We start from the raw sequence: 242,304 nt of genomic DNA, 5'->3' as shown, positions 1-242,304 counted from the left end.
ATATTGTTTTGCATATTCATAGATCATCTGTTCTTTCAGTGAGGGAGAATGGGAAGATTTAATTTTAGGGAAACACAAACACAAATTATTATTCCAAGCAGAGTATTTTTACATCTAAAAATATGTCTGGAGCAGGTCTTTAATGTAAATTGTAACAACAGTATGTTGGGATTTTAGTTTTCAACTAAACACCACTTAATTTGGTAATGAAATACTTTTGAACATTTATGTAAGTAAAATCTTGAATGTAGGACCTTCACTAAAATAGTGATCATCCATACCTTAACTTGAGATATGAGTACTTCTACCACTGAAGATAACCAACTTTTATTATAGATATTTGTTTTTAGGCTCATGACCAGCAGGTGGTGTTGTGGGACAGCTAACTAGAGGAAAGGCAAGAGACACCAAGATCAGAGCTTTGGGCTGTTAGCAATCACAGAAGAGTCAAAGTCAAATAACTTCAGAAGAAAACCAATATTTTACTCAGTATGTCAGATTCTGATAACTTTATATCCCAACTCTGCAGCAGCTGAAGTGTTCATGATGAATTAAACCCACTAACATCAAACAAAAAAGAGCAAAGAGGGCATAAGGTGACCTTGATTGATTTACGAGTGGCGTGTACAATGTTGTCTTCTTATCTGATAGCCACTGCCGCTCCAAACTGGTGTCGTTGATAGTAATTTCCCTCCTCTGTCCCCTTGGGACAGGCTTGGCAGACTGGAAGAACAGACTCCCACAAGGCCCCCGCCGTTACTTCCGGCTTTATCGTTGTTTGCTGGATGGTGAGGAAATGAGGAGGAGATAGGTGCTTTTTTTGAAAGCTGTGGAGAGACATCTACAGCCTGTGCTTTTTAAAAATAATTTTGGTCTTTTAAGTAGAGTGTTTAGTTTGCTGAACCAGACAAACTGAAAACAATTGGTTTTTCGAAGGCTAAAGACTAAATGTTATGTCTCTCCTAAAACACTATATTTGCCTGTAGCTACTTGATAATTTCAGGAACACAACAGGGCTCTCATACTGATTGACATTCAACACTGCTTGTCAGTCTGTTCATCTTTAAAAAAGTTTTTATTCACCCTCACCACCTAACACCGTCTTCCTCTGAGTAGGAATAATATTTAAGCTGTGTTGTTTTTAATAGACTTGGGTTCATTAAAATTGTTTTGTTTACAATATAAAAATCATATTCAAAACCCAATGTTATAGTTGAACTTGACTATGAAAATGAAAAATTCCACATGCACTTGACTTTTTACAGCAGTTTGAAACATCAAATGCAGTATTATTTTGATATTACAGTTTCACAGTGAATTTCATACATCATGAGCCTCCTTTTAAAATAATATCACAGAGTTGAAAATTGAACTTTCAGTGTCATAACTGCCTGTACACGCTTAGAGGCCACTCTGATCTGTTTATCTGGCTTGAGTGTTCCTTCTCTTTTTCCTCCTTCCTCTCTGTCCGGTCTGGCAGGCCCTCTATCTCTCTATCCTCTCATCTCTGCATTTCTTCATGTTGGCGTCTTGCTCTGTCACCCCTCCATGGTCACGTCTCTCCTTTCCCTGCTGCTCGGTCTAGAGATCGTCTCGCTCGCTCTTGGTTTAATAACTGTTTTGTCACGCTCTATGTCTGTGTCCTTCAGAGGAGTCAACTCTCTGATCAGGTTTCTTAAAGATCTGATGCACTTGTTTACATGATTTATGTGCGTATATGTCACCAAAGTCATGGCGGCATGCATTGATTAGGCTATTAAAGGCAGGATGATTCCCCATGAAAATGTGACTTAAAGGAATAGTCTGACAATTTTATTCACTTTCTTGCTAAGAGTTTGACATTGGTGCCACTCTCAATTCTGTACACTAAATATGAAGCTACAGCCAGCACGCAGTTAGCCTAGCTTAGCATAAAGACAGGGAACAGGGGAAACACATCTACAGATTCCTAACATAATACAAAAAACTGAAGTGTAAAAACAACACTTTGTAGTGTTACATGAGTAAAACATAGACATTAAAAAAAAAAAAAGTGACATCACCCATTGGTTGGTGGATTTGTGTTTTGAAGCCTTGAGTTTGCCATTTTGACCGTCGCCATCCTGGATTTTTGGAGCCATAAGTGACCATATTTGGACAGGGTGAAGCTGACCCTAACACTAGCTGCTAGCCTGGTTAGCACAGTGCATTTACAGCATGGATGTACAAAGAGAACTGGATACAGGAAGAGCGCCAGGCTTTGAAGCAAATTTGACATAGTGGCCAAACCGTGTAATTACAACGTCACATGATGCACACTGGCCCAAAAAGACTTTTTCTCATAGACTTACATTGTGAAAGAGACGTCTGTAAATCAGCGGATACATTTTTCTGAGCATCCCAACCCCCGCGAAATGACTTGTCTCACTATCAGAATTAAATCTGTTCGGTCCGATCATATTTCAAAAGCCTAGAAGAGCCGCATTATTGAATTGTTTTATCCCCGTTCAAGTTAGCTGGAGGGCTAAACCGGAAGTAGCCGACTCGGCCAGCGAAAGTCACGAGTGCACACGCTCTATGGGCCGCACAATGCGGAAGATCCGGGTACTTTGATACTGAGAAGTCGATTTTTTTTTGCTTCATGCGCCACTGAGCAACTTTCATAAGAATGAATGGGGCCCCACCTCTGACGCTGTATCCAGTTCTCTTTATACACCCATGACTTACAGTCTGTGGTTACTATTCCTTCAAAGAAAACAGGAAAATTCTGTTTTCTATCATAAGAAGTAGAAAAGCAGCAACTCCTGAGTGAATTGACATTTTACTGTGTATTATTTCACACTAAAAGCAACTGATTGTGAGGGAATAGGTTGTAAAAACTGATGGAAAGCGATATTTGAATCAAATTTTATCACATCTCCATGTAAGTAAATGAAATCAGTGCGGGGAATCGGAGCCATGAAATAGAAAAAGGCAAAAAGGCGGAGTGTTGGAGGTCACGGCGTCCTATTTCTCAGGAGATGGAGCTCTGATATGTTTCCACTTAGTTGCTGCTTGTTGACTGGCAGAGTCACTGCCATGAGCAGCAAGGCCACATCCTGCAGTAGCGTGTCGCATGGCTGGATGCAGACGGTGATCAACGTATTTGTACGTGAATCAGTGCTGCCTTTGTACAAAAAAAGATCAGAGAGATGTACAGCAAGAAAATAAAGATTGTGAGCCTTTTTTGTTCAAGTGTTCATGTGTGTATTATTGATGTTGAGGACTTGCTTTCTCTGCTGTATGCCTCCTGATGAGAAGTGACCTGACAGACTGTCACATGTGACTTATCCTGCGACGGGCAGCACTCTGCTCAATCCTACCCCCCCCCCCCCCCCCCACCCACCCCCCCACCCCACAAAACCCCATCTGAGCTGAAGAGAATACCATTTAAGAGCAAAAGGAAGCTCACACTCACACACTTACACAAAGGTGGCTCCTGCCAAAGTCACACAATGAGTGTGTGTGCCTGCGAGCCATTCAGGTGGAAAATTACACTGCCCAATCAATCGCTAATAGAAATTCTTTCCTCTAGCAGCAGCCAATCAAAAGCTCACAATGTGCTTTCTCCTCAAAACTACGGCCAATCAGTTGCTCACAATGCTTGTCGTTGTCATGTTGATCCTGATAAAATGTAATTATTCTGTGTTTTCATGGACACATATTGATGAGAATAAATAAATGCAAGCTAAATAGAAAATAACTAGGAAATGAAAGGAGAATAAGCGTTTTTGTCAATCCTGGTGCCCTTTCAGTTTGTAATTAATTCAAATATGATTTTTTTTTCTGCAGGCATATAATCCATTTCAGCATTTTTCTCATTCATTTTATAGGATTTGATCTTGGCTCATTTGAATAAACATTTTGCTCCATATTAGTCTGGGTAATGAAGTGGATCTCAGAAGAAAAATGCTTTTGTTATGAGTGGAGACTGCTGTGGCACAAAGGAGTGTCACACTGGTCACCTCAGCAGGGAAATTACTGATTGGATACCAGATTCAAATCTAATGCAGAATACCAATAATGATTTGTAATTTCTTGACAGAGTAGGAATGTCAAGAGTGAGGAGCAGGGTGTTTCAAAAGTGGGAAGTGGGTCTCATTCACACAAACACAAATCACTATAGATCTCAGTCTCCATGTTGGCTTGTAGAGCAGAAGCCTTGTCACAAAAAATATTTGAGTTTGTCTTGTGGTTGTTGAGGTTGACTGTCTGGGTGATATGATTGGCGTAATTTCCTACTGGCACCAACAAGATGATCATAACTATATGAACAATATTTTTATGTACTCTTGATCCAGGGCTGTTTTTCATAGTTTGGGCTGGGCCTATTAGTTCCAATTAAGAGAACTCTTAAAAGCAATAGTTCCACATTTTGGGAAATACGTTTATTTGCTTTCTTTCCGAGAATTAGATGAGAAGATCAGTACCACTTTTACACGTGTCTGTAAAAGGATAAAGCTGGCATCAACAAATCTCATGTGCAGATCCAAACCAACAATGAACTGATCTACTTACAAGTATTGTGTGTGATTCAAAGAATGTGCTGCCATTGTTGTCCAAAAATGATTAAAAACACGTCACTGAGCCACACCGCTGCACTGGGTGACATTTTCATTCACCATGAAGATTATAGTTACAATAGTTTGTTTAGAAACACCTCCAAAGACTAATAACAGTGATAAGATCGTCACTCTCAGGAGAGAAGTTCCTTGTACGGCAGACGCCACTGGAACGCGGTTCCATTTATAGAGCTTCGCTAGCTTGTTGTGCTACAAATTCACAACCTCTTGACTTTGTGCCACACTATAAATTCCTCAAAGAACTTCAGGACAAAGTCAAGAGGTTGTGATATGAAACACATTTGTTCGTATTCGCGGTGGCAGCTGCTGTACAAGGAACTTCTTTCCTGAGAGTGACAATCTCATCACTGCTATTAGTCTTTGGAGCCGTTTCTAAACAAACTAGCGTGACCATAATCTTCTGGGTGAAGGAACACTGAGGTGTTTTTAAAAGTTTTTGGACAACAGAGCTCTACGGCACAGAGGAATGTGATATATCGGACTTTGGATACACACAAAATACAGTAGTAAGTAGGATCAGTTCATTGTTGGTTTGGCTCTGCACATGCGATTTGTTGACAATAAGAAAATTATATCAATATCCTTTAAATATGCAGCTACAGCTAGGACAGGGTTAGCTTAGCTTAGCATAAAGACTGGAAACAAAGGGAAACAGCTAGCCTGGCTCTGTCCAAAGGTAATAAAATCCACCTACTAGCACATCTAAAGCTCACTAATTAACACATTATGTCTCATTTGTTTAATTCGTTGAACACCAAAGTATTGTTGTGACTGTGAGGTTGCCAAACAACCAGCAGAGACTGCAGGAGGTCATTGCTCCTTGCGATGAAATAGTAATAAAATGAACTGTAACATGTTGATTTTTACAATGCAATACTTTGTGCGAATTTTAACTTCATGTAAATAGTTAAACTTTTTAAAAAATTTAACCAAATCCTGACCTTTCTATAATTATTTTCTACCATGCGTGCAAAGACGGCACACAGGAGTCAGAGGCAGCTGAGAAAACTGGTATTTTTATATTTGTGTGAGTGAAAGTAAAGTTGAAAGAGCTCAGATGAAGCTGGAAACCTTTCAGCACCATGGTGAGATGCCACAGGCTCTCTTTTTCCCTGCATTTATAATTCACTGAAATTACTGTCCTTCTTACCATGTCTCTGATTTCACTTTTGAAAACTCAACGTGCTGGGCATTTTTATTGATGCTCAGTTCCTTCATTTTCATTAAAAAAACATTAAAGAGTGACAAATAAACTGATATCTGCAATAAAATGTTGGTTTTATTCACTTCTTTATATTATATGCTTATAAATAAGGTCGAAAAAGTGGTACAACAGTAATTTCCTGCCTCTGGAAAGTGTTGTGATCTCAGTGCAGCTGTTTGAACCTAAAACATATAAAGGCAGAATGTGATTTAATGGGATTCATGACTCCTATTTCACTATCTTAATCGACTGTCTGTTCCATCTATTTTGATTTACCCACTGTTACTCTTTATTCCATAACCTTTTATTATAAACAAGAGAGTATGGAGCCCATACACACACTCACATAGCAGGGCAACACACACAAACACGGCACTTATATGAATTCAAGATTAGTCCACAGGAATCTGGGATTGCTGGGTCTCAACAGAAATGTCATGGTGAGTCGTAACCTTTACTAGAGCACGTTATCTGCTCTGATAGCGTGGCTGGGCCCGGGACGGGGACCAACGTGATGCAATTGGATTTGAAAGGTCCCCATCCAAGTCATACCCACCGGCTATCTTGCCTCCACAGTTCAGCAACACCAGCACTATACGGCGCGCAGCGAAGTTAAGGATCTGATCTGTCCCGCTGTATCTGCATCTCCCTGCCCTCAATTAATCAGCTGTGGCTGGAGAATAGGAGCTGGGTCATTCTGTGTTTGAGAGGCGAGGATGTAAGATGTGAAGGAACATGACACAGAATGTGATCCTAATGATAGAAAAGAATCCATTTGATATGTCTCAGCAGTTTTTTTTTTTGTTGTTTTTTTTTTGTGGATGCTTTCATGAGTGGTAGGGGAGTAGGATATGAGAGAAAGGCTGTGGGAGAAAAGACGGATGTAGTAGGCGGTATTAGAGGCAGATCCGTTTGCAGAAGTGCTGACGTTTATCTGTCACTACCGGTCATGAGTTACGAAACTGACAATGGCAGCTCCTTGCTTTAACCACAGAGATCAGAGGATGTCCTCGATGTCAGCAAGGATAGACAAATGGAGATCTGCATTACATTGTTGTTTCTTTTTGAGGCTGCTGCAGGGATGTTTTCTTCCATGTTAACCTTTTTCTTGGGCACATTGATCACAGCAACAGTTGGAGTAGAGTAATGTAAGGAAATAGTTTACCCAAATTTGCAAAAATAATTCATTTATACACATATTCTGTTTTGCTATCACTGTGACCTACTTTCAACTTTTAAACTTTAACTTTATTATCCTGACAGACCAATGTACTATACATCGAGCCACACTGCTCAGCATGGCTAAAAATGTGTAAAACATATTTTAAAAAAACAGGCTCAAATAAAACAATGTAGATGACACAAAAACCTGGAGTACATCCAACCCAGCCACCAGCTGTTAAAACACTCCAATTTCCTACATGGAAGACTGGAACAGTTTAGTATGAGAGATAAAATAATCAGCTGGTCTAATAGGTTAGAGCTGACCTTTGGTTCTGGAGATGGAGCGGACACTCTGAAATGACTCTAAAATGACTCCAGCCTTTGAAAAATGACTGATAATTTAGGACAGATCAGGCAGTTTATGATATAGATTATCTTCTAAAAAACCATAAATTGTTACAAGAGCTCACACTGAATACCTTTTTCTTGAACCTTTTTACATTTTCGAGCACTTTCTACTTTTACTGTGGTTGATTTTAGATTACGTAGCTACTTCGACAAAGTCAAGAATTATATATATATATATATATATATATATATAAAAGCCTAGTTATTTCTATTTAAATGTGTTTTGAACTTCATCTTGTGAATGAGCTTCTGAGAGAGCTTCCTTATTAAGAGTCAATCATCTCTTTTGGAGAGCATTACAGAATTTATTACAGTCAAAAGGTCAAAAGGTTCGGGAAAATTACAGTCAGGATGCCATATTTAACCTCTCAGAGTGCACATATGTCTACTGAATAGTCTTCAACAGAAGTAATCTGGCTTTGACGTCAGTATTATTTCAGTGAAATAACATTACCTCTTCTTTGGTAGGATATTCTAGTCTTCTGTCCACTGCTGGGAAAAGTGTTCACAGTATGCGTCACATCAGGGTCCAGGTTATTCCCACAGCAGGGGGCAGTAGTGAATAGCGTTTCGACTGAGAGACACAGCCACAAAGTCTACCAAGATGCCTGTTTTGTTTCAGTGTTTCTGGGCGAGGTCATAAGTATTTTTTCCAGTGAATGCTTTTCCTCTTCTATAGGGATAAAACCGGAGTGTGATGAGTGTGCTTATATACTGTGTAGGTGGTGGTAATCTCTAAAAATGCAAACAGATGTAAGCCAGTTGTAGCCACAATTTCACAATCAGGAACTAATGGAAAATAATTTAACATAAATTTTGTATTTTCAGTATTTTAGTTTATTCAACTATTCTTGAATTTCAAATCACGGTGAGGCAAAGAAATGTTAACTGCTGGAATATTTTACCATAGAAAAAAATGTGAAATTTCAGAACTGTTGACTTCAGACAGTCGCATGTTTTCTGAGTTCCACAGTTACTGTATTTTTTCCATGAATTACACTGAAGATGAGGATTATAACATCAGGTGGTCTCTCTGCTGTTTCTCGTGGTCCTCGACCCCCCAGTTTGCTTGAATTGCAGCTTTCAGTGCTTCAGTGGAGCAGCGTGGCTCTGCAGGGTGACATTCGTTTGGCATGCTGTTGTTCTGGGGCGTTGCTAAACGGTGGCTCCCGGGTTGCTCAGCCACTTCCAAATCCTCCGTTTCTGCGCCTGTTTCCAAGACAACTGACATTTAAAGGGGCGGCTCTGGTTATTGACTGTTTGCCCTTGACCAGCACTCTCTGCTTGCACTTGAAAAACTGTTTGGTTCAACTTGACTGTTTTATTTTTTCCTCCCTGAAGTGCACCAGAAACTCGGGGGGCGAATTCACAAAGACTGCATTGTGGCTGCTGATAGCACCGTGAATTGCGCATCATCCGCAACCCGCTATTTTCCCTGTCTGAAGATCCGATTCACAAAAGATACCGCGCTATTTATATGCCAGCGCAAACACGCCCATAAAGTTTTGCAGCTAAGTGCAATTTGCCCTTGTTTTGCGTCTGATCGGCTTCAGGCTTTTCTCCACATTTCAGCACACAGATTGGTCCATAATGAAAACTGCAGAGAGCAAAAAAGCCTCAAATTGCATTTCTTCAATTAGCAGAGGTGGGCACACACAGAGCTCTCCACAATCATAAACCAACTTTCAATTATATATCTGACTCAGGCAGGTCTGAAACGTGTTAGATTAATATCTGAATCAATGTCGTTCAGGTGTCACTGTCAACGGGATTTCACAGAAACATCAGTATTGATGTTCTGTTCGTTACCCACAGCCGGCTGTGTGTCACAGCTGGCTACAGCATCACACAGCAGCTGCAACGATAAGTGCGTCTCCCAACTGAGAGAGAGGTTGTGCGCATTTACGCACGCGGCACAGCAACGGTATCTGCATTAACACCGGATCGGTCGGCATCTGACGGTAATTAATGTTCTGTGATCTGCTACACACCTACACAGGTCAGCTTTTACATACAGACAATTTTATATGGTGGAATTGTTTGTGATAAAGCAGCCCTGAATCTTGAGCTCCATCAGCGCTATCAGGACATTTCTGAAAGTCCGAGATAAGCTTTTTTGTATTGCTTTTTGTTTGTATTATATTGTTTTTGTATTGATTTTTTTGTGAATTCGCCCCTTAGTGTCCCTTCATGTGCGCTGAGAGTGGCTGTTGTGGAAAAGCAAACACTTACAGCTGCAAACTGCACATTAACTCTTCACTTTTGGGTGAAGCAACAGGATGGAAAAATAAAACAGGAGAGGCTCCAGCTGGTATTTTCACATTTTAACCTTGTCTGGTGCACTTTAATTCAAGAAAAGATTTCCTCTGAGGGAGGATTTGAGTCATAGTTTATGCTTAATGTGGGAAATCAGCCTAAATGGAAAGTGTGGCTGAAATGAGCAAACTAAAGTTGGCAGCACAGCACTTGTGTAGGTGTAGCGTTAGATTCAGTTGAGTAACTGAATAACAGGTTTATGTAGACATTGGCACCCAATAGTGTAACCACCACACCACCAAATCAATATTAAACCAGATGAATGTGATGGAAAGTCGTCATAACTCCTCCTGCTCTGATATCTTGTGGTGAAGTCCTCCTTAAACCCTCCTTTATGTTATCAACACAGAGACCGATGTCCCAATCTGGCAGTCCATCTCCTGTTTCCTCCTGATGATTATGGCGAAATTATTCACTAACAGGTGAAACCAGTCAAGCAAAAATAACAGGATTTCTCACCTCAGAATAGCAGCACTGGTTTTGTATCTGGAGAGACCTGATATTCTACCTGAAGAGCAGCACATCAATGACAGAGAGGTAAAAAGAAAAACAGAGAAATCATGATGCATTGGTTATTTTAATGAGGAAGAAACCGTTTTAGGACAAAAATGTGTAAATTTGTAATTCCATCACCTTAAAAGGGTTCTACAGCAATTTTGTATTGCACCTCTGCAAAGCTGCAGGACACAGGAGAGGCAGATTTTAAACAGGATGGTCAGAATTCATGCAGCATATGCTGAGATATCCTGACTTTTAACCCTGAAATTCTGTTCAGCTCAGTATTTTTTTTTCTTCAAGTGACCCAGAATATACAAAAATGGAAATATTTCAACTTTTTAAATTTTCATGCAGCTGATACAGTGTTCTGGGTTAAATGTTTTATTCAAAAATGTTGCATTCCTAAAATTCAATAACATCTATTGAAATCAGGATGGCTGTTATGTTTATCCTGTTTTATGTAACATAGGACCATTATACACTCAACAGCCACTTAATTAGAAACACCTGTGCAATCCAATGCAATCCAATACAACAGCTCTGCCATAAATTCTACATTTATGAAGCATTTTCAATTTTGTTGACATTGTCAGAAAGGTGATAATTCTCCTTTATGTTTATTATGAGGTTGTAGTGTGTGGTGGTGGTTTACTGGAGTGTATTATATTGAAAAGTGTTCCTAATATTTTGCCCTCCTCATGTATGTTAATGGAGTGGACAAAATCTTAGGAACACCATTCAATAATATGCACTCCAGTACACCACCACAACCTACTATGACCTCAGTAATAAACATAAAGTAGAATTATCACCTTTCTGACAATATCAACAAAAAATGAAAAATGTATAAGCTTCATAAATGTAGGATTTATGGCAGAGCTGTATTGGGTTGCATTAGTTTTCTCCATAAACCAATAGTGTAAAACCTAAAGAATACACTCTTGCTGCTTGTCGAAAGCTTAATTAAGGATTAACCACCCATTTGTTAATGACCGATAAGAAATGTATAAATAGATTTGTGGTTCAGAACTTTGGTAAAGAGACTAATTATGAAGGGAGACTGTGAAGGGTCAGAATATGAACAGTATGTAAAGTGGTTAAGATGGATTTATAGATGTTCAGCATTGGACCCATTGGTGGAACTACCATTAAACACTAAACTCGATTGCATTGTATATGATCAGGGCTTATCGTGCCTTGTCTCATCATTGAATGGGAGACTACTGCTGTGCAATTGCTGTGTTTGTGCTCTTTCATTCACTGTGATAGGGCGGCAATCACAGCAAGCAGAATGTTTGAAGTGGAGATGTCTTCGCTAGACGTGCGTTACTGAAAAGAAGCAAATTACTGAGGCTTTCTTCAACTCGCTCAATGTTCTCTTCACTATCAACAATCTATACCGGCAACTTGTAGGAGAACACACAAATAGTCCGAGCTGCAACCTCCACGTTGTATCGAAGTGTAGGAGCACATACTTGAATTTTCAATTGAAGTGAACGAGAGACGACATCGATATTCATAAGATAGATAGATGCTAGTGCTGCAATTTATGAATCAAGCTAAAAAAAAAAAGAAAACATTTCTCATAAAACAACCATTTTTTCTTTAGACTATCCCTGGAAAACTGACCCTGATGACCCACAGAAGACAGACATTTTAAAACTGTTTTCACAGGCTGTGTAATCAGTAGTCCTTTAACATGAACAATTGTTTTTTTGTGTGTTTTAAATCTCCTCTGGTTTATGGATTTGACAAAGAGGTGTTGCTCTCTTTTCTTGTATGGTGATAGTAACGTTTCAGGACCATTACCCCATAGTTAACGCCCTTATTTGCAATGTTTTGCTTCACTGTGTTATGTCTTAAAATCTGTGTGGGGACCATAGACTGTATAAAGATGGACGTAGCGAGCTGTGATGTCACCCATTGGTTTACATTGGAGCCAGTTTGAAGCCCAGAGCTGCTGCTTACGGTTGGTGCCATCTTTTCTGTTTGGAGCCAGTACCTTCTAAATGAGGAGTGTGGGATGTTGCCTGTCACACCTCGCTACCTCGGACCGCAGCTAACACTAGCTTACTGGGAACAGTGCACACCTGGGCTAACGTGACAGTAGCTACTTTAGCTAAATTGTGCTAACAGGACAGGTATCATAATCAAGTAACATTAAACTTACTATAATAGTGTGACAATAATCCGACTTAATGCGAGTCTCGGAGCCGGGGAGAGCAGCGGGTGTGTCAATCACAGCTGTCAATCAACAACCACACAGCAGACATCAAAGCTACTGTAAGTCTTCAAATCTTATTAACGGAGAAATAATTTCCAACATGACCACCAGTACACTTATTAGAGGGCCTGAATTTAGCGATTGAGACTAAAACAATTTGTTGAAAGAAGAAAGATTGACTTTTTAGAGAGAATTTGATGCTTTTTGAATGGGAGTCTATTGGAGCCAAGGATTTTTTTGAGTGGATCTCCTGAGTAAGTCAAAACGGTCATTGATGGTAAAAAAAAAAACTGTTCAGTTTATCAGGTAATAACATTGAGCAGGCTGCCTGTAAGAAAAAGGAGCACTGTTTTTGGATTAAATTTTGAGATATAAGTCAAATCACAGCTCCACATGGATTCTATTTTACAATTACACAAATTTCATAATTGTCATTATTCTGTTAATTTTTTTTTTAATCATTTTCTCAAGTGAATCAATTACAGCGGTTATGCTTATAACAAGAACAAAGAGAGGAGACATTTTCTTTTTAATTTTATTTCTTTCCATAAAGGCCAAGTTATTAAAATGTTATTAAAAAGATTAGATAGATACAGTAGATTGGACCCAATTTATTTTCTGAACTTTTAACTTCCTCTGAAACAGCTGCAGGTAAAGCTATTTTTAGTGCTTCAAACATCAGCAATAATTCCAACTTTACTCAGATTATTCAGAGTTATGTTTACCTGCTGTTACTTCATTAATCCTGTAAATTATTGTGTCATGTTTCACAGTGAAAGATCAGGGTTTTTTTTTTAGAGATTACAGAGATTATATAATTTGTGCAAACTCATGCTTTTCCTAATACTCATTCCCTGCTTTGCTTCACAGTCAGCACAACGCTGTTTGGATCTCAGTGTAACACACCCAAAATAAACAGTAAGTGCCAATTTACTGAGTCATTTCTGAGCTGTTACAACATTCATTTACAAATTTCCAATTACAGCGAGCAAAAAAGTAATTAGACTGAAGACTTAAAGCTGTATGAAAATTAGTCCCGGAGTCATCACAAAGAGACGTTATAGGTTTAGTCAGTTAATTCTGTCTGAAGTCACATCAGTCTGTGAATTGTTGAGTTTAGTGGATGCTTTGTGAGTTGTTCCAACTAATGAAGCGGTTACAATGTCAAAACCGGGAATAGCGAGATCAAACAAATACATGAAGATGACAGAACTAGATCATATAAGCTGCTTTGCTGCATCTATTTACATTTTCATTGGTTTAGTGTCAGAAAAAGATTCTTTTATCTACGTGTTTTCTTCATGATGAGTTCAGACACAGCGTTATGTCCACAAGGTGTATGGGGGCTTTCTTTTTTTTTTCATTTTATGCAGGAGCAACATTTTCCAGAAGTTTCATGCCAGATGGATTCATCCATTCAAGAAACTCACTTGAATCCTTTACAAAATGTCATATGCTGTTACAATGTCCAAATTTCCTTTTGATGCCATATGACGTGCCGTTGTAGGTCATGCGTACAACATATTGTCATCTAGAAAAAGAGAGATTGTGAAGTCAAGGAAAGACAGCTGAAAGATAATCAGGCGGAGAGAAAGACAGATAGACATACAGCGAGTGAAAAGAAGGAACACTTGATGCATATTCATTCCAACATGCCTCCCCCTAACAAGAGCTTTCAAGGTCACCAAGATGAAAAAGCAAAACCAAAATCTTCAAGTCCCACTTTTCCCTCTCCCTGACTAACACCGCCCTCCCTCCTCATCTTTTTGTTTTTTTCCCCCCTCTTTCTTTCTGTCTCTTTCACTCTCCTCTCCCTCCGTCGTCTGCCTGATCGGGCGGCAGACAGCGTGTAAGTGCTCTAACCCAGAGAAGTCTCCAGGAGCTCTTGTGATTGGCTGTGCTCTGCAGCACTGTTCACAATCGATTAAGGCACGGTGAGCTCCCGTTAACAGCTTTTCTCTGCTGCTCCTGTGGCTTTGATACTGTCACATAGACTCCAACTTCGCCCTTAACCCTTCAACCACCGTCTTCTCCCTTTCTCTTTGTCTCCTTCACTCTCTCTCTTTACACTTTTCCTTTCATTTTCAAAGCCCCAGACACCCTCACCGTATTGCCACTCACAGACATTTTTTACGATTCTCACTCCAGGCTTGTGTTACTCTCTCTTTTCTCGTTTTTTTTTTTTTACTTGCAGTTCCTACTCTTAAGTCACTTAGAGCCTCTTCTCCCCTCGCTCACCTTGTCCTGTCATCCTAAATTTCAGTCACTTTTCTGTCCTCAGGGAGAAAGAGCAAGAGACAGAAAGAAACACAGAGGTAAAAGAGAGGAATGTTCTTTATACCAATCATGAAATAAGTTGCCAAACTTCATAGGTGAAGTCATGCATAATGATGGATAGAGGAGGACTTAATACATGGGTGTGCCTGCTTATCTGCATGCAAGGGTGTCATAGTGCGGTGGATTACTGGAACTAACTTCCCAGGGCCTGACAGCCCAGTATCCCTAGGAAGTACGTTTATATTGGTCAATTCTGCCCCCTCACAATTTAAGCCAAATGTTAAAAATGCAGAAAGTTGATTGCCCTTTAGGGTGCAAGGTAGAAAGTCAGGGGGGTGGATGGACATGTTGTAAATCCAATGTTCATGTGTGAGACCAGAATTTGCATCCTGTCACAGGCCTAAAATATATATTTTTTAACCATATCCACAGTATTTGCGGGGTAAAGATCATGGTTATGGCAACCTTAACCATATTAATGTTAGGCAATATATGGCTAACCTTAAAGGATTTGTTTTTTTAAAAAATTTTTCTCATTGTCAAATCACATGTGCAGAGCCAAATCAACAATGAATTGATCCTACTTACAAGTATTGTGTATGCATCCAAAGTCTGATATATCTTATTCCTCTGTGCTGTAGACCTTGTTGTCCAAAAACTATTAAAAACACATCAATGAGACACACTGCTGCACTGGGTGGCATGTTCCTCCACCTCGAAGAGGACACATTAGCTTGTTTAGAAACAGCTCCAAAGACTAATTAAAGGTGCAAGCAGCGTTGAACAGGCCCTCGCGCCTTTGCACACATCGGGCTGCGGCGCAGTCGAAGCGCTTCTGTCACGGACATGTAGATGTCTTCAGACCCGGGCTGTTTTCAGACAGTGCAAGAAGGAGAGAAACATCACTTCCTTTGTCCACTATTTTGCCTGCTGCTGGGGCTGCTTTACTGCGATTTCGTAGGGGGCGCTATTCAGCCAGTTTGCATCACTGACTGAATATTGTCATGAGGACGTGTTCAGGCCGGGACTCTTATCAAACATGTAAAGTTTGGGGCAGACTGGAACATTTGCACTAAAGTTATAGCAACTTCCTCTGTCATGGCGAAACATCAAAACTCAACGCCACGCCACGGCCACACGCTTTAACGATAGCTATATTATAGCATATTAGGCACATTACCGCCACCCTCCGCTTCAGACTGTAGACCAAATATTAAATCCTACACATCAATCCTGTCTGTCTAATAAACTCAAAAAAAACCCAAAACTGCTACTCCACCTACTTGGCAGGTTCATTAAAGTTTTAATGCTGAGCTCCACTCTTCCTGAGTTCTTCCATCATATATTGTCTTTTTTGATCATACTTAGTACAATAACAGCGATCACATTTTAACCGTCTGGAGGGTAGCTCCTTGTACAGAAGATGCCACTGCGCATGCACAGGAATGCGGTTATGCTTCACTAGCTTGTTGTGCTGCATATTACAACTTCTTGACTTTGTATTACACTGTACATTGTAAGTAACTTTACTATAAAGTCAACAAGTAGCTTAGACAACACTGACTTAGTTAGTTAGCGAAGTACTGTAACTGGAAAGGTTTTTACGCATGCACAGTGGCGTCTGCCCTACATAGAAAGAAAGAAAGACTTTTAAAACAAGTGACATGAGACATGAAAAAATACTAAAGGTAATCCGGGGGTTTTCAGAATCATTTCAAATTTTTGTCTGGCATTAGGGTCTGTCCCCAGTATTGTGAGAGTCCTCAAGAAGCCTGGAATAAGAGCCTGTTTTTATCTGCAAACTATCTTGAACTGTGATCTTTTGTTATGAAATATAATGACCCTTTCTCAGTTTTGAGGACAGAAAAGTAAGTCATTCGAGTGGAAAAAACATTCAAGTGTTATGTTTCCAACCGCAAGTCGGGATATTTTTTTTTTTTAAAAGTAACATTGTGGTGTTTACTGTTGCCATGATGATGAAGGTTGCATTACTTTAAGGAAGTATAAATCACGTTTCAAGTGATCATTTTAACCCAAACCATAATCTTTCCTAAGCCTAAGGACTCTTAAAGGATAGGTCCCTAAGGTACCTATCCTTTAAGAGCTTCCTTCTATGCTTAGGGCAGATTTAAAAAAACATTTTAATGTTCAAAGAAAAGGAAAAAATGAAATATTCAGAGAAAAGCTTATACAGTATCACATATTTTTATTTATATGTGGTTTAAATGGTTCTTTACTCATTTTAGAGAATGAATGGAGATCATATTAGCTTCAATTGAACTGAAATGCATTTTTGCACAGAACGAGAACGGTGGATTTTGTCCCCTATCACTTATATTGGACTCATGTTAGGAGGGGATTGTGTCATGGCTGATATGGAAAGGAGAATTGATTAGTGACCAGTGAATCTTAAAATAAACATATGGCATGTGAGTATTGTATGAGGATAGACTTTAGAAATCCAAACCTATGTTATAACAGATGCTCATGTTACCCAGGATGTAAAATGTGGTCAGGAGGCATCATACCAGAGTTTGATGTTGTTGTTTTTTCCTTTAATGTGGAAAAACTGTTTGGTTGAGGATGGGATTTTAGAATGTAAATACTGTACAACACAAATAATTTTATTTAATGCTTATAAATACTCATATATGAATTCCACATTTGTGTGAAAAATATAAATGGATGTTAAAAAAGAAAAAGTGACGACTGTGACCTTCTGCTTGTGTCTTCAGCAGTGGCTCGAGCCCTGTGTTTGAGTGTACTTCAATATGACATCAAGATAAATATCATACACCAAAATCACCGCCTTTGCTTTCGTTTTGTCCTTGCCAGCAATTAAATCATTACTCTGTCGCTGCCTTTCTGTTCTACCATGTCATCTCCGCCTCCTCGGGATGAAAGAAAAAAAATCTGTATGTTTATGTATGAGGAGAAATGCAATTCATACTAAACTGCTACCAAAATGCACAGTTTTAAATTCCCAGCTTTTTATGAAGCTGTTCATGTAGCAGCTAGCAATGGAAGAGAGCATTGCCTGAAGAAAATTATGTGTTTTTTTTTCTCCCCATGGTTTTTATTGTCAAAAGGCGGTGAACCATTTTCTCAGAAACACAAAAGATGTGCAGTGAGAGAGGCCAATGGCTCGATCTGCCCAGACAGAGTGTTCTTTTCTTCTTCGTTTTTCTATTTTCTCTATTGTGGCTCACAGAAAAAGCTTTAAGTGGCATTTAACTCTTCTACTCGCTGCTGACATGGCCTACAGCAGCTAAACTCTGCGATTTTCTCTCCATGTATATGTGAGCATACCTGTATCCCCCAAACATCTTTCTACTCTATTCTATTCAATTCTAGAGAGATTCTATCCTATGAGCTTCATTCTCAACCTTGGAAACACATCTGTGATAAAATATTCTAAACTCAAGGTTCATTAGCTAGCTTTTTCTGGATCCCCTGAACAAATGGGCTTTTTCAGTGAATGACTTGAACACCTTCCCAGTCCACCTGTTACCTCGGGCTTCAGTCACATGGTAGCACTGAGCAGGTTCCATTTGTAAAACCAAGAGACATGGTCAAAAGCTCTGGAAAAAGCTAGTAAGAGAACATTTACCCCATTTACATCTGGCTTTAAAATGCGATCATAGACTGTAAAAAAATATGGACACACGTCACCCTTTGGTTCGTGAACTGCCATTTTGAAGCCTCGTGTTTAGAGAGTTGATCATCGCCATCTTGGATTTGAACATCACCATCTTTGATGTTTGGAGCCAGAAGTGACCATAGTTGGACGAGAGGGTGGAGCTTACCCTAGCGCTAGCTGTTAGCTTGGTTAGCATGGTGCATTTACAGTCTGCGGTTAACTGTGATAATGTTAATGCTAATGCACGTTTTTACTAGCGAAAAACAGGCCTACAGCCATTAAAACTAAATGTACTTACCAGAAAAACCTAACAGCCGACTCCTTAGAGGGTCTCTTAGTACAACCAAACGCTGAACAAGACTTTTTTTAGATGACCAAAATGTCTCAATTAACTTTCATGAACTGAAAACACACTGTGAAATAGTGGCAGCTACACCTATACTCTGCGAATCTGGAGTTACGCCGTGGTTACATTACTTTATCAACGTTGTTACCGTGGTAGCGACTTGTCAATCACAGGGTAGCCACGCCCTAAGGCATACCCTGCTTTGTCATCTATTTTACTCTAAATGGGACCATAATTTACAAAATGAACATCATGCTGTATTGAAGAAGACTTGAAACTAGCAATTGAGACCATAAACTCGTTAGGAAAGTGTTTACTGAGGTAATAAATCAAGTGAGAAGTAGGGTCATTTCTCTTCCATACAATTGGACTTCTTCTTGCAACCAGTGGAGTGGATCCCTGATAGCCATTGGAAAAAATGCATTTTTAAGGCACTTACGCATTTCTCTTCACTTTTTAGACCAGGAGCTACCTGCTTGAATTCAATCTGTATCCGGAAACGTTATCTGGATAAGACGAACCATGTTATTGCAAGTTGTAAATGCACGCAGCAACACATTGGAATCGGAATGTGATTGGATCAGCCAGACTACATTTGGAGGTGGCCAGGCTCACATTTTGATCGGATCTCAGCCAGTTGTAAATGCGTGACCACAGTTATAAGCACAAAATCGGCCCAGCGAGTTGAAAGGTCACGTAACTCCGCCTCTTCCTGTTAGCTAAAGCAAATAAAGCAAGCCCTCACAAAAAGGGATTTAGAATGAATGATATTTGTGGCAACACTTCTCTTGATCTGGGATGTGCCATGTTTGTTGACAAGTCCACCAGCCTCAACTAACTAATCTTCATATTGAGATCCGATCACAATGATCAAAACTTAAAAAACTGAGATAACGACAACGCACTTTAATACCAGGTGTAAATGAAAAGATGCACGGATCAGATGTCATTATCCAGGTAATGTATCCAAATACAGATCACATGTTACTTCCAGGTGTAAATGGGGCCATATTCTATTCTTTTCTTTTCCTAACACCTACAGTAACTTTATTTCACCCTGCGTTGCCTGTTTGGTGATGATGGTTGACTCTGTGGCTTTTTGAAAAGTTTGTGTGAACTGTGTTTTTCAGTATTTCATTAAAGGTTTTTTAGTCAGTTATGTGTCTATATGTTGTCTTCTGTGTGCCTCTGCCTCACGTTGTGTGTGGTATACCTTGAATGCAGTAGAGAGAGAAGATGACAGATTCGATGCCACACTTCTCGGTCACACTTTCTCCTCTCTGTTATCATCTCGTCATCGCCAAGATTAGAATATTTCCTTCACTCTCCTGCTGTGTCTCCATGATTGTTATTTAACAGAATTGTCACATGCTTTCCCAAAAGATGCAGACCTGAGAGGATTATAGCAAAACAGTAGGCTATGTGTGGTTTGTGACAGGTGATGAAGATCTCCACCACAGAATGGCACAGGACAATCAACCTGTCGGCATCTAATGTGTGCCCAGAGCCATCTGGGTGGTGTAGTTTGTACTGCTCCCTCCATTGGTATCGCAGCTAACAGCTCTTGATGGCAGGTGCCGCATGTAATGGAAGGATGAGGATGTCGCGCTCTCGGAGCAGACATGACCTCCAGGGCCCCGGCTCATCGTGTTTGTTTAGAGATGGATCTTGTTGGGACCTTGCCGGTGTATGGTGTCCCCTGCCTGGCTCCTCTCTCCTCAGAGCTGTAATCACAGCAGACTGCATGTCACAGCGCCCTGCTCTAATTGGCCTGTCACTCTCCATGTGCTGGGGGGGAGGGGCTGGCCTTTGTGGGGCTGCCATGGCGACTGGGCCATTTAATGAGAACGAGCACGCTGTGACTAATGACATCCCTGAGCCCATCGGATATACTGCAAATGGACAATTTGCTGCATCACTCACACACTCGCACAACAATACACAAACACAAAGGCACACACCTCAGCATGGTCACTGAATAGACGACAGTTTCTCCTCTGCCTTTTTTCACCATGAATCAATACATGACAAGTGGACTTAAGTATTAATGCTAAGGCTATCATCCATATACATACACTTTTAAACATTAATACTACTACCTGATAAGGCTACTGCTAATGTCATATGGAGATATTAACTACAGCTTAAGATGCACATTAACTATTAGTTGGGTCATTGCTCAGGAGACCTTAATGGGAGACATAAGGCATATCATCCATAATAGGAATATGGATTTGAAGCGAGGCGTGATAACACAGCCGGCCATGTTTTCAGTGGAGAGAGAAAGAGACATTTACTCGATCATCTTCCATATCTTCCCATCATCCTGTTTATTGGTCCATTAGTGACCAAGTGACAGCATGAAATGCATGGATATCTATCAAGTATATCGCTTCCTGAGCTGGACGACAACCTGCCGTATTTTTTTATTTCTCAGAGGGTAACGACGCACCTAAAACAACAGCCATTCGCGAGGTTTAAGGTCATGATGCATTCAAGTTTACAAGGATAACACAATTCAGGGACCTGAACTGCCTTATACAGTCGTGCCTGGGGTTGTATTTATTTATTGGTGGGCTATGGGATTTAGTGAATACTGTACATGGATATATAAGGCCACACACAATCAAAACAATCTTTTTTAGTTAAAAAATTCTGATATTTAGCACTCTAGGTGGACCTGCAGACAGAGAACAGGCAGATGGAGAATTAGACAACAGTCAACTTTAGAAAACCTGGAAAACTGACAGAAAAATTCTACTACACAGCTCACATCTTGACAAACATGCAAAACAGACAGGGACCATTTGAAATGCCTTTAAAGAAGACTAAGAGTCTACAGACATGCTAATGTCAGCATGCTAACATGACCACTATGACAATGCTAACATGCTGACGTTTAGGAGGTATGATGTTTACTATATTCATCATCTTAGTTTAGCGTTTGCATGCTAACGTTTCATACTTAGCTCTAAACACAATGTACAACTGAGGCTGATGGGAATGTCATTAGATCTGTAGGTGTTTTGTTATAAACCAAAGCAAAGCAATGGCAACACTGGTAGTGAATTCATGAATACAACCTTAAAGGTACTTGGTTGATGTGTTTGTAAACTAATTAAAAAATTGAAAATGTAATTAATAGAATTTCACCTGCCACTACTAATATAATCACCACTAAATATAAAGCTCCGCGGAGAGTTCACCATGCTATTTTTAATAAACAACTTCATCTTTTTAACTCAGAATTGAGAAAAACTTGGCTAAACTTTTTTTTCCAATATCAGCAACAAGGACATCAGCAATCCACAAATTTTATTTCCAACTATTGATAAATTAATTAATCCTCCCTCTCAAATTGCCCCTTAACTCCAATAGATAAATGTAATGAATTTGCCTCCCTTTTTTAGCGATAAAATAAAACTTATTAGACAGGCCATCACTAACTCCACATGGAAGACAAGCACTTTCCCTTTATCATCGAAAGTCAAAGAGAGTGACATACAACTAGCACAGTTCAGGTCCATTGATTATAAAACACTGGGGACATAGTAAGGCAACTTAATTTATCCACTTGTTCATTAGACACAAGTTTAGTCTGGCTAGTAAAATACTCAAGTTTGTTAACATGTTGCTTTTAACTGATCACTAAAATTAATTAAATTAACTAAAACAGCTATTATGAAGCCTCTTTTTAAAAAAAAGTAACCTTTATATCTCTACACTTTCAAATTACAGATATATAGCTAATCTCTTCTTTCTTGGAAAGATTATTTAAAAGACTGTTTTTAATCAATTTAACACATTTTTGAATGACAATAATCTACTTGATGACTCCCAATCAGGTTTCTGGGCCTTTAGTACCAGACTGGACGACTGTAATGCCGTTTTCTCAGGTCTCCCAAAGAAAACTTTAAAATAATTACAACCCATCCAGAACACTGCAGGAAGTGTAATTACCAGAGCAAAAAAAACAAACACATCAATCTGTTCTTAAAACCTTGCATTCGCTTCCAATCACTTTTAGAATCCATTTTAAAATCCTTTTACCTGTTTTTAAATGAGCTAACAGCTTTTGCCCTAAATACATTTCTTAAATGCTAATTCTTTCTGAACCCACTAGAACCCTCAGATCATCAGGGATTGGTCTATTAGTTGTCCCTCCGGTTAACAGTAAGCATGAAGAAGCAGTTTTTTTTGTTACCAAGCTGCCTACTAGTGGAATCAGCTTCCAGAAAATTTAAGACAGGCCCCATCTGTAGATACATTTAAATCCAGACTTAAAACTCACCTGTTCCCCAAAACCTTTTACTGAACATTAACTTAGACCACAGCACAGTCACTTTAATCTCTCAGCATCTACTGGCACACTGGTGACCCACTTAAGCCAATTGTAAGCAGTTTAACATCACACAGTAATGAGCATAAGCAACTGGCACGATTTGGCCACTTAGAGACATTTTGGATAGGTTTGGGGACACCAGTGATACCTTAAACTAAAAACTCCCTAGTTCCCATGAGGTTAGGTCTAGAGGTCTGAAATTTTATACAGGTGTGGTTGACAAGATGTAGAAGGTATGTGGTGATAAAGCATGTCCTAGTTATTGTTATCCAAATATGACTCATTACAGATGAGGACCAAAATCACTTTTTTGAGTCATATTTGAACTGATGTAATTTTGGTTGTGTTTTAGCTACATGCTAAACGAGCACATTTCCAGAAACTAAAAGATGTTATCTTTTAAATGAAGCCTAATACATGGCCTCACAGTCCTTTTGTTATAAGCGTTTCCATTTGGGTATGCCAAATAGTTGAAATTTTTTTTAAAAAAAGGGTGGATGTTAAGAAGTTAAAGGTGCAAGAATCAGAAATTCTTTCTCATTAATGACACCGTTAAATGAGCTGCAGTCAGCATCTTGTTGCTCATGCTCACACGCTTGCTCGCACTCTGTCAGTGCGATTGAGCAGCGGTGCTAACATTAGCCACCTAAAACCACAATATCACAATATATTTCACATGCTTTGCAGTAATGTTAGCTTACTTGACCAATAGGAAGAAAGCAAGCTCGGGGTCAGATGTTAGCAGACTCCCTGTCTAGGCTAACTTTAGCTAGTGTTGCACCCTGTTGGCGCTGTAGGGGGAGAGAGGAAAGACACTCGGGAGTGTGAGTAAACATCACATCCTTTGGATTTTCCTGACAAAACCATCCAGAGTCCTTTAGATAGAAATCAGTCAGCTGTTATAGGCAACTGAGAAAGTCGGGGAAGGTCTCATTTCATTATTTCTTCACTTTCTGTTGGTAATTTTAGTTAATTTTTGAATGTTTTAAACTAAAATTCTTACATAATTCTTACATGTCGCACCTTTACATGTGTGTCTACATAGTTTTAATATTCAGTTTTACATCTTTCTAATTTGATTGTTTTAATAGTTATTTCATTATTCTCACATTGGTGTTTTTATTTGATGATTCTGAATTATTTTTGCTATTCTTTTTATTTTATCTTCTGTCAAGAACTTGAGTTGCCCTAGGTATGAAATGTGCTATATAAATAAAGTTGCCTTGCCTTGTCTTGCCTAATAATGGTTCACATGACTCCTTCTAAAGGGGTCACTTGTAGTAATGAACCCACAGATAATTATCGACTGACTCTGCTGTTTCCGTCAGCTCTACATAGTGTTCTACTGTCTTTTTGGCCACAGGCAGCTGTTTTCAGTGATACAGCAGTGACAAAAAACACTGTACAATACCTGCCCAACACCAAACAGCAGACAGACAAAGTAAGTGGCTAGCTGGTGAACACAGTGAAACATTGAGCAGCTAATCACACAGATATTTCCCTCAGATTTTAGTGGATACCAAAAACAGAACTGAAAGGAGAGTGAATATTGGGCTTAAATTCACAAGGCTGCTAATGCTACTTCGTATCTGTGGCAAATAAATAAATACTGAAGAACTGTTTGCTTTTACTCACTTTATAACATCATATCACGTCAATCCTTGTTTCGGCTGCACACAAGTCGCCAAAAAAATAATTGATTACAGGTTGTAATTCTTGGTGAGGCTATAGTTGGTGCCAGCCTGACCCTGGCACCAACTACGCCAGGAGTGACGTACAGTACACTGGTCTGGACAGACATACTGGGGAATATAAAGCAAGGGACACTGCTGTTATCTCAGTCTGCACAATTAGGCTCATTACCATTAATTAGTGCCTTGGTGAGGCACATATCCAGAGTTCAACATGCTTGCAAAATCAAAACATGAATCGAAAATGCCAGGGAAAATTTGGCCCTTGCTTCAATCCCCAGTTAATCAGCAGTGATAATGTTTTGCTAAACTATAATCTCGTCTGTGAATATTAATAAGGGCTCTAAGGGATCTCAGCCGAGTGATGAGGGAGCGCTCGTGCTTCCTACCTGAAAAGTGGCCAAACCATCGAGACAGATTGTTACACCACTCAGATCTCACTTTGGCTGTCTTTGTTTTCCTCAGTGGCACTTCAGTGTGAAAGGAGTACGTGGCTGTGTTTCAGTAACAGCAGAGTTTTGTCAACAACCGCCATTTTGCATGCAAAACCCACACCAAAACACACATACACACCCTGCGCACAAACACGCACACATGAATGAACACAATGAGATGACATGCATGAGATTAGAAAGTGTACCTCTCTGCATAGTGAAGCCTTTTCTTACACGTTTGAGCGTCCCGGGATGATTAGGTGTGATATCTCTGAAGGGCATCAGGAACGTTTACAGCCCATGTAGCCTTTGAGAATCGATAATGACATGAAGACCATGGGCAGGTTAATGGTGTGTGAAGGGACTGTTATGTATAAAATCCAGATTGTTACTTGTAGAAATGGCGCATGCATCACATCAAAGTATTGAAGTCTGACTTCTGTGGCTGATCTAACGCTGGCCCATGACCCTCGTCGAGATGCACATCAAATAAGCAGAATCAATCATGGAGACAGGGTTCGGCCATTACAGACCAAATGAGATGACCAATGCAGTCAGCCCTGTGGGTTTGACTTGATTTAACAACATATTATAAACACATTAATGACAGTTGTGGATGAGTGTGAATGTGTTCTCAAAGCGCCATCCCAGGTTAAGTAATCATAACAATAAACCATAATGGAAAAAGGGTAAAAGCACCTTGAGATCAGCACCAAGGGGCAATCGCAGCCTGACTCTTGTGGCTAACCAACTATGGTACGGTTTCTGGCAGGGGCATCCCCAGCTGATGGGACATGCAACCCCTTGGAGATGAAATTTATTGGTATGGATTTTGTGCTGCTACTGGTGCATTGAATCAGTGTGACCAAGCAGGCGGGCAGAGGGAAATGGGGCTGTTCTGAGAGTGAATTATATGCAGTCACACACTCAATTTACCCCTGCAAACCTAGTTAGGGAGGGAACAGCCATGGAGGCATACACATGCAGTGGAGTAGCACACATGTACACTTGACACGTATGCATCCATAAACACATGCAGTCCACATTAGTTAACAGGATTAAGAGCATTAAATCAAGACAAAAATTAAATCCAATTTCTCATGTGTGCATTGAATTCAAATTACAGTATCTCAGACAATAAAAGTAAAATATTTCTCTACTCTGAAAAAGGCTAATACGAATGTGTTCAAAACAAAATAAAACATAAAAAAACAGCTCTCGCAAAATGAATCCAGCCATTACTGATTAACATATAGGTATCAATTAGTTTGTATCATTAATTTCCAGTAAGAAACAAATATTCCTCATGCATATTAAACCTCAACTCTAAGCCAGCCCACCATATAATTGACCGTGTTACAGCCGGCAGCCTCTCAAACAGACAGTGGAGAACTAGGTTGCCAGGCTGTTGTGTTTGATCTGGATGACTGTGTTGAAACCTCTTAATGCCAGTTCATATAAAATATTCATCTTCATTACGAAGGCCATGAATCATCAAGGTGTTTCTGGCCCTCCGCCCCCACTCCTGTCCTGTGGCGGAGCAGACAGCTGTTTGAAATTAGACACCAGATTGTGTTACTTAAACCGCTAGTAGGAGTGATGCTGATCGCTCCCTAACCCAGCGAGCAATCTGTTAGCGTGCTGAATCGTGGGAATGTGATCAGGGATGTGCTCTTGTAGTATTTAAAGCCTGGCCTCCTTCCCAAACTACAACTCGCTGGAAGCCGTACTGTATATACAGTGGTGCTGCTGTATCTGGATGGAACGCACCAATTATTGAAACTGACATTTTACATACATGTTATGGAAGGAGGTTGTGACTTTATCAACAGTCTTGGGGGAAAACTATTACATGCTCACAGTCAGTCTTGCTGGTTTTCAGTTCTTTGCTTCATCTATTAATGAAAATTGTTATTTATTGATAAAATAGCATCCAAAAGAGTGAAGTTGAGGAATCCTCTTTCATATTTCAAAGCATGAAGTAGAGGCTGCAAGAATGCATGGTGCTAACATATTTAACGATTGAATCTGATAATTCAAAAAGTATAAACTGTTGTGTTGTGGAGATGGACTAGCTGATGGGTTTGTCATGCAGGAGTAGAATTAAGTTTTATTAAACCAGATTTTTGTCCACTTGTTACTAACATACTGTAATATTGATAATGCTATTTTTAATTAAAGTGCATTTTCAAAACCCAAGTTACTACATGCTTCACACAAAACTAAAAAACTAACCCAGATAGCAAATTTACTGTGGCCCAGATCCAGCCCACACCCGACACTTTCGGCACTCTCATCCGGCCCACATACCGTGTGGAATGATGGCACTTGGGTGGTCCGCTCCTGTTTCCCATATCTGGGCCACAAGCAACCGTCTGTCAACAAAGAACAAATCAGATAAACCAGAACTGGCCCACACCCAGAATACACATACCATGAGAGCACCGCATCTTTACCAAAAAAGGCCCACATTTGATTTTGGATATTTGGGCCATATTTGCTATTTTACATGTGGGCCATTTCAGGCTCACATCCATTTTGTCCCAGCCAGAAGAAGGCCAGCAGTGCCGCATCGTTGCCTGAAGTGGCCCACTTCCGTATGCTATCTGGGTAACTTAAAGCTAAATTAAAATCAAGAAATTATTTAGTAATTTTATCCTTTTAAAAAATTGATAGAATAGAATAAAACAGATAAAACCAATTCCATTAATGTGAGATAAAAGACAATGTATGTAAAATCAGGATAAGATCTAAAATAAAAGAGATTCAAAAGATGTTACTTATAAGCAACATTAGCATTTATTTGTACACCTGAAGAATCTGAGTTGAATATTCACTCTCCTTTTAGCTTTAAGTCTCCACCAACTCATAAGTTAAATATTTGGTTCTTTAGCAGCTAAATACTCCACTATGTTTACCAGCTAGTCAACTTTGTCCGACTGCAGTTTGGTGCCGGGCACATTACTTTTTTTCTGGCAATAAAGCTGGCTTCTGCTGCTGGAAATGACAATATGAGAGTGGTGAGAGTGAAACTAAACAGTTGCTGGTTATTAAACCAAAATAATGAACTGAAAGACACAGAAAAGCTCAGTAGAGCTGAGGGGAACTGCAAAGTCAGGTGATAATTCTCTAGAAATGTGATCTATTGGTAATAAAAAATATTGATAGATGCTCTAAGTTTATCCTGGGTCTGTACTAATGCACTGAGAATTAATGCTGTAGGCCAGAAATATGGCCACTAAGGGTCATAATCCTGGGCTTGAGGGCTGCTCATACTATACTGTTTCTGTTGTTGCTGGACTCTATAGTGTGGCCCTAAACAGTTTCAGGGATCACTTTTCAAATAAACCATCAAATCTGCATGTTAATAAGTCATTAATAAAGCGTAACTATTAATCCTGCAGTTACAGATGTCAGTAAAATTATTAATACAAGATCACGACATTCTCCCTGTCTGATAAGCAGTCAACAAGTTAGTAAGTCATCTGCAATTGTACTGTAAATGTTATGGTTAATCGTAAATGGACTGCACTTATACAGCGTGTTTCAACCCTGTAGGACTTTAACAATTTTGCCTCTTATCACTCATTCAGACTCTGATGACGGCGCAGCAGCCTGCCCATTAGGAGTAATTTTGGGTTCAGTGTCTTTCTCAGATACACTATGAAATGTGGTCAGGAAGAGCCAGGAGCGAGGCCCTACTAAACCACTGACAATTTTACTATTATTATTATTATTATGATTATTATTATTATTATTGGATAGTTAATCAAGTCTGCAGTTGTAAAATGGATTGTGGTCCAGATGCACTGCAACCCTTAATTTTCCAGGCCAGAGGCCACATGGTCCATTGGAGGAGTGAATCTGATGAACTAAAGAGCTTAAAAGACACTAACTAAAGAGGCCTCTAACTAATCTGTAAAGCATCAATTAATCATATTAATTTAGCATCAGATGTATTAATTATTAATAAACATACAGGGTATAAACCTTTCATGAATGGTAACATTAGAAAATGTTACCCTCTTTGAAATGTTTTAACCATTTTTAGCTGTCTGGAGTCTGATTTGCCAGATAGTTGATTAGTTTGTGCCTGAGGTGAAGCTCATTGATCTGCTTCTCTTGAATTCTAACAAATTACCACTGACAACTGAGGAATTGTTACTCATTCCTTCAATGCTTACTTTTACTACGGGTTAGAATTAGTCAATACTGTGCAATTACACGCAGGATATGATGCCAAATGATAATCCCCAGTGGCTGTCTTGTAAAATCAATCAGACCATTGAAGCCCAGAGACAATAGTTGTGAGACGACTGGTGAATACTGTGGTCTAGTAAGGATGAGCAAAGGCTTTGATAGATGGCCGTATGCTCTGAAGCGGGCAGGAACAGATTATGATTAATTCTTTAACAGAGTGATTTCCCGGAAGTAGTTAAAAAGATTGCTGCAGCTATTTCCCCTTTTCTTTTTGTTAATGGCGTGTGTACACGATTATGCGCCTTAATGCATCTTTTTCATTTTCCACGCACAGAACTGAGCGGTTGTAATGCAAATCACAAAGCCACTCACTCACCTCGGTCTTCTTATCATTTTAGTGATACTCTCATAATGAAGTTTAAGAGGAAAATGAATAAGTGTCCTACACCGACAGCCAGTTTGGCGAGCATTCATTCATAACAGTTGAAAGGGATCGAAGTGACACATGAGCTAATCAAAACTGGATATTAGGTATTGAATTGAGGCAGGCCCCTCTCAACAGTCAGTTCTCATAAAGCCCTTTAATGTTTGGTTACATGAATCAAATTCATATTAACCTTCAGCCCTGTTTTTCTTCCCAGCATTCACTGCTTCCTCTGATTGTCACAGAACCTGCAAGCAGTGTTTTACGTCTCAATGTGTGTGCAAAACAGACAGCATTTTAGTATTAGTAAATGTGGCTTGTTTATCCTTCAAAAGAAACCATTAGTCAAACAAACAAAGAGCGGTATGTGAGCAGACGTTACTGGCAGAAAATCCACTGCAACTCTCTGCCAGGTTAGTAATTGCTCTTTTTATGGTGGTAATTATTTCCTCTAAGGTGCGCACTGTTGCACACTGCAATTATACATGTGCTGCTATCTCTGTGTGGAAAAGAATGTGGGTGGAGAGATGTGGGAAGTATTCTGAAAAATTGTACATTTTGTGTGTTGCGGATGTGAGTTTGTGTGTGGGTGTGGGTGTAAGTGTGTGGGATGTGCAGTGAAACAGAAAAGAAAGATTGAGGCTGCTGAGATCTGAATTGATGCACAGTTTCTAACAAGACAACAAAAACAACAAAAAAATCAAACAACGGTGTGATATGTGGCTCTGTTTTTTTTTTTAATATATTTTTTGTATCCTTGCCTTCAGATAAGTCTACGCTTCAGTAACACAATCCTGCTGAAAGGCATTGTAAAGAAAAAGCCAGCATGTTAGGCATGATAAGGCCAACAACCTACTATTCATAATTCTGTTTCCTTTGTCCCACTGTCCCCTCTCTCTGGCTCTTTCTCAGTTGTTTTCCTCTGTTTGCTCCAGACAGTGTGACCTGCACGACCAGGCTGGAAAACGCCGTTACACAAACACCTCTCACAGATAAGGTCTCCCCCGGGAAACGGTGCAGACACTGTTTACGGATGTTTCTCAGATGCTGCGAGGATGCGGGAGCCTCCGAACAGCAGAACAGAGGGCAGAAATTCATATGAATGATTCTGTGGAACTGCAGCCGCAGCAGCACTCAGTAGTTTCAGCTGATCTAAGGAGAAGAAAATCTTATTAGCATATTATTCAGTGCAATGGCTATCTGCACCTTTGTCCCACTGAGTGTAGTGCAAATATCCAGGTGGGCTTCTATTTTTTTTTTTTTTTTTTTTTAATGAAAAGATTTCTGTATTAATAAATGACCAAGTAGTGGAGAGAATAAAATGTATCAGTGATCTAGCAGGTCTACACTATAAGTAAAAGAAAATAGTAAACAGTAGATAAAAATGATTAAAACATTTTTGATCTCTCTGACCCCTAATGACCAACAGGGCAGGGTTCAAAATGGATTAAGGCTGGAGTGAGAGTATTTACAAAAACAGCCGACACATGTTTACGTCATAGGCTCCGCCGTAGCGTACTCCGTAGCTACTGTTGCAGCTGTAAAATGGTGGATAAATTGTTTTGAACGTCACACAACCCCCGTGTAATGATTCATTTCACTATCAGAATTTGATCCGCTTGGTCCGGTAACTTTGGAAAGTCTGCAAGAGCCATATGATTAAATTATATTATCCCCATTCAAGTTAGCAGGGCGCTAATCAGAAGTTAGCCAGCGGCAGAAGTCTATAGTGTGCATTCTCTGCCCATACAGCATGCCCAGCCAGGGTGGGAATGTCAAACCCAACACCAGATTAAAAACTCTGTTATACTGTGAAATACAGAGAGATTTATCTGGTGGTGATAGGCTTACTCAGAATTGTGTGAACCCGTTTGGCAAGGGCTTGAATGTAACAGACGTTCATTTATATGCAAAAGTTCCGCACTGCAGGTTTAAAGAGGCACAACTGGACGCCATAAAATAAAGTGCACAAGCAAAGTAAAACCAAATTACAAAAACATCTCTTCTTTGCTGAGTGACCCTTTACTGCAAATGGATTCACAGAAAAATTAAGACATCAGTTGAAAGGATCCTTAAGTGAAAACAAAATTGCCAGTGGTGAAGTAGAAGCTGCTTTATTCAATATTTTCATGAACAACAGTTCAAATGACCATGTGCAAGGTGAAGAGGGTTCACTCATGGTGATAAACCCACAGAGAATTATCACCTGACTCTGCAGTTCCCTTCATTTGTGTCTTTCAGCTCCTCGTGTTTTACAGCCCACAACTTATGATACTAATAAACCCACTGAACACTTTCTTCTTGCCTTGCTAATATCTTAGCCATATCAACTTTATATGGAAATAATACTTCAAATGTGTGTGTTCAACTTATCGTGGAGTTCAGCCCCTTTGAGAGTGTTTAACATGTAAGCAGTATTTTAATGTTGTAATGGTCCAGTGGAGCAGCAGGCCTGACTACTTCATTAACTCTGCTGGAGTTTAAACTATAGCAATGCATCATGTTGTTATTGCCTGGTGAAAACCACATATCCACAATTTAATCAGATCATTTGAATACATGTCCCTGCACAGTTTGAGAAAGCTCTCTCACATCTTCCTAGAGTCCAACCAGCAGCTATTATTTTATCAAAGATGTAACTGTATCAGCACGTGTCAGATGATAATATGTTCAGGTAATCTCACTCAGTACACTTTCTTTTTGCAATTCTTTAAAGGGGACATATCATGCTTTTTGTGATTTTCAGTTATTTATATACTGTTATGATGTTGGATGTCGGTGTTAAAGTTCCAAAACTTGAGGTGAACGTATGTAAAATGCTGCCTGCAAGTCAAAAGCCAGGGCTTCAACCTGGTCCAAACGCTCCGTTTGCAATGTTACCTCTACTTCCTCCTCATGATGACGTCAGATTGTTTGTGCCCACAAATGGCCGTTCGTTCTGCAGCCTTGGTTGCAAATGTTGTTGCTAAAGATGTTCCACAGGTTGTTTGTGTTGTTCACTCTTATATTTCGAATGGGATTCAGGCTCGAACATTTATGGATGTATTTGAGAAGTTTATATTTTGAGTGAAGAAAGGGGAAAAAGAAGTGAAATCCTACTATGTCCTGATTCAGACAGAGGCTGAACTGGGAGGCTGCATAAAGGGCGAGTATAAGATTTTTAAAACTGTAAATCATGCAAATCATTCTCCAGAATATAAATATAGACTTAGAAATGTGCATGATACATCCCCTTTAACAACCAAATTTAATTTCCTAATCAGAAATGTTTGTTTATGTCTATGAAATTTGAATTTTAACCCTCAAAAATATATTACGTTTTTTTTTTTTTAAATCCAGAATTGGCTGGGATCTAGTTCTTACTCTCTCTAAAGCCCTTTAGATAATGTCAAAGATACATGAAATCATATTTCAGAAAAAGCAAACATTTTGCAAACAATGAGAGCATGTTGTAAACCATATAAAAAAATCCATAAATGTAGGATGGCCATACCTCATATTTACGACTGTAATTATGACAATATCTACAGGAATCAATGATAGTGGCTCCCAAAATTGATATATTCAGTATACCAATGGGTATTAGTGTATTAGTAAGTAAGAGTAAGTGTACTCAACTGATTAAAAAAAAAAAGTAGTTCACCAAAAAAATCACTCAGTTACATCAGTATCAGTGAATGAATGTTTCCACCTTTGATTTTGTCTGATCCTGGTGACAACAGTAAGAGCCCACAGGGCGTCTTATCAATCACTGAGTGTGGTTGGACGAGAGGAAATGTGATAATTGTCCCTTCCTCTATCTAGTACGGTATCATAACCTAATTCTGAGAGATACCATCTCCAGGGAGGATTCTTTATGTCGTCACACTGCTCTAAATTCCCATTCAGCTGAACTGGAAGCTATATTTATCTTATTTTTCCCCGTTAACATTTGGAGGATTTGTAATCATCATTCAACCTGAGATTTGCTGAGCGGCTCCCAATTAACCTGACTCCCCTCTCTCTTTGACCTCATCAGTACGCCATTAAACTCACATGGTCACCAGGGCCCTGTGCCGTATCACAAATCTGTATGATAGAGAGGCAGAAAGAAAGAGGGCTTGCAGGTAAATTTGTGCCAAAAAAATGTTGTTGTGTACCTCAGGAACTTGTTGGATCTGTGCCTCATTGTGTGTGTGTGTGTATGTGAGCGCATGCGTGTGTGTGTGTGTGTGTGTGTGTGTGTGAGGCAGTGCAATCGAGCAGAGCAAGGTCTGAAGATAATTCAGCCTTCACTTGACTTTATTCTTCATTGTATCTAAATTCTGTCCAACCTCTGTCCACCTCTCTTTAGTGACCTCTGTCTCTCTGATATGTTGAATCTTGTGTGTGTGTGTGTGTGTGCGTGTATGTGTGTATGTGTGTCTGTGGATTGGAATGCATTAGCTCGCTCCTCCCAGCGGAGTGCCAGTCTAAACTAAGCAACGTGATGATGACGCTCTCTGTGAGCTGACACAACCCATTTGGCAAGGAGGAGCTGATCTACACCAGCGCTGATCATTTACAGTTTGGGAGGGGGGGAAGAGGGGAGAGGAGGGGGAGTGTGTGGGCAGGGGGCGTCTGTCTGTGTCCACCTCGCCCTCTTGTCCTTGTCTGGGTGTGAACAGCACTGATAAAGAGAGAAAGAAAGAGGTCACAACTCGAGCATCATCTGTTGAGTATTAAGTAAACTGTAAGCGTGCATGATGAGTCTACAGAATATTGATTGCTCATTTGTCAGGATTGCAAATATTTAACCTGAAAAATTATTGCAGACCCCTCACATCCTGCACACAGCCTGTTTTAACTTCTCCCCTCTGGTTGGCAGTACAGAGCAGTGTACAGCAAAACAAAAGCACAGACACAAGGACTGTTTCCTTCTCCGCACTACTGCACTTATGAGCACTTAAATCAGCCATGTAATGTCTGAAAACAATTCCTGTTATCCCAAATTATCTTGTTGTACATCTATGTCATATAGACTAGCGTAATATACACAAATACGTTGTTTTTATAATAAATAACATGTTTTTATTGTCACTATAGAAATCTATTCATCAATTGATGCACATAAATCACCTTTGTGCTTCTGTAAATGCCTTGTACGTGTCAACATACTTGGTCTTTTGATACAGCATGACTGGATTAAATATCATCTCTGGTTTTTAATAAATTTTTTATTGTCAATGTGCATTTCCACATATAAGATATATATCTTTTAAGTATATTTACTGATCTGATTTAGTTTTTACAAAAAGGTGGCTATACAAAATGTCCATAAATTCCAAATCGGAGAGAAATGAGAGGGAAAATTTATGGAAGTAAATAAAAAATTAAGTAAGAGGTAACCAGTGTTTGTGTGAAAAAATGGATGAAACTGTTAAATTATTTTAAGTCTAAGAATAATTTTGAAATACTACAGGTATACTACTACTATAAAACTACTACTTCAGGTTTGTTGAGTTTTTGCTGTCACTGTGACAGACAGATGTTGATCCAACTCTGGTAATATTTGAAGTTGTAGTCTGTGCTGTTGTTGTACTGGACAGTGTTATAATGTATAATATTCCCACCCTTTAATAATTGTTACAAAGATAAGTGTTCATAGTATCGTGTCGACAACAAACTAATTCAACTACAAATGAGTCGAATGAATAAATAGCTTGTTGTTCATATGTATCATCAACATTGTTGTTAATCTGATAAGTAGCAATGACTGTTATCGTTTGGCACTATGAACTGACTGTGTTTATTTGTATAATGAGTCATATTACAATAAACACCCAACTGAGCAAACTGCAATCTTAATGAGGCAATATCACTTAGGAATCAAGATCAGTGGCCCTGGAACCAAGTCACAATACCATATCTGCTTCCACTTCCCTCCTCATTGTAAAGCAAAAAAGATAAAGAAAGAGATGGAGAGAGGAGGGCACGGAGAAACAGTGTTTGTCTGGCCACAGCTCAAATAGGAAGGAAGCTTCCTATTAGCACTGACGAGATAAAATCCAGGTGGTGAAACTGCATTACTAAGAATCTTGGCAGTGTGTTTCATCTGCACTGGGAACTCACCAGCCAATGCAGCTCAGGACACTGTGGACCACTGTGTGTGTGTGTGTGTGGGTGGGTGGGTGGGTGGGTGGGTGGTGGTGGTGGGGTGGGGTTGTAAATTCCTATTTTTCTTGGACATTTACTAAAAAGACCTGCAATTTGTGTACATACGAAAATACAATTCAACATACAGTATATGAAGAATAATGTTTCCAAAGATGAATAAATGATGATGAGTAAATATTTATTTGGGTTCAAATGGAACGGTTCTTTCAATGAGATTTCTCTGAAAATCAACCAGTTTCAGAACTTTGTCCCTATTTTCCCTGTAATTAGTACCAAACTAAATACTGTAATTCTTGCCAGGAAACGTTTTAGTGTGTAGCTCCTCTGCAGACTTCATTCATCCAAATGAGACACAGAAAGGAAAAGCAACACAACTCGACTTGAAGCGGACATAACATGATTTTCTATCATTTATATACTGTAATAATGTCAGTTGTCTGTGTTAAACATGGTCAAAGTTCCAAAACTGGAGGTGAACGTATGTAAAAATGCCACCATAAAGTCAAAAGCTTCAACCTGCTCTGAAAGCTCCGTTTGCAGTGTTACCTCTACTTCCCCATCAAACTGACATCAGATTGTTTGCCCCACCCCCCCCCACCCACAGCCGTCTGTTCTGAAGCCTTTGTTGGTCAGGTTGTGGCTAAAGTTGTACCATGTGTTGTTCACGTCGTCCACTCGCATATTTCTGATTGGATTTGGACTCAAATATGTACAGATGTATTCAAGAAATTTATATTTCAAGTAATGATTGGGGAAAAAGAAGCAAAATGTGACTACTACTGTTTGTTTATGCAGTTTCTGCAGGCTGGTCAATCAGAACAGAGTGGGCTCATCGGGAGGGGGTCCATAATGAAACAGGAGCTAAAACAGCCTGTTTCAGACAGAGGCTGAACTGAGGGGCTGGGGTTTTTTTTTAACTGTAAATCATGCAAAGATATTCCAGTAGAGCCTCAGAATAAAAATAGACCTGGAAATGTACAAGTTATGTCCTCTTTAAATAAAATAACTGAACACTAAATGAGAGACAGTATATTCTACCACAATCAACTCAAACAAATGAAACATTTTCACAATAACAACATCAAATCATTTTTTCTTGTAGTTCTGCTCAATATTGAAATCAACATCTTCATATCCTAAACTAAAATGCCCCCTAAATTCCCACTCCAGCCACCTTTTCTGTGTGTGTGAATGGCTCAGGCATCTTTAAAGGTGCAGATGAACAGCCTTCACTTGAGTACAAATGACCAAATCATCACACAACTGCTGCTTCATTGTGTTCATAATTGTAATCCCTTGGACTGATGAAAGGGACGAACTATGCTGGTTAATTAAAACTGCAATCAAATTTACCCCTTAAACTGGCTGCAAAAAGGGACCTCATTCAATTAAATCATGCATCACTTTCCTTTCAATAACGCACAAACAAACAAGTGAGGGGGAAGGAGTCGAGTAAATCCACACGCTTGTTGATTGCCTTCTACAGCTGGGATTTTTTTTAATTTGGTAAACAGTGGCTGAGGTGGCGCTTGAGGTGAGTCCGGGGAGCAAAGGGGATTAAAGACCCTTCCATTGGCCATAAATTGGCACTTGTCATGCACTTAATTTGATGCTGTAATTAACTTTTGAAATCTCAAGGCATTTCCAGCATGTGTACACGGGATTCTTTGCAGATAAATGCAGAGCTGAGGCTGATAGGAGAAAGTAGCTGACTGCTGCAGAAAGCATTTCCTGTTTATCTCTTCCCCGCTACAAGAAAGAGCATGATCCCTGAGCCCTCTGAAGGCCTAATGTTATACATCCACAGTGTGAGTGTGCGTGTGTGAGCATGTGCATTTGTGTGGAGGTAATTATATTGATGGAATACCTTGTGTTTGCAATGTTTCCTTCCATTTCGAGCCTCACTTTGCACAGCAGATGTTGTCCACCTGCTACTTAGTATGTGCTTGCTTGACTGAGAGAATATAAAACAGTCAAGGACCTACTTGTGTGCAGTCAAGAGTATATAAAGTATTTTTGTACTAACATACACCAACACACACATGCACTGAGCAATGTATGTGACCAAACAGATCTATTCAAACAGGCACACACACACACTTTCACATAGGTAAATCAATTCACGCAGAAGTGTTTAAGAGAACGGAGAGCAGGGCGACTTTTTCGTGTGGGCTAGCCAATCATGCTATAATTGCTTTGAAATTAAGTACCTTTTTGTGTTTGACTAATAATTAGCTGATGAAAGAAAATGCTCAATAAGTCATTAACAGAAACCTAAAGGAAAATTAGTGCTTTAAAAATGTTAAGTTCGTTTTTAAGCGCTAACTGCAGATAGATTGACTGTTTAAATAAGAGTAGATAATGAATTGCTATTGACCTTGATACACAGTCATTACAGTATAATTAAATCAAATGTTGCCCTGTTGGTTATTTACTGTAGCTAGTTGTAGATTAAATTTAGCTTAAAATCCCCTGTTTTAATCTAAAAAAAAAAGAGACAATATAATGTATTTTAACACATTCGGCTTGTATCCAATACATATAGAAAAGGTCTGGTCCATAGAGCTCTCTTTGATGTCGCAAAAGCGCAGCATTTGTATGGTTAATTTCACATTTCAGCCCTATCGCCCTCTGCACCTCAACCCTTTGCTCTGTTGCTGAGCTGTCTGGGTCATTGAAAAACTTCCCATGTCAGGCTTTTTCCTCTTTTTGCAGCCTTGAGATAAGAACGCTGTGTGTGTTCTGTGCACATCCAGCCTCTCCCATAAGTAATATATGCATTACTTAAGAAAAAATGGAATAAAACATTGAATATCATTTGAATATCTTCTTTGGAAAATGATTCTGTAAATGCATGGAAGGGACCCTGCTGAACTGTTGAGATGTGAGCACAAGGGCACAGTGAAGGGGCAACAACAAGATAAAGTGTCTGTATGGTTTGTGTACGTGTTATGAGTGCATGTCACTTCGTGTGTGTGTGTGTGTGTGTGTGTGTGTGTGTGTGTGTGTGTGTGTGTGTAACAGACGAAAGAGAGAACGCCACCTGCATGAAACACAAAAGGATGTCAAAGTAGCTTCTAAAAATTGTTTGTTCTGTATTCATTTTTTTAGGCAGTGTTTAGAAGTGCGGTGGCTTTTGCTCTAGTTTCATGAATGTGTGTGTGCTTGTGTTTAAGATGACTGTTATGTCCCCTCCTGACATCCTTTGGCCCAGTCATTAACCTGGGATTAGCCTGGCAGAGATGGATGTCAAGGGTCAGGGAGTAAGTGAGTCGCCCTGCTGCACAGTCTGGCTCACAAGCCTGGAATTGAAACTTAATGCTTCCCTCTGATATTTGTGAAAAAAGGAAAAATAAAAATCTCTCCTTACTTCAAGGGTATTTGTGTAAGTGTGTATTTGTGTATAATAACTATGGGCATCAGTGCATCAGAGATTTGTTTGAGTGGATAGTGGAGGTTTTTTTTCTACTTTTTTAATCTTTAACATTTATTTTTGTGATGCTCAGAAGAGTACGTGTTTACGTGCTGGAGAGTTCGCACAACGAGCTAAAAGTTTAAAGTGAGTTGTGACTATTTGGCTGCCGTGGAGATATGGGAGTCGGGGTGTTGGTGGTGGAGGGGGTAGAGTTTGGCTGAAGCTTCTGAAGGGGGCAGAATTTGTTTTATGAGGGTAATTGATGCTTTGCTGCAGGAGAAGAGGGCAAAGCAGGCATGAAATTGTGCAGGGGATCAGATCCGTATCGGAGCATACGGGAGAGCTGAGGGAGAACAACGGAGCCTGGCAGCCCAGGGTGGCTGGATTAGGGTGCCGCTCAGCACTGAGGTACAGTTAAGAGCCAATTTTATTCTCTAGCAACCCAATCAGTGGAAAAGCCCTGTATCCTATTAGAGTCAAGTTTAGGGAGGAGAAGCAGAGCTGCCGGAGAACAGCCATTAAGACATAGCCATCAGAACAGACGGGGGGGATATGTGGCGACAGGGAAGAAGAAATACTCTACGTATGGAAAGAACGATTTTAAATAAAACGAGAAAATGCAAAACATACTTTGAAGAGGCAACTTCACTTGAAAAACTTCACCGCAAAGCAAAGTCTTGATATCTTAAAACAGATAGAGTGAAAACTTCATGCCAACATTCAGGGAGTCATCCAGCACTAAAGGCTAAGAAAATGAAGATCTGAGCAGGTGGTAGGTTGGTCATTTTACACCTGAATAACCAGCTGATCTCCCATTGTGTCCAAGTTTACACCATATGAGCACTGAGCAGGGTCATCGGTCCAATTCCCTCTGTGTATTCTTGCAGTGGTGCAATGTTATTGTGCTTGCAGGCAGTGCGGAGCTCAGCGTTGACAAATGCATAGAGGGCACAGCTCATCAGGATTCCTGAGCTGTCCGTCTCTGAATAAGAAGAGGGAATTGGCTGTCAATCCCTAATTAATAAACTCTGCTCCTCTCCCCCCACTCTGCACGGGGTTGTCTGATCAATAACCATTGTGCGCTGCCTCAGATGGAAGCCATTCAGATTTATCTGCTAATATCCTGGGTGATAGCCAGAGCTAGACTGGAGATGACAGTAGGCTCAAAGCCCATTACCTCCTTATTTACTGTTTTAAATTCTGCTATAGTCACAGCCAGTTGCTATCTCCAGAGTAACAAATAGGGTAAAATCTTCTCTCTTCCTGGGACGAGTCAAGGACAAAGCAGATGGAAAACGTATGAGTGTCTCTTCATTTCAGCTCATTTTCGGAGCAGGAATGTGTTTGTAAACACGTTTGCGCATGCTGATGAAGACATTCTTGTTCCAATGTGTTTAACATAATATTTGCAATTTAAAACTGCTGACCTGCTTTCTATATATACGGCAAAGATTTGATGGTGATCAATTCTCTCCTTCCCCCAACTTGAAATCAATGCTGCCCTATCTCCTCCAAAAATGACACCCTATTTCAAATCATGCTGGTTAATTTCTAAATCCTCATCCTGTTATAAATCCTGCTGTTTCCTTCTCTTTTTATCTCCCAGCCCAGTCAGCAGCATTGGGTCTCCACATCCTGTTCATCTGTCTGCCAGGTTTGACAGTAGGACAGATATTCCTACTATTATTCACAGTGATCTACAGTCGATGAAAATCAGACATACTTAGCAAAAGCGCACGCTCCGCTCAGGAACACAGATGGAAAGCCTCACACTTAAAACCGATCTGACAACGGTGTTTACTCTGGTGTCACATGAGAGTGGATTAATGAGTCCTAACCTTAGTTCACAGGTCCAGTGTTTATTTGAATTAAAGGAAGATTAACGATACGACTTCCTGGTTGCATCTGCTGAGCAAACGGTTAATTATTCTGCACAATCCTCTCCGTGTCATTTTGTCACAATGAAATGAGCACAAACATTTTTAAACAATGAATTTATGCTTATTTGATTACAACCCCACAGTCCTATTTTTAATTCTGTGGTAGCAAAATTGGAAATATGGTTTTATGCACTCTATTTCTGTTTAACTCAGTTAAAGGGGCAATCCACCAATGTTACACATGAAGTTCAGTTTACTCATGAGGAGTTGTAGTAAGAGTACAACTCACCCTTTGAAAACAGTTGTCAAATGTCTGGAGACTGTCCTCCCAAGAAAAACATTTTGGCTAATTCCCCAAAGCGAACTATGTTTTTAAGTGACAAAGCCCTTTAGCAATCGTAGGAGGGATTTGCATAGAAATTATGACTCTTGTCCATCAGGAGCAAAAAGAAGAAGTCAGATGATGTTATAATAGATTGACAAAGTCAGCGTAGGGAGGAGGTAGGGGTGGATGGATGGCTGGGTTAAAATGTTGGATTTCAACACAGAGCCTTCTCTTTGTTTCCTGTGTTCTACCCGCCAGTCAAAGTGTTTTCCTTACCACAGTTTTACAAAAGAACTTTGGTTAGCTTTTGACCACAGTCGTCGCCTCACCTTAACCACACATGATTATTATTGTAATCATGACAACCAAGGTTCCCTAAGCTTAACAAAGTAGTAATTGTAACCTAAATCATGATCTTTCCCCTAACCCTACCCTAAAGAAGACTGTCATGTTGAAATGTTGGTAAATTATTAAAATATATTTTTGCGTCATGGCTACAAGTGTGTGATTACCTTCCTTCACACCTGTACTTTCATTGTAGTCAGCACCTGTCCAACACTTGTGTGCATTCCTCCTCTCTCGCATCCTTTCCCTAACCCTAACCAAGTACATTTTGTGCTGGCACCTTACTGAATCTTAACCATAGCATTATCACATCATAAAACTACTTTATTTTTCAGCAGGGACAAATAATGTCGTCCCACCGATAGGGCCAGGATCAGAAAACACTTCTATGAGTCGTTCTAGAGGGCAAACTACATATTTTGTTGTTTAATTTTGAGGATTCGTTGGTCCTCTGTGGCTCTAGAGCATTTCAAACATTTAAAGAGTAACCCTGATGACATTAAATAATAAAAGACAATATTGAGATGCATTATGAGAAAAGTCTGATCCAGCTTGTTTTGGAGGAAGTCAGGATATCTCAGACTCTGCTGCTTCACTTCTTTTTTGAATTCTTTTTCAATTCTTATATGGAACCACAATACTAAATTGCAGTACGGGAAGAGAAGTTACAATATTATACAACCTGAGTCTAATTTACTGTTATTACCATTACTATTATGTTGTTAGCCAAGATTTGGGAACATAATAACGTGCTAAAAAGAAGTTAGATGGGACAGGATCATCAGATGATTAGACAGGACAAACTCCTAGCTCAGCCAAACTTTATTTAACAGTAAAATTACCCAAACTGTCAATAAACCACCATCTGCACACACACAGTTTTCCAGTGCAATGAAAAATTATGACTAATATTTTAGGCTAACTTCCCATTTTAACCCCAGATTAAGTTGTTTAGATTATTTGGACAAACTGTTGGCGTTAAACCTGTCTGATCATCGGACTGCTTTTTTTGTAGCAATATGAAGAAGTTGTAAAACAAAATGTTCCTTTAAGGACCAACTTTAAGGACAGTCTTTTATTACTCTATCATCATAATTACATGCACAGTCATTTACAGGGCAAATGTGAGGTTGGCGTTGGAGTACCTGTGATAATTGTAGCCTAGGACATGCTTCAGGTGGCCCAGACACAGGAGTTTTTTGATAAGCACTCTGCCATCATCATTATTCTTGCTCAATGGAGTTGAACTGAATTATCACAACATCCATGGAGGGATTTGAATTCGAGGTGTGCCTTTGTTTATGCTCTATCATCCAATTTCTATGGCAAACTTGTTGTTAGTGCTGTCCTGCAGAGCGAGCTCTCCTTGATGTTATCTCTGCTGATCACTTGGGGATGATTACAGAGGCCAGTTGGTGGTACGACGATGTCGGCACACAAATTCAGAGTGTGAACGGAGGACTGAGGCATCCAGGAGATGTATGCCCAGGGATGACACGTCAGTGCCCTCCACAATCACCTTTCACATTGTTGTCGCAATCCTTGTTTGAAACTATCAGCTGCATCACAGCCCGTCAGGACCTGGGGATTATTCTGCATCTGCTTACAAAGCTTTTAAGTGACATTTTGGGCGAGTGTGTGATGTGTGTGACTTGTACAAGTGGTTGGTTATGTGTGTATAATATATTATAATATATAATAGCAGCTGCTGAGATACAGCAATAGTGCATACAGTATTTACATACAGTAGATTTTCTCACTTAGATGATAAACACATACAAGCACGCGCGCGCACACACACACACCTACTCAATCTCCCATACAAACACACACATGCAGGCCCATTAATCTGCTTTTTGATTCAGGTCTTAATCTCCTGTCTGCTACTCCACTGGCAGGTCCTGCCTCCCAGCTTAGTAGTAACAAAGAGGCTGGAGAATTGTGAAGAGGCTCAAACAGGCGGCATGCATCATAAAACCTGTTTATCTCCGTTGTAACCTGAAGGACTGTGCACATGTGCACAGGGACAGGTGTTAAAAAAACATGTCAAGTGTCAGGTTTGGTGATAAACTAAAAATTTAATAGTGGATCCACTTATTAAAGCAGCTGTAAAATATTTCATGTTTGCTTGATCTCACTTTTCAGTTTACAGGAAATGTATTAATGTCAGAAAGTGACCAATTAACCTGTGATTTTCTTTAGTTATGGTATACAAGACGTGTGATTAGAGTTGGCTTATTGCATGTTGGGCTTGTGGTGAACCAGAATTTGATGCTGATCCAAAATGTTATAGTCTGATTATTTGATTCTAATAACCATGGAGGGATTGCAGAGGCCTGTTTACTTGTGTGCAGATGTCTTGATTACCGAGCCATTAGATTAATTGAGATAAGCTTTACCATGCTGCTCATAGATCCTGAATATCCCCCCGCACAAATAATCAGCGCGTAGCAGTGCAAAGTTAATACAACATCCTGTAGAGGCCAGCAAGCGCAGACAACCCAGCAGTCCAGAGGCAATACCAGAGGTGAAAGAAGACACGCGCCATAAAAACTGTGGTGAATCATGTCTGCAGCCTCATGGGACCAGCGGACCATGTCCTGGCACTGATAGTTTGACAGATGATACATCACCATCAACTGCAAGATATATTGTTATGACAGCAGGAAAGATGGTATCATACTGCAGCAATATCCACAATCTGAAAAACACACACGCAAATACACACAAGCGCTAAAAAACAAATGATAAATTTGCTTTATCCCCTCGTAAAAAATATATCTGGCAGATCGCAGATTACAGAAAGTTTTGGTGTTTTATTGTTTAAAAATACAATACAGTAAGCCACAAGTTTGTGTAGCTGATTCCTATCATTTATTATTGAAGTACTCTGCATTTTCCACTAGATGTCTCACTCCATGCTTGTTTTTAGGCCACACACACATATAGTCACATGCAGGGTGCACATGGTGTGTTTAATATGACCAGCCTAGCCACTCTCCACATGTGTCGCAGTCTCCTCTGGGAGGACAGGAAAGCATCTGCCTCCCTCTGTCTGTCTAACACATTTCTGGGAAAATAGCCCAAACCTGTGGCTCAGTAGGAGAGAGAGACAACACACACACACACACACACACACACACACACACACACACACACACACACACACACACACACACAAATGGATAAACACTTACATGTCTGAACGGAAACAACAAACATTTGTGCCCTAATTTTCACTCTATATAAGAGAGATTAGATTGGAGCACATGGATATGATGCTGCTTATCTCTACAGGCTGAAAGCAATGTAATAATAATACTTATAACAATAACTATTTATGAAACACTTTTTTTTGGCCTGGGATAAAATAACCATATAAGAAAACCATTATCTTTAACAAGGGGAGACTTACGCTGCTGGCTTCATTAGGTGCTCAGAAGGAGCATCATCAATGAGAGTTCTGCTTTGGGTTTCACCTGGTTGGTTAGTTTTTTTCTGTTTGTAATGCCTTTTTCAATGCTGTGCCGTGGGGAATATGTGTCCTTTAGACCATGGAGAGCCGTGTGTAAAGGAAATACAGTAAGGGCACATACAGGCACTGTAGACCAGGCAGTATGGTAAATTCTAGGCTAAGACTATACCTCCCTAGCTTGTTGAAGGATGCTGATAGGCTGTTTGATTGTGCCAGGGATCTCTGTATTTATTTATAACATTAATATTGTGATTATTAACTTAATTTATTCTCATTCATCCACTAAGGAATTGCTTTTGACACAGCGTCTGTGCTTGTAAATAACTAAAGTCCTTTGTCCACCAAGGTGTGTGTGTTTGGATGTGTGGTTGGGGGGTGTTAGGAGTGGTCCAAAAACTATGGATAAAATAGATAGGAAAAAAAAAACGGGATAATGGTAGTGGTAGCCAATATCAACATTTCGGAAAAAAAGGAAGCATGGTACTGTGATGGTAATGGTAATGGTTGATATTTTCAGTTTGGAACAAGCCAAGGCATGTATAGTACAACATTACTTGCCATTCTTCAAATAATGTATCATACAGTAGTGAAATAACCACCATGGAGTCATATGTGGTACAATTTGACAGGGGTATTGTGGCACATGGTGGTATTGTAGCTTGCCAATTTTGGCAGCCCAGAATAGTGGGATCTTTATTTACCTGTTGCTGTACCAGGGAATGTCCATCTCTGGTCATTATTTTTACTGTAACCTCTGGCATACACTTCTGTTTGTTAACTCAATAATAAAGCTTCATTGGTGACACATTGATTTTTTTTTGGTCTGAAGTAATAGATATATGGGCCAAACCATTCATCAAAATGATTGTTTTAAATCTAATTCCTGTGTTTTTGCACCTGTCGTGCAGCGGCAGGTGTTAAAAAAAATTCTGTTACTTTGGAGCGTAAATCAACGTCCTGTCGTCAAGGAATCTGATTGGTCGAGCCCTGTATTCGCCGTTTCACCATTCTGTTTACGTCATTCCCCACCAACCGTTAACTAAACGCTAGCTCTGTGGTAAACCTGGTCTAATAAGTATGTTTGATATTAACATTACATCAAAGCACTGTGTGGTGTGAAAGGGTCGCGGTAGGTGATGAAAATAACCGAAAATTATCACCCAACGACGACTCTAACGGTAACTGAACTTTAGCGTTAAGTAGCTAAACTAACCATAAAGTTAAATGTTTGCTAACACATTAGCCAGAACAATTTTGTAAGACCACAATACATCAGAGCTGCGTGCATGTTAGCTTGTATTGAAATTGAATTAACTTACTTGTCAAAAACCAAGTAATTAAATTTGCTCTAGGTTAATGGGTCAAATTGAACAATATTAAAAATCATGACATAATGCTAACAGAGAAAAAAGAAATGACAAAGATGAACAGTGGTGACAAGATGAAGCCAACCAACAGGGATAATGTTCACCTTAAAAGGTAAGTACTATCAAATGAAACCTCCATTAAACAGCTCGGAGTGATGCCAGTGTGTACCATGTTATTCAAGCTGAAAGTTGTAGTAGGAGTAAGTTAGCTGTTGTCATGCAAGGTAATGTGATGTATTAGAGGCTTTCAGTCCTGCCTCTCGCTTCAGGCCACCTATTTCCTCATGAATTCCCACTCACTCTGTCTGTGGTTGTAAAAATCTGCCAGTTTGAGTACAGCCGTGTGTGTTTGTGTCAGAGTGTGACTGTGGCGAATAGGCTCCAGAATGTGTGTTATCTTTTAATTCCTTCATTAAGCCCTTATCACCAGTTTTAATGCCAATTAAGATGCTCTTTAATGTGAAGGCAGGGCGGGCAAGCGACTATGCACTTCTCACTCCACTGTGACAAGAGAAGAGGAGTAGACCAAGTTCAGACGGGACCACCCGCTCGCCTTATCAAGCCACTAAAGGCGCCACAGGCCTGTTAGTTTTGCCTCTTTAACACTGACACTGTTTAATGTGCTCTATATGGCAACACCTAGTGCTTCACTTACTGCAAATGTATCATAGGCCAATTTGATGTTGGCATACGACTGTGGAGCAGCTTGAAGTAACTCTCACTCCATTTTCACCCCAATTTCATCCATTGCAGATCATTTTACTTTATCTTTTTTTTCCCAAACAATACAATTTCTTTAAAAGCACTTGACAGTAAGGCTCCCTCAGTCTCGCCAGAAGGTGGAACAAAAGCCAAAGCTTGAACTATAGGAGATGAGTTGAAAATCGTTGCGAGGGGCACAACTCACATGCTTCGCTGCATGGTGTAGGACATGTTGAGGTCACAGCTTTCTCTGAGAGCAGGTGAGCAATCCTGAGCTGTATTTACTCACAGGAGAGAGGTCACAAATAGATAGATAGACAGACAGATAGATGCACACTTTCATAGCTACATACAGCCATACGTGCCTTCTGTGCTGTACACCTACCATATAGAGCAAGACAAAACTTTTGTAAACACAGTCAGGGTCACAATGAACAGTTTTGTGTGAATTATAATTAGATAGCATTGACAGATCTGCAGAGTAAGCAGATGGTTCATGGACAGTGAGGGGAGGCGGGCGGTGTGGTGGGGCGATGGGCTACAGGTCTCGAGTTATAGCAGCTGGCTGACAACTCTGGGATGCCATGTGTCAGCAAAGAGAGAGAAAAAGAGAGATAGAAAGAGAAGAACGGAGATGGATGTGGTTAGAACTGCAACTAATGATTATTGTCATTACCAATTTATCTGCTGATTATTTTCTTGATTAATTGTTTTGTCAGTAAAATGTCAGAGAATAGTGGAAAATTCCCATCACGATTTTACGAGCTGAAAATGGCGTATAAAAAAAAGTGTTTAAGTCCAAAGCACAAAGATATTCAGTTCACTATCATACTAGACAAAGAAAAGTAGAACATGCTCACATTTGAGAAGTTGGAAGCAGGAAATGATTGGCATTTTTGATTAAAAAATGACTTGAACAATTTTTAAAAAATGATTAATTGACTAGCTGTTGTAGCTTTAACCATGTGGGCTGAGTGGTAAACTGGATGAATCATTGGTGAAAATGTGAACATCAGGATAAATATCGCAAAATTTTAGTTATGAGTTTTGGTGCTGATACAAACTACAAATCTAACCAGTCTAGGCAGAGTTTTAGCATAACACCAGTATACCGTACTGGTGCGAACCTAACACCTAAAATGTGTTGGATTGACCTTACCATGAAAATGATAAACAAAAATGATTCCTGTAAGAGCTTCCTTCAGCATCCTGTTACTTCCTCTCCTCTCTCCTCTTCATGTGTGGCACTGATGTCTCTTTCCTCCCTTCTGTTTTCCTCTCTCTATCCTTCTCAATCCCAGCTTTGATGTATGCATGAGGGAGGATTTCCTGAAGACCAAAGAGGCCATTACCCAGGGGCCATTAGGCCTCTAGTAGAGCATGTCAATGAGTGCTGAGCCTTGCTCTGTTTTCACATGCATCCACTTGTCTATATTGTGTGTGTGTGTGTGGGGGGGGGGGGGGGGGGGGGGGAATTCACTCAGGGGCTGATAAAATGTAACCATAAATGTATATATTTCTCTCATACATATCTGTATTTTTAACATAACAGCTCTGCTTGTGTGCCGTGCTGTAACATTTGATATAGTGGCTGTTTTCCTACTGTTGCACGTGAGGAGGTTGGGTCATTAATTGGTGCTGTTGTTCTTTCATGCAGACTAAGAGCGAGGGGAGTGAGTCATCATCATCAGGATGAAACGCTCTGACATTTGAGCATGAAAGTCCCAGAGTGCCTTGCGGCCCAACATCGCTGGGTATGTTTGTATCTCACAGTAAAGGAGGTAGACAGAGCACTGCGGTCTGAATGAGATGTTTTGTTGTTGATATTAGCAAAGTGTTGAGGTCATGTCGGTAATAACCACATTACAGAGCAGAGCAAATAATGAGGGATGTGGAGTACACAAATATTTATGTAAACAATGAAGTCTGTGTGTTATTTAGATGGGATCTTTGTGTTTTGGTGAGTGGATGAAACTAAATGGGATGATAAGCTGCGAGGTGAGCAGGGAGTAAGCTGACAAGGAAGATAACCTTGATTGCCGAAATCACTCTGCTGATCTCTTCAATATATCCCCGTAGAGGACAAAGGCACACAGACTCTTCTCTGCTGTGGTTAAGAAAAAAAAAAAAAGCTCTCAAAGAAGATGCGTGGTAAATGAGTGACAGTATATCATGCTCCTGTTTTTACAGAGAGCACTTGAGAGGATCATCGAAGTTTGTTCGAGAGCGTCAAGACTCTCTCTCAAGGGCAGCTGGCTCTATCATCTGCGGTGAATACGATGCACAGTCCTTCTCTAATCAGACATATAAAATCTTAACATTCAGCATGCTGACTAGACCAGGTTTTACAGAGTGTGAAGCCTCACTTTTTGTGCAGCGCAGCAGAACATCAGCATACAGGCCACAGAGAGAGACAGAGGAGGAGGTTAGGGAGGGAGAGGAGAAAGATGGATAAGGTGGAAGAAAAAGAAGATAAGCAACCAGTGTGTATGTGTGTGTTTGTGTGTGTGTGTGTGTGTGAGTCTGGATGTGTTGGGTGCGTCTTTACTGGCGACTTCCCCCGAGGCCTGAAGACAGGGGAAACAAGGAGTGATTAATTCTACTCCAACCTACTTGGCCTCTGTCTGGGGGAGCAGTCCCCAGAAAGGGCTGGAGTCCGATACAGAACAGCGAGGCCCGTCTCCTTCTGCTCTACTCCCTGGATCAATACCAGATTGGCAGGTCAATCACTTCAGGAGAAACTGCGCGGCCAATCAGAGAGACCCCGGGCAGCAGAGACACGCCTCCTGTCTGCATTTCTCACCATTTGGAGGATCAGCAGAGCTTGAGGTCATTGATCTGTGTGTTTTCACTGAGCGGATCCCTTAGCTGGCCTAATCGATCCGCTCTAATAAAGAGTGGATTCTCCATAAGCATCGCAGCGTGTTCAATGGGATCCAAGGCCCCAGGGTGGCAATCACCTCTTTCATCTGCCATTCTTTAGCCCCCGACCACCATCACCACACGTGGAGGCACAAGAAAATTATCTTGCATTTAAGGTATTGTTGTGACTAAGTGGAGCATGACAAGGCCATACATCAGAAATTACTGCTTAAATTGGTCGCCAGTCCCCTCTTGGTCCCAGAGGCATCTTATCCATCTGGGGAGATATCTGATGTTTTGTTTGCACAACCCTCTCTGCAAAAAACATGACAAAAAACTGCACATTTGTTTATTAACTCAAAATTAAATTTGCAGGTAAATTGGGATAGGTTTGCCTGATATATGTGTGAATCGGAGGAGAAAACAAGGGGTGGCTGTGAGTCAGCAGAAATGTTAAGCGTGACTCAGCTAGCCAACATCACTCTACCAGTATCTGTTTGTTGTTATCATTAATGTCATGATGGAAAGTACCGTACTACAGTAAATTAATGTGTGAGAGTAGCCATCAATTAAGACTGTTTTTTTTCCAGCACAGGGAATAATAATAAATCAAAATATGACTCCTGCTTCTCGGCCACAGATTTGTTCGGAGGGTTGGAAGAGAAGGAGTTGCTTGCTCAATATGTCTCAAAAATAAGTAGCTCTGGGGAAAAAAAATATGTTTTTTCGATTTTTCTATTTCCTTTGGAACAAGCCCAGATATTTGTTCTGACTGAATGATGCGTGACATCTATGTATATAAGCAGGGGACCGCTGCCGTAGCTCCTCAACCCCCACCATCAGGTGCGTTTTTCCACTCCTGCTGAGGTCTGTGCCCTGCGGTGTGTCCTCTCTACCAAAACAGCCCCTCTTCCCTGTCAGTGAAGAGACAGAAATGCTGTGCAGCAACCCTGCCGACTGCTGTGTGGCTTTCTGTAGCACAGAACCTGCATGTCCCCTGCTGACTGACTGAGCCAAGGACAACACAACCAAAAGACCGCCTGTCTCTCTCCGCGCCCAGTGTATGAAGACTCACCCTGGAACAGTAAAGGGTACAGAACTGTGCTGAACCTGTGCTTTGACTTGGAGACAACTAGGAAAAAAACCCTGAACCTTGAGCACTTTCACCCCTAGAGCAGCACCTAATCTTTCTCAAAGGCCCGTGTCGCCTGTGTGTAATATCGAGGACAGAAACACACCTGTCACATATTCTGCGAAAAGCCATATATCCTTGTTGTGTGTTCTCTATAGGACATGCCTGAGAAATGTGTTTTGTTTAGGTGCAAATGTGTTCCACCTAATTTGCCCTCCAGTTGAAATAGGAAGATCAGAAAACAAACAGCGGGGCAGGAGAAGGTAATAAGACAGGTACAGGTGCACAAACAATGACACACACATGTACACACATCCACAAACACGCGCACACACACACACAGAGCTGATACAGTGAGATATTCGCTTCTCCAGGGGGGTAACTTCATGCTGAATTAGATTCACTCTGAGGCTTCAGTGCATCTCTCCTCTTTGTTTATCATTAAAATAAACAGTATCTGACTTATGTCCAGAGGAGAACTTGCGCCACTAAAATATAGGTTATTAACAAGCTTATGGTTATTCAGAGGTTTCCGGTTATGAGAATCAAGGAGACATGCCCTGCCCTTCTGTAAAGTTGCATTTCAAACGCTTCAGGCCCCCTTCTGTCTGTCTAAATAGCTGGTGACATCATGAAACAATAGCTAGGTGTCTGTAAAAATGAGGTTATTAATTCTCCTTGCATTCATTTAAATGTTCATCCACTGGACCAGATGCGCTAATAAGTAGAACAAATGTAGTTGGAGAGCAGCCCCAAGGTGATTGCTGAACGTTTACACTCCAGTTAATACAACCCGCCCCTCTAGAGTCATGCCTCTAATTACCAAAATAAAGCCTTGATTTCTGCTCACAGTTCCCGAGTTTGGGGAGGACACATCGCACGGAGAGTGGACATGAGGAGGAAGAGGAGGTGGCCTGATGCGCGCCCCCGTCTGTCGCCCAGGAATAGGCGGTTTGAATGGAGGAAGGTCCGCTTGTGCCCACAGCTGCGTCAATTTCCGCAGAGAAATAGAATAAATACAGGAAATGGGGCGATTAGACCTTCAGTATAAACCCCAGCACGTTACTGCGACGCTGGCTTTAGTACAAGAAGGTCGCGCGAAAAGCTGTGCGTAAAAAATAGACATATTTCACAACAGTTGACATTCTTACAAGTTGCCAGGTGTTATATGTTTGTATAGTGCACTGTTTTAGTCACATTAGCCTATTGCTATGCTGTGCAGTGCTCATATGAAGGCACTTTTCTGGATTAACAACAGTTTATATTTGATTTCCATCAGCTTTCTCCCTACATTATCTCACTGTAATATTAGGCTTTATATATCGCCCTAAAAAAACCCACAGGCCTACATAGTTTTACTTTGAAAACCGGGATCGGAACACATTATTCGTGTCTTGGCCAGCTTTACTCCTTGTGGTCGTTACATTGGAGAGAGTGGGAGAGAAAAGGAGCAAATGTGCGCGGCGGCGGAGAGGGAGGGAGGACAGCGAGTGCGCAAATAGGCAGCCAAGGCACATCAGCAGCGGCGGGCAGAGCATCTTCCTGATCCTGATCTCCTGTGTCTTCTTCAACTGCCAATCCTGTGTGTGCGTCTCTGATTGAGATTTCACTGCCGGCTGAAGTGTCCAGAAGCCTCCGTCAACCATCACCCTCCCGACACACACTTTCTCTGGAGCTCGGTTATTCTTAGCTCAGCTGCGAGAGACTGTCCTTCCGGCCCTTCTCTTATTTATCCCAGTTTCTTGAATATTTAATGGAAAATGGCGATCTGCGCTCAGTCGTACGGTATTTTCTGCCTCTTCACAATCCAAACTGTACTTATCATATGCGTCTCCACGCCGACAGCCGGGACCCACCTCTTCCCCCAGCACTACACGTAAGTACCCTGCACCGTTTTTTGAGGGGGGGGTAAAACCGGGGTGCGGAGCGCGGAACTAGGACAGGTGGCCCCGACAAGCCTGCCCAAGCAGCGCCGTTTACCTTGGTGCGAGAGGAGCTGCTGCTGCTGCTGCTGCTGTCCCTGATGTTCAAACATAGACACAGCTTCCATCTCTGATGCTGCGTTATGAATCTCGCTCTCATGAAGCCTATGTTGTTGTTTTTGTTGTTGTGGGCAGTGGCATTTAATACCCAAAGCCTTATACAATTTGTCATAGTCAACATGGGGGCAGGCTACAGGGAACATGCACAGGTGCCACTGGCGAATATCCCAACCAAGCAATAATTAATGAGAACATCCATCGGGATCAAAATACAATAATAATAATGATGATAATAGTCGATGTGTTTTGCTGTCACTGCATGGGGTTTGGGGGGGTGGGGGGGGGGGAGAATATCCTATTTACGCATGATGGATAGGCTGAGCTATAACGAGGCTAAAAAGTAGATACTGCACACGCACCGTGGAAATGATCAATTCTTTCCCACAGCAGGACGCACCGGTGTTTTTAACAGGATCATTTTATTGAGATACTAAACCAATTAGTTAATGCCGGCAGGTGCACCAGTCCTTTAAACCTGCGTTTCTCACCCAAACTCCAAAACAACTTGCTTAAGCCTCTGTTCGGGCACAAATGGAGCAATATGGCTTCCAGGTAAGATTACTGTTAATTTTTTGAAATGCCCCCGAAACTAGAAGTGTTGTAGACATTTAAAGACGCACTTGAGGCCATTCAGTATCAGTTGCTTCAGCCAAGTGACCGCAGGCGCAGAGAGTCGCTGAGCATCCAGCTGTGGGGAGGGAAAGAAACTATTGGGACTTTTATTTGAGCTTAGACTTAGTTGGAAATCGTCTGCAATAATCTTTGAATCCAAAGCACAATTTTTTTTTCCATTGTGCGAGCAATGTAACAATTTCACCTTGAATAACTTACCGAGGCAGACTAAACATAATGTGCCTGCTGCAACAATTTACCACCTGTGCGTCGTTGAACTATTCAAAATAAGACAGTAATTTTCCCAAAAATGGTGATTTAAAAGAAAAAAAAAGTAAACGTTGTTTCATTTAAAACACTATTTCCAGACTTACTGTTCAGTAAGAAGCCAGAGTGCAACAGTTCCTCACTCAAGTTAATGGAGTATCGCTTCAAAATGTTCTGTCACCCTGTTTATGATGATCATGACGTGGTGATCTGATGTGAACACGATGTGCAGCCTGTAGTCATGATTAGTCAGTCAGGTTCACAGAAATGACAAGTATCAATATGATTCCTGCCTGATGAACAACCCCCCCACCCCCCCACCCCCCATCATGTCTTTGAAATCTCTAGAGCTTTGTTATTCCCCATGGCCAAGGTGACTTTCAAAGGAAAAACAGTAATCCTTCATATAACTGGCGACTGACTTCATACTACAATTAGCTGCGCCATTGATTTGATCACCTGAGCTCAATAAAGAAAATTAATGTGGATAATACATTTAGATTACTTACGTTTAAATCATATTTACTGTATTTGAATAGCTATTTTTGTCATCTACACTTGTCAGTCATTAAATGCTGTGTTCATGATCTTACTGCAATGTTTTTTTATCTAAATACATCTTATGTTCTCAAAATGATTAGTACATTATTTGATGTAACTACGCTAGATTACCTGTGTAATAAGGCAACGTTAATGTCAGCGCTTGTCATTCTTCAGTGTCCTTGTTTAAGCAGATAAAAATAAGACAAACAGTCTGGCCATAACCATAGTCTGTATTACATCCAGTCATCTCCTGGGTCTTAAAAACTGGGTTTTGTGTCATCCACGTCACTGTGCTATTTGCCAGATTTTGACAGTTACCTAATTGAAGTGTATGGGGAGCTGCTGTGGCTGTCCATTGGGTGTATAGGCCAGACACACACACACACACACACAGGTTGGAGCTTGTGTGTGTTTAAGCTGAGGAAATGTGTCCACGAGAAAGGGCAGAATGTCCTCTAGTCTATTTTGACAGCAGTGCCAAGAAAATGCACATTATGTATACCTTGCCACCTGGCAGCCTGGTCAGTTTTTTTTTTTTTTTTTTTTTTTTAGTTAGTGTACCGCAGTGCTGTTTATGTGCATAGTAATGTGTGTGTGTGTGCATGAGGAAATTATTTCCACGTTACTAAATTATGTGGAGAAAAGCTGTGCCAGTAACTGGAATCTAAATGGAAGGTAAAATATCTTTACAGTCTGTATGAAACTCAGATTAATTTCCAACACATTTTGTTATTTCCACACATACATGAGTAGTCCACCTTTTGCGAAGATATTGAAAGATATTTCAGCGTTGCACGTTGCAGAATGACAAGATCCATTGCAGCAGAATGAACGTAGTGTCGGTGTGTGGCTGATGCACAGGTCGTCCATCCAAAATCATTTCATCGCATTTTCTGCTGTTCCATAATGTTTGGATACATCAAAAACACAGGAGCCAAATAGCAAAGTTTTAATAGTACACCAGACTACAAAGAGCCAGACGGCATCAGTCGGCTTTCGTGTAGTACACAATGGCAACTTCTCTCTCTCTCTTTTTTTTTTTTTTTTTTTTTTAAGAGATATCACTGCTTTAACAACACAGAGCGTCTCAAAGCATTCATTGAACATTAGGCCTCAGCAGCGGCGCATAATTTACCAAACAAGCACCTCCTGATATCTGTGTAGTTGTTAGTAAACGGAGAGTTCTGCATATTTGTGACTGTGAAATATTTTTCTCTTTGATTTTACAACATGAATCTCACTGCATGTCTCAGGCCACCATGCAACATGCCACGTGAGTGCATTATGGCTTTAAATATTGTCAGCACAGCTTCATATGATCTAGTGTGATACACGTCAGTTGTGATAAGGCTGCGTGGTCGGATTCTTGCTGCCTGTTTGTGGGTCATGGATGTCAGTCTGCATATTTAAGTATGTTATTGATTATACTTGATGTACTTAATGTTATGAAATTGATTTAGAAAATAGAGAAGGAGCGATTAGGCTAATGTGTGCAAGTCTGCCTGTAGAACTGGTAGATAGATGGATGTAATGTTTTAATACAAGACTAAATATCAATGAGAGATTTGTGTTTACAGCTTAAATGTTGTCCTTTGTTTTAATTGCAACACTTAATCTAAACAGTTTATAATTTTCTCAAACATATTTGGAGTGGGCAGCATGGACGGCATTAATATTGCAGCAATAATCACAGTATTAACTTGATTAAGTATTCAAAATCTCATTGTGTAAAGTTCAAGCTAATGTTCATCCTGTTGAGTCAAACAATTTTTTTGTGTTAAAAAAACAAAACAATTAAACAAATGAATTTAAAGTCTCATCCTGTTATAGTTTTTTACTAACTTGTTACCATTTATTCTCACATGGGATCTGTGAACCACAATTTATTCATATGATTCATATGCCACTATTATATCTCTGTTCTATCATTGTATGGAGGTTATATGGACAGAAGATTAATGATAATATTGAATTCAGTTCCCAAACATAGTTCTGCCGACATGAACTGAGAAGACAATACCTTTACCTGCTTACCTGCATTCACCTGCTTGGCCATAGACAACATCCACCCCAGCTTAGATTTAATATTGCAATACCCAAATTATCAATAATATCAAACATATTCTGATGATTGATCGGGTAAATATTGTGAAGTGTGACTTTGCCAAGATCCCAGATGTGTGTGTATTTATATATACTCACAATTTAAGACATAACGGGACACTCTTTCTGCACGTCATTCTGTCAAAGCTGTATATATGTGTGTGTGTGTGTGCGTGTGTGTGTGTGCTTGTGTGTGTGTACATTGTACACTAATGAAGTTGCATAAGAAGTCTGCCTGGCTCGAGGACAGAGGCATTGTCCCTCACTGTTAGTATCACTGCGTTCTGCTCGGCTCTGCTCTCACTGTAAGCTTGTTTTCATTTCATATCGAGGTGACCTTTTCATAGTCAACGGCCTCTCCCCAGCGGTCCTGCTCTGCACAGTCCTTTTGGACAGTGGTTCTCAGAGTGGGGTCTGGGGACCCCCAGGGGTCCTTTAGGGGGGTCCAGGGGGTCCCCAGCAAAAAAGAGAATACTTATTTTTTACTATAATTCCATCCATAAATAACACAATGACAGAATGTGTTACTATTTTGGTCATGGGTTTCATACACTTTCTGTAACAAAATATCTAAAAGCAATAATTTTTCAGATGAGGGGATGGGGGGACAAAATGTTATCAAATGGGGGTCCGTGGTCTAATTTTTATCAGTTTAGGATCCTTCATGTGAAAAAGTTTGAGAGCCACTGCTTTTTGAGGCCCTCTTGCTTTCTCTTAATCTTGTTCCTATAAACACAGCAAGCGTGCACACTGACTGGCATGTTTGCTCTGCTGTTACTCTCCTGATGAAGCGCACTCTGGCTTGGCGAGCGCTGTCAATGCTTGGCATATTTGTGCGATTTAATAAATCTGTCTTCCCTCTTGTCTTCTGAGCAAATCTGACATTTAAAGATGACATTTGTCTCCGTCATCATATTAAAAGACAAACGACTCTGTTGTGTTGTGCTGTTGATGCTAGTGATTAGCTATCTGCAGGCTGCTAAAAGGAAAAGGTTGGCACCGAGTCAGTGGTTGGCTCACAAACACATGACAGAATTTATTCATCTGATTGCTGAGAGATTTCATTATTTATTTTTTTCAGTAAGAATTTTCTCGTTGGCCGTACACATGGATTGTTCGTCGTGTATGCAGGTTGGCCCCTGCTGCTGCTGCTTAAAAATGATCTAGTGAAAATCTTTATCCATTAAGTCATTTGTTGCTTGCTGGGAGATATACAGTGATGAGCTCCAGCCGTTTGATCTCTTAATTCCAAACTTGGCTCTGTCTGACAGAGATCAGCTCCTGCTTAGGGTGCACTTCTGTCAGACCTGAGCAGTTTTATTGCAGAGCTGCTGATCCCAACCGAGCCAAGACAGGCACGTTCGCTGCCAGTCCTGCCGGGGCCGACCAGATATATGCAAGATGTGATGGGGGAAGAAGGTGCTGATGACTAACCCAGACATTAGAAGAGATAGGAGACGGATACTTCCAGATAGCGAACCGGAAAGGGGGAGAGTGTGGCAGTTTGCCAACAGAAAAAGAGATACAAAAAATGGGGGGAGACTCACTCTCTGTGTCTCTTAGTGTCTCTCACAGTTGTACACATCCACTCAATCACATGTCAAGACAGAGAAACAAACGCTGTGACATAAGCATGACATGTTCAGGTGATAATGTAAAGTGATGCGGATTGAAAATGTCGTATTTTTATTTTCCAGAATGATTCACTGGGCTGGACGCATTGAGAAGGAGCTGGAAAAGGTTCTGCAGCACGTCACCGGAACTCAGCAGATGAGATCGGTAAGTTGACGTCACGCTCGCATGTGACGATGCGCATTTTCCTGCATTATTAATCAGCAAGATTTCACTGGGCGAGGTTGTACAACATAAGCTCCCAAGTGTGTGTCTGTGAGACACTGTGTTTTTTTATGAGCACTGCAAAAAATGTTGATCTTTTAAAAGACATTCAGTTTTAGTATTAAGTCTTTACATAATATATTCTCTGAGATGATTCTCCCCCGAGATACTTTTCCTGATACTTCTGGATTGACCTCAAAGTAAAGATACAGTGGAAAAAAAATTAATGTAACTGGTAAAATCTCTTCACTTGATTTAAGAAAAAAGAGATTTTTAAATTGTAACACTAAATGACTTGTCAAGACGGACACATTTTGCAGAATATGGTGTTGGTTGTTTGAGTCTGCGTTCTTGTATGAGGTTGTGTCTGTCTCGTGGTAGAGCAGATGGCCGAGCGGAGTGTGATTGACAGTGTTTCATCATATTTCTGCCGTATGCGCGTGTTCACCGTGTTTCCAGGGTTTGTAATGCACCCTGAGATAAACGCTTCATTATTGCTGTATGGGTGAGTGTGATTCATCCAGCCGGTATGGTGCCTGTGGCGACATTAATGCTAGCGGTAACAGTGGTTAGTGTGATGGCGACATTGATGGCTTCCAGAGAGGAGGAAGTGAGTTGACAGGGATCGTGCCGGTGTAAAGGTTAATGACCATTACTGGATATTAGACAGACACTAAGACTATAAGATAAGATAAGGTTGATTTTTAGCACTCATCCGGTGTAAAGAAAACCTAAGAGAGAATGTTTACCTGTATCCATCAAAACATTTACCTTTTGCAGTTTGTACAAATAGTATTCCCACTGTGCCATGTGGATTTCTAAATTGCAGTAAACTTCCAAAATAGGGTTTCAAGGTGAAAGCTTAGTATATTTTTATGAGAAAAAAAATGTGTATCTCCAAAATATCATCTTTACAGGAATGATGAAAAACAGTGCTGATCTAAGCTCGGTGTATTTCTGAACCCATTGGGATTTTGAAAGAGTTGTAAGAGAATTTTCTCAATCCATAAAGAGGCGCGTCATCCTTCAACATATCTGAACATTTAATAAAATCACTAAACTTGAAGGCCAGTTGTTTTCACCACAAAGTCACAAATTGTCTCAACTACTACGAACTTTCACTACTTTTTCCTGGATGTACGATGTAACTTAGTGTGGATTCAGACTTTGGTAGTAATAATCTTTTATTATTTTCAATTTTCAGTTATTTTCTCAATAAATCTATTCATCATTTGGTCCAGCACAGCACAAAATGTCCATCACAATTTCCTAAAGCTCAAGGTGAGGCTTGTTTTCTCCGACTAACAGTCTGAAACCCAAAGATGTCAAGTTTACTGTCACATAAGACAAAGAAAAGCAGCAAAGTGTTAGCATGGAGTTGCTTGAAAAAAGTTGCTGCTTATTATTTTTTCTGTTGATCAACCAATTAATTGAGTCATTTATTCAGTTCTATGATATTTAGAGGATTTTACTGTATGTATGATTTAAATATGTTACAATGTCTCCTGACTGCTTCTTGTAGAACTGGGATGTACATCGTCGAATGATCCTGAGCTTAATGAGACCCTTGGATGTTGACATGACATTAAATGCTCAGTGGACTTTAAGGTCTGTGGATTGAAACTCATTTACTACAAGTCCACAGGTGGCTGAGGTTTCTCTGTAGGCCAAACCCAACAAGTTGGGGACGTTCCAATGAAGCCGGTCTCTCTGAAAAAACATTACGTCCATCCCAGTGATGTTCTGTGTAGGGTGCCCATATGGCCGTGTGTGCATGTGTGTGTGCTGGCCTGACTGTGAGCGCAGGGCGGGTGTGAAAGAACATTTATCATGGCCCCAAACAGGAGTCGTCACAGGGTGTGCTAAATGGCCCAGCATGCCTAGAAAAGCCATTTTCTAAATGGATGCCTCTCTCTATACGTGTGTCTGATAGAAATCTTCCCAGGGCTATGCCGGCTGGTAACAAGATTGCCTCCCTCTGCGCCCCCTTTCTCTTCATGCGTAGTTTATTCTCACAGACAAAAAAAAATGTAAAGTGTGTGCAAATTATTTTTGAGTTTGTCTTACATGGAAAGAGACAAGGAAGTAAGTTAAATATATTGCGATCTGTTCAGTTCTTTTTGAGAAAGCGAGGTAGCCAGTGAGAGAGAGAGAGAGAAAGGCAATAACAGGGCAGCATAAATAGTTGAACACATGTTGAATTGGTCGACTTAAAAAACAACACAGGGATGTAAAATATTTAGATGTTTTTTTTTTTTTTTTTTTGCATACTGTTCCCCAAGTTTCTCCATAAATAAATAAAACTCAAGTTATTTAAATGTTAACAACTACATTCTAAGATATTCTGCCCAGGTTTGGTCAAGATGTTATTCTTCCCCGGGGGAGTGAGAGAAAGGAAGATAGAGGGTGAGTGATGTATCGGAGGAGTTGGAAGTTTCGAATGGAAGAGTGTGGAGCGCGGATAGACAAGGAGAGTGGGCGGTTTTTAGAGCGGAGGAGGAGGGTTTTTTAGAGAGAGAAAGGATGAAGAATGGCTTGACAATTGAGATGGATGTTCGGGCGGTTTTGTGTGTATATTTAGAGTCAAACTACTTAAGATGGATGAAGTGATAGAGGGGAAGGACGAGAATTGGTAAATTTGAATGTGAGCAGACGGATGCTGTTTATAGTCCTTATCCTCCTCATTATCCCCTGTGCTGCTGTGTTTGATGTGTTACAGTGTGTGATGATGAGAGGCGGCGTTGGACACTGCCATTGTTTCTATATCCTCAGGCTTACTCAGAGCAGGTTTAATAGGCACACATGAGCAGCGCGCCTACACCCACGTACTGTCATTACAGTGATTTGATGGTTTATCAGAGATGCAGACAGATAATATTAATATGTAGATATTAAAACATCAGGTGGACACACGTGTTCACTGTACTGTAAGATAATTGCACACATGCAGAGAGATGCTTTTATACCAGTGGTGGTTTCATGTCCTTTACAAGATCACGTTTTACTGTTGTGGCTGGTTGAGATGGAGCTAGCTAACACTTATCCACAGTACACAGATAGCTTCCCACTCTGTGGGTCATGAGGTAAAGGAGCCAAGAGATGATGTATAGGAGAGGAAATGAGAAAAAAACTGAGTTCTGTTGCACAAATTTTATTTTATTTTTTTAAAAACTTTTCTCTAATCTTTGCTATTTTTTTGAAATATTGGATAATTTTACCGCTTTGGGCCTCCAACAGTTATTTAAATGAAACCATCTGAAATCTTTAAAGGGGAAATCTATATTCGGTGGAACTGCCGATGACTCATAAACATCTGAAACATATCAAGAGTCCCCGACTACTAATCTTTAAAATAGCTAGTAACTATAGCTTTAAACAAATGTAGTGGAGTAAAAAGTACGATATTTTCCTCTAAACTGTAGTGGAGTAGAAGTATAAAGTATCATAAAATGGAAATACTCAAGTAAACTACAAGTACCTCAAAATTGCACGAAGTACAGTACTTGAGTAAATGTAGGTAGTTACATTCCACCACTATCTTATACATACTTGAAAACACATGCACATAAACCCATGGCAATTTCCTCAGTTTCAATTTAGCAAGCCTCTTAAATGGCGATGGCGTGCAACATATGCTGAACTCTCTCAAATTCATTTCAATAGGAAGAGTCTAATCAGCGTGAATAATTTAGCGTGGTGCACATGACTGCTTCTGAACTCCTCGCTTCAGCCTGACACTTTACAACGCTGAACTCTGAGGATCTGTCTGCTCCGCCTCCACGCCCTCTCCCTCTGCCGTTTGCTGCTCTTGATTACTGGAAACCTGAGAAGGATGCACATTAAGATCAATATACCCGCACATGGAAGCAGGGCGGGAAGACAGAGCACCAATTAATGGGCGTGGGATTCACCCAAACGAACTAGGCCTGGAGAAAGGCAGCTTCATTTTATTTTTGGTCTTTCTGTCACTTTTGCCCTTCACTCTGTGTGTCTCTTTGTCAACACTGCATCAGTCGGCCTACTGGCCACATGCTGGCTGAAGGTTTATCTCAGTTCAGCACAGACCTTCTTGCCACTAGTCCTTCCAATGCGAGTGTATGCATGAGCGTGTGTGTGTGTGTGTGTGTGTGTGTGTGTGTGTGTGTGTGTGTGGTAAGTTTTCCTTTTTGTCTTTAACATTGCAGAAGCTGCTGGTTCAATTTGATCAGCACAGGTGTGTTTTCATGACTCGGGGGAGAAGTTGTATGCGGACTGAACACAATACCAAATGTTTCTCGTACTTCTCCGAACCTTCACTCTGCTTCCTGGAAAAAGAAGGTTGCTCACGGCCAAGACAGCCGGCCTCAACAAACAGATATCTCTATAAAGTGCACCGGTGGATTTACTCACTATCGCTGACTACAGAAATTTCCAATAATCTGTCTCAAATGCCCAGCGCTATACTAGACATCACCCCTGCTCTTACTCCATGGCCCCCCTCCTTACTTCCTAAAGCTGACTTTTTAAAGCTTCACCTCTCTTTCCCTTTTTCCTCTCTCTCTCTCTCTCTCTCTTGCTCTCTCGCTGTGCAGATCCATCAGTGGAGGGTGATGTGAGGGCAGATCACTGCCATTTGTTTCTTGATTTAAAAGCTCCTTATGCCTGTAGACAGTTTACAGGAAGAGCTGAATGTCCCTCCTCCCACCATGAGCAGTTACCTTTAAAGGAGAGAGAGAGAGGGAGAGAGGGCTCAGCACCCCCTCTCCCCCCCCGCGCCCAATCTTCTGGCCTGGACCCTACACAACAGCAGCTTGTTATCTGGCTGAGTGAAACATCACAGGCTATTTCTGCAGGATAGATAATTTTCTGTATTTTCTCTCCTGCCTGCTTGTCTTAAGTGTCCCTCGGTCATTGTGTAACATGCATCAATACACACCTTGGTTTACTCTTACTGAGGTCCTCATGTTGAAATTAATGAATAAATCACTACAATTTTAGCTCAACTGCAACAGCAGTAAATTTTGCCCAAAGTATTGTCAGCTGGTAAAAACTCATTTTTTTCAAATAACAGATCATAATGCCTTTCAGGAATTCAAACATTTTCATGGTCAGGGTTTTTGTCTGCAATGTTTAGCTGAGCAATCTACTGTAATCATGGTTTTGTTTTTTTAAAAGCGTACACACACTGTTAAAAAAACAAAACCATGATTACAGTGTTTCTTTTTCTTTCCATCAGGACCTGCTGGTGTTGCCACCTTAACAATTTGTGATTGATTATGTGTACTGGAAGCACTTGATATACTGTATCACTCCTGAAGCAGAATTGAAACTAAACAGAGAGTTCAAAATTTGTTTATTTCTCAAATGTCTTAACACATACAAGAACATAGCTTTAATGAAAATGGTCTAAAACTGGCACGATACTGATTTACTCTGACCAAAGAATAAGTATGCAATACTATGAATCTGACCAGACAAATGATGCCGGCTTTCAGTACTTGACAGTCCTCAACAGTGTAAGTTGGCGCTCAGACCGAAAGCAGCCCATTATTAAAACAGTGCAAGGGGCTGCGTTAGTGGGGCTGTGTTTCCAGGAAGTCCAGTTTCAGTAACAGAACATGTGTTTGAAGGCTTATAAGACACCAAAACACTGAGTGAATTGCATATTAAGAGGAAGAATTTTATTGAAAATTATTATTAAAGTTATAATTATTTACTCTCATTGCGACAATTGCAACAGAAACAGTAATTCGGCGTTCACGTTATAAAGTAATCTATAAGGAATGTGCGTTTGCACATGTTTGATTGCTGAATGCATCACCTCGCTGAATGACGCTGCATGGTGGTCTGGCAAATGTTTTTTTCTCCAGATGACCACTGTGCTAATGGAACGGCCCCTTATATGAGTGAGAGAGCTGTGTTTTTTCACGCAGTGCTGATGTCAGTCTGAAGGGGCCAGCATACTCCATAACAAGTTCTTGTCAGACAGTCGAAAAGCTTTGGAACCTAACTCCCTCGCACACCTTTTCCGTCGCTGGATCAGGCAGGTGGTGTGCAGCCATTTCTGTAACTTTGCAAAACCGACTATTAGACATTCACACTCATTTCACAGCTCTTCCCTCCGCCTTCAAGTGTTGCCATTCTGAACAACAATTTCGTCTCTAATTGTGATACATGATTTTCAGAAATAGATTCTGTCTAGTCTAGTCATCTCTTCCATTTCTGTGTGCGAATGGATACACTGTCTAGATTTTTAAACCTGGCCGCATTGCCATTCAGACATTAACCATTAACCATTCACTAGAGTGAGGGGTCATGTTGTGTATCTTTCGTGTAATGCAAATAATTATCTGTCTGTGTGTCTAGCATTTACTGTGTGTTTACCCCAAACAAAATCAAAACACACAAGAAAATAACTGCGGACATTAGTGGCACATAAAACCAGTAGGAAGCTGAGCATTGAGCAGTGTGAGAGCTGGTCAGCACCATTACTCCCAGCCTCAGACTCCCCTGGGCTGAAAGGAGAACAGAAGGGCACACAAACACAGAGTATTTATTTTTCTGCCTTTTTATTGGTTTTCTGACACTGGGGAAGGTTACAAGGATTCCTCAGCTTCCCGGCTTGATGGCCTGGCACTGGTTAGCGGTGTTTATATAAATGAAAATACATATATCTGCAGAGCGCAGCCCTGCATGCAGATATCCCCGGTTGGTGTTAGAGGGAATTACTTGAAATAGCTGTGCAATAAAAATGTGACAGTTTAGAAAAACTAGAACCAGATTATATAGTGTCATTGCCCTATCTCCAGTTTCGTATTATGTTTTTTTATTTTTTTTATTTTATAACCGTAATCGACTGCTGATATTTTTACCCAACATGCAGAAAAAGTTTTATTATGCTGAAACTAAAACAGACCATCGCAAAAAAACCTCCAAAATTGTAACATTTAATTTGAATGATAACTTTCTGCAAATAGCAGGTTTTCAAAAATTGGAATTCTTATAATAATAAAATATAACCCAACCATTACTTACGTAGGGTATATTTCATCTCTCCTCACAGATATTTTATCTAGAAACTGTCAAGAAAACATCAGCAGATTTTTCAGTTCCTAGATAGCCTTGAAACAAAAGTGTTTTCTTTTTTATCTTCAGGTTAAAGCCAGCTGACTGAAATCAATCATGCAGGCTTTAAAGACATACTGCTACATAGTGAATGCTGCGCGCTCAGGATGTTAAGTGCTCTCTGGACACATTATAAAACATCTTACTGTATATCACTCGGTGTGCTTGTTGGTTCCAATGCGGTGAATTACCAGGATGGAGCTGTAAAGGCCCATCGGGGGTAAAAAAAAAAAAAAAAGTCCCTTTAGTGTCTCCGTTGAACAATCAGAGATAACCTGAGTGTCTGAATCTCACCGACATTCACTGTGTTACAATGTGGGGACTTTATTTATGTTGGTAATTGTTGATTGATGAATTCAGATGCATTCATGCTACTAGCGACTTTTTTTGGGGGGGGGGGGATAAGGCCTTGCACTTGTTTAAAGGCAGACAATATAGCATTATGTGTCAAAATAGGATTAGAGGTCTGGTAAAGCTCTAGCCCTGTCAGAGGAAGATGCTTTATTTTGCCTACGCTGCAAATCTTTTCTCCTTGTCTCCATTTTTTTTTACACTATTATTTGCACAGCGTATCTTGCGCATGCTTGTGTAATTTTTGGTCGTCTTCTGTTTGATGTTCTAGGAAGCACATGACGTGTCTTTGGTGCTATCTGTGCTTGACAGAAAGAAAAAAAAAAAAATGGGTACAGTTCCCTGAGTGGGTTGCAGTGGTAATGTAGAGTGGCGTGATGCCCTAGAAAATTCCAGGTGTGAAGTGCTTTATTCATTCCACTGCAGAGGGAGTGCTTCTCTATGTGTGAAGTGGTAGGTGTGACGTTTTTCTCCATTGTGAACAAAATATATTTGTTTTTTGTTTTTTTTTGTTTTTTTTTTATGGCTGTTTTTGTGTTTGCATGTGAGGGAGTTTGGGTGCACTGAAGTCTCAGAGGTTTTGTCCTCCTCTTCTTCTCTTCCCCCTCCACCTGCACTAGTCTGTGATTGATTGGTCACAGTTCTGAATAACTTTAATTGGCTTGCCTCAGCGGTGGGTGGTTCTCAAATGCTGGATGAGTCCTAGAGAAGCGTTTTAATTTTTGATCATGTAGGCAGTAAGGACTCTCTACTGCCATCTGAGAGGGGCCTTCAGAAGTGCTACCTAGCTCACTTTGTTTCTTCTGCCTTGTTTTCTCTCTCTCTCTCTATCTCTCTCTCTCTCTCTCTCTCTCTCTCTCTCTCTCTCTCTCTCTCTCTGTGTAAAATCTGGTAGAGAAGCTTCCCCTCCCTTCACAATCTATCCACCCCCTTCTTTGGCTTCGAGCTGGACTCACTCTCATCTCAGCCTCTGGCCCTTTTCCCAGGGCTCCGTTGTTTGATGGGATTTGTGCTCCACCACTACAATTGCTGTGTTACACATATACTCTCTCATGTGCATGCTTGCACACATATACTATATTTGCAAACACACATACAATACACACATATATTAACTCTGTCTCGTTGATAAAAATTACTAATTTTCAACAGCGAATATTTTTTTCAGTGAGACGTAATGCCACTCGAATTACGTTTTTATCTACATAATGAGGAAACGTTTTTAATTAACATATCTGCCAAGTCACAAAATGACCATACAGAACGTATCTCTAAAACATAAAACATTCACTGACGACATATTTAATTTGTATTCCATAAAATACCCACTTGTGGCAATTAAAGTATGAGTAGTTTTACACTTAACCAACACCAACCACAGGCACTTTGTGTGCACACCATCCATCCCAACCACCTCCCTACAAATTGTGTTTGGCACAAAGTGTGGCAAAACAAATTAGTACTATGTAGAGGGTTGCACACAAACACAAAAATGCATAAGTGAATAGTTTTGTTAAAATTGCCATATTGCTTGCACTGATACAATTATACCCCTGCTCATTCATAGTTATGATTTTTACAAAAGCAAACAAGGACATAATAGCCTACTATTGCCATTTTTTGACCATCAAATCTTGTGGAGCTGAGAGTCTCTCATAAATGCAGGCGAGCATAAAATATTGATGAATCTCAAAGCAGGATGTAGTAAAAGGCCTGGAAGTCACCATCACACATTAGACTGATTAGAGGAAAAAAAAGAACATCATTACCTCCCTGTACAGGTTATTTCACAGTAAAATTCAAAGATAATGAGAAACTTTTCCATTCCCCCGGACCAATATTACAGTTTACTTTGTAAAACTAAAAAGTGCTTATAATTTCTGTTCTCATCAACTTGTTGAGAAGTTTTCTGCAATCCAGCATATATATATATATACATATATATATTGCTGCTGTGTTTTGTGCTATTTTAATAATAGCTCCACTTTGAAAAAGATTTAATAGTAGCCTACCACAAAAAAAACAAATCAATGATTATATGCTTAAATAAGCCCACTGTTTATATTCATGGACACAGTGGTTGGCTCTTTATAATTGGCCGGACTTCTAATAGCTTGCCAAGTAAACTGAAATTCAAGTGCAGAGTTTGTTTATTAATAATACTGGCATGAGGACTGACTTCTTGTTTACTTTTTTTTTTTTTTTACAGTTTAGATGTAGTGGTTGGTCCACTAGTGCAGCTACAGTATGACATTGCTATTTAAATTAGCATCAACACTGTAATAACTACCACTCAGCATTTATTTCTAAACATCAAGCTAAATGCATTTATTTAATGTAATGTAATTTCGCTATAATTATCACATTAATGACTGTATAGTTGTAATTTTCCGGGCTTTGCAACATTGGGGATATGCAGAAATAAATCACACGTGGAAAAATATCAAATATTTGATCGTCAGTGTTTTTTTTAATATATACATATGTGAGAGTTGAATTTTCATTCTATTGTTGCTGTGTAGCTGCAGCATCTGCTTTACATAGACTGTGTGTGTAAACCAGCAGTCTGTCTTTGCCTACAGGCAGCTTAGCCTCCATTGTCATGTGAATGTGGATGGCATGTGAGCGAATGTTTGGGGATGCTCAGGAGTTAAATCCTGGATAGTGCAATGGATTTAAGATCGCTCACTGACACTGTAAAGACAAGTTTTCATCGGTGTGTAGTGCTATACAGTTTACAATATGAGCTGTGTGGTTGGATTCATGCAGCCACACGAGTGGTCTCTTGAGTTTTCTAGTGTGATGATTACAACACGTGTATATGCGCGTGCGACCGTGCACGTATGTGCTCACGCGTGTGTTTGTATGAACTCTGGACCACCAGCTCATTTCACACACAGACAGACATCAAAGGCGGTTTGAATTAACCCTGCGTGTCGGGGCCGCTCTGCATGCCATCCGCAATTTCACATCTCTGCCGCTCCAGCAGCACCAAACTTACATGCCCATTCATATTGAAATGAACAGATGGAGTTTTTGCCGTGCACCAAATCGCCATCCTTCACTGAGAAAAGATAAAACTTCAAAAGAGCGGAGATACATTCGGATCTGTTTGCAGGTGGTGAGGCCGTGTGTCGTCGCAGGTGATGTGGAGGTGTTCTGTGTCTCTGTGAAAGTGTGGGTAAAGTGCAGGTATCATGTTTTTCTTATTAAAGCAGGTCAATTGTGTTTCCATTACAGCCCTCTTGCAAAAGCCAGCTCCCTTTCTCCTTGATTAGACACCGCAGAAATGATGTCATGGTCACGCACACACATGCACACGCACAGACAGGTACACACATCAAAGCATAACGTGTCTCACCTCTTTTAACTCGCTCTTAAATCCATAACAGGAAGGAATGGCTCTCACCATATTGTTTGTGTGTCAAAAATGTGTTGTTTTTTGTTTTTTTTTTGTAAATTGTTTTGACTGGATAGCGTTACGTCTCCCTTTCCAGTCCTAACACTCATTTTCACCTCATCTTGGCAGCTAATTTAATTTTTATATTGTATTTATTGATCTGGCCAACTTCAATTTCCTGCGGCGGCGTGATTCTGCTGCACGATGAAAGCGATAATGTCGATGAACAGGCGGCGATGGCGAGGATGGAAATGGTGATGAAGAATGTGATGATGATAATTTCTGTGGGTGATTGTGATTGCGAGTTGTATGCTGATTAGAGCTGTGTCTGAAGATGGCTGGGGTCGCTGCAGTGTAGGTGAAGCCATCAGCTGCACTGTGTGTTTTTAATATCCCTCAGCCATCAAGTAGGCTGTCATGACAGCCATCCAGTAAACACATTCATATTTCATTAATCTGGCCTCTCCCCTCTCCTCCCCCTGACGGCCTCTTATTGTCTCCTCTAGAGGTTGTTCAGTAATCCACTGAGACCTTACCTCATCCTACTGTGTTACCTGCACCCACACACATAACGCGCTGTGCTGTAAGTACTACAGTAGGAAGTCTTTTCTCATTGTAATTTGGCATACACTCACTGAGTCTATGATGGCTAAATTTAACTGCGTATAGGACCACTTTAATACAAATACACCCACACATGCACCCCCCTGTGCACTTGTATTTACAGTTTAATATGTGTGCATACCACTGGCACATGCTGACACACAAACAGCTTTTAGATTAAAATACTTTAAACTCTCAAACTAAGAGGGCAGGTGGATAAACTGTACGATATTTGACCAAAATATCATCACATTTTTTAAATAACTGCCTTTTTTAAATACATCGGTAGAGAGGTTTTGTGTTTGTCATGTCTGGAATATGTGTGGGTATTTTTTTTTTCTTTACATGCTCACCCACATACTGTTTCACCACTGCTATTCAAGACAGAGCCACGCAAAAAGACAACACAATGGGTGAAATAATGTTACATAAATTTTAGCAAGCCTGAAGGTGGTTTGACTGCTCATTCTTGACCTTGGAAACAGTTGACAAAACAATCTCAAACCGAGGTTCCACCTACTTGTTTGTTTCAGAGCTTTCAAACCACATCACACAGTCTTCATCAGCAGACAGTTTGCTCAGGTGTCATGGAGCCATAGTAGCCTTCAGAAGACCTTCTGAATTGCCGCCCACACCTCATATGTGTTCAGTGATTCAAATAGATCCGGTGTTGTGCATTGTCAGGGTGTTGTGCAGGGTCTGCTAGCTAGCTACCTAGCTGCATCTATTAAAAATAACAGCAGAAATCTTTCATAGATGAGAGTAGTTGCCTACAGCATAATCCTTTGATCAATATGGAAAACATTTAGTGAATTGCTCCTAGTGAGCGCTACCGCAGCTTCAGTGTCAAATGATGTTGGCAGCACAGATACGTCACTGACTGGTTAGGGCAAAACAAAATAAAACAATACGAACACAATATCTGGATTAATGAAGTGAAACAAAATGGCAATGCTGTCTCACCATCAGCTTGAAACATATAGATATTAAAATGTTATAAGCTCCAGAACATGTGAGTAAGAGGACTTTAAACTGAGATTATTTTGACAACTGAATTAGGAAAGTAAACTGCACAGAAATTGTAAAACTTTGGCCAAATATGAAAGAAACTTGCTTCATAAATTGACAGTGGCACCACCATGTCTGGATAGATTTTACAGCCGTTTTCAATCTATAAAAAAGAGGTTATTTCCCGAAAGCTAATATATTTTTTCAACCTATTCACATCACACTTATGTTGCAATATTGGATTGGCAGTATTCAGACAGTAGTCCACAATCTGTTCCATCTGGACAAACAGTACGACTGCCAATAACCCATATGAGACAGTAGCATGGCCTCACACTTAATCATTCAAAGTTAATGACACAATGTTTCTATCATCATCTTGAGTACAAATACGAGTCCGTCATTCAAAATTTAAAGATCATTGTGATGTGTGAAGGGGGACACAACCTACCACAAAGTGCCTCGTTACTCAGACTGGGTTTGAACTCCCATTGTTAATTTTAACACTTATGTCTGGACCTTTACTGTGTATTTCAAATGACATTCATCATTTAGAGGGGCTCATGTGTTGTGCTGTTTTTTTTTATGGCAGGAAACAATTATAGCTTTGCAGAGTTAATTTCAGACTGATTTCTTGTGTAATTTATTTCTGCATGCCAATGAAATGGTAATGGGTCATTGCTTATAGGGTGGCATTTTAGTTAAGGCCTGTCTCATAGTTCTTGTACCATACTAAAACGAACATTTGTCTCTGTCCGTAATGAAGGCTTGTTATAAATTTTCCTTGTATGAATTATTCAGTTGCACTCAGCTGAACTGATCTAGGTGCATTTGTATATTGTGTGTGTGTGTGTGTGTGTGTTTGTAACTGCTCCAGATAAAGATGACGTTACTGGTCTTCAGAGCGGGAAAAGGGATAAAGCTGTTTGTATTCGATAGGATTTAGCATCAAATGAGGAGGATAAATAGTCCATCCAGGACTGATTGAGCCTCAAAATGTAATACGGATGCAAGGATACAAGAGCGTGTGTGTGTCACGAGGCATGTGTGTGTGCCTGTGTGAAGCTTAGGTGTGTGTACATTAGAAAAAGATTCAGTTACAGTCATATCTTAAGGAAAAAGACATGTATGTATACTGACCGTAAAATCCCTTTTTTGCTTGCCAGTGTGGTGTATTCGTGAAGAGATTTTGGCAACCGAAGGTGGCTCAGGGGTGTTTGTGTATTTCTTCATATTGGTGGTTGGGAACACTCTCGTCTGCCGGTAATATAAACCCTGCATGACCCCCAGGGTCTGCAATGTAAAATTCAAAGTTAAATGTGAGGAGTTGTGAAGCCCTCTGCTGAGACTCCTCTCAGCACCTCAACTCTACTAACAAGACCAATCGTCACGCGGTAATGACCCACAGACATGCAAACTGCACACTGACTCTGCGGGCCAGACTCTCTCCAAGGTTTATCCACTCTTAAGGCAATTGTCCTTTTTACCATGACCCTGTCTACGCATGTCTATTTTTGAAATGGCTGTTAGTCACTTGTTTTTCTGTTGCTCTTATGCCATTAAGATACGGTTGACTATTGTCTCAAAAGTCATGTAACACAGCTAGAGTCTCTCCATATCTAGTGGACTGCTGCACTCAAATTAGCAGCTTTTAGTCACAGCTCTCTGTGTGACTCAACTCTACAGTCTCTGTGTGAGTTGATAGCCAAGGCTGAGGTCAACTGTGCAATTCTCGCTCTCTCTGTGCGACATACTTTAATGTAACTCTCACTGAAGAGCCGCCAAAAGAAAATTTCAGTCTTGTCAGAAGACATTTTTACTGGCTGTTGTTTAAAATAATGGGGGGGACCTGCATTTTGTCAAACCATTAGGGTTACTGCTTACTTGTTAGATGCAAACTTAACAGATGTGGAAGCCAAATACTGTACAATAAGAGACATATAGTCAAATGTGGGATCTGATACAATCCACACTTTTAGGATTAAAAGTTAAATGAAGTTAAATGTTTAAATCAACCCACCACAGTATACAACTCCAAATACTTCTAGATTTAATTTCAAAATAGTTTCACATAGATTACATCTGCAAATCCTGAGGTATAAAGCCACAGTGATGTTTAATGTAATAGGTAAATCACCGTAAAATATGATAAAAACAATGGAAATCAGGAGAGTTGACAGTTAAATATGTTGACAGTTATACATGTGGAGTGTCTGCCCTCCACATGACAGATGTGATGGTACCACGCACCTATAAATGACTAGTGGCTACTGTGAATGACTATGATTTATAACTGAAAGAGTTCAGTTCAGATTTTGGGATTAAAGCAGAGGAACAACGCACTCAAACACCAGGAGAAATGTTGTCACCGCAACAGCAAAGAAACATAATAATTTGCAGTACCACAGAGCAACAACAGAGACAGTTGAATAGTGACCGCACGCCATGAAGCCAGTAGAAGTGTACTTCAAGCACAAACACAACTTGTCCTGATAATGGCTTAGAAAAAAGCATTTAACTCAGCTATGAAAAATTGTTTGCAAAAAGGGCTTTTGTTTCTTTGTATTCTGTATTAGCTTTATCATAGTTGCTAGCTTATTAATGGCTTACTGATGGCTGTAGTCACTGATACTATATAGACTATATTATTCACTCTTGTGAGAGTTACATTATTCCCATTATTCACTCTTGTGAATAATACAGTCAAGGGTAGACTTCCCACAGAAAAACACACACAGCAATAAAAAGGCTTTATATTCTTTTGACTAGAGCCACAACAATGAATCTATAAGTCAGTTGGCAGCAAATTTATCTCCAACTATTTTGATAATTGATTAATCAGTTAAGTCGTTTTTCAAGAAAAAATACTAAAGTTCACTTGTTCAAGCTTCTTAAATGTGAATATTTTCTGGTTTCTTTAGTCTTTTATGATATTAAACTGGATGTCGTTGGATTATGGACCGTTGGTCGGAACAAAACAAGACATTAGAGGTTGCACCGTTGGCTTTAGGAAACAGCAATCGACATTTTTCACCATTTTCTGATATTTTATAGACCAAAGAACTAATCAAGAAAGCCATAGTCAGATTACTCAATAAAAATAATTGTTAGTTGCAGCCCTATATTCAACACAAACTGTCCGAACTGTCCAAATCTTGGTGCTCCAAAAGGTTTATATAAACTCTGAAGAAGACACGCTTGTGTCATAACACCGGCTCATGGAAAAAAGTGTGAGCTGCAAGTGCTCCTGCCTTCTTTTATTTAGACGTGTTTGGTTCCCAAAGTTATCAGGACATCTTATGTCGTAGAGTCACCTCCCTGCAGGTTTGAGTGTGTAAGCTACACAGTGGATTCTTTCTTAGTTATTTGTTTTTGATTGTTTTAATATTGTAGCTCAGATGCAGTTAAAGTCTTTGAGTGCAAATGAGACTAGAACATATTTTTGAGCGAGCGCTTCCTCAAAGAACTACAACTGGAGACCAATTGAAACTTGTAACTGGTTCATATTACGTCAGTGTTCATTGTGTTTAAATGAGCACATTCTGCTTCCCATTATCCTGCAGTATAGGAGAAATGATTTAATATATTAGGAGAGAATATGCAACTCAGGTATTAGAGTCATGGTAAGACTCTTGTGTCTGCCTTTTTTCTCACAGACATACAGAAGCCACTGTGACTGACTCACTAAAGTGGAAATTGAAACTTACAGCTTGAAGAATGAGCATTTTATGAAACATTTTCCTTTGTACTGTAGCTTTGCAAATTTGTGCACCAAAGCGTAAACTTTCTGGCTCTAAAGAGGATCATTCTTTTCAGCCATCAGTCAGGCTGGTTCACAGTCCCTCTGCTTCAAATATTTCTGACATACACAAACACTCAAGCGTACGTATGAGACATAAATGAAGAAGCAAGGATATCTTTCATCAGTATATCTCTACAACTCGCTATGCTACCTCTGCTAGAACCAAGGTAAATTATACTTTTTATCACAATACTAGATCATGCGAAATATCTTTTATTGAGATTTTTCATCATGATATACACCACGACAAATGCTCTGTTACAGGGATTTTCATTTGAACTTTTTGGGTGACCCACATTTTCAGAAGAAACTGTGTGATCCGAAACAGATTTTGCAGGCTACAGTGCGGTATAGGTTTATGTAAGTAGCTCTAACACAGTTATTTTATTCAAATGAATTTATCTTCCACAAGGAAGTAGGGAGAGCTTTGGCAACCTGTGGATTATTTTGACATTGGGATTTTGTACAACAATTTAGGGAACCTTTTAATTCTCCCAAGACATAACTGGTTGTTTTGTTAAAAAATGTTTTGATAAATTGAATATTACAGCAGTGTTTCATCGTGAAATAAAAGACTCCCTGGGTGTGACATAGCTGTAGATCCATGTGTTCATTATTTAGGGCCCTATTGCTTAGCCTTGGTTCTGAGAGGTTGTTAAATGTGCATTTGTTTGTTTTTTTACGAGTAGAAAGCAGCCGTTAGGACCCCGTGTGTGTGTGTGTTGTATGATAATATAGTAAGCAAGGCCCCACATTGATCTTTATTTTAATAGTGTGTTTGTAGAGCTTTTCATAGAGCAGCCTCGCACGTTGAAGGCATTGATTGTTGCACAGTCACACACTGTACAAATACTGATTGACAGCTCTTTCTTGAATATTGTCTTTGTTTATGCCACACAACTTTACGGGATTGAAGCCATCTCTCTGCCTCTCTGAAAATGGCGTCTCTAAACTGTTTCTCATCAAATTTGAGTTTGTGGTGAAAAGAATATGGCGAGCAGTGTTGGATCATAAAATGAAAAGGTTTTCGGTGTAACATCAGAATTGTCAGGCTAACAAAATAAGAGCTTGAGATGTTACCTTTTTATGTTTTTCTCCCAACAAGGACTTTTAGTGCCATATTTGTCCTGCCTGCCCAGACTGGTAAACACAACGAATCATGTTTCCTCAGGTTCATTGGATAATGTGGAGAATTTTAATAAATCATCAATACTTTGTTTAAGAGTATTATAGAGAATCTCCTGTGAATAATCTTTATACACACACTTTTTTTAAATGATGCTACGTTCTTGTGTGTTTAGGTGTGGAATGTAGTGTCAATGTGGACATACTACCCAACCATTCACTAAAACTATAATGAAACTGACTTAAAAATACCTCTCAGTAAAGATCAGGACTCATTAAAGTTTATATGCCAAAAGTATAACAGAATTGTGATTACAGTGAAACAGGAAGACAACTTCATAAACATGTCAGTGTATTTCAAATGTCAAATACATGTAGTGAGACCATCACTACACATTTAACATCAGGACACACAGAGCTCAGTTACACTCTTCATAAAATAAGTAAACACCCAACACACATTGTAATCAATTACAATCAGGTGAACATGTCTTATTGGAAAGTGGTCGAGGACGCTAGTATCACCTCTGAAAGAAGCAGAAGAAAGCATTGGAAATGTACTTTCACAGAATGTTTTTTTTTTTTTGTATACAAATATACAAGATGTATGCATATTTTAAAATGTTCTGCCAGTCTACTGCTCCCCACTTAAGCTCCGCAGGTATCAGTAATGCACCTGTAAGGTAGATTGCCAAATTCCAAAAAAAAAAGCAAAGAAAAACAGATGCAGGAAGCTTTAGATACAAAAAAAATGAGAAGGTTGTCATGCACAGTGAAATAAGCACTTAAAAGAAAATCGCCTGTATGGTTCTGCTTTTTTTCAGGAAATGGTTCACTATGATAAATGTACACTGCATTAAATAGTGCCAAACATGTTAGAACTAAGTTTGATAAAGCTGAATTTCATGTATTATTACATGTATTGTCTACATTTGTTGGTCTTATCCTGATTCTTCAGCAGCGTACATATAGTATTCTGATCAAGATGGTCATCTTGTTGAGTTAAGAACTGTTTGAATTTGTGAGTGAATTATCAGTATGGGGTTTTATATATAATTTTGGAGAGTGTAGTTGAATAAAACTCAAATATTGTAAAGCTACAGGTTTTTATGGTGCGTTCACAGACCTACTTTAAAATTCATTGTGGAAATAAGTGAACTCAGCACTGGAGCTCTCGTGGAGCCTTTGATATGACCTTTTTGTTTGTGGCCACCGTTTTGTCCTCAGGTGTTTAGGATCTAAAATGTTGTTGGCTGTCAGTCAACCATGATTTTGGAATGTGTTTAGTCTCACAGAGGTTGTGGATGTTTTCAGTAATGAACCTGATCCATGTGACACTTTTGTTGATCCCGGTTTTTGTATTTGCAGGTTTAATGGATGTATAATTGCTTGCTTTATGAATAATCAGATCAGCAGGCAAAGAGGAGTGAAATTGCGGGCTTTCAGCAGCCAAACGCCATGGTGGTTCTGATGAGAAGGATCAGACCCAGTTATGTGGAAACCAGCGAATGAGCTTCATGGAGAGACTTCAGAGCACATTGGCTGTGTGCTTACACTCATCTGATTTGTGATCACACAGGACATTTTACCTCTGACCTAGAGTGTGTGGAGTGAGAGCTTGACAGTTGCACACTACTGTCCTATTGTGTGCATCATTAGCCTGGGCTTTCCAGGCTGACATTTTGAGGCCAACCTCAAATATTTTGCTCAACCAAAAATATGAGTGCTCTACATTTTCACTGTCTAAAATGCATTACATTTATTTATCTTATATCTGTCACAAATCTGCTCAAAGTCAAGGGAGAGCATACAAATAATCGTGGATTAAAGTAAAACAAATTTATTTAACTAATAGTAAACTATACACATATTTACTCTGGGATATGTAGATCAATAGTACCGGTGGTGTAGTGAGTGCATGGATGTGAGAAAGCGTAATGTATGCAAGGGGTAAAGTGAAGAGCAAATAAAACCCAAAACACAACCAAACAAAACCCTGCTAGCTGGGAGGAGAGAGAGAAGTAACATATCCAGCCCTCTTACATAGCAGTCAGGAGGAGCTGATTCAGGTGCGGTTCATCCTCTTGACGCACCTCTGCCAATCTGACCACCTCCGACACAGGAAAAACCACACACAAGGAGCCACAATCAGAGTGGGAGTGGTCGTCACACATGTAATACATTTTTAATGCTTAAACGCCTGCGAACACACGCTGTGCAGTGTAGAGTAATATGTATAAACATGTAAATCAGATGTAAACACTTTCCATATATTTTTATGTATAGTTTTTATAAACGATGCAGTTTTCTCTGGCCATCATTTTGTCGGCCATCAGGAGTCCTCAGTCCTGTTGCCTCCTCGCACTCTTTACATCTCTGTGGAATATAATGAAGCAGTTTAAAGGTTTGTTGTGATGTGTAAATACACCAGGAGTATATCTAAAGGTGGGATCCTATTTGTATGTTGAGTAGTTTAATGTAAGTTTTCTGCTGTTAATTGTGTGGTTGTGGTGTGGTATGAGGATAAATAGAAGCAACTTATGCTGGAGCTGAACATTGGGTTGAAACAATATTATATATTACAAAAATAGGGGTGACGCAGGGGTGAGATCATTTTTTTAAGCATATCATCTTGAACAGAAACATATATTTTTTGTTGGAAAAAAAAAAAAAAAAGGAAACACTGGATATCATTTCAAAATAACAGAAACACAGACCTATTGGATTGGATTGTACAAGTGTAAGTCAGTAACATGCCCCAGAGTGAGACTGAATCCACTGGGCATAAAAGTAGTTTTGCATACTTACCTTATTTTGACTCAATTTAAGTGCCGGGATGTCTTTGGGAAAAAAAGGCCAGAGGTAGTTTATGATTCTTGAAGGAACAGAAGAGTGAGTTGCTGACAAAACTGGAAGAAGAGGTTATTTTATGTCATTGATTTTTGACTTTTTAAAATAGATTTTTGATTGAAATAGTGGATTTTTATGATATGCTCTGTTGTAGAAAAGTGTATCTTTATGTCCCTGTATAGATGTTGGTGTGGTCCAAGCTCAGTATTTTATTAAGTCCACGGCTGCTGTTGCGAGGGTGCCCAGTGAAATGGTTAAGCCCTGGCTCTCTTTCTATAGTGCAGAATGGGTAGGCATTAATTTGGCCCAGCTGGACAGAGGGAAATTAATGATCATTTACACTGACGACATAATCAGGCTTCATGCTGTCCTCCGATACTAAATTGCTTCTTTTGTTCCACAAGATCTCCTTCTTTCTCTCTCCATCTCTCTCTGTCAGTGTCTTTCTCTTTCTCTCTTGCTCTCAACTGTCTTTTTTTTTTTTTTTTCTTCCCAGGTTGTTCTCTGTTATCGGTCATTAAGTGCTACGTTTCCATGGAAACAGCCGGTTTGGCAGGAATTGGCACGCTGTAAAAGCGGCCCTGTGATGTTCAATATGGAGAACTATCTTCCTTCCACTGAGAGCTTGTCCAGTTTAGTGTATCGCTGCAAACCTGTTAGGGCTGCGAGCTGTGCTGCGGAGCACCGAGGCTTGGAGGGAAAGAACAAGGATGGAGGGAGGAGCCGGTTCTGACATCTCTCAGCAGGGGTAGATATGTAAGGATGTCGAGGGCGCACCCCCACCCACACAAAGGCATACACATAGCACACTGAAGACGTCCCCTCTGTCTCTTATCTGTCACCCGAGGTTTATGTAGCTGTTCCCTTAATGCTGTCACTTCTAAGAGCAGTGACCCTGTTGGCAGGTTACATGGGGGGCTGTCTGTGTGTAATTAGGCTGCGCTCTGTGTGTAATGACTTAGCATGGAGCCGCTCTCTATCAGGCCCAGCAGACAGCTACTGTTAGTGTTAGACAGTAGGGAGGAGGGAAGAAGGGGTTCGGCCATCACCAAGGGCGAGCCTATAGGACGTTTCGGCGGCCTCATCTCTCAGAGGGGAGGTTAAATTGAGTTCCTGAGTCAGTGAAAATCCCCCTATCGCTTATCGAAAGGCAAGAGGGTTAAATATTCAGTCTGGGAGGTTTGAAATGTAATCTGTACTGTGAGTTTTAAATTGTCTTTGGGTTCCTCCCTCTCTGCTCCGTTCTGCCTGTGGTAAGACAGAGATAAGTGGGCCAAAACAAAATGGCTGTCATAGCGAGTGTCACTCAGGTAAGTGCTGCGCCTGCAGAGCCGCGCATAAAAGCTCAACCAGTATGTTATACTTGAATCCAGTTTAAAAAAAAAAGTCTATTTGTGACTAACATTAAATAAATTATGGACTTCATTTTTAGGATTGAAATGATCAACTCCAATTGTTTGGCTGGTTTTAAGAAAATAAAATCTGTAGGACTCAACAATAAACTAAACACATTCTCAGGCGTGTTTTTCTTCAATGTTGAGTCATGTTAAACATAGGCTGTATATGTGGATAATGAGCACTCTGTTCCTCTGCTGTGAATCCCAAGCACGCTATTTTCACCCATTTGAATTATATAATAACACCTCATTGACCTCTGCTGCTCTAATACCTCGATGAAGTCTCCTCTCCAAATCATAGCCGATCCACACTGTGCTGTTTCTGGCTCTGCAAGTTGCTTATACTCTCAGCTCATTATCCATTTCATATTTACTGATTTTTTTTTTACATGAGGGAACTTAGCAGGAGAGATTTTAAGATGACTTGCCTGACAGTGAAGTGAAAGACAGGAAACAAGGGGAGAGAGATGGGACTGACATGCAACAAAGGTTCCCGGTTGGAATCAAACCAAGGATGTTTCGGTTACGCGGCACGTGCAGTAACCATTCACCTACAGGGGCGCTCCAGAGAGGCAGTAATTTTTAATACAAATAATTCAACACATGAAAAGCTGAAAGACAAAAATAGTTTAGGGGTTGAAATCTAGTTGCTAAAGCTTGGCAGAAATGTGAAGAGCAGTGTGGGACAGATTTAGCGTCTGTGTAAAAGATGAAGAGAGAATATGAGCCACAGAAGAGGACAGACAGATGGCGTGAAAGAGCAGCGGTGCCTATACTTTCTGGCACGGATGACCTAGGACCAACATTAGCTTGTGCAATGGGCTGCAAAGTAAAAATAATGCAATTGGACATTGATTATTTAAACACATAATGAACCAAAAACATTGTCTTTGCTTTAATATTAAAAAGAGGCTGCATTGTACAAAAAGCCTCGCAAAGAGTAGGCCAGTCCATGTCAGTATCTTCTTTCTTTTTTTTTTTTTCCTAGAATAAAAATGGAAAAAAAAAAACGCAGAAGAAGTTTAGCTAACCATTTGTATCAATAGACAGCAACAATCCAAGCTCATAGTTAGATGGATGGACAGGTGCCAGGCTTCATCAGTGGCGTGGAAGTGGCGCGGTAATTAGTCAAATGAGGAGGAAGTGGAGGAGACTCTCTAGAGAGAGAGAGAGAGAGAGAGAGAGAGAGAGAGAGAGAAACCCCCCGGGGATCTGTCTCCTCAGCAGGAGGACCTCCGCGGCCCACTCGAATACACACACACAAACACACACTACAAACGCGCGCACACACACAAAAACACAACCATGCAAACACAAATTCATGCACATACCAAAACAAACTGTGCACAGTTTCACACATTAGAAGTCTTTTAGATACAGAAACAAGGGGCACACATGCCCCAAGAGATAATGTGCATGCCCACATACACACACACACACACACACACACACACACACACACACACACACACAGATGCAGACTCATCACGTGTTATGCTGCTGCTGCTGCTGTGAGTTAATGTGATTGGATGGGAGATGAAATTTGGATGATTGTGTGTTTGATATACAGCAGCCCCTGCCTGAGACATTACTGTGACAACATGCAGACAGTTTTGGAGCTACATAAAGTATTGAAAAGGAGCGGAGATGGGGAAGGGGTGGAGGAATTCAAGAAAATAAGAGAAATAGTGGAGGGAAGAATTATAGGGAGGATATTTTTGCGGCTGTCTATTTGAGAAAACCTAGTGGATGGGAAAAACAATTCCCTACCATCAGCAAGTTAATAAAAAGGCTGCAGTTTATCTCTGTCTGAAAGACAAATACCCTGACTGAGGATGGAAGGGAGGCGAGCGAGGAGCAGGGGGAAGGCTGCCCCACATTTCCCTTCGTCCTTCTCCACTCCTACAAGTCACTTTACTGTGAATCCTTCTGCCTGATCGTGGCCAACTGGCTGGCCGGTTTGCACTGAGCAGATCTTGCTGAATGCTGTGATCACACACCACTTTTGCATGACCCTTTGGTTTCTGCTGACAGGGCTAATTAATGAATAGATACAAAACCGGGCAGTTAAAAGATCGCTGTGGGCTCCATCTGTCCAGCTGGTCTTGTTTGCCTGTTGGTTTGTGCCGTCTGTGGCTTGGCATAGTGAATATCCCCTCTCACACTGTCATATTGGCACATTTGATCTGTTTGGAGGATCAGATATTTTTTTTTTTTTTTACTCTGCTCACTTGGTAGCAGAAATGGATCAAATATAATATAAGACACTGTGTTCAAGGTCAGTTTGAGTATTTTAAACGCCTCTTGGTCGGTTAAGCTGGACACTGATTAATCATAAATGGCACTGAGATTCAAATCTCCAAGCTATGGCAATCACTACAACTAGAAGCTACAAGCACTTTCAACAGCCTCTAGATCCTGTATAATGTGACACAAGTGAGCTCTGGATGAAGATGGCAATTGCATCACTTAGGATGTTGGTAAGATGCAATGAAGCAGTGAAAGACAGCAAGTTAAATACGCTGATGACATTTGAATGAGACTGTAGTACCTGCAGGTGAATACGCTATTTTGGCATGGAGATTAGACAAGGTTGAGTGTATGCAAAGTCCTGTCTCTGTGGGGTGTTTGTTCACGTGTATGTGGCTGCGGCTGTGTGCGCACCAGTAATGTTTTTCTTTGTTCAGACCTGTTTGTATCACCAGTTGACAATCCCTCTGATAATGTTATAGAAGCCAATCCCCCCCCCCCTCCTCCCTCCATGTCATCTTTCTCTCTCTAATCTCAAACTCTCCCCAAGGGGTGTATGTAAATATTTAGCCCAGCCTTTGTTCCCTATGATGAGTGCCCGGATGCAGCTAACTCTGAGTTACTTTATGTTGGCAGTGGCACCCTGTGGTGCCTCTGAGACAGTGTTAGTCACGTCTATTTCTTTTGCACATACCGTTACAATACTGGCCATTGAAATTTGGGATTTTAGGAATTTTCCAATGTTGTTATTTACACATCTTTTATCAGTAGCAGACATGCAAAATTGACCTGCTAGGGCTTGGATATCTTAGCTTGTAAATACTTGGCATTTCACAATTAAGAGGATGTACTAGTAAGTCCAGCTAGCATGTTTGTGTGTGACTATCAACTGACCCCTCGAGCTTTCCAGTCTTGCATGGCACATATGTAGTCAACATTGATGTGTCCCTAACAGACAGAGGTAAACAAAAGCAGACAGCTTGTCAATTTTGACAGCTGAAATGACAGGCTAATGTTAGCTCCATGAGTTGTCTTTTTAATGTTTTCAGCGGACTCATTTTAAAACTTGTCAATGGGGGTTATGAATGTCCACTTATTTGCTACGTACATGATAACATGCTAAAGGACTTAGACTGAAGCTGCATGTTCCAGGCAAAAAGTCAGCAGCCTCACCCGAAAAACAAAAAATAAGAAACAGTGTTGTTCTTGTATTGCACTATCGAGCTAGTTCCTACTAGTATTTTAAGTATGTTAAGGACAAATGTAAGGTCTGACTGTTACATCATTCTAATGTTTGGTTGTTTAGCTTACATACTTGTTAGTATTTTCAAACAGTACGTTTCACAGGCTTTTGGGATTAGGACTAATAAATGTGTTTGGCAAAAGTAACGCTATCTTGGGCAACGTTGGCTGGTGCTGCTTGATGGTAAACATCCCCAAATCCAATAGAGAGCATGGCAGCAACTCTGATTGCATCCAGGGCGGGTGTTGTGCTACCACACAGTAAGGAAATACTATTCAGTGGTCGTGAACAGCGCTTTTTATACTGTAAACTGTAACCCACAAACTAATGAAACCTTATCTAGTGATGAGCTTCTTGGAAGTAATAGCTAGTTAGCCAGACCTGCTAACAATTGCAGCTTATGTTAGAGCAGTCAAACACTATTTAATCCATTGCTTACACCTTTGCTCTTGGGCTAAAAAAAAGAGACACTACCATTCAAACTCTTACAAAGCAGAGTATAGCTTTTACTACAGCTCCATGCTGCCACATATAGAGAGTCCAAAGCTTGACAGGCCAGCTGTATACATGTTGTCCATTGCCGACACACTCATCGGTCTGTTTTTCTCCTGTCTCATTGGGACAGAAAAATCTCCCTGAGACACCACATCCACAGTAGCAGTCAATACTTCTGCTTTTTCTGCGTCTGACTGGACTCCTCTGGAGGCTTCCAGTCCTATTGAATTGTGAGAGGCTTCTGGCGTGTTGTGTCTTATCGAGATCCTCTGAGGGGCTGCTGCTCCCTATGTGTTCTCTCTTATTGAACTCTTCCTGGGGCCCGTGGAAGCTGGGCCTGCTCGGCAGAGCCCACTAATATTCCTTAATGATGTGGCATCTGTCTCTGTCAACCTCCGCGCTGCAGCAGCCAGACGCAGCCTATTGTGGCTGACTTCACAGAGAGATAAGAAGTCCTCTCTCTTAGACACAGACGAAGGGACAAAAACATCAGCACTACCAAAGAACATCAATGCTACCAGCGAACATAGTGAAAAAGTCAACAAATAAGTCTTTATACACAGTGGCAGAGGCAGACTGAAATATTTTTTTATTTGTTATCATTTTAATGTTTTGACTTTCTTCTGCTGTGTTGATGACTTGAGGAACATTTTGAAAAATCCAAAGTTTGTGCAACACGAGTTGGTATTGAAATTTTATGCAGCATTAACAAGTATTTTTTGCGATGTTACCGAAGCTGAGGAGTACAGGGATTGACTTGCAAAGCAGTGGACTTCTTTGATGAATGTCGGGAGCCAGCTGAATCTGCATACCACTTTTTAACAGTAATTTTCTGGAGTCTCGCCACCCTCTGTCTTCCCATCTGCGTGTTTACAGTGACACTCAGAGCTTGGCACACTGGAACCAGTCATCATGGCTAATGATGAGAATGAGAGTATGTGTGACGTGCATGAGCTGTGCAGAGGGCGTGAGTGTGAGTTTTTGCGCACGTGTGCATTTGCATGTCTCACTGTGTGTGTGATTTTTCAGTGTACGCTCAAGTGCGCTGACTGCCAGAGGAAGCATATTGGTAGCGATTGGCATAGTTACTTCTGTCGTATCCTGTGTGAGCGTTAGCAGCAGAAGGTTCGATTGGCCGTCAGTGGCACTCTGCAGAGTCACCTCTCCTCTTTTCCTGTGAGAATGACAGGCCTGCACAGAAAGCTGTCCAGGCATCACAGCCTCGAGCCAACAGCATAACTGATTAACACTGCTAATTAGATCCACAGCCTTTCCAATCCATGAATTATCATTCCTCTTTACAAAAGGATGGATTCCACAAAACAGTCACATCCGTTTTATTCTTTTTCCCTTTTTGAGTATGTTTTTTTTTTTTTTTTTTTTTTTTTACAAAATGACGCTTACAGTCAGACTGACATGTCTGTAAATGTTTAAATGGTACTAAACCGTGTACATTATCCTTTAATAGAAAAAGAACATCAATCATCAACAAACTTTTAAGTAAATAAATTAAATGATTAGTCAATACAGTGGTGGAAAGTAACTAAATACATTTACTCCAGCTCTGTACTATGTTTCATGGGCAGTATTTGGGGTATTTGAATTTTATACTTTATACTTCTGTTTTATGAAATTTCAGAAGGAACATAAAATAAAACACATGCTCAGTTTATATAATATGATCTTCCTAAATTAAACCAACAGTGAACAAAGAAATGCAATAAGATAAAATAATATCTACTACTTATTTCTAATAATACACATAGTTTGATAGTGTGCTTGGTGGATGCCAAACAACTGCGCAGTTAGATATGTAATCAAACATAACAGCAGGATTTTCACTTTTATTCATAATAAGCATATGTTCCACTATGTTTTCTGCATTTAGTGTATACAGAGATCTGTTGTTTCTGCTGTTTATTTATTATTTACTTTTTTTTACAAGCGTTTACAAGTGGTTTGCCTCAGCTCACACACTGCATATGATTATCAGTAAAGTCGCCTGTCATAGTACTTGCTTTTTTTTCTCCTATAGCTGCCCTATTACCTGAGTGAGTCAAGCTCTAAAGCCCTCAAATATAATTTCAGGTGGGCTGATGTGCTTATGGCCCTTCAGCGATGATGGTCACTCATCTCCAACCTCTACCTAAAGAGGATTTAAAGCCCCTCGGGCCTTTTGTAGCCAGCATTACCATGTGCTGTCAGTCTGCGCACAGTGCTCCTCCAACCTAATGCTCATTGTCCGGCTGCTTCTGTCTGGGCTGGAGCTCTGTCTAGTTCACAGCACAGCTCAATCTTCCCTCACAATGGAAAAGGACCTCATCTGCCCGCTACAGGGGCATAATAATGGCTAACTTGTCAGAGAGACGAGCACCCTGAAGTACTGTTTATCTTTATTTGTCTCTCTTTGTATATTTTATTAGTCCATGTAGAGTGATAAAGGGGATAAAACAGGCTTTCCTCAGGCAAACATCCCATAATGTTTCACATACAACATGACAGAGAAACCGACACCAGTGCTGCTTATGTGGCAGCACATGATACACAATAAACATTGGTCACTAGAGAAGGGAACAAACTGTGCAGGTGGATACGGTACACTGGTGTCTTTCCATTTAAACTGAGGGGGCACGCATATGCTCAAGTAGGCTATTTAATACTGCTAATTTATTTAATGTAATTTATTTGCATAAGGACAAGTATACAGCATGAACTACTGCCACATACCATTGCATTTACAGGCTAAGCTAGTTTACAATGTCAGTCTTGAGATGAGCATTTAAAATACGTAAAACTCAACAATAAAATACATATGGATCTGTACAAAACACATTACTCAACAATAAATATCGGCTTCCTTTCCAAAATTTGAACTGCTCAATTATACATCATCAAAAGAGGCTTGATTGAAACACAATAATTTAAATATTAAAAGATCATGGACTGCATTAAACTATATTCAGAATAAATTCAATTATTTGCTACATTTATGTAAATGTACTGATGGACAATGTGGATAAAAAATAATTGCAACTATAGCTTAATATTGGTATGATAATTTGTAAACTATTTAAAACCCCCAAATTTTTGAGTGTGTTTAGAAGAACAAAATGTAAGTATTGAGGATAATATGCTGTTATACATTTTGGTTAAATGTAACTTTTTCATTTAGACATCTGGACTGTGAACTGCAGTATGTCAATAATGCAAATGTTGCATCAATCAAGTCTACATCAAGTCGCATATAGACTTGATCAATGATGATATTGTAATGTTTAGCCCTGTATGGTTTTATTATCTATCCTCCACCAACAACACAGTGGGTTATGTCCAACAGAGTCCACTCAGGTCGATGAGCTGTAACCTGTAGTTTTTGCCTACTATTGATATTAAATTCAGTTTAATAGTTATTTTGCTCATATTTGGTGCTGTTATGTATTTTACTAACTGATCCTGTGTTGTAGCAGCTAATTTTTATACATGTTGGACCACAATGACAGTGGTTGACTTCATTTCTCAATGGTTCCCTGGCTCGGTGCTTTGAGGAGGTAATTAAGCAGTGCGTTTTCCAATGAGGCTCTTTGATGATTATAGTAGTAGAAACTACACAATTATACAGCACATTGAAGTTATTTTAAACCCCTAAATATAGAGGGAGAATGCAGGACAAATAATGTTGCATTAGAAAGTTTTTTTTCTCCCTCGAAAAATACTCCCTGAGCTCTCTCTCTTTCTTTTTTTTAAAGGATTAAAAAACAAAAACAAATAAATGGACCTTACTGCCTATAATGACAAAAAATATTTTGGAATCCCTGCATGAAGCAATATGAGTTTTATTGATCTCTTTGTGTTTTGTTTCTAACCTCAAAGAAGAGAAGGCTCTGCCTGTAATGTCCCTGGGACTGCTATGAATCTTCCAGCGAGAGGCAGACCCAAAGAGCACTACCACACATTAAGGGAATGAATATTGATTTAAAAACAAATTTGACATGGTTTTTAAATCGACTTGAAAAATGCATCGCTTAAAAGAGTCGGGGGTTTGTAGTCTGTCAATGGAGCGGAGAAAACTTCGCTCTTGTTTTATGGTTTAATAAGATTCCTTTAATGGCTTCTTCCACCTTGAGAAAAAGCCCTCTGAAATGATGTGTGTCACTGTCTGTGTGTAGGTGCATACGCTGCATGTGTGTGTGTGTGTGTTTGAAGTGTGGGTATCTTCATGTGTGCAAATACTCATGTGATTATTGGTCTCAAGTCTGGGGGCTGCCTCGTTCAGAGCTTGTGTGTGTGTGTGTGTGTGTGTCTGTGTGTGTGTGTGTGTGTGTGTTAGTGCGCATGCATAGACTGTTGAATTACAGACTAATGACTTTTTCAGGATGAGCAACTGAAGCACAAAATTAAAAGAAACATAACTAAAAGAATTGAACCACCTGTTTCACTTATCAAAACACATTTAAAAAGGTTTTTTTTTTTTGGTTGCATTATTGTACAATTTTCAGATTTCACCTTCACATTTCACTTTGAGAAGTAGTTGTAAGTATTGCTTGAAACTAGGCAGAATCTCTGATCCCTCAGAGGACGGCCAAAATAAGACACCAGGAATCTCGTCCGAGTGCTCGGTTGGCATAGTCCGAGCTTCTGGGGCCAGGTTTGCCTGCTCAGTGGGCCAGTGGAAGGAAACTGCCTCTGGCTGCCTGCCCGGCTTTCAGCTCGACAGAGACGGATCATATTTATGCCTGTGTTTTCCTTTCCTAATTGCTGCACATCAACACATCAATCTGACAGACATAATATTTCATAATAGAGCTAGAGACCTGTGCTTTTGCAATTTTAAAAGAAATATGGGAATATTTGTAAACATGTAATTATAAGACCTCAGATTCAGTGCAGGCCTTTTGGAAACGTGTTGATTTCAATGAAATTTGATAAAGCTGGTGTGTGTCTTGGTCTTAATCTCAAACAACCTAGATAAATAGAAACCCAAGGCCACAATATCCTAGTTTAATTGATTCATAACCTTAATCAAAAGATAAATACAAGCTTTGACTTGCTCATTGTGAACAACTGATCAGAGCAGAAATAGCAGAGACGGGCAGGCTTCAGTGTTGGAAATACTCTACTTTGTTATGTAAAATTCACAGGCCGTGCTCTGCCTGTTTTCAGTACGTATTAGTTTACACACAAGCATTGTTACTGTGAGCCTCAATTTCTTCTCATGACACCTAAGAAAAGCCTCGTTTCACAGATAAATTGGATGTAAACAACCAAGCTTTTCTTTATCTCAAGGTTCAGATATGCGACAAACAAAAATGAACCACTGCTTCTCAATATTTGAACAAAAACAGAAGTTCCAGTCTAGTTGACATGTGATGCACACAAATGAAAAGGTTGTTGAATATTTGACATTAAAAAAACAAAGAAAGAAAAAGAAGCTTTTCTGTATTTGATATGGTTGACCATTACAACTTTTTTCCCGGAGATGTGTTACAACCTTGCTCATAAATTCAGTTTAGTATCAGTTGTCTTGGCAATTTCTCATTACTAAGACTTATTTTCCGTGTGTGTGGTGTGCTGTAAGGCTCAGTAACCATCATCAGTAAACATGATATTAATTGTCATTGCTGCGCAGAGAACACGCAGTTTTACATCAGCGTTTTGCCAGATATCGTTAAACTTGACTTCCTCATTAACTACACCCGTGACTTAATAAGCTGTGTGGTTGTCATGTTATTGAGGCCAGAAAACGGCTTCTTGGATTTCAATAAAGGAGATGAATAGATTTAAATACCCCAAATCACTCAAGTACTGAACCACAGGTTTTGTTTTTTTGTCAGACATACACTGACAAACCAACATGCTTTCATTAACGGCATAGTAGACTGCTGTAAATTACATCACCAGTCTTAGGCCTTGCTGAGAGAACAACAGGAACCTGAAATCGACCTCTTGAATTTTTAGTTGGACCCAAGAAACAGTTCACTTTAAACCGTCATTTACAGTAAGTGCTTGCAAAGGCTAACTGTTGGTTTTACAATGGATTTTTTTTTTTCTCATTTCAAAAGTGTCTTTGTATTTCTTTTCATAGTATATAATGACAAGACTCCAAAATGTCCTCCCACCTATCCTGAAAACAACCAGTTTGTTAAACTGTCTTCTTCTAAAACAAGTTTGAGGTCTGTTGTTGAGGCTGCCTTTAGCTATTGTGGCTTCAGATTCACATTACGTCTACAGATTTAAACTAAAGCTTAATATCTACTTTTGAGTCTTGATTGTACTTTTTTTTTTTAAAAATTGCAGTTCTTCTCTGTGGAGTGAAAGTGATGAAGTGTCCACTATACTGAATATGTATTTACTTAAGTAAATGTTTGATTGATTGAATAAGTCAGTTTCTGGTACCTCTAACTAAGGGTAGTTAAACTAACATACACCCAGAGTAAATGCTGCATTTCAGCCTCACATTTAAGTCTTAAGAAGGCTTTAATTGCTTTAAAATATTCATCAACAACAGGCTTTTCCTTGGTTTGCTTCTGAGGAACTATACAAAATGGTATTATGGTGTGAAAGTGGGTCTTGCAGTGTCTTAGGGCAGCAGGATAAGTGGTAATCCCTCGGGTGGTGCTCTGTTGTAGACTACAGATCCTATAGAGAGCCCAGGCCGCTGAGTCAGCCTTCGAAATTCTTCCAGGGGGAGCAGACTAATCTCCCGAGTACCTTCCTCTGTCAGCGGTCCAAGCATCTGTCGTCCTGCCTCTGGATGCCCCTCTTTCCCAAACATCCCAGTCCCTTGTGGCATCCCAAATCCCATTCCTCTTACTTGTTTTATGTTGTTTGCAAATTCTGTCTGTTTAATGGGTTTTACCTGATTTTAGTCTTGTTAATGCCCCAGTAAGAGTGTTTGTGTAATTCCTGTTTTCACTTTAACTAAGGGATTATGGTTCTTCATGGGTTGAAAAAAATTATATGGCCTGTTGGGTTTTGGGTAGCCTTCGGTAACCCATTGGATTAAGTCACACATATGTTGTCACAAAGCTGTAAATAAGGCTGTTTGTCTTAGTTCCAAAGCAGTTAACATTGTGGAGATACAAGGTGTTCACCCAACAGTGAGGATCTGCTGGAGTTTGCGTTTATTTAATTTGATCCTGACTGCCAGACTTCAGCTGGCTTGCTAAGTGCTTTGCCATTAAGGCTCTGTTCTGTGTTTAATTCTGCTACAGTGCTGAGGTTTATGCGTGTAATGGCAGGCTGTGTACTGCCTGCCCTACAGTAAATATTAACCATCTTGTGTGCTACCTTTAGAATAAGCAAACAGCTCCTCTTACATCTTCTTAATTAAACTAATGGCTCTGATAACCTGAACTTTGATTCCCTTTGTTCTCCATCTGCAGATTTATAATGAGAAGAAGAGCCAGTTTGAAATCAAGAGAAACAACCCCAAGGACTTGGTGGAGAGAGTGGCACGCGACATTTCCAAGCTTCTCAACAGTAAGAGGAAAGCCCTGGAGGTAAGGAGATGATTCTCCACATATTATAACACCTGTGTACAAACACGCACTTTACCGTTGTGCACAGATGCACACATACACGGATCATTTCCTGTAAAGTTCAATTGTTTTTAACAGAAATACATGCCTTGTGTTTTATGACAGCATATATAAAACTCCATACAAATTCCAATACAAAACAATACCTCAGTCATTACATCTTACTGCCCCTTTTAGGGCAGCTCTCTGATTTGGTGCATTTTATTTTGCTCAGTCTCTCAAAGAAATATTTTCAAGAAGATTCATTTAGACAAGTTTTTACACGTATTACAACAGACGTTTGTCTGCTTTGAGTGAGGTCCTAAATAATTCAAATAATTCCAAACATGCAGGGACATTTTGCGTCAACAGCGTCATCATCTTTAGTTGAACTTGCGCTTGTTTGACATTATTTTTCCATACTACGTCTACACTAAGCTGTCCAACATTTTGAATGTAATTTTTGTGTGAAAACCAAGCGCATCCTGGTGTTTCCAGGTCATTTTCATTAAGATTTCTACCCACAGTCAAACACTGAAACGAGAGAAAAACAGCTAAATCTCTTCTGCGTTCTCTTTCCAGTTAGCAAACAACAAAACTGTGCTTCATAACCAACATTTGATAAAGTGTGGGACAGACACAACTTACCAAAGTTGACATAAATACGTGTTAATGACAATAGCTGTGTGATTGGCAGTATTCACATTTAAAATGATCAATCACAGAGAAACTTAGATGAGACAGAAAGTTCTTCCCAACAGTACCAGCACACATCCCCAACCCTGCGTTTTTAAATTGAAGCGGCTTAGTGTGAATGTTCACTAAATCAGCTATCATAGATATAATAGTTTCTTTTTTTGTAGTCTTCTAGCTCTCCTGTTTCATATTATATTTTTTATGATACCAAAAGGTTGTGGACTTCCATATGGAAAGTGGTTGAAGGGGATTAACTTTATTCATTTAATTTGAAGTCTTCTAGAAACTATACTATTATTATTCCTCTTTGTAGTTTAAATACATTTTCAAGCTGACTGTATTTTGCCAATGAGGAAAAAATATAGACATAATATTCTATATCTATAATATTCTATCTTTATTAAACTAGTTTTGAAGACTTTTTCTGTTTAATAGTGGAGGCCTATATTCAGGAAGATAGTTCGTGTGGTGCGTGAGGTGTAGGGTTATTTCAGAGGTTACCGTTTCAATGTCCTGCCTTTTTGGATGTAATTATTACCACGGTTATGCTCAGACAGTCCTGTGATTAGTTAAAAATGTGTTTTTCTCTCACAGTGGGGAATCTCTAACCCTTGAGAAACAGAGAGTGAGGGGGGATACAGGGACACAAATTCAAAGACGAACAGAGTGACAAGAAGGGAAATGAGAAAAGTATACACAATCAATTTTTAATTTGTAAAAGTCAAAGATAAAGTAAAGGAGCATTTGTGCTAATCCTGAAAAATTGGATTTTAAAATCAAAATGTTGTTGTCCCCTGTTTAGGTAGGAAGTTTTGTTCAAATCATCTTCACACTTAAATTTAAAAGACACATTGAGAGCTTATAATTCCTAAATTATCTGATTAGAATTTGTATTTATTGCTATTTAAAGCCAATTTTGGTCTTAAATTTACACACAAACACATACTGACACAAATTATTAAGGCTTTAAAATGTGTTTAACTTTACCCTGCATTTAGATATTTATATTTTACATTCAAAACCATCTGGCTTCTACTGCCGAACATTGAGCTTTAATTTTATATTTGTGTAACAGTTTTATGAGTGAGTGTGAAGAAGGTATAATTTGAATTTCATCCATGTGGCACCTCATTTAAGGATGGGGACGTTTGAGGAACTGTCCACTTTCCTTTTCTCTGTTTTTGCCGAGATATGGTCACTCAAGGCAAACGTGGTGACATTTTTTTTTTTTTTTACGCCGTTGAAGCTTCATAAAGTGACAGAAGTGTATATCTTTTAAGAGCATGTGGTCTTGTGGGATGAGGCACATTCATGCCAAGGAGCAGAAGTCTCTCAGAAGCATGGTTAATTTCTCCACCTTGGATCCTAAAAGGGAAGAAGGCGTTACAGTACGTCTCCCGTGGTCATGTGTAGGAATGGGTTTGGAATGGCAATGATCCTCCACCCCTGTTTTTTTGGAAAGGGAGAAGGCAGTACTATACCCCCACCTTCAACCCCCACCTCCCTCAACACATACACACACACACACACACACCCCAACAACCCCCCACACCCCCAACTCACCCAGCCGAACCTCCATGGGCCACACTGTCACCTCACATCCTGTCTGGGAGATTCACTCAGGAGGGAGGAAATGAGGTGAAAAAAGAGAAGGGCTGGAATGAGAATGTCTCCCTGCGGCGTGGAAAAATCAAGAAAATGATGTTCAGAAATTCATAGATTTAAAAATGAGCAGCAAGCGGCAGGGAAGGAGAGAGGGAGCGGGGGGGGGGGGGTTATAGACGGAAGGAGAGAAAGAGTTTGGGGGAAAAAATCAAAAGATGAAAAAGAAGAGAGCAGGGAGGAAAGGAAAAGAGAAGTCAGATGATAAAATTGCAAAAGGGAATGAGTAATGCAAAGAAATAGGGAGTCATTATGTCATTATGGATTACAAACCTAATAAATAGTATGCAACAAGTTAATATATTTTATTTAGGCAGGTTATTATTTATTTTTTTCACTTAATTTAAACATTCACGGCCGTAAGTGAATAAATTCATGAGGCTTATTCATATGAAGAGAAAAGTGAAAGCCATGTCTTAATGCAGTGTGCAGATCAGTGGCGGATACACAACGTAGCTAATGACTGGGCCTGGAAAGATCTGCATAGGCCTGAGTTTTTTTTAAGCTTAGATATGTATAAAAATGATATAGGGGAAAATTGCTAGTCTCATGTCAGAATACTACAGGTATATCAATGAGCCAGTCAGATGAATGGCTATCTATAAATAAAAGAGGAAATAACACAACAATAACAAATCCAACACTGCATAACCCTCGTTACTTTACTAATTGAACAATGAATATGTTACAATTCAGAACTTCCTCACAGAAACTGCGATCATAACATGTCACAGTGGTCCAGAATTAAAAAAAAACAACAACAAAAAAACAATGGCCTACCTGCGACTACTATTCCTACACACGGCAGAGTCTTCTGGGCTTTGGGTTGAAAAGGATTATTATGTCATCGCAATCCGAAGTGTCAATTAGTTCTCGTTCAAAAGACAAAAACGTCAAACATGGATATATAAAGAGAACTGGATAGAGATTGAAGCAAATTTGACATAGCGGCCAAACCGTGTAATTACAACATGATGTGATGCATGCTGGCCCAAAAAGACTTTTTCCCAAAGACTTACATTGTGAGAGAGACATGTTTCAGAAATGACACGTTTCACTATCATAGTTTGATCCATTCGGTCTGATCACATTTCGAAAGTCTAGAAGAGCCGTGCAATTGAATTGTTTTATCCCCATTCAAGTTAGCCGGGGATGCTAAACCAGAAGTAGCTGGCTCGGCCGGCGTTAGTCACTAGTGCGCTTGCACAGATGCGGAAGAAGTGGAACTTTTTCGGCTTCATCCGCCACTGAGCAACTTTCATAGGAATGAACGGGGCCCTGCCTCCGACGCTGTATCCAGTTCTCTTTATACATCCATGGCGTCAAATTGTTCAGGCATCCGGTCAACATGGATGATCTCAGGCGCGTCTGGATCCGGTTTGTTGCGGAGAAAAGTCTCTGCTGCTGCTGCCACTTCTCGCAACTGCTGCGACTTTAGGCATAGCCTGGTCCAAACATGCTTAATCCTCTTGACATGTTTTTTTTTAAAAAGTGGCTCAAAGATAGCTGCTTAGCTATAGTTTCCAATTTTCATCTAGCTGCTAGATACAAGACACCACCTTCAGAGAGCACGTATGCAATGTAGCATAATGTCAGTCATGTAAGAGAGGAAGTTTTCATGAATCTGATAGCTGCTAGATTGACAGCTCGCTCACCCTATCAGATTCATGAAAACTTCCTCTTACGGCATAGATCTGCCTCTGCTGCAGATAAGAAGGGCTCAAACTCTGCTCAGCACATTTTATATTCCAGCCTGTTTCTACCCCCTGTAATGGTTACTTAGTCCCAAATATTCCACACCGCTACACACTTAAAAAAAGGAGGAAGTGTGTGTGTGCACAGGCGTGTGTACGCATGCAAGAAGAAATTATTCTTCTGCAACCTATTTAAATACTGCTTCGGGTGGTTCGTTGTAATTCATGTTTATATTACTAATGACAAAATACACATTGACTCTAAATACTGAGTTACCGATATATACCGAGGAGGGAAGCTTTTCTCATTGCTCTGCATTCAGTTACTTTAGCCTTAATATACTAAATTAGTAACACATTTTAATCATTTTAATGTGTTTGCATATTTTCAAGTGAAAAAAAAAAAAGAAGCTGGTAGGTCTCTATTAGTTCAACCTGTCTGGACTATGAACAAGATGCAGTTTTCGACATGCAACAGTTGGAAAAGACTCAGCTCAGCTGAACACAGTCTTTGTAGATTGTGCTTAATATCCACATTTGGCGTAACTAGTACAGCAACATATGCTTAATTTCACACAGCCACTATCAAAATAGCTATCTAAATATTTATAAAATATCATTCAAAATGCAGTGCACTCAATGTTCCCCTCACCCTAAAAATAGAAACAGCATAAGGTGACTTACTTTTTGTCAAAAGCCTCCCCCAATGTTTATTCTTTCCTCTCCTTGTCTTAATCTCCTCCACTGCATGTCTCTGTCTGCTCTCCTTTTCTTGCCTCTGGCTTCAGCCATCTTCTCAAACAATGATCTGATTCTATGGTCGGTGCCAAAATTAAAATGTAACATAAACCCCGGTAGGCTGACAGGCCTGCATGTTGCCGCTGGACATTTTGTATAAATCTCTTTATTTTTGAGACAGGTTGAAATGTGATTCAGGAAAACTTCCTCTGATGTTTAAAATTTTAGCACCATGTGAGTTACAGCAGACAACTGGATTTTTTATGTGAGGAGTAGATGTTCACCGTTTTAGTTTACCAGCCAATCGAGAATGAGTTTAGTAAGGTATTGTATCTATCTCCAAACTTTCCTGTGTGTCGGTGTATGCAGTTTTTGTTGTACCAGTTTTTTTGCTTTAGGGACAATTTAGCAGAAAATGAAAATATATCTTCTTCACACTCATTGTTTCACTGTAAAACCTACATGAATTGTAAATGAAGACATCTAGGGTTGTAATTTTATCCATAAGAAGTTTTCTGGAAAGAATTGTCATTTTGTACTAATTATAGGAAGACTATGTTCATTTGGTACACTTCCAATCAATTAATTCAAATTAATTGGTAGCGTATGTAAGTCTTTTAGTCAGTTCACAGCAAGTCAGCTGACTGTGTAAAAATGTGGAATTTGTCTGCCAGAAAGCATTCAATTCAACATACATAGAGAATTATGTTTATTATAATGAATGAATAACAAAATCAATATCTACTTGGGTTTAAATGGAGATTTTCTTTCAATGACCTACAATTAGTACTAAATTACATATTTCTTTCTTGGAATATTTCTTTCTTTTTTTTTAGAGAATTATTAGGAAATTACATGTAAAAGATTTGTAAAATAAAGCATCCCTGGCTTTTTCTCCCCCTAAACTATATCAAATTCTGAAAATATCTCTCATCTCTCAGTCCTTTGGAAAATGTACAATCTAATAACTATACAGTATTACTATTCATATAGGTATCACTTCTCCTCTAGCCATGAGAAAAGGAGAAGCCACTGTATGTCATGATGAATATGGGGGGACACACACTTTTCCCAACTTGTTTGGTTGCTCGATTATATGAGGTCAGATTAGTTGAAAGGTTGCCAAATACACTGATTTGCAGGTGGCAGCAGAGTTATTTGCGCACATCTCATGCACCAGTACTGTATCTGCATGTGCTTCTTTGTAGTTGTAATGTGTGTGTGTGTGTGTGTTTGGTGTGTGAGTTATCAGAGCAACAGACTCACACCTGAGTGATACTACAAGAGTCTCTCTCTGACAGGCCTTTTAACCCAGAGCAGCCAGAAAGAACACAGCCCTCCATGTAACCTGCCATGTGCATAAAGCCAAACAGGTGTAATAGACCTACCAGACTGATCTGAGAACCTCATCCCTTCCTGTGCTCGTCTTTTCGATGCTTCATATGATCGCCACAGAGGCCCGAGATCAGTTGGGTCGTTCAAAACCAGCTGAGACTGCACAACACCCTGTACGCTGTCAGTCAAAGCCAGACAGAGTCGAGCTGTCAGTCAGGCCGCTGCTGGGATTTTCCAGCCTCGGGGAGGGAAGATGAGGCCACAAGCTACAGAAAGAGATCATGTTACATTCCCATCAGCTGCTGAACAGCAAAACTACCATTAGCTCTTAAGTTATGATTTCACAGAGGGGACTGGTGGAATAGAGAGGGGACTAAGGTTGGTCTAATCCAATTACACAGATCTCAATACTATTCCAATACCACCTACAGGCTGAAGGATGGCTGCCTCTGGGCTGCTCGGTGCTTGTTGGATACACATCCAGCACTCCACTGGGTTGGTTATTGAGATGGTTGCAGGGTCAAACAAACAGAGAGGATTCAAGGTGGAGGGATAAGGCCTGGTTGAATATTCTTAGAAAATACCGCCAGGGAAATGTACTTGACAAGCAACACAAGTTAGTGAGCTAACTGTAGCAGCAGGCGCACAGTTGCAATAGATGGGAAAAACACTGGCAGCACTAAGGTCTTTTTAGTGAAACAAGTGTGCATGCTGAGATCTGTAGTTCACTTAACCGTTCTGGGGAAGAAAAGAAAAAATTGACCCATATAAATGGATATGATTCAATCTGAGGTTTGTGTGCAAAGCAGTGACAGCAGCAGTGCAAATATCTTTAGACTAGAAGTGAAGCTGACATGTAGTGTAGTCCCACCTGGGCTGTTTGCACCTGAGGAGCATTTCTACACAGTTCAGCAGCCTCCCTCCTTGATATAATATACTATACAACAGCACAACAACAGTTGAACAACAACAGTAAACATATTGTGAGTAGGATGATCCCTCATTCACTCACTCATCCATCATTCCCCCATGTTTCTGCACCACAGACCGTTTTTAGATTGACAGCTTGGCGGCCAACCATGGCTCCCCATGTTTTAGTTTTTTTTTTTACTCTGATTACCTTGAGTACTGATGACCTGCTTTAGTTTAAAATCATTCTCGTTTGTTTAGTGACCAGCCTCCGCTGTAGTTAAACAAACCTGGATTGATGATATGCCATTCTGCGGGGAAGAAAGATTTAAAACTACAGATGGGACACGGCGTGACAAGCAGGCCTCTTTGATTGGACGAGCATATGAGGTGAATTAGAGAAGATGATGGATGGTGGGCGGGTTCTCTTTCAGGGATGACGGAGATGTTCTGTGACTTTGCAGTCATGCTGATAGTGATTGTGTGAGATTGCAGGAGAGCTCGGACTGGACACTGCGCAGGGATAGCAAAAGTCTGCTTGACAGAATTAATCAATCAGACTGCACGGGCCTCCGTCTTCTTCTGACCACGGAAACCAAGATGACACAGCCGGGTCAGGGATGGGGAGGGAAGGGCCGCTCCAAGTCATCTGTCATCACGTTACATCCATTAATAATTCACTGAGACACAGACTCTCAAGCGTGGCACGCACAGCCAACATGCTGAAAGCAGTGTGAGCATGCACGTGTTGGCACAGGTGTGAACATTTGGATCTACTCACTTGTAAACTTTGCGACCCATTCACACTGATCTCACCTGCAGTATACTGACATTTTTACATCCTGTAGAATTACATCTGAAATTCACACTAGTATTTCCACTAAAGAGACTGAGGGAATTAGATCTGACATTGAACGCTTATCAAACTATGGTAGCAGCAGGTTGTGGGTCCTGTGCTTACTTTGCTAGCTCATGACCTTGTTTTTATGTCAGTCATTCTGACAGCTTTGTATATTTCAATGTGACAGAGAAAACAGCTAAATAGTAATCTTTTAAAGAAGGAACTCGACATTTTTTTTGTTTTTTTGTTAAACTTGAGAACCATCAGTTGACACTTCTAATAGTTGTAAACTCTGAACATCCGTCCCAGATGGATCATCATATGAAATCATCTTCTGTCAACTCCAAATAATTTCCACTGAATATCCAACACTGGAGAATAGGCTGTGTAGTGTGAAGTAACTTCTTTTTGAGTTCACTCACTGTTCCCGCTGGGGAAATGTGGTTTTGAAGAAGTGGGGGGGAAAAATGCACACTGGATTGATGAGGTACTTGCGCTCAAAAAAAATCTACCAAGACAAAAAGGAGATGAAGCTGCTTGCACTTTTTTGCTCCGATGCGTATATATTAGGATAAATACCAATATTTCGACAAAACTTTCTTCGTCAGAGAAATGCTGCTTTGATCATTTAGTAGTTGAATAATGAAAAGGCAGTAACTGTGAGCTTGTTTATTTTAATTGTAAGTCATACTTCATACACTTATTTGTTAATGGTGGGCCAAAAAACAACAACAAGTAGGAATCAACAGTTTAATTATTGTTACTGCAGTTACACTGGGAGTAAAACCACCTCCTTGGAGTGTGTGGTTGATGACTTCAGTCGTCATCCCAGCGAGATCACAGACGCCTCAGTGACTGGCTTTAATTGAACAGGCATCCGGCACAAATAACCAATTTATAACAGCTAAATTTAGCCCTCAGGCTTTTAAAGGGCCACCAGCCCTAAAAATGAGGCTCCCGCTATCACACCGCTGTGAAGCTGTTGTGAGTAGTGAGAGCTGTCACTCGGATCTGGATTGGCCCTCAGTGGTAGAGTGTGCTAGAGCTGGAGATTAGTAAAGTGAAGCTCTCCTTTTGTCTGATGTGGGTCTGGTTACTGATTATAATACGGCCGCTGGCGATTCCTTTCAATCAGTTAGCCAGTGCTGTGCTGCGTTGTATGTTGCCTGCTGTGACAGTAACCCCATAAATACTGTATGCATCCTTTTAAAAGAGATCTTTAAAGAGACCTCCAAGCTTTCTAAATCACTTAAAACACTCAAATTGTAAGTTTATATCATCCCTAAGAACAGCAGTTTGACAGCAGCTGGTGTGCCCACAATGAATTACACCACCGGCAGCAAGTGATTATGTCCCTCCTGTTGGCATGAAGTGATGACAAATGAAGGAGTTGTCTCTCACTTTCAGAGGGAGAGTAAACCCTGTAGCCTTGTTCCCCTCACACCTCATTCTGGGGAGACATTTATCAGAATTTTTGTGAGAATATAGAGAGGTGAGTGTAAAAGTAGTCTAGCAGCATATCAGTTATTCTAGGTATATGTGTCTGTCACTATAAAATACTTATTGTTCAATGAAGTCCATTTTCTTCTTCTGACTCATCCTTTTTCTGATATCAGTGGTCAACATCTAACCCTGCCCTCATCATAACATTAAAACTTGATCCACACACTTACTATTTACCTCCCTCAGGCACAGCATGCCACTCCGTAATAGCGTGCACCCTTCGGTTTGGCTTGTGTTCATTTAGGGAGCCTAATGAATTACAAGGGCTTCATAATGAGTGTGTCTGAGCAGTGCTGTGGGGAGGTCAGATGGTTTGAATAACTAATGAACCAAATCACCAGTCAGAACTTTAACATGCATGCAGTCCCCAGAACATTTTGTATATGCTGTTGTAGAAGACACAGCTACAACATACAACCCCAGCCCTCCTTCCACCACCACCACCTCTGCCTGAAAGTAAAGGGAAAAAAACTAAATTAAAGAGGAAACTCTAACAAAGTAATTTGGTTTTCCATTTCCTGTAGGCCTTTGGAGAGGCAGTTATAACTCTCAGGTCCCATCAGGGAAGAACAGGGGAAGTAGGCCGAGGTCTACTTCGATAAAAATAGAAGAGAAAACTTTACAACTTACAGTGTGGACTGATTGGCAAAAACATATCAAACTTCTGTCGATGTAGTTCAGAGAGATTCCATCAGGTTCCTGAGGACATACACCATTTATAGTATATTTTACATAAAGGTTTCAGTGTTCCTTCCTTTTTGGCAAAACTACAACATGTTTCAAACCATTAAAAAGTCTATTTTAGATTAGAGTTAGGCTGATGGCTGACAGTCATTGACCACTGAGGCCTCTACCATCGTAACTTTGTGATTTAAAAGTGCCAAAAGCCAAAGCCAAAACCCAAAGTACAGTTTAGCAACCAAGTTTGTTGTCGCAATAATACATGGTGATTTGCCGCCATCACTGATCAACGTCTCCTCACATCTGCTGAGCTGACTGCCTTTTTTTTTTTTTTTTTTTTTATACGTTCACTGGTATATTCTGCAGTTACATCAATATGACTATGACTATTTAAAATATTTTTATAATGAAATGATCTGCCTAATGAGCTAGCTTACTCATAGGCTATAGGGAGGGAAAATAAGGAAAGATCAGGTGAGTAGTTGAGGATGGGCTATGAATGGGCTCATATGCGCAAAAGATAGAAATAGTAATTAATATCCACTATACATACAAAAGGTATAAAAGAAAGTGTATAAAAAATTATAGTACCTTTTATAGGAGTAGCCCATAAGACGAAGCCCCCAACAATGATATCATTGTCCATCACAATGTTTCACTGTGGACATCATCATATGCCAGTTTGATAGAGATCCCCCAACCCTAATTTGGATAAAAGACATTGAAATCTTTGATGTTTGAAATGTTATCAGCAGTTTTCTCAGCACACATGAAGACACAGACAATAATATTTATTAACTGATTTTTTTATTGTCAGTTGTAATATTCACTTCTTTAGTAACAACTAACAATACAATGCAATTACTAAAGCCTATTTTTCTCAGAATTAGTCCAGTATTAAGTTCAGTATTCAAGAATGTCAGCAGCAGTGACAGTTCCAGTTTTACTACAGTTTGATGAGATAAACATCAACTACTAAACTTGGAATTCACTCTTTTTATTATGAGTCTTTCAAAACAGTAGACATACTATAATGAGACTAAGAGCATACAGCGACGCTCGCAGCTCTGTGAGGCTGTGCATAGGCACATTGGTGCTTTGAGCTAAATGCTAACATCAGCATGCTCCCAATGGCAATGCTAGCATGCTAAATCTTAGTTGGGGAGTATGGGAATGTCATTAGTTCTGAGGGTATTTTCAACCAAAATGTTTGACCTGATGATGGTATTACATCACCAAAGTGATTAAAATTCATTCTGTGGCAAAAATGAATGGTGGCACCAAATTCCACAGCTATCCAACCAATATTTGTGACATTTTACCCATTATCATAAATGTCAACCTCATGCCTCACTAGAGTAATCACCAAAGTCATTAAGAGACATTCATGTTAGAATTATGAATGTCTGTACAAAATATCATGAATCAATCCAATAGTTGTTGAGATATTTCAGTCTGGACTAGTGGTGGACCCACAGACAGGTAGACATTGCCATCCCTAAAGCCACACCTCTAGCATGGCAAAAAAAACCCCACTGTTTAACATTTATCTTTCTTTACCCAAGGACTGGAAGCACTAGTTGGTCTACCTAGAGATACTCACACTAATTGAGCATATGTACGAAGAGGTAGACACACTCTAATACATGGATGCTCACGCACACTCGCACAGAATCACACATCGCCTCCCATAATCTCCTCCCCAATCCCCTGGCCCCTGTCATTCAGATGTATGAACTTCCATTAGCAACCATCTGTTACAACCTGCAGCAAAGCTATTACACTTCACACACACAGACACACACCCATATGAATGGACACACTTACCTCACCCAACGTATGGCCAACTAACATCTTCTAAGCCTTCAGAGAATTTGCTGAAGCATCGCCTGTTTAACCTTCAAAGGAGAAGTCACCCGTGCACTTGCAAACACCTGCGATAGCGTCACTATGTTGCTGCCCACAACGGATGCGTCAGAAGGTCAGCAACCCTCATGCTCACACGCACACAAACACACACACTTCTACTGACACACACACACAAACAGCGTGGGAGGTCATTACAAACACAAACACACATAGGGATAGGTCGCAGCATTGTGTTGTAAAAACAGATTGTGGTATCTCCAGATTATTCTATCTATAGTATTGGGTCATTCTATCACTCCCACTGATAAAGGTCACAACATCCCACCCACTGTTCCTTGGCAGCATTTCACATTAGACAAAATGTCAGAACCTGATCTGCTTCATGGCAGTATGCTGCCTCCAGCACTTTTCTTCACATCTTCATTGCACACATTTATTTTAGCTCTGAATGTACCATTTTCAGCTCCATTTGAATGCTCTGCTTTCCCTTTTTTTTCCCCCGTCTAAACAAATGTCAGTGTACAGCAGAAGATTTATATTTTTTTGCCGTGTTCCTGCCTCACGCAAAATCATTCATTGGAGTGACAATATGGGTTCCAGGCAGGAAGTGGGGGGGGTTTGATTCAGCATCTAATTATCCAACTTCTTCTTGAAAGGAAAAAATGCTTTCTGTGTTTAAGCAACTTGTTCACGTAGCAATAGCATCTGCTTCACTCCTTCATTTCCCCCGTCAGCGAGAGACAAATGAATAGAAATGACTGCTTTGTGCCTTTATGCAGCCGTCTCTCCAAGCTGCATAAAACATATATTTCTAGTCTCCCATGTGCGATTTTTGTATCTGCAGAGAGGGAAAAGAAAAGGAGAGACAGAGACACTTCAATCAAGAATTGCTGTGCTAAAATGTAGACTTCTGTCCCAATTGCAAGGCAGTACTCTTGTCTGTGCGTTGTTTTCTTTCCTAGAGGGCACAATTGAAAAAGATCATTTTTATGAAAGGGGCTTTTGAAAAACATCTCAGCAATCAAATAGAAAATATGTTATACTGCTGTATGGTGGGAAAAATATGAAATAAGCACTGCACAAAAATAGTGCCTTGTTCGAATAAAAAATTTTATTTTCAAAGACAAAATGGCACTCTATGGTCATCTGCTTTTCCTAGTGAGACCTTTTTATTGAATGGCAAAATAATTTTGTCGTTATAGCTTGGTTTTCTAAGCAGGTCAAAATCCACCCCACCTCCAATTCCCCAGCCCTCCACTCTGTCGCATCCCTCCACCTCTGCTACTTCCTTTTCATCTTGGCGATTATCCACCACCTCCTTCTTATCAGCATCATCAGCTGAGAGGCCATATAGCAAAATGGTTCCCATGGGAGGAAGTCGGTGTGCCAACTTTTGTGGATATGGGCATTACAGATGACGAAGTAAGGCTCTTTTACCTCCCATTTTTAATTAATCTATTATTAAAATGGCCTTATTGCCTGAGTGGCTCTTTGCATAAAAATCTAAGTTGCAGTGAAATATCACATTACCACATTTAAATTTTAGGTTTTTAAAGCTTATTTGGGTTTGATAATGAAAGTCTTCATGCTGTTTATCACTGAGAATGTATGTCTTTTTTAGGCTGCCCCCTAATAGTTGTCATAGTTGATCAACTGTTAATCAATGAGAAGAGTCTTAGTCAACCAAGTTTTCATTGGTGGGTTTGTCGCAGGAAAAAAAACCCCTCAAACTCCATTTGGGAGCTGTGCCTTATTAAAATGATGTCAAAACCTAGTATATGGCCAGAAAGTGTATGAAACACTGGAGGGTTTTTAATTTGAAACGACAGATACAGGAAGAAGAGACACATGGTGACACCCAGCCGAAGCGACCGATGAAGTTACGCCATTGTTCGGCTGACCAATGCCAAAACTTCATCACTCAGTTAGTGACCCAGTCTGCTGCACCGCTTCCTCTGGAAATATCAGTTAGCTTTGACACTTTACTGCCGGGGAAACTGCCTAAAATGAGAGATAAGAGGATTTAATGGAACTAACTGACCTACGAGACTGAAAAAGTTGACTCAGTCTCCTTGCTGGGTGTTCAGCATTGTACATTCAGAATCAGTACCACTTTTTGTCATCATCAGACAGCTCACATTGTGTGCGCCCTATATGCCAAATTTATATTTTGAAGGCTCATTATTACGGTTTTGTATTTCTCTGTAATGTAGAACAGTGTCAACAATTTTACTTATAACATTCTTTCTCAGCCCTGGAACTCAATTTCTGATGCCCCAAAAATATATGTATATTTAAATATCATAAGTAAGTATATTTAATATCATAAACATGTGATGGCTAGTCAACTAATGGCTTGAACTAATGACTACTAGTTGACTAGGAAAATCTTTGGTTGGGGGCAGCCCTAGTCTTTTTAACCTGGTCACATGCAGTGTAGGATGCTGCATGGTGCCCGTGGTGGTGAGGTAAGTAATCCATATCTCTGAATGCCGACCTAATGTCCATAGCCTGCCACTGACCCTGGGAAGCTCTGCTTTAATTCCAGAGTGATGGGGAGTTGGGTTCTGCTTGAGCGTGTAGGGCGATATCTACTTTTATATTAAAAGTTAAACTTGTTGGAGGCACCACTCTTCTTTTGAAGGGCAAATTTGTTTAATCAATCAGTCAATCTGAGGTTTAAGCTCTTTCACTACCAGTGACCACATGTCTCCTGCTTCTCAAAGGACACAACAGAAAACATCTTGGATAAATGAAGACATTTATTTAACAGCTACGTGTCTTAACAATACGTGATTAAAAAATGAATAAAACACATGAATGACAAGATCTATATGATAATAGAAACCTAAGGTCAGTGGGGAATAGTAAAGTGAAGCATGTGACCTGATTTATAGCAATTGGAGGTACGCTAGATACGCTAAAATGAGATTGAAACTTGTTTCGGATAAATATTAAAATTGTGCGTATACCTTTAGTTGAGGAACAAAAGAAAAGAAAGAGAGATGTCTGAAGAAAACTTAAGAGAATAAAAAAGTTTCTTGAGCTCCGATTTTGAGGAACCAGCCCTGGTGGGAGTCCCTGGGGCTTCTTTTTTTATCAGTTCAGAGAGTTTTGGGCGTGGATAACGCATTTTGTGCCAAAACTCTTAATGAATATTAATTTTCTTTGTTCTCAGTGGAAAAATGTGGTGTGGCTAAAATGGTATTTTCTATCTCCCTATCTGATTCTTAGGGAATTAAATTTTGAGTCTTGTGCAACAAAAGTCACATACTTTGAACATCACTATGGTCTAGTCCATCATGATAACATTGTATGTAGCAGTGTATTGTGTAAAAAACATTCAGACATAGTTTAACAACATTATCTTGTTTACATATTGATTATACACTTAATTCACATTCATTTTAAACTTGGCTGAAATAGGAGCTATACCAATGAGAAGGAATGCACTTCTTGATTGCAGTCTCTGTGGAGATAAGTAAGACCCAAAGGGAGTCTCTATCTGTGTTAAATGTAGAGTTATTAGCTCTGCTTTCATAATAATTCAATCATCCGACATGACCTTTCTCAAACATTAGGTCTCTAACATTATCAAAAATATAAATGTCTAAGCCTTTAGTACATAAAAAGGTTAAAGCAGCTATAGAGTGATCGCCAATAAAATGAAGAAAGTTCATACTCTGTAGGGTTAAAAGACTTTGCTATTCCAGTCAGTAGATGGCAGTGTTGTCTCATAGTGAGAAATGTAATAAAATTCAATTCTATTAATTCAATCATCTTATATTGCACAGTTATCAAAGTTAGACGATTATTCATGAAGTCTCATGCTCAGCAATATTATCTGGTTTACATATTGATTATACACTTAAAGCTGGAGTGCAGGACTTTTGTCTCATACCTTCTGGCAGTGAGAGTAATTACAAAAACACATAAGCATGTTGACACATGCTTACATCATAGGCTCTGCCGTAGCCTACTCTGTTGCTACTGTCGCGACTGTAAAATAAATTAAGATAAATTGTTTTGAGTGTCACACAACCCCTGCAAAATGACTTGTTTCACTATCACAATTTGATCCATTCAGTGCAATAACATTTGGAAAGTCTAGAAGAGTTGCATGGTTAAATTATTTTATCTCCATTCAAGTTACCAGAGGGCTAACTGGAAGTTAGCTGGCTTGGCTGGCAGAAGTCTCCGGGTGCGCATTCAAACAGGCAGAGCATGAATGTCCTGCCTTACATGAGATTTAAAAACTCTGTATACTGTGAAATACAGAGAGATTTATCTGGCAGTGATAGGCTTAATCAGCATTGTGTGAACTCATTTGGCAAGGGCTTGAATGTAACAGACGTTCATTTATATGTAAAATTTCCGCACTGCAGGTTTAATTCACATTAATTTAAAACTTGGCTGAAATAGAAGCTATTTCAATGAGAAGTCACTAAGGAATGCTCTTCTCAAATTTACTGCAGTCTCTGTGGAGATAAGCAAGACCCAAAGGGAGTCTCTGTCCATGTTAAATGTGGCGTTATCTGGTCTTTTCTCTGGTTTAAATGACCAAAGGGTCATTTAGCCAATCATTACTTTAGTTATTTTTGTCATCCATGGTCTTAGGAGGTCTGGCTAACCTCTGTTCTGTCAACCCCCCACTCAGGAGGAGAGATAAAAAAAAAAAAGGGTCAGTTCCAAAATCTAGAAAAACACTCATCTTCTTGCTTAGGAATTAAAGAAATTTTGTGTTTTGAAAAATTCAAAAACAAGCAAGGCTGTCCTCCTTCAAGCGAGTCCCGTCTTTTCTTCCTTGTGGAATGGACAAGGCAAATTATGGGCTTGTGTCTTGAAAAGGAGCTGTTAGTTCCTGACAGACCATTGATCGGAAAAACAGGGGCTGTTTTCTCAGTATTGCGCTCATAACCAGAAAGATACATACACACATGCACACACATGTTTCTCATGTTTTGGACACAGAAATTAAATGTCAGGTTCTGCCTCAACTGCAGAGAAGACTGACAAATCAATTCAGTTTAATTGAGGTTCGAAGCTTTTAAGAGTAACAGCCCTGCAACAGAGTAGCCTACATCATGAGTGAAGCAACTTAATGCACTATGTTAACACGCACACGAGAAACCAGGTTACTGGCAGAAATCAGGTTAGGGAAGAAATTGAAGAAGGCGTTTCCATACGCGACAGTTACCTGGTTACTATAAAACCACTTTTTACCTACAGCTGGTAAATCAGCTAGTCAGGATTCCTCTCTATCTTCTACAATATTTTAAAACCAGGGCTTATATATTTTAAGTGTATTAAAAATAAATAATAATTGTTGTGTTTTTATTAAGCATTTAGATTGGCAACAAAGTGAGATGACAATATCTGTAGCAAGAGAAGGCAGTTTTTTCCTACAGTGCAAATGTGTCCGAATTTTAGTCTTCAGATTATAATTATTCTGGATACCAGGATGCACCAACACATGTAATCATTCTTCCTTTCATCTGGCTGCACTGCCCCAAGTCTGATATGTTCCCTTTCTGAGGTGTCAGTCATCTACTGTACATGGACTCTCCTAAACCCTGTTAGAAACCTAGTTATACATATACATGGCAAAAAAAAAAATACAAAACAGGTTTCACTAGCAGCAGCAACTTGCTTCGTTAATCAGAATTCTCTGATCCCCTACCCCAATTACAGAAACTTGGTTTCTTGTTGAAGAAGGATACTGCAGAAACAGACCCTAGTAACCAGTTCATGCAAATGCACCAATGGTTGAATTTGAGAGGATTCTATTTTCTGCATATATTTGGGTATTCTTACAATTTGCAGTAGGCAACTTTTTCTTAATCTGTTTTCATTCTAGAAAACACAAGAGCCATTTGTTTGACGAGTGTAGAAATCACCTCAGGGTTTTGTGATTGGGTAGCATAGAGGGATGGTCTTGCAGGTATTGCACTACGGGCCTTTTCCAATTGATCGAAAACTGACAAATCCATAACACAAAAGCTTACTTTGAGTAGTTAATGTGGGTTTTCTTCTGATTGGCTTTGGCAGTGGAGAGAGGAGAGTCTTATTTTAAAAGGGAAGATCTATTCTGTGGAGCCCTAACAAAGCTTTAACACTCAACCATGCTAAAATCATCAAAGAGATCAACTTCACTGGATCACTACCGTTTTGCAGAACAGTTCAGTTTCACCTGGAAAGCTCTGTCTTGTTGTAACACCTGTGCTTCAGCAACTGGAAGGGCTTAGACAATTAGAAGTGATCTTCACAGAAGCAGTTTGCCAGCTCTGCAGGTGCACCCACCAAGGCTATTGTATAATTCTGCAGTGCAGGACTGCGGGAAATGAAAAGTTTGACTGTATGTGAAAGAGAAAAAGGGATGAGTTTGAAAGGATATGAGAGGTCATACAGCTCCTATTGCTCACAGGAGGGATGACATTAGTTTTTTTTTTTTTTCCTGTCTGGGCTTGTGTTGACTGTTTTTAAAAATTCTCATCATGGTTAATGTACACAATCCCTTCCACTTGTCCCCACAGAGTAAGGACACTCACGCAGAGGCCAAGGGAAACAGAGGTCGGCTTGCCTTTATTTTGCTCTTCCATCAGAGCAAGCAGTTAATCTTTGCTCGGCCCCAGCTTATCTGGGCGCCTGCCACCCTAGCCCTGCCCAGGGAGAAAGGCATCACACGCCTCAGCCCTCTCTCCTCCTCCTCCTCCTCCTCCCTCCCCTCTCCTTCCCCTCAGCTCAGTTCTCCTTGGCTGACTGGAGGAGGTGGCTGCAGATTGAATTATTCTCTCCATTCCATTTCTCCCAAGTTTGCATTCATTTGCACTGCGCTGTCACTTCTCTTCTGTTGTGTTTGTTTCTTAAGTGGAAGCCATTCAGAGTCTGTCTCAGCTTGTTGCATCGTCTCATATCAGCTGTGGCATTGGCCTGTAATAGTGGTTATGCAAAAAGAAACAGGGCTTTTACTGGTGTTAAAGCACATTTGCAGAGGAAAATGTCCAGAGCCTCTCTGGAGGCACTGTTTCATACACATGCTGCGTGTGTGTGTGTGTGTGTGTGTGTGTGTGTGTGTGTGTGTGTGTGTGTGTGTGTGTGTGTGTGTGTGTGTATATGACTTAAGTCACTTTCAGGGACACACACCACACTTAACACCAGTTAATTGGGGACAACTTGTCCAGTTGGGGAAAAATGCTGATTTTTGGGTCAGTGGTTAAGATAAGGGTTAGGGTAAGTCTAACCCTAAATGAATGAATGTAAGTCTATGTAATGTCTCCAAAGGTGACCCAAGTCTGTCTGTGTGTGTGTGTGTGTGTGTGTCACATTAGCAAAGATAAAGATGCTTTAACTGCCGTTATGAATTTCTCTTCTAAATCCACAAACTCTTACACATTTTCAAAGTCTGTTGGAACCTCATATTTGCGCATTGTTATTTGTCTTTTATGAACTGTGTATTTGGACAACTGAAAGCCTGCTTTGTCTAAATTATCTTAGACTCTGGGGTACTCCTCAGTCCTCAGGAAGAGTTTTGAGTTCACACCGTCAAACTCTGGTTCACCTGCCTCTCCTTTGCAGCCTCCTCCTCCCCTTCCTCATCCCTGATTTCTGCCCCACTGTCTCGAGCTTTGACAGCCTGTCATAATTCTGTCAGCCGGTTATAGCCTGTCATAACATAATGACCTAACACTTTTCATGATTGGCAGGTGTTTTTCCTTACAGGCCAATGAAGTAGGGGGCCAGGAGATGTGGTTTGGTGCCCAGTTACCTTGTTTCTTCGCTGACTGACAGGTGGCTCCCTAAAACTACACAGAGAGGAGGCCTGTTTGTTTGTTTATCGCCCATTTAATTCTCCCTGTGTTTGAAAAGGTACTGCAGCTGTCGGCTATAGCTTTGGCTCATTTGAGGCAGCGACCAGGGGGATGGGACACTGCCTTCCTCTGCTGAATGAGTGACAGGGGAAAGGTGTGGGAATGCGAGAAGGGAAGGGAAGATAGGAGCTCGCCTGGAGGCAGCGGTGGGGAGAGGAGGTACTGAAGGGGGGTTGGTGGGAGGGAGGGGTTACGCTTCAGAGAGACAGTCGAGGAAAATCTCAAATATTGACCTTGGAAAACCACCTCTATGATAATAATTATCTCACTCTGTCCCCCCTCCCCCCGCCCCCTTTTTCTCTCTCTTCTCTCTCTTTTTTCGTGTGTGTCCTTTGCTTCTGTAATCTTAGCGACCTCAGATAAAAGCAACCTGGCTCTCTTTTTTCTTCTCTTGGATACACATTAATCCCTATCATTGATTACAAACTTACAAGCTCAGGCACAGCTTATCACAATAAGCCTTTACCTTTTGACACCCCCCCCCCCCCCCCCCGCTCTTCCCATACTGTATGGTTTATAATACTAAACACCATCACACTCACTGTATACGCTCACCTAAGTACCTTCATTACAACCACAAACTAATTCCTTGCTGTAGAAACTTCAGGTTAGACCTCACATGCTGTCAGCAGGTGTTTCAGTGTAGAGGTCTGATCTAATACTGATACTGTAATAACGGTCTATATTCGCGATAATGATATATTTTAGAGGCATGGCTCATTTTGTCCTCACTCTGTTTTGAAACCTTGCTTGCTGCACGACCATTTTAGATGACACAGTGGAGCCGCTTCTTAAAGGCAGACAAGGCAAAGTATGCTAAGTGAAGGCGGAGGAGTACATCTATTCATTTAAATTGGTGCTAATGGCAGACTATTTAAAAGTCAATTAATTGCTAGGGGCCAAATGCACAGTGGCAGTTAATGCTGTCACAACGCCGAGTAGTAATTGGATGTGTTGATGGGATGTGCCTGTGTGTGTGCGCGAGCGTGTATTCCTGGTGTCTGAAGCTGGGTGGCCACCAACTGCACCTCCAAAAGCTCTCGACAAAGGACTGTTTGTTGTCCGGTGGATGATGTTTGTCATAAAGCAAAGCATCATTGGAGAGCAGAACAATAGCTTGGATTCCGTAGTTTGTGGAGACGCATCCACTGCTTTGTTATAAAATGTTTGTTTACATTTTTCAATAGCCTTCATCGTGTTTTCTTTTACTTTGCTCTATTGTTTTCTCTCCTCTGTATCCAGTTTTGTTTTTCTCAACTTGACACCACTACCCCTATCTCCATTCTCTCTCGCATTTTCATCCTCTTCCTCACTTTATCATCCTTCTCTGTATGGCAGAAAGAGAGAGAGAGAGAGAGAGAAGGCTCGAGATCGATGTTGGGCCTGCGCACACAGAGACCGGCAGCTGGCTGAATCGGAGTGATCGATCAGGCACAGAGCATTTACTCTGCCAGACTGCTGTGCCTTTGTGGATGGAGATTATTTCTAAATTATTACAGGAGGCAGATGCTTGTCAGAAGATACTCTCTGTCAAGGTTAGACTGCTTCGCTGTTGCCTGGCTTTCTCTCTCTCCCTCTGTCACACTTTTACTTTCTTCATCTTCTCTCACCATTTCTTTCTCTCCTGCAAGGGTTTTTCTGTAATTTTAGATATTCCACCTTGCATTGTGTTTTACGTAGCTGTGAAACGTATGTTTAGGACTTTATAGGTGAGATAAAATGCGCACAGTGTATACCACTCAGGTAATGAGAAACTGAAAAGGCCATCTTGTAAATTGACTTCATACACACAGAAAGGGCTGCACAGTCTAATATTTGACCAATGTTACTCTATAATGATACTGAATATACCACCAGACTGCTGTGTGTTTGAAGCTTTCCTTGAAAATGAGTTTGTTCTTTCTGGAACATTTAAATAAGGTATTTTAATTCTCTGCCCTTTAACAACACTGAGTGCCTGTGTCCTTTAAAAATAGATGTATGTGGATGGTTTTTGTGCATTTTTGTGCTGTGTGAGCACTGTGTGTGTGTGTGTGTGTGCGCTTCTGCGTGAGTAAGCCTTTACATGTCTGCACCTGTTTAAAACTAATAATTCGAGTTTGAGACATTTTGAATGTGTGCATTTTCACCCTTGTCCCGCTGATTAGACTTGGTGACGGCCTTGTACGCCCTGGGCTCTACTTCTTGTCATCTTGTTCATTTATCTTGAGCAATACTTTATTCTCGTGGTCAGCATAAATGAGCCCAATTCTTCTTACATGACATTTCATCTACTTGGTATTAAATTCCCCATCTCCAATTCTCCAAAGTGCACAAATTAAAAAGTGTTTCTTTAAGATGTCTAAAGATTACTTAATTGTGTGAGTGTATCAGTGTATATTGATGTTGGGGCTTTAATGCTATATTCTGCATTCATTGCATTTCCATAAAATAAACAAATTAACTAGCATAAAACTAATTCAAGGGTAGTTCTAATTAAAATAATAATCTGACCCTTTTTGATTTATCCACAGTCAGGATCCATTTCAATTTGGACATTTTGCGTCTAGTACAGTGTCTGGGATGTGTTTAGCCTAGGTTAGCAGTCGTTCTGTTTCCAATAAAATGTTGCACATGTTTCAAGCAAATATCCAGAAGGATGTGAGGGTGTCAAAAGGTTACACATAATTATTAAGCAAGCACAAAATGGTATTTAATTTATGCGTATCACTTAAGATAGCATGAATGTCAATTTATTGAATTAATTGATCTCCTCTGTCCTTATGCACCAATTAATGTGTTTACCAGCCAACGTGGTGGACATAGAGGGGGATGAAGTGTTTAAAAAAGGGCCTCGGATGGATTGAAACCAGATCATTCCAGTTACATTGTATGCGTCTCAGACCCAATGGCCACCTGGTGGAAATTTACAGTACTTAATACAGCTGGAAACAGGTGGAAACAGTCAGCCTTAATCAATCGAAAGTACACAGATTACACAAATGTATCTTGTTAGCTAGAAAGTTAGTCAAGTCAGCATGGTTTGTTCCCAGTAATTTACCACGACATGCCACCTCACTGTGTGACAATACTTTTGGCATGCTGTGTGTTGTCATAGCACCAAGCAGTACTTTTTTTTATGTGTTATCTAAACTAGATGAAATAAAACTAGATAAAATAGGATTATTATAAAATTATAATTGACAAAACAGTCTTAACTCAAGGTGCACTTACTTTCTTTTTTTCCCTATAAGCAATAAGCAAAATACATTTATGAGTAGAGGGGGGCTTTAAATAATCTATAGTAGTAATGAACATACTATAGGGTTCCTGAATATAAGATATAGCTAAGAGCAGATGGATCATGAATGCTGCTTTAAAACCCAGATGGTATTTCACAAATAAAAAATAACATTGCATAATATCAGTCACCCTAGTGTATCAGCAGCTCAGAAAATACAGGCACACTATCCACATCTGACAAAAATGAAAAGAAAGCTCTGGGATTATTTTCTCAGACATGACAGGGAGGGAACAAATCAGCATCAGGAGAGTCTAAAATGAAAAAGGAAGGACTGAGCCATCATTTTTGCATACAGTAAGTCAGAATGGGCTCCCAGGTACACTATTACAAAACAAATTTTGTCATTTTTTTTCATCACTATATGTTTATTTTTCTAAATGTTGCATTTTTTTTATAAATTCTGCATCACATTAGCATCCAGTCACAGCACTTGTAAATTCTGAGCATCATCAGTATCACTTGAATATTCAGTGAATCATCTCTCAGTGACCAAGGACTGTATGAGGATGAACCACAGCAGACTGATCAAACAGTTATTTAGTTAGCCAGATGTTGTTTGCATCAACACATGAAACCGGCTAGCGAGCTAGTTATGCTCTGCACACAATGAAAACAATCTCCTTCATTTGTCAGTCAGAAGGCATATTGGCATAAAAAGTGCGACAGATAATCATTCAAAAATTATATCATACTGTAACTGCAATCTGAATCTGATTATTGATCCATCTAATATTGTTTTTGCTAATGGAAATTGAATGTTCAGATTGTATTTACAAACATACCGGATCGAAACTTAATACTTCATGGTACCAAGATACATCATACTAAGGGAAAAACATACACAAGAATTGTAAAACCCTGATCAATGAACATGTTGATTTACACTTGTTTTTCCTATTAGTAAACAGTGAGATAGTAAAACCGAACACTGGGCGATTTCACCACATTATAGCAGAAAAATAAATGCCCGTGTGAGTGTGTGGGCACACTCTAAGACCAGTGATTATAGAAACCACATTGTTGTATGATTTCATTTTGCACCACGGCACACTGTTGGTATTTAAATGCCAGGACACTTAGCTCCATTTCTTTCTACTAAAAAAGATCTCCTCTGGGAGAGATAGACAGTACAGTGGGGGGAGAGAAGAAGAGAGGAACAGAGAAACGGAGGCAAGATGAAGCCTGGATGGGGAGGGAGGGCGATGAGAAGAAGGGAAGTGAGAGGGATTAATTGTTCACCCAGGAGAGGAAGATAACATCAGATGTTTAAAAGCCGCCAAAACTAATCCTGTCATTTCTTGGACTAGGATAATGAAAATGGAGAAATTATATCTCTTGAAGAACTGGAAACCGAGCTAATCTGTATGCCTGTAACGAGCACATGTTTGTGATTGCTAAATGGTCTACAGATTATGATACATTTCTACCCGGCATCGTGGTATCATTTTCCAGTAAGATGACGGCTAAAAAGAAGTGCTTTTATTGGATAGTGCTTTTATAGTGTTGCTGTTTTTCTAATTATTTTCTCTTTGGCTCATTTATTTGTATAATTCTTAATAAATGATTACTCAGTTAATACTAAGATGTATTTAATATGAATTGCAAAGGTGCAGCATTGTATTCGCACTCATTTGCAATAGCCAGACATTATAAACCACATCATATCTTTATAGGAAGAAACACATCAGCGGTTTTGCATGTATTAGTCCAAACTTTTCTATATTACTGCTGGCAACAGCTTAAAGTATACCATACAGTTTTAGTTATATTTTCTCCCTTTCAGCTATGAATTTTTAATCATTTTAGTACAGTGTGAAAATCAAATTAAAGGCACTGCACTTAATTGTTCATAGTGCACAATTTGTGCCATTATTATCCCTTTTGTTATCACTGCTGTGGAAAAGCATTGCATTCATTGCTACTGTACAGTGTGTCATTGCAACAATGGAAAACATTAGATGGTATCAAGAAAAAGAATAGTGTGAATATGGTCATTTGTTGCGTTTAAAAGGTTGCTGTTCAACAGCCGACTCTCCAGTCGTGGATATCGGAGCCTTGTGATAAAGGTGATAAAATGTTTACTGTGATGAATGACCTATGTCGAGCAAGTTTTATGTATCTCCAACTTCATTCCATACAGAAATGAATGTAAACCAGTGGCTGCCCGGAAGGAAGGAAATCAGTCGAAAAACATATGGTACATTATTGAATCGGCAGTAACGTACAGAATACACTGTTCATAGTTAATGGGCCATCTGTATGCTCCTTCAAATCCTGTCCACCCCTGATATTCATTGTATGGGACGAGCTCTTTGCCCTACTTCTGTCTGTGTTTGCTCTTCTACCCAAGCAGCTCTCTCTCTTCCTCTGTGACCCACACCTGCTGTTCTCTCCATCATCCCTTCCACCCTTTGGTCCCGCAGCATTCCCCTTCCTCCCCTGTCATATCTGTCATAGATGTTCAGTCGCTGGTGTTGCTCTAGGCTTCAAATTTAATTTGGTTTCAATCTGCTGTAATTGCTTTGAGAGACGGCAGTGTCTGCATGTTTTTCCGCTCTTATGTCTGCTGGAATACTGGATATGGTGTGTGTGTGTGTGTGTGTGTGTGTGTGTGTGTGAGAATGGATGGATGAATATGAAGGTGTGTACTCATGTGTGCACATGTGTAAATCCTGAACAATTGCCTGGCCACACACTGTCAATGATACACTTTGTCAAACACCAGCTGCTGTCACTGGACTCTCTGGCACTTTGACAACAGTTTTGTCAGACACCATACACTTTCTCTTTGTAGCAGAAAAAGGAGGTTGGGGACGGAGCAGAGTTAATCTGCAAGACATCACAAAATACCTTTTTGGTAACACGTCATGACCTTTGAGTTGAACAATCTCCCCTTATAAGCCCTGAACGTGTAACTCCTTTCATTATTCTCTCTGCAATACAAAGTAACTGGGAGGATGATTGAAGTAAAGGGCAAAAAATGGACAGTAAAGTGTTTGCCCTTGAAGTGCAAACAGTGCTGTGGTGAGGTTAGGTGAAAGGAAGGGGTGTTAGGCTGATGGAAAGAGATAATACTGCTATGGCTCTGTTTTAAAAAAAAAAAAAAAAAAAAAAAAAAAAATCACCTGCCTCCTTCCTTTTGTGGTTTTGCTCTTTTTCGACCTGGCCATCTTTGAGTTAATCTGATCATTTCTGCTTGCCACTGTAGATGGCTACATACAGTATAATAAACTTTGGACTTTGTCTCTTAAATTAGATTCTCACTATGAAAATGTGACAGCTGCTCTCACAAAGTCACTAATCAAACATTATCAAAGAACATTATGGCATTTTGGATACAGTATATTCAGTGAAACTCCAAGAAAAGGTTCTTACTCAGTCCCCCCAAAATTCTCTCATTTTCTCATTTGTTTCACATCTGACCCTTTCCAACTGTATTTGCATCCATGCTCAGCAGCCAGTGTGTGCTTGCCAAGGGAAAGGGCACAGTGAATACAAATGTGTGTGTATAATTGATTGCAAGATGATTAGTGAGGGCTCTTTCAGGCTGATTGCAAGTGTACAGTATGTACATAGATCTGTGCGGAGTTTGTGTGGGTTTAATGTGTGTGACCAGCGGTGATTGAGATTGTGTCTGAGTGTGTGCGCATGTTCACGTGCACTGTTATACGCTTCCATTTGAGATGTTGAGGAGTTTGAGCCGCCGCCATTGTTTGACTGCTCGTACCTTCTGTTTGTGTGTTTTTTTGTATAATCTTTGGGTTTTGACGTTACAGGAGTTTTTGTCAAGACGTGACACAAATAACAGATTGTTGAAATACAGACTGTCGGAGTACACACGGCTCTCTGTCTTGTTCTGTTGTTCTGTTTGTGTCGCAGCGTGCGTGTATACATCACTCTCACCTCCGATCAAGGAGACATATGCACAGCATCTTGATGTTGTTTCACTCTGCTCCTCCCCACTCAGCCTGCTGAGGAGGCGGACAAAACAAGCAGGTCATCCAGGCAATCGCACACACCTGTTAACAAATGTACTGACTAAAAGAGCAGCTATGTGTACTGTTTCTTTCTAGTGGAATGTCACCAGGCGTCTTTCATTTCTTATTCATTTTTAGCTATCACCAATTCCAGACAGGTATGCAATTTTCTCCTTCTCAGTCACCTGCAAGGTTGATGCCTTATGGGCTGCTAGAGAAACAAGACGTCTGAATCATTTTTTTTTTCTTTTTTTGTGAATGGCGCCTTTGGGCTCTCTTCTACTCTCGCTCTGTCTCTGTTGTCTGGTCGATGCCAGTAACAGCAGGAAAGGCCGAGCAGCAGTTTGGGCATGTCTGTGACTATCTGTCAAACAATGGACAGTGAGCCCAACCAGCCAGACACTCACATGTCACTGAGCTGATCCTGGCCCCGACCGGCACACCGCTCTGCCTGCACGCTCACCCTGAGCCCCCTGCTGGCCCCTGCATGAAGGACACTTGGCTACCTGAGAGCAGTCAGGGCTGCAGAACTGTGTGGTATTGACTCACTGTGATGTTCCAGAAGTGACCTTATTTGACCTTTACATCTTTTATATTTGTGCTGGTCTTGGATATGTGCATTGTGACCTATGTATGCGTGTGGTTTTGCACGCGTGTGTGCCTGTGAGTAAGTGATGAAATGCAGCTGTTTGTAGCATTCATCCCATAGGAGGTTTAATTAAATTTACAGTAGTAGTTGCTCCAGTGAATGATAATGTGCAGCACAATGGTCTGTGGCCCCGTTCTGTGCTATGATGAGCCTGCCACTTAGCTTCAAAGGCTCTGCGGTTTAATGAGCAAAATGCATATTATTTTGAATAGAGTATTTCAAATAAAACAAAAAGTGCCCCAGTTAAGAGAGAATTAATATTGTTTTTATGGAGATACTTTAGCAGCCAGTAATATATTAGATTAGCTCATTTGCTCCTGTGACATTGCCTCTAACGTAGTTGTATTTTGATTATATCCATATTATAAACTTAGAAGTAGACTGATTAGTACACAAGAGCTTATGATCAAGGTCGATTATTTTCAGTGGAACTTTAAAGAGCCATTCTGTGGGAGTTTAACGTCTGCAGAGAGATATTGTATTGTTCTAAAGTAAAGACAGCTGCCTTTTTTGTCTCACTGAAGTAGACATTGAAGCTTCGGCACAATGCTGGCAATCTACTGTGGAAATGTGGTGTTTCTGTGGGCATGTGCGGAGTGCAGAAAAGCTTGTGTTTGATTTTGAAAAGCTGGTGAGTTGCTGCCGCCGCTGTGGGTAGGTGACAGTCCGCGTCTTCCAGATCCGGTCTCCGTGGAAACAGCAGAGTGGAGTTGGGAATGCGTTTGCGACGAGTGGAGAAATGCAAAAGAAAGTGTTAACATTTCCGTTGTGGAGGGGGAAGATTATGGGGGGGGGGGGGGGAGAGAACAAAGGCAGGGATTATCTCAGCACATGCTACAATAGCACTACACACACAGCCTCTGCAAACCGGCCTGCCACAGGGTGCTTTGGATCACAGAACAAAGCCAGGGTCTCCCACCCATCCAATGCAGATCCTCTGTCAGAGTTGGCTAATAAGGACTACAATACCCAACTGCCAGTAACAAACCAACGAGGGACCTGGAATTAAGGGTCATTATTTCTCCTCATTATGGACTTTTATATTGTTTGGCGACTCCGAAGAGGAGTTATATTATCACTGTCCTCCTCCCAGTCGATTGTGACTGGAACTTGAGATGGCATGTTCTGTCATTTCGTCCACTCCGCTGAGAGAAATTTATAATAATTCAAGCAATAAAAACATGTCATAAGTTTTCATGCTCCTTCCCATTTTATCCTGTGTTACTGACGAGTTCTGCGCTATGCAAAGTCAATTAAAGTGTTTTTTGAAGTTGGGTTGTGACTGTGTTGTTGGAAGTATATGGTGTGAGAGGAGGGAGGAAGTTTGAAGGCAGTAAACTGAAACAGATGGAGAGAAATGGAGTACAGCATATGATGGCAGGATAAAACAGCCGAGTGAAGAAGGGAGATAAAAGGATGGCGTGAGAATGAAAGGTGGTGGCGGCGGCGGCGGCGGTGGGGGATGGCAGCGGCGAGGGTGCGAGGCGAAGTGAAAGTGAGTTTGTCTGTGATGTTTTAAAATTCTGGAGTGGAAAGTCCCTCCATCTGTTATTGTGGGATGGTTCTGACTCAGTGATTTCTATGATTGGCCTTAATCCCGGCCGAGTGGAGAAGACAGAATGAAGAGCTTAAAGCAGACTGCTCTCACTCTGACAGGCTCCACTGGCTGCTGCTGCTGTTGCTGCTGCTGCTGCTTCTGCTGCTGCTGCTGCTGCTGCTGGAGCTCATTGGTGGGCTCAGTCTGCTGCCCCCTAATGGACTAACTGCTGCATGACACTGCTCCTCTCTGCACTACCACAGCATACTGAGCATCCCTTAAGGCCAAAAAACATTTTGACATAACATGAATTTGTCAGCAGCCATGACACACATTTTTAATACTCCTTGCCATGTCTGCGATGATTATATTCCCATGTGTCCTCAAACAACACGGGCGCAACACTGCCCACAGATGTATCATGTCGCTATGTAAACATGCTGTCGCTGATGATTCTTCCTGATCCTATGTGTCAGTAGATACAGTGAAGATGTGGTTTCTAGTGGTGCTGTGTGTGGATCTTTAATTCTACAATGTGGGAAGGACCCTTAAAAAGCTGTTCTATATTTAGACATCTTTTTCCAAAGAGCTTAGCGGCTTGCCATTATGATTGTCACTGTTCAGAGCAGCCAATCATTGTAAAATTTACTAAGGGTCTTCCCTCACTGCGTTGCTCACTCTGAGAAGGTTAAGTGACCTCAGCAGAGTCATTTCACAGTCTTTTGGTCCCCAAGGTGACTAAGCGGTCCCAGAAACCGAGTTGAGAGGGTCATTTGGAACATGTTGAGTACCTCGATTCAAGGCTGCAATCACACGTGCAGACCGTGTCGTGTTTTCTCAAGTGCCCTCTCACTCAAACACACATATTGCGGGACTGTTTTGGAGTGTCCCTCCAGATCACACGGACGACAATGTGATGTGTCGAGTACCCTTTAAGTTTATGCTCGGTGGAAGGGTCTAACAGGCTGCAGCAATCACACAGGCGGCCTGGTGTCGAGTTGGCGCTCACCACAGCATGACGCTGTCCGTCCCTGGTGTGCTGTCATTCCCCTAGAAATAACATGACTTTGAGTGATTAAACTGCTCCCCTCTGGAACAGAGCAAACTGAACAGTTATGAATATTAAAGATCTTAATCGCCTCATGCTGAGCTTTTGGTATTTTTTTTTTTTTTCTCCTGCTTTCTTCTTGCTCTGTGAGTTCACAGTGAGGGAGCACAGCTTTTTGCCGGGTGGGTTCTTCGACAGCGGAGACATCACCAAAGCTGCACTGCCTGATCTTTGGTTGTTTGTACAATTACACTGTCACCTGCACCAGTATGTACAGTGTTTGCATACATGACAGGCTCCATTGTGTGTTGTTTAAAGCTGTAGACCTTGTGGAGGCACTTCACATGCCACTATCCATTACAGAGTTGTGTTTATGGTTCTTGACCTTGCCTGAAGGCTCTGTGACAAATGGCCCAACATGTGATGCATTTTGTGTCAAGGTTACAATGGCAATAACATTAGAAGGCCGTGCTCATGGTGTCGACTCTCCTGGTGCCTTTGTGCCTGTATGCTGTAGTGTTTTATGCTGTGTTGTGTGGGCCTGTACTGAGCTTATCTGTGCTGTACTGTGCTGATCTCACTATGCTCATCCAGTGCTCTAAGCTGCTTGGGCTCCAGCCACCAGCATAGATGATATATCCCTGCCCCCCTCCTTCCCACATCTCTCACTCTGATTCATTGGCTGTTTGTGTTGCCCATCCATCTGGGCCAACACAGAGGAAGGAAAGACACATGAAGACACATGGCTGTTTTGGAGCAGGGGGACTGCATTAAGCTGCTAGGGAAGAGATAGGGTCCCAGAGAAATTGTGGCCTACCAAGGGGAGAGGGAGGAAGAATACAGAGGGAGAGGCAGCTGGAGAAACAGAGAGCTGAAAAAAGATGTGTGGGCTACTCAGGGGGAGAGAAATGGATTTTCTAAAGGGACAAAGTAGAGATTCTTACTGACAGATTAAATGCTGAGAAAAAGACTGAGCCAAGGGGATGAAAGGGTTGCTAGATCATAGATCATGACAGAGAGTTGAGGATGGAAGCTGTTCTGCAAATGCAACATTTGGGAACATGGACATTATTTCCTATGTCCTTAAAAGGACATATTTAGACATATGTAACATATACCAGTGATTGCAACAGAGCGTGAAGTCATATGGCTTTAATTTTCAGGCTAATCTCAAAACTGGCAATGCAGGAAGATTATTGTTCAGCTGCTCTGTGTTTATCCCTAATTGAAAAATGTTGTGTTGATAGTTTCACCAAGAGATTACCACTGTCACTCGGCCCTTTAGCTAGGCTGACCCTCTCTAACGAACAGCCACACAATTACTGTCTTTTCTAATGGACTCTTTGGTAATAATTTCAATGGGCTAATTAGATCCTCATTTCATTGTTTCAGTCGCCTATTGTCTCATTAGGAAATGAATTAAATCTTATCGTTGTTATTTAAGGCTTGTTCAGGTGATTAAAAGCACAATGCAAAAGCATAAAGACACGGAGGACTCGAAATGATCTGTATTTTGTGTCTCAAATTAGGTTAGTGATATTATATTATGTATATACTTTAAACCATTATCCTCTACTAACATCCCTATACAATGTCCCTACGAGACTTGGCCTGGTGTGTGTGTGTGTGTGTGTGTGTGTGTGTTAAGAGGAGGTGGAGTAGTATTGTCACTGCTGTTGTGGATTTTCGGAGCTGATGCACTGGCAGTTGTCAGTTTGAAGAAGAGAAGACCAAACCAAATTTCGTATGATGATTCTGGGAAAACTTTAATGAAGAACCTTGCAAGGGAGAGCGACTCAAGGGACACCTCCTGTTCGTACGGTGTCCCCAAACTCGTCTGACCCACACAGTCCAAAACCAGCCTTTAAGCCAATCATAGAAACTAGTTCGTCAGTTCCGAATCATAAACCTATGACCTAAATCTGTATCTTTGGTTTGTCTTGTTGCGTCTGATGATGACCTGCATTCTGGCCTTGGTTCGCCTGTGAGGCTCCTGGTTTATTAAACAACATGTGTTATCTTCTGTTTGAGAGAACAGAGGAGTACAGCTTGACATTCTGTTGTCCTGGTCAGTTATGGAATATCCATAACAACTGCGTGTCTGTGAGTGGGAGGGTCTGCTGAGATGAGGTGGGCGGGGCTCTTAATAGAAATAGGACAGCTTTTACTATAATGAGAGTTTATGTCTTGTGTGTTTTTAGTAGATAAAAAGCCTCTTGTGGTATAGGGGACTGGTTCCTTCAGTGTGGCACCACAAATGAGTGAGCTCTTAGCCGGAGTCTAAATAGGGTTAGTAATTTTAGAGCCCTGGGACTTTACGGCTGATCAGACTATTCTGGGACAGGAACAAGATCGCCCCCTAGAGGCCTGGGCCTAGATACTGGGGAGGGAGGGAGGGAGAGAGAAAGACTCTAAGGCTTCACCATATTCGTCACTTGGAAGACTTTCTATATGAGAAGCCTACATACAGTAAGCTTCTTCTGAGATAAGCCTAAGCTACATCATGGTACATGTTGTTAGACTATTAAAGCACATGCTTTATGACGACATTAGTGGGTTTGATACTAGTTTGCAATGAGGATATTAAGTTCTGTGTTATTTATAATTCAGCACAACGTAGAAACACAAAATATCAATACACCTGACATTTCACTCGAACTACAACTGAAAGTCATTATATGCATCTACCCGGTAAATTGTGGTCTCATGAACGTGCCCCCTGCTTGTGTACACACCACTCAGTGTGGCATTTGTCTGTCTGTGTAGATGGAGAACTTACATATAGTCCAACAACTAAAACATGTGCACCAAACTCAAAAATAAGATGAATGATGGACGTGTGCTAGAAATTCAAAATTAATAGGTACATATGTCAGTTTTTGATATATGCACTTAAAACTATATTTTCTACATGTCATGGTTCTCAGACTTGCCAACATATAGTCAATCAAACTATTTATTTTGAACTGTATTTGCATAAAGCAGTAACTACTGTAACACTCTTATGTTGCTGTGACACTAACAACTTGACAGCAGCTAAAAAGCCATGAATTTTGAACAGCTGCCAACATTGCCTTTCCAGCTAATGTCATCTACAAGCACAGGCATACTGTGTTGAATGAGCTCAGAAACAGCTCAGTACTGGGAAAAAGTGTACACAGTTTAAAAATGAACCCGCAAACGTCAAGGTCGGTCAGTTTGGATTCAAAATGGCGTGGATCATCAGTGATAGTAACTGTCTGCGCCTTGGCTTGTTACAAACTCAAGATGTTTACATTTGGTCTCATATTCCTGCCAGCTCAGCTGTCAGTCGGACACATATTATCACCTCAGAAATGTGTAGCACTCCTTTCAGTACATGGTCTTCAAATTGCCTTCCTTTAGTGTTATATTTATAATGACACATTTTAAGTTTAAGTTTATAGATCAATACGTCCATTTGGGTTTCAAACACCTCCGCTGCAACTTTTCAAAACAAGGTCAATTTAGCGAAACAATTTACAGCACCAAATAGCATTTAAACTTGTGTTCAGCCGGTTCACTTAGTGGCTGGTTTTCGATCAAGGCTATTATTGTGGCGCCATACTTTAATTTAGACTGATACTTTAAGGAGGACCACATTGTTGGGTTTTGGTGCTGCCTAATCCCCCGAATTACCCAGTTAATTTACCGCAGTGCTGCCTTTTGTAAGTAACAAGGTCACCGTTCTATCTGCCTGTCTGTTTGTCTGTGTCTCTCTCAAACACACACACAAACACACACACACACACACACAAATCAATGTCTATTGACCTCTGACACTCACACAGCTGTTTATGTGTTTTCTTGTAGAAACTGGCCAAGGAGGCGGAGCTGCTTCAGAAGGAGCACGTATGGCAAGACGGTGTGACGGTAAAGTAGGACACCCGCTCTTCTCCCTCCTTCCCAAGACTACTACTTCTTTTTTTTCCCCCATTTCTTTTCCAGACTACTGGTTTATCTTCCTATTACCTGCCCATTCTCTTCAGTTTTCCAGTTTTCCCCCTCAATTTAGCTATTTTTTCCCCACAATTACTGGCAACTCTTTAATGACAATGTGATCAGCATCACAGAGACAATGTGGTAGTAAAACATAATTTTAAATCCATGGAAAAACAATAACACACACAGTACTACATGTGTGCACACACTATAATTGCTTACTTTTGGGTTTGTTGTTTTCATGGTCTTCAGTATTATCTAAGAGCTTTTCCGTCCGGCCACAGCAAGTTGAACATTGCATTCTCTTTCAGCTGACCTTTAAAACACTAGAGATCCGCTCTTGAAATCTAAAAACGGAGAAATGGTATGACTCTGTTTTTTGTGTATGTCTGTTTCTGTTTGTGAGCTCACGTGCTAAACTGATTCTCAAACTTGCACACACTCAAATGCCCCACAAACATGCATGCATACTGATGCACACACACACACACACACACACATATATGTACCATCACCCGACAGATACACATGCACGTTCCCTACTGTCATATCCTCTGTCTCCAGGGAGACGAGCTCGCTGTCATGGTACACTTCCCACAAATGGATTTTTAACCCCGCGCTTCCTGGGGGATATTTGAGAAAAGGCTTTAACTGATTTAAACGAATAATTATGAGCCCTACTTCCCTGCAAAGTCCATTTTTATTCATGGTTGCTTACACTCTGAAGCTGTAGTCTTGGGGTGGCTGGGCTGCACCCCTCCCTCCCTCCGTGCTGGTCCGAGAGATGGAGCTGCAGTGCGGCTGCCCCTTCATCTTAGGCCTGAGGGGGGGTTGATGCCTGCCTCTCCTTGCCCGGCTCCAATGCACCTCAATCGGATGTGTAGCCATGCAGGAAGCGGACCCTGGGTCACAGTGACCACACACAGCACACCTGTTCATAAGTAGCTGCATTCAATATGGCATCAATACCTCCTCAAGTGGAAAAACCAGCACTCTCTTTAATCCACCAAACCCCCTCTCTCCTTCTGTTTCTACTCTTTCTCCTATTTGTCTCTCTCTTTTTGTCTTCCTGTTTCCATCGCTCTCTCTCTCTTTCTGCTCAGCCTCATCCCTACCGTTACCCTCTCCACCTCCACCATCACATTCATACTTTTTTCTTATCGGTATGTGTCTTTAATCAGGCATGAAAACAGTTGGAATATATCATATTGTTGCAAATACTGCAAATGAATCCTAATGGCGCTCCTCTATTAATAATGTATTGGAGCTGATTTCATTTGCCTTTATAATTAGGCCAGGTAATGAATCTCAGCAGGGGCAACTGTGAAACCATTAAAAAAATCTCAGAAAGAGGTGGAGGAGGGGGGAGGAAAGGAGGAGGGAAAGAGGTAGATATGCCACATCCTTGCAAGAAGATTTTTTCATGTTTGTAGATTTCGTGCTTTCCTAATTTCTCTTTGGGTGAACACTCTGCTGACTGACACTCTAATTAGATTAGGGCTGCATGCTCTTTGGGCATATTAGGAGAAATGCGTCGCATCTTAAACTAGCGGGTGGAGCAGTCTGTCAAATGAAGAGAAAAGGTGTTTATGCATGAGAGACAGTGCGTTTTGATAGAATTTGTGAGTGTGCTTGTGTGTACGTGTGTGTGTTTGTGTGTGTCTGTGCTCCAGTGTGGGTTCGAAAAGCATAATGTGGTTGTTTGTGTTTGTCAGCGAGTGGATATTTATTTGTATGCGTTTATTAACGGCAGGTTCTGTACCTGGCCCAGCCCATCTGCTCGCCTCGCCAAACTGGTGACATCATAGAAACTCAATGACACGCCTGTTCCTCATAGCGGCTGCCATCGCAGCTGTTACCGCAGCAATGGGAAGACCTCACTCTTTTTCTCTCTCTTTCTCACACACACACACATTGAAGTCTTTACCTAGTCTAACTGCAGAGCCAGTTTTCTGACCATCTCGACTGCTGGACATTATGGATGTCAAAATGTTGATCGTAACAACTGTTGTGATGGTCGTTCAGGGTTTTAAATCCATTGGAATGAAATGGTGTGTGAAATAGACATTAGAGTGTTGGATTGCTGCTGATTTCTCAAGGTCAGGTGCCCATCCCTCTGTGACACTCCACTATTGTGTTGGCAACAGAGTCATCCCAAGACGACACAGTCATTTCAGTGCTGCTTTGCAACTCTCATAGGGATCAAGGGAGAACCAGCAACTTCAGAGCCAAATATCAAAACTCTACTTTATTTTATAAACTGAAAACTGGCTGGCGGAGAGCAGCAGAGCACTATGAAATCTCTCTGGATGGCACTGGCATATCACTTATTTGTAATTCAGAATCGGGTCATGAAACAATCTCGGGTCTTCCAGCTTTGACCCAGTAGCTGAATGTCTGTATATAACGATGTTTAGTGAGTACTTTAAATGTTTTGCATTTACAACTACATTCTGCTTCTCCATAGACAAAGCAAAAATGCCTTTTTTTGGTGACATGAGCGTCTGAGTGTTTCCTAGTTAAAAGTAGTCGTTGAAATGCTTTACTGCTTTTAATGGTTTTTATCTCAGCACACCAAAGAATACTAAAATGTTAGACTTTTTAAGATACATATATACATATATATATGGGGCAGCTTGGTCTAACACTCAAATTAAGATCTTTAATGCAGGAACACATAAAACGTGTATACATTTTAAACAGCAATAAATGAATAAATACAAAAAAAAATCCCTGAAGGCAAATCAATTCTAGTGTTGTCTCCACCTCAAGAAGATTCTTAGTTGAGTAATATTCATAGGATTTCTTTAATTAGTTGATTAAAGATGAAAAATCAATGAAATGTGTTGTTCCTCTAAAGATTGAATCGACTCTTGCAGAATAGTTTAGTGCTTATGAAAGAGCAAAGCATATTACTGGATATTACTGAAATTACAGAAAATTTCAGGCATATGTTAATATCTAATTCGCCTTAAAAAGACCATACAAATGACAAAAATTGACCTTAATCAACCAAGACCCCTGGGGACTGAGAGCAGGCAGTGCTACTAAAATCACAGCTCAGCTTCTGAGGTCTAATGAAAATAAATACGGGCCATGCAGTTTCCCTTATGCACTGAACAAAAAGTCGCCCACAGAGGTGCTGATTTCTTTCTTGTAATTTACCTGAAACCCTTCATCTGAAATCATCACATCATATGACGTTAAACCACTTAACGATAATAATAAACTTCATTCATACGGCACTTTTCAAAACAAAGTTACAAGGTGCTTAAAACATTCCAGGACTTAGGCAAGTAAAATAATACAAAAATAAAAATAATAAAACGGGCAAGACATGTTGGAAATTAAACTGGTAAATAAAAGTGGTTTAGAAGATGTCACCGGTCCTGCAGGCCTCAGATTCTCGGGCAGGGAGTTTGAGAGCTGAGGGGTCCTGACTGCAAAAGCGCGGTCACCTTTAGTCTTGAGCCAGGACTTAGGAACAGCCAACAAAGCCCGGCCCAAGGATCCGAGGCTGCGCTCTGGCTCATAGGGGAGCAGCAATTCAGCAATGTAGCTGCGAGCTGAACCATGAAGTGCTTTAAATGTGATCAGTAAAATCTTAAAGTCAATTCTGAAACTTACTGGTAACCAGTGAAGAGAGGCTAAAACAGGGCTGATGTGATCTTGTCTTCTAGTATTAGTTAAAAGCCGAGCAGCTGAAGGCGCAAGATCGTTTTTCGGCTCAACCCTGCATACATCGAATTACGGTAATCTAACTGAGATGAAATAAAAGCACGGACGACCTTCTCGATCAGGCCGAGAGAGAAAAGACCAGATTTTTGAGATGCTCCCTAATCTATAAAAACATGATTGAACAACTTTTGGCTGCCATTTATTTTGTGAATGTCTCTTTTGTTTCATTGTGTCAAACATTAATGTAGGTGCATGTCCACGGTGAGGCTTGCTAAATGTGCTGTAGGTTTTAGGAAAATAGTTTGGTGTTAGAGATAAAACACCAGCCTGCTCAAACAAACTTATTATCTGTTTTAACATTTATTTATTATGTCAATGTAATCAAATATATTGTGGGAAAAACAGTATTTTAACTAGCTATAATATATTTAGATGTGAGATGAGATATGTTAAATATACTGTATATGTAATAGTCATACAGTATATAAATATATGGGTATCTGTTATGTGACTCCGGGCAAGCTATTATATGATAAAAAGGCTTGGTGACATCTTATTATACATGTCATAAAATGAATTGTAACCAGTAAAAATATATGTGAATATATTTGTTCTGACTGGACACAATGTAATTATGAGGCATCACTGCTTTTGTAGATATACTGAATAAAATTATGGATAGTAAGTGAAACCTCTGTATTTTAGGTTGTCTCTTAACATCTTCCTGACTAACTCTGGCTCATTTACAGTTCTTTTTTTTTCTGTTGTTTTTCAGTACCTTATTTTAAAGCATTAATCAAGAAGATTTACTATTTTCTGCCATAATGTAGAATGAGACAAACTCACAGATGCTTTTTCATGTTTCTGCGTGTTGTTTGGATGTATGATGAATGGTGAGCTTGGCCTTGTGTAGCTCAGATCATGCATGTGTGTGGGTTCAGTGACAGTGAGTAATGCTGAGGGTTTAATACTTTAAGTAATAGATAACCAATGGTTAACAAATCATTTAACTAGTACAAACGAATTCCTAACAATTAAATAATCATTTAGAACTACGCCTCCCACTGTGTGCACATGAACAGTATGCTACAAGCGCATTAGACTCTTTATATATATTTAAATATTTGCGTTTACAATGAGTTTTTTTTTTAAAGACGTTTACATATAGCAAGCAAGCAAAACCTTTTTTATATAGCACATTTCATTCCAGGTGAGGAATTTGCAGCCACAAAAATTATGTGGATAGTGTACAAGATAAAAACCATTAAAAAAGTAGGAATAAAAAAATAAATAATTAAGACCAGCAACCAACCAGTAAAAAATAATAAGACATGTGAATTAAAATAATTAAAAGAGTAAGAATAACATAATAAATAAATAATAATGTAGTGTATATATAATACAGGAAATTTTAAACATGTATTTCCCTATCTTTAGGGAATATAGGGAAATTACCTCACACACCCCAAACAAACTATTAATTATGTAAACTTGTCTCTGATCGTTTCTAAACTAATGATAAGACCAGCAATATATTATCAGCCACATTATCACCGATCTATTGTTTAACCAGTCAACTCCCATCAAACACAGGCTACACATGACGACGCTGTCGCTTAGCTGAAGGAAGGTTGACACGAAGTGCAACACGTCGGAACAGAGACACAAGATTAGATGTAAGAAAGGACAGAGATTGTGGAGATCGTAGGAAGACACGTACTTTCCATCAGATTGTGATGTGGCAGCTGCTGTACGTTTGAAATGCATTAGTGCTAATAGCTGTGCCATTAAGGGGAGAGAGAGGCACTCTGTTGATGGGTTGCCATGATGAAACCAGGGAGAGGGGGTGACAAAGAGGCACGGAGGGAGAAAGAGAGAGGTGTAAGTGAGAAAGCAAGTGAGTGAGAGAAGAAGGTATAAGAGACGGAGAGAACGGGAAACAGAGATGGAGCCATCTTCCAGGCCATTTACTGCAATCATCACTCTCTAATCAATCAAGCCTTTCATCATAGGACAACACAATCTCTCCTTTTCTTTCTCTTCTTCTCTCTCTGCATCTGTCTCTCTTCATCTCCACTCAACCACCCACTCTCATACATAACACAGTGGTATTAATGTGACCCCTTTCTTGCTCTCCACGTGTGTATTTTCATCTGTACCTTTTGTGATATCTACACAAAATATCCATACAGTGCATAGCCTATTGTGTTTGCCCCTCCAATGCTAATAGCCTTTGCTGTTCTCAATCACCTTTTATCAATTATTAAAATTAGACACTATACATGCTCTCGTATTTTAGTGGAGGTCAATTGTTGGTATATTTAGTCAGTATTCAGCCACATTTTCTGCCTTAAAGGCACGATAGGTCCCCTCAGAAATGTAACATGACCATAAGTGCCAGGGGCGAGAGTTGCAAGGGTTTGTTCACTTGACCAAGTTCGGCTCCTTTCATAATGCTTCTATTTGAGATAATTGGCCCTTCAGAGGAAATGAGTGAGAATCATTGTGGCGACTCTCAGCCCAGCCCTCGAAGCTACCAGCTCCATTAGCCACAGAATACATTAATCTGCATGAAGCCTGCCTTGGACAGATTCAAATCTGGTAAAATAGACAGAAATGAAGGAGACACCTCGCTCTGGCTTTGTTTCATCTCTCTCAGCGCTCAACATGTTAACTTTCAGTGTTGTCTCTCTATTCTCTTCTGGAAATGCTGCCAAATCCATGTTTTCATCTCTTATTGGATTAACTAAAACAGTGGTGTCATTTGTCTAAGCACCTACATTTAAGTATTTGTTAGCAAATCTTTTCCTGCTTAATTGTTAGTCGAGCTGAACCAATAGGAGAATATAGATAGAGGAATAATTAGCAAGCTAGTGGTGTTTTATCTGCAAGCAATGTGTCCCAGTTTAGTTTTTCTTTATATATATTGTTTTTTATATATACTTTCATATATACTGACATCATGTTGTGCTGACTTTACCTGTACTGTATTCTCTGAGCTGCCGAGAGTCTCTCATTTTGAAAGTTGCAGACAGTCTAAAGCAAAAGTAGAAAAAAAAAAAGATATGGTCAACCATCTTGTGTCGGCACCACAACAACCAAAACTCAAAATGATCTCCGTAGTAGAGGCCCGAGGGGGAGGTGGGAATATAGCTATGTGAGCCCTTTTTAAATGCACAGTGCTTATTTCAAACACTGATAAGCATAGCCGCATTTTGTAATCACAAATGAACTCCATATTTTCATTGTGAGCATTTTCACTTCCTTACGGCTGCGCTGAGACAGAGTGCTCGCAGCCTGTCGAGCACGTAATGGAACTCATAAACAGTGTTATCACTGAATCCTGAGCCACAGAACGGACTTCCATCTGCTCGCCACTGGAAGGGAAAGAAATGAGCAAGGGCTGTGCAGAGAGAAATTCCAACACAGTATTAAACAATTTAGCAGAGTCTCCTCCCTATCAAATGTATCTGATGGTATTGGTGCCTCAGTGGAAACCGGACCAAATTCGCTTTACTTTATTCAACACTGAGATGCATCTATAATAGATGCTAATACACGCACAGACAAAAGGAAAGCAGGTGATTTATTTTGGCCACAAGCCACACTTGATCAATTAGTATCATGTCCATACAGACTTCACTTTAAACTCCCATCTCGACTGAAGCTTCTCCCTCTTACCGTGCTCTCCTGTGTCTCTGTCTTCTTCTCTGCTGCTGCCTCGCCTCACTTTCTATCAACCGCTGCTCTGCTTATAGCCTCGATCAGCCTTTTGGTTGCTGTGGTGACCCAACAGTTTGATAATTTCAGCTTCCTGATTGCAGAGCGCTGTAATTTGTTTAAGTGGTGCTCTCCAAGGTAGAAATGTCCTTTTCTCCTTTTTTTTTTTTTTTTTTTTCCTCAGCCCAGCTCTGATTCTTTTCTCTCTACCTCCCCATTCTGTGGTTTTCTTTCACATCTTTCCCCTAATGTTTCTCTGCTGTTTCACGAGAGACCTCTTGAAAACTCATGCTGTTCTAACGGGGGACATTGGCGAAGTCTAAGATGACTCAGAATGGAATAACCACTGATGTACGGGAACAGGTAATGAGAAGAGGCTAAGATAAAAAAGAACACAGTAAAAGAGAAAAGTTTAGGCATGTCAGTAAGCCTTTAGTGAGAGTTTGGCCAAGTGTGATGCAGTGTGTTAGCCAGGAGGGAGGGTTGAGAGAGTGGCCCCCATGTCTAAATCCCACTGATCGATCCCTCTGCCTCACAGGAGATGGGAATCAATAGTCAGAGAAATCCAGCAAGCCACGCTGCAGACCTTGATTTTCCCATTTCAACACATGGCCAACACCCATGAAATGTTATTTTAAAGGTAAACCTGCTGCCTCGTGGCCCTTCTGGTCAGAGCTGGGTCACAAAAAGAGAAGTTACAATTTGCTGCTGTCAAGCGCTGTATCAGGACATGCAGTAGTGTTCTGTATTTGAATAATTTACAATTTCTTAATATACATATTGACATATCTTGTCTTAGAGCTTACGGTATTAGTTGATAAATCAATTAGTTCACAGAAAAATAATTGACACAACAATAATTAGTTGATGTCATTGCCTTTATTAGACATTCAACACATTCAACATACATTTTAATAATCAATTATTTGTCAATGATGAAGGAAAAATTCCAAAACACTGTGGTTCTAGCTTCAATATGAGAATTTGCTTCTTTTCTCAGTTATATATCATTTAGTGTTTTTACACGTTGACTGCACGTTGGCTAAAATAAGCAATTTGAAGAAAGGAAAATTAATCCTAAAAATAACTGACAAATTATTGATAATGAAAATAATTGGTATTTTCAGCCTCAGTGTATATTGTCTTTTGTAGTGCTAATTAAAATGAATGTCTGAAGGAAAAACTATACCTTTAATGTCCAGAATATCTACAAGTCCCTGTGGGTTTCTGCAGAGTCTAAGAAGGTGGTCCAGGAGAGTGATGGTGTCTGAGCGGACAGGTTGTCATTTTCTGAACGGTGACAGGCTGCTCATGCTGTAGCTGAGCAGAAATGACTTCTTGGGTTTTAGTGTTTGCTCGGTGTATTCCGTCCCTGCTGTCCTTGGTGCCTGTCTGCAGATATCTTGAGGCAGACTTACATTTGTCATTTGAATGTTCAAATCATTGTGAGGGACAGCAAGGCATCTGATGGAAATGATTACGGGGTCGAAAATTACAGGTTTTCTTTGGCCGGCCGCTGATTGTTGATTGGCCACTCGGAGTCTGCCTGTAAAGAGGGGGCGTCGACTTTCCAGGACTCAATAGACTAGCAGTGATAAAATGGCCGAAAAACATGAGTGAAATGAAAAGCTCTATTCGACCCTCCAAGAAAAATGGAACCTGGAAACATTTCACTCAGATAAGTGGAACGCCGGTGTCATGCCAAGCTGCATTGTGATTGGACGGAGAGGTCCAGTTTGTTTGTGATTGGTTACCACAGCTACGGATGCCGTACAAATGTTAGATGTGGATAATTGCATTTGCTTTATCAAATCCCTCTGGATTCCAGTGATAGCGTTAATATTGCCATGACCTGTTTATCTTATTTGTCTTTATTTGGTGTTACAGCACCTCTTTCCTGCTTCTTTTCTGATGATCAGATTGGGTGCTTGTTTAGGAGGTGTTGGCATGCGTGTGTCATGTTGGATAGGCTTTTTATCTGGCACTGTGTCCATGCAGTGTGGTGATGCTATCAGCATTAAAACCTGCTCCTCAATGGAGCCCTGTCAGCCAACAATGGAGAGCAGCATTACCCAGAGTGCAGCAGGACAAAGCCTTCTTTCCTTATCGCAGGATTGGAATATTCACAGACTGATTTAACTGCTTTTACCAAGGGGAAGTGTCAGGCTCTGAAAGAGAGAGACAGCACAGCAGAGATGAGTAAAAGAGAGGGAGGGAGGGAGGGAAAGAAGAGAAAAATAGGATTCTGTGAACTGCATGTTTACAAAGAGAGATTTAAAGAGCAGAAATTGCAGATTCATGGGCAAAATTGAGGGCATGAAATATAACCATGGCACAAGTAACCTTAGAATTTTTTTTTTAAATTATGTATTTTTAATTTCACAATAATCAAGACTTCTCCTCAATTGTTCTCCCTCTTTCTCGCCTCCATCACTCCTTCTTCTATCTCTTGGTTCGCTGCCCATCTTTGTGAGTGTCTTTGATGTGAGTGTGCAGTTAGAGGAAGCATGGTGCTCTGTCTGAAGAGGAGCAAGACATTGATGAGATTTGCATGGAGAATGTCATTCACTTTGCTGAATTTGCACTGTGTATTGGAGCTTTAATCTGGGGGCACATTTGTTTATTGGCATACAAATGAACATCTGCATGGAGCTATGCTTGGACGCCATGGTCTCAGCAGCTCCCTAATCGCTTAAAAGCCTGGAGATGCAGAGCATGCCAATGAGAGAGGGAGAGAGAGGGGAGGCAGCCGCGCCCAAGGCCTCCGTCATGCACTCCTTTATCTGAGTTTCACTCCAGCTCAATAGCTCTCTCCCTCTCTCGCTCTCTCTGTCTTCCAGGCCAACAGTTTAATTTCCAGTTTGCTGGCTGACTCTTTATTGACTTGACATTACAAAGAGGCATTTTGGTAACCTTCAGTGGTTAAGACAACAGCCATATATTTTCAGACCAGACACCTCAAACGATGTGTCTGCATGTATTTGTAAAGTGATGTGACAGCAAACCAAATGGCTTCTTCCAGCATAGAGATACTTAGCAAAAAACGAATAAAACAAATAGAAAAACCTGATATAAAGGAGAAAGCAACAACTTCCAAGAATCAACTGCAGAAATTTATGGAAGTTGTTCTTATAATTATTAAAGATTTATAATGATATTGTTTTTGGATATAAGTTTTAGTATTTTGGGGGAGTTGGTTTGTTTTTCCCTTCCTTTGATTTTTCTATATCTGCATTTATTTTGCATTTTGATTATCAGTCTTTTTTGTTGGCTTGTTCTTGTTTGTTTTTAGTTCATCATTATGATCAGTTAATGCAGTCTAATACAACAGTGCTGACAGATATCCTACCTTTACTAAGGCTATAATGTTCAGTTTTTATTTTAACTGTTATTGAGAGGTGCTTATTCAACTTTACGGTCGTTTTGGAGGCTGCACTGTAGTTTGTGGTGCTGTTGAATTGTGCATTATAATGAGATATTTTCTTTTCAGTTCTCAATATCTCAAACGCTGTGCAATTCAACAGCACAACAAGCTAGAGCCTCCAAGATGACGACAAAGTGAAATCACCTTAACACCTTTCTACAACTGGTTTCAACAAAAACTGAACATTATAACTTTGATGAAGGAAGGATTTATTACAGGGCTTTTGTATTAGACTGTGTTAAACTGTGTTGTATTAAACTGGCAACTGCTGAATCTGAATGGAGAGTAACACAGTAAAGGGTTGTACAATTTAAGTACAAGTAAAAAAAAACGTGTTTGTCCGTGTACTATGTTTTTTGTATTTCTGTGAATAAGCAATACGACTGCACACAGTAAAGGAAACTATTTAACATTCCCTGAATCAAAACGGCTCCAGAAAATAAAAAGGTTTTCATATTTTATTCAGAGACAACCCCCTGCAATTTAAGATCAACTTGGTTAAAGAGCTTTTAGATCTCTGACAAATTTCTACATGTCTACGATTAATTTACCTCTGTTTGGAAAATCATATATCATGAACTCACCTTTTCATACTTGTGCAGACCTGTGGGCCGTAAGGAAATGAGCTGGACAAATTAGTTTCTGATGGCTTATTAGTATATCATTTTGACATCTCTCCTTTTATGAACGCCCTTTTGTATGTATTTCCTTTACATTTCATTCTCCGGCTGAAATTGCATGTCAGTCATTTCTTACTTAACATACGTAAATTGTAGCGTACTTGTGTCGTGTGTGCACCGGTGTCAAAACGTGTGAGTGTGCACTTAGCCCGCAGGATTGCATTCCCCACTTACTGAGGAGGTTTCACCAGCTAATATTACCAAGTGTTTATCTAGTCTGAATGTCTTGAGTTTCATACAGTTTGACACACCAAAATGGGATATAGGACGCTTGTGGAAATGGAGAGATAGAGGGACAGATAAGTAGAGACAAGAGGAGAGATTGGAGTGGAGGAGATAAAAAAAAGGACTTAGAATGCATCACTCCATAACAGGTTTGCTTCAAACTTTACTGAAGCCGTTCTTTTTTCTTTTTTTTTTTGCATCCAAATCTTATTGTTTAATTTTCCCCCTTTAGTCTGGTTACATTTTCACACCAAGTGAGCAATGTGTGTGTGTGTGTGTGTGTCTGCACATTATGGGCTGATGTGTGTGGGTTAATGAAGAGCAGTAAATGAAATCCTTTATTGTGTTTGATATAATGTCAGCTTCCATTAGGGAAACTGGTGCTAGGAATGATTGCTAGACTATCGGGGCCAGGAGAGAGGTGCTGTGTGTGTTTGTGTGTCTGTGAAAGACGGTGTGTGTGTGTGTGTGTGTGTGTGTGTGTGTGTGTGTGTGTGTGTGTGTGTGTGCATTTCTGCATGCATGTGTGCACACCCCAGGGCACGGCAGAGGCACCGGGTGTGTTTTGTAATTATAAAATCATTAGCAGGTGTCCAGAGGAGATATGAATATGACTGTAATCTGTCCCCACCCATGATGGAGCGCTTGTCTCACACTCAAATGTCAACCTGTCTCAGCCAGCCCATTGAGGGAGCTCGCAGATTCAAATTCAAAAGATTTAGTCCCGACGACCACACTCAGTCATAACATGTGCCCCTACATGTGACAGCCATTGGTATGTACCAGCCATTTTTCAATCACTCATTGTTACCCTTTGCTTTTCCATATAAATCACCTGTCAAGGACTTCTTCACATATGATGAAATTTTGTCTTTAAAGCCACCAACCTTCACCTACAAAAGACGCCTTTAATGTTTAAATGTGTAACTACAAGCAATAGATGACATTAAAATAACATGCAGCACATAACAATGACATGAAAGCATATTCAGAGACTGACTGACAGGCGTACAGACAAACAAAAGATAGGCAGGCATATAACTGGTCAGACATAAAAAACGAGCAGACATTGTAGCCCTGGTGAGGAGACAAAGTCACATTGTAATCTAGAGCAGAAGGGCGGTTTCTATAGCAACAGTAGGCATCTAACCTACGCGCTGCTGCTTTTGCTGAAATCTGAAATTGGCGAGAGGAGGCTGGTATTGAGGATAGAGAGATTGGGAAAGATGAAGATAAGACAGGGCAGGGAGGAGGAGGAGGAGGCAGGGGAGGAGGGAGAGATGGGGCAAAGGGAATAGAGAGGAAGCAGATTGAGATAAGGGGGGGGGGTAGGTGATGAGCAGAGGAAGACTGATGGAAGGGAGGGGCTGGAGATCATCACCTGACCTCAGTGTTTGTCTCCTGTTTGGAATTTGTTGGTCCACTCAGCATGATAGATTTAATTTACTGATAGCACTTTGTGTCAGTGGGAATTTCTGAGACTTTGTGTGTTTCTGTGCGTGCATCTGGCGTGTGAGTGCGAACGCTCGGCCCTGTATGTGCACTCGCTCCATGCATACATACTGTATATGCAAGCATGTGATTATGTGTTAAATGTGTGTGCACCAGCAGGGTGCACAGGGCTCAGAGAGAGATGAGTGTGGGATAATTGCTGGCTTGGTGTCATATCAAATGTGTGTTTAACCCAGACCCTGAGCCCATAGAGACCTGTGACCAGCCGCAGCAGATGGCCGTGCTACCCTGGGGGCAGCTCAGAGGGTCATGGTGGCCCAGGACTCGTCCACATGGAGCTACCTCTTCTGTGTGTCTGTGTGGTGTGTGTCTGAGTATGTGGTTGGAGGCAGAGGTTCATGAGTTCATGAGTAGGATCAGTGTAACTCCAGGTGGTGATGTATTTATTTTTAGAGGTTGTATTTTTCACTATATTGAAAAAGCAATGACTTAATCCAAATAAAATCAACAACAAAATGATATATTACTTTACTGAAAGGGATGAGGAGGTTACCAAGGGATTATTACTTTACTTAGTAATAGGCATTGTAATGAATTACTACTTCCATTTCTCTAAATATAAGTGTTTTGACCAGTTATAACCACCTGGTCTAAATATCATGTCTAAACACTGGAATTTACAAAAATCTCTGTATCCCGCATCCATGCTGATTCTTTTGTATGTTTTCAAATGTATTCAATTGAAACTGAGGTACTGAGGCTTTACTGCAAGTGGTTATTACTGAATGTACATAGTGCAGGTTCAGCGGGAGAAAGAGATATGTGCAGGGTAACGGTGCAGTAAGGTAAACACAGCTGTCCAGCTGTGTAAATATACATGATACCAATGACCTTGCTTGTACAGATGGGTGACAAATAAAAGGAAAAACCAACATAAAATGTCGGTAAAGTGTTGGGCCTCCATGCTCCTGGGCTTCAATTCTGCAAACCTCTGAAACCCTACTGGACTCTAGTTTACAGGCTATTCAGTTTTTTTCTTTAATTAGTCACCTGCCTGTTTCTTAAATTATTTGCGATAAAGAGCAGTAATAAGGATATGTATGAAGTAACGGAGCAGTGATGAAGTATAAGCAAGGGAACTACAGTACAGTGTTGGACCCCTTACTGAAGTCTCTCTTCAGTAATGTGTGGTATATTTTTTGGAGTGTTTTATTTGTTTGAGTAAAGCTGCTGGACGGGGTCCCTCGGGTGCCAGGAACCAAGCGTTTATTTACAGGATGCAGTCCTGAATAATGAGTTGTAATGCCGCAGTAGTGAGAGTAAACTCTTTAGAACTGAGGGACCAGTCTAAGCAGGACTGGGCTCCAGATCAATCCTGCTGGCAGACACAACAACACTGTTGCTCTCTCTGCCTCTCTCTCCCTCTCTGTCTCTCAGTCTCTCTCAGTCTCTTTCTCTTCTCTCTCTGCAGAGGCACAGGCTATTTTTAGTCCTGGCAGCTCTTTCCCCACTGCACCCACCATCACCACCACCACAACCACCACCACCAACCATCTCTCTCCTCTGAATTCATCCCTTCATATCGCCCCAACCTCAGTCTCTATCCTAACCCTCCAACTTAACCCAGTGTACTCCCTGAGTGATCCGCTCTGATCCCCCCCCCCCCCCCCCCCCCCTCACTCCCCCCCTTTCCTGATCTCTCTGACAGAGCTGGGGAGGCAGAGGGAGTGCTGGTAAGTTGAGGAGATGTGTCGGGGATGGGATGGGGTGGGGTGGGGGGTGGGGGCGCTGCTCCTCTCCTATCTTGTCCACTCTCATTTCCCAAAGACACAAGCTGCGTCTAGGCTGGTCCGCCCCATGTTTGGTGTCAGTGTGAGTTGTGATCATGAGCTTTGTTTCTTGGGTGAGTTGTGCGGGCCTGAGCTGAGCTGATGAGTGACTCTGATTAAATGATAAATGGACTGCACTTACACAGCGCTTTTCTAGTCTGACAACGTCAACAATACATTCCAACATTCACCCATTTACACACACATCCATACACTGATGGCAGAGGCTGCCATGCAAGGTGCCAACCTGCTCAACAGGACTGATATAGCGTTTTTTTTAATCCAACGCTTTACTGTACAATGTTTCTAATGATTGTCGATTCACACACACTCACAGCAATTGGGGGGAGCGATTTGGGGGTCCAGTATCTTGCCCAAGGACACTTCGATATGCAGACCGAAGAAGCCGGGGATCAAACCACTGGCCTTCTGAATAGTGGACAACTCGCTCTACCTCCTGAGCCACAGCCACCCCGCACTGCACTGCACTGGAGTCAAGCCAGGACCTTAGTCGTGGCTCTCAAGCTGAAGGGAGCTGAGAAAAAGATAGGGGCTGACTGAGAAAGAGAATACTTGTGCATATAGGTGTGTATGCGTGTGTTTCTGTTCAAGTTAAACAAATGCAGAGAGCTGAGAGTGAGACAGCAGGAGAGAGATGAAAACAGTTAAGAGCAGTACGGTGAAAGCTAGCAAGAGACAAACAGAGAAAATAAGTCAGACGGAGTAAGTCGGTGTGTAAAGAGGTACCTGTACAGAAGACTCTCTCTCTCTCTAACCGTCAGCCGTCCCCCTCCTCCCTCATCAGACCATGACCACAGCTCTTCCAGTGAGGGCGAGTCAGTCACCATGATGCCCTTGAGAGCGCGTCCTCAGCCAGCCTCCTCATGATAATGAGGCAGGCCCCACGGATGCCGCTTGCTGCATGCAGCCCCTGCCCGCCCTCACGGCTGCCTCTACGGAAGATAAGGACATGAGTTCAGAGGAGAAGAGGACGACATGCAAGCTAGCAGCCTGGGTATGGGGTCTTGGCTCGGGGTAAAGGCCGGGATCTTGGAAGCTCGGTGGTGAGGGGCTGAATATGGGGCTCCAGCTGGTGATTGGTAACTTTATTCAATAATTAGAGCAAACTAGAGAAACACAATGGCATAACATTTACATTATTTTCCTTTTTCCTTTTTTCTTTCCTCCTGTGAGAGCTGTTTGCCTTATTTCAAAACACAGCCAGCTAAGGTTGATAAGACTCCCACAGAGAGTAATATTTTGAGTTTATTCTATCCTCACTGCAATCCACTTTACTCCATGTTACATCTGAGTTCATACCGCAGCGCCACACAAAACTACATTTTTAACAGTTTTTCCACAACACATGAAAATGTTCCTACGGTGTTTCAAACACAAGTTCGAACATGTGCCACATACGTACATCGCACCCCTTTAACAAAAGCGTTGCCCAGATGCATTACATCCTTCAGAATCTCAACAGCTACTGTATCTGCTCACATTTTCATGACTGTCATTCCACATCACACTACTCCTCCTGTGTTCTGTGATGCTGATTATATTCTCATGCTGAACAGTGTGATTGAATATAACCATGACTCTCTCTAGCTTACCACTGTGAGGAGTCGGGGCTGATATAGGCGCTGCTATATCTTCTCTCATCATCTGTCTTTTCACTTTTCTTTTCTGCACAGGAGAATGCCATTTCATACTACGATTCCAAAGCGGATTCAGACTATGTGAGTACAGTACGGACTGCTCCCCCCTCTGCCTGCCTTAAACCCCCAAATCCTACCCACTCCACTTCCCACTCCTGCCACCCTTTTCCTGCAACCTCCCCTCACTCCCCACCCCCAACCCTCACCGGCCTCCTCGGTGTTGATGCCCCCGTTCCAGTCACAGGCCCGTGAGTTGTCTGTGTGTGTTAGTGAGGTGACACTGCTTTATGGTGAGTTTTAGTGACAGAGCAGTGGCAGGCCGACGTGCATGTGACAGTGACTTCAGCTGTCCTCCTCCAAAGTTTTCTTCCCTCAACCTCCTTCTCCTTGGACTCTAACTGTGTTGGACCTGACCTGCAGGGTTGTCAGACCTCCGCGCACATCAACGAAAACAAGAGTCATGTCGCACTTTCATACACCATTTTGTCATGTGTGTCATTCATACTGAAGAATATGAATGACATTCAAAGAAAGGCCAGCAGAAAAGACAGCCTGTTTGGTCTCACCGTGCCACCACTCTGGCTGCAGACCGCAGTTCCTCCTCACGATAGGTCACACTCGGAGCCTGCTGATTGATTAAGTTTTAAGGAGGAGTGCAAGAATCCCCCTAGATCACCAAAGCACAAAAAGATGGGTAGAGTGTGCGATAGAGGGGAAGAGAGTGAGAAAGGGAGGCGAAGGAGCAATAAATCATTGTGTGATTTTCTCTTTGTGCACGCCACTCCTGTGATTAATGACACAACGCTTTAGGGCCTGTCAGCACATCTAATTGGAGAACATCGGTCATCATTAACATGGCACACTGAGGCCAAGCCGGTGACACACCCCTGACCCCCAATTCACCGACCCCACAACCACCCAAAGACAGCAGCAGAGGTCAGGCAGAGGTCACTGCTCATCCCTGCGACCCTGACAGTAGCCCGCCAGTACTGCCCTATCTGAATCTTGATTCCTCCCACGACGACCTTTTTCAATTAAAGCTCTGCCAATGGAGTAAAAACCGTGTACTATTAGGGACGTATGATAAGAATTCAGTTTTATGAAAGGTAAGTGATTGTTGGGCTGTCTTATCCAAGCCTTGTCTCCTCTGTTCCCTATCCTGTACTCTATACCCTGTTAATTTCTCCTCTTGTTACTGTACCCTTGGTATAAAAATGCAATATGATGATTTATTTTAAGTCCGAACTGCCCATGTGCCAAAGCATATCTGATGTTTATTACGGTACGCAGGGTGATGAGCATGTTTTGCCACTTTTAGGTTTATTCAACTGCCTACCAGAATCCATTATTTTCTTAATCACACATACAGATTTTGATGTCTTTTAATACCTGCTTTTCTGGACTGTTCTGATGTCTGCAAGTAGAACAATATTAAGGCTTTCAAAGGACATGTATTTCTACAAAAACAGACAAAATCTGCCCCCACACGCCTCTTCCTTCATAAAAGATTATAATGCACGCTTCAGCAGAGAGCAGACAAAGCTTCCTGGGTGAAAAAGCAAATATTATTTGGTTCGCATGATCCCACTTTCACTGCAGCACTGCCTGGTAGAAAAATATTGTCAGTCATGTCCGAGGTAGTAATTTACTTTGAGGACAGCTATCAAATATATAAAATACATGATTACATGTCTGATTATTCCAGTGTTATCAAAATTGAAACTTTTTTTTTTTTTGGTTGAGGCTCAGAAATGCAAATTGCATTAAATGTTAAATATGTTAAAGTAACTACTCACCAATTGTAATGTCATTTATTTCGGAAGGAATCCTGCACACACACGCACACACACACACACACACACACACACACAGGGTCATAAGTGACACATTTCAGGTTAGCCCTGGTTGGCTGAAGGCGGGAATGAAAGAATCTTCAAAATGTCATCTCTGGCCTCTTCAGCCTTTAATTAAACCTCGAGAACGGGGAGATAAAATTAACAAATTGGGTAATGAATCGAGCAAAACAGGTGGTGGATGGTTGAAGAAAATGAACCAATCAGTCTTTCCTGCGTGGATTTATTCAGCTCCTAATTAGACGCTGCCTTGGGTAATTATGATTGGGCTCTTCTGAAGAAAGAAAGAAAAAAAAAAACCCCTCCCTGCCTGACATTGACGGAATTAGTGTCAGACTGCGTGATAAACAAACACCTCAACTTCACAGTTAGTGCTGTTCAGCCCTAACCTAATCAACTTTGTTATCAATAGATAGTCAACCTGTGTAAATCTAAAACCCTTTAAATTTACTGCTCCACAGTTAACATTGTGTCAACAAATCTGTACTAAAGCAACATTAAGTCAAGGTTGATAATAAATTCATCATTTCGTCTTGTTAACTGTAAATGCTTTTTTTGACCAAAGCTCAATCTGCAACAGCAATATAGAATAAATATGCACATTTCATTGCCAGCATTTGTAGTTAACAGTACATTTTACTGCTTTTTTTACTCTTTCATTTCATTGCAGCATTTTACTGCAATTTTGTTATTATGAATGTAAAAGTAGATGTGATGTGAAACAGTAATCCATTCATCTATTTTCTCTTGCTTAGAAAAATGCAGCACCCTTTAGTTCTGTCTTAGCTGTTTTTTCTCCAACTTGTACAAAGTTAAAAAATCAAATATCCATATTGAATTAAAGCAACAGGACATGTTACCATTGTTTTAACATTTTACAGTGATGACATGCTAGTTTGAGAATTAATTTTACTTTTTCATTCAACAAGGAGTATTTAAGGAGGAAAGTCGAGCCCCATTTTTAGCCCTATGTGTGCCAGACTGCAACAAGGTCCTAGATTAAACTAACATAGAAAATATAGATTGTGTTATAGTGCCATATGAGCAAAATTATGACTTCTCAGCCTTTTTAGTTTTTGAAAAGTGTTTTTCATTAGGTGTATAGATTGCAAATCAGACCTTTTTTCATTTCTTCTATCATTATTTTTATATTTTGTAGGAGAAACGTTTATCTCTCCTTATAAAAAGAAACTTCTTCTGTTCCATGTCAAGAAAAATGTCAAAATGGCTTTTACTAAAATAATTTGATGAGGCCAAACCAAGTAGTTCCACTCAGTACCTGTTTATCCTAACTTATTTCTAGTCATATTTCATACTGTGATGTTTTAAGCCTTGCAGAATTTTCTCCATCATTACACTGTGTTGGTTCTTAGGTTGACTTTCAATGGGACTTCAGCACAGCTATCCCCTGGCTCGTCCCAACAACAGCTTGTAATTGCATTTTAATAGTCAATTAAAGTTGGCCCATCAATCAATTTCTGCCATGGATATGGGGTTTTGATTTAATTTAGCAAAAAACAAACAGTTTTTATCATGTCAGATCTAATTAACCCATGCTGCTTTATTAAAATGAAAACTGCGTATTGCAGTTGCAGGTTTACTGCACTCAGCAGAGATTTATTTTTAAAAGTGAAATTCTGCTTTTCCGCAGTCAGAATGCATGAGGAATGATCCGAGATATGAGTTTTGTTTTACAAATATTCAATGAATTAAGGCTAATGAAGGATGACTAATAAAGGAAGAATGATAGAAGCATGACGCCAGACTGTGCTGAGGGCTACTTCTGTATGGCAGGGTATCAAAGAGCTTGGTGCATGAGCACACATTAATTAAATTGTGTTAAGTTTATAAAGATTCAACCATGAACCGACCTCCTACGTTTTCATTTATGAATGTTGATCCGTAAATGTGACCTGCTGTGGTATGTGCTGCTTTCTAAGAATGCATCTAACAGGGTTTTAGTGAGCGCTCTAAGGAAAGAAACTCGAATCAGATCAAGAATAAGCTAATAAACTGACGAAAGAGAGTGGGGTTATATCTTGCTTCCATTTTTTTAAATGGACTTTTTTTTTTTTTACATCCCACAATTACTTCCTCCTGTGGAGATCAGAACAGATCACAGAACAGATCACAGAACAGATCAGAACAGGCACAGATTGTCCTCCATTGATAACTTATCAAGATAAAAAGCTTAAATGTCAGTTTTGCCTTTTTATCTTCTGACTTTCTTTGATATCTGACACTTTCCTAATGCAATATGTGTGTCTGGCTTTCTCATCATCTACAATGACTGAAGCTGGGGAAAAAAAGCCAATGCATATAGGAAAGATCCAGTATTAGCACAGTTTTTTATTTAGACAGTCACAGGAGACAGGGAAAAACTCAAGATAATGAGACAGTCTGTTATGAAATATGTTATCATCCGAATGGGTGGGAGACTAAACAGTGATTAAGTGGTGTTAGTTGCTAGTTATTGTTGGGGTTAATTTGTATGGCACTTCATGTGTGTGTGATAGTCATCTTTGGCGCTAATGAGTCTCTGTTTGGTGTCTGCTCTGATACCTGCTGTTGTTCTCTGATGAGCGGGAGAGAGTAGAACCACCTAAATCTGAAGGCAGACAAAAGGCGGAATAATTGCTATTTTTGTGCTCAACATCATCCGAATGTTGTATGACTTAATGTGCAAGTCGAAAGAGAGCAGGAGACAAAGAGAACGTGTTTGTGTACGTGTTTGTATGTAGCAGAGCTGCAGATGGGCTCTGTAAAGCTACATTATGGGTGGTGAGAGAATACAGCGTTGTATTTGCACATTTCTCTTTCCACTCGTTTTCATTTGTATGCTCACTCAGATTTGTGTGTGTGGGTGCATGTGCGCGTGTGTGTCTACAGACGGAGGATGGAGAAGAGGAGAACCCGCTGGAGACCTCGTCGTCTTTGGAGCTGGAATTTGTGGAGGATCTCAATTTTAAAAACAAGGTCAACTACTCCTCCAGCGCAGTCCAGATTCCTACAGACATATACAAAGGCTGTGAGTATACAAGCATGCTTTTTTTAATCAGTGCTCTGGTGGTAAGGTGATTGAGTGAGTGGCACTACATATATTATTATGTACCACATATATTATCATGTGAATTATTAAATCCACCTATTAACGCCAAAGTGCTCTGCTTGCCCTGTTTCGTCAATACTTCTGATTAAAATGTTGACCTCATGAACTAAATTAGCCTCTGCAGTAAAAAGTGCAGAGCTGCCTCCTGATGTTTGCCATGCTGACCAGTGTATGAGCACACACTGCATTTCCTTTATGTGTTTTATATATATATATATATATATATATATATATATATATATTTATACACTGTATATTGTACACAAGCAAACTAACCACAGAAATTGGTTGCATGCAAAGAACAGCATCATGAACACACAATCAAAAAGTAGGCGAAATGGATAAATTAGACTTCAACCTCATTTTTGGGAAACAAAATCTTTGCCAACTCATATCCAAACACACACCTCTATCCCCATGATATCACCCTGCTGGCTACTACAACGCAATAATCTCAAATATGTGAATAATTTCAACAACATTTATTGAGTATACCAGTCAATACTGTAGCACTCAACCTGTTACTGGTGGAAATGTTTACATCGTTGGACTTTGTGCTGTTGGCTGTCTCCCTTATAAGCAAATAGTAATGAGAAAATATGAATTTGTAATATACAGTATAGTAGATTATAATATAAAGGGGCTGGTGCCAGCAGGTTTACCTGTACCTTGCATGTTCCAAGATAGCTCCACGTGGTTTTCATGCAGACCACTCTGCAGTGGATAGATGACAGTCTTCTGTTTTGACTTGACCTCTCCTCTCTCTCTCTCTCTGTGTTAGCTCAATCTCTCCCTCCTTTTATTTTAGCCAGCATTTTAGCACACTAACATGATTTTAGATGACAGACGCTCTCTCACACCAGATCTGAACTGTATTTTTTTTTTTTCTGCGTGGGCATGGGCTCCCCCACTCATGGACCTTGCCCTTCCTGCCTGGCACTGTGCTGCCCTGCGGACATAACACCCTCCTTACTCTGCAGCTGCCAAATGGACAAAAGGGAACACATGTACCTTCTGGGATTCTGATTTTGCTTGGCGTGTTCCCTCTGTTATCCACCTCTAACCTTTTGGACACTCTCTGCCTGCCTCTTTAAAGACTCAAAAACCAGAGCGTGTGCAGACAGACAGCCATTTTCACAAAGGCAATTTTTTTTCTTTCTTTTATTGTCTAGTTTCTTCGCCTTCTGTGTTGAACAGGCAGTGTATGGCACCTGTCTGTAACAATGCCCCCCCAGCTGTGTCTCCAGACAAATCTTGTCAGAATTAGACACTCTTGGTTCAGGAGGAGATGTCAAAGGCCACAGCTAACTCACAATAGAGCAATCAGGCCTGCACATTGTTCCCGGAGCCAATTCGTGCCAGCTCTGGTTCCCCTGTCTGAAGATATGAGTCAGAGAATAAAGGCCTCTTGATTGAGCCTGTTGGAGACTAGAGGGGTAGAGTGGTACAGTGCATGGAATTAGTTTTTTCATTTCTGTTCTGTGGAAAATGTTTACTATTGATGTTGTTTAGTTTGCTCCCATTGCGCAGTCTGCTGTGCTGAGATTGCCAACTGCAGATTTTGTGCCAACTCCATCACGAACAAGTGTGCTGTTTTTTACTCGACATTGATAAATAAATGGTGATAAAAAAAACATGTTGCAGCCCGAACATACAATAAAGACGGCTTACCACCAAACCAGACACAAATTACAAACATACAGTAGGTAACAATATTGAGAAAAAAATTACATCAAGCTGAAGTCACAGGAGCTTCATTTGCTTTAGAGAGATGGTGGAAGTGGATTATTATCTGTATGTCGTGTTCTGCACCTGTCCCACTAGTGGGAGCCTACAGGGTGCCTTGGAGAGGATGTAATGTGGGCGGCTTGTTGTCCTCTGGGTCTGGAGAGGTCTGGATCTACAGTATATCTGTGGGGTTAGGATTAGCTTAAGAGAAGCAGTGTGAGTGGGTAGATTCAGCGCTGGTTCCTCAGGGGGAGGCCAGAGGAAAGGCAGAGAAAAGAAAACCGTAGGAAGAATGGAGCACAGTCCAAAGTACATAATATTCAACAGTTGTTGTGAAATTCTCAAGTGTTGTTTATTAGCACTTGTGCTCTACGTAGTTGGACTAGCTTGCTTTGATTTGTAGACATTGTTAATGCATTGTATAAATTGAAAGATACTGCCAGAAAATGGCAGTATGAATTGCGAATCACAGCAAAATGGGTGTCCTTGGAGATGGACTGAGAGAGAAGCACAGATAGAAGGAAAGATAGAAAGAAAAGAAGCAAGAAGGAGAGTGAAGGAGAAGAGACACTTTAATAATAGAAACCATTTAGAGCAAAAGACGCGTTCTCTTTTTTTTTTCTTCTTTTTTTTTTATTGTGATCCTTTCAGCAGCTAAATGAGGCGGTGTATGCGTCCTGGTTTGATTTGTCTGCTAGGCCCCATGTCCGTTTATTGAGATTGAGAGTGTTCCCTGAGCGCAGTAATGAACCATTTTATGATTCATTATCCCACTGCTGATTCCTGCTGCCAAGTCTGCAAACTTTCTAATTAGCTTAGGTCAAACATTCATACAGTTTTCTTCTAATTATCATTGCTTATTACAGAATGGACATTGCAACACAGCCACAGAGGAATAAATTGATGTGGGTGGTATCATCCATGGAGAAACAGGTTTTATTCCCCCTGTGAATGTTACAGAAATGGTGAGGAAGAGGCAGGGATTTGCTGAATAATTGCAGGGGAGAAGCTTTGGGTATATAATCACTGAAAAATAAGGATGAAAACAGCGAGGGAATACACAAATTATTATTTAGCGACTATATTTTAGATTCGGGGAATCTCTCTAGTAATTGGACCAAGTTCTTATTGCAAATGGAGGCTACTAAGCTAGATTGGGTCATTCTATAGTTGCATATACATTATAACATATAGAAAACCTTTTTTAAAAGGTAGTAATAACTGTTTGTATAGTATAAACATAGTGTATGACTACATTAGTATTTGTATAAGAATAAGCAGCCACAGTTCCCAGCAGGGAATAAAGAAAACCACCGCTGAATGTGGGAAGTCCTTTCATTAAATTTGAAGTTTAAATCCGCTGCATACAGCGCCTTTTTACAGCGGCCTAACGTCATGTTGTCAGTTTCCTATTGTAGTCAGGCACAGTGAGAAATTTGGTTATCAGAAATGAATGGTGACAACTGGCTAACTGTATGTGCAGATGAAAGAGTGGAGCTTAAATATTTTGCATGGAATGATTAAACCACCCACCCCACCCTCCACACACATACACATCACTACCACCCTTCCTATATTTGACTGTCTGATTCCTGCAGCCACTGCTCTTGTCATAGTTTTAGGACCACATGTTTTAGGTCACTAATGAAAAACCAGGTATGCTTTTACATACTTAATATACTGCAAAATTTTTCAAAATTTACCCTAAGTTATGAGATTGATGTTCTACCTTCTTGGTGTGTTCAAGAGTCTTATGACTTCCCAGACTTTGAGAGCTGGCTGCTGAACAGATAGATCAGAGGGGAGACTAATTTTGTCATCCATGCAATAGGGATGTCAATGAATATTCTAAATTCGATTATATAATCGAATTGTAAAAAAAACAATCAAAACCGACGTTCGACATTTGTTTATGTTAAATTAAATATACCTACACAAGTAGTTATGTCTCTTGTTGTATTGTTTTGCTCTCTTACGGACATAATGTGCAAAAATAGATATTCAAATGGTTCGAAACTATGTATTTTTTTTAGAAGGAATAATCTAACGTCATTTTTGGCCAATTTTGACAGCCCCACCATGTAATGACAAATAACAACAAAAAAAAGGCACAAAGCTCATACTCCTCCATAGTAACCTTTAAATTGAATAAAATACTAGTAAGTCTTAAGTAAGTAGTAGTAGTAGTAGTAGGTAAGTAGAATCACTCATCAGTATAGGGAAGTGGTCAACTCACCACTTTGTAAATTTTCCTCCTGCCGACTCTGCTACCTGGCTGGTCGAGGTCGAAGTATGTAAACAAACTACAGTCAAATCATTACACAACCAGAAACCATGGATTACCAGAATCATCCAGCCATAAACAAACGCACTGCAGCCTACAACTCAGGGCTGCAGTGTGGAAACATGGACAATTATAAAGCAGCAGCCTACAATGTAAGAAGAGCAAAAAAGGACTACAAGAAAGTGGAACTACAATTCCAGGAGGGCAATCCCAGAAGCGTGTAGCAAGGTCTAAAAAGTATGACAGATTACAAGCCCACCCCCCACCCCACTCCTTGTCAAGTGCTGATGCATCTCTAGCAAGTGAGCTAAACAACTTTTATGCTCGTTTTGAGACTATCGCAGCCAGGAAGCAAAAACAGCTGAAGCAGAGGTTAATGGATGGGTGGGTGCACCTCTAACACCTATCACCCTTTCTGAGCATGATGTCAGGGGGGCTTTCAAGCGTGTGAACTCCAAGAAAGCAGCAGGACCAGATGGAATCAGTGGGCGGGTCCTCAAACTATGTGCAGACCAACTAGTGCCGGTGTTCACAATGATATTCAACCTGTCCCTTGCTCAGTCTGTCATACCCACATGCTTCAAGAAGTCCACCATCATTCCTGTGCCCAAGAAAACAAGACCAGCCTGCCTGAATGACTACCGCCCAGTGGCACTCACCTCTGTAGTGATGAAGTGCTTTGAATGGCTTAACAGCAGTTTGCCTACTGTCCTAACCAATCAATGGAAGACACCATAGCACACATCCTCCACACTACTCTATCTCACCTAGACAAGAAAGCAAGCTATGTGAGACTACTGTTCATTGACTGCAGTTCAGCGTTTAACACCATAGTTCCTTCCAGGCTTGTCACAAAGCTCAAGGACCTGGGATTAAACACGTCACTGTGCATGTGGATCCCTGACTTCCTGATGGACAAACCTCAGGTAGTAAGGGTAGGCGGGCACACCTCTTCTACCCTCATCCTTAACACCTGAGCCCCCCCGGGCCTGCTGTACTCCTTGTGCACACATGACTGAGTAGCTACTTTCGACTCCAACACCATCACCAAGTTTGCTGACGACACAGCTGTGGTGGGCCTGATCACAGATGACAATGAAAAGGCCTACCTGAAGGAAGTAGAGGACCTGATCCGCTGGTGTCAGGACAACAACCTTCCTCTAAATGTCAGCAAGACTAAGGAGCTGAAAGTGGACTTTGGGAAGAAGGAGGCTAGGAAGTATGCTCCCTTTAATATCAACAGGTCCTCGGTGGAGAGGGTGGACAACTTCAAGTACCTGGGTGTCCACATCACAGAGGGCCTGACCAGGGCGCTGCATACTGATTCAGTGGCGAGAAAGGCAAGGCAAAGACTGGTTCACCTCAAACATTTGAGGAAATTCCAGGTATCCCCTCAATTACAGAGGAATTTCTTCTCCTGCACCATCGAGAGCGTCCTGACGGGGAACATCACTGCCTGGTACGGAAACAGCACCGAACAAGACTGCCAGGCCCTTCAAAGAGTGGTTCATTCGGCTGAACATACAAGCCTCAAGGATATTTACACCAGGTGCTGCAAGAATAAGGCTTAGAGAATCATTAAGGATCCCAACCACCCAGATAACGGCCTTTTCCCCCTGCTGCGGTTAGGAAGATGGTACCAGATACACTAGGCCAGCACTGACAGGCTCAGGAAGAGCTTGTACCCTTAGGCCACTAGGATCCTAAATGAGGTCACTGCCTAAGACTCACCCCCCCCCCCCCCCCCCCCCCATTTAATACACAAATATAAGGAACTGGCAGGATTACATTTTCCTTTGATAGTATCTTACATGATTATATGTGACAAATAAATGTGTTTGATGGATTGATCGATTGAGAGTCAATGCACATATGAGATTTGAAAAGAAGAGAAAGATTTGCATCTGCAGGGTTTCATTTGAGTGAAATTACCTCTGATGTCTCTAAAATGGATCCGCAGAGAAGTCAGCTCAAATGGTACTGAAGGGACAAAGGGAACTTTTGATAGACAGACTCAGATCTGTTCACAGAAGGAAGTGAAAAGTGATAATGAGAGGAATGAGAGTTATGCTTTGTGGTTCTTAGTCATTTTATTGGCTGTGGCTGCAATTAGTGACTGTTCCCACTTTACAACAGTATGTGCTATTGCCATTTCTATAATAACATACTACATTTGTCATCTTAAAGTCATAAGCTGTGAATGTGGAAATTTTCTTCAGTTAAATGTAAAATGTCATTTTTGTGAGTGTCTGTGTGTCTGTTTGTGTGTCTGTGTGTGTGTGTGTGTGTGTGTGTGTGTGTGTGTGTGTGCGTGCGTGTGTGTGTGTGCACGTACAGTACATGCAGCCTGTATTCCTTTCACACGCCTCAGGTTCCTCCAGTGGAGGAAGCTTCCCTGTCAACCAACTCACGCCACGCTGGAGATCAACTCAGCCCCTCTCAACATCAAACCAGATTTAAATGTGTGGAAAAAAGCAAAAGGGATTTGTGGAGAAAGAAAGAAAGAGAGAGAAAGTGCAAAAAAAAAAAAGGGATTTAAAGTTAAACCAAAAGGGAAGAAAGACGGTATAAACACTGCGGGCTGTATTTCTGTCGGTCTCAACTTTATAGACTCCATCTTTTACTCTCTGCCCCTCTATAGTGTGTGCCCAGTGAAGGGGCACTATCATTTACCCACACACTAATTAGAACAGTCAGCACAGCAAACTCCACTTCACTCACCACCAGGCTCACAAATTACATTTCATGTGTTTGTTATTTACTGCTCTTCTTTAATTAGAAAAATTATTTGGAGGAGCACTCTGGAGGTGTGGTAAAATCTCTCCCTTCTGTCTTATTCTGTATATTGAATCATCATCCCTCCTTAGAGAAATTTCCATTTGTTTCCCCCTTTCACAGTTTGAGATTACCATTTGGCAAAACTGAGTGTCTCGATGGCAAATGCGTTCACACTAAATGCTATTCTTCAGTGAAACAGTTTGAATGTTAATTATAATTAGTTAATGCTGCTGTTTCAGTTGCCAGTAAATTCTCTGAGAAGTAACCTAATAGTGTTTTGTAAAGTCAACTACAAATTTGGTTATACTGTATCTTCTGAACCTTATTTTTCTCAACCAAAAGGTACAAAAAGACACATTTTTCTTTTGAGAAGGCTTAGACTTTGTTCTAGCTTTTTTGTGGATGTGTGAGCTGCTGCCAGTTCCTATAGCTGCCTTTTCCTCTGCAGGATGAAAGGTTTAAGGTTCAGGCTCTTTAACACTCAGCCAGGCCACAAAGCAGCCCTGAAGGAAGAGGAATGAAGGAGAGACAAGGAGGAAACAGAGGAGAGAGGGGAGGGATAGATGAAGAAGAAATTGGGTTGACAATACAGAAAGACAGTGTGTGTTAGGTACATACAGAAAAATCAAAGAACATTGCGCAGAAATTGGCACCTTTCTGGGTAGTTCAGGGTCAGAGAAAGGTGATGGTTTATCAAACTGCTTGTATTGGATCACCCAAATTACAAAAAGACATATTTTCTCAACTACCTTTAGTGTTATTGAAAACTGTTCAGCGTGAGGTCTGTAAATATTCCAGAGTAACTGGGACACTGTCTGCAAAAATATGTTGTTGATGAATTTTTTGAAATGTCACTTTCATTGCTGTGAGCATCACACACTAAATTCTGTTCAACTCCTTTGTTTTGGGGTGAAGGCAAAAACAGCAGAGGTGGTTACCTCAAAACCTAGACAAATTAAACTATTGATCTGCACGACTCAACACCACAAGTGTAATTAAAGAATTATGTATTTTTTTGTAATTAGGGTGACCCTTCAAGTGAGATCAGACCAGTGGTTTTCTGATACAATATATTTAATTCCATCCTTACTTGAGTTTACAGTCAAAGAAAGAACAGCGCTAAATTTTCAGTGAATTATAAAGTGTATGAAAAACAGCCTTCCCTTTAATATATAACTATATGCATTCTGGTTGTTAACTTGCTAAGATTCAAAACAAGCTGTATTTGTCTATTAGCCTGCCTGTCTCTAAGTAATGTCAGAATCAAACTGCACCACTACCACTTAAAAGTAGAATATGTAAACACATTATGGCGATGACAGCAATAATAGTTATGACTCTTCAAAGGGACTCAACTAATGGCTTTAATTCCATTACCATTATGGATTTCTTATGAGGGACCACTTGTGTTCCACTATGATATATTACTGGCTACTGTGCCTTTTTTTCTGCGCTGTGTGTATAGTAAACGCATGTACCCATTTCTATAATGTTGGATTAATATGGGGCATAAGGCATAGATCGGCTCTTTATCTCGGTTATATCAGTGTGAATAATGTGTCTATGAGGGGTTGGGGGGTGGGGGTCATAGGATAGAGGTGGTGGTGGGGGGGTTGAGGAATGATCTCACGCAGAGATGCTCCATAAATCCCACTCATAATTGTTTCCCTACTTGGTGTGCAGTCGTGCTCCATAAAGGGGCAAAGCCAAGGGTGCTCTAAATGTCAGGGGAGCGGCGCGCTGATGAATTACCTTTTAAAGATATCACAGAGAGGTGCGTTTCACGTGAAAGATGAGCCCAACACAGCGCTTGGAGGCCTTGTCTGCCTGTGTGAGCATATTTCCCCCCCAGGGGAAATTTGTCTTTTTATCAACTGTCCAGAGAAGTCACGGCATATCCTAACTGAATAAATCAAAGAGAATTAGTTTGCTGTGTTCTCTTATCTCTGATGTGGCTGTTTTTCTGCAGAGATCATCTGCAGATGTGTGCTAGAGAGAGTGTGTGTGTGTGTGTATCTGTATGTTTGCAGAACTGGACTGACGGTAGAGGTGGCTCACATCTGCATGTGACTGGTTTAGTTTCAGTTGGCAAACAGATGTACAGATACAGATTTTTCTGTCTTATTACCCTTGAGACAAAGACTGACCAACCCCACTATACCACCACCACCACCACCAGTAGATACATCATGAATACACAATCATTTAGGAAACATAGCCAGCACATTGCAGCTTTTGAGTTAGCGTGTGTGTGTGTGCACAGCCCTGGACAGCGATGTGACTGATAATCATTCTTGCATAGCCAGTTTGGTTAGTACCTTGATGTTAGTCAAGGTACTGGAGATGGTGCTAGTTTTACACAGAGGTCTCAGGATGTCTCTTTGCCCTTGGCCTGTCTGGGACAGCTATCATTACAGACCCAGTGCTTCTCCAGATAAGAGCCCCCAGGACTTCACAGCACACAGGCTGCCGCTGCAGCAACCTGCTGTGATAGCTCATGCTTAAAGGATAATACTTTTTACACATTAATCAGATGGCTCTTTGACCACAGAGTATTGCATGGCCGAGATGAAATTGAAATGCACGTTTTGATTCCCTGATAATCTCCACACAAATATCAGTAAAATATTGCGACTGCTCTCGTTGAAATGAATCTGAGTCATGGGAGCGACTGCGGTAAGTTTGAAAATTTATGGTCAAAATGGCAGAGATACTTGGTGTCTCACTAATTTCTCTCCTCTTTCTAGTTCTCCATACCATCTGGACTCTTAGTGTTAACACTGTTGTAGGGGTTAATCTCTACTTTTTATTCTTCAATTTGTCAGGGCACCACCTCAATGTTTAATTGATCAGTCTCAAATTAATCATAAGTTCTTTTCAAAACAGTGACCTCTGTCTGCTGTGCTCAAAGGAAACCACAACGACTTCTTAAGATAAATGAAGACATTATACAACAAAACGTCTTAATAATACATGATAAAGAGAATAATAAAACAAAAAAACTAATAAGGCCTTAAAATGATAGTAGGAACTTTAAATCATTGGGAAATTGTGGCTCAAAGTGTGTGACTTGAACCTAACTCAATGTTATAGCAACGGGGAATGCTAAGAGGGCTTCAGCTTATCTAATGAAATTATTTATCATTTTATTTTATGCAACATCAACCTTGATCACAAAGCCATATAATGCCTTACTATGCTGAAGATTTGTCGCTTCAGAGATGTCGTCTTGGCAGGTCCGGTGTTGTGGAGGTCGCTGTAGTTAGCTGGTGCAGCTCGTCTTGGGCCATGCTTTGGATGAGTCTTGGTGGATGCAGTGGCCTTGTCATGTTTCATACTGCTCCGTGAAAAGCTTTCACTGTCTCCCAGGCGACGCCGCGAGTTAGTGAGCCTGATAGTAGGTTACTTAACAGTCAGTGTGGTCGTCTAGTTTTGGCAGGCGACCAGAAGTCTGGCTGAGGTGTTGCTATCTCCTTCAGAGTGACGTGAGCCAGCATTGAGTTCAGGCTTTCAATGAGTCTTTGTGATCTTTGTGAGTGTCGGAAAATTTACTCTGGCTGTTCTAACTCTTTGTCACGGTTATGCAGGCAAGTGGACCCAAATGCAGAGACAACAAGCAGGCAACAGGAACTGAAGAAAATAATTATTTATATATCAGACTCTGGTTACTGGCAGATGAAGACAAAAAGGGAAATGAGAGAATACATTGACCACAAACTGACAAAGAACAGACAGGTATAAATACACAAGGAACTTAACACAGAACAAGACACAGCTGGAAAAGGAGGGAAACACAAGGATTGGTTAACAATGAAGACAACGAGAGTGTGGCAGGCAACAAACAGGTCAAGGCTAACGAGACTAAACACTGAACATGTGCGCAGGGGAAAACAGCCTGAGCAGGAATACAGCAACACGTGAGAAACACAAGGTTACAAACTGTCAAGAATAAAACTGAAGAAAACAAGAGGCATGGACTCAAACGAAAAAACAATACCAAGCTCAAGCACTACACAAAGAAACACGAATGGCAAATGCAGTTATCACAAACAATTTGTAACCCAGAGCACATTCAAAACACACAGAGCAACACCAAAAAAAACACAAAACACAAAAAGTCCAGAAACAGAGTACATGACACTCTTTAGTTGGCTAGAGTAATTACTTTAGTTGGATAAACATCAAAAGGAAAACACTACACGTTAAAACATGAGGTTTCTTGTTAAAAATTATAAAAGCAAAAATAACTGAACTTTTCAATAAAGGATTAACTTGTGCACATATTTTAGGTTGAAGAACAAAATTCATAACAGACACTTAAAGAAAACTCGAGGTAAAATAAAGACACAGTTCCAGAACTTGTCGAGGGCCAGCCTAAAGGCATGGGAGATGCCTTTAGGCTTGTTATCAGTTTTCTGAAGTCTTGCACGTGTTGAAAAGTTTCTTGCACCAAAGTTCGAATGAATATTAATTTTCTTTACTCTCCAAGGAAAAAGGTGGTGTTACTGAAATGCCGGAGTTATGATTTTCTAATCCTTATTCTTGGGGAATTAAACTCAGGGTTTATGCACATAATCACACTTCAAGGTTCACTATGCCCACTATGGCCCACCTTCATGTCAAAATTGTAGATATAAGACCATTCAGAAAACAAAGTTTATATATGAATATACATTAAACCTTCAACTTAACACTTATTTCATGATATTTAGACAAACCCGATGTTCTTCATTGAATTAACTATCAAACAGTATATTATAGTAAAGTTAAGTTAAAACAATTAGGTGACTGTAAACATAATAATAGTGACTAAACATTCAGACCACATGGCTTCAAATATAAATTCCACATAACACTTACTTCATAATATAAAAACATTCAATATGACTCCTTGTCTAATTTAACTATCAAAATATAATTTAACTAATAGTGTAAAAAGACTTTGCTATACCAGATGACAGAAGGCAATGTTGTCACACTGAAAAATGTAATGAAATTGAATATGAATTAATATTTCATCAATAGATTCATACAGCTATCAAAATTATATCATTATTCATGCAATTTTATGACAAACAACATTACATGATTTACATAATGATTAGACATTTAATTCACATGAAATTCACATTTTGGCTACAATAAGGGTCACCTTAGTGAAAGCTCACTAAGGAATGTCCTTCGAATTTTACGACAGGGGTCTGGTGATAAGCTCGACCCAAAAGGAGAGTTTTCTGTCTATGTTTAATGTGGAGTTGTCCAGTTCAAATGACCTCAAGGTCATTTAAATGCTTTTAGTCTAATCATTAATTTTAATTATTTTGTCAACCATCCAGCTTTCCAAGAGTTTTGACACAGTGTTTGATTCTGGCCAGTTTCATGTTGTTAGACCCCCACTTGGGTAAAGAGGTCAGTTTGTCTAGGTCCTGGGGTGAGACACTCACCCAGTGTCTCTTGAATTCAAGAAAGGTTTATCCCTGAAATAGGAAAACAACTCTGTCTTCCTTTCTGCTGGAAATTAAAGAAAAGGAACAGGGTGTCCTCTACACTGTGTTATGAGAGAGAAAACATAAAGCTGTTTTGCTTTCAAATTCTGGTACAGTGCAATTAAGTTTGTAGCAGAAATGTCATTGGTACACAATCTTCAGGAATTAGTCACCAAATAACAGCAACAGAAAGCACCAATACTGGATCTTTGATGCCAATGTCGATACCGATATTAGGAGTAAAAAAATTCAGATAACAATATATCAGCCAATAATCTTATATATACAGAATATATACATAAACACACATTTTAATAAATCAAAATTATTTATGTTTATGTTGTTTGTGGTCAAAGTGGCTCTGATGTCTGTTACATAATATGAAAAAACTTCAATTAACCAATACTTTGACCATAATCATGTCCTAGAACCTGCGATTATCATTGTTGCAGTTTAAAGTGAAGTTTGTTTTGTGTTTTGATCCTCTCCTTTCCTCATGGGCGAGGAATTGCCTCTTTGGGTTTGAAAGCAGCCACTCATTTGTGTTAAATTCTGTGTTGCTTTCCATCAATCGTCCTCCCCCTCTCTCAGGTTTTTATGTTTATCCCCATCTGTAGGGCTGCCTCTATCCTCCTCCAGTCTTCCTTTGTGTTTATGTCTATGAATTTTGAGAAAAACATGTTGAGGAGCTCCCCTCGGTGATGGCAGCAAATTGGCTTTCATATATTCCTATCCTCCAGACACTGCTTAGTGCTGCTGTAGTGAGTGTGCACACGTGCGCGTGTGCATTTGTTTTACAGGATACAAGAGAGTAATGAAACTCGGCTTTTGTTTTGAGCCACAGTTTTAGAGAGAGTTTGGCAGTGTGGGACTGAGAATTTTGCTGAAAAACTAGAAACAATATAAATTTTTTTATAATGTCACTGTGATTGTGAAGATTTTAGGCTTATAGAGCATTAGGTGATTGGTGTATGAGGGGAAGGTTAGTGGCACAATTCTTGCCTCTAAACTGACAGCTCGTCAAAGACTGAGCAGTAATTGAAAAGCACAGGAAAAGTGGATAATGATCGTTTATTTGTGTGAAATTCAAACGAGGAGTTGAGAAAAGCTGGACTCGTCGGTTCAGAAGCTTATCTAGCTTTGGTTGGCTGAGTAATTAAATCAGAGGAGCGAGTGAAGTTCTCCTCAGCTCAGCGCCTCGTCTTGTTTCCTCTTTAATCAGGTGGCTATTAAACCTCTGATTGCACTCCCCATCTTCTGACTTCAGCTTAGCTATTAAACACAGACTGAAAGCATTTTTGGTTTATGTGTGTGTGTGTGTGTGTGTGTGTGTGTGTGTGTGTGTGTGTGTGTGTGTGTGTTTGGATGCATATTGTTTAATGCTGTAAGGATAGAAAAAGCCTAATCTGCATCTAAAGTGGAGGAAAAAGAGGAAGGACAGTATAAATACACTATAAGTTACGAGGTTAGACAAGACACGTTGATGTGGTGTTATTCCACCGCCACCAGCAGCATGTTATTCCACTTCTTGTTGACTAGATGATGAATACTTTTCTCCACAACCATAAATTCATTTCACAGAGTACCACTGACCTGTGAGATATATCTGTGACCTTAAGCTTTAACTCAAAACACACACGTTGATGCGTTTAGCCGCGCATGCACAAAGCAGACCAGTTCATTTTCTCTGTCTTGTTCACCCCTCTCTCCTCTCCTCTCTTACAATCACTAAACAATCACAAATCCTCTAACACACACACACACACACATCCAAGGACATTTGCAAAAATAGTTTGTATTTCTCTGCTATCAAAAATTCAGAAGCGGCTGCCTCCACATGCTGCGAGTGACACATGACCTCTTCCAAGGTCATCTCAGATTCCTCCTCAGAGATCACCCAGATTAGACTGATGCCCTGCTCAGACGGTTACCGCTGGCCGAACTGCCTGCACACATCCATTCTTATGTACTCAGCTCACTGCTGCCGCCATGGTCAAGGTTGTTCAGCAAGGAGAGTTGACCTTTGGGTTACTAATGGAGAAAAAGTGTGATGTTTTGCATTTTTTATTAATAAATATATACGTTTATCTGTGTTTATTTTGCATATTGGTGGAATAAAACAGGTGGAATAAAATGAGTAATACAAAACTTGTGTGAAAATCGGATTATAAAAAAACTATTTTCAGGGCAAACAGTCTGTAGTTTAGGCATTTATTGCTATTTTTAATACTTACTGTGAGGGACTATGGCGCGTAATTAGTAGCTCATTTGCATTTTCTCTCAATTTTTCTCTGTACTTTTCATAACCAGAGGCATATTCTTAGTTGAGCTCATTGCAAAAGGACCTAATTTACCAAAAACTGGGGTCAATAGTGTCCACTTGCAGCAGGAATCATAAAAAACTTCTGGATGCATGGGCACATTAATATTTGGGTGAAACTTATCTGCCCCTTTTGAAAAAATGAGCATTTTTCTGTGTAAATTTGTTAACTAGGAAACAGTGTTATTCACTATTGTGAGTCTGATTGTGTGTGTTTCTGTGTGTGTGTGTGTCTACAGCCCCAGTCATCCTAAATGAGTTGAACTGGACCCAGGCACTGGAGAGGGTCTTCATTGAAAACCGTCGGGAGGACAGCTCTCTGCGCTGGCAGGTGTTTGGCAGTGCCACAGGAGTGACTCGATACTACCCAGGTAGGCCGCAGGGTACTGAGTCAACAGTCTGCCTTATAACTCACTGCAAGATAAAGTCTAAATTGACCCTAGGGCTCCTTGGCTGCAGAACATTGGCAATCTCTTATCAGATGGCTGTACTGGTAACTCGATAGACAGAATGAAATTATGATTACTTTGATCTAATCTGATCTGAAATATCCTACAGTGCTCTGTACGGTCTATAACTTATTTTCTTGCACTCTCAAGCCACTCCATGGAGAGCACCCAACAAGATTGACCTGTACGATGTCCGCAGAAGACCATGGTGAGTGACGTCTTTATCAGGACCTATATAGACAAGGTGCTTTGCCACAGCATAATACATTATCAGAATAACTTTATTTCTTTCACTATTAATTCCTACTGGCCATTTTAGGAAGAATAAGAAGGAACACCAATTATCCTCATAATTTTCACAGGCATATATTTCCTAAATCAGCATATTTGAAGTCTTCAGGGGTGTAAATGGTGATAGAAAAATGACACTGGTATTGTCCTTTAACTCAAGATGTATCATATTTTTAAAATGTGGCTTTGAGGAATTTACTCATTTGAACTCGACTTTAATAAAGTAGCTGTAACAGATATAAAGTACATTATAAACAGTTTTTACTTGTAGATGTGATAAGTCCCTATGTACATTTGTCAAAATTCAAAGAGTATACATATTAATTATCCTTGTCCAAATGAGTGTTGGAAAGCATGAGCGCTGGGTACCAGGTGAGTCCAGCTAAGCGTGGAGAGTACAGGGATTTGTGAAGCTCAAAACAGACAGACAGACAGACAGACAGACAGACAGACAGACAGACAGACAGACAGACAGACAGCCTCTAACCAATACAAACATCAGCAGGAGCAGCAGAGTAAAAGTGAAGAAAATTGCAGAAATTTAACTTGTCATTGCAACACCTGTGCTGTAAGCAGCAGCACTGTCATGCTGTCTTAATATTGTGACAAACTGTTGTGATGAGATCTGAGTCTACACATGCTGTAAACACATTTGATTTTTAATTTCGGTGTAACAATAGAGGCATGAAATTGTCTCCAAACATTTTGCCATTGCATATAACCTTTGTTTTTTTTTTATATATTTAAACTGATTTACAGTCTTTTTCCTCTTTATAATCTTCATAATTTTCAGCTTAGCATTGCATTAAAAAGGAGCAACCTACTTACATACAACACTTTTAAATTATGACATAATTGCACTACGCTAAAATACTCTCCATGGCAGTTACATACTGTGTGAATCAATGCAGCTGTCATAAAAACACTTACGACAGTTCCTTTAAAGAAAGCAAGGTCTAGAAGGACATCATTTTTTTAAATAATTTTTCTAAACTGGCTGCCTAAAGCATGTCTGCACATCAGACGGCTTTGTGCATGTAGCCACATTTACAAAGGAAAGGCTTTAACTCCTAATTCCAGCCTCGTAGTATGATTTCTGTACTGTGTTTTGTGTCTGGCTTCTCTCAACCTCCTGTGTTCTTCCAACCTGGAGCTAAATAAAGGATATTGTTTAATGGAATGAGATCAAAACGTTTTCCTGACCTGTATTTATCTTAGTAAGTGATAATGTTGAATGCATTGTCTCTTTCTACAAGGACAAAACAAGATAGGGGCTAATGCTTTCTGTTTAAAGTGCCCACCTTTGCCTGTGGTTCTCAGTGCAACAGCTGATCCCTGTACAGACTGCTAGGGTGGGCGAGTGTGACGGGCTGGACAGAACTAGGCTGCGTTGGGCCAAACCGCCCCCACACCCACCCGCCCAAGCATCCTGTCCACCCTTCCACATTCACTCTACCTGCCACTGTCACATCGGCTTTGTGGCAGCCCTGCCTGTTGCCTGGTTACAGGTTGGAGTGAACTGGACATAATCATGACAGCAATGTTGATTAGACGTGACCCCATTTTCCATCTCTGTCTCGGTCCAGCTCAATCTGAGTGGCTGTTTGAGGTCAGGCCAGGCTGTCAGATGAAGTCAATGAGCTCAGACCAAACAAACAAAAGACAAGCGAAAGAAGCCTTTGTATTCCGGCGAAGTTTGTATGAAACTCAAGATCCAAAATACACAATCTTGACACCTTAAAATGTAGCCACGTCTGAAAGAGAATAAAAGTAAATTAAATGTGAAAGCAGTCACGCATGATATGTGTAAATAGAGATAATAGAGCATAAAAATTGCAGGTATACTGAGATATATAACTGAGGAGTTTCACCAATCAATCAGTTAATGTGAAAATGTTTTTAAATTGTGGTATTGTTGTGACATTTTTATTACATTTGGAGTCTCCCTAGTGCTCCACTGTCACAGTCAGCAACACTATAAACATGAAAGATGATGGAAAACACAAAGCACTATGTAACAGGACAAGTTAAAACAAGGATCCTGTCTCTGATCTGTCAGCGCAACAACTGAAGTAAACCCGAGTTTAATTCTCTTACACATGTTTTGACGGGGGACTCTTTCCGGAGGCAGGAAGGAACAAGGAAAAGGAGGCGAGGGGGAGTGCTGAGCGGCAGCAGCGTTTCTGACAAGGTTAGACAGAGGAGGAGGTGTATTTTTGCGCAGAGGAACACCTTGTCACCCCCCTGGTCCTCCATGTTTGTCACTGTCATTTCTGTCGAGCTTCTCCTCGTGTCGAAGCCTTCGACACTCCTGTGGCCTGTTGCTTAGCAACTCGTGCCCAGCCGTGGTGAGTGGCGGAACCATGGCAGGGAGTGTCATGATATGTCAGGTCAGACTTGTGTGATTATGGTCTAACATGCTGTCTCCTCAACTGACATTCTGTGGAGAGGTCGGCCAATCACACATGGTAGAAAAACAGGGCGCGGGGGTGAGGTAAGCCCGTCATGTGTGCTTAGGTGACAGCAATAGATGGCTGCATCCGTCACAGGGACAGTAAGACAAACAATAACATGAGCGTTAACAAACCTCACAGATGTTAGGATGAACACAACTCATGTACCAACGTGGTGTTAAAATCACTGAAATTGGATTTCCTCATACTGTTTATCCTATGGACGTTGATACAGAACTTTTTTTCCCTTTTTTAACAGCCATTTGCAATTTCAACTGTCTGTGCCTTTACAAAATTTAACATTTGAGAGGACCATGCTGTTAAGTTTGTATTCCGCTCATAAAGTGGAAGCTAACAAGCTAGGCTACGCAAAGTGGAAGCTAACGTTAGCACTGATTTCCACAAGTCTTTACATTTCGTTCATGTTATTTCAACACCTTCTGACTCAATAGTTCCTGCTGTGTTCACACCATGTTATACAAAGGAGTAATCTAGCTAGCGTTAGCTGTCTCTCTTTCATGGGTCCAGTTGTGGTAACTGCCAGTGACCAGACCATCAAAACTTACAGCTGCAAGTAATCTTGTAACACCAGCAATCTGGTGTCTATTTATTGAGCCCGCCCACACTAGTATTGCACCAGTACCGACCCAAAATCCACGCCTCCTGGAGAGCACTAATGTGGGTGGTACTGTCACTGCAGTAAAATAAGCTAAATAAAATTTAATTTTCTCCTTTTTGGTTATTACAATTTTGACCAAATAAATACATTAATCAAAACAAACATCAAGGATAAATTTACTGATTTCTTAGCTAAAATGAATTAAATTGTTTAGTTAGACCATGAAAACATGTAAAGCACAGACAAACACACACTGTCTCACACATCCTTCCAAACACCAGTTCTTGTCCTCTCACAAACTCACAGATACATCAGATCACATGTGCTGATATGCCATATAGATACTCTGTAGCTTCACAAATACCACTAAAGCAACTGGAATGCACAGATGTAGTACGAATGTTACTGAAACATGCTTAAGAAACATTTGCTCTGACACTGTCTCTGTCCACCAGAAGTCTCCCAGTGATTTACTATTGAAAATGAACATAGTGGCCAGCACTCATGGCCACTTTGTAGAATAATAGACCTGTAGCTTTCCTGGGACGGATGGATGGCAGCGTGGCTGACCAGGCCAGAGCTGTCCAGGTGCACCTCTGAGGAAAAAGATTGAAGGGCCGTCTGCCTCTGCAGATGGGCTCTCTCCCCGTCTGCTCCCCCACCAACAGTCCCAGGAAAATTAATGGTCCAGTCAACACACTTAATTGTCTCCAATTGCTCTGACATTAATTATTAACATTTGTCCATTATAATGTCTGTTCGTGTTATCAAGGGAAGCGAAGCAGAGGGTGAAGTGAGGCAGAGGGAGAGGGAAAAGTGAAAGGGTGAAGAGAGAAATAACTAGAGACAGGCATGGAGTCCTGTTAGCCAAGCGTTGCAAAGATCCCATTACCTCCCAGGTTCACAACAGCATGTAGGCTATATCACATATTGATTTCTTCAAAAAGTCAATCTTACCTCTTTGTAAATATTATGACTGCTGGTCAATCCTTGAAGCTGAGGCTCCCCAAAATACCATTCCCAATATCTAGAGCCCTGAGCTTTGCCTTCTCCTCCTTTCATTCTCTTCACCCCACTTCAGGGAGAAGCTGAGTCAAAAGAAAGACCAGAGTGTTATTGGTGAGACTGAAGGCGACACAAGGCTTTAGCAGTTTTACTAGAAGAGTTGCAATCAAAATTTGACATTTTAGTTTGAGCCAAGATCTAGAGATAGAGCAAAGGAGATTTTACTTAAAGTCTTAAAGAGCAGCAGCAACAGACTAGTGCTTGTCTCCTAATAATTGATACTGATTTATTCCAATACGCATAATTAATTCAATATTCAGTACTTCGTTTTCAAAAGGAAATTGGTAGAAAAATTGGGCATAAAAATTTCGTGTGTTCTTCTGATGCATAACCAAAAATATGGAAATGTGAATCTTGGTACCAACACTTCCGATAATCAACAGAAAGTGGAATAAATAAACGACAGACAACATCTCTTTCTCCTGCAGGCTCTCTTGGCGCCATCCTCCTATATTTTTATCTTAATTCAATCTTTATTCGCCTGCCACATCCACAGGAGCACTAAGAGAGCAGCAGTCCATAAAATAATAAGCCCATCAGCACAACACAAATCCACGCACACATGGGAGCATGCACACAAACACACCTACTCGCACACATACACACACACACACACACACACACACACACACAAGCAGTCTTGCTGTGTTACATACAGTTCTCCGAGTATCGTGCAGTTACTCTGCTTCCAGCTACTGTACGTGATGCGTGCATCTCAGTTTTCACACTGTGAAGAAAATTCACACATTACAGTGAAGGTACTGTATATACATACCGCTCATTATGTACATGCGCTGCTTACAATGCGGCCAATAAACATAGTTCACAATAGAAAATATTGAAACATGAACACACTCGTGGGTGACTGTGCTCACTGTTATGTCAACACACACAACTCAAAACACACAGAGAGCCGCATGTGTACGGTAGCACAATAATGAGCCTGAGCCACTTCATGTATCATGCTACATGTATCTATTGCATGTTTCTGAAATATATGTAGTAGATAATTCCTCCAATTTAAATGTAATGCACAACACTTTGTGGAATGGGTCAGGGTGCATAAACACAATCTCCTGAGAGAGTTAGCCCCCCGGCACAGTTAATGTATTGATTTTACAGCGCTGCGCCATGATAAAACTATTTCATGAATTCCAATGAGACTCCTTTACCAGACTGCTGCAAAAGGACCGAAATACAATCACCACAACGCAGAGTATGTCATCGTGTTCATTGCTTGTATAATGCATTTCTTTTAGATTTATGGGGGGTGGTGGCTGTGAATGTTGCTGCTTTAATCTGCTCTCATTTAGAGCGATACCTCATTTCACCTCAGTGTAAAGGCCACATGTCTACTGCAGACACGAACCAGGCTTTATCTTGATTGTACATATTGTCACATACATATTTGTGATGGTGTGAACACATTTATAATATGACGCACATGATGTGTGTTATAGCTTTTTGGTATTTTTTATGGGCACACAAGTCACTACTGCTGCTGTTAATACTTAGACTTGACTTGCTTTTCAATTTATTTAACATGTATCACAAAATAAAAAGCATTCACCACTTACTCAGTAGTGATATATTGCAAACCCCTACACTTTCTTTTGTATTTGTTCTGTGAATTGTGTTATTGATTGTTTAGTCTAAAAAATGTTAAAAAAATAGTAAAATAAAATGCTTATCTGAAGTTCTCTTAGTTTAAGGTGACATTTATATATTGTCTGTTTTGTCTAACAGTCCAAACCTAAAAGATTAAATTTACAACAATATAAAACACAGTATTAATAAAAAATATAAAAAGCAGTAATTCCTTTCCATATGCTTTGGCATTTTTTTGTTTAATAACTGACTTAAATGATTAATGCTGCACTGCTTTATAGTGTTGAAACTACCAGATTAACAGAAAACAAAACCTGATCAGCTGTATCAGGTAAAAGGTCACTTTGTAAAAAATAAATTAGTGTTTCTATTTTTCAGCAAAACAAACAGTGCAGTTTCAATTTGCAAATAAAAACCAAAAGTATTTTATTTTCTCTTTGCAGAGCAACACGGTCACTTTTGCAGAGGTCTTTTAGAGGCGCAGATGTTTTATGTATTATGGTTTATATGAGTATAAAGTATTGGCACCATTTTGAACTGTATGATTGGATTTTACTGCCAAGATGTTGCACTCAAATTGCCAACAATTAGTAATTACTATTTTGGCTTAACATACATACTATTTTATGAAATGTAATTTGTCATTTACTATAAATCATCAAGTATAAACACACTATAAGTTGTAGATATCAAGTTTAACAAAGCAGGAGAAAGGTGCCCCTGTTGATTAGGGGTTAAGACGCCAACTATAAACTGCAACATTTCAATTTCAGCAACAAGGTTTAAATTTGACTTGGGATCTTTGTTGCATCTTTTTCTCAGTCGTTTCCCTCTCCATCCAAAATAACATGTATATAATTAAAAACTAAGATCGAATGAGCTGTTCACAGAATGAGCAAGATCTGACTCACTACACAAATACATATACACGACACAAGAGTCAGAAATAAAATCATCTCACTAGTTACAATGTTTTAGTACCAGTGGTTAGATATTGAGCATAACTTTCAGTGAACGGACAGAGAGGCCATAGGCTGACGTGTGGTGTCTGCTGGCTGATGGTTGATCGTTGTGTAGCAGTGGGACAGAATGGGCGACAGGGCTCAGTTCAGCACCAGCCAGGCCCATCTGCTTGTCACCTGGCCTTGGCACGCAGGAGACTGGGTAATGACAGGGAAAGAATGGCATCAGTGGGCAGAAGCTGAGAGGTAATTACTGACTGGAATCCATGCAGAAACAACACATCTGGATCCATGAGTCAAAATATGGAGAATTATACACTGATACCGGCCTCAATTCATGATTTTTATCTGTCAGAACCGTAGAACTGCATATCAGCCCGGAGACTGAAAATCCTTGACTCCATCCCGCTCTCTCTGATCCTGATGTTCTCTGCTCTGAGGCACAGAGAAATTCAATTGTACTTCAGGCAATGGAAAGAGAGAGAAGGAGAGTGGTGCTGATACACCAAGACAATCTTGGGGAAGATCAGCCATGGCAGCACTATAGCTTCAGTGTTGAGTGGCGCTATCCTGGCTCATGTGTTACTCTTCTCTACTCCATCACTGCTCACACATTCCTCTTAAACTCCATTACTGCTGATCAATGCTGCCTTTTTCACAGTTAGAGAGAAATGATCTGCTTGAACGTGATATTTTCTCAGCAGATTTTAGGGCCAATGCTTGCACAGTTCTCCATTGTGTGATTTTAAATTGGGGCAGTGGAAGATGACCTATAATGACTAAGTAATAGAAGTCTGCATTGCCTTATAATTAACATTTAGCCCCTTCAAAATAACTTGAAGTTCCTTTAAAGGACTATTCTCCTCTTTGAGAAATATACTGACCGGAGAAGTTAATGAAATACTGCAGTTGGTCTGCAGGCATCAGCCTTCACCAAATGACCCTCCTTCAATCTCCAGTCGGGGTGTCTCTGTCCATGAGCCTGAGGGAGTGGAGACGTGGGCCACATTCTGACTGAGTTTTCGTCCTGCATCGATGATCGCTTTCACAAACCCCATCCGCTCAAGAGAATGAAGTTGCCACTGTGTGGAGTCTCAGCTCTCTCCTTCTCTCCCTCTCACTCCCTCAAATTAAGATTTCAGTAATTAAATTGATAAAAGTCATGCATGCCAATATGCCTCATGGTTCCAGACCTGATTTCATACTCCACACAGTTGCGGAGAGCTGCAGAAGTTCTACCTTTGATGTGGCATTCTTTATTATTGAAAATAATTGGATTCTCCCTCCCCCTCTCTCTCTCACACACACATACATTTTGCCCATGTCTACTCTGGGCATGCTCAGTTAATCGACCTCTTGCGAGGCAGTGCCGATGCCGAGTCCCCGTTCCATCTGGGGGTTTCGGGCAGCTTTTCAGCAGAGCGGGACCCAGGTTGTGTCTGAAAAACGGATTTCAGTAGCCCAGGCACTGTGCTGAGGGACGTCACTTCAGTATGGGTCAAGGGTCATTCTGCAGGTTGGAGTGGCGCCTGCCAGTGAATGTGAGCGTTGAGACTGTGGGAGCAGTGGCGAAGCCTACAGGGGCTTCGTTGCTCTACCTCCGTATCAGCTTGGCCGAGCATAAGAACAGAGCCTCTCTGGCCCACAGGCAGCTGGCTTCTCTCCACACTCAGCGGAACGGCTGATAATCAGCAGAAAGAGACCCCTGATGATTACTCTGCCTCTGCCTAGGATGGCTGCTAACTGCTTGCCTGCTCACTCCTCAGAATGTCAAACTAGTACTCACATTTGAACCCCCTCCACCCCATTCCTAGTGTGCCATAGAAAAGCCTATGATGTCCATCAATCTCTGCTCTCTTTGTATCAGGGGTAAATGTGAATTTAATTGCCACTGGAAGAGAAAGAGGGAATTTTTGATTTCCCTCTGTATGTCATCCTCTATCAACCGTGGACAGACGGTATGTGCGCGCCTCTTCCAGGACACTAGCTGTTTGGCCCTGCTTGTTCAGTGCTTTCTTTGCCTTGTGGACCTACCCTGTGCTGTGGCCGACATGCACCCAGAGAAGCCCTATTTTAAGAGTTGCTGTGCAGCAATAGCATAATGGTCTTAAGCAGCTTGTGCCTCCCCCTGACAAAAGGACCGCCAGAGTAAATAATGTGTTTGACGCCCAACTGATGAGTCATCAAAGGAACAGAACATCAGCTATCTTATTTTACTGACAGCACTTAGCTCAGCACAGGCTCTCTACTGCACAGGTCAACACTACTCAGGCTGCTCCTTGACAAGTTTGTATAAATTTCAAGTGACAAAATATAAAGGATATTAGACTGTATGAATCACCAGAATGAAACTGCAAAAAAATATATAATGTAATAACTAATTTATGCTCCTTTTGAATCCTAATATCTCTTATCTTTTTTCTGTAAATATTTAAATGAGAGGGTGCTTGTATTTCCAGTTCTGTTTCAGATTTCCAGACATTTTCATAAAAACAGTTTTCAGTATCCTCAACACTCTAAAAAGCCTGTGTGAGACAGATAAATGTCAACAAACTGACATTGTTGATTGGTACTGTGTCAACCTATTGGCAGAGTTTCAAAGTGATTTGTGACTTAAATTAAGTGATTCAACTGAAACAAAGAAATTATAAGAACATCAACAGGTCTCTAGCGCAGCTTATGTCGGCCTGTAACAGACACTATAATACACAATAATGTCCCTTTTTCAAAATACAAACAAGAAACAAGCTACTTTAGGCAGGGATCTAAGATAAATATTTAATAAAAAAGGGTAGTACCTGAATATCAAAAGCCTTTTTAAATATATTATATGAAAATCTCGGATTAACAATTTTATGAATCCTCTGCTGACATGGAGTATGTTAATTTTTTGTAACTTTTAAACTCAGCGTTGGATTTGTTAAAAAGGTTGTCTTTGTAGTTATGGCTTGTGTGGTAAGGTCATGCAGCTCAGTGCAGTCCATTGCAGTGAGTGTGTTATTATATACTTAGACTATAAACTAGCAATTACTTTGGCTTATGCTGTAATTATTTAGAGTAGGCATTGTTATTCAGTAAAGAGGAGTATCTCTTTCGAAGTCAGCCGACAGTAGCTGTAGCCAACACTGAAGTATATAACACAACTTATTAACTCTTCTAAGCACATAAGCCTTTTCAGTATTCTCTAGCTTAAGTGGGTTCAGCCATGGTCGCTCTATGTTATTATGGCTCAGCTCATTTCTAACTTTGGCTTCTCTCTTTAGTGCCATTTTCAAAAGATTATGGGAACAAATTAAAGCCCATTCTTTGTGTCTTTTCATACAGGTATATCCAAGGTGCATCGTCTCCAAAGGACATGGTCATCATTGTGGATGTGTGAGTATCTCACTGCTCAGTCTCAGGTCAACATTTCCCCCTGGCTAGAGTGCATGTCTCCTTCAAAGGGCGCTAGTGCCACCTGTTGGTCTGAGGAAAATCGAAAGTTAGAGGAAGACGATTGCTGCTCATCTTAATTGAAGTCCACCTGCTATAGCGTTACTGTCTAAAACGTACAGATGTGAGTCCTTTACAAGTTAGGAAAATGGACATGTGCAGGATTAGGGCCTGTCTTCATATAAGTGAGCTTCTGAGTGTTTTGTTGCTTCTTTTTCTGCAGGAGCGGAAGTGTCAGTGGACTCACCCTAAAACTGATGAAAACCTCAGTGGTGGAGATGCTGGACACCCTGTCAGATGATGACTATGTGAATGTGGCCCGAGTAAGTGGAAGCTTTCAGATCATGATTAGCAATTAATGACGCAAATCTCTCCTGAAAGCAACAATAACACAAATATTTGTTGTATTCATTAAGCAGGTGGTAATCAAGCAGGGATTCAGCAGACTGCACAGTGTGTTCGCACCGCTCCAAGTTGTTTGCTTGCAGTGGAAACATTGCACTTCCCTCATTACGTCGTATTTGCTTTTCCTGCACCGTAGTTGTCCGTGTGGGATTGTGCCAGTCTGTCTCTTTCACTCTCTGCTGATTACCAAGCTTTCTATCAGGACGAATGTTTAGGGGAATATTAATGTTATCCTATATTGCAGGACAGATAACGCACACACACAAACACGTCCACACGCTTGGTGTGGTGGCTCTGTTTGGAGACTTCCTTCAGTAATCCTTCATAATCCATTGCTCTTAGCCACTGTGTGCCTCTAAATCCCAGCTCTAAGAGCAAGAAATGAGCATGGTAAGCTGGGTGGGAACGCATCTGATTTTCACCCCTATAAAGAAAGTGAGGGCTTACCGAAACTAGCTGCGAATTATTTGCAAACACAAAAGACATTAATAACCAAAAATTAACTGAAAATAATCATCAAACACAGTTTCTGGTGTCTTGATGACAAACTGTGGCCTCACTTCTGGAATGGCAATATGATTAGTTATTATATTACAGAATTTATTTCATAGTACTGTTTTATTTACATATTCATACTTTTTTAATTATTAAGTGTATAGATAGATATTAGATGTACCCAGCCCTTTTTTTCGTAGTCATGTGTCACTGCTACATTTTAAGACACAAGCGATGTGATATTTAGAAGTAACACTGATGAATATTGAAAATGTGGCTTTGAATACTTTTGTGTGTTGGATTTTTTTGTCTGCCAATTTAAATACGAGACAACACGAACTCATGAGAAATGTCAGCTTTTTGCGTGCACGATGTTTTATATCAATCTGTCCCGAAAATGTCAGTAGATTTTGAAGTTGACCTTCAAGAAGAAACAGCATCTAAAACCTTCCATTACAGACATTGCTGCTAATATTCTAATCACGCGTAGACACTGCACACAAGTATGTACGCCACACACACATGTACACACAGTTTTAAGCTAATTTGGTGGATGAGATGAGACAGATGATATTACCTTGGCTGGGTTTCTGTTCAGTGGTTTGCACTGGCATTTCAGGTGCACCTGTTCTTTGTGTGGAAAGTTGTAATTACCAGTGTTTACTGCCAGCCAGAGAGTAGCAGGGCAGCTTACATCTGCACACACCCACGTCTGCATTCTGACGCCATGAACTACACACACACGTATAAAAGAGAAATACACAATCTTATGGCAGCAACAGTTGGACACAAATTTAAATTTTGTGGTATTTTTGTTCAGAAAAGCATATTCAGTACGCTCACTCTGTGTCTTTGTATTTCCCTTTATAGTTCAATGAGAAGGCCGATGCTGTTGTTCCATGCTTCAGGACTTTGGTCCAAGCCAACGTTCGTAACAAGAAGATCTTCAAGGAAGCCGTCATGCATATGCAAGCCAAAGGAACCACAGATTACAAGTCTGGCTTCACATTTGCCTTTGAACAGCTTCTCAATGTAAGAGCCACAAATCCTCTAAGGGAAGAGCAATGTTATGCTGGATGTTTGTCTGTGGCTGAAAAATTGTTTCCCTATCAAAGGTCTTGAAGAACATACTGTAACTATGTTCTGTAGCTCCAGCATGTTATTATATTTCCTGTCAAAGTTGCTATCTCATCAATTTAGTAAAACTGAATTGTCAGTGATAAAACAGTGCTGCCAGCGAGTAGCCCAGGTTTGTATAAGACATTTCCAGAGTTCTGTCATTGTTGAATGTAGTTCTGATTATAACCGCTGTTGCAATGGAGTGATGCTAGCGTTTGCAGCAGCCAGCACAGTGGTGATGTCTGTCAGCAGCAGGCATCCACGTGCTCTCGACACAGGTGCTGCCTCAGCTCCGTATGCTGCTGTGTATTTTAGGAGGCTGCCGCCCTAATGGGCTCTGATGGGATGATTGATGAGCGCAGCCCAGAGGAGATCAGCCTCAGACACTTTATATTCCTCTGGTGGGCTTGTCGGCATAGAGCCAAGTGCCGGCTGCCCCCCCACTCGCCCCCCACCTTCCTTTGCCAGCAGAATGAGAAATAAAAAGGCCCCTTTAATCGCTGTCTGTGGCAGACTCACTTCCATGATTGGTGGCAGAAGCACAATAAAAATATGTAATTGTAGCAATATTATTTATCTTTATTAGAATCTTGTCAGATTGACATGCCGCTGGCCTGCATATCAATGGCAGCTGCTGTGCAGGCAGGCGGGGGGTTTGTATCAAAGCTGAATGCTAAAGACTGGTGCCTGGCTATGAACATACAGTACTAAAATGCTGGTGAAAATGCTTCTGACACTGTTAAATTTAACGCTACAATATTGTTGTGTACTTCAAATGAAATCCTGAAATTATGATAATATGAGGAAGCCTGTTTCTACCAACAAGCAAATTATTAAATGTATGATGAAAAGGAAAGAAAACCTTTTATGAAGCTGAAAATGTAGGCTAAGAATGTATAAGGTCTATTTCAACAAAATGTTGGACAAAGAATATTATTTTTAACTCATACAATTTATTCCATTATAGATTTCTGCCTATATGCCCATTATATGATGCATTATTAGGCTACTCTTAATCACAAAGGATCAGACAAAGATCAATTTTAGTGTGACAAATATGGTTCCAGGAAAAACATTACACCCTCTTCATCCTCACCTGAAATTTTCTATGTACTCACACACATATGTAAACATAAGGGACAGCGCATCAACAGTGTTGCTATTTTAAGTGATTTCCTAACATCATCACCGTTTATATTTTTGGATTTTCCGTAACCTGTCTCTGTGCCTCTTTCCCTCTCTTTGCTCTCCTCTCCTCCCTCTTTTCTTTCTTCGTGTGCCACAGGAGAGCAGCGCCCCGAGGGCCAACTGCAATAAGATGATAATGATGTTTACAGATGGCGGGGAGGATCGTGCACAAGAAATCTTTGAGAAGTACAACTGGCCCAACAAAACAGTGAGTCTGTCCCCTTAAGGCTGTTATCTATTCATCTACTCACTTTGTTAGCCCAAGAGATCATACATGTCTAGGAACAGTCTTAGCGGGCCCTTTTCCCTCCCTGTCTCCCACCGTATTCTGTTGACATTGTCTCATTATAGCACAGGCAGTTGTGTTAGTTAGGCTGTCAGACATGCCAAGCGCTCCAATCTGTGCATAAAACGTCCTCTCCAGGCTTTCATCAGTTCCATTTTGGATGTTTTGATTGTGGATTTTTCCTCTTGTGAGTCATCTCTTTGGGCTTTCTTCAACTCTTTTCCCCTCTCTCTCTGTCTTTTTCTCCTCTTCTGCCTCTTTTGTTGTTTTGCTGCTGGTGTTAACAGCTCTGACCTGCTGACTAATTAGCCACTTTATCATCAGAGCCTTTAAAATTACAGCCAATAGATACTCAGTTTGTGTCTTTGTTCCAGTCTTGCTGTGACTCCCACCTCTCCTTTCCCCATTTCAAGGCCCCACCAATATTTATTCTGTTATCCATTACTATCCGGTTCCCTCATGGCGGCTGCTGTCATATAGGAATAATCTGCAGTTTGACAACTCTCTCACTACAGTCTTGTGTTGGTGACAGTTGTGCGAGGTGACTAGGAGGCTAATCTAATCAAAATTCAAAATTTGTGTGTTGTCGTCGACAGTTGTCGTATGACAGTGAACTTTTTGCTTTCCAGTAGTTTTTTGCTCCAGTGTCTGTCTTTGCAGGAAGTTTAGTTTTGGCTGTATAATTTTAAAACTACCTTCTCTTTTGTCCTCTCAATCTCTCCATTTGTCTTTTTCTCCATCCAGGTTCGTGTATTCACCTTCTCCGTTGGCCAGCATAATTATGATGTAACCCCTTTGCAGTGGATAGCCTGTGCCAATAAAGGTAGGCGGATAAGGTCCTTGCATGTAAAATGTAAAGGAGAACTGTGGTGGCTGGCTGTGACTCAGGAGGTAGAGTGTGGTGTCCGTGGTGGCAAAGTGTCCTTGAGCCAACTGCCAACTCCTGATTTTATAGATGGACGAATGTTTCCACCATATTTGACATCCACTGATACCCCTGAACAATATTATACATGGTGATATCAAAGGACACACCAGCAACCACTGCATTTGTGGAGCATTATTGTGACTGACATAGTCTCACACAACTCATCCTGTAGTGGGAAATGCAAAGCTTTATCACTTGTAACAAAAGAACTCGGAATTAAAATTTGGCATTTGCTCTTGATGAGAACACTTTCCCCAAGGCTAATAGGCAAAACAACAAACAAACAAGACAGAAATGGTCGGCGCAGTGGTTCAGTGGTTTGAAGATCATCATGTTGACCACTTTCACCAGCATCTCATAACCAGATATAAACAGAGCAATGATTGAAGTTGGAAAAAGAAAGAGCCTGAGATCTTGTGCCATTGTAAAGATCCAACTACTTAGATCCTGATTGTACACCTGCTTTATCTTGTTTAGAGTTGTGCGGATTGGAATCTATCCCAGCATGCATTGGGCAAAAGATGTCTGATAAACACCCACATTCACACAGGCAATGTGGAGTTTACAGTTAATAAAACCTGCATGCCTTCGGACTACGGGAGGATTTGGTTTGACGCCACAACCTTCTCGCTGTGAGGCCACAAGTGCTAACCCCTGACCAACCATGTCAATCATTAAAATGCAACACAATTATACAAGTCATATGTAGAAAAGAAATCTGGTGGTACAATCTGGTGATAATTTATTTTGCCTGGTGCATATTCTAAAGGGGCAGAGCTTAAATGGATACTTCTCCAGCATTCATTCTCAGATTTTCATTCCATACAATCAAGTTTTCCGTTCAATTTTCTCATAAATATTTTGCTGAACAGCATAACATAACATTTATTCTGAATGTAAATATATCATAATATTCACTTAAATTAACACATGAAATTCAATATTAACAACCCCTGCTTCTCAACAAACCATTAGTGAGATTTACGCAGTTGTCTCTCTTAACTACATGAGAAAAATCAAATCAATATTTTATCAGTCTGAGGTAGCCACAGTCCCTAAAATAACCCGACAAACAGTCAGCTCTGCTTCTGAGCGACAGTCTGACAACCCATATGATTCAGCTGCTCATCCTCTTAGCTTCTTTGTCAGCATGAATCTCATCTTGACTCAGTTCATTTAAGCCTAATCTAACTCAGACTGTTATGTTGCTATTCTCAGTTTTGGGCCCTGTTAGTTTTTTAATCCATAACTCACTTCTCTTCCTCTCTTTTGTGGCTTGAATTAATTTTGTTTCTCAGTGTTGCGGTTTATCTGGAGCGGCTCCTTTATGAGGCCTTAGCTGTCTGTATGAAGCCTCGGCTAACTGCTTGCTGATTAGCTTATTGCCAGTGGAGCCAAGTGCTTCAGAAGTATCTCCCCAGAAGTTGTTATTAATTAGCAGGAGGAGTCTGGTAGCAGGATGATTACCGTGCCATCTCCCTGTCATGCTGAGGAAAGTCCAGGATTACGCCTCTGTGCCAACATGCTCTCTGCTTTTCGCCACTGTAGTGATTACCATGGTACTAAAGTGTATGCCAACATAAGACAATAGTGTTGCCACACCAGCCTCAATGGAGCTGTCCTCTCATATCTTCAGTACTTATTACTCTTTGGTATCTCACTCCAACAGAGCCAGCTCCCTGACACTTCCACAGGCCCTAACCCTTCACCCATGACATATACACATTTGACAAACTGCATAAACACACACAACTAGGCCACTCGGAGATGCTAGCTATTGTCTCACTTGAGCTGCAATCCCATCTTAAGAAGAAGGTACCCTCTCTGTGACTCTAAGGACAGTGAAACCATTTCTCCATGCTCTCAATAAAATGCAAAACAGATAGGAGAGTTAACTTCAAAGTAGGTGAATGGAGGATAAAAGTAGAAAATATGATATACTACATTTGTGATCCTAATACTTCCACAAAAGCCGTGCTTATACTGTAATGAAAAACCAGGAATAAAATATCTCACAAATTGAAGATGGCCATCCACAACAGAAGTAAAATCCTCAAACAACTTAATTACACCATCAAATTTGTACAAAGTTTACTGGGTGAACTTATGATAGTTTATATAGTGTTTGAACAGCATGCATAGAAAGCAGTGCATGCCGGACTACAAATAGTAGCAGGAAAATACATAGTCACACTCAGCACAGTGTAATTTATCTACATTATGATTGACCTGCATAACAAATACTTTGTGTAGAAAGTACTAAAACACCCTGTACCTGCATTTTGTCAAAAAAAGCTTGACGTGATATATTTTAAACTCAAATTACTTCATGCTCCTACTTCTACGTTTAAGGAAAACTGACTTCTAATTGTGCCAAGGCATTATGTAAATGAGTTTTACAAAGAAAATACGTTATTGATTAAAATCATAATTGCCCCTCACACAAGGGACCTCCTTTGTTAACCTGAATAGCACAGAGGAGATCTAAATTACATCTTACTTTTTAGTTACTGCCTATATTTTCCTCTCTTCACCTTTCGTCGTGCTTTGCCCCACAACCACAGATGCCACGTCTCTGGCATGCAGCCAAAAGCACTGGAACAAACTACTGCTCTGAACAAAACTATAACAAATAGCTGTGCCCGGCATGTGTGTCTATGCATGTGAACCATAGACTGTGTATGCATGGGCGTGTGAGTGTGTGATGTGTGCGTGATGTCTGCATGCTTGCATGTGCAAATGAATGAGACAGAGAAGGCAAATCTCAAACCACTGTGGCAAAGTGCATAATGTATCAAAATAATGAGAGTCATCTCTGCCTTTTAACATTCTGGGGATGCTGTCTTCATTTCGCGGCTCTTTGTATAAACACTCATGGCTTTAATAACTTGGGGAGCGGTGTGGTTATTGACCCAGTCGGTCACTCTCCTCCATTCCTAATCAGTAGCAGCAGTGCCTGGGGCTCAGCATTCCCAATGAGCCTCCACATTTACATCCTACAGCACAACCATGAGTGTGGAGAGGTCAATGGCCACAAGCTCTACCGTGCCTGCGTGGCCCAGCATCATCAGCTGGAGCTGAAGGCATTACATGTACCTAATAACATGGAAGAGATTAAACTTCAATCTACTAATGGATCGTTTTTGTACACAGTTTGAATGTTTAAAGAGGTACTGCACACTTAAACATGTTTTTTGAGCTGTAAATTAAATTAAATGACTGTACTGTAATGAAACACATCAATGCTGGTGTTAATATTGACATTGACACCAAATTTATATTGAAATGCAGCAGGCTTTGTGGTAATGAAACAATTGTATGATTGGTCTCACTCCTTCCTTAAACAGAATTAAACTAGCTGATGTGACTTTGCTCACCACTGTGAAGCCTGAAACCCAGTCGTCGTTGCTTGTGTCTTTGATTTTGAACGATTAAGCTTCTTCCTTCTATTGGGCACAAAAAGGCTTGAACCTGCAAAGTGCCGCTTGCGGCTATATTTTAGTATTGTAAATGCACAGATAGTTGTAGGTGTTTTCATATTTGTCTCACTATATGGGTTCATTTTGATTGTTTCATATAAGCTGTTGGAATTTTCAGGGTCTCCACTCCTCAACCTTTGAGTTGAAGAGCGGAAAACCCTGAATTCATGAAGTCTATCAAAGACATGGATGTAATTGTGTTGACAGAAACATTGTGTCAAAATGATGTGCTCATTCACTGTCCTCCAGGATATAATGAAGTCATGGTGCCCTCGATAAAATTAAAAAAACGCAAGGGCAGAACATCGGTGGGGATCTTGGTGTGTTATAAAGGAGATCTTTGCCGTCAGATCTCAACAGTAAAACAGGGTAAATCACACATTTGGTTAAGGTTAAATCAAACCATGGGCATAACTGATAGGGATGTGCTATTTATATAACCCCTGTAGATTCTCCTTACTTTGAAGAAGACATTTTTGAAACTCTCCGTTCAGAAATCGCCTGTTTCCAAGCCCAGGGAAACATGCTTCTAACTGGAGATCTGAATGGATGAACAGGAATTGAACCTGATGTCATCGACCCACAGGGCAGCAACCATGTGTTTGGTCAGTCTCCCCTGTTTACCACACCAACCATCACCCATCGGAACAACCTTGACTCTGAAATAAATCAAAGTGGCAGGCAGGTAGTGCATCTCTGTCGGGCCTTAGGCTTGTACATAGTTAATGGTAGGTTCAGAGGGGAGTCTTTAGGGAGATTCACATACTTCTCAGCTCGTGGGTCTAGTGTAGTAGACTATGTTAATCACTGACATGGACCCCTCCACTATCAGTACATTCACTGTCAGACAGAAATCCCCCCTTTCAGACCACAAACAAATGAATGTGTTCTGTAAACTCTCAGGTCAAATGAGTGACACAAAAAGGGGAATCCAATAAGCTGAATACATTAAATCCTACTTACAGATGGGAGTGGAGAAAAAACTAGATTATACCCACATGAAACCTGAAGATATTGAGAACGCCATTAATCAAAATCAATTCTGGGATATGTTGAACCACTTCAACACAAAGCAACTACAAGCATTACCCATCCAAAATGGTGACATCTGGAGAGAACATTTTGAAAATCTGTACAAATACCAATAAATCTAATTAATTCAGATACTCCAAACATTAGAAGAAACAATGAAAGACAACCAAAACCCCCTTTATTTCCCAGTTACTTGGGAATAATTGACTGCACAGCCAAAATCTCTCCAGCCAAGGAAAGCTTGTGGTTCAGACAGCATTAAAAATGAAAAGCTCAAATACAACATCCCAGAGATGCAGGGTTAAGTGTTGAAGTTGTTCAATATTGTATTACAATGGGGCTCATTGCCCCCATTCATAAGAGTGGGGACAAATCAGACCCTAGTAACTACTGTGGCATCTGTGTCAGCAGTTGTCTAGGTAAATTATTCTCTCGTATTCTAGTAAAAAAAAAAAAAAAAAAAAGGATACCAGATTTCCTTGACAAACATTAAATTGGCTTCCTCCCAAAACGTTGCACTACCGACCATGCATATACCCTTCACACTTTAATATACAAACATGCGCACCAAACTAAAAATGGCAAGATATTCACTTGTTTTATTGATTTCAAGAAAGCTTTCGACTCTATTTGGCATGAAGGGCTCTATCACAGACTTCTACATTGTGGTATAGGGGGAAAAATGAACGATCTGGTTAAATCAGCGTATTTGGAAAATAGGTGTGCTGTCAAAATTGGAGACAATCAAACTGAATTGTTCACCCAGAGAAGAGGGATTTGTCAGGGTTGCAATTTAAGTCCAACTTTATTTAATGTGTATATAAATGAACTTGCTGTTCAGTTGGATCAATGTGCTGTTCCTGGCCTCTCCGTCCTAGACAGAGAGGTGAAGTCTGTTTTATGCTGGTGACCTTGTTCTGCTGTCTCCTACTGAAAAAGGACTACAGCAGCTGGACACAATAGAAAAGTACTGTCAGAACTGGGCCCTGGCAGTAAATATGAAGAAAAGTAAGCTTTCAAAAACGCTCCAGATGTCAGGAGAACAAATATCAGTTTACCATAAATAATCATATAATTGAACATAGTATGAGTTATACCCACCTTGGTATAACCATAATAACATCAGGGAGTTTCAACATGGCAGTGAATGCACTAAAAGAAAAAAAGCTTGAAGAGCTTGAAATGCTATTAAGAGAAAATTTAATAATTTCCAAATTCCAATTAAAACCCAACAGAATATTTACATACAGAATTCTGCAGATATATTTTACACATACACAGAAAAACACCAACAAATGCATGTAGAGCAGAATTAGGCAGATACTCACTGATAATTAACACTCAAATGTTTTAATCACCTTAAATCCAGCCCCATAAACATCCTCTATTCCAAACGCCCTCCAAACCCAAGAGCCAAGCCCAGAAAAGAGTCCCCTATGTCAGTTGGTGCTGAGACGAACTGCCCCCTCTCAGACACACTCTGACCAGTCTCACACTGACACTGATTTCCAAACAGAGTAAACTAAGTTGTAACGCAATGTGAAGAAACCTATTCAGAACATTAGAAAGAAGAAACTAAAAGCCAAAGTAGATTAGAATGTTATTTGGCCCTAAAAATAGATTATTATTTGGCAGAATATCTCTCTACTGTCAGAGATAGAAAGCAGAGACAGATCCTAACCAAGCGCAGGCTGAGTCACCACAAATTGGCAATCGAAAAAGGAAAACACGAAAAATCATGGCAACCAAAAGAGAACAGAATATGTGGTCACTGTTCGCCAGGTGAGGTTGAGACAGAGATGCACTTCCTCCTACGGTGTAAAACATCAGTGAAATAAGGAACATTTACTTTACCAAGTTCAACACTGTAATTTCAGATTTCAAAGAGCTTAATGACCTCTCAAAATTAAAAATACTCCTCAGAGAAGGAGACAGGGCAAATCTTGCTGCCTATTATCTATCAAAATACCACAACCTGAGGTACAGTGAATGACCTACACACACACACAGCAAATGCACACAAATACATGCACACATATAATTAATATATATCAATCTTAATGTTGTGTTAATGTTCATATGATTGTTATTTTGTACAGTCCAAATATTTGATCAATTTGTATTTTGATGCTTCGGCAACATTGTTCTCGCCCATTAAAGCCCATTGGATTGAATTGATTTGAAACTGTGATGACACAGGCATGCAGGCTGGACGCAAGCCTTCAGTTGAAATAGTTTTATATTGATTCTGTCTTCTTAATCTTCAGGTTACTACTTTGAAATTCCATCAATTGGAGCCATCAGAATCAACACCCAGGTGAGATATATATGGACTGTGTACAAGATACTGAATACACCTTTCTTACATGAAACTGTAAGAACAACTATATCAAGCGAGGAGAAAGTCCGTTCCTTCTCCATGGTTGCTTTGATGATGATTACACAGATTGTCGATATGCCTTTAAGTATTCGTAATTAAGGGACAGAAGACGGCACAGCTGGATGGAAAGGAAGTGACAGAGTTGGAGATGGTGTGATAATAAATAAGGTTGCAGACTTTCTCTTAGAAGCTCTGAACTAAAGTCTTTCAGATTTCTTTCTGTCTTTCTCTCTCTCTCTCTGCGTCACACACACCTCACACCACACACCCAGGGCCCTGCCACCCCCCTGCACTTGCTTGCGGCACTATGAGCCTCTGGAGGCCCTTGGGAAAACCTCATTCCAGCTGCAGAAATTGACTCAGTTGCTGGGGGGTGGTGGTGGGGGGTACTGCACACCCCTCTCTCCCCCCCCCGTCTCCCCTCCTTTCTCCTCCCCCATCCCCTCAGCCCCGGTGAGCGATCAGGCCCCAGAATAGACTGTCAGCTGTTCCATTAACTCTGGCATATTTATATTCTGAGAACTGCTACTTACTCTAATAGGTTTTCTGAAGGTGGGTGACTACAGCTCTCTGTGCAGGCCCAGAAGACACATCGGGGTCTTGTGTTATTTAACCGTACTCTGCCCTTCAACATCACACTCATCACATAGACTCACTAGACTAAGATGGCAACATCAAATAACAGATGAAACACAGATGACAAAAACATTAATCATAATGTCCCGAGTCAATGCAATATGTGGGAAGAGCAGAATAGTTTTTAAAATAAATGGCACTATAGTTTGAGTTTCTATGTGACTGAAGGTGTATTTTTTTAGTGATCTTCTTTGTTTAGGATCTCAGTGGAGCAACAATGACAGGCAGCCATGAGTTAGAGAGTTTGCCTTTAGAGGGAATGTGTTGATGAGTTTACTCTCTGTGATCGGAGCTGTTACAATGACCAGGGAGACAATAGTGTTTAATCAACGCACAAGGATGCTGTTTGAGTCTATGTGGCTCTCCTTCCTTTGGACCACATATCTGAGGTTGCTGACTTTTTATGTTTCCTAGATTGTTCTAGCCAAGCGGAAAATTTCCCCTTATATCCCGTGAAAAGGTCTGGCTGTCACTGTCCTGATGGAATATCTCCCTGTGGCGCGTTAAACTGGACTTTTATTGAGCTAATAATAGAATAGGTTACGCTTGTCAGCACCTCACTGTTCAGGCGATGAAAAACAAACGGTCAAAAGCATGTTACTGAAGTAGTTGTGTGCTTATACAGGGCACCCCTTTTGTGTATTGAGGATAGACACACAAAGGGTGGTGGCAAAGGTCAAAATTTGTGATAATATTTCCCTTTTCACTGCAAAGTGGATGGAAATTGTTTATCATGTGACAACGGCTAATGTTTTTAAAATCCCCGCAGAGCTGCTGCTTTTTCGCTGATATTGTTTGAGCACATTGTGTTGCGAAAAATAGACGCTTGACGTTATAATTCACCATCTGAGAAAGAATTTTGAGTCGTAAATGTTGGCAGAAGTATACACTTTAATTAGAGAACAATTTTGCTGTCTCTCATCTGTACAATAACAAGACACTGAAGGGTCGTAGTGCAATCAGTCCCGTCCCCTGCAGGCTTTTTTTCCCCCTCCAAACTGTGCGGTTTCTGTTGTTTTATGTCATGAGGTCACTCACTCAATAATTTTACCAATTACAAACCATCTCCAAAATGATTTGGATCAATAGGTTGTGTAAAAAAAAAAGACATCTCAGCTGCTGTACGAGGTGACTCCTTAGAACAAAAGAATATAGTGAATATGATGTATTACTAGTAGACTTAACCCCTCACCTCTATTCACAATCACTGTGGGACATTCTCACAGTGCCGGCGTTGACAGTAGAGCCTCTGGGAGAATGGCCTGTTTGCACGTTGTGCCATTGACACCCTTAATGTGTTTTTAATAGCTCCTTCATAATGATGAAAAACGGCCTTGAGTGGCTTAGGACTGGAGGCTTTATGGCCCTGCAGGACCAGGATGCTGCTGCTGGTGGCCCACTGGTTTATGGTGACAGAGAGGAGGCCGGTCAGGGTCTTATAGTTTTATGACAGATGAACATTCGAAGGCTCTTCCGGCTCTCCATTTTAATGCCTGTACATAACAAGCACCATAAATGTCTGTTTGATTATGTGTGTTTATTAACGTTCTGACTTTTTGCTGTTTCAGGAGTACCTGGATGTCCTGGGTCGTCCCATGGTGCTGGCTGGGTCTAAAGCCAAGCAGGTCCAGTGGACAAATGTTTACCAGGATGCTCTGGTGAGAGAAAACTTAAATAGAAAGAACATTTTATTTGATTTAAAGTAATAAATGTATCCTTCTCCTAGTATTTCATGTACAAACATTTCATTATTTATACCTCTATCATTGCTATGTAAATCATCACTGTTTGTTTAAGATTTTGCTTTAAATTCTGGCAATGAACTGGAAAATAAACAAGCCCAAATAAACTCCTACAGGTAGTTTCGATGTCACAACTTTTTAATCTGTTGTCTGTGAAGATTCTCAGTCATGCTGTATCTACAAGTGCTAAGTCAAAGGCAACTGACTTGCTTTAGATTCCTGAAGGCTTCTTTTGAAGTTTTCTGTGTTTATTGGATTGTAACTGTGCAATACATTAATTTTTTTGAAACCATTAAAAACATTCTTAATTGAATTATGAAATGTTTTCATCAGGGTTTGGGCCTTGTCATCACTGGGACGATGCCGGTCTTCAACCTCACTGCTGACACTGCAAGTGCTCAGGTAGTAATAACACTGCAACACAAGATATGAACCTTAAAACTTACACATATTTTCATTCATTTACACATCATATCACTTAACCTGGACTATTTCAACTCCAACTGATTGTTTGTATCAATCAGTCTGTCCTTTAATTATTTATGTGAGAACAATGTTTATGCTGTCCTACAGGTAGTTGAGGCTAACGCATATAAGGCTCAAAACACAATAAGAGTTGGACTAAAAGGAGGCTTTCAGGTTTTATTTCGCACCTCTGTGGTGTTGTTGACCATCATCACTCATTTGTAATGTCCACCTAGTTGCTGCTCTTGAAGACAATACCTCCCCCCTGAGGCGACAACAGACATCGCAACCTCTCATCTGTAGTATCAACTATATAATTATCCAGACAGCACATATGCGTCCGGCTTTCAGTGTTTACTCTGAGCTTGTCACACAGGTTTAAAGCAGTGATGTGGTGGCAAGCCGACTCAGCTTAAGATGGACTGTAAAAATATGGACTAATCAGATTGCACACAAAGATGGCACAGAGATGTTCTTAGCACTGTGTGATTCAATAATGTCAGTGGTGTTGTGGGTAAAATGCTGATATTTACTTTATGCGTTCCTCATACAGAACCAGCTCATCCTCGGAGTCATGGGAGTAGACATTGCAATCAACGAAATCAAAAGGAAGACACCTACATACAGAGTGAGTATGCTGTACACTTGATTTCAGTCTGCAGACTTTTTTTTTTTTGCATATGGATCGTTATTGAATCACATCTCCTGCTTTTACCATGCAGCTTGGAGCCAATGGCTACACCTTTGCAATTGACCCGAACGGTTACGTCTTGCTGCATCCTAACCTGCGACCCAAGGTAGGTCCAACAAGGAACTCTGCCCTGCTTTTAATGAGTTTGATGGTTCTTAAGCTAAATCTGGTTGTTTTTCCTGCTGACTGAAGTTAAGCCTTCCCTTATCTTCCCCTGCTTTATCTCTCACTGTGTTCAGATCATTAACTTCAGGGAGCCTGTCACTCTGGACTTCCTGGATGCAGAGCTGGAGGACAACAACAAAGAAGAGGTAAAAAAAAAAAAAAAAAAACCTCCCTGAAACTGACTGTAAACTTACGTATATTTCATGTACGTTTCATTTGTCACTTGCTTTTTACACAGTGGTTTCGTTTCAATGTCTCTGTACGGCTTTTCATGGCTCTGTTCGCTTCTCAGATCCGACGACAGATGATTGATGGCAAATCAGGGCAAAGGAAAATCAAGACGCTCATTAAGTCAGTTGATGAGGCAAGTCATCAATATATGAGACTCAATCATGATCCAAAGTAGCACCTTCCTGAATGGTGTTGTAATGAGTCTGAATCACTCAGTATGTTTAGGATCTGTTGTTTCCCTCCAATTATGGGGAAAGACGTGTGCCGAGGATGTGACAGTGTTACTTATCAGAATCTCTTTGTGATTGTCAACAGAGGTACATCGACGAAGCCATACGGACGTACACATGGACACCTGTGGAGGGCACAGATTACAGGTAGGTTTGAAATCAAAAACCCATCCAAAACATCACCTGGCCTCAGACCAAAAGATTGCGCAACTTGAAGCTGTGAGTGAAGTCCAACTTTGATACATTTGATTTGTTGATTTTAAGCCACGAGTCACAGATTTACATTTGGAAGCTGTTACTCATCAACCAGCAGTGTTTGCAAATTTAAGATTATAGCTCACACTTTCAAACATTTGGAACAGACTGAACCTATCACTGATTAAAGACAAGTCACTCATTTGCCTTCTGTACTTGTATTAAATAATTCATCTGAATCACCCAAATTAAAGAACCTATTTCTTTCTCTCATAAAATCCTCAACAGTACTCTAAGCACAAATTCATTGCAAAGTTTATTCATCTCAAAACTTGGTTGAACATTTGAGGTTGCAGTATAATGACATTTCCTCCAGGGCAACATTTTGCAAATTAAAGTTTATGATATTCAGTAGTCCTACAAATGCCTGATGTGTGTTTCTTATTATATCTGCTGGCAGCTTGCCTGGTCCTGGCTGAGTCCGTATGAGGCTTTCTCTGCATAATTCTATTAATGTTCACCGCAAATGGAAATTTCAGTATGTTTAAGAGTCCCCATGTGTTACTGTCAAATGTAACCCTAACCAGACAGTCATGGCTCTACTCTGCTATGCATCCTCCACATAGTTTAGAGCAGCACTTTGCGCAACAGTTAATGATGTTGGATGTTTCTTCAAATCTAAATTAGCTATATATTATAGTCGACTGTAGCTGTGGCTCAGTCTGAACCTGATACTGTCACAGCCTGATTTTCTATCTGTTCCAATTAATCCTCTTACTGAGTTATATTTTAGCTTTGTATGGCAGCACAGATCAGGCGATATGGATTCTTACTTTCATTTATGGCTTTGGTAGAAGACAACAAATACATTCCTCTTTTATTTGTAACATGTTTAAAATATTTCATAGTTTCACTTAACTTAAACAGAAACTAAAGCTTGAAGCTGCTCTGATCAATATTTCTATATTAGCATTGGATCAAATGAATGAATTAATGTTTGTAATTAACCCACTGTACACTACCAACACAGAACTTAAGGCAGACAAACAAAATTAGCAAGTTTAAAATGCAGATAAAACTGTCACCAACACTCCAAGTCCATGGGTACAATAGTCTGCTGAAATTTGATTGGCCGCCGCTATTTGTCCCAAATATCAACCATAATACAAACAAGATTCGCTCCCAACCAAGTTACGGTGCTTTGGAACAGCCGAGTATCAAACTTCTTGCCTGACGGTGGCAATGAGGACTTGCCAGATGTGTATTCTCACTATTTAATTTAATTGAATGGAATCCAACTCAAAGATCGCCTGAAATAGGCAGTTCAACTTTCTGGGAAACTGCTACCTCCTTGAACAGTGCTGACTTCATGCTACACAAGACTGATCTGAAGACCTTGTTGTCAAATGACGCCATTCAAAATCTTGTTTCACAAGAAACTACATCACATTAAAGGCACCCTGTGGAGTTTTTGACCACTGGTGGCGCCACAGAGCAATATTTGCAGCATTAAAGTGCACAAGGACCCACATGTACACGTGTATGATGGGTGCAGGTGAGATGAAACACAATCCTGCTGATGGACAGAAATGTAGCAACAAAGTCAGAGAAGAAGACTGCTAGCACACAAACATGGAAGTAAATAATGCAGGTTTCAAATCCTTCCAAAAATCAGCTCTGCTCATGCTTTATAATGAAAGAAATGCACTTGTGTTAGGCTACAGAGATACACACTATGTAACATAACTTTGTTTACAAAAAACAAGGTAAACAAGGTACCTTAAAGGAAGTAATGATATAATTTCATGGGACCTTTTAAACGTCTTGTTAATCACCTTCCTGTGTCTGTGTGTTTGTGTATTGGAGAGTTTATATGTGCATGCATAACGTGTTCCCGATTTTCTGCATCTGCCTCCCTCAGTCTAGGGTTGGTACTGCCCACATATAGCGAGAACCATATCAAAGCCAACCTGAGTGACCAGATCCTTCAGGTGCAGTGTAAGTACCCGGGAATACCCAGCATCCTTCACTCTCTGTCTCTCTCCCTCTCTTTCTCTCTTTCCACTCTTTTCTTCTCTCTCTCTCTCTCTCCCAAATATGACTTTACGCTCTTATTCAGTCCTTTGTCCTGGGTCTACAACATCATCATAGGGAGTGTCCAAGCGGAGTCGCCTTCCCTGCCCCCGCTTCCCCCTCTCCCCCCCCCCCCCCCCCCCCCCCCCCCTCTCTATACGCTCTCTGATAGGCAGGATCATACCTGAGTCCCCCGACTCCTCTACTGCCCCCTGTTCCCTCCTGTCTTCATGCTGTGCTGTAAAATGGTGATGTTTTTTCTTCACACTGGCTGAAGAAAAAAATAACTGAACTGACAGAAAGGTGAAAGCTGTGGTTTTACTGTGTAACTCAGGTGAAAATAATGGTGACCTTGTGCTATTATTTTTTTTGCCAAATGCTCTCGCCTCTTCTCCACCAAGTAATGATTCTGAAGCATCTGTGTTCAAAGTACCTTGATGTTCTGAAAACCTGTGAAAACATGCATGCTTTTCACTCTTTATGATGAGTTTTATGATTTTGGGAATTTTCCTTCTGTTATGTGTGTGATTTTTGTTTATCTTTTCAGTTGGATTGTGTGAGATGTTTCTCAGCTTTGGAATCATTCAGTAGATAAACTCCCACACGACCCGGATCAAGGGCTTGTCAAATGTGGGAGTTTGGGTTTTTGTGGGTCTGAATGGGGACACGTGTTGTCTCTCTCATTCTTTCTTTGTCCAGACCCTGTTACTGCCCTCTTTTCCTGGTTCATTTGATTTATCTTTTGTTCCTACCATAGTTATTCTTCACAATACTGTTTTTGTCTTCACGGTTTTCCTTACATTTTCCTTTTCTGGATTTCCCAGTTTTTCCGTTCTTCTGTTGGTTTTCCGTTTCTCGTTTGCTCTTGCAAATAAGATGTTTGCTCTTCATTTCTTTTTCTCTCTTGTCTTGTTTGACTTAAATTGGTTTCTTTCTTTCAAGAAAACAATATTTTTATTCAAACAGTAATTGAATAAAATATTGTCTGTGATCCCCCCCTTCCCACCCGATCCCCTGTTTCTTTTCTTGCTCACTCCTTCTCTGATGGATCCACACAGTGCCATACACCAAGGGCAAGTATACTCCATATTGGTCCACGTTCCCTCTACCTTTACTTCCTACTCCCTACCGCTGCCTCCTTCCCACACCTCTCGTCCTAAACCTCTTCCTGCTGCCCCCCCTCCCACCCTCACCTGTCCCAGCCTGCTTGCCTCTGTTCCTGCCCGTCTTGCCTTCAGGACCTTCCTTCTCCTCCCTTTTCCCTCTTTTTCTTCTCCTCTTCTTCTTTTTATCCTTCCTCCTCCTCCTCCTCCTCCTCCTCCTCACCCTCTTGCTGCAGCTCAGATCCCACATCTCTCACGATGGCTCTTCCAGTCCTCAACCTCACCCTCCTCCCCTACGTATCCACGCTGCTCCAGAAGCACAAAACGCCTACTGCACCCAAGGAAGACAGATATTCATGTTCTCTGTTAAAACTTGTCTTTTGTCCCCTCCCTAATCCTTTCCCTTCTGTGGATAGCTCCAAATGGGTTGTATCTGCCTTCTTTCTTCCTCTTTCTCTCTGTCACTCTTTCACTTTCTTCTCATTTTCTTTGACCATATTTCTCTCTTCTCCTCGTCTTCCTTTTCTCTCTTTCAGCATCATCGTTTCTCTTCCACTCTCTTTGCCTCTCATCTCTCTCTGTCTTTTTCTTACAGTGTCATTAGTTCATAAATGTCTTAACTAATTCCCACACTAGGGCTCAGATATTGATAGATCTTTCATTAAATAAAAAAAAAAACCTCATTAGTGCTACTGTAGATCAATTTTGACCTCTTTTCCTATTTCTAGTTAGTTACTTTTTCATAATTTAAGGTGCCACACACAAAAATTTGAAATATTAATTTTGTAGTGCCACACCTTAGCTATAATAATATATCAGCACATATGTATCATGTACTGTAAGTACTGCTATTTATTTATTGTAGAGTAAATCAGGATCTCTGGTGGAAATATTTTAACTTAGATATAAATTTATTAGTCTAAATATAAAATAAAATACCTTTTGATGTCTGTTAGTTGCCGAACTATCTCGCCTATAGCTGGAGGCGTCGCAGCCTGCAGACTGTCCCTACAGGGCTGAGCTGTGTCCTGTCCACCCAGGTCCTCCCATGTTGTCAGGTGTCAGGGTGCCGCTCGGTGCAGCGCCTGACTCCTGTGTCGTCCCTCTGTACTCCCTGTCTCCATCAGCTTGTCTCCCCCCCCCCCTTTCTCACCCCTCAGACCGCCAGGGGCACGGCCCAACACTTCCTCAGTAAACCTGACCCCGGATGTGCACGGCATTGTGGGCGGAAAACTACCTGGGCACTCTATTTTAGCTCAAAAAGTAAATGTTGTATTCCTCGGCTGTACACAGATACAGGTGTGACATAATGAGAAAATACGGATTCATCGGAAACTCACCTGTCGAGGTTTTAATGATGGTACTGGTTGATATTTTCTGTTCTGTTCTGAATGTGATAGATGACGATGAAGTTGCCCTTCGACATGCCCTTCACAATGCAATGCATTTCCTCTGATTATGTGTCTCTCTGAGCCCTCTCCCCCACCAGTCTGAGGGGTGACCACTTCCATCAGGACCTTCACTCACCTCCCTTGCAATAGTTGGCCATGTTGATGCCTGCCTGATAGAAAAGCACTCATTGTGGTTAATCTGTCTGAGAACTTCCTTCCTGACACAACATGTCTGGCAAGTCAGTTCTCAGACACCCAAAATCTGTTAGATTGAAACCAAATGAATCGGAGATTGTTTGTTGACAAAGTAATAAACAAAAAGAAAATAAAAGGTGTGAGTGCTTGTGAAAGTAAAGCGGCCATCCATTGAGAGTCAGGTTCCATTTTAGGCACCATATTGGCTAACGCTAGTGTTCCCATGATTCCTCAGTGTTGCTATGGTAAACTCCCTTCTGCGTCCCTGCACCTCTGAAGAACAGCTGCTGTTTACCCACAACTCCCCACTGCTCTGCCCATTGCTCTTCCCAGATAATCTTCCCCTTTCTGTTGCAGATTTTGAATCACTGCTGCCAAACAGTTTTGAGTCTGAAGGACATGTATTCATTGCTCCCAGGTAGCCCTGTGTGTGAATGCTTGCTGTCGTTGATGGTCATCAGTTGTTGGTCTTGTCTTCACGTCTTTCAATTGCACAATATACATTTTTTTTGTGTCTTTGTGTGTGTTTATTTTGGCTCCACATTCAGCATCTATAAGCTTTATTGAATTACTTTTTTTGTGATGTTGAGTTGCACTTCATGTAAGTGGTTGGTTTCATTCATTCTATTTTTTTTTTCATTTTGAGTGGTGTGTTTACTCATAATTACAAATTTTTAAAATACACAGGTTTTTTTTTCAAGAAGAATATAAAATTCATCATAGTATTATAATACGCATTCTCTTCCCTATGTTATCCTCATTACTACAAAGTACCAAATCCACATCAAATCTCTTTTGCATGCTGCTTCAGTGTTGCTGCATGTTTATATCTTCTATAAATACATTTAGTTGTTGATGGTTAGGTCGTACAATGTAATGTTAAGAGTAAACTGGATATTTGACAGCATGATGTATAAATACAAAAATGTTGTATGAAAAAAAAAAAAAGACTGAAATCCTCTTTGCATGTGCTGTTTTGTTATCAGACCCGAGTGGCCTCCGGCTGCAACCTGAATTTTAAAACACACTGATAAAATCACCCTTTCATTGTGATGCCTGTGCTCTGCTCTGCGGTGTAATCCTCGTCTCATTTTGACTGACAGACAGACGTTTTAGCATTTGGAATTTAAGCTTTAAGACATGCATGCTGCGCACGATGGCATCAAGTAACGTGTATGAATTCATGCATCCCCACTTTGTGTTGTGTGTCCTTCTGTGAGGGATAAAGATAGTGTACACATGTTTGTTTTTCCCCTCTGTCTCTGAGTTAAAACGCTTTGTCTGTCCCTCAGGGAATACTGCAATGAACTGGAACTGTCCAACAACAACACCGAGTTCCTGCTCAACTTCATTGCTCTCATGGAGAAGGTGACACCGGACTCCAAACAATGTGAGCTTCATTTCTTTTCACTCACACACAAAATTAATATTTTATTTGTTTTAATTAGTTCATTCAAGATTGATGGATAAGGATGATGGATTTAATGGATAAGGCTGGCGATATTCTATATTTTTCTTATTGTCAACAAATGAAAAGCCCAAAACCAACAATTAATTGATCCTACTAACTATTATAGTCTGTGTAGCCAAAACTTCATATCGCTCATTCCTCTATGACATCATAAACCTCCATTATTTCCCAAAAACTATTAAAAAAAACACCAGTGGGCCACAGTGTTGCACTGGCTGACATCTTTCTTCACTACAATGAACATGGACACTATAGTTTATTTTAACTCATTCCTACATCTACCATCCTGCTGCTGTAAATACTCGCTAGAGCACCAAATGTGTGTTACTCAGCAGGGGAAAATAGTCCCCGACAAGGTTACATTCTCTAGCTGATTTAGAAAATTACTTATCTTTAAATAAAAAATTAAACTTCATATTTGTGACCCATTTTTAAAGATTCACACCCCCAGCCAGAACAAAAGGGTTTGAGGCTGAGTGCTATAGAGGTATTAAGAGCAAGACTAACACGTTGTTTGTTTTGGTCTTTTCATTTGATTTGCTGACAATAAGAATAATATAAATAGTGCAGAAGTATATCCGCAAAAATATGACAAGTTGTTAGTATTATTATTTATTATTGGTGCAATAAAGTGTGACATCAAGTGCAAAATGGGAATAGTAAAGGTTCATTATCAGCAAGTACTGTATGGATATATTTCAATCCTACCACAATCTCTACTAACACCAAGCTTCCACAGAGACTGAGGGAGTTTTGTAGAATCACTTGCTGGGAGAAATATATGTTTAATTGTCACTGTAATCTTGATTGTTATATATATATTGGTTAGATTTTTGACCAAGTGGACTGAGCTCCTCAGTTGATACAGCTTTTTACTGGTCACTGTCAGATCCAATGTGTTCAGGAAAGAGAAATCTACGTCTGATGTGGATTTAACTCATATGTTATCTGATATCTGATAGTTGTTAATATTCTGTTTGTTTGCGACCTTTTTGTTCATCTCTACCGTATCATATTAAGGCGACAATTTGCTCCTTCATAACCTGATTCTGGACACCGGCATCATCAGACAGCTGGTCGATAAAGTGTGGAAGAACAAAGACTTGAACACGTGAGTACAGTCAGCCAGCGCTGAGGGAAATGCAATTTTAGATTTGTACTGTGGAAAAGATTTAGATCATGAAGGCTTTTTCTGTCTCTTTTTTCCCTCCTGACATTTAGATATGGGTTTCTGGCTGTGTTTGCTGCAACAGATGGAGGTGTAACAAGAGTGTTTCCGAACAAGTAAGTGCACTCATCATCGAGGCTGTGAGTCTGGACTGCAGCTGCTCCGCAGTTCTGTTATGTTTTCACTTTGTTCTCTTTTAAAGTGGTAAGTTGTGAAGACTTTAAATGCTTCATAAACACATAGAATAGGTATGGCAGGCGGCTTGTACATCAGAGATTTACAGCTACGGTGTGTGTGGTCTTAAATCTCAGGGCTGCAGAAACCTGGGAGGAAGACCCTGAGCCGTTTAATGCCAGCTATTACCGCCGCAGTCTCGACAACAAGGGCTACATTTTCCGGGCGCCTTATCGTACAGGTGAATGATGCTCTTAGTCCTGGGTTGTATATCTCACACAGAGCCTCGTGATGTTGTGGCTCTTTGTTTCTAACCCCCCACCTGGCTTGTTTCTCTCTTTGTTTCCCTTCTGCAGCCAGAGATGAGCTGCTGAACCCAGAGAACGACACCATAGGGATCCTGGTCAGCACGGCGGTGGAAATCGCAATAGGAGGGAAGACCATCAAACCCGCAGGTGGGCTCAGTTCTCTAAGAGGGAGAGAAAATCCTAATAATGACACGTTAAATGTCAAAGAAAGCGAAGATGAAGATAATTACACGTCTGTGTTTGTCTTTTTTGTCACTTTGTGTGGACACGCGTGCTCTGCATCTATTTATTGTGCCTTTATGTGCATCTGTCTTTGAGCTTTTTGCATTTCGAATGTCCTTCATTGGATATTTTTTCCTAATTTCTCCCTCTCAGTGGTCGGAGTGAAACTGGACCTTGAAGCCTGGGTGGATAAGTTCAAGATTCTTGCCAGTAACCATACAGACAGCCGCCAAGGCTCAAACACGGTAACAAAATACATAAATATACATATATATATATATATATGTATATATATATATAAAGTATTGTGGGGAGATTCATATCACAGTATGTCTCCGGCAGTATTTCTCAGATGTTTAACTGATGACTTGGGTTTTTCTCTGTGACAGTGTGGACCAAACAGAGGCTGTGAAATGGACTGCGAAGCCAACAGTGATGTAAGCATTTCTGCTCAGATTGCTAGATGTACTGTATCAAAGTGCTGTACATCTTTCCACTGTTCTTCCACTTAACAGTCCATTTCTGTGTCCGTTTGCAGGATCTTCTGTGTTATTTAATAGATGATGGTGCATTCCTAATCATGTCTAATCAGAAGGAAGACTGGAACAAGGTGAATTAAATGAACACATTTTCACACTGACTGTGGTTTCTCTTTAATGCTTTCACCCATCTTGATCCATGTTTCTTATCCACCACAGGTGGGCATGTTCTTCAGTGATGTTGACCCCTATCTGATGTACGCACTCTACAACAATTCTTTCTACAACCGCAAGGAGTCATACGACTACCAGTCAGTGTGTGAACGGATGCCCAACAGCGAGGCTGGAGCTGCACGCAGAGGAGTGTTTGTGGTAAGAACATAGACTTTAATACTGCAGAGGATGAGCAGACTAGAAGAAAAAGGATGGAAGGATTTTTCAGTCGATATGATGCACTCTTACTGCTTTTTTTGTTTGTTTTTGTTTTTTAACATTTCCTCTGTGTCCGCAGCCCACAATTGCAGATTTTGTAAACCTGGCTTGGTGGACATCAGCAGCTGCATGGTAAGAGTTCTTTAGCTCTACTGAACAGTAATATTCAGTCCAAAACATGCTGTAGGACACAGTACTATAGCTGCAATGATCAATTATTTTTATTATGATAAATCTGCTGATTGTTTTCTCGATTAATACTTTGTCTATAAATTGTCAGAAAACAGTGAAAAATGCTTGTTATAAATTCCCCAGAACCAAAGGGACGTCTTCAAACGACTTGTTTTATCTGACCAACAGTTCAAAACACAAATATATTCAGTTTAGTATCATATATGACAAAAAACAGCAAATCCTCACATTTCAGCAGCTGTAAGCAGAAAATATTTGGCATTTTTCTTCCTGAAAAATATCTGAAATGATTAACCTTTAGAGACCCACCATAGACCCATTTTTGTCTTTTTTAGTGGTGGCCGGGATGTTTAGGGGGAGATAGCAGGTCAACAGTATATGCCGCATAGAAGTGGTTTACATCATCTGAAAGCTGGGAACCTGAAGATTAATTTTGGATGCAGCTCAGTACTTTTTCTAGTCATAAGTCTGTAATGAACATTGTGTTTTGGTTAGAAACTTAAGACTGAATAAGTGCTTAGAACATTATAATATGGAAATATATGACAGTCATTCCCATGTTCAACTATGTCTCATAAGTTGTTGCAGCAGTTTTTGGGTTGATACCATTTGTTACACAGATTTGGTGCAAAATTTTCCATTTTCATTTCTATTTTCAACCACTCAAGAACTGATAAAAATGGTCAAAAATCCCTCCAAAATACCACATTAAGACACCAAGACCTTGAGGAAAACCATAAAAACCTTCATGCTGTGATTTGGTATCAAAAACTTTTGACATTTGGAGATTTCTCTAAGAATTGCATTTTTGGCGATTGGATGACGAGCGCTTCTTTTCTGGAAATTGCACAGAAACCTTCCTTATTGTCAACATACAAAGGAAAGCCATTAATATCTGAATGCCCAATTTCTAGTTTGTGGTTTTAAAGTTTATAAAGTTTCATGAGGCTGTGATTATCCTAAAGGTCACAATAGGTAATTTTATACAATGAAGTCAAGTGTCAAAAAATGTCTCACTACAATGAAATGGCTACTGTGGGGACTAACATCATCACACATGAATACAATTGGGCTCATTGAATCCACAAGAGTCTCAGCTTTCCAGTCATACCTAATTTATGCAATTCCAAGACTGTTTAGGGCTCCAGTATGCGGAAATATTCAAATACAACATTTTTAGAAAGGTGAAAATAACACATTTATACTGCATGCAAAAAACTACATGGTTTTTGCCCAAAACTGCATGGGATTAGCATAATGTGAGCATGTCTGTAAAGGGGAGACTCATCGGTACCCATAGAACCCATTTTCATTCAGATATCTTGAAGGAACCCCTTTGAAAATGGCCATGCCGGTTTTTCCCTCGCCAAAATTTAGCCTAACTTTGGAGTGTTATTTAGCCCCCTTCCTGACAAGCTAGCATGACATGATTGGTACCAATGGATGCCTTAGTTTTATCTTCATTAGCTTTAAAACTGAGCACGCTACAGCCTCTGAAGCCCCCACGGATCTCTGAGGGTTAATTGATTATAAAAATAGTTGCAGATTAATTTACTCATTATCAACTCATGGATTAATCAACTAATCATTTCAGCTCTACACAGTACCTTACTCACTAAGAAAATGCACTACACTGACTTTTTAATAAGCCACATGTACAAAATCTAATTCACACCTGGTGTCTTCACAGGTCTTTGTTCCAACAGTTTATATACGGACTGGCTTATCACAGTTGGTTTGTCACAGGTGGGTGCAAACAAGGTTACATTTAATCACTGAAGGGTAGTTTGCTGGTTTACATATCTGTGTGTGAGGGAGACTACATTTATTTGCTTTTTCTTTCCAACAGTTAGAAGATAAGTCACGTCTCATGTCTGTACATTTAACTTAGCTGGCTGGGTCTCTCAAACATACATCTATAAGCATCTCTAAAGCTCACTAATTAACACATCGTATCTCGTTTGCTCACACAAAGAGAAACATAAAAACAACCATTTCTGGTATAAGGAGTTATGGTATCAATCTTTTCATCTAACTCCTGGAAATACTGTAAAGGGAACAGTGCAGAAGTGTATTTCCCAAAATGTTGAAGTATTTCTGACCATGTAAAGTCTAGTCTTCAATCACACTTTTCTGTCATCAATCTTTGTTATCATTAGATAAGAGACTGGATGTGCTAAAACATTTGTTTATGATTATATGTAGTAGGTTGAAATAAATTGAATAAAATTCTATTTAAAAACTGTAAATACACACTATGTCTAGCTTCATAATCACATTTGTAGTATCAGATCTTATAAATCAATATAAATAACAAGTGTTACTCTAATATCTGTGTGCCGCTGCAGATGAGGTGGATGCAGATGGAATCGACTCCAAAGAGCGGAGCTGCGTAATGATCCAGACCCAGTACTACTTAAGTAATCTCAGCAGCTCCTACAACATACTGCAAGACTGTGGCAACTGCTCCAGGTCTGTACACATGACAAAATGTGCTTACACATGTAAACACAGACACACATGTGCTCGCACATACACACCACAAAGAATCCCACTGTGACAGAAGCACAGTTAGCGAGACAGATTCATCTTTCTGTTGGAGCTAATAAACTCTGCTGACGATTAAACTGTATCAGCTTTAATGAAACGGACATATCATTGGCTAAATGAGCCTTATAAGACCGTCTCATGAATCTTGCTGATCCATTAGCAAATGAGCCTGTGATGTAAGTGAGCAGAGGGGGGTTGTTGACAGAGTTGTCTCTCTGCAGGCTGATTCACGCCAAGAGGATAAACAACACCAACTTGCTGTTTGTGGTGGCGGAGAAGATGCCGTGCAACACCTGCGAGATAGAGAAGCTGTCCCAGGAGGAGGAGGAGTGTATCCTTTTTCACATTGTACACCAGCTGGCAGAGAAGAAGACACACTCGCTAATCACTAGATTCTATCTCCTTATTACCATACCTGCGGAAACACAGACGTTTCACATTCATTTCAAGGTTATTTTTATCTCGATGGCGTGAATTATGACTAGTCATTCACATCTGTGGGACTGCATGAAGAATCAGTGTGTGGGCGGGTGATGAAACTGTGCAAAAAAACAACAAAAAAAAGAAAAGTAGAAATTCAAATTTTCCTTAATTGAGTCACTTTTCAGTTAAGGAGGATAATCCATGTGAAGAAATGGCTGTTGCACGCTATCGAAAAGGACCCTCCACCTGCTTTGACAACAACATATCTGTAAGATTTTTAGACAATATCAATACACACAGTTATTGAAATCAAAACAAACAGGGAGTGTATAGCCAGTGTGAGACCAATACCAATATCAATATTTGGAAAACAATCTGATACATGTATATCATCATTTTAAATAAATTAAATTACATATTTGTTACTTGTTTAAAGATTTATGTCTTCAATAGAGGAAACAAGCTTGAGGCTGAAAGCTGCAGACAGTGTAGGAAAGTCAGAGTATTAAGAGATGGACCAACATATAGTTGGTTTTGGTCTGTAGGACAGGGGTTGGTGGTGACCATGGGGGTAATTATTGTAGTATCTTTCCTTTTCTGGACATATTATATTGTATTTTCTGCTGTGGTCATGCAATAATTAATAAAAAAGTATCCAAATAACCCCACAAACGTTGATAAGGATCCAAATCTGCTGTGTAAAGAATTGTGACGAACACATGTACTTTGTAGTGATGCATTTTACAGGGAAAAATAAACTTGTCATTACCCTCTGGTGGAGAAACTGCATAATTGCAACACTGTCTCTAAATTACAAATATATCTAAATACAGGCTAATACAATATATCTGTGACAAACTAAAATCAGCTGGTAAAATGTGTCAGTTGGGCTCTATCAATATTTTATTTGCCACAAAATCCTTATTAAATAGATTCTGATAAAAGTTACAAACTTATGAAGTAGGAATAGTAAATAGTAACTTTGAATCCTCACAATTAGTACAAACTAGATGACAGAAGTCAGAGTAATCCATATGAAACTGTTTTCCATAGACATGCAGTATATTAATCACATCAGGTGAATTGTATGTATATTTACAGCAGCATTTTTCCTTTCACAGGAGAACACATCGGACTGTGGGCGAGGCCACTCCTTCCGTCCGTCCTTCTACAACTTACTGCTCATTCAGCTGCTGCTGCTTTATCCGGCCGTCAGCCCCCACGTTCAGTCTCTACTACATTAATTTAATTTTCCTCCACTTGTCCTCCCTTTAGCCCTCCCGAGCTTCTCTCCTGTCCTAAAACCCTCCGTGCCCCCCCCCCCCCCCCCCCGCCCCCCCTCCACTAATATAGTCATAGGTAATAATGGGACTTCCCATCACGGCAAGTTGGAAGCCCTGAGTGCCGCGCTATCCAGCCCGCTATCCAGCACGCTTCAGTTTGTGTCGCTTAGTGACAACTGCCGGACGTTTATGTCCTCAGCCAGTTAATCTTCATCAGCAGAAAGAGAGGGTGGTCCCAGATCACCTGGATCATCAGAGGCAACGTCAGAAAAGAGAAAAACAACCCCTTCCCGCCACCACCACTACCACCTCCGCCACCCAGAGAAGGAAAGAGGGAAAAGGACAGATCGATGTCCTCGTCACAGACCTCCCGCCACATACGAACTGGAGAGTTGAGGGTGTCTGTCTGTCAGACGGACGGTGGGACTTCTCCTCCTTCTCTCTCCTTCATCTCAGAGTCTCGCCACTCCGTCATTCGCCTCTCGCAAGAGGCTGTGGACCATCAAGCAACTTATTGCCACCATAAGAGAAAATAACTGAAAAAAAAAGACCTTGTCATGTATACAAAACGTCAAGTATAAACTGCTGAAGTGATGAGTATTCCAAACATATATTTAGTTTTTAATTTGAAACGGAAGTTGTTAGGTGTTAACTTAAAAAGACATGAATTAATTTATGCACTATATCTACTTGCCAAAATGAGATAGACTTTCATGTGGTCTTATTTTTATAGCCAAAACATGACAAGGAAATGGCTTCTGATTTAGATTTAGGATAAACCGCGAGAGGAAGAGGAGACACGCAGAAACTGAACGCTGATTCATTTTTGTGCGGCTCCTGTTTTCAAACTTAATTACAGATTAATGCTTTTAAGAGACGTCCTCTGAAGATTATTGTAATTACATGATGGTAATCGCATTTCTTGAAGTATTTCTCCTTATATTTACTATTTAAGGGCCAGCGCTATCTTGGCTTACACGCTTGTGACAGCTGTAAAATATTAATCAGTGTTCAGTTCCTGCAGATTTGGAGATCAGGAGCATTGTTGATGTCGTGTAGTATTCTCCTTTATGATCAACCGACCATTCTGACCTCTGGTTTAGACTGATGTAAAAGAAAAAAAAAAAAAAAGAAAAGAAAAGAAACATCCCTGTGCTCTCTGATGCGAAAGCTCACCTCTGCCAATCCTCATGAGGCTTCTCCAGGAACCTCTACTAACGTTCCTAATCACTATTTGTATTTGTGCTTTACTTCTGTTCACACGACAGACACACTAAGATCTCTGCCTCATGACCGTCTCATAGTAGTTCCAGGTGGGTTTTTGTTTTAGTCATTTTGGGCAAATCAGGGTTTGTTTGTTTTTTCTTTCCACTTATATTACCTTCAACTGATGCTGTTCAACCTTCAAACTTTTTCGCTGCTGGGGGATAGGGGCTTATCAACATTTCCAACTAAAGTGCAGAAGAGGCCACTAAATATGGTGATCACGTACAAGTAGTAGTCTGGTTGTAATCTGTCACAGTTCATCATTTGATCATTGCGATGTGTGAAAAGTCATTTAGACTCCCATGTTTAGGAGCCGCTCTGTTTCATAGTGCCTTGATGCACTTTGTTTTGGAACGCATCGGCTGTATAAGAGTAGAGCTACTGTATAGTATCTTTATAAAGCAGCCATCTTTGAAGCTCGGGACAACACAGGAGCCTGTGAGACTGAATCTGTATTAGAAGCTATAGAAGTAGCTTTACACAGAGCCGTCGCACCAACTGGCTCAAGCTTAATGTATTTGCCCTCCAGAGCCACCTGACTGCCATCATATGGAGTTACTATACCGTTCCTTTACAAAGCCATGTATAGAGCTACGATACACTATCAGTAGTATACAGCGACTTAGAGCGTTTTTAGGGCCACCTGACTGCTATAGTTCTGCCTGAATCGTATGTGCGTTTGTGTTTTGTGTGCGGATGCGTGTCGATTTGCGTTAAAAACCCTCAAAGGGAATGTCTTTTAAAATGAGTTGTGGAGTGTATGACGGATGACAGTTGTGGTAGCATAGCTGTTTTTCCTGTTCATATGTTGCAATGGGCAAAATCCAGTGTTGTGGAGAAAAAAAAGGGATTTTACTGAAACAAAAAACAAAAAAAAATCCATATTTGACCATCAGTCTGCTTATATATTAATCTGAGGGAGCGGCACAGCCCCTTCGATTCAGAAGTGTCCGAAAGAATGTGTAGTTCATCAGTGTTTTCTGTTTCAAATGCAACATAGTTAACAAAGCCTCTCTAAATGCCTTAGTGTTACACAGTACGGAGCTCTGATACTGTACGTTCCCCCACCCTCCTCATGTACACTCTTTCTCACGCACACACAAATAGATCCTCCAAAATATTCAGTCCCCTGGGTTCTCTTGGTGTTCTGCAGTAGGTATAGTGAGCTCTAATTTTGTATTTTTATGTCTTTGGAATGATAAGTTATTGATTGATGCCTGTTCGATGAAATGCTTGAAAGCGGTGGGAGATTTTTAAGTTTCAAAAGCCTCCGACCTTCGATGTTCACGCCCACCCAAACCTCACTGTATCGCTCAGGTGGGAATATTCACGCAACGATTTGAACCTTAACTACACACTCTGTACAGTTGTTGGTACTATTTGATGTGACAAACATGCTGGCACAGTAACTGCAGCGCGGCTTTGAACAAATCTGACTCACGTAAACACAAAAAAACTTGAGTGTCAGTGAAACTAATTGAAAAATTTAAAGGACCAGTATGTAGGATTTGTGGCATCTAGCGGTGAGGTTGTAGATTGTAACCAACTGAATACCCTTCCCCTCACCCTCCCCTTTCAAGCATCTAGGAAAACCTACGGTGGTCACGAAAAACGCAAAAGACCCTAGAGCCAGTGTTTGGTTTGTCCATTCTGGGCTACTGTAGAAACATGGCAGCCTCCATGGAAGGGGACTCGCTCCATATGTAGATATAAAGGGCTCATTCTAAGGTAATGAAAACACAACAATTCTTATTCTCAAGTGATTATACACTAATGAAAACATATTTATAAATATTCCATTTCTGCCACTAGATTCCCCTTAAATCCTACAAAATGGTCCTTTAAGACGTGTTTCAAATTTGGCTCTTTTCAGTGTTCAGTGCTGGATGCAGTTTTACTTTTCTGGGATTTGTTTGTCTCTGTCTTGTGCCATTGATTCTGTCTGTTTCTACTGTCTGTAAATGAACGCTACACGTGCCTGTGGAAATGTACCCCCTGCAACTTCCTCTCTTTTCCTGGCTCTGTACGCATACAGTCTCACAAGTGAATATGTAGGCCAACAAGTACGTGCACGCATACCTGCACTGAGACATTGTGCACACACAGACACACATATATATAGATATATATATAAGCAAACATGTGATGACATTTATTCATGCCCAGCTTTGAGATGTCAAGCACTAGGCAGAAGTAGAGCCAAGGACGTCACTTCCCAGGTGTCTTTTTTTTTTTTTTTTTTTTTTTGTGAGCGGGGCGGGATGTCAGAGGCAAGCTCAGGGAGTGGGTCTCCACAGAGCAGCACAGGCCTGTCAAACAGAAAGGTCACTGAGGAATCATGTAGTGACGTCTGTGTGTGCATCCCGACGTGGGGAAAAAGTCATCTGAAAAGGGACACACGTCTGATTTATGTGATTTGACAAATTAACTTTTGCCAAAAAAACAAAACAAAAAAAAAGGAAAAAAAAGAAGAAAAAATAGAAAATTGGACCAGCTTGGGGATGAGAGGGAGGGGGTTCGCTTTTTGGACACGAACCCTAAAGTATGAGGGAGGGGGGGGGGGGGGGGGGGAGAGAAAGGGTGTTCATGAAGCCCCCTCCCGACCCTCGCTGCATCTGTGTTGGTGCGTCTCTGTGGGAAAGACACGTGTGTATGTGATTCTGTAGTCTGTAGTCTGGTGCTATGTGACCATGTTTGACCAAGTGTGTGAAAAAATAACAGCAACATTTAGAGAAAAAAAATAAAAAAGAGTAAAATCAGTTGAATTTTGAGTGAAGTAAAAAAATAAATAAATATAGGAAAACAGCACTGTTGATAAGTTTGAGATCTGAAGTCAAAATGTTTAATTTCTTTCTTTCTTTTTTTTTTTTTTTTTTTAATTTCTTGTGCGTGTGTGAGTGTGAATGTTTGTGTGCGTGGAAGATTTAGCTCCTTCTTTGCTGGACGTTGGTCCATGTCGCTCCATTCTTTTGTACAGATGAAGCTAAAAAAAAAAAGAAGAGGGCAAAATTTGTAAAATATTGTGTCTGTGACTCCTTGTAAAATATTTTCAAATTGTTTATTACAGAGAATCAGTTATTAAATAATGTTCATATTTTTCACTTCATTTCTGCGTGTGGTGTTTGTTTGTTTTTTTTTTTAGCTGGAGATTCAATGAAAATATAAAATCTACAAACAATAACTCCCCTAAAATCAATAATGATACAAAATGTCACATTTGATGATATTAAAAGTTTGTGCCTCATCATTAGAAAAGTCTTGATCTGCAGTTTTCATTATGAACATTATTAAAAAGTCAAAATCAGATCATGCAGGTCATTCTTCCCTTACTCCCTCACTTTCTTCTTTCTGACCTTTCCTCCTTCCTTTCTGTCCTTCCTTCCCTCTTTCCTTCCTTCCTTTTTCCTTTCTTCCTTCTGTCCTTCATTCATTCCTTCCTTCCCTTTTCCTTACTTCCTTCCTTATTTCCTTTCTTCCTTCCTAATTTCCTTCCTTAATAATGATACAAAATGTTACATTTCATGGTCTTAAAAGTTTGTGTTTGTGCTTGATCTGTAGTTTTCAATGTGAACACTTAAAAAGTCAAAATCAGGTCATGCAGGTCATTCCTTCCTTACTTCCTTCTTTTTTCACCTTCTTTCCTTATTACCTTTCCTCCTTCATTCCTTCCTTCCCTTTTTTATTCCTTCCTTCCTACCTTCCTTCCTTATTCCCTTTCTTCCTCCCTCCCATGTTTCCTTATTCCCTTCCTTCCTTCCTTAATAATGATACAAAATTTTATATTTCACGGTATTAAAAGTTTGTTCCTCATCATTATAAAAGCCTTGATTTTCAGTTTTCATCAGTGTCACTATTAAAGAGTCAGAATCAGGTCGTGCAGTCGGATGTTTTCGGTCCAGATTTCTCATGAATGAATAATGTGTTTATTTGCGGCTCCTCTGAGTCATTTATGTGTGACTGTGCCACGGAGGATCTCCACGCACACATACAGCGAGAAGCGTCACAGCGTATTCAGGAAGTCTATGAGAGCTTTGTGCCAAGTGTCCGGGTCGTCCAGGTAGCAGGGGTGACCCGCCCCTTTCATCACCACCACGCTGTGATTGGCCAGATTGCGGAGGTTGCGGAGCGACACCTCTCCGAGCTGAGCGTCCTGGTCACCGTAAACAATGAGCGCAGGGACCTGCGGGAGAGACGAAAAACACTCATGATGGAAAAACGGATCCTTGTGATGAGGTAAAAAGTTTCTGTCTCTGTTTTATAAAAGTCTGTTTGTGGTTTTCAGATTCAAACCGTAGCTAAAAGGATTTTCGAGATGTCCTACATTTTACCTCAAGTTTTTAAATTTTCAAACAGGTCTTGTAAAAAGATAAGAGACGAGCATTTTATTTCTATGAGGCGCGACTAATTTCTGTTTAGATGTCAATAAGACATTTTTTGTCCTTCCTTATTCCCTTCCTTCCTTCTTTTCTTTTTCCCTTCCACCCCTACTTCCTTCCTTCCATCCTTCCTTCCTCTCTTATTTTTTTCCTCCCTTACTTCCTTTCTTCCTTTTTTTCCTTGCTTCATTCCCTCCTTAGTTCATTCTTTCCTTTATTCCTTCCTTCCTTAAAACTTTCCTTCCTACCTCTAATCCTTCCGACCTTATTTCGCTGCTTCCTTCCTTATTCCCTTCCTTCCTTCCTCCTTTATTTCCTACCTTCCTTCCTTCTTTTAATCCTTCATGTTGTCCTTCCTCCTTTATTTCATTGCTTATTCTCTCCCTTACTTCCTTAAATATGTCCTCCCTTCCTATAATCCTTCCTTCCTCTCTTATTTTTCTCCTTTTTCTTTCCCTCATCCCCTATTTCCTTCCTTCCGTCCTTTCTTCCTTTCCTTCGTAACTTCTTCTTTCCTTCCATCTTTATTTCCTTTCTTCATTATTTCCTTCCTTCCTTCCTACCTTTTTTCCTTCCTTGCCTTTGCTCTGTTTATCCAGTAAGAGCTTCATACATTCACTCAGACATGTTCACTTGTTTTTGGAGGGTCTTTACCTTTCAGTAACACACACACACATCTCCTTCATGGTTAAAGCTCCTTCACTTGGTTTGCCATCTAAGAAATTTCATTTTGAAAAAGTTGAGAGTTGGATAAAAGCCAGCAGCATCTGTGAAAGTATAAAGTCACATGATATCTTCTCCTCTCATGGTAGCATGTAAAAATCCATCAGCTCTTTGAAAAGGGAGAGAAGGATGTGCTGGAAAACGAGCTTGACATTCACGGTTGCTCAAGTTATCATTTCCAGAGGAAAAGAAGAGCACACACTGTAAAAAGTTTTTCAAGAGAGGAAACTACAAACGAATGTAAAGTGGAGGCAAATCCTCACACACACACACTGTACCTTCACACTCTGGTATTGCTCTGCAGTGAATTTGTCGGTGCAGATGGGAGCTACAGGGATGTAGGCTCGTATCAGCGCCTGGTGCTGGAGGAGGAAGGGCAGCGAGTACATCCCACTGAGAGACGGGCTGATCACCACCACCAGGCTCAGGCTCAGCTGCTCACACACTTCCTTCAGGAACCCTGCAGGGGCCAGTTCTCCCACCGCTGCCGGGGCCTCGGCTGACTTAGACCGGCCGAGTCCTGTGGACACACAGAGAGAGGGAACAGCAGACTGATGTAGTATTACACCATTACATCACAGTCACAGAGCATCTGATTTTCCTATAAATAAAAACCCAAAGATCTTCAAAAAAAACACAAAAAATGTTCAAGTTTGTTGCCAGACAAAAAAGATGTTTTACCTTAATCTCAAGTTGTGGCTGTAACTCATCCAGGTAGCCAGAAATTACAAATGTCCACGCTCCTTTTGTACAGCACATAAAAAATATTAACTTATTTTGTATGAAAATATAAAATATTGGAAAGTAACTCTGTTGTTTACCAATATAACTGATATTGGTTAACATTGTACAAACTGAGTATGGACATCTATCATTTCCAGCAACCATCTTTGTTTAAATTGAGATAAAAGAGGCAAACTTTTGAGAAACGGGTTAAATATCTAATATAGAATATTTGTTCATGCGGATGTTTAGAAGCATCTTTGAGGTTTCTGGAAATACCTTCAGAACAGCAGCAAGTGTTGTTAAACTATCAAAGATCACTGAGTATTTATCTTTTAAGAAAATCGAACATCTTAACTGGGAGTCGAGTGTAGTGGTAAGACATGAGAGGCACAAACTGGGGCTAATGCCCAACAAGAGCAAACTTTTGCAGTGAAGTAGTGAAGTTTGTTCCCTTCAGACTAACCTGGCAGGTCAATGGCGACTGCACGGCAGCCGGCTTTGGCTAGAGTCTCCAGAGTGCCGATGTTGAGCCAGTTTTCTGATGAGAAACGGATGCCATGAAGGAGTAAAACTGACATCCTCACTTTCCCTGTGGTGGGTTCACTTTGTCTGTAGAACAGTGGTGCTTTGCAGCTCTCCACCTGCACGTTGCCCTCTGTCACTTTCACTGCTGACATCCTGAACAGAAAACAGTTTCATTTCAGTTCCCACAGATTTTACAAATCAGACACAAAACCAGTCACATCAACATTATTTACATTTAGAGAGTTTTACTATCTGTACAACACACAACGCCTTCTTGATCCATAGACCCTCGATTATGGGAAATAGGAAAAACGGAAATGGAGTAGGTGTTGTACATACAAAAGTAGCAGTAGTAGAACTGCAATACAGAAAAACAGAATGACAATACTAAGCGTATAAAGTACTAGAGATTAAATGATTAGTCAATCGATTAGTGCAGGTGTTCGATCATAATCCAAAGTAAGGGACAGATCTGGATTTTTGCTTGATGATGGAGCTACGTAGGTGAAAAAGTCAGGTGGTCACCAAAGTTAAAAATCCACCCAGAGGAGAAAACAAATTCATGTACAAAATTTCATGACAACCCATCGAACAGTTGTTAAGACATTTCACTCAAAACCAAAAATGACCTCATTGTGGCACAAGAGAGAAAGTCAGAGGATCACCAAAGGCAGTTAAATTCATCTTCTGGTGACCATGAATATTGTGTAAAAGTGTAAAAATGGAAAAACTGATGTTTGTTGTTGTTTTATCATGTCATGCAGTAGCCCTGTGACAGCGGTGAAAACAGATATCAGATCCTTGACTGAGGTAAAACAGTATCAAAATGTAAAAGTACTAAAAGTTCTGTATTCAAAATGTTATTTATGTAAAAGTACATAACTATTAGCAGTAAAATATACTGAAAGTATCAAAAGTTTAAAGTACTCATTATGCAGAACAAATGGCTCCTGTCTGTGTTATGATTTTATTTATATTGGATTATCAGTGATGTATTAATGTGTAAGCAACATGTTAATGTTTATACTGTTTGGTAGATTATCCTAAAGGAATATATTATATTTTATAAGCTGTTCTGTGTTTTGTATATAACATCTTCATCTGCAATGTAACTACAGATGTTAAATAAATGGAAAAAGTGCAATATTTCCCTCTGAGATGTGGTGGAGTAGAAGTACAATTATCTCAAAATTGTACTTAAGTACATCAGGCTACATGAATAAATGTACTTAGTTACATTACATCACTGTCTTATGACACCTACATTTTAAAAAAAAACTACACAACAATAGCCAACAACAAGAGACTTAAAACAAAATGTATCATCAGGTGAGAGTTTACATTAACAAACCAGCCAAGTTCATTTAAGGGATATCTGTAAGTACCTTGTTTATTTGTATGTGTTGAGCAAACAAACAAACAAACAAAAATCAATGTAACAACAGCCTTAAAAGTTGTCACAGTTTATTGAATCCGCACCTCTCTGGCACAGTTTCAACAGTTTCACAGTTAACTGCTGCACATGTACTGCACTGGATTGAACTGCACATAGATATTTACTGAACCGGATTGAACTGCACTACACCGTTTTGCACAGTGTTCCTGTTTTTGTCCACACGCCGTATGTGAATTAACTTGGATGCCGACTCTCGGTTTAAAGAGCTGTGATGCGCTGGAGTAGAGTTTGAGAGTTTGTGGGCAGCTGGCAGGTTAAACAGTCTGATCAAAGTCCAGATAAGATCATTTTATTTGTAACATCGAGCTTGCTCTCTGCACGTTTGCTCGCAAACACGGTGAGAAAATCACCCGCCTCCTCTTACCTGACAGCTGCAGTAATGAGCCGATGATTAAACCTCAGAATAAAGAAGACCAGTTTAGTTTTGTCTGAAGCTCCAGCTGTAGTTTCACTTCATATCCCGGAAAACAGCACAAAAAAAAAAATCCTCTGGAAATTATTCTACTGACGTCTAGCGTTAGTTAAGAGAATCGCCTCCATTTAAAAAACACAATTCAGATGCACTTTTTTTTTTTTTTTTTGCAGGATATTTGGTTTAAATTGTAGATACAGAGCTGTCAGAGAGGATATTTGACTTTTATGAAAATGCGCATGAACAGGGACCTATGTGCCACCCTTCATTAATGATTAATAGGCGTATTGATTGGCTGTGTTTTGGGGATTAGGGCCTCTGTTTGAGTAACAGGACTCAATGTTCGTGTGTGGGTGGTTGTGTTTTAGTTTTTTATGTTTTCTGCGTAGCTCTGACCTCTTACTCAAGTCTTTCGAGGATTTTTCTCTTTTATCAGGTCGATGGGACGTTTAATTACTCTTTAGTTTAGGACGAAAACAAAGCCCAGAACAAGACTTCAGAGAGCAGAGATCTCAGTCTGTGGTTACACTTCCAGTATTATAAAACAGTCTTTATCTTTCACAGCTAGAAACAATGAAACTGCTGTTGTCCTGTCTTCTCCTGACTGCTGGACTTGTCACTGGTAGGAAAGTTTTAATTATATTTATACAATTATAAATTACTGAGTGATATTTAATCTTCTACAGTGTATTGAGGACAATACAGTTTGGGTTTTATTTGTATTTTGGTTTCAAATGAGCAGAATAACTATCTGTGGGATTATAAAGCATGTGTAAACTTATTTTAAAATTCATATGTTTGATCATTTTTAATCATGTTGTGTAATAAATTTTACTGGATGAATGTATATTACTAATAGTAGTAGTAGTTTCACTAAACAGATGTGTTGTGTTGCTCTTAAATGCTTTTTCTGGTCGCATAAACCAGCAGCAGTGTCTCAGTCCAAAGGTTATATGTGTGCAGGCTCGTGCCCAAATGTTGCAGTGGGTACCAGTGAGCACCTGCACTGCACCAAACAGATACAGGTTCAATAAGTCCTCCTGCAGAACTCTGTGTTTCTGGTTCTGTTGTACAAAAACAGGGTACCGCAGTCCTCTGAATGACTTCCAGCGTTCGGAGGGCAGAGAGCTGGTTCCTACCTCCTGGAACTCAGCTCGAGTGCAAATGTTGCCGGGCCTGAACCTGGAGGACTGCGCCACACGCTGCTCCCAGTCACTGGACTGCAGGTACCCACATTAAACTGACAGGAGTTTGTTACTATTGCATCACTAGGAACCATTTCCCCAATAAGTCCACACACAGAACAGGTATGTTAGATGTTACTTATGACTTGATTGCATATAGTAAAACTTTAAAGGTCTGTAATGAGCTCCATATCTACATAAATAAAAATAATATTTAGGTTTTCAGGCTGTGAGCTTTTAAAGATAAGAACACACAGCATCAGGGCCAAACCTGCTCACTGATGAGACTGAAAGTTGGCAAAACAGTCTCAACTCAAGGTCCTTTAGATGCTGTTCTGGAGCTTTCAAAAACATCACATGATCTTCACCGATGAAGATTGCACAGTTGTCATGGAATTGTAGATGCTGAAATTTCATTTTTTTAGTATTTAATAATAGTATTTTAAGGAATCCTTGTTGAGACTGAAAGTTCATTGTCATTAAATTTATTTATAACATACAACATATAACTTCATTTGCTGAGGAAGACGGTGTTATATGGTCGAAAGCTCAAAGAACAGCTACTTATGGACCTTGTGTTTAGATTGTTTTGCTAACTATTCACTATTGATTTATGAACTTTCTATGTGTGAGTGTTACTTTATTGCTCACTGTGACATCATTAATTAAGGTTTGCAGGTTTTTGCATTTTGAACACTATCAATGTGATAGTTTTGAATGTTGGTACGTTATTAATAAATAACTGTTGGCTCAGATGTTATGAGGCTCCTCCAAAATAGATATTCCACAGCCACAAGAATACACCAAACCAAGGGATCCTTCAATTTAAAGCATTATTTCAGTTTATTGCATTCATTTTTTTATCAGTTATAATAACATTGTCTTCACTAACTAACTGCTGAGATCTGAAACAGCGAGACATCGTTAGTTAGACGATCAAACAGGTTGTAAACAAACCAACAGTTTAGCCAGATTAACTAAAGCACCTTATTAGGTGGTAAAACTAAAAGTGAGGGCACCTGAACTGTTGGTAATGTAAAAAAATCTATTCTGTTTTATAAATTATCTATGCTCAGTTCAAGTCTGTGCAAAGCTTTGAGTTTGATGTGGAATAAAATCTTCAGGCCAGTAACTAACTCTTAACTTTTAAAGGTTTTCTGTGAGAAATGAAAAGTTACTAAATCTATCATCTCTATCGTTTCCACAGACTATTTAACTGCTGCTCCAAGTCACATCGATTGGCCACAATATGATTAATTAGTGAAGCATCACACTAACAGGATTATAACTAACACAACATTAATATTAGTAGCAACAATTATTCATTATTGCTTATTTTCCAGAACACATAATTTCACATATTTAACAGAAAATAAATGATATGTAATTATTCTATATCACAACATATATCTGCATATTGATTTTCTTATTGTGGATCTTACAGTAGGTCAAAGTTTAATCAGTAAATTGATTTATATACTGTTGATGGATGTTTACAACAGACAGTTAACATAACATAACTTTAGCTTCATTTTCATTTCCAAATAACTTTGACTAAAGTGTTGGATTGTTTGTTGGCAACTGATTTTTATTATTCCTGATAGAAATTATTATAGTAGTATGAAAATAAGACCCAGAATTAGCTTTAAAAATGTTAGTTTCCAGACTGACAACCTAAATATTCTTATATTGTCTTATTAGTGAATAATTGATCAACATTAGTAAGCCATGACTTACAAAACCTTTATTAATATACTTTATTGTAAGTTTTTACCCATCAGTGTATCAATCTCTGACATGAAAATTTGCCTCAACACCAGAGCGTTCAACTATGAGACACGTCCGACTGTCACCTGTAAACATCTGCCCTGGGTGGGCGACGGCAGCAACGCGGAGGTGAAGAGAAACGTTAACTGTGACCTTTACGAGAAGAAAGGTAAGACACGTGTGTGCTCACGTTGTGTGACGTTTCAGAGATCAACGTGACGTATCCGTGCTTGGAGGTGTTTGATTGGTTTGCTTTTCGTTATGAAGTCTATGTAAGGAAGTGCATCGTGGGTAAAGGGGAAGACTACCGAGGGAAAGTCTTCACCACAAAGAGCGGACTCACCTGCCAGCAGTGGTGGTCCAAGTTTCCTCATGATCACAGGTGAGACAGTTCCTCTGATGAATCTTTGCACGTGGATGTTTTAGTCTTTCATACAGCAGAAGTCATTGTTTCAGGAGACTGGATCTGAAATAAAACTGAATATGAGGTTAAAGTGCTTGTGAGGGTGTTCGCATCTATATGAACAGTGAAGGATTTTGTCCCTTTACACAAGTTCATACATAATATGACTGGGTTTATTTCAAGGGTTACTTTCTCAAATTTCACATTGAAAACTAGTAAAGACACACAAGCAAACAAATAAAAAGAATAAATTAGAATAAATTAATATCTTCCTCATCTTTCCAAACTTAACTGTTAATCAGTAGATAAAATTAAAAGTCCCGCTGTTTTCATAATGTATATTCACTCAAGGGAAAAATGAAATGAAATGAAGGAAAAGTCAGAATTAAGGAATTGAAGAATTGGCCTTGTAGGAATACCGAGTTATACATATAATTGCATGTTTAGTTAAGCAATGATAATAAATAATAATAGTAATACAGGCTTAATACAGTCAGAAATGGGGACGAGGTAAACCACATACAGTACCAGTCAAAAGTTTGGACACAGCTTCTCATTCAAGGGTTTTTCTCTATTTTTACTATTTTCTTCATTGTAAAACAACGATGAAGATATCAAAACTATGAAATAACACATATGGAATCATGTAGTGAACAAATATGTGTTAAATAAACCATAAACCATATTTGATATTTTAGATTCCTCAAAGCAGCCACCTTTTGCTTTGATAACAGCTTTGCCGACTCTTGGCAGTATCTCAACAAGCTTCATTAGGTCGTCACCTGGAATGCTTCTAATGAGCAGGTGTGCCTCGTCAAAAGTTAATTGGTGGAATTTCTTGTCTTCTTAATGCGTTTGAGATCATCAAACGAGGTTGTGTTGGTATACAGCAAATAGCCCTATTCGATCACTGTATTAATCCATATTATAGCAAAAACCGTTCAACTAAGTGTAGAGAAACGACAGTCCATCATTACTTAAAGACATGAAAGTCAGTCAATCCGGAAAATTTCAAGAACTTCAAATGCAGTCGCAAAAACCATCAAACGCTATTATGAAACTGGCTTTCATGATGATCGTTCCAGGAAAGGAAGACTAAGAGTAACCTCTGCTGCAGAGGAGAAGTTCATTAGAGTTACAAGCCTCAGAAATTGCCAATTAATGGCGCCTCAGATTAGAGCCCACATCACTGCTTCCAAGTAACAGACACATCTCAACATAAACTGTTCAGAGGAGACTGTGTGAATCAGGCCTTCATGGTCGAATTGCTGCAAAAAAACAACTGCTGAGGGAGAATAAGAGAAGAAGAGAATTACTTGAACCGAGAAACACAAGGGATGGTCATTAGACCAGTGGAAATCTGTAGTTTGGTCTGATGAGTCCAAATTTGAGATTTTTGGTTCCAGATGCTGTGTCTTTGTGAGACGCAGAGAAGGTGAATGGATGGTATCTTCATGTTTGGTTCCCATCGTGAAGCATGGAGGAGGAGGTGTGATGCTTTGCTGGGTGACATTGTTGGCGATTTATTCAGAATTTAAGGCACACTTAACCAGCATGGCTACCACAACATTCTGCAGCGACATGCCATCCCATCTGGTTTGCGATTAGTGGGACCTTCATCTGTTTTTCGACAGGACATTGACCCAAAACGCACCTCCAGGCTCTGTAAGGGCTATTGGACCAAGGAGGAGAGGAGTCAGATCACCTGGCCTCCACAATCACCCAAACTAAACCCAGTTGAGATGGTTTGGGAAAGGAAAAGCAGCTAACAAGTGCTCAGCATATGTGGGAACTCCTTCAAGACTGCTGGAAAAGCATTTCAGGTGACGACCTCATGAAGCTGATTGAGAGAATACCAAGAGTGTGCAAAGCTATCATCAAGGCAAACAGTGGCTACTTTGAGGAATCTAAAATATTAATCATATTTTGGTTTGTTTAACACTTTTTGGATTACTTTACAAAGTTTTGACTTTTACTGTACACAAAAGCTAGAAAAAGTGTTATTATTCTTATTTATTTTACAAAATCCATATTCACACACAATATCCAATTTGTCCAAAGTCAAGTCCTTTGTGAAAGAAATGATTATTTCAACATCAGTAAATATGAATGTAAATGTCTTACTTGACATCTTGTCCGTTGTCCGGAGGATTTTGGCTGCACAGCTAAAAAAAAAAAAGTTAGAAATATAGTAAAGTGGCTTATAACCGTAGTTGTTTTTTAATAGACACTACAGTCATTGATAGAAAGAATAGCAGATGTTAAGTGATATTAATCGCAGCCACAGAATGATTTGAGATCAAGTGAAGAACTGTCCATTAACATTTTGGAACTTGCTTTCCTTTACAGGTCAGGTAGATTATTTTATTACTAATACACCAAACATTATGTTTAATCATGTGTTATCTTTCTGTAGTTGTGTTCTGGATGTGTAAATTGCCAAAGCAATTCATTTTAACCACTAATTTTGTCACTTTGTACTCTAAAATATGTCCTAAACTGTTCATCTGAGGTGAATGTAAACACCCTGAAAGTAAAGCTGAGGGTCAGCAGTTTAACTTCATTCAGTACGAAGCCAACACATCAAAACAATGTGTCACTGTCCAAAGAGCTCTTTGACTGGACTGTATGAGACCTGCAACAGTCCGTCACTCACTGTAAAACTCTGTGCGTGTCTCAGGTGGACTCCCACAGCCACTAATGGCCTGGAGTTGAACTACTGCAGGAATCCAGATGGGGACCGCATCGGTCCGTGGTGCTACACCACCGACCCGGAGCGACGCTATGAAAGCTGCAACATTCCCCAGTGCAAAGACGGTACAGCCAACACATTTCCATGACGTATGAGAAGTACATACAAGTGTGATGGATGGGTAACACTTTATTTTACAGGTCCTGCAGTTTTCTAATAATTTCATCAGAAATTTCTTGACGAGACTTGTGTAATTTGAAGCTAATTATAGGAAAGGAGAAAATGTTGACTTTCAGGGGAATTTCTTTACAAGAACTCTTCAATCTTTCTCATTGGAATAAAAAAAACAGGAAGGGATTCATTCAGTTGTTGTAAACTTTATTCTCCATGTTTAATTGTATAAATTTCCTGTAATTTACATTTACAGAGAAAGACAAGCTCTACATATTTGCATGTTCACAGACTAAAAGATACTTTGGTTGAAGAAGGTTGTAATTAACAAGTGTACCAATTGAACATTTTCCCTATAATTAGTACCAAATTGCACAGTCTTCTCCGGGAACCTCCCTAAAAAAAACTACAGTTTCAAATCAGGTCCTTTCTAGGAAATTATTAGGAAACTAGTGAACCGTAAAATAAAGTGCAACAGAATGCATGATTTTTTTCTTCTCACTCCTCATTTCTCTCACTTTAAAACTGTGTTGGTGGTTTTGTTTTGCAGAGGTATGTATCACATGTAACGGAGAGGACTACAGAGGGCAGGTTGACCACACTGTGAGTGGCAGAGAGTGTCAGAGATGGGACCAGCAGTATCCTCACCAACACATCTACCAGCCTGAAAAGTACTCACACAGTCATCACTGCACTATTACATGTTATTAGCCAAACTGATCCATAATGTGAACTGACAAGAGTGTAACTGTACATTTGTGTTGTTTGCATGTTGAATCAATGTCAGGCAGGACCTGTAAGTCCTTTGTAATGGTTGAAATTAAAATGGCCGATATGTGTTTTCTCAGGTATCCTGATAAGAGTTTAGATGATAACTACTGCCGTAACCCTGATGCCTCTCCGGTGCCCTGGTGTTACACCACAGACCCGGAGGTGGAGAGAGAAAACTGCGAGATCAGCAAATGCAGTAAGATGTTAATTCTGTCACAGAAACACTATTAGAATATTGATAGTAAATAATAGCTGTCATGTATTGTCTCACAGGATAAATTTGTGGGATTAGACCTTCTTGCTTGTTTCTCTTGTTTTGTTTTGGTCGTTTGTTCTCTCGGGCACAATAGAGGAGATACAAGCTAAATGGAGCCGGTTTGTGTGGTGTTAGAAGTCACAGTGGTAGAAGAGAGTCTCATTAACTCGCTGTAATTAAATTTACTTTTTGGTGTCTGTGCAAATTACTTCCTAAAATGTGAGACGTTTCACAATTGCCCCCAATGATTCTCTTTGATTTAGGAGTAAATGTGGCTAAAGTATGCAGATGGTTGTCTGTGATTCAAGCCCTGCGTTCTTTCTCCAGGTTTCAGGTTAATTAAAGGTTAATTAAAGTGTTTTTCATTATTTTATTTTATTTGTACACTTTAGTTCAATTTTCATTTAGCTTCAATTAATTTTCAGGGTGGTTCATCTTTAGTTTTATTGATGTTAGTAGTAGTTTGATTATTTTACAGATTTACATAAATAAAAAAAATATGATAGAAATAAATTTCCATGTTGTATTGTTTGTAATGTGGATAATGTAATACAAAAACAAGTAATAAATACTTTTTAGAATTTATTTAGAGTATTTTTTCAGCATATACTCGAGTTCAAACTCTTTTTGAGGTTAAAACCACAATGTTTAATTCTGAGTAATTACTTGACAGGGTTAAAGGATAAATCCTGAACATTTAGCTTTAAAACATTCAGCCCAAAATAAAACAAAACAGGACATTAGTGTTTTCTCCAAAATTTCAACATGAGTTGTGCAAGTTGTGCATTTCCACTAAGAGCAGAGATCATCAGCGGGGCTGAAAATCTATAAGACAGCGCCATCCTGTGGTGTAGTTGGCATTTAGTAAAAAAAACAAAAAAAACCCAGCATTGCTCCAAATCAATTCTTATTATCTTATAGATCAACAAAAAGATTTAAAAACAAAATGTCATATTTTTATTTGAATGTTGCTGTGTGTGAAGAAGAGAAAGAACTTAAAACTAGGTCAGAAAAAAAAATATGGGAGGAATGAAAATGAATTTAAAAAGAAGAGTCAAAAGGAAATAATTTTGATAGATGATAGGTTTTTCACATTTGAGAAATTTAAACAAAAGTATAAAATCCCCAGTTTCTTTTCAATGTCAGATTTTATAGTGTCTTAGAGAGTTTTTTTTTTCTTGACTTTATTTTTAATCCTTATAGTGATTAAGTCTACACACCATCATGTTCATATCACATCATTTATTCGTGCACAATTATAGACTTGAAAAGAAGATTCACTAAATAATTCATTAAATATTTAGTGAAATAATTTTAAATTAAATAATTTCCTTCCCTGTAGTTTGAGGCTCAGCCATTCTGTGTCATCATATTGAATGTTCTGGAAAATCTTTTGTTATGTCTTTAATTTCACTAAAAAGCTGCAACAAAATCCTCTTTTCTCCTTTATTGCCTTTATTGGCATCCTGCCTTAGTGGGCCCACATCACCTAACGCTGCACACTCATTTATTTCCTTCTCAACTTGCTCCTTCCCTTCAGCTGAGGTGCGTGTTGAGAAACGCCAGCGCTCCAGCTTCACCACTAACTGTTTCCGTGGCCGCGGGGAGGATTACCGCGGTAAAGTCAACGAGACAACATCTGGTATCGCCTGCCAGCGGTGGGACGCCCAATATCCTCACGAGCATCCCTTCTACCCAAATACATATGAATGCAAGTGAGTATGTATATAAAAAACTGTATGACGGAGGGGAAAAGAAGGTGAAAACACTTTGGGGTTGTTTTCTTCACTCATAACCTGTTAATTCAAAAGTTCTCCATTTGCTTCACACATGAATATTAATGTTGAGATGTCACTGCAGTGAAATTTCTTATTTCTCTGCTGACAGTTGACAGAATGATGGATGGTCAGCAATGCGGGACGCAATACAGATGTGAAATGAATATTAAACTTATTTGTGACGCAGTGATTTCTCATCACACTAAAATCGATTACCAGCTTTTCAATCATCGGTTTTAAGAAGAAGCTACGAATTATTTTAATATAATCTATAGGTCTGTAAATTAAAAGGGAGAAGCACAAACAGTATGTCTGAAGCATTAGTGATGAGCTGGTGGACGTTGTTTAAGCTGACTGTGTGTAACACTTCATCCAGGGGTTTGGAGGAGAACTACTGTCGTAACCCAGATGGGTCGGAGGCTCCCTGGTGCTTCACATCTGTGTCAGAGATGAGGACCGCTCTCTGCTTACAGATCAAACGCTGCGCAGACGACATCGAAGCTGAGGGTACAACTCATTGATTCAAACTACAGCAAAAAGATGAACTCAGTGAATGAACACGAGGCTAGACTGTATGAATATTCACATGAGAAGAAAGGTCCAGAAATATTCAGAAGTCCCCTCCAATAAAAGCCCACAACCACACACGACCCCCAGAAAAGTTTGACCAGGCACCAAGAATTTTCATTTGAATCATTTGGATTTATCAACCTTTATTTATTCAGTGATCTGCTCATATACACTATTTATTTACTGTATTTTTATTGGTGTATTTAACAGGGACAGTGCACATTAATAAACTGTAAATGCACCAGAATTATTGCTAAAAGTTTTTTTTTTTAATCTGCAGTCCCAACATCAAGGTTCAAATATTCAAATAGTCTAATTTACATGAATTTTGTCAAAAAATACTGGAATCAGCTTATAAAATGACATCCATCTGTATGTTTTTAAGGATGTAAATCCCTCCATGAAATTGCTACTTTATTCCATTTTTATTACTTTTTTTAACCACTATTATTGTCTGTTATAATTCAACAAGATCACTACAATCATATTATTTTCCTTTTTTTTTCAGATTGCTACCATGAAAATGGAAAAAACTACCGAGGCATGGTTCGTAAAACTCGTAAAGGCATCACCTGCCAGAAATGGAACGTGAACACACCTCACCGGACCAAGTATGATGATCATTTAAGAGTTACAAAATCAGTATTTATCTAAGAAGAAAACAGTCTATAGGCATTTGGGGACATTCATGATAAAGGCAAAAGAAAGGAAAGAAATGGACTCTGCTGATTGCCTTTATATCACATCTCTTGAATCCTTTAATATACCATCAGCATTATGAGTGAATGCTCTTTCTTTACAAAAGTAAAATGCAAAAAACATCTCTCACCCCACTTATCTGTGACATATACGACATGCCTTCAGTTTTAAAAATGTTTTTTCAGAATAAACCCAAGGACGCATCCTGAGGCCAATCTCACAGAAAATTACTGTCGAAACCCAGATGGGGACCAGCACGGACCCTGGTGCTACACCACTGATCCCAAAACTGAGTTTGACTACTGCGCCATCAAACAGTGTGGTACACAACTCTGCTTTCTTTGTCTGTTTTAAGATCCTCAAAGTAGTTTAACGAACTCTGTGGCAACAATTCATCCAGAACTGCTCTAATCTGACAGGCAATTTAACGATTCATCTGTTTCTTGGTGTTTTCAAACAGCTGGAGAGAGACCGCCCATGACTGAAACAGTAGGTTAGTTTCCAAATTAATATGAAGCAACATTTGCAAGATGACATTAAGCCTCTGTGTGTGTTTTTACAATGATATTTCACCTTTCCATGAACACAGAGAACACAGAGGAGTTTAGTGAGTGTGGGAAGAGAGAGGACCGCTTCCAGAGGACAAGGTTACGTATCGTAAATGGGATACCTGGGAACTCGCCGTGGACAGTGAGCCTCAGAGACAGGTTAGTCCGAGAGATTTAGACTCAAAATACGCTCTGCTGTGCTGCGTATGACCTCTGACCCCTTGTGTGCAGGAAAGGAAACCATTTCTGTGGAGGATCCCTGGTTAACCCCAGATGGGTGATCAGCACCAAGCAGTGTTTCTCCTCCTGGTAAACTTTACTCATTTACATGACAGTTTACTGGTAATCAGAAGTACTACTCAACCTGTGACGATAGTTGTTTAGTCGTCTGTGGCTCTGGACAGAAATTTGTCAACACTGAGAGAATTACTCATCATCACTTAATCTCTTAATCTCATTCTGATAAAGCAGTATAAGCATGAAGATGATGCTTCATGTGCAGTGGTGGGAAAAATATTGAAGTCTTAGGTAAAAGTAGCAGTACTGCTAAAATGTAGTAAAAATGTTCCATTAAGGGTAAAATTCTTGCATTCAAAATCTTACTCAAGTGAAAGTATTACTTACGCAAAATTTACTTAAAGTATCGAAAGTAAAAGCACTAAAAAAAAAGAAAAAACTTTTTAATAGTTAATCTACTTTTTTTTAAAATGACTGCTTACTGATTTGGATTCATTGTGTGTCAACACACCCTGAGGAAGGCAAGTGTGCCGACACGTGTTAGTGTATTTTTAATTTATTAGCCTATGTTTATTAAAGGCTTTTTATTTTTAACCGTCCACTTGAGTGTCTGGAATTAGATTTTTTATGCCACACCCCGCTCATGGATGAGGGCATATTGTTTCCTCTTTAAAAATGGTCTTTCCCCCCACCAAGAGCACCGGTGTTTGTGGTGTTGCCAAAAGAAAAAGACCATTTAATGTCAAAGTGAAAATAGATCTGTACAAAGTGATCTAAATTAAGTACAAATATAACAAATGAAAATACTGAAAAGTAATCTATAGCTGTAAAATAAATGTATTGGGTTAAGAAATACAATATCTCCCTCTGAAACTTAGTTGAGTAGAAGTATAGTGAAGAGTAAATGTACTTTGTTACATTCCACCAGTGGACGTGGGCCTTTACCAGGCATGAGGCGTCTAACAAAAGATACTATCGAGTTGCATTATGGGAAGTGTAGGACCCAGAGTTTTTGTAGCTTAACCCATGCAACAATTTTTACTATTTTTTAAAATTTTTTAAAAATCTTTGAAGTCCTTTATTGAAGAGTGATATTAAATAACTGAAATAAAATCACAAGTCACACTTTGATTATATTCTCCATGTTAACGTGTCTGCATGTCTGCACAGCTATGTGGACCTGCCCGGGTACTCGGCCATGATGGGAACACTGTATCGTGATCCACAAGAAGGAGAACCTGGTGTGCAAACCATCCCTCTCACCAAGATCGTCTGTGGACCCTCCGAGTCTCAGCTGGTCATGTTGCAACTGGAATAGTGTGTACTGTCAAGTGGCCCCAACATGCACACACACACACAGACACGTATATACTCAAATATATCAATTATTTCCCTCTGACTCTCTCTCCTTTCTCTAGCCCTGCCCAGTTTAACGAACGTGTCTCTCAGATCTGCCTCCCTCCTGAGCGCTACATAGTAGCTGAGGGGACGACTTGTGAGATCGCAGGATGGGGTGAGACGAGAGGCAAGTATAATTCTGGAAATCATAACTTGACACTGACTTTGCTACATGTCGAGCTTCATGCAACTACAATATGCTTCTATTGCAACAATTAATAATAGATGACTTCCTCAGAACAAGCATCTTGTTTCTGCTCTTGAAGTGATGCATTTAAAGTTGCGTCTAAATGAGAGAGCTATAAAAGCCGTTGAGCAACAGATGGCGTTGCTATTTTCAGAATCGTTCAACATCTGTCCACCTCCGTTTTTCTTTTCTCCATCTCTCTAAACACATTAGCTGCTAATTCATTCCTCCTCCTCTTCACTGCTTTTCAAGGCACTGGAGATGAGACTGTCCTCAACGTGGCACACATACCAGTTCTTAGTAACAAGGAATGCAACAAATACTTCCGAGGTCGTGTTCGTGAGAATGAGATGTGCACCAGCTCTTTCCAGGGTGGAGTAGGTGCCTGTGAGGTAGGTGTCCGTGCAAAGGTGTGCACAGTTTGAAACTTTATTGTTCATTTTGAGTAGGAAATTTTTAAGTTTTATCTTAGAACTGCAGCAGAGTTTCTTCATTCACTCACTAATTCTTTTTTTTCTTTTTTTTTTTTTTTAAAAGGTTACACTAGAGAAACAGAGAGGGGTATCACAGGTCAAAGTCCCCAGCCAGATTTGGACCAGCACATTGTGTTTTATTATCGTTTACATCTTAAAGAACAGACAGGTTGCCCTCTGTAATCATTCCTCCTGTTCATACTGACCATTAGAAGATCCTTTCTAAATGTACTTTCAATGTAAGTGATGGGGGATAAAATCCACAGTCTTCCCTCTGTAATAATAATAATCATTTATTCAAAAGTTTATCTAAAGCTAATGTGGACTTCAGCAGTCCGAAATAGTCAAATCAAGTGGATATCTTCCAAAGTTACAGCCATTTTAGCACAGATTTGTCATTTCTTACGATCTTTCCACTGCAGCTCATCAAAGAAACATTGTCCAGGAAAATGAAAAGAGAGAATTTTGAACTAAAAACACTTTAAATTTGGAAGCTATCCACTTCAATTTGTCTAACTCAGATGACTCAAGTCTCATATTTACTTCATATAAACTTTTGAAAACATTTTTGCTTAAAACGAGGCTTGTGGATTTTGTCCCCTATCACTTGCACTGCAAGCACGCTACGACGGGATTTACTAATGGTCAGTATGAAGAGGAGGGATGATTACAGCAAGCAAAACATCTTTTAATGTTCATTTGAGCACCTGACTATTGTTTTAAGACAGACTTGAAAAATGTTTAACCTGTCCTTTAACCATTAGGTCACAAGGACAACCCAACACAGATCCTTTTCTTTGACATTTACTGCAGTGTGCAGTGGCACTAAAGGAATCGTTTGACATTTTGGGAAGTTAGTTTTTTTTTGCTAATTATGACAAGATCGATACCACTCTCATGTCTTCACGCTAAGTATGAAGCTACAACCATTGGCGAGTTACCTTAGCTTAGCATGAAGAATAGAAACAGGGAAACCGTTAGCCTGTCTCTATCCAAAGGCAACAAAATCTGTCTACCAGCACCTCTAAAGCTCAGTTATTAACACGTTATATCTTGTTTGTTTAATAAGTACAAAAAACAAAGTGTTAAAATGGCAATTTACGGGAGGTTATGTGCTAAGAGGTGTTTGTAGGCGGATTCCCCCCATTTCCAGTTTTTATGCTAAGCTATGCTAGCCGACTGCTGGCTGTAGCCTTATACTGAACAGAAAAATATGAGAGTGGTATCAGTCTTCTCATTTAACTTACGAAAGCAAAGAAGCATGCTTCCCAAAATGTCAAACTATTCCTTTAACGACCAAGAATAAAACAGTAAAATGTTTTAAATTAATACTTCAACTACTAGAGCTGAAGAAAACCTTTTGATGACGAAAATCACTTTAGCAAAGAGCATACAGCTATTTATACGTTCCTGTAAATCAAACACATTCGCCATTTGGATAATGGAGGTAGACTGGACAAGATGTGACTGCAAGATGTTTCCAACCTCAGCAGTGACAGTCAGTCATAACAGAGACAAATAATGACTCCAGAGTGTTGTTCCTGTGTGTCTGCAGAGAGACTACGGCGGCCCGTTGGCGTGTCAGAACAGGGACTGCTGGGTACTCGAGGGTGTGATCATCCCCATGAGGCGCTGCGGACACCCGGGGCAGCCCAACATCTTCATCCGTGTCTCGGTCTATGTGGACTGGATCAAGAAGGTCATGGAGATGGCTTAGAGACAGATACTGCCATCCAACAGGGACTGATCAAATCTGCTTTCAACGCCCACTTTCATATGACCATATGTTTTTTTTTCATCTCAAGAGTTTCTTTTGCAATAAAACATATTAATAATACATCCAATTTTATAATCAGATTTTATTATACGAGTTATAATGTTATTATATTATAAAAATATACAGGAAACATTGCAGGTATCATCTTGTTAATGGAGAAAATGCAGGGACAGCACTGTCATTTGTTGTTTTCTGCTTTGAATTATTTTTTATGTCCATTTAAATTCAGTTAGTCCTTTCAGCCACAGTATCTGACGTTAAAATGCGTCATTTAAATTCATGAACTGCCTGTTCAGCAGTCAAAATCCACCAGACAGAATGAGCAGAAAACACTTTACATTCTCAAAACATAACCACGTACGCTGAGATGCAAAACAAAGAGCCGTGCAGAGAAGATTTATGATAATAATGTAAGTAAAGTTGTACAAAGTTGTGTTATTTATTCACGAACAACTACAAAACTAATAGCGTCTCAGGTTTGGAGAAGAAGAATAACTGGGAATAATTAACTTCCAATAACAAGGGAGGTGTCGGGGGGTTTTTAAGTTGCACCCTTTACCACAAAACTGTACGCCTCCCCTTGCTCTCCCTGGCATTGAATGGAGCTCCAAAATACCTTCTTTGCCCCCAGCCTCTAAAGAAATCCCTCCTCTGCCTGTCTTTTGATGCCTGCCCCCACCTCTAAAGACATGCCTTTGTGCCTTATGCAGAACTGTATGCGCTGCACATTCTTTCTAGTTCTATAGGAGGATTTTTGTAACCCGGTCCTGATGAGCCCACGGAATTCAGCTTAAATAAACCTCAAGATCAGAGTCCAACAGAATCTCAGACACACCAGCCTGCAGAAGGCCACTGAACTCTCTCTCTCTCTCTTTCTCTCTCACACAGACGACCATCCCCCTCTTTCTCTCTCTCTCTCTCTCTCTCTTATACCTCATTCTACCTTTCTGCCTCTTTCTCTCAGTTATTTTCATAGCAGCATTTTCCCCCCACTTTTGTCTCAACAATCAAAATATACCAACATTTTTTTATTATTTTGTAGAAATGAGAACTAATAGAACTGAAGTCTGAGCACATTCCCACCAACTAATAATGGACAATTATCCCATCACTCTGCGTTTGGAAATAGCAGCTTGGCAGTTAGGATTTCAGTGTAATTTTGTTCACTTTCATTTAGTAATATTTATAGTGGATGACTAATCAAAAATTCATATACAACTATCATTTCTTAGTAACTGTTGCCAAAAGTGCTTCTGGGAAACCTGACTGAACTTTTTAGTAAATGCTGCCACAACAATATGCAAATGTTTTCTTTGTTATTCTGTTTTATGGTAATGATAATCAAGTGTAGGCTGCGTGAGATAAACATTTTATGCATGTGAATTCATCAATAGTTTTTTTTTTTTTTCTTCGAAGTGTAATATTCTGGTTTCACAGGATATTCAATCTGTGAATTTCCGAATTACATCATGAAACTGACACTGTAAGTCACGCAAATTGAACTCTGTGCTTCATCTTTGTAACTTAAAGCTTTATATTTTGGTCTCATGCCAACACGCTCACCTGACATGACTCCATGAGCGGTCCAGCATTAAGTCGTCCCTGGAATGTGTATTCACTGCCGTTCAAACATTTCCATCTGTATTTATCAGTTTGTGCAAACTTACACAAAGTTCCCTCTTGAGAATCACAAGGACCAGAAAAAGAAAAATTGACATTATCTTTGCCTCTGCTCTATTTTGTATATTATTTTAAGTGTAATTTCAGCATATACATAAAGAGAAATATGCAACAAAAACTAGAAGTGAAGGGTTTTATTCCAAAAATACTTCTTTTTATTTTCTTCTTATTTTCAAAATAAATTCTAGTGAAAAGAATAAAAGAAGAGGCTACTATGAGACGAGGTGGCATCCAACTAAAACAGTGCATAATCTTTTCGGAATAAAGCTTTTAATTTGTTCAACATGAGGAAACTAAAAGAGAAAATATGTCTTTTTGCTCCCACAGAGTGCACATGTATGTCTGTTCTTTTTACTATCGCTCTCTTCTAATGTATGTTTGCATGCATGGTTGGGTGACATGCTGATTGAATGCCAATTTTTTCCCCCACAAACAAATGCACATGAGGCAGCTTATACCCTGCACACTTTATTCTCAGAAAAACACAACATATGATATTTTTGCCCTTTGTTATGACTTACAGAAATATATCTCTAACCTTGTAGGTGGGGAGATAACAGCAGAGAGAGAGAGAGAGAGAGAGAGAGAGAGAGAGAGAGAGAGAGAGAGAGAGAGAGAGAGAGAGAGAGAGAGTGAAACCTCTGCTTTGAATCAGTCTAGACGGTTTGATCTCCCCAACATTTCTACTGAAGCAAACTGAGCCTATTCCTCCTTTCTCTGGGGGAACTTCCCAGCCCCCAGACCCCACTTTGGGAACCCCGGAACCAGAATCTACCCTCCTGTCTGATGCCCGTCTCTCTCTCTCACTCTCTCTCTCTCTTTTTCTCTCTCTCTCTCTCTCCCTCTCCCTCTCAAGTGGGTGGTCCGGTAGATTTTTCGGGGCGGGGTCCTCTTCAACCCTCCTACCCTCGCTCTTTCTTGAAACATGCTTTAATAGAGAAAGTATGCATTGCATACTGCTCAGCTACAACCCCCCATTATACTGCAACTGGGGTATTCGTGACTGAACGTCTGGGGGGATCACACACATTTCCGATTAGAGGAGGGAGGGAGAGAGAGAGAGAGAGAGAGAGAGAGAGGGGGAGAGAGAGAGAGAGAGAGAGGGGGGGGAGAGAGAGAGAGAGAGAGAGAGAGAGAGAGAGAGAGAGAGAGATTACCCTTTCATTCCAGCCAATGAGACGGTCGATACACTAAGATTTTCATAGTTGTGCAGGAGCACATTAGGCTGACTGTGAACTTCCAGGTAAAACTGCAAACCGACTCAAGGTAAGTTTAACAGTCTCTGCTCTGATTGTGTTGCATTTGGCGCTGCCTGCATGAACAGGACTATTGAGCCTCAACATGGAGACTATAGCCTGCATGTATGTATGTAGTATGTATGTTCGGGCTGCTTTCAAAGGAGAGCTTTTGCACCTGTGTTCCCCTGCCTTTGTCCTTCGTGGTAAAGTTTTTTGCAGCTCTTATACTAACACTTGGTTCATCCATTTCGGCGGACCTGTTATCACCAAGAAACCCAAGACATTTGAGATCGATTGCGCAAGTGATGGAAGCAGGGGGATGTAGTGTAGTGAGCGCCGACTTTACGCTTTAAAACATTGATGGCCTCGACTGTTGTTTCGGCGTTAACGTGTGCCAGTCCACAACCAAGTCCGGGAAGGTTTTTGCTCGGTCCAGCGAGCACTCACGGTTTCGCTCGAGGAGCGCTTTACGCACCGTCTTTAAAGGCTGCAGAAGAATGTGTTTTTTACGGTTGCAATTGCCGCCCATATGCAAAAAGTACATTCAGTCCCGTTCTTGACTGCCAAACACATACGAGTTGAGCGGACGGGCTGCTCCGCCGCTGCAGAAGAAAGTGCAGGACGCTTGTTGTGTTACTCCAAAACGAGTTTATAAGCGACGAGACGACGTCGTGCGTCTCGTTTGGCTTTAAATCGTTTCATCGAGGACGTAGATTTCTCAAATTGCTCCGACTTCCTGCTTCTGTGCGGCCGTTTTGATAGGCTGTGTTGGCAATTAGTGTTTGGCACGTTCCTCTCAGAGCTCGACTTTATGGTAAACGACCACCGTGGGACATTACCAACAGCCAGTTTATAGCAGATACTCACTGTTTACTGTGTTAATACAAAGTAAATTAATTAAGTGAAGAGGTCACCAGAAAAATATACTGTGTTTATGTTATTGTTACATAGGAGAGCCATTAATATGACCTATATAACTTCACATACTAGAGCTGAAACAGTTAGTCGATTAATCAATTAGTTGATCCACTAACTAATAATTAATCTGGAATTATTTGATAATGATTTAATGGTTTCAGTCGCTTTTAATATTTCCTATAGTCTCAACTTCTCAAATGTTAGGATTTCCTAACTTTTCCTGTCTTATGTGATAATAATCTGAACATCTTTTGGTTTTGGATTGTTGGTTGAACAAAACAAGCAATTTGAAGACCTCATTTTGGACTTTTTCACTGTTTTTTGGACATTTTATGGACTAAACAATTAAATGATTAAAAAGGCCTCAACAGATAGCTCTGACAATTTTCCCTAATTAACTGAACATTTGTTTAGTCCATAAAATGTAGGAAAATGATGAAAAATGTGTATCACAATTTTCTAAAGTGCAAAGTCTTTAAATTAAAAAGCTGAAACCAGAGAGATAAAATACTTATATGATTCATCAATTATCAAAATAGTTGCAGATTAATTTTCTGTCAATCAACTCATCAATTAATCGACTAATTATTGCAGCTCTAAAGTTCACCGTAGCCTTCAGAGTCAGATTTTTAAAGTCTGTTATCTTGTTCTCATTCTTTCCATTTAGATATTGCATGAAGTACTTTCTGTTTTTGTTTTAATTCATTAGCACAAGTTTCTCAGTCAAAGTTGTAGCAGCATCAGCACGCCTACAGCTTGCACAAACCCATTGAGAAATACCTCACAGAGGGCAGATGGTAGATTGAGTTGTGAATATCTGTGCTACTTTTAGTCACTGCACACCATTCTCATGTTTCCCTGCGTTTGCCAGACCCCTGTCTGTGTTCCGATGAACCTGGTGCCAAGGCTTATGTATAAGCTGTTCCCACGCTTGTGCTTGAAAAGGGGTCCAGTGTGATTCTGAATGATCCATTAAGCACAGACTGAACCTCACTGTGATAATTGTGCAGAAATTAGATCATTTGAATTCATATAGTGATATATCTGATCATCCTAAATACTTCTAAGATAATTGCTGCACAAACACATTTAAAAGTAGTCATTTTTCACATTTCTTTACACATAGCTCCAGCTCCTGATACTCAGGTCTTCTACTCTGCAAGCCCACGAGGCCGCTCCTCCAGCCTTTGATGCCCACACTCTTTGAAGCAGGTGGACAGACATAGGCATGAGTCACAGTGGGACCAAAGAGCCGTCTCCCGAGCCAAGCACTGCCCAGTCACCTCCTGAGCCTCAGCGCAGGGGCAGGGGTCGGCCACGGAAACAGCAACAGGTGGGACTTCAAGATGAATTTGATCAACCCAGTCCTTAAATAATTATGTATCTAATTAAAACATTAAAAAAGTCATCCTGAGTCATCCTAGAGTTGATTATGTGATGATGCCTTCTGGCTGTAGACAACAGATCATGCAAACAGTTGTTGGTTTGTTTATGGTTGCACATGTGATCTCTCTCTACAGGAGCCTGTTGGACCACCGACTCCAAAGCGACCAAGAGGACGACCAAAAGGCAGCAAGAACAAAGGCCCCAGAACTGCACTGAAGGTTGAACTGATCAGAGTGTCTAAGACACTTAATATTAATTTGAACTTATATATCAGAACAGCACCATAATACTGCAGTGTAGTGCTACAATTTACATTACAGAACATTTTGGACAAATTATATTTATAATTTTAGTTATCACAAGAAAGTGAAAAAATTAAAGATTTTGTGACTTCTGTCTTGAGTTGGAATCATCAGGGGTAGATTTAGTCATTTGGGGGCCTTAGGAAAACTCATTGTGCCTTTTTTCATCCTTTCTCCAACTGAGAATATAAATCTCAGCAGTGGTAGAAATTTTACTGAAGTAAATCTATCAATGTCACACTTAAATAGTCCTGCAATCTAGTATAAGAAACATAAGTATTATCAACAAAGTGTACCTGCATGTACACACAAGACACAAGTCTCCAGGAGGAGCTCATTTTAACTACTTTATACACTGCTGGATAGATTAATCTATGATATTATATAATGTTGATCATTGTTGATCACATGTTTTGTGAGTAAACTTTGAAGCTGCAGTAACCTGTTACAAGGTTTCAGATAAATATAAATAAATAAAAAGCACAATGTTTCTGTCTGAAATTGAAGGATACATCAACTTATAAAATATAATGCATCATTATAGATGAAACTACTCTGTACATAAGGTAGTTAAAATGTGTCAATTTGCTTCTTTAAGGACCTGAATATTTCTTCCACACTGGTATGTTTCTGCACATTCTCATCCTCTCTCTCTTGAAAGCAGTTTTCTTTAGGCCATTAGTTGCCTCTTCCTCTTTTCCTCAGTTTCTTTTAATGCAGTTTTCTATTCTTATATTTTTATTGTTTGCATGAGCGCTTGGGAGATTGATGGGGGGGTCAGGGGCTGCTCCCATCATATCACAAGTGAGTCAATGTGGCAGGAAAACGTTAGTTACTCTGGTCCTGCTGGTTGTCTCAGTAGGAGCAACAATAAAGGAGATTACCTTTGGGAGTTTTACAATTAACGTGTTACTTTACCTCTCATTTTTTCATTAGAAAGGCTCACTGTGATAACTATTTATATATATATATATATCTATATATACTATTTACAGTTTAAAATTGTGTTGAATTGCATCCTTAGCCATATGAGTTTAAGCACGTAGTGTGGTTGTCGTAAGAAGCACTTTGAGGAAGTTTTGTAAGTTATTTCAGGGTATTTATGAGTAAGATTTGTAACATAGTTTTATATGTTTGTATATCGGAGCATTATAATGAATGTAAAGCTGTCAGTGGCCCCATGCAGTAACCTATTTTGCCTGATGGTAAAGTATTCCCCCTGGGAATGACCTGGATCTCTAAAACTCTAATTAGGGATCTGTAACAGACAACAAAATGCATAATTGCCTTAAAATTGATGGTCGAACTTGTCTACATGTTTATTACATACTGAACATGAACTTTCCAGTGCATTTGCAATACATGTACCAGTGCATCTGAGAGCTTTCCGAGAAATACATCCTGAAATGCAAAGATTTATGTCTTTGGTAGGACACTGTAACAGTCAGCAATCATCATGGGGGCAAATGTCAGCTTACAACAGAGAAAACACAAGCTGTTATTAAATCAGTGCAGTATTTATGTCTCATGCTTCAGCCTGTGGGTCAGTGTTTAAAAGAAGGAGTGGTCAGTGCAGATGTGGCTATTATTATTCTGAGGAATGAAAGATTGACTTACAGAGAATTAAAAAAAAACTTTGATTATTGTCACCATAAGACTTTCATAAGATCTGCTGCACAGCGGTGGAAAGTACCTGAGTACATTTACTCAAATACTGAATTTACTTTACATGAGTATTTTCATTTCATGCTACTTTATACTTTTTCTCCTCTATGATTCAGAAAGAAATAGTGTACTTTTTACTACATTTACTAAACTACATTTACACGTTTGACAGTTGTAGTTACTTGCAGATTAGGATTTTATATACAAACATTTTATCATCTAATAATATATTATAGATTAACCACTGAACAGTATATTAAGTAGTTGAAATAAGCTCCAACTCTACCAGCTACAACATTAAAATGTTGATTACATATTTATGCATCAGTGATAATAATCCAAAAATATATTAAATATAGTATTGTAACACTCTGAGAGGAGGGATTTTGCAGTATTTGAACAGAGTATTTTACTTATGATACCAAAGTACACTTTGTTGATAATACTTATATGCTTTCACTTAAGAAAAATTTTCAAAGCAGGACTTTTACTTGTAGTTAATTATTTATACATCTTTGTACTGAAATAAAGTATCAGAATATTTCTTCCACCACTGTTCTGCAAGTCTAGTTACAATAATCAAGATCATCATCCTCACCAATCAGTGCAATTTTCAATCAGTTACAATAAAAAGCAAGTATTTCCAAATTCAGTAATACCTTAAAAACATATAGCTCACTGTCTTTGCAATAGTTATGTATTTGCATGTGTGTTTGCTATGATTTAAAAGAAAAAAGGTGAAAATTTACTAAGATACAGAGTATATTCCCAAAGTGGTGACATTTAACAATTAGACACCCAAATCCACTGTGTATTCAAATTTGGGGAAAAATTTAAAGAAACAACAGATCCGTTTGAGATCAGATGGATATAAAAAACAAAATATGCCATTAATATGTATACTTAACTGTACATATTTTGCTATTATAGTCTTTGATAGTATAACATTTTACTGTTGCTGTGAGACGTCCTCACAGGTTCCTGTGCAGTATGGAAAAATATGGAATTTGATTTGAGTAATTTCCAGGTCTGGAAAAGTATGGAAAAAAGAGAAGAAAAATATTTGTGACTACTGCCCCTGTTCTGTTTTCTAAAATATAAAATTCAGAATTTCTAAAAAGAAATTGATCATACAAGCAGAGTGTTTTTCATGGTGTTTGGAGCAAGCAGCCAGCACAGCCAAAAAATATTTACCACTGTGTGAGAGAGCGCGGGCCAGAGCGAGCTTGATGTCGTTAAATGCAAAGCAAAAAGTATGGCGTGCGACCGAACGCACACTCCTAGAGCAGAGCCCCAAGTGCCTTATAACTGTACCAAATCTGGACATCTGTGACCAAATTAGTTTGAAAGAAAATCCAGCAATATCTTTGATTTGCAAATATACATAGTATCACAAATAACCACTGTATAACCAGTGAGTTATACAGTGATGTATTTATCAGGAAAGTAAACAGACTGTCTTTTCTGCGTAAGGAAACCGTACCTTTGTGGCTACGTCCATTGTCATTTCTATGGACACAAGGCTGCACAGACACTGTGAAAAACAAATTATTAAACTTTTTTCAACTAATTTTTGGTTCTTATTCATAAAAGAGACTAAAAAATATGGGGGTAACAATAATATAATATTATTTATTCAATATGTTAAGGTAAAATAATATCAGTATAGGTAGCACTGGTTAGTTTACTTCCTCTTTGGTCAGACATGTTTGACCGTGGAGTGTTGGCCAACTTTCTAGGAGTGTGGATTCAACAGCCACAATGCATAAATGCAAGCTTTCCGAGGGCTGGTTTGACAATCCCAAATATAAAGCCTGGTTGGCTCATGATTCCAACTGAGAAAAGTAAGCTGGATGCAAACTGTGTAAAATCATTTGACATCTCCAACATGAGGGAGGCAGCAATTGCAAGCCATATGCAAAGGCACTGTTGTCTTGTCATAGCGTCCTCTGTCATAACGTTTTTTGGTCTAACCCAACATGAGACCATGACCAACCACAAGTAATGAACCCGCCAACGTTTTATTTACATAATAAACATCTAGCTATTTGTACTCAGATGTCAAATATGGTCTGAAAAATGTACCGAGAAGTCTGGAAAAGTATGGAATAGAAATGGAAAACGTGTAGGAAGCCTGTCCTCATTTATGTTCACATAACCACGCTGTCATGGGATGACGTGTCTGCCTCTGTTCATCACTAAAGACGGAAGTTTTGATGTAGTTGTTGACAAAGATAACCACATCGGCCATGCAGCTTGTGCTTGTAAAATCAAGTCAGCATTTTCCCAGATACCTTTTTTGTTCTAACTACAATCCATAGAACAAAACTTCTGTAGCTCCTCAGAGAAATGCTTCTCATATGGTACTTTAGAACCAATAGTGATTAAAAATGGCTGCTGTCATAGTTTCAAAAATTACAGCCCTCAATCGAAAACTTCTAAGCTCTTAATCTTAGTTAGTGATCAGTAAGACAGGATTCTTAAAATCTGAAACCTCCCTTTTAACCCTCCATCTGTTCTTTCTCAGAAAGTAGAGCCTGTTGGGGAGAGACGACCTCGTGGGCGACCAAGGAAATGGGTATGGAGCCATCTCTGACACTTTACAGACATCATGGAGTTAATTGTAAATGTATATCCAAAGCCTCCAAGGTGTCTGTCTATGCCAGAGGTATACAGTCCTTGAGGGCAGCTTTTCCTTTGTGTTTTATTGATTGTGTTGCATTTCTTTCCACAGCCCCAGAAAGTAGTTCAAGAAGTAACTGAAGAGCAGCAGGTGAGGAAAATCAAAACTTTAAAAGGCAATAGGGTGGTCCACTTTTGTTTTGACGTAGCCCTTTGAGCCACATGTTCCCTCGGCTGAAAAATAATTTGATGTGTTGTCTATTAAATACATTTTAAAACAAGCAGATTTAAAATCTAACAAACTGAGCCGTGGGATTGTTGCAGAATCATTAAGTCATTACAAGGCATTAAACCTTTTAAACCTCTTCAAGTATTCTTCACTTTTCATTTAAAAGTAACTTGTATTACATTACAGTGAAGCTGGAAAAAAAAGTGACTGTGGAGGAACAAAATTTCAGTTCAACAGAAATCTCTGTTTGTGTCATCCGTTTACACTTTTGACTAATAGCAGTTACATATATGCTGTAAGCATTGAAAAAGAAGTGCTGATCTGCACTGATCTGCAGAGCTCATTGTACTCTTCATGAATATCATAAGCTTGTGTTAACCACTAAGCTTATGTTCTACATTCAGAAGCCCTTTGCACCCATTATAGTGGTTTTGAAGCCAACAAACCATGGCCTACATCATTCCAGTTCAACCAATGCACTTTGATATGTAAATGCCAGTTTATTAGAAATATCAAGATAAAACCAATTCAGTGCCTTATAGTGAAAGGTGTTACCCTCCCCTCATTCATAAAACTGGTGTGAGAAACACCTCTCTGTATAAACCAATACAATTCAACAGCACCACAAAGTAGAGCCTCCAAAGTGACCATAAAGTTGAATCAACACCTCTCTGAAACAGTTTAAATAAAAATGGAACATTATAACCTTTATGGAGGTAGAATTAATTGCAGGACTAATTTTGGGGGGCATTTTATCTTTTATTAATACTGATATTAGAGAGAGACAGACAAGAGACATGGGGAGAAAGCGGGTGATGACATGCAACAAAAATCCATGGCATCTTAGCCACTAAGATACCAGGATGCTCAAGTTGTTGTATTAGAATAACTTAGTTTTAGCTAGATGTACGACATAAACAGCAACTAGAGTTTATATTCTACAGTATCACATGACTATAAGGTGTCTTTGTAATTTTTAGAGAAATAAGCTACATATTATCCACATTACGAATATGAATATGCCAAATAATATTCAAATAGAATATTTATATTTGTATGTGAATTTACTTTTTTGGATTTATTCATAATTTTCTATCTAGATTTTTATTTTCTAATTCTTATTTTTTACAGTACGCCTTATAGCACAAACTTCAGCATGCCATATTGCATTTCACTGCACACAAATAACCGTGTATGTCACACATAAACCAGTACAATATGTGTTATCAGTCAAATATAGAAATTCTGTTGGTTTTGCACCTTTAATGTGAATAGCAAAACAAGCAGTTATATATATTTTTTCTGTACATATGTTCTTTGTTCTTTATGTAAACTGACTTTACGAAGATATGATGAGTTCTTGGAAATGCATATGAGTTCTTGGAAATGCACAGATGGCGGTGCTAAAATCCCCACATACACCTTGAAACGTCCTTTTGTGTATCCAGTTTTGGTGAATATACACCCAGTGTTTCTGGGAAACTTTGTTTCTTTAGACCATCTTGTTCATTTTTCGAATGAACAGATTGCACAACTGTTCTTACCAAAAGCGGGCCAGTTCTCTTGATGCCACCCGTTTGCCTTATAGCATCCTCTCCACTGAGCAGTTTGTCAAAGAGGTTAAGATGCTTCAAGAACTGAAACCGTTGAGACAGACTCCCTTTTTCAGACGCACGCACTCGAAGGGGAAGAATGAGTCAATGTAGAGAGGGGAAACCTGATCTAACTGTTCTCTTCCTCTGTCTTCTTGGTTTCCTGACATAACCGTCGTCTTCCTCACATTTCTAGGTCTGACAGCTGGACCTACTTCCCCGCACACAATCACTCAATGAAATTTTAATACTCATTCTTGTATTCTCACACTCTTTCTAGTGTTGATTCATTAGTTTAGGGCATAATGAGTCACCAAACTGAAAGAGATCAGACAATAACAGACAAAGTGACAAAGTGGTTTTGGTCCCCTGCTGTTCCAGGGCCCTTCAGAAGAAGGTGAGGAGGGTCCCTCGCAGATTGAGCCCTCGTCATCTCAGGTTCCAGCACAGGAGGAAGGGGAGTAGATAGGATGCCTCTCTACCTACCTCAAGGTTTGGCCTCAAACAAACAGGGGTACAATCTGACTCCTATTTGTGATAGGGATTCAGGAACACACCCACACACACAAAATCATTGCAGACAGTGGTTTCTTCTCCTCAACCATGGATTTGTTGGGTGAACATTTGATTTGATTTGATCTTTGGATAGGGCTTTTTTTTTGTAGGGAATAGTTTGACATTTTAGGTTATTTACTTTATTGCAGAGAGCCAGATGAGAGGATTAATGCCACTCTCCTGTCCACCAGCAGCCGGTTAGCTTAGTTTAGCACAAAGCCTGGAAACAGAGGGAAACGGCTAGCCTCGCTGTGTCTAAATCTGTCTTCTAGCACCACTAAAGCTCACTAATTAACTTGTTATATCTTGCTTGTTTAATCCCTACAAAAAGTTAAAATGACAGTTTGTGGTTTTACAGGTGTTATGTGCCTTTGAGCTTTAGAAATGCAGGCAAATTTTGTTACCTTTTGAAAGAGGCAGGCTAGCTGTTCCCCTCTGATTTCAGTCTTAACGCTAAGCTAAGCTAAGCTAAGCTAACTGTTTTTCATGGTATTAATATTCTTATCTTACTCTCATTAAGAAAGCAAAGAAACAAATTACCCAAAATGTTGAACAGTTACTTTAAAGATGCACGCTTTCCTGAACCCCTCAGTGTGTATGTGTGTGGGGAGGTGTGTGTGTGGGAGGGGAGGGGGGGGGGGGGGGGGGGCAGGGCTGCAGGCTAAAATGAGAGGGGGGTTAAGGAAAAAGGAACCAAACTGAACCGTTATATTGAAACATGTTTCTAAATCAGGTGTCATGAATCCTCACATGGGAGCAAGAAAGTGACATTTTTAGCAATGTTACAATATTATCATGGTGCGCTGAAGTCATTATAATGAAAGTAGATGTGAAAGGTTTTAGTCCAAAATGCAGTATCCAATTTTTGGTGGGGAAAATGTTTTTTTTTTTTTGCTCAGAATAAAAAAATGCAGAGGATTACATGACATGCTAAAATGTCAAGAGTAATGAAATTGTTAATAACATCAGTGAAATTCATTTCCCCCCCATTCTAACCAGCAGCTGTTTTAAGAAAAAGGAACCCAAAGGTTTAAATGGATATCTTAATTTTGGAAAGAAACCCTTCATATCTACTTCAGTCAACAACAGTGTTGACGTGTCATTTTACCACACTCAGGATTTTACTATTACAGTGCTTTTACACCATAATGAAACCTCAGGTACAAAACTATTCAGGAACATGTTTTCAGTCTACTCAGTAATAATTATTGTGCTGTGTTTGTTGTGCATTTCTGATCTGTATTTGACATTACCAGTATGCCTTGACACAAAGACCTCATTTAAACCTCAGTTACCCTCATTTTCTTAATCTCTCATTCTACCTCAGTAACGAAAAAAAAAACAAAAGATCTCCAACAAAGTAACTCTTCTCCACTCCCTCAGCATTGGCAAAGACACTGTCTTACTGTACACACACATGTAAACATACAACACAGACAGGCAAAGGGTTTTTCAGGTCTACATACCAACACACGAACACACACAAGCGGACGTTACACTCCAGCAGAGGATTTTACTATTGGTGTACAAATAAAAGCATCGGTGTCATTTCTTTAAAAAAAAAACTGTATTTGTTAAAACCGAATTGAGACTTTGTTTGTTTTCCTGGGAAAAAATGCAGCAAATAGTTTACAACAACTTGACGAAATACTTGCTTTTTAGGGTGTAGTTCCTTATGAAATACTTGTTTTTTCTTTGGGTCTGTTACTCTTTTCTCATTTTTACTACATCATGTATTTTCTGATTCTTACACTGTACATTTTATGTGTGACACTCTTAATTCATGTGATTTGAAAAGAAGGGTAGCAAATAACGACACAGTGCTGACATACATGAAAATTATGGAAAACAGCAAGACAACATCACTAGTTACCTTTAAAGCAACAGTTGATCAGTAGTGGTGTCTTTGTTTGAGAGAAAAAAGGACACAAGTTTTTTATTTTGCTCTTTGGCTACTAAAAGTGAGACTGTGTAACTTTTGGTGAAAAGTGGGCACTGTGGCCACAAGTGACTATTATGTAGTAATGGTCAATGCTAAAATATAGTGTAACAGTAACACAAATAAAAGTGACATGTATCTAAAGTTTGCTAACATCAGCTACTAGGGCTGCAACTACCGATTATTTTTCATTGTTTCATTTGTCAATTATTTTATTGATTAACCAATGAATTGTTTTGTCCATATAATGTCAGAAAATTGTGAAAAATTTCCAAAAGCCCAAACTGACATCCTCAAATGTCTTGTTTTGTCCCGAAAAACTACACAAAAGAACATAAGAGCACCTGCACACTGCTAAATTGTTCCTAAATCGTCCTTAATTCTACATGGATATGACAACTTTTCGACCACTATGGGTCTTCTTCAGGTGTAGAGAGTATTAAAATTAAACTGCTTATAATTTTAACTATTCATTTTTAAGAGGAAGAATGAGTTACATCTTCTTCCAAAAGTTACATAGTCTCACTTTAAAGGGTCATTTCACCCATATTACAAAAAAAATATATTTTCTCACTTTACATCTAGTAGCATGTCATGCAGACCCCAATATAAAGGCATGAATGGAATTTTTGTGGCACATACAATATTGAAAAACAACATTTAAAAATCTAATGAATAGTGTTTTTCAGAAAGTATGTCCCGATTACTCATCACAAACCTCACTGTGAACAGTTTCCAATGGAGCTATTTTCTTTGAAGAAATACATGAAAACTCTTGACAATAAGTGGATCAACCAGAGTAACGGGGAGAGTTTTTTTTTAAATATAATCTTTTAATGATTTGGATGCCACAAGGAGACTCCACTCACCCCCACTGTATTGGGATGGCGGCAGAAATCACAAGAGGTGCATATCTCAAAATCCAGGCATATAAAATCAAAACTATCTGGATGGCAACATACCACTAGAGGTTTAGTGAAAAAAAATATATTCTTGTAGTTTGGGAGGACTGACACAAGTTTGAAACATAAAAAAACATGCACTATTTTATCAGTATTGATCAAGTCATGGGCGACATGGTGGTGCAGTGGTTAGTACTGTTGCTTCACAGCAAGAGGGTTCTGGGTTTGAATCCACCGGCCCTTCTGTGTGGAGTTTGTATGTTATCCCTGTGCCTGCAGGTTAGTCAAATTGGTGGCTCTAATTTGCTGTATAGTCTGTCTCTATACTATATGTTAGCCCTGTGATTGGCTGGCAGCCTGTCCACCCAATGTCAGCTGAGAATGGCTCCAGCTCCCTGCAACCTTCTAGAGGATAAGCATCAAAGATGGATGGATAATCAAT

The 242,304-nt window shown here is 40.1% G+C and overlaps 4 protein-coding genes and 2 long non-coding RNA genes across 20 annotated transcripts; 3 read left to right on the top strand and 3 right to left on the bottom strand.

Moving 5' to 3' along the window:
- Positions 1 to 7,732: 7,732 nt before the first annotated feature.
- LOC121894424 lies at positions 7,733 to 12,444 on the bottom strand. Its single transcript, XR_006095533.1, has 3 exons — positions 12,362 to 12,444; positions 10,153 to 10,201; positions 7,733 to 8,586 (listed from the first exon to the last, which is right to left on the bottom strand). It is a non-coding gene; the product is annotated as an uncharacterized LOC121894424 (long non-coding RNA).
- Positions 12,445 to 46,384: 33,940 nt separating this feature from the next.
- cacna2d2a (calcium channel, voltage-dependent, alpha 2/delta subunit 2a) lies at positions 46,385 to 205,404 on the top strand. 9 transcript variants are annotated; one of them, XM_042401390.1, is made up of 41 exons: positions 46,385 to 46,823; positions 49,071 to 49,167; positions 49,604 to 49,683; positions 51,595 to 51,670; positions 58,672 to 58,753; positions 91,821 to 91,937; positions 126,077 to 126,136; positions 142,908 to 142,952; positions 147,614 to 147,752; positions 162,669 to 162,800; positions 163,029 to 163,086; positions 173,201 to 173,251; positions 173,532 to 173,631; positions 175,079 to 175,240; positions 176,613 to 176,723; positions 177,546 to 177,624; positions 184,508 to 184,557; positions 186,825 to 186,914; positions 187,332 to 187,400; positions 188,017 to 188,091; positions 188,186 to 188,260; positions 188,394 to 188,465; positions 188,612 to 188,683; positions 188,866 to 188,927; positions 190,897 to 190,973; positions 194,095 to 194,155; positions 195,030 to 195,127; positions 196,229 to 196,319; positions 196,430 to 196,492; positions 196,688 to 196,791; positions 196,907 to 197,005; positions 197,234 to 197,325; positions 197,470 to 197,517; positions 197,619 to 197,690; positions 197,779 to 197,931; positions 198,071 to 198,123; positions 199,874 to 199,929; positions 200,532 to 200,655; positions 200,955 to 201,064; positions 201,342 to 201,424; positions 202,278 to 205,404. In XM_042401390.1, exons 5-41 carry the CDS (start codon positions 58,673 to 58,675, stop codon positions 202,398 to 202,400), a joined length of 3,207 nt encoding a protein of 1,068 aa, XP_042257324.1. In that variant the 5' UTR covers positions 46,385 to 46,823; positions 49,071 to 49,167; positions 49,604 to 49,683; positions 51,595 to 51,670; position 58,672; the 3' UTR covers positions 202,401 to 205,404. The 9 variants fall into 9 exon arrangements, with proteins under 9 accessions (XP_042257324.1, XP_042257315.1, XP_042257300.1 ...); XM_042401381.1 differs by having other exon boundaries at positions 51,595 to 51,682; XM_042401366.1 differs by lacking the exons at positions 49,071 to 49,167; positions 49,604 to 49,683; positions 51,595 to 51,670 and having other exon boundaries at positions 46,385 to 46,522; positions 46,748 to 46,823.
- LOC121889445 lies at positions 47,437 to 52,758 on the bottom strand. Its single transcript, XR_006093521.1, has 4 exons — positions 52,231 to 52,758; positions 49,445 to 49,520; positions 48,573 to 48,742; positions 47,437 to 47,688 (listed from the first exon to the last, which is right to left on the bottom strand). It is a non-coding gene; the product is annotated as an uncharacterized LOC121889445 (long non-coding RNA).
- A 737-nt stretch (positions 205,405 to 206,141) lies between the features above and the next one.
- abhd14b (abhydrolase domain containing 14B) lies at positions 206,142 to 211,980 on the bottom strand. Of its 3 annotated transcripts, none has more exons than XM_042407126.1 (5): positions 211,876 to 211,980; positions 209,994 to 210,208; positions 209,083 to 209,324; positions 207,689 to 207,885; positions 206,142 to 206,688 (listed from the first exon to the last, which is right to left on the bottom strand). In XM_042407126.1, the coding sequence occupies exons 2-4, from the start codon at positions 210,205 to 210,207 to the stop codon at positions 207,706 to 207,708; spliced, it is 636 nt and encodes a 211-aa protein (XP_042263060.1). In that variant the 5' UTR covers position 210,208; positions 211,876 to 211,980; the 3' UTR covers positions 206,142 to 206,688; positions 207,689 to 207,705. The 3 variants fall into 3 exon arrangements, with proteins under 3 accessions (XP_042263060.1, XP_042263059.1, XP_042263058.1); XM_042407125.1 differs by having other exon boundaries at positions 207,695 to 207,885; XM_042407124.1 differs by lacking the exon at positions 206,142 to 206,688 and having other exon boundaries at positions 207,402 to 207,885.
- Positions 211,544 to 228,595, top strand: mst1 (macrophage stimulating 1). 3 transcript variants are annotated; one of them, XM_042407123.1, is made up of 19 exons: positions 211,544 to 211,676; positions 212,488 to 212,545; positions 213,005 to 213,149; positions 214,928 to 215,043; positions 215,142 to 215,256; positions 217,958 to 218,094; positions 218,691 to 218,811; positions 218,989 to 219,107; positions 220,708 to 220,882; positions 221,322 to 221,452; positions 222,024 to 222,126; positions 222,400 to 222,536; positions 222,675 to 222,707; positions 222,804 to 222,921; positions 222,994 to 223,071; positions 224,170 to 224,316; positions 224,418 to 224,524; positions 224,837 to 224,976; positions 226,613 to 228,595. In XM_042407123.1, exons 2-19 carry the CDS (start codon positions 212,497 to 212,499, stop codon positions 226,772 to 226,774), a joined length of 2,133 nt encoding a protein of 710 aa, XP_042263057.1. In that variant the 5' UTR covers positions 211,544 to 211,676; positions 212,488 to 212,496; the 3' UTR covers positions 226,775 to 228,595. The 3 variants fall into 3 exon arrangements, with proteins under 3 accessions (XP_042263057.1, XP_042263055.1, XP_042263056.1); XM_042407121.1 differs by having other exon boundaries at positions 211,544 to 211,848; XM_042407122.1 differs by lacking the exon at positions 211,544 to 211,676 and adding an exon at positions 212,112 to 212,359.
- A 1,051-nt stretch (positions 228,596 to 229,646) lies between these two features.
- Positions 229,647 to 239,642, top strand: si:ch211-161c3.6 (high mobility group AT-hook 2b). 3 transcript variants are annotated; one of them, XM_042406869.1, is made up of 6 exons: positions 229,647 to 229,780; positions 231,797 to 232,003; positions 232,191 to 232,274; positions 236,551 to 236,601; positions 236,758 to 236,796; positions 238,848 to 239,642. In XM_042406869.1, the coding sequence occupies exons 2-6, from the start codon at positions 231,899 to 231,901 to the stop codon at positions 238,929 to 238,931; spliced, it is 363 nt and encodes a 120-aa protein (XP_042262803.1). In that variant the 5' UTR covers positions 229,647 to 229,780; positions 231,797 to 231,898; the 3' UTR covers positions 238,932 to 239,642. The 3 variants fall into 3 exon arrangements, with proteins under 3 accessions (XP_042262803.1, XP_042262805.1, XP_042262804.1); XM_042406871.1 differs by lacking the exon at positions 229,647 to 229,780 and adding an exon at positions 229,841 to 229,875; XM_042406870.1 differs by lacking the exon at positions 229,647 to 229,780 and adding an exon at positions 229,890 to 230,566.
- The last annotated feature ends 2,662 nt before the right edge of the window (positions 239,643 to 242,304 follow it).

Source organism: Thunnus maccoyii, chromosome 3 (assembly GCF_910596095.1).
Source record: "Thunnus maccoyii chromosome 3, fThuMac1.1, whole genome shotgun sequence".
Taxonomy (NCBI): Eukaryota; Metazoa; Chordata; class Actinopteri; order Scombriformes; family Scombridae; genus Thunnus; species Thunnus maccoyii.
This window is presented reverse-complemented; position numbering and strand designations above follow the sequence as displayed.

What these genes read in the sequence shown, in the direction of transcription:
- cacna2d2a (XM_042401406.1), top strand. Translation starts at nt 53,168, where the DNA reads ATGGCGATCTGCGCTCAGTCGTACGGTATTTTCTGCCTCTTCACAATC. An exon ending in GACACCGGACTCCAAACAAT is followed by an intron (nt 195,128 to 196,228) that starts GTGAGCTTCATT and finishes TATCATATTAAG; the next exon opens with GCGACAATTTGCTCCTTCAT. An exon ending in AGAAGGAAGACTGGAACAAG is followed by an intron (nt 197,691 to 197,778) that starts GTGAATTAAATG and finishes TATCCACCACAG; the next exon opens with GTGGGCATGTTCTTCAGTGA.
- abhd14b (XM_042407126.1), bottom strand. Translation starts at nt 210,207, where the DNA reads ATGTCAGCAGTGAAAGTGACAGAGGGCAACGTGCAGGTGGAGAGCTGC. An exon ending in AGTCGCCATTGACCTGCCAG is followed by an intron (nt 209,325 to 209,993) that starts GTTAGTCTGAAG and finishes GTGTGTCCACAG; the next exon opens with GACTCGGCCGGTCTAAGTCA. An exon ending in AGCAATACCAGAGTGTGAAG is followed by an intron (nt 207,886 to 209,082) that starts GTACAGTGTGTG and finishes TCTCTCCCGCAG; the next exon opens with GTCCCTGCGCTCATTGTTTA.
- mst1 (XM_042407123.1), top strand. Translation starts at nt 212,497, where the DNA reads ATGAAACTGCTGTTGTCCTGTCTTCTCCTGACTGCTGGACTTGTCACT. An exon ending in TGACCTTTACGAGAAGAAAG is followed by an intron (nt 215,044 to 215,141) that starts GTAAGACACGTG and finishes TTCGTTATGAAG; the next exon opens with TCTATGTAAGGAAGTGCATC. An exon ending in CTGCGAGATCAGCAAATGCA is followed by an intron (nt 219,108 to 220,707) that starts GTAAGATGTTAA and finishes CCTTCCCTTCAG; the next exon opens with CTGAGGTGCGTGTTGAGAAA.
- si:ch211-161c3.6 (XM_042406869.1), top strand. Translation starts at nt 231,899, where the DNA reads ATGAGTCACAGTGGGACCAAAGAGCCGTCTCCCGAGCCAAGCACTGCC. An exon ending in GCCCCAGAACTGCACTGAAG is followed by an intron (nt 232,275 to 236,550) that starts GTTGAACTGATC and finishes GTTCTTTCTCAG; the next exon opens with AAAGTAGAGCCTGTTGGGGA. An exon ending in AAGTAACTGAAGAGCAGCAG is followed by an intron (nt 236,797 to 238,847) that starts GTGAGGAAAATC and finishes CTGCTGTTCCAG; the next exon opens with GGCCCTTCAGAAGAAGGTGA.